Source organism: Maylandia zebra, linkage group LG19 (assembly GCF_041146795.1).
Source record: "Maylandia zebra isolate NMK-2024a linkage group LG19, Mzebra_GT3a, whole genome shotgun sequence".
Classification (NCBI taxonomy): domain Eukaryota; kingdom Metazoa; phylum Chordata; class Actinopteri; order Cichliformes; family Cichlidae; genus Maylandia; species Maylandia zebra.
Genome location: NC_135185.1, coordinates 24972380 through 25184045, shown reverse-complemented (window position 1 = coordinate 25184045; position 211666 = coordinate 24972380). Strand labels below are relative to the sequence as shown.

Genomic DNA, 211666 nt, shown 5'->3' with positions numbered 1-211666 from the left:
TTCATAACTGTCATACCACACCATTCATGTGTGTCAAAGGTTCATGCAGTGGAATGGCTTCATTTTAAGCCCAAAGAACAAACATCAGACACAGCGATAATTTCACCTAAGATATTGTTTACAATCAGATTTTTGTGTATGCATGGATATGTAGTATCCTGATGGAAATAAGAATACAGGTGTCTATACAGCCTATAGTGGCTGAGGCTTGGAGGGAAGCTATTAGAAGCCTGGATACCATTATAATTCCTACAAAGGGATATCAATAACATATTTTTTCATCTTCCAAATAAGATATGTCATTATTAGGAGAGCCATACAACCTCCAGTAAAGAAATGCTTTCATAATTAAATTTTTACCCCCTAGCAACATAAGTTGTAAGCATAGAACAACAGAATGACTGTCTCCAGAGTCTTTAGATGTGGAGCACTTTCAGCCATTAAGTTGCTCAGCTGTTCTCATCGCTGTGGTTGCATTAACTTTTTCATTGGCGAAAGAACAAAGAAATCCTTTATATTGCACAAGGACATACATGTTGTGTCAAAACTTCAGCCCCGCTTGTCATTCAGACTGTATGAGGCCTGGTGTGATTCCAGGTCTCGGTAATGACGTGTATGGGTCTCCTAATCTATGGAGTAGTCAGCTGATTTGAAAAGTCATACGTGGGTTGAGTGCTTCATGCACAAGGTTTGTGTGCAGCAGAGGCAGTACACTTGCCAAGACCAACCTACGAATCAGGATGATTGTGGATTTCATGTGTGGGCTCCACTCTGGGATGCTAAAATATGAAATAAAGATCAAACTTGCAGTTCATATCCTACAACATGCCTATTGTTACTCAAGACTTGTACATCTTGTTATCCGTCTGGGACTGATTGATCAATGCTCTGGTAATCAATAGAGACTTTTCATTGTCCTGTCCTTGGGAGAACCTTTCAACATGTCCTTTGAAGATTAAAATACTTGATCGATGAAATGCACGCATGCAACCAGCTACCTCAACTTAGATCTGATTTGTGTGAAAATAAACCACAACTGGTGCAATTTTAACAGCTGTTGGTTAAGAGGCACCAAACTATGTCTGAGCCATGACCTTGGCAGCCATTCGATTTGTTCGCTTGTTGCTCACCCACTTGTGTTTTTGTATAACAAAAAAAAAGGAAGAAAGTCCCTACAGTGGGTGCTTAAACAGCTGCATCATAACCTCCTGGCTTTACTTTGTCGCCACTGTGTTGCAATGAAATACAAACAATCTGGTCCAAGGTATTAGAGTCAGTGCAGCATGTCCAATAAACTGATCAAACAACACTAACTATATGTGGTGATGTGCTTGGACTAACATTGTCCCGCAGTATTATTAGCTCAAAAAACATATGCCACTCATAACATACCAATCAGCCAAATCGTTAAAGCCACTGAGATGTGAAGCAGATAGCATTGAGCATCTCACTGTAGTGCAACGTTCTCTTGGGAAACCTTGGTTGCAATCACGTGGATCTTTCTTTGATACATAACAAATGCACCCACCGGTCCCACTGCAATTCCATCTGCTAACGGTGGGCTCCCTTAGCAGGATAGTGTGCACACACATTCAAATCCAATTCAGGATCCACAGAGGCTCAACTGTAAAACTCATAGGTTCCACAGAATCTGCCTGTCTGCCAGTGTCAGGACCCCAAAGGACTGGTGTCCATACCCTGATGTGTTTTTCAATTTTATTTATAATAGCGCCAAATCACAACAACAGTTCCCTTAAGGCCCTTTACGTTTCAGGTTACAGACCTAGCAACAATACAGAGAAACCCCCAACAATAAGACAACACTCCATGAGCGAGCACTTGGCGACAGTGGGAAGGAAAAACTGCCTTTTAACAGGAAGACACCTCTGGTAGAACCAGGCTCAGGGAGGGGCAGCCATCTACTGCGACCTGTTGAGCGCGTGGGGAAGGACACAAGACAAAAGACACACCGTGGACAAGAGTCAGAGATTAATAATACCTCATAATTAAATGCAGAGAGGTAAATAAAACACAGAGAGTGAAAAAGAATCAATCAGTGCTTCATGTGAAGTTCCCAGCAGCCTAGGCCTATTGCAGTGTAACTAAGGGAGGGTTCACCGTCACCTGATCCAGCCTAACTATACGTTTCATCAAAAAGGAACGTTTTAAATTTCTTCGCCTGTTCTGGTGTAACAAAGAGGGAACCTATACAATATTAGGCCGTATGACATCAGGGCTACATCCAAAATGCCTGCTCAAAACCAAAAGAAAAACGCGTGCAACCGGCCGTTCAGCCCTAGATGAGGGCAGTTAGGAGAAGAGCATGCCACAGAAGGCTTCCTGTCAAAGCAGGAGGACAGGTATGGTTGCCTTAACAACCGGTGCAACACATTCTTGGATATAGCTACATACATTACTGCTATAATTACTGAGCTTCCGGTCAGACAAACTGAGCTCAGAAGAGACAAAATCCTGCTTCAGATTGTTTTTGAACTACCTATTATACATCAAAAGGACTTTACGATCTAAAACTCTATACTTGAAGTGTCTGGAATTAACTATTTGATCATAATTTCAACCAGTGACCAGGGAAATTCAGATAGTAACGCTTTTGCATAAAGGCTCGTCACTTACACTGCCACCAATTATACAGGATATGTAATATTAGTCCCATCGTCCAAATGGTCTGCATTATCACAGGGCTATCTTAAACCCCAGATGATAAAACATCCCTTGAAGTCAAACGCTGATAAGTGATTTCAGCGGATAAGACTAAGCAGATAGGCAGAGGAACGAGAAACCCAATTTTCATGTGACTTGGAGATAGCTAAATTGTTCACGGTGTTGACTTTATGTTTCTCTTTTTTCCCCCCTCCTGCCTTATTCTTTGAATATAAGCGATGGAAAAAGTCATAGTCTTCTAGCATCAAAAAGAATCTGGCATTTATTCTGAGCTTTGAAAATGGGCTTAGTTCTTATCACCAACGGTGTGCATGGTAATTTGCACCTTGCCTAGCGCTCATTCTTCTGAGATGGGTCACATACGCCCTGTGTGTGTGCGTGAGTATATACGTGTGTGAAACAGCAACAGAGAGTTAGAAGAACTGAGCGAGACGCAGCAATAGCATACGTAAGTGTGTGTGTGTGTGTGTGTGTGTGTGTGCCCATGCATGCTTGTGTCTTCTGACAGCCCGAGAGTAAACAGAAACGATATTAATCCCCCCCCCTTTTGCTCCCCCTGCCCTTGTGTTTTCGTCATTTTTAATAACACGGTTTCTATTCAACAATTAATCCAATTAACAAGGATCCAGATAATTAATGAACATGCGTTTAGGCCCTTTTGAAGAGAGGCTGTTAGCTCCCTCACAATGAGCTTTGAGAGCGCCTTGGGTTCTCGAATGAAAGTATGCTGCTGGAAACAATCGAGCCCTCGGTAGGGCCCCTGCAGCTTTTCACGGCTTGCCTCGGGGGCCACAGCCACGGGAACGCGAGTCAGAGCTGGTGACTCTGTCGAGGCAAGGCTGTCTGCGATAAAGACTGCAGCTCTGGAGGAGGCGAACAGAGAGAGACCCACGGGCTCTGATAACACGCATACATACAAACAAGTACAACATCTCTCTCTTTTTCTACCGACTTGCTAGTTTGGGGACTGTGGGGAGAAACTGCCGGCAGAATCTGGGTCATTTACATTTTGAGGAAGGTGTGAGCACAACGGGAAAGAAATAAATGTCCTTCTAGCAACCACAGCACATACAGAGAAACGCATAATTCCCCTATTATTCATTTTAACTTGTATCATAGGCGTGACATGACAAATGCACTATTCTTCCTTGTGCATTGTTTCCCTCACACTTGTTTGTGCTTGGTGGTACTAAACAGTGTCCATGCAGTATTTTTTTTTGTCTTCAAATAATCACCTGATGTAAGCATTGGAGATACAATGGACAAAGAGTAAGCGAGTGTAAGTGAAGCAAAGGTGGGGCATGTTCAGATGACAGGCTAATAATGAACTTCCCCTCTAGGTATACTTTAGTGGTCTGTAAAGATTTGCAAAGGTCAATCAATTTACAACCTCTAAACTGCTTTGTAGGCACTTATTTTAAATGTCAATATTGCCACATATGTTGATATTTAACTGTATCTGTGTTTACCTCTCAGTAGCTCCTATCGCCTATTGTTAGGAGAAGCTCCAAACATTTCTGGACAGAGTAATTAAAAACTGCATTTTAGCAGTAAAAGTAGTTCTTAACTTTGAGAAGCTGAGAGGTAATTTGACTTTTTCTGGACAATTCTTCCAAAAATACAGCCATAATTTATTATGAAAAAATATTTCAATGGTGGAGAGTTACATTAATGATTAAATTGGGGCAGCATCACTGAAAATACTGGTTTGAACAGCCATTTTGCTACTAAAATGTGTTTCCAGTGCTGCTAAACATCTCTGCCATCTGTCAGAATTCTTAATGCTCATCAGACTCAATTTTTCCTGACAGTATAATAAGTGAACAGCAGCACCGGTTGCATTAAAACTGTTCTGTTAATTTACATCATCTTTTTAGTTTCGTGTAATATTAAAAATGCATTCACTGAAGCACACAGCATACACTATAGTTAAAAAACAAGAAGCCCTCTTAGCTCTGAAAAAGTGAAGCCATTGTGAAAGTAATGAATAAGCCCGATATCCTTCTAATGACCAACAGGGGGTGACCCTGCATGTTGGAGTCATAGATGGTACAAAATATGGATATGACACGCGGGCTGGAAGCTGCAGTCTATCTAAAGCCCAGCAGATGTGGTTGCAAAAAGACCTCTGTTCCTATGTGACATCATGCGCACATTGCTCAAGGGTTGTCCGCCATATTCGATGTGATGGAGCCAGTGGTTGCTAGGGAAAAATTATATTGGCAGAGGTTTCTACCTCTTGAAATTAATTGCAATTTCCCAGATGGTTGTGGACCAGTGTCTTGGCCTTCGTGACTGGGGGCCTTAGTCACTTGAACCTGTATGATTTTTAGATCCAAAATGGCCGACAAGTCAACGTCACATGGTCACGTGAATGTAAACCCCCAGTAGAAGGCTTTGGAGCACCAGTTTTCTTTCTGTCGTGACTCTGTAAAAGCTTTCCCGCTAGGTTTATGGGCTCAGCCGCTTATTTTGGGTCAAACTGAATAAAATGAAAGTTGCCAATCACAAGTTGTTAGCCAATGAGTTTCACAGACAGACCCACTCTTTCCATTCACATTTCGAAATGTTCAACTTGAGGCTTCAACTTGAGAGACCAGTGGCTGACGACATCATGGTTACATCCATTTTTTATACTGTCTGTGGCTGCAAATAAGAAGACAAAAAACGAAGACCCCAACTTTGACTATTGCGAAAGATGCTAATTTTGGGAATTATGTCCCCTTTTGGATTAAAATAAATGACAGACCAGATAAAGAAGGACATTTTAAGGAATCAGCTGCTGTTTTTCTCTGATAAGTACATTTTAAGTGCCTTTCCCTATCCAAAACTATCATGTCATTAATATCACAGGGAATCACTCATAGCCAAGCTAGCTAGCTAGCTAGCATTAGCTTTGGCTCAGTCTTCTTTTCCAAACATGGTCACGTCCCATTTCAACTGAAATGGCGCTGGCCAAATGCCAAATCAATGTGTAATGACATGGTGGCTGCATTCATCTTCTATCTACAGTCGATGACACATAACAGTGGACTGTCAGTCAGTCACTTCGCACATCAGTAGGAAATGAATTCACAAAGTATAATGTCATTCATGCTTGAAGGGCCTTTCCCTTTGCTTGTTTCATTCTTGTTTATTCTTTACTAATAGTTGCTCTCAGCAGCTTTCGGAGTATATCTAAAGAGGAAACTCATATAAACTTTCAGAACAGTTTACAATGATTCCTCTAATCTACAAATATAAACCCTGGTGCTTTGGAGTGGTTTCTATATATATATATATAAACACTTAGCTAGACTGGTGTGAGTGCGGTCTCATTTGTGTGAATTTCTAGCTCGAAATACCTCGACTGCATGTCGCCCTGTGATCTATTACAGATGCGAGCGATGGGGTCAGAGACCTCTATACATCACGTTATATTTGACGCCTGCCTACTCAACACGTTATAAGGTTAGTAAAGGGCAAAATGCATGTTTTGAAACTTAGCTGACTTAGATTTGTGCTCTCTAAGTGGTTGCAGAATTCATGGACAGGAAACCAGACCAGGAAAATATCCATGTGCTAAAGAAAGAAAAGCCAGCTGCTGAAGTGCTAAAGCATGGGGCAGCATGAGGAAAAAAAAATCTATCACAATTCAATCTGACACTGCAACATTCAAGCTCTTGTGTGTTTCCACAGCCCCTTCTTACCCCCACCACCCCCCTTCAGCTATACACTATTTTCTATTTTGTTAAAGGTCACCTTGGGTGTTGTAGCGTAGATGGTCCAGTGGTTTGGCAATCTGGTGATGGAAATGCCTGTTGGCTCGCCTGTTGTCACTCAGACAGAGAAAGGGAGGGAGAGAGGTGTAGGACAGCTGGAACTACTCGTGATAGTGGGCTGTGGATGGGAAAGCATCGCCTCCAAACTCCCACCTTGAACCTGCTGATCATCAATCAGACACACAAAAACCACTCTTTACCATTTTGCAGGATGAGGCACTTGTACAGGCCGGAGGATATGTTTCGCAGGCCGCCCGGTGAGATCACACCGGTGTGAGCGCAGCTTAAAGAAGTCCAGCTGATGCTTCATCTGTCCGTACCAATTGTTAACAGTGTGGACTCGTTGCCGCTCCTCCCGAAGATGCCTGTATTTGTTTACTTGCTTTTTTGCCTGTTTGTTTGCACCTGCCAAACCGTAGCAGGGAAAAGAAATGAGTGTTTGTGAGTGATAAGACCTGTAGGAGAGGAAGAGGAGAAAGATGAACAGAGAAAGTGGGAGACGGATAGTAACGGAGGGGAGAGAGGCAGAGAATCCTCATTGATCACATCTGCAAAGAGAAGGATCGATCCCGTGGTGTGGTCTGGGATATAAACACATGCGCAAACACACAGGATCACACTGGCAATCATGAGCACTGGTAAGAGAATCACTATATACATATATATATACATATATATGTTCTCCCTCTACACCCCCCCCCCCCCAATTTTTTTTGCACATGTTGAGGAGCGTGTCAGGCTACATTTCACTGTGTGTTATACTTGTATAACTATGCATGTGACAAATAAAGAACCTTGAACCCTTGAACACTTCAATCAGGATGTGAGTTTTTAGCATATTTTTATTCATATTTAAGGGGAGTTTTGTGGAGGGCTGCGAGAGGGAAACAGAATTTGAGCTTTAAAGTGTTTACATTATTTCTCCACTCTTGAATTAAGCCTGTGAATTAGACACCTGGCACATGGAGAGGCAGATAGATAAACCATTGTGCTGTCCTGTCTCGCACATGCTCAGTAGCTGCCCGGATGAGCAACGGAGTCTGCCAGGCAGACGAGAACAAGACGAATCATTCCCCGGGGGGCATTTATTTCTGTTGCACAGCACAATCCCTTCATTGCCGGTTCTAACAATCTGCCTTTTGAGACTATAACACTGCAGTAAGAGAGACAGGACATCAGAAAAAAAAGGGACCAGATGAAAAGAGGAAGGAAGTGATAAAGAGGAAGACAGATGAAGACTTCCCGAGTGCTTAATCAATCCTTCAGTGTGCACAGGGCTACATTACTGCATGCATCACCACAACACAGCTTTTTATCATATTAAGTGTGACCCACATGGCTGAATTATTTGATTTCCAACACGCGGAGATGTTGCACACAAAGTGGGACATTCGCATTCAGCTTGTTTGTTCAGATAAGGGAGCGTGGTGATGTTGTTAAGTGGCAGTTGTCGCCTCAATTCTCCTCTGTTTTTCACTTGCGAAGGGGGGAAAAAACAGACAAACAAGTGGTTTCTTCTTCGGTCTCTTATTTCTCTTTTCTGCAGCTGACTGCTCCTAAATCTCAGGTCTGGCTGGAGCTAGACAGCTCTCTCTACCAGGTGACACAACATCCCCCTTCCCTCCATTCATCCATCTCGACGTGGCCCACACAGCCTCTCTTTCCCTTCATTTCTCTGCGCGCTGGATTCATCTCAGGCTGCCCGTCTGTCTCCGAGCTCAGGTGCAACCAATCTCCCTGTCCTCCTCTTTATTCAGCGTGCTCTCTCTCTCTCTCAAACAGACAGCACAGGCATTGTCATGGTGCCTTTTCCTCTTCATAATTGTTCCCTTCCTCTTCCTTCCTCAGCCTTTTCTCAATCTCCTTTTTTTCCTCTCCATCAACAAAACGCTATCAGCGTGTTTGTGTAGCTTTTGTTGCGCAGCTCACTGCAGTATAAAAGCCTTTGTTGGCCTGCCACCACTATGATGTGGCGAGACGGAGATGCACAAGGACAAACTTGAGCTCTGTGGAGCCGGCTCTCACGACGTCACTGTTCATTCTGAGAGAAGCGTCTCATCCTGCTGCTGCTGGGGTGCGAGCTAGACACGCACCTACTCACTTGACTGAGTAGTCAACTGTGTTGATCTGTGTGGCTGGATGACGTCTCTGTATGTATGGTCCCATGTCGGCGTACCGAAGTGTTTCCGACAGTGAAATAGCTCGCGCGTGCTCCTCGGTGGGAGTAGCTGCACGGCGGCGGCAGCTGTTGTGAGTGGCTGAGCTTGCTAAGCTAATAATAAACCTTGGAGCGGAGCGAGTGGCTGTGGGCCCCACACCATCTATGGTTGACCCGTGAAGTTGAGCTGTAACAGAGAGTGGCCATCAGGAGAGATCCTGGATTAGAGAAAGCCATCCCAGTAACATGTGACTTACTGGAGTCAACCTAGAGCCTGCAACGTAACAACGCAGCTGGACGACATTGTTGCTTTGACACTATGTGGTTCTGTCCCAGTGTAGAAAGTCGGGGTAAGTTTGTAAGGGATGTTTGATTGATGCTGGACCTATACAATTAGCTTTCATGAATTAGTTTCTCATGAAAACACGACAACACTTTGGAAGAAGAGACAAGCAGATATATGGACACATTTTGTATTTGATGTCTAGAAAAATAAGACACTTTTTAAAACATGCGAAGCAACTCTCACTGGGAAAAACACAAACTTCACCTACAATAATCTTATGATTTTGTCAACTAAAATTAGACTAAACTAAATGGTGTTTTGTTCAAAAGACTGTGATTAAAGCTAAATCAAAATTTACTGTCAAAATTAACAGTGGTTCAGAGGAATTTGTGGTTTTCATCCCCACTATGGACAAAGGTAAGTGTGCAGGAATGGTTAATGTTGGGTTTGTGACACCTTAAAACAGCACAAACCTATAAAAAACATGCCAGTGAGCAGTACGATGTTTTTCCAAAATGCAGGTGTTAGACTTGTGCAGAAACTGGGATAAACACATCTAACCATGATTCAAACAGAATCAGCAGATTTCCCCCTCTATCTCTGCAGCTATCTCTGTTAACAACAACAGGATGGTTGGTGTGAGGTCGTTAAGTAACACGTTAGATTAATACCACTGACTCCACGAGCTATCAGCAAAATCTTTCAAAATAGACAAGGAATACCAAAGGAGAGCAACAAAACAACTCGGAAATCCGCTCAACTGAAAATAATAATGTGGCTCTATCAGCGGCAGATAGTATCTGCTGTAAGGAAGAGGAGCAGATTGTTGTAACCTGCGCTCTATGACTGGAGGAAATGCACCGAATGGGTGGCAATTTATTTCTTTGTGAATGTTGGTGCACCTGCAGTCATAAGATGATCAATTGCTCATTATGACTGAGGGGAGAAGGGTCAGCATATTATGATCAGGATCATTTCAGCTCCGTGCTAAATTTGTTGCCGCTGTGTTTTGTTTTGTTTTTCCGTGTCTGAGAACAGGACGAGAGATAAGGTGGGGGGGAAAGAATTCGGGTAATGTCATGCATGTCTTTCTGGCCTGTAGGTCTGAACCAGCCATGCGGCGATGCTTTTGATAGAGCAAATAACCTCAATGGCTGCCTTCATTCCTGTTCATTTCGCACTTCACTCTATTACTTGCATGAGCAATTACAGCAGTGTAGCTGCTTGGCGTTGGGTTGCCATTACTGCGTGTGTTCGTTTGGTTGTGTTACTCGGATTGTGGGGGTGTAAATATGTTTACACGTTCACATTGTGGGGAAAAGCAAGGAGATGATTCGATTTTTAAGGTGGAAGTATGATTTAAGGTTAGTTTGGGGTTAGATTTAACCTATGAAGATAAATTGAGTGTTTCTGTGCAATTGCAAACTCTGTGTTAACCATCCTGGTATCAAAATAAAGGTAACACTTGTGAGATCTCCTCATAGGTGTAAGGATCACAGCAGATGCTACTGTATCAAAGTAACTGAAGGTGGAACATAAAAATATATATAAGATTTTCTTCATATTAAAAATATGTAGCTGTAGACCAAAAGCTCAAGAAATCCATGAATCTGCATACGGACATTATCTGCTGAAATTACTTGCTTTGAAGGTCATTTTTGCAAAAATTAAAATCATACCAGCAGTCACCTCGAGGTGCTTTATATGCAAGGTAAAACTCTTCAAGAATAGACAGAAAATCCCAACAATTAGACGGCTCCCTATGAGCAAGCACTTGGCAAATGTGGGAAGGAAAAACACCCTTTTAAGAGGAAGAAACCTCCTGCAGCTATCGGTTGGGGGTGAAAGGGGTTTAGGAAAGTAGAAGTTATGGTTAGGCTCACTCTGAATTGATCTTCTTTTTGAAACCATATTCTCAAGCGTTCCTTTCCACACTGTCCCCTTTCTTCCCGATGAGTTCGATTAGCGCCTGTGATGTGACCTAATTGGAAAAAAAATCACATTGCCTGGCCCTTTAAGTGTGACAAAGCAAAGTGATCCGTATAATATCGCTTGCATGACACGGTGTTCAAAGATGGGAGGGGGCGGTGGTGAACAAGGGAGAGAAGTCCCATTTCTAAAACCAAGATTTGAAAAAAAGCTTAACAAAATTGTTCGCCCTGTTTCACTTTGTCCTTTTCTTCTAGTTCTCCTCTTTATCTCTAAGCTCTTTGCTGGCCAGCTGCTAGCCTGTGGCTCAGTAAAATTGGACAGGTGAAGCGGGACAGCGGGGCGTCACTGATACAGTTCGACAGAACTGCAGGCTATTCAGAGTTCGATATGCTCATTAAGTGAGAACACGGGTGAAATTGTATGCCCCCCACCCCCTCCACAACGCACCCCTTTAAAAAGTAGTCAAGTGGCTATACCGTTGCTATCTTTGTTTTGCTATGCAGCTGCAGTTATTAAGGTGAAATATGTGCTTTGTCTCGAAATGGGACCTCTCCGCACTACCTTACGTCTTTCACTTCACAGATCAAGCACGAGGCAGGAGCAGCTCGACTTGAGTTCAGCAGTGTGGAACACCTATTCAGTAACGTTCCTTTCAGGATGTGCTGAGGTTGAAATATGAGCAATATGAACCTGTCTTCTGCTTGAGAATAGATTCCTCCGCAGGCCTGTAAAGCTGCTTTCGCTGGAGACATGACTTACAATAAGAGATGGCGCAAGTGTCCTTGCGAGTTTCAGAAATCAATTACGCTGTGTTTTCCCCCATGGGTCGCAGTGTTGTATATATATATATGTGTCAGTGAGTGTATGTGCATGTGCGTGCTGAAATATGGCTGCTAAAACTTCTGCTGCGTCTGTGAAGAAGTTTACAGCAGAGGATAGAGAGCGAGAGAGGGGAGCTTCACTCAGTGTGAGAACAGAGAGCTGGTTACTGAGTTACTGGCTGGTCCGGATAAACAACGAGGCAGGCGTGTTGTCATGCACAAACACCAACAAATAAGCCCGCATACACACCAAGTGTTCCCTAAGATCACTGTGGGGTATTTGAGTTCAAATATCCAACATAAATGCACGTTCAGACAGGCTGCGTCTCCAGCTGGGTTAGTGACAGAATGAGTGCAGTAGTACAATACGATACAAAAAAGAAAAAAAAACAACCCCAAACCCCTCCGCAGTTTCTGCGTTACTGAAACCAATCTTTTCTATATCTCAAACAGTATTATCAGCTTTTCAAAGGAAACCTTTGTGGTGAAGCGATAACGGCTTTCAGATCTGGAGATATAAAATACTTTATATTTATATTTCGAAATATCATAAATACACACGTGCTTCGGAGACAGCTGCTGCTGGAGCTGTGGACGCCAGCGTAAGTCTTGTCGCTGTACATTGGCATCTTCTTTAGCCGACATAAATCCAAGATGGCCAACGCTTCAACAGCAACATAAGTGTTTGAAAGGCGAAAAAATAGATTCTGCGGGATGATTTACTTAGATGCAACAGAATTTTTAATGTTTTCATACATTTTAAAAGAGGCTTTGAAACAAACGTCAGTATGCACCGAGGACTTTCCATCAGCTGTCTAAATAAATCACTAAAGAAACGGGAACAGAACAACAAACTGATAGCACTTTAAACATGCCGCTGTAAATTAAATCTTAAAGACGTGGACATGGCTGACAGCCCCTTCCTCTCTCCTTAGTTCGTCAGGCAGGACTGATAGGTGGGGATCATGTATTTGATGTTTATATAGGCGTCCGGTCCTCCGTAGCGCTCAAAGATCTGGAGAGTCTCGTTGATCAGTTTGCCAATGTCCTCTTTCTCCAACTGGTCGTAGTCGATGCCATCTCCGAGATTTTCTAGGGGACGAGCAAAGACATAAACCAGACAGAATGAGGAGAAACAAAACAAAGATGGCGTATATTCTAGGAGCGCCCGGGTCATTTCAGACTGTGAGGCTGATGTCAGGGCTCACAAAGCACCACCTGTGGCCACAGCGCATTGCTTTGAGACTGCAGACCGAGTCGGCAAATGCCATCCTTCCATCTGACTTCAAACCCAGTGGACAGACTGAATTTAATTTACTCCTCTTATGCCGAGGCCAGTTGGGACCAAACGGCAAAAAGAGTTTTCAGCTGAAAGTTTAATGAGGCGGCCTGCGGAGGGGAGAGCGGCGGAGAGGACGCACGAGGTAGTGTGTGCTCTGCTGCTGCACAGAGCACGCGCCGGTGCACATGAGGCATGAGCAGTGATCTGGAGTCATGCTCCAAAGGTAGGAATGTGCTCGGTGTGTGTGTGTGTGTTTGTGCTGTTATCTTCTTTCACTGATGTGATTGTGTGATTTTGATTTGGAGTAAAATCTGAGACAGTAAAAATCCTCAAAAACACACAAAGGAGCTGATCCTCTGCATTTCAGTTAGGACCCCTGCAGTTTATAGTTGTGGATCACGGCTTTATTCTGGGATGTCGGACACAGTGGGTTGCAAAGAGGCTTGCAGGTAATGCTCAAAATGACATTAGCTGAACTGGGATTGTAACTGACCTGGAGTCTTTGGTTTACTGAATTTAAATAAATTCCACAGCTGTGGACGTACATCTGTATGTAATTAAAACTCGTTCACTGCACGATGAAAAAATCTACATCTCTTTGACCCAACTGGACTCCTTTAATGCTACGCTTTGGCTGCATGTTTGCATACTCCACTGTGATTAAAAATAAACTTGTGGCTAACTGAAAAGCAGTGAAACCTGCCCTCCACTATCACACACACACACACACACACACACACACACACACACACACACACACACACACACACACACACACACACACACACACAGTCACAGTGCAGTAAAACACATAAAATTACAACAGCCGAGCACACAGCGCAGGAAGAACTTGTTATCAGGAAAACATTCCTGAGGTGTCCAGGCTGCACTCCTCCTTCCTCCTTCCTCCTTCCTTTTCACCAGCAGGCACACTTAAATGCGCGCGCACACACACACACACACACACACACACACACACACACACACACACACACACACACACACACACACACACACACACACACACACACACACGTTGACTTTATCAGCACACAGCAAACTGCCAATCTCATGCCAGTGCACCGGAGGCTCAAAACACTTTTCAGAGGAATGACACACACACACACACACACACACACACACACACACACACACACACACACACACACACACACACACACACACACGTCCAAGTTTGTTGCCAATTTAAGGCCCTGCTCAACTAACATATCCTGAAGAAAGAGTGTAGATTTTATTTCTGGAGGCTATAAAATAAAACAAAGAAAAACAAACCGGTCATTTGACTTTAGAGAGATTTGAGAAGAGAAGAGAATCATCAGGATGTGATGTGAAAAATTAAAAGCAGCACTTAAAGGAGGACCCGGCAACCCCTTCTTTCACTCCTAATTAGACGTGGAGAGAGAAAGGGGACACTAAACCTCACGATAACCTCTTCCAAACACTCCATCCTTTATTCGTTCTCAGTCTTTTCTAATCACTCATCTTCCCTTACAACCCCACCAACCCTCACCACCCCTCCATCTTTCTCCTCTCCTTTCCACTCGTCCATGGCCTCCTCATTAAAACACAAAGACAGCCAGTCCCATAAAGTGGACTGTTAAGCAGTAACATGTCTATGATCTCAGTCTGCAGCTCTCGCTTTTTGATATGTGGGGGGTTGGTTTCCAGCTGTGCTTTGACCAACAGTTAGCCCAGATACACTTAAGATTTTTACAGCTTTGGCTTTATTTAGCAGCTATTTACTGTTTTCCTTTTAGAGATACAACAACTACAATAGTCGCATACGCTGAGGAATGCATCATTCGAGAAAAGCTCTTATTCACATCAAAACTCAGGCAGTGGTTCATTTTGGAGCGGCCCACAACACAGGCGTCCGCACCCTACTAGTTAGCAAAGTTTTAAATAGCATCTATAATGCAGCCAGTGAAAGAAAATCAGAGATGTGTGTAAGCTGGGCAGTGAGAGGTAATGAGTACAGTGACTCTTACAAACTTGCAGTCTGCTTCAGCTGCGTGTGTGTGTGTGTGTTTGCACAAAAGCATGTTGGTGTAGGTTACAAAGCCAAGTCTGTGGAGAGTTGCCCCCTGTTACTGTGGAAATGAGCAGCCAAAGCCAGCCCAGAGGGGGAGCTTGGCCTTCAGACAGAGAACACAGGGAGTCGGGGAAGAGGTGCAGCTTGGGAACCAGCGGAGCTCTGACCAGTTTCCTGGGGCCTGGAGTTGGGGCAGAGAGGTTGTGCAATCTGGGGCCTTTCAGCCCATCCAAACACATCTCGCCTGGTGAGCTGTTGGGAGGCCAGTAGCATCTAAAGGCAGAGAGCAGAAGAATTTTCAGCGATTCTCAATATTTAAAGAGCAGAAAGGGGAGAAGTGTGTTTAAGCAGGGATGGAGGAAAAGGAGTGAGGAAGGAGAGGAGGGGTGAGGGTGTTAAAAGCAGCCTCTGCAAATGTCCTTCAGCAAAATAACTTCTCTTTCTACTCTTGCTTTTTTTCCCCTTCTCTCCCCTCCCTGCTTTTTTTTCTTCTTCTTTCCTCTCTCCTTTTGGCAATATCCGCAACCCTGGGCAAAGAGCGAGACAGAGGGAGAGCGAGGGGAAAAAAATCTTTAAAAACAATCATAATAAAAAAAAACTCCCACCCCATGAACAGAAGAAAAAGGGCCCTAGCAGGAGCCGGCTCTATGTTCCTCTGAGGAAGACGAAAGGTCGATACAGAGGCAGACAGCGGAGGATTCTCGGTGCAGCGACATTTGCTACACAGAAGGTGGAGGAGGAGGAAACGCAAGGTGGCTTGGAGACGCCGCTTTGTTTCTGCCTTTTATGCTAAATCCCCGGGTTTAAAGGGGGCCTTTAGCACATAAAGCGAGGTGAGGAAGCTGGAAGGAAGAGGTGAAATTATCTATCTATCTATATATCTGTCGATGCCTCTCTGGCTCTGCTGTGATTTCTGCCAACCCACAGCAGACCAAATCTAAACTACACACAACAACAGCTGCAGCCTTCCTCCTCCTCCTCCACCTCCTCCTCCTCTCACACCCTGGTCTTTCTTCATCCCTCAATCCCCACGGTCCTAAACAACCTGTCTTCCCACATCAAGCTGAAGACGAGCTGTCACAGATGGAGGCAGCGCTCGCTGTTTCTCCGAATTACCTCCAAATGTACAGACAGCGGCCTTTCGAGGCATATTTACTGCTGGCAAACTGGGTCTAATGGGTTATAAGCAGACCTCCTTATTGCTTCATTTTTCCCTCTGAAGCTGTAACAGAGCTGCGCTCTTACCCAGCCCAAAGATTTCTGACTGAGGTTAGTGTGCATTATGTGTATGCTGTGAGGTTATAATCCCCTTCTCCCCTCTGCTGCCAGGGACTGAGTGACACACACAATGCAAAGGCTTTGGGAAGTTTAGCTCGAAATTCCAGTGCTGGCTCAACGTAGCATCATCCCACCTGCTTTGTTTCTAATCAACTTACGCCTGGTTATGGAGGTTCCTAATGAAAGCAGCTTAGAGAACAGACCCCCCAACACAATAGCCCTTTGATCATAGCAGCCAGATGCTGAAGAGACTCAATGAATGTGAGAGACTTGTTTTTCTTTCCTTCTTCTTCTTTTTTTTTTTTTTAAATTTCCTCTGAAGGGCTTTGGCCTTGCTGAAAAAGGGAAATGGAAGAATGCAGGTTATGAGTGTGATGGAGCAGCTTGAGTTCCAGGAATATTTTGAGCATTGCTGCACAGCTGACTGTGTTACAAGAGTGCACGTGTTGCATATCTTTCCTGCTCACAAACCCGATAGCACTCGAAGTCCATTTTTTCAGGCAGACTAAAGAGCGTTTTCATTCAGAAACAAAACCAAACAGAACAGAGTAAATTCCATGAAATTCAATTTTTTTAAAAACCATCAATGTTTGTAATTGTTCTTTCATAGTTATATAGTCGCAGTTTAATGTGACTGTTTACAGAATTTGAGCTTAAAAAGGGCTAGAGAAAGGGGTCGTGCATTTTCTTCGCCTTCTGGGTACAGTGTTTAACGCCTTCAGGTCTCAAAGGACAAGGAGTGAAGAGAGCACAGCGGCGGTCTGTGTGCAATGGAGGGTGTGTGGGTTGGAGGAAGGAGGTGATGGGAAGTGGATGGGACCATTGGAGGAGGTCTGTGCTTAACAGCAGGGCTCTAATTAAAAGTGCCTCACAGTTGGGTGCCAGGCAGGCCTCACATAAAGGGACTGTGGTGGAGAGTGTGAGACTTGATGTGTGTGTGTGTGTGAGAGAGAGTGAACGTATGCTAGTGTGTGTGTAACCACAGGTGTCTGTGAAGGAAAGGCAGAAAGACAGAGTGAAAAGGGGCTTGTATATGCTCTTATATGTGTAATTCTAAGTACTGTATGTAGTTTTATGAGTTTACTGCATGTGCGTGTAGATGACATAAGCATTTTTAAGTGATTACATGTGACAAGGACAGAAAGAGCTAGAGAGCAAGTAGGAAAAGGGTCCTTTCTTAAAAATATATACTTGCAAAATCTAAGAAAGGCTCACAGGATGTTCAAAAATACAACAAACACCACCTCACCCTCAAATACTGTTCTTCCCCTCTCACTGTGCCATTGTCCCCCCCACCACCACAATGGATTAGGCTAGGCTGATGGACAGCATAGCTGTGGCTCACATATACATCCACCTACACACACACACGCACGCACGCATACATATACATAAACATGCACGCACCTGGAGCTGGGCTCATTCCCTGGCTGTTGCTTTTCCATCACAACCTCTGTGTGTAATCAATAATAACATTTCAGCTTAACACAGCTAGCCCCAATGAGGGCTGCAGCTCCAGTGGCATTACATTAAACACATACACACACGCAAACACACACATGCACAGATATCCAGAGGAGAGACGTAAAACAATAGGCTTATGGTCAGCAGTAGTTTATTAAAGCCCCAGCTCCTGCACCGGCCCTCATCTGAGTGCTCGTGCTTACTGAAGTCTAACCTTTGCTGTAGGTCAGCGATCTCATTTTCCATGTGTTCACCCAGCCCAGCAGTGCTCAATCTATAGGCTAGGTGAAGCAGAGTACCACTTCAACCCTGTGAAAGTTGGACATCAGCAAAGCAGCAAAGCAGGCAGATGAGAAAACGTGTCAAGGTCAGGTTGCAGCCCGGAAAGTAACGCCGGAGGAGTGTGTAGACAAGGCCGAGACTAAGACGTAACCAGCCGAGGATGCTCCTGAGCTGCTCAGGTGCTAAAACTGTTAGATTCCTATTGATCTGGGTCCCACTGGCTTAGTAGACTACATCTGTGCGTGGATATACAGAAACTGAATTCCAATTCCACGCTTCCGCCAAAATCATGCCGTGTCTTCGGCTAATCCCAGGTTGTGCGAGGGATTGAAAGCCCGAGCGAGGCAAGGTGAGAGGCTCATCGCACTTCCACACATCACAAAACCCTCATTTTACTCATTTCTTTTTCAATTAGCCCACACGACCTAGCCATGACCGAGAGCAATATCAGTTTGCACCATTTAGTCATGCTTTTAATGCACAAAGAGGGCTCATCTTAGATGATGGATCAATGCTATTTGCCAAGCTGTTATCATGTCCATTATTGTTTCAATTACCACCACTCAGATAATGGTTATCCCAGGCTCATCGTATCCAATTTTAGCTTGATACATGCATCTCGAAATCAGCCCCAGCATGCTTATCACAGGTTTAAAGGAAAGAGCCATCCCATAATATGTGTGCAGGTACATTACACTGATGGGCAGTATATGTTTTAATTCTTTTTAGATCAAATTTCACATTGTTTTAGGCGCATAAGTGATCCCTGTTGGCTTGCTGAGGTTTTAATCTGGGCCAGAAAATATGCTTTTTACCACGAGTCTGGTTAGACAGTGGGTCATACATAACCCAGCACCGCCTACAGACAAATCCCACAGAGCAGCAGCAAAGCTACACTCTGAATTCAACTGTACTGAACTCTAAGAGGCTGCGGCGGCTCAGGCTTCAATAATACAGAGGTCGATCCTGAAAATTTGGCTTTCTCGTGGAAGAAGAATGCCAAACGTACCTGCCGTTCTTTTCAACATCTTCCACAGAGATTTTATAGTAAATGATTGTGGACCACGGACATGTTCACCCAGCTTCCGTCTCCAGTGAAAGGTTTCATAAACTGCAATAGGTTTTATAGAACAAAACAAAGCTTTTAACAGTATAGCCGACCACAAAGGACCTACCCTTTCCCACTCTGCCCGTCTGTGTCGCTCCCTGGCTGGGAGCTGAGTGTCAGTGCTGTCAGGTGTGAGTCAATGCCGTCAGATGTGATCTCATTACGCCAACTTACCTCAAGGTTAGCAGCGGGCTGCTGGCTAGGCACAAAATCGATCTGCACCAGGGACAGGCGTTAAAGGCCACCGCAGTGTGCAGTGCGAACACCCGGACACAAGCCAAACACGCACTGCGCTTTGAAATGCAAAGGCCACTTAAACAGGAGTAAGCACATAACATACGTACACAGAGAAACTGAATGTGTACTATAGAGTCTGAGCCCACAGGAATTTGGCGTAGCTTATATATAGATAAAAGAAAGACTTTATAATGGCTACTGTTAATAAATAATCAATTATTCATATCTAAAGTTTAGTTAATAATGATTTTATTATGAAAATAAAATAATAACAATGTTGCTAATTTTTATTAATGTTACATTTTATGATGCTTTTGCCATTAGATTAATGCAACAATGGTTGCAATGTCAAATTATTTTTTTTTAATTTGTGTGATACATATTAGCAGAATTAAAAAACAAATCTAAATCTCTGCAGCATCTTTACAATAGGTATATAAACAGTGTTTAAAAATGACGTACTAAATAAATAAAATAAAAAAGTATTTATTTGATTTAAAATTTTAATTTTAATGCAAAGAATATATATAGTTTATGGCTATTTTACATGGTTATCAGCCACCCCATAATGACTTTAAATATAGATGAATAATACTAACAATCTCTTTAAAAATAATTTCATTCTCAAATACTAAAATAATAGAAGCAATAATAAACTGGTAAGAAATCATTTTCAGAATAAAGAATAAATATTTTCAGAATAAAATAGCTGTTTCTAATCAGCTATGATACATTTATAAATATTTAATATTACACAAACTACTGAAAAACTGACATTAAAGAAATCATTAATAATTAGCAAAGATAAATAATATCAGTTTAATTGCCTGATAACAATTAAAAACAGACTACAATTGAATAAATTAAATAAAAAAATACAGAAGAATATGGATGGATTCACCCTTTTTAAGGAGTGGAGTGTTTGCCCACAATTTAAAAACATGTCCCCGCGCATTTACACATCTGTGGAGGTCACAACACCACGCATTCCTTACATCTCAGCATGCAGAGAAGTTAAATTAATCATGGTGCAAAAAATATACAAACAAAAGGGAATAGTTTAATTCCTATTCAGGGTGGCTGATGACTTTCAGAATACTGGAGGAATTAATATTAATAGCAAACAGCTTGGCTCGTGCACTTTTGCTCTGGTAGCAGGTGTCTATATGTGGGGGATACAAGCGCCTTGCTAGGGCTACCTGCCTTCCCTTCCTCTCATTTACACATCTTAATGGGTGCAGAGAGCATATGCTTTAGCCGATCATTTTTTTTAAAGATTTACTTTCTTTGAGAACTACTAAGCTATTGAATAAAACATACTGCACAGCTCGGGAACAGTGTGGCTACTCCTTTCCGTTAACACCTCCATGGTGAAAATCTGGATGCACAAGTATTACATTTAACCTCATATTATAGTCTATAAACACTGTGAATAAACAGATTAATACAATCCTATGTTTATGTCTCGTGGTTTATGTCTAAGGATAAGAGCCACATACACACACACAGACACAAAAGGGAAGGGAAGCTGAAAGAGTTTTCTAAGGTGCTGCTGCTTTTGATCAATTTAAACTGAATTTGTTCTGTAACAAACTGAATTCATCTCAACTTTAAAGGCATGAAAAGAACAGACTCGCCAGACCCACATCAAGGCCAACCATTAAACATCTATTTAACTATTTAACAGAAAAAAGAAGATGAGAGATATTTCAGTGGGAAAGGACAGTTCAGATGATGGAGCAAGCCCCTGGTTGTTACAAAACAATTCAAAGACGGGTCCCGGCACTCACTCACTTGGACACTAGAAGGGGGAATTATGTTAAAATGCTCTTCATAGACTACAGCTCTGCATTTAACACCATAATTCCCTCCACACTCACCACCAAGCTGGAGCATCTGGGACTCAGCTCATCTATGTGTCAGTGGATCTCCAACTTCCTAACTGGCAGACCACAGGCAGTAAGGATGGGCGGACATGTCTCAGCCTCCACCACTCTCAGCACTGGAGCCCCCCAGGGGTGTGTTCTGAGCCCCCTGCTGTACTCTTTGTACACATATGACTGTGTGGCCACTACCAGCTCCACCACCATAATCAAGTTTGCTGACGACACCGTCGTGGTGGGCCTGATCTCTGATAACAACGAGACGGCCTACCTGAAGGAGATTGGGAATCTGGAGAACTGGTGCCAGAGGAACAACCTCCTTCTAAACGTCAGTAAGACAAAGGAGCTGATAGTGGACTTCAGCACTAAGCAGGAGAGGAACTACCAGACCCCCGTCATCAACGAGTGCCCAGTGGAGAGAGTGGACAGCTTCAAATACCTCGGAGTTCACATCACGCAGGACCTGTCATGGTCCTGTCACATCAGGACCATGACCGTGAAAAAGGCCCGACAGCGTCTCTACCACCTCAGACGCTTGAGAGACTTCCAACTGCCCTCCAAGGTGCTCAGGAACTTTTAGTCGTGCACCACAGAGAGCATCCTGGCGGGAAACATCTTAACCTGGTTCGGGAACAGCACCATGCAGGACAGACGAGCTCTACAGAGGGTTGTGCGGTCAGCTGAGCGCACCATCCGCTCCGAGCTCCCTGACCTGCACTCAATCTACAGCAGGCGGTGCTGGACCAAGGCCAGGAAGATCGTGAAGGACCTCAGCCATCCCAACAACAGACTGTTCTCTCTGCTGAGGTCAGGAAAGCGATTCCGCTCCCTGAAGACCAACACAGAGAGACTGAGGAGGAGCTTCTTCCCGCAGGCGATACGGTCTCTCAATCACACCACCACACAGTACTGACCCACACATATGGTTCTTACACACACACACTGGACTTTCTGGACATTGTTTTTGCACACATTGTTTTTTTGCACAACACTGGTCACTATATTCTTCATTTCCGGTTAATACTTGTACAGCTGCTGTTATTGTGTATATATTTATTTATATTTAGATTTCTTCATACATTCTTATATAGTTCTATATTGTGTATTTTGTTGTACAGTTATTTTATTTTCAACTTTAATTTATATATTTTATCTTATTCCTTCCCAGTTAAATTTACCCTTCGTTCTAATTTGTGTTGTACAGTTATTTCATTTTTAACCTTAATTTATATTTTATTCCTTCTTAGTTAAATTTACCCTTTTTAATTTTTCATATTTATTTCCTATCTTATTCATAGCCTTTCCTTTTTTGTTTTCTTTAGGTCACGAGCAGTTGTCCAAGCATTTCACTACATATCGTACTGTGTATGACTGTGTACGTGACAAATAAAATTTGAATTTGAATTTGAATTTGAAAAATCAAAAAAATTGCTAAAACGGACTCGAATCAGAGGAATTGCGTCCTGTAAACGCAGCAGAAGTCCAGACGGCAGCCCGTGTGGGTTTCAGGCGGAAAAACTGACAAACAGAAAGCGATGGAAAGAGAGAGGAGGAGAGGAAGAGCGAGACGCAGAGGGAGGAGGTCGGGCGGTGCAGCAGATTCCAAGAGCATTTCCCTTTGTCCTCTTCGCTCGTCACAAGAGGAACATTTGAAGTGACGTGCAAATTTAAGTCAGTGACAAATCAAAGTCCTTCATTGATGTTACTCTGAAGTTTGCTGAGTATTCTCCCTGCACTTCACGTTTTTTGCAAGTCACTGAAGGAATGTGACTGCAGTCGAAACATTAAAAAAATAAGGTGGGTTTATTTCTGTATTTTCTCCTCACACCTAAAATAGCACCTGTACAGCCTTATGACTGTACAGACACACACATGGACACACACACACATACTTATGCCCATACACAGTGATGGGCTATGTGCCTGGCTAATAAAATCACTTTAGCCTTCATAACCACTTTAGCCTTGGAAGCTGCCATCAGTGGAAGGACAAACACACACACACACACACACATTCACGCACAGGAACGAACAGTGAGCGGTCCAGCCCTTCCATTAGCCTAATGAAGTGGCTCCCTGAGATGGATGACATGACATCACCTCCACCACCAATCACAATATCACCCCTAAAAAACCTTCCACTAAAAGCCCCACCCCTCCTCTGATACCGCACCCCCCCACACCGTTGCTTACAGCACCAAATGGACGGCGAGCTTTCCAGGACCCATTCGGCCCGCTCACAACACTTTTATTGGTCTGGTTATTTATCTCTTTAATGCAATTGGCTGGAGCAGAGGCCTCATGGATGGGGAGAGCTAGTAAATCACGGCGGGTTGAGGGCAGCGGTGTGATTAAAAGAACTTTGGCTCAACAATGACAATGGCACCAAGCGGACGGCACTGAGTCCACTTACATTCTAAGCAGAAAGAAGCGCAGGGGAGGGGAAGCTGTTCACTGATGACATTTACAAGAAAGGACAACGCACATAAATACAAAAGTGCATTATTGTTTTTTTCTCCATGCAGACAGAAAATCAAGTTTTTCAGCCAGTGAAAAATGAGGATGCTTTCTCCTAATCAGATAAATGGGAGCTGCATATATATCTGTTGTGTGATATTATAAGCAGTACTTTTGGATGTAGTCCTGTTATGAAGCTTTGAGTTGCCATCTTGGCAAACCGTATGCTGTCCAGTGAGCAGCCAATGAGCATATCCTGAATAAAGGTGTCAGTATACCTGCCGCATTGGTCCAATGGTCTCTATTTATGCTCACCATTAAAGCGCAGTAAGCCACTGCAGCATTCTCCTGGACAACAGGTGTCACAAGTCACACAATACCGCCACACCTGTTGTCCAGGAAGAGAAGAAGTTAAAACCCAAAACAAAGACATTTCTGAGAGTTTGTTTCAAAGTTTTTTCCACAAAGTCTCGTGTTTCCAAACTGAAATATTAAAATCATGGCAAAAATCTAGTGTACATCTACACTTGTGTCTTCAACTCAGCTGAGACCGGGAGTGAGCGGTAAGCACAAAAGATATCAAATCCTCCTGACTCAGAATGAATAATTTACAAAATGGACTTCATTATCTATTCGATATGACCCGACACTAGGGAGTGAGTCCATGAAGTCATGAAGAAGGTGCTCGCTGAGGTCTCAGTGTGAGGAAGCTGTTTTCCCATATACGTCTATACAACCGAAAAAGCAAGCCAAAGGCTTTTGGCAAAAACAGGAGTCGCCCCCTTCTGGTTACTGAGATAAATGCGTATTTCTTGCATTTCTATGACTCTCCGCTTCAGACCTGGAGGTTAGCTCCATATTTCAAAATATCGATGTTCAATATCAAATGTTTCCTTGCCATTTTGGAATGGGATGAAATCTTTAGTAGCTCTTAAGATGCTCTGCGTTAGTTGGTTAGAAAAGAACAAAACAAAAAACAGATGCTATCAGTGTCACGGTTCAAATGTCATTTACTTGCAGAAACTTACATGCCTCTCCACTCATTTAGAGTTTTATTGCAGATGGCAAACTATCTACCAAAACTACAGACAGGGAACACTTCCTGGTTAAAGTCACACAATCTAGTCCCCTTTCGCTCCCTTTCCTCCGTCCACTTCCCAGAAGGACAAAGGAAAGCGTTTATTGGTGGAAAGCTGCAGGTACAGGCATCCATAAACAGTCAGTGTTTTATAGGGAGTGGTAAGGCCTGGGGTTCTGTCACGGTTTATGACTCCCCAAACTCTTTAAAGCAGGAGAGTTTAAGTGTGGTATTTACATAAAACAAGCCAAGGTGTCTGTGTGAAGCAGACCTCACTGCAGCATGGGACATGCTTAGCATTTCTTACAGATCGATAATCTGAGCGTGACAATCACAAGTAAGAATATTACTCTATATTTATATTTTTCCTCTATTTGTGGATCTAAACTAAAATTTGTCTTGTTTAAAGAGTATGTTTTACACCTGAGCAGCTGTGTGTAATAAAGTGTCGCAACATTTTATACCTTTGTAGCACCAGCACATTCAGTACACAGTCAAACTTATTTCCAGCATTAATACGGCCTCATCACCTTTTTTCCAATGGCATCTTTGCCTCCTGTCAGCTTTCCCCTTTTTGCTCCAGCTTTATTTATTTACTTATTTATTATCACACTCCACATGGGAGGGAAAATAGGAGATGACTGATTAAAACACAGTAAACTCTATATAGCTATCCAACGGGCCTGCACAGGTATCTGTGTGTGCGTATGTTTACTTATTATTAGTGGATGTCCCCTACCTAGTGAGGAAGGTGCATCCCAAACCGAAGCAGAAGGGGAGAGTATAGGAGGCATAGGAGGATGCACATAGGGTGGCGGGATGAGGGGGTGTAGAGATGTGCTGGGACAGCAGTACCACCCTGATGTGAGTCATAGGACACACTGTCAGCAACCATCCAGCATCACACACTGAGTCATTACGCTACAGGAGAGAAGGCAACAACAGTAGCCATGATCAAGGAGAATGGAAAAAGGCCCATCAGTGATAGATGGAAAGAGAGGAAATAGTCAGCATCAGCAGTAATGGTGGCGGCCTGTCTGTCATCGTCAGTGATTATGATGACGATGATGGTGCGAACACTTTCAAATGTTTACAAGTGCAACGACAACATGGTAAATTATTGATGCTCTGAACTCCATTTCTTCTCCATTTTAGGTGATCAGATTAGGCTTTATCTCATTTAGACATATTTAATTTTTTTATTTGGCGACTGCCTTTCCAAGAAGCAAATGTTTTTGTTTTTTTTAAAAAAACACCTTCAGGGTAAAGGAGGTGGATATGGGCTTTCACAGAGCACACTCTCACTTTTGATTTCTTACTGCCACTCAACTTTTTTTCTTTTAATCCAAGCCAGATTTTTTCCGTGACCCTAAAGAAATCATAATCAAGCCTTAATCACAGCAAGATGAGAAACCGGCAATGATTGCATTTTCCCCATCTGTGATTTGCAATGTCCTTTTTAGTCCTTCCAATAAGGTCATAAAAAACTTTCTTAAGGACTTAAAAAAGTGATGAGGACAATAAACAATTAACTGGGATATTCAATTAAAGGGAAAAAAAAGTCAAGCAATCTGCCTTTTGCTTTTTTTAAACAACAGTGGAAAAAATGAATCTTTGCTACATGTATTACGTACTATATTTATAGTTGGAGGGACTATAAATGCAAGTTCAGAAGAGCCAGATGTAGGATATTCTTACTAGCATGCAAGCAAAACTTGGATACATTACAACCAAATTTGGGTTAAAATGAAGCTAAGCTGATACACTTGTGTGAAAAAGAAGTCTTATGAAATACTAAGTATGCCGCATGATTCAATAGCATGTAGCATGTTATGTAATTGTTATCACTGGTTTCTGAATATCACCATTTTGGAAGGGTTTCCCTCTCGTCTTTGCAACGTTGTTTCAGTTCATTGAGGTCTACAGATATTTGCAGAGCGCTCTTAAGGTCCTGCCACAACATATCAATCAGGTTGAAGTCTGGACTTTGACTGGGCCATTGCAACACCTTAATTCTTTTCTTTTTCAGCCATTCTGTTGTAGATTTGCTTTCGTGCTTGGGATCATCGTCCTGTTGTGTGACCCAGTTTAGGCCAAGTTTTAGCTGTTGGACAGATGCTGTTTGACTCTAGAATACTTTGATATACAGAGAAGTTAATGTTCAACACAATGACTACACGGTGTCAAGGTCCTGTACCTGCAAAACAACCTGTAGTCTACTGCGATTCATAGTTGGTTTGAGGTGTTTGTGCTCATAAACATATCCATTTTGGTCTTGTATGTCCAAAGGCGATTGTCCCAGAAGTCTTGTGGTTTGTTCAGTTATAATTTTTCAAACAGTCTGAGATGAAGCTCTAACATTTTTTGCAGTTTCTCTGAACATTGCACAGTCTGACCTTGAGGCAATAGGACATGAACTCCTGGGAGGATTGTTCTTTTGAATGCTCCAGAACTGAACAAACTTCCAAAACGTTGCCTTTTATAGAGGTGCTCACACTCCCTGATCATCCTTTAACCAAACACATTTAATTAGCATGATCTCACTGCTACACACCCTCATAATTCTTATGAAAACAGCAATGGTGTACTTAGCTTTTCTGTAGAAAGCTTTTGCTTTTCCATGACGATGCCTAAAATTACAATATTCTACATTTTTCTCCATAAACGCAGACTTGCAAAATGACAAAAGAAAGAAGGAAAAACTCGTTTTATGTTTTTGATAGATAAACAGTATAGCAGTAATAATATATTGATGTCATGTTGTGATACACCCTGATAGCTCAATAATTATAACTGCTTAATAATCCCACCACCTGGTGCGTTTACAGAGGAGACAAATTCATAACATATGGCATAACTATCTCCAGTGAGAACCACAAATGAAATGTCACAATGCAACGGATTTTCCGGACTTGTTTAATTATGCAGTCTCCTTACACCTCGTTCTCGTTGACAATATTTAACACGCAGCTGCGCTAAACTGTACAACGTAAAATGCATTTTCTTTTGACATCTTGTTGGGTTTTTTCCCCCCTGAACTTCAGAATAAGACGCACTATTTGAAATATGTTGGCATCTATCGCCGATCTGCAAAGGTTATAGAGTGCTGCATGCGTATGAATATTAGCGTATATGTGATAGCGCTTTAGATGTGATTAGGGCTTTGAGATTTGAATTATCTCCCCGTTATGTACTCCTGCAACAGACACCTTCATGTCACATTCATACATCACCATGCAAATAGCACAATAAACATCCCCCCGATAAGCACTGTATTTGTCTAGGGATATGTTGACAGCTGACAGGCTTTATTCATAAGGTGCCTGTGAGGCTTGTGAGCTTTTCTCTTTCCAAGCGGACGTTTGTATCCATGTAGTACCCAGGCTAAGCACTGTCCTCTGGCCAAGTGGAAAGCAGGACCATTAGGTCGGCATAGAAGGGACCATTTATTTGGCTCTTTTTCTGGCTGTGGCTGTATTATCTGCCATGATGCTATTTGTCTGAGACCAGCCAAGCCGCCAATGCGTCAGGAGTTGGGGGGGTGGGGGGGTGGGGGGGGGGGGGGTGTAGATGAATGATGGCTCCAAGACTCAGCCAGTTTTGCTTCGCTGACAAACTGGGGCAAGAGCTGGAGGGCTGAGGCGATGAGAACGATGACAAAGAGCAAGGATGGAGGCAGGCGCAAGGGACACTCTGGGGTGGCCGGTTCACCAGAGGACACAGTTTAACAGCACCTGTATGCAATGATTGATCAAAAGAGGAGGAGAGAGGGCAATGGTGTTTGAGATACTGCATGATATAGGATGAAATTATGTGACAGACATACAGAAGAATACAGAGTTCGAGAGGTGTAGGTGTGGAGGAGGAACGTAAAGACGGAGAGGGAATAAAACAAACAAAAGAAAAACTACAAAAAAAAACCCCCCACACACAAAGAGCAAGGGCCCCAGATGAAGTCATAGCAAGAGAGTGGGAGACAAATAAAGAGAAAAGGTCGCTGGTGCAGGAATGTGTGAGCAAAAGAGACAGAGAGAATATATATTTGTCCCCTGATGGGAGTGTGTTAGGAGTCCATCTGGGGAGAAATGAGATCAGTAGCTGACTTAGTGGTAGAGGAAGACTTTGCTGCCCTGGAGCTTACACACAGACTCAACACCTTCTCCCATTCTCTCTGCTTGGCTCTCTGGTCTCACACAACCTGCAGCGCATTTAATCTGCTGGACCATTTTGTGCATGTGCTCAGGCTTCTGTGTGTGTGTGTGTGCCCACGGACACCTGTGCAGTCTTATTACCCAGTCCTACTCCACCTCTCCATCAAATGACTAGGGCAGTCTGGCCCCCGCCCCACTCTCTCCTCGCTATCTTTTTCACTCCATCCCAGCTGAGACCACAGAGGAATCTCCTCATAGAATCACCCACTAAATCATCTATCCACCAAAGAGACACCTTGGCAAACACTCTTACTGCCAGCTTTCATTTTCAATCCAAACACACACAGGATAGACAGTGGGTGGGTTTGAATTTGGGGGGAAGATACGTGGAAGAGCTACTTTCATGTTTCACTTTATATATGGACCCCAAATGTATCAATTACAGGAAGTTATCAGTAACTGCTGTTAGCAATCAGGCTCTTTGGTGGCTCAGAATGAGCCTTTGGGGGTTTACTACATGTGCATCATGTGAGTAAATCTCAGGGTAATTTGGGGTTTTATTGATTTTTTTTGTAACTGTTCTATACACAGGCTCAAATATAAACTCACACTCCTATATGTACCTTAGCAAGTTGCCCCTTCAAATTAATGTCAGGCTTGAGCTTTGGTAGTTCCTTGATTTCTCCTGAACATCCTAACCAAAATTTCCTCTCCTTGTGTACAATTATTTGAACTCATGATCTTGGAATGTATAGTTCTCCTCCTTAGATTTTCACTGAGTTCCTTGAACTTTCCCTTTGTTCCGAGTATTGGTCAATCCAATGAGTGCTGTCAAAAAATATATTTTATGTTGCAAAGTGAAACTAACACTTGTAGTCAAGCATAACCACTAGGATAAGTTAATAGGCCATGGCTAAGATTTAGGTGAGTGTATATATATTTTTGAACCTGTGTGGATTAGTGGTTTGTCATCAAAGATGAATGTTGTACAATTATTCCAGCCTGGAAAAAGCCCCAAATTACCATGACATTCACTCCCATGATGAGTGTATTTATGTACTTCTGACCATAAATGTATCATAGTGATGAATGTGTGTGGTTCAGGTTTGGGGAAGACTGTTTTCGTATTTCTCTGTGTTTGGTTGCAGGTGGTTTGATCCCGCCTGGTTTCCGCCCTCGGGTAGAGCAGGTTTGCTGTCACACACCTGCAAGCAATCTGCTCAGTGAAGGCTGTTTGTTTAAAGCTGCCTGTGACGGGCTCTGCACCAGACTGTCCTCATCACTGTGGTAGTAAATTAGATTTCTGAGTTGGTTCCTGTGCTTATTCAGCAATGTTTAGTAACTCCTGTCTCCTGTGTTTCCTCCAGTGCCCAGTCACCTGATCAACCCTCTTAAGAAACTTGCCCTCTGGATCACAAATAAAATTTCTACAATCCCCCCCCCCCCCCCCCCCCCCCCCCCTTTTTTTTTTTTAACCATACAGCTCCTGTATGCTGACCCACTCTGAACTTTGCCTCTCCTTTTTCACAGGCCCTCCCTGTGTGCCAGTGTTGTGTTTAGGGACAACTCGGGTTTTCTCTACATATGTTTCACAGTTGTTTTAGCTTCATCAGCAGCCTCTGTTAGCTATGAAAATGAATGTGTTTGTGTATGTGGAACCTGTTTTAACCAAGTGACAGTCTTCAGGGCTGCATATTGAAGCGCCTAAGACATTTGCTCTCTTGGCCACTTGAGGCTGACTCCACAGGCAAGTCGATCCCCACAAACCCCCCAGCTTCAACCATGAAACAAACTTCTTGGTACAAGAAAGGGTTTGATCTACAGGCAATTTCACCTGCTAGGTTCCGTTATGCTAGTCACATAACTGGACCTCTGGACTGTGTTTGTGGTGGTAATGCCTTCTGGAACACATTCAATGGAGTTACCTGAATCATAGTACGACTTTCTCTGTTGATGGTTATGAATGGGATTTGCTAAAGCTTCTCTCTCTCGTTCAAACTTAATCTTGCTTGCTGAAAAAAACAAAAAACAAAAACAAAAAATAAAAAACAGGCAGCATAGGATTAGCAAAAATGCTTATGCTGAGTCACAGTAGCAATGTAGTCTACACTATATTAACTTGATGTGGTCTGGTGCAAACAGGTGACACATGTACTGTGTGAGTCCACTGTGCAAAGGATCCTTTTTATACAGCATAATCACAGGGTGCACTCAAATCCACTGACGAATATCAACATCCCAGATGACACAGCACGGATCTTTTTCTACCCAGGAAGCCAAAGGAAGACAGAAAAAGGCTTATGTATAGTTCTGGTGACGCTGAGATGAAGTGTGCCAGAGGGGAACCAGATGAGGTAGGAGAGGAAGGGAAGCCATCGGGGAGGCAGATTAGAGAGCCTGGAGGCTGCTGAAGAGGGGAAAAAAGGAAAGAAAAGCTAGAAAAGGGATGAAACACAGAAGGAGCTCTGTGGAGGAGTTAGCTAGTGGTTAACAGTACCTGACAGAGATAACACTGCCGGTAGGCTTACCTGATTACAGCAGTGTGCTGGAGGACAATAAAAAGACGTATGCACATGGCGCGTCATGCACATACACAAACACTGCAAACACACACACAGACACACACACACACAGAGCCAAAGGGCTCAACAGGAAGCAGTAGCTGCAAAATTCTGGATAGATTCGTACATCAGAGTGGACTGTTTATATCTTCAAGTACTTCTGTATTGCATAAGGTGTGCGAGTGCATTGCATTCAAGAGGAAGAAATACATCAGATGTATTAGCGAGTTCGCCAAAGCTATTCCTCCCCCTCACTCTTCTCTGGTTGCAGAGCAATCAAGCAGAGGCTCATATAATACAGTCTCTCCGCGCTCAAACTTTCCTCTTGATCTATGTTTCATGGTGTACGAGACCGAGCCGGAGCGCACAGCACTGCAGCAGTCGTATAAAGTCACAAAATTATCCTGGCCTTACAGGACGAGGAAGCGAGAGGAGTTAATTAATCACTAGTGCCTCATTTTCTCTTTATAACGCTCTCATTTACTCTGTGGCTCATTTCTGTGTGTCACTCTTCGCTCACTGTCTTCTCCCACTGCTGATCTGTGTAAGGTGTTTGATGAGGGTAGCAGTGGCTAAAGAAATAACTGATAGTTTTATTTTATTTTTTTGGTTAGCTCTAATGCCAGCTTTACTCTTTATTAATGGACGGACCCAACTTTATGCAAGCAGCATAAAGCTGAACGATTAGCTAATTAGCTGCGTGTGATATTTCGTGTCAAAGAAGTCGGTTTTCTCTCTACGCAGGCGGTTCTTTTAAGTAGAGATGAAATTAGTTTATCAACAGGAAATTAATCAGCAACTATTTTGATAACTGATTAGCCTTTTTTTTCTGTTTCCAAAAAAAAGACACATTTTCTGATCCCGGCTTTTTTTTTTTTAATTAATTATCTAGAGGTCTTAGAGGCTGTTTGGCAGACAAAAACAACAATTTCAGGACACTGCCTTTTTACACTGAACTGAAAAGTTGATTGCTTAATTAAGAAAATGATCAATTATGGAAGTAATTACTAAATTCCTGGTCTACTTACAGCTGTTGCAGCTTTTTAAAAGCTTCGCCTAGAACTGAAGACGACGGGAAAATAATCCCTTGTAAATTTGATCATAATTGGGATTTTCTTTCTTTTCTTTTTTTTTAATTATGCTACATGTTCAGAGAAACTCATTTGACTTCCTGGCTCAAGAGAGAGGGACAGAGTTGAGTCGATTAGTCATTTTTGGTGATCATTTATATTAATAACAAGCAGGAGTGTGTCTGCAGCTCTGCCTCAGCTCATGTTCCTGTGATGAATGGTTTATTAGTTGGTGTCCGATCTTTCTTGAATATTCATTATTAGTGTACACATATAGATTTTTATGCAGCCGCGGGTACATTGATTCCTTTTAATCACCAGGAGTGTTATAAAATAATTAAACACTGAGAAAAGTTAACACATTCATGTGCAGTTGCACAAATCAAGGTGATATGTTGTTAACAAACTGCAACCAAAGTGAACAAAGTCAAAACCTCCCTGTATGAACTTCCTTCAAACTGCAATCTGAAGTTACTACATGACCCACGGGCCTCCTTCTGCGGTATCCTGCAGAGCCGCAGCTGGACATGGGCGTGAGATAGAAAGAGCCAGATGCACGGCGAGAAAAACACAGGAGTGGGAGGTGGAGAAAAGCCAGTCAAAAGTTATGAAACGTGCCCCTTGAATAATCAACGCCCAAATCAATTTGTTCAACGTCCAAGGGAAGCGGATGGACTACAGAGGAATGCGTGGAGTGGGCGGTCGCTCGGTGCATCCAAGTCCATATCTCAGACAAACACACAACAGCCAGAGAGACTGCCTGAGTGTAGAGAGAGATGGCCAGGGGGGATGGGACCGAGCTGAGACACACACTCTCTCTCTCTCTCTCTCTCTCTCTCTCTCTCTCTCTCTCTCTCTCTCTCTCTCTCTCTCTCTCTCTCTCTCTCTCTCTCTCTCTCTCTCTCTCTCTCTCTCTCTCTCTCTTCTTCTTCTTCCTCTCATTCTTTCTCCAGTTTTTGATAGATACTGCAATGCACATAAATTTCCATATTTCTTGGATTAGCGAGCACTTCTATGTTCATACATTTTTAACAATACTTGCTATTTGGCCAAAAGTATGTGGACACTGACGCTGGAACATTTCACTCATTAAGTTTAAGACCGATACAACTTGGATATCTCTATCCATTCATTTTCTTCTCCTTATTCAAGTAGAGAGGAGAACAGCCGAAGTAAGGGCGTCCAGACCTCGGTCTCTCCAGCCACCTCTTCCAGCTAATCCTGAAGTGTTCCCGGGCCAGCTGAGAGATGTAATCTCTCCAACATGTCCTGGGTCTCAGTTAAATATAATACCATGTTCCCCGTGCCTTCACTGCTGGTCGGCAGTTTTGTTTCCCTCACCTCTGTCTGTGTGTCTGCCTGGGCGCGGCAAGTTGCAGTGCACATATATCCCTGGTCCTTCCATTCACTCTTGCCAGACTATTCTGCTGCTAGGGTGTAACGCTTAGGCTAATTCCTAGAGTTTTACTTGTTTGTTAAGTTTGAATTATCCTTGGCTCTTTCTCCTTGTACTCTAGATCCTTCTTTTGTGCCAGCCGTCACATCACAGGCCCAGTCTGCCAGACTAACGCCAAAGAACGTCACTTGCCAGTCCACCCCACCCTGCCTCTGCTTTGGCGGCTAAAGACCTAAACATCATTTTCACAAATAGAAATCAAAAATTCCTGCAACAACAGCACAAAAATATATGCATTTCTTTAATTTATCGCCTTACCCTCCCACTGTTACATTTTTACTCAAAATGTCCTAACAGGGAAGCTTCATTGGACCGAACTGAAGTATGAGTACGACTTGTGGAGTTGCAGTGCAGTACAAGAGTAGAAAAGGCCCGCAGGCAGCAACTGGCCCACTGTGCCCCGCTCAATAAAGGCAGTCGTTTTATGACCCCGCCTCTTGGCATTTTGATTTTAATACTCTTCCTCTTTTCCTTGTGTCTTTCTCACTTCCCCTTTCACTGTTTCTTTTGTCGCCAAAAGATCTGTATTTTCCTTCACTTCTATTTGAATTCCTGCCTCGTCTCCAAGAACGGCGTGTCTGTCTACTGTCTCTGCCTCCTCGCTCCTGAACACTGGCAGAGAGGCGGCCTAAAGTGGCGGTGGGAGGGGGTGGGACAAATGCTGGCCTAACCAGATTAGCAAGTATCCTATTTCTTACACTGACAAATTAATTTCCGTACAAATTAAATGAAGGGACTCTCCCTTGATAATTCCCTTGGAAATTGAAGATGGTTTGGAAGAATGTAATAAAACAGCATCTTCTACAAGACACACACACAAAAAAATCTAATTACTAGCAGAGAAAAATAAAGGTAGGCTAATAAATTAGGGGAAATATAAAGGCAAGAAGCCAGAATACAATATGGTCTCTGAAACCAAGTAATGTGAAACAGAGCGGTTACTAGTCAGGTGGAGTTAGGCTGAGCAGAAATCCAGAAAAGGGTGAGAAAAGAGAAAAACAAAGAAACAAAAACCAGCCATGTCTATTACAGGATCTGCTATATTCCTGCAGGCAATGGCAAGGCAAAGGTAAAAGACAATAATGAAAGTGAGAGGGAGAGGGTGGGTGGGATAACAGAGGATGGGGAAGGAGAGGAGAAAATAAACAGCTCCCAGACAGAGACAAAAAAGAGAAGGATGGATAAAGAAGAGTGTGAGTGGCAGGCGACGGCACAAGGCTGTCTGGGCTCCGGCTGTTCAGATCCACTGACATTTACAGAGTGGCCGATCGCTCCTTGCCATCCTACCCTTGAAAAGTTCAAACGCACACTGATCCACAGAGGAAATGCTACGCCATGTGGATTAACACACTCTCTCACATCTCTCTGCAGGCCTCCCCTCCGTCTTTGTGTGCTGCTGCTGTCAGTCTGTCTGTTTGCGCATCTGTCTGGTTTCACGTCTGTCTCTTACCCGTTTCTGCATTTTCGACAGCACAGGACCAATTCCCCCTCTGATTCAAAAACGTAGCAAAACTTTCCGTATGTGTGACGATGTGCTGCAAGCTTGTATGTGTGTCTATATTCTCTCTAATGCAACCTTTAACCAGCTTTTAGCACATTTCTTCGAAATAATCTCTGTCAGTAAATGCATCACGCTGAATGAACACGGGGGCATGTGTGTGCTGGTGTAAACAGGTAGCTATGGGTTGGATGTCTGCAGAAAACACTACAGAAGCAAAACAGCAATGGTATTTTTTTTTTTGCTTGGACTGACAATGGAACTGTCACTGAAAGTAACACACAAGTGACATGGTGGAGAAAATAGATTAGGAGTCTTTGCAAAACAAATTTGGTGACATACCAAAGCTGTACCGGGAGTATTATCCATTTCCAGGACAATGGGAAAGGAGCTCCCACATAAGAAGGATTAATTTACAAAGGGTTTCTGAGCCTAGCTTTAATGTTTTGGCTCAGTTTCAATGTCAGGAATTTGGGAAGAGATAACAAAAGTCCCTTTTTTCCATAGAGTGTACATAAAAGATGGACTGGAGATGAGAAATATGTAGGGTGCAAGATAAAGTTTTATCAATTTCCAGGTGAGCAACAGAAGTGACTACCAATGACACTGAAGAATACATTGATTGACATATGACCTAGCAGTAATTGCATAATAAGGTTCCTTAAGCAACCGGAGCCTGGAAAGTCCATAAGCAATCAGCTGTCAGCTGCAAAGCAATGTGGGACGAGTGGGCCGCTTCCAGTGTGGATGCAGCTTAAGATAGCAACAGCCAAAATCCTCAGATCGACGCTTCACAGGACCCGGCTAACAGATGGTTGACCTTGTGGTCGCTATGTCCTTCTTTTATAAACAGTCTATTGTTTCTGACAGTCCACACTAAAACAACTAATTCAACATCAAATAAAATTATAAGAAAAGAAAGTTAAACTAACAGAGAGACTATTACTTTGTCTTTGACACATTTCACTGTGTGAGATAAATGGGCCTTATGTATGGGCATTGCTGCTCTGCGGCTCATTGGGCCTGTAAGCAGGGGAGCAAGTCCCTAAAGTCCTCAGAAAAGTCATTGCATTACAAGTGTTGCATTGCAACACAGGCACTAAGCTGGCAACAATAACGTGTACTGAAGCGTGAGGTCAGTGAGAAGGATGCTAAGGGAATCCCCTAAATTTAAAATCCTACCCCCCAAAAAAACATAAATACAAAGGTATAAACATAATAAAATGTAAAATATTAAAGATGAAAACATTAGTTCAGAAGTACAGTGTGCATGAGGACCTGCCTCAGCTCTGATTGGCTGACAGACAGACAGAGGGTGATGAATGGGAACCCCCGGCTGCGGAAAGGTTACTAAGATAGGTCCAATTAGAGATGAGCAGTCGCTCAGGTTTTTACCCAGCAGAGGAACTCCCCAGCACCATATCACTGACATTTAACCCTCACACCCTAATCACCAACACACACACATACATACACACATGCACACAGACATATGTTTATTGATACTCTGATGGGTGGGCCATTCTCCCACGACAATGACAAGAGAAAATAGTTTTCCTATCACATGACGTGCACCTTAAACAGAAGGCCAAGCCTGTAATAGTTCATGTGAGATGAACATTTATAAAGATTAACATTAAATGGTGCAAACCTGTCTAAACACTGTACTTCTTAAACCTGCGCAACACGTTCTCACGTAGCGTAACATTTTACGCTAGGTGACAAATCGTCGACATATTACGCTTTCGGCTACCCACCACGTTCCTAAATGACGACCTCGGAAAAATGAGGAAATATGAGAACCGTCTGGACTGAATCTACACATGTTCGCTCTTTTTCTTCAAATCGCTTACAAACACGCTATTTAACGTCATTAAAGTCCTGGTTAAGGTCAGGATTAAGGTTATCGTTAGAGCTAAGGATAAGGTTAGGTTTAGGGCTGGAATACAGGGCTGGAACGTCTATTACCGCGGGAGCGTCATTGCACTGGATTTCAGCCGCGTACCATAAGAACGCCGAAGGTCTCCTTTCGCGTTCCTGAGGAACGGGACGTGACAAAACGTCGGTATATTACGCCTTGGGAGTGAGAACGAGCTGACCTGCAACCATGAAAAAAGGCCACGTTCCTTGTGGTGTTAATATTTACCAGCTAACTTAAGCTCCTGACCACAGCAAATCAAACAATGCTTAAGCTTGGGAGCGATACAAGTGGAGCAGACGTGCGCCTTTGTTATCTGGCAATATTTGGATAAGGCAAATACAGACAACAGCTCAAAAGTAATTTTAGCGCCTTTGCTGATTATCCCTCTGGCTACAGTGCTTGAACTTTCAGTGCCGCCCCCTCCCAGGCCCACATGCATCCCAAAGTGAATCCACCTGTGGAGATGATGGTCGGCCTGCCCTTTTCATCACCTCTTAATCAGAGTGTTGGCACTGGCTGCCCAGAATTGGATCAACCTCTGTGACCCCTGCTGCTGCTTTCCTTCCAGAGGTCAGCCTCACATCGCTGCGCTCTGCGTCTGCGAGGCAGCGGCGCGTTCTCTTAAATAAAATCTTATTTCTCTCTCTTTCCGCCTCTTTGTCTTTATCTCCCTCTGGCTTGGTGTATTAACCCAGGCCTGATCTTTTGCAGCTCAGATTTGAGTTTTTTTCTTTTTTCTTTCCCTCTTTATTCGGAGTTTTGCGTAATAGCTCGTGTTAGTCTGGATAGAATGTTTGTTTATTTATTTATTTTTGGTTTTGAGTGTGTCAGTCGATATTACCACGACCAATATTTATGACAAATGATTAACAAGACAAGCTGTTCTTTTAACCACAGGTAGAGCAGGCATGCAGAGGCATAGCTTTCTTGATTGGATTCGATTGCAGGACAGCTGTAGTGTAAACAACACTGATTGCACATTGTCTGCAGAAACTCTTACTTAGTGTCCAAGATTAGGGTTTGTTCACCCTCCAAGGACTGGTAAACAATGACAGAAAATAAAATAAATAAACCCACCAGCTGCCAAGAAAAGTTTCACTGGCTGCTTTTAATGTAAATTTGTTACCCAGACGATTTGCAGCCAGAAAGTTAAGGACACCAAAACAACTACTTGTAACTGGAATAAATCTCTCCCGGTTACACCCTGCATTTAGCTTTAATAACTCTGACTTTCATTGGTCAGAGTAATTTTCCAGACACAGGATGAGAAGATGTTACGTCATGTGTGCTCAAAGTGTCAGTATCAGCGTTGTGTGAATATACAGCAAGGCTGCTTTTAGACATTAATCTGATGTCTTAATGGGGCATCTGCATGTGACATCTGCATGTCTAAATGAGGACCATAGTAAAAGCGGTCCCACCAACAAGCTCACTCAGCCAGACCTAGTCATCCCTATCATAATGGCACAGGTCTAAAATGCTGTCAGGGGTTGTGGTGCTAGAGAGAGGACACAAATGCACGGCTTGGAGGCAGACTGTATGAAAAATGAGCCTTTACTGGCCAATTAAAAGAAGCAAGAAACACAAAGCCCCAAAATGAAACAAAACATGAATCTAAAAAGAGGAGAATGACGAGGATAAACAGACCGAAATGACAAAGACAAAGGGAAAGACGGGATAGCGGGCTTTTCAATTTCACTAATTTGACCCTCTTTGTCTCCTCTGTCCTCAGGCCTCCTGCCTGCGACCAGGAAATCAATCTTAGTTTGCCATGCTGAAGGAGATCTCTTTCTGAAATGCATGTGAAGGACAGAGGAGGCTTGCTGGCAGAGCTATAATTGAGGACGCACAGGTGCATCCTTTGCAGAAGTGTGTGTGTGAATGGGTTTGCCTTTTTTTTTTTTTTTACCTCAGACAGACAAATGAAGTGTAGCAAGAGGGGAACTCTAAACAGCTCCTTTTTATTCATACGCTGTTTCACTTAGGTAATCAAACTTGGCTTCATTTGAGGAATTCACGGTGTGCAATTTGGGAAATGAGAACAGATACAGAGGGGTGATTGGTGATTAGGCACATGTGGGAATGAAACACAGGTGAAACAAATGGAGAGAAAAGAGCAAAAGGTCAAGAAAAAAAGAAAAAAAACCCCATAAAGACGCACAAGCGACCCCCCGAAAGTGAAACTCTTACAAATACAAATGCCATAGTGCCACAAAAATGCTCCTCTCCATACCTTTCAGTTACAGAACTCACACTGTGCCTCTTTAGTAAATTCAGCAGATTTTGTATGTCAAAATAAGTTTTGTGCTTCTGCAGACGTTAGCAAATCTGTCCCAAAATGTTCCTGTTTCTTTAAAATTCCAACCTTTATAATAACGGGATATTTGTCATAGCATGTTCTTGTTTACATGACCCGCATTAAACAGCAAGGTAAGAGGACGCTGGTGAAGTAAGATGCACATTTTGTTTGCTATCTTCTGCTCGCTGTAGTTTCGACACTGGATGGATGTCCAGGGTCACACGTCAGATAAGGTCGTTCAAATTCTCAGTGCACCGCTCTTCTCTTTTCCTAACTCCTAATCGAGTCTCCTAACTACCTTTCCTTGATCTCGATGACGTATCCATCTAGATCAAAGAAAGGTGGCTAGGAAAAGGATCTAGGACGCACCCTTACTCTTGTTTGAATGCATCCTTCACATTGTCAGAGAAGTGTTTCTGTTCTCACCTTCCTGTGTTCACTGACCTGCTTACATATTCAGTATAAACACTACATTTACGTTTCTTTTGCTTCTTAAAACTAACTCAACCTAAACTAAGAAGGCATCAACAACACATACACGCACATGCGCACACACACAAATAATGTAAAACTGTGCTTTTCTTGACTTCCATTTTAGAGCCACATCCAATAAGTTGCCTGATGCTTTGCTCCTGAATCATTCCCCTCAGGTATGTAAGCTCTTCATTAAAGCTGTGGCAATCAGAGGGGGGGGGGGGAGTACTGCTCCTCGTAAAGAGAATAGATTACTTCCCCATCTTTCACAGAAAGCTGTTTGCAAGAGTAGACACTCTCCTCCATTTTCATTAGCGACCTGACTACTATATATTCTCCATATAATTGAGGTTGAAACCTTCTGCACTGTAATGGGTCTTTCCATAACAGTCTTTTAAAAGTGAAAGTCTGCCATCCTTGGGCACTGTGTGATACGGGCTTGTGTCGTGCAGAGTGCATGTGGAAGTGCGTTGCAAGGTGTGTGTGTGTGCTGTTATCAGACTCATCAGTCCTTCTTATGCCACTTTTCAAAGGCAGCTTTGAAAAAACAAAGGCACATCCTCACGGTCTGAGAACTAATATCGGAAAAAACTAGATGGACAGAGATATTTTACACACACATATGTGTATATCTGTCTTTGTCATGTGCAACCAAGCGTTTCAGCTGGTGCAATTTGGCAAAAATAAGCGTAATCTTCGAAAATCCAATTTTTTATGCATGAGTTTATGCATGAGTTTAAAATTCTCCTAATCATTATTTTATTGGACTCCTTTTATGTTGCTTTTATGTTCTGTCCTTTAATGAAGTTTTATGCCCGCTGTTGTTTTATGATAAGATGTTTGTGCAAGAATGAGATTATAATGTTTATGATTATTTTATACACTACAAACCACTTTATAGGCCTAACAGTAAGCAATAACTGCAGGGCTTTCTGAAAAACACAGGCTTTGATACATTCACCCACTGTAGCTACTAATCCTGCCTCTCTGCTCTGCATGCAGCGCGCTGGGCTAGTTGAACTCACGTGGCCAGGGTTTTATTCAAACTAGTTTCCTTAAATTATCAGGCAGGGGAGATATTACCGCACGGTGAGCTCAAACACAAGGCAGGTGACACTTTCCCCTGTAATCTCAATTTTCTCTCTGTTTCTCAATCAGACTGAACATCTGAGAAGATGACATCTAAGGGAGACTTAAGCTGATGAAAGGCAGCTATCGGGAGTCGTATTTAAAGCGAAGTCAAGATGGTCAGCGGTAAATGCAAGGTAAATTACTCAGCTAGAGCAATTTAAACGGCTAATGAAATGAAACATGTCGAGTATGCCATAAAGCAGCAATTTTAGATCAGATCTCATTCAGGGCCTTGGATGATTTGAGCTTTGCTTTCCACTATAGATGGATAAAAGTATAGAGCAGACACTGTGCCATAATATGAAAAAAAGAATGATCTGCTTTCGCCTTCAAGTAGATGAAAGTCATATAACCCCCTCCTACTACCCATCTGGCTTTAGCTTGTGGTATCATCATCCAAACCTTTGAAAACAAGTTCCTCATTATCTGAAAAACCCACCTGCACTCTCCCTGCATCTCTTACTTCCAGCCTATTAGCCTAGCTTACACCATCAAACCTTCTTTGAACGTGGGCAAGTCAGCATCCCGAAGTTAGTGTGGGTGATTTGTAGCTCTGTGGAAATTGGAAGTTGCAGCCTGAGTCAAAGATGAGTCGTAAACGGGCGGGAGAAGAGGACGACAGCACTCAGATTCAGAGAGGGAACTGATGAAGGCCATCAGCCTCCCGTAGATCAGAAGCGCATTCTTAATAACCATCTCGTCAAAACACAACCCTCTGCTCACACCCCGGGTCAAAGTGTACAAAATAACAAATCAGAGCGTCTACGGGGAGGACTGACTTACAAACTGCATTTCTGTCCCTCTGCTGACAGTAAACCCCACAAGTCAAATTCTGCTCAAATTCTCTCAAAATCTTTTACACTTACAGAGTTTGTTTTACTCAAGTTCACCTGTGTGGCGATGTGGGGAATTCATAAAAAAGGAGGGTAAAACTATTGTTCTTCAATTATTTTTGAAGCCCAGCTTTTAGCTTATTCATCCAGGTTGATGTGGTGTGCAGTGAAGTGACGAGTTTGAAAGGTCACTGCTTCAGAGGTTGTGAAGTGTATTCAGACTGAGTGCAGAGTTAATTAATTTTTCTTCACTTTTGTTATTTTCTCTTATTGGGGTTTTTTTGTTATTTTTTTAGGGCTGAAGGATTTCAAACGTCTGCGTTTAAATGGAAAACACTGCAAGCTAGCAATAAACACACGGATTTAAACCAATCTACATTTTTATATAAACTGTGTATGGCTAATGCTCTAGACCCGGGAAGGGCAATTAATTTTCCCAATGGACCACCAATAAGCTGGTAAGAGCACACGCCACAATTAGGCACTGGAAATGTGAAATGAACCTAGTAAAAACACCAGCATTTATTATCACTGTTTAATCAATGTTCCTAAAATCAATTATGAACAAAATGTGCCTGGTTTTACAAAATCTGTGCTAATTCTATGTGCTAAGTGAGAGAAATCTGGTCTGTTTTGGGCTTAAACAAACGCATTAGAGTCAGGTTTAATGTCTGAGGTTAAAATATGAAGGACAGCAGACACGTGGTCTCCACTGAGAGAGGATCTGAATCTGGATTTGTTAAACTTTGTCTTGAAAGAAACTGCAACCTTCTTGTGAAAGCTTCCACCTTGCCTTGCAGTTTGGTATTTAGCTCATTCATTAGTGCAGTCACATCAACAGCAAATGCAAGATGTGGTGAGAGCTGTTCCAACACATTTTCACATTGCTTTCAAAATGAAAGCAACAAAGTTGTATGATGAGTTGGCAATTCTGTTTTCTCATTGACCTCATGAAGTCCAGTCAGGGACAACCCAAGAGCCTCAACACACACAGATATCATCAATATCATTTCTGCTCCTTTTGGGCTGAATTCATGTCCAGTGAAAGAGACTATTAGTGTCTAACACCCTGCCTGAAAAGTGATAAACTTCACATAACACCTGCTCTTTATTAAGTTAATTAGCATATTGATAATCAGGTCATAATTGGGTGAAAGTGGGTTATGTTTATGTATCAGCATACGTGGTGTCAGGACTGTAAACCTATGCAGGTTAGAGAGACTTTAGAGAGGACATCTAACTGAAAGTACATTAGTGAAGAAGTCCTGCTCTCTTGTTTCACAGTGGAAATGACCCCAGTGGTTAAGAATGTTGCGTCGCTGTTCAAAAACTCTCCTGCACACATGCTTTTCTTTCTGCCTTTCAGACACTGAAGAGCCACAGATTAGAACAAACTGAAGATTTTACTCAATTTCATCACACACGTATCTTTACAATATTTGGTACTATGGCCATCACCCACATCTTTTAGCTTGTCTGTGTGTAAGAACGCCACCTTTGAAAATTCTTTATTGCTACAACCAACATGTCCTGAAGGACCGCCTTTTCTATCGAAATACAATATTTTCACTTAAGATTAGGGTTACATCTCTCATCATGGTCATTATATAACCTCCTACATCTCCACAAGGCTGACAAAACTATGCCATCACTGATCCGCATAAAGCTACACTGTTACCAGCAGACGTGAAATGCTGACTCAGACCAGGATCCCCCAGCTTATTCTGGTTTCTGTGTCAGAGGGTGTCTGTATTTGCTTAAATTAATGCGCATGTGTGAGTACATCTTGCTTTTAGTCTCTGCATCTATAATGTATGAGGCAACAATGTGCATGTTATCGTGAGCATGTATGCCATTGTTTGTGTGTGTTTCTCTACAGTGATGTGATAATGCATCAGCATCTAAAATTGGTTGCGTATGTGTAAGAGTGTGTGTGTGTGTGTGTGTGTGTGTGTGTGTGTGTGTGTGTGCACGCGTGTGTGTGTGTTGGTAGCTGTACAACCTGGCCCTCCAGGGGACCATCAGTGTGTGAGTCTTTCAGAGAATAATAAATTTGTGCAGGGCGAGGAAAAGAGAGGCTGGGACCGCCAATCGATCCCACCACTGTTTCTCAAATTAGGAAGGAGGGATGAGCGCGAGAGACAGGAGGAAGAGGATGACAGGAAGAAGAAAAAGTCAGACAGTAACAGAAAGACTAGGGGAAGGGGAACTGAAGTAGACAGTGGCAGAAAGCATTTTAATTTGAAAACGTACGAGCAGAAGGGAAGCACGTGTGCAAAAAAAAGCATAAAGAAAGGAAGAGCAGCAGATGCAGGTACTGTTGCAGTGATTGAAGGAAGTGAATAAAGAGAAAGAGCCAAACAATGAGTCCAATTAAGTATCATCCCAGTGGGGAAGAGTGTCACCATCCTCCTCCATCCGGGCTACACGGCAGCAGCTTCCAGGGACACACTGCTGGTCACGTGGCTCAACACACAAACCTCATGACACATCCACTACAACTATTAACACGTACACGGCTGCACAATTTTCTCACAGCTGGAAAACACATATCTTAACGGATTGTTCACACAGAAAAGACATTTACACACACGCACGCACACCAATGTGCAATCGTGCACATCTCCTGAGGGACACAGCCTTTGGAAGACCTGGGGAAGAAGAGGAGCCAAAGATGGCTGGCGCCAGCAGCTACTGCTCCCAGGGTGCAGATGTGTGCCAGGGGCTAACCCACTCATCTCTGCTCTGCCCACCCACCAGCTGCTGCTGAGGGGTAGCAAACATGCTGCCCCAGAGTAAGCCAAATCGATTACAAACACACAAGTTAAGAATACACTCGCATACACACAAGGGAACGTGAGCACACACACAGACGCACACACACAGATTCATACAAATAATCTAACTCATGTCTCACACATAAACAGGCGATGGCCTCGGGGATGGCTTCCTGTCTCTTAGAAAGGCCAAGTTAATGAGTGAGGCCTCCGGCTCTACAGGCTTTGGACTATAGCAGACAGAGTGTCTGAATGACTGACTATGGCACTACAGTGGGATTAGAGGGATGCTTCATATTGACACAGAGAACAAATCGACATACTCTAATAATTCCCTTTCACATTCTGCGGCGGTGTAAGAGGAAACAGCAAATGGATAGGAATAATAGAGGTCGAGGCTGACGGTCCCCTGTGAGTGCTTTCACCCCGCTCCCCCTCCTCAGCACATCCCACGCTCAAACAGACAGATACGTTAATGCACACATCTGAACACATGCAAGTGCGCACACAGACACAAGAGACACACACTGAATAGAGACAAGTGATCCTTTTGACTGCAGGCACTGAGTCCTGAGTTACAAGAGAAAGACAGCGCGAGAAATACGATTTTTTGGTGGTGATGGTGGTGGTGGGGGGGGGCGTATGAAAGGCTGAGCGAGGCAGACTGAATGGCAGGAGGGAGGTGACGAAGGAGGAATAGAAAGTGTAAAAGTGTGAAAAGAAAGCCATGTCTGCATTTCAGCATGTGTAAAAGGCAGCAAGAGAAGAAACCCTGCTTCAGATTTAATCTGGGCCTGGATGCAAACAACACCCAAAGCCCAGCCTCTACAGGGTGCTGCGTGCACAGAGAGTGTGTGTGTGTGTTTGTGTTTGTGCATGCAGGGGTGGGGGCGGCTGAAGGATTGGTTGCCAGGGAGATTCTGACATATCGGGCCCCACTCCCTGCTGCCCTCAGTTTAGCCTCGACAAGTCGGAGAAAACGCTCTGCGGCGGCCCGGCTAATTTACAATCTTTCTCTCTTGTTCTTTCCCACCTGTCTCTCCCTCTTCCTCCTGCCGCTGTCTTCCTTTGTTTGCATCAAGGTTATATGATTCTCTGCTAAGAATGCTTACTGGTCTTTGTACTAGTCTTGACAAATTTTCTTAATCGGTTTTACCTGGACCACTGAACGATTAATTTCCCTTTCTCTTAGTCTTTCTAGCACCTCTTCTCATTTCTTCCTCTTCCTCTTCACAAGCCTCTGTACTCACTTTCCTCTATTCCCCTACTTTATTCTCACTCTAAGGTAGGCTGATATGGTCGGGACCTGTTGTTCTCATCTGGTGACAGCCAAACAGGGCCTGTTGTAATTAGTGTGGAATTCTAATGAGCTTATCAGGTCAAAAGCAGCTTAGTCCTCCAGGACCCTAGCAGGGTGGAAATTAGCCCTGCTCCCCTCCCAGACAAAACGCACACACCCGCCTGCACATTACACAAAAACACATTGTGCATACCGATGATACAAGCTCGATTCATTAACAGACACTCGCTGACAAATTCAGCCTCATTCTCTCCCCTCATAAAGGGATTAGCCCACTTTACATCAGCCGGTTAACAAAAAAGCGAATTATTAATGCGAGTGGCAACAACAATAAAGAAGGCAACAGCACTGATGTGTAAGGCTGTCACTGTGCAAAAGGAACAAGTAGCTGGAGGGGTGAATAAGTTATCTGAAGACAGGATTGTAGGCACAGATAAATAAACAAGCAGATGCTCAAACAGGCGCATGCACGCAGTAATTGCCAGCATGTACACAAAAGCAGTGCAACCTTTTCTTTACTTCTCTGTGATGGTGTGGAAAGGAGCAGCAGCTTTTAACATAAAAGCTCACGCTCTTATGGTCAGCAGTCTGCTGCTGCAGCCAGACATCTCCATTAAGTATCTCCACAATTAGTTCTGTGGAAGTTGCGCTGATATGCAGAAAGCAGAGGGGGAAAGGCGAGGTACATTGATTAAGCACTGCAACAGCTGCACCAACTGAATTACACTCAAGAATTTCAGTTGCACATTTCAGCCATCCTCAGATTTGATATTTCCATTAAAAGGAAGCCTATTTCAACTTGGAGGGCCTTAATAAGCCTAAAATGTGCTCTCTTGCTAAATTACTCTGTAAAACAGATGAATTGTTTTATAAATCCTAAATGTTTGACCCACAGAGTCAGCCATAACTATGCTAAATGCATTTTGGGTTAAGGATATAGGTGTTATTTCTGGTGGACTGAGGTAAGAAGTATTAACATTTTTTTCTTTTTGTTTTTAGTGAGCAAAGTGGGCTTCACAGCCAGAAAGAAAAAGAAACATGGCTGTGTTTTTGGTGCTTCTCTCTCGCATTTTATTGAACTAAAAGAACTCATAAATGCTGCTGTCTATAAGCAACGACTAAGATGTATTCTTCTTTTCACAGCAGCTCATTTTCCTCCATGTCCTCCTTCACTACATCCATGAACTTTCTCTGAGGTTTTCCTCTTTTCCTCCTGGCAGCTCTTCAACATCCATTGTACAAAATATCCACTATTCCTGCTCCGCACATCTCCAAACCAACCATCTCAGGCCTGCCTCTCTAACTTTGTCTCCAAACCACTCAGCTCGTCTTTTCTAATCCTGTCCATTCTGCTCACTCCCGAATAAAACGTTAACAACTTTAGCTCTGTCTTCTATCTCTTGGTCAGTTCCACTGCATCCAAACCATACATCATAGCAGGTCTGACTACCCTCTTGAAAGCCTTCTGTTTCACTCTTGCTGCTGTCCTTCAGTCACAAATCACCCCTGACGCTCATCTCCACCCACTCCACCTTGCTTGCACTCTCTTCTTCACCTCTCTTGTGCACTTTCCATCGCTTTGGATGGTTGACCCCAGGTACTTAAACTCATCTACCTTCTTCTTCTTGCATGTTTTCCTTTCCACTTGTCTCCCTCTGATTTGCCCACATACATACTGACTGACATGCTGACTTTCAGTCCTCTACTCTCCAGAGCATACCTGCACCTCTCCAGGCTCTCTTCAACCTGCTACGTAGTCTCACTACAGATCATAATGTCCTCTGCAAACATCAACATCCTGCCTGACCTCTGACCTCATCTGTCAGACTATCCATCACTACGGCAAACAAGAAGGGGGTCAGGGCAGATCCCCCACCTTGAGACCAGGGACCTACCACACACCTACCACTGTCTTACTTTCCTCATACATGTCCTTAACCATCCTCATATACTCCTCATGCAGTACCACAGCTCTTGGCGCTTTATTATTTGCTTTCTTTAGAGCTACAAAGACACAGTGCAACTCGTTCTGACCTCCTCTATACTTCTCCATCAACACTCTCAAAGCAAACATCACATCTGCAGTGCTCTTTTTGGGCATGAAGTCATACTGCTGCTCACTGATCATCGCCTGGCTTCCTGTGATGTAGAGTCTGAGTAATTTCTTGTAATGTATTTTTCCTAATTTACATTACACCCAGTTTCAAATTGAAAAGGCGGGACAGAAAACATCGTTATGGCGCTAATTAAACATTATTCTTACATAAACAGCGATGTTGGCCCATGAATTAAAGGATTATTTCAAATCCCTTTCAAATCTCTTTCAGTAACAATGTCTTCATAGTGGGGAAATCTGTAAAAAAAAGTATAATGAATGTACATTTGATACAGTGGTGAAATGGTTAAATGCACAAAGATCAGCTACACTACTAAAACGTTTGCTTGATATTGTGTAGATCCAGCTCATGTCGCCAAAACAGCTCCGACCCAGCAGGGCACAGACACGGGACCTCTGCTGGTGTCAGCAAAAATATTTACGTGGGTGGTGTGTGTCACCTTAATGACGGGACTAAAGGTTTCACAGCAAATGTTGCATTGTAATGAGATGATTAATGTTATCCCCTTTACCTGTCAGCGCTTTTAATGTTGTGGATGATCAGTGTATCATTGTATGTCAGTGTGTAATGGTGGGAGGCCAGAAGACAGTAAAGGATTATGGGAAAAAGGAGGAGGGGGGGCTGAATAAATCCATTTCCTGTGTTTGGTGCTGTAGCGCAGCCCTTCCATCTGTTTTATTCCAGACTGGTTAACATCCAATCACTTACTGTGATAGTCCTGGGTGTGTGTGTCTGTCTGCATTTCCGTACCAGGAGAAAAATGGGATGCAAAAACTCCTACACTCAAAATGCTTAGATCTTGAAAGCAGATCGGTGAAGCAATGCGTTTGAGGCAGAAACGAACGCTGCATTTCACCCTTTGCTCTCTCTGAAATACAGCACGACCCGCTGAAACAAGCAAAGCGTATCGCCAGGCACACGACACAGGAGATCATCAAAATGCAATCACGCAGCCACGGGAAAATATTAAAGTCTGCAAGGTGAAAACATTAACCTACCTCTGTTAAAACAATAAAAACACTGAGACATTGTTATTTTTGTAAGATACAAATAGCTTTCTTTTCATGCTTTAGTCTTGGGTGCTACAGTCTGGATTTAAAGCGCATTAGAGGAGTCTAAATGGACCGTCTCACTTGCCTTTACTCTGTAATACACACATCCAAACGTCATCGTTTTATTTAAAACCACAATGTCATGTGGAAAGTTGCCCGAGTTATTACTTATAAATGTCTTCCTGTTGGTAGATTAAGCCATCCATCTTTATGTAAGTGAAATTTACACATCTATCCAATACATCTCGCCTAGCGCCCCCTGTTATTAATGCAAATCCTGGCCTTAAAGGGGGACCAGAAAGGGCCAGACACAACTGAGAGCAAGAGGGAAAAAAAGAGCAAGAGTAGCAGTCTTCCAAGGTGAGCAACACAGTTAGCCACAGCGAGACCACATGGCTGTGGTCTCTGAGAGTTAATGAAGCAGTCCTTCCCTAATATCTCAGCCTGCATCCACTACAGCACAAGGTAAGAGACTGGCAGATAACCCTCTCCTCTGGCCTGAAAACTAATCCTGCACACAACTCATCCCTCACCACTCACCCTGTAAACCATACCTACCTCTGTCCCAGACAAAGGCATAAATCTGCTCTTGTTTCCAGGTAATAAAGAACTTCTGATATAGCAAGAGAGCAAGAGTGAGAAAGAGGGAACTGCAGTGGCAAAGAAACAGATTTATTATAGGAGTGAAAACACATCCTGACTAATGACGTGAGTAAAAGATTCATGGTGTTGTTGTCAAATGATCTAATGAGCATGGTGAGAGAGAATTACAATTAGGGAGTCTAATGCAATCGCATAGTCGGACAAAATACCGAATACCAAAAATCGAATGTTTTTCTAGGGGAATGTTGTTCAGAAAATAAGCAGAAAGTTATTTTGCCATTAAGTTGAAGCGAACTGAAATCGTTTTTATTGCACAATATTAAGTGCATAAACACAACAACAGTAACAAATGAAACAATCAAAGCTTTATATGTTTGAAATACTATGTTCCCATATGGAAAAGATATATATAAATCTTATAAGGTTTGTGTATCTGTCTTGTGTGAAACTTGTATGAAAAGCATACAAACAGATATAAGATCCCTTGAAAAATTATATAATGAAACTTGTATGTTTTGGATACTTACTAAAACAATATATGAAAGTAATGTGAAAGTGGCCACTTTCATGAGTAAATCATGTAAGCCTTATATGATTTAGTCATATAAGTTTATATGACATATAAGTCATATAAGTTTTTACTATTTCTTTTCCATATGGGTTCCTTCACGGGCAGTTGTATCCATGAAACACAGCAATGGATACGTTACATTACTCCACTGATTAGCTTTTGACTGTTAAAACAAAGCTAAAAGAACCGTCTTTGATCAGGAACCAGTTAAAACAGCTCTCTGTGCTCTGTTTGTTCTGTCGGGTAAACTGACACCACAAATCTAATCACACATTTATTTTAAGATAGCATCACTGCATCAGTCTGGATTTATATAGTAGGAGTGGAAACTCTCTTTTTCTTTTACCTGAGTACCAAAAGTAACCTCTAACTCTATCATACCAACCTGTGATAATACCAATAGTAATAACAATGTCGTATCGTGATATATAAATGATTGTGTCTTAGGAAGTAGAGCAAATCATCTAATGATCAGCAGGTTGGTGGTTCAAAGCATCCTTGGGCAAGATACTAAACCCTGAGTTGCTCGTGATGCATTCATCAGAAGCGCTTTGAGTGCTCAATTAGTGCACTCAAAGCACAATAAGGAAATGGAAAGACCTAGTGGTTAAGCAGGGCTTGAAGGAGATGGTTAAAAAGCTTGACCCAAGATAAAGTATCCCAGGTAGAAAATATCCTTATTATGTGGCAAATACTGTTCAGCTTCTGAAGAGTTTCAAGGTTAAATTACTTTAGTTATCATTAAACTCAAGTGTTAGGCAGTTATTTTATACTTGTACTTTAAATTTCCATGGAAAACACTATCTAGGCCTAACATGTCATGTGCTGTGTCACTGTCACTGTATATAATAGTGAGTCACTGCTATTGTCTTATAAAGCTGCTGCTGGCACCTTGTTTCAATTGATTCACATTTTGAATTAGACATTCTGCCATCAGCGACAATCGCTGCTGCCTGCAAGTTACAATCACTGTGTATCTCTCTGTATTTTACTTTCTATATTGTCACAAATATCATAATCGTAAATAAATATCGTTATATAACTTTGAGGCTATGTCGCCCACCCTTTACCAGCATCTTACCTTACCTAAGATGCTCTTAAGTGCTACAGAGTAACTCAATCAACCTACTGTGGTGTTATTTTCAGTTAAAACATTACCTGCTCTAACCAAGGCAACCCAGAGGAAGCACCACAAGCAGTAACCGGGCCACTGGCTAACATCATTATTCTGACTGCCCGTCACCGGCAGCAGTCGACACTGTCGCTATGACTTGCCACCTCAGTAATGCCGGCGCGCCAGATGGAGGAACGCACAAATTAGTCACCGGACTTGTCTATTCCTGCCAGACTAACACATCTCTTGAACCAAGAGGGATAACGTTTCTGTATTTGCATTTCCAGACCCAATGTGCATTTTGTCAAACTAACAAATGTGTTTTTAATCGGAATATTTTTCTCTGTGTGCAGAGCAGAGGCAGCCTTAAGACTGTCAAACTGCTGAATGTGCTCAGGTTTTTTTTCATGGTGGGGATGGGAGCTGTGCAACCTTACTTAACTCTGAATAAATAAACACTACTTAAGAAAATGATTACATTTTACACGTTTTTTTAATAGGAAAACCCTGATGCTTTGTTGCCAAATGCTTTGTTGATTTGCTTGGGGTTCTGCTTTGGTTATAGTTGTGTTGGCTACCAAAAAGGTTAAATAACACTTACTCTTTGAGGTCTGCTTAAATGACTTGCTGGGATCTTTTCCTTTTTTTTCCTTTTTTTTTTTGAAAACTGCCTACAGCTATACAGAAGCCTTTCAAGCTGTGTGAGTGTCTGAGGATATTGCCTTACTACTGCTCGTCCCCTGGGAAGCCTGGGTTTCTGCACTGCCTCACACATTGTATCTGATAACATTTCCACTAATATCAATATTGTATAACTCAAATGCTTGTCACATCTCATTTTTCTCCGTTTCATCAGCAAAACAGACCTGACGAATTGTATTTCTTGTAATACGACAGCGCTCTTCACTTAATATATATTTGATCTGGATATTTGTCTTTCACACCAATGCACCAGACAGAGAGGGTGACTTTGTTATTGTTGTGTTTGATTCATGCCTATGTTGTGTTCAATTCAGGCGCACTTATACATCCATCTGTTTCCAAGAGAGTTTGTTAATTAATATCTTTGGTTCCCTCCCTGGTAGCTGCACCTGTATTCTCACCCATTCGTAGCACCTAGGATTTTACAAATCTGTCTTCAGCACAGTCAAGTATAAAGCAGAAATCAATGCCATCCATCCTGTTTCTTGTGGAGACAAAGTAAAGTAAAGCCATAAAGGTTAAGTCTGCCCGTCTGTCTGTCTTAATGGCAGAGTCGGTCCTCTTTAAGTAACGCCAGCTACTCAATTACACAAGAAAACTCACACAGGCAACAAAACAGGAGCAAACTTGTTAATGTGCACGTTTAGTTTAGTACATGATCGAATGATTCATCAGTTTTCAGGTTTTCCGTTGTTTCCTCCTCGCAATCTATTTGACTGTCAGTTGGCCCGCGACACATTTAAGGATTAAATGTGCTCCATTTCCATTCCACCACGGCAAAAATCACATCTCATGTCTTGACGCCTGGCTGTCATTTCACAGCCATGCGTGGAGTATACCAGAGATCTCAATCTTTAATGCGGCTAATGTCAAACAGGGAGAAACGGAGAGGGAAGGGAAGAGAGGGAAGGAGGAAAAGACACAGAGACCAAGAAAGAGATGACAGCGGAAGAGAGACAAAGGCGAGAGAAATCAACAGTGATATTCTTGGACTGGATGTGAGGCGGTAAGTATGAGAGGATGGGGGGGGAGGGAGGGAGGGAGGAGGAGGAGGAAAATGTCACGGCCAACCTCTAATGAAGGGCCTTGCGGGAACTATAGTTAGATAAATTATTTAAAGGCTTTCATTTAAAAATGTCCAAAAAACTGTGCTGCGATGATTTGCGCAGGGGCTGGGGAAAGGTCAGCTGTGTGTTGGGAGTGCTTCATTAACCTCCCACCACCTCCCCACCTCAATTATTTCTGTCAAAGAGCACCTGGAGGAGGGGGGGGGGGGGGGGGGGGGGGATAGGGAAGACTGGAGACAGGGAGGGAGCGTGACTGCTGCGGTCGAGCTGATACCACTCTGCTGCTGGTGTGGCTGCCGCTCAGGAGATGAGAGCTGAGGGGCTTCGACTATGTTCAGCTTATCTCAGAACCTGGTGGCGGTCGTTTCCAGGTGGAATGTTTGGGTGACTTCAGTGTTATAAAATCCCCCGAGACGTGCAGGGGTAAAGGCTGGATGAACTAGTACATGTCCTAGTATGTCTGTGTGTGTGTTTGTGTATGTAAGTGTGTGTGTGTGTGAAGAAATGGGTTGGGAGGAAGCTGGCCTAGGGCTCGGGAGTGTTAAATGCTTTGATCTTGTAAAATGTTTTCTACAACCGTGGAGCTGACGGAGCTGCAAGGAAGTTTGATCGCTTAAACACACGCACACACACACACACACACACACACACACACACACACACACATTCATATAAAGTAACTTTTTTCACATGTGTAGCAGGAGGTCGAAACTTTCTGCCATTTTTCACTCCATCACTTATCTCATCTCTCACGTTGCTCTTTTAACAGTCCATATGTTGAAAAACGTTACTTTCAGAGTAAAGTGTATGCGTTTATGAAGAAGAAGAAAGCATTTAATGGTTTAGCTGAATTATACTATTGGAACTGCACACAGTTTCAACAAACGTAGATACATTTGTGGTCCGAGGTTTACACACACCATACCCATCATCAAGGGTAGGACTGTCATGGTAATTTTGAGCTTTTAATGAATTCTTTGAACCGCTCTTTCTCCAGGGTGAAGGATTGTACAGCATACATATTTAATGTTTTTTTTAAAGAAATGGACAGTTAAGTTTGTATTTATTTTGTATTTTCTAAAAAATACCTTGTGTTTTTATTCATAACCGCTTAGCAAGTGTTTGCAAACCACTTGCCATCTTCAGTATAAACACCATGGGACTGTGGCAATCTGCTCACGAACAAATCAGTCGCAAGGATGTTTTTGGTGTAGCACCGTATACGTCTCTTAGATAGCTTGCGTTAGATAACCGCTTTCAGCAATGACTCACAATTGGTCAGGAAATACGCCTTTTCTGTAGTGACTGGTGGTTGCTAGGTGGTCCTCAACAGATCTCTAGGCTTTACCTCATGATGTAAAATGGAAAGCCGTTCAATTTATATTTCCAGTTATCTACATGCCAGCATTATTGCTAACTACTACATAGTTTTATGTGGATTTGTTTGTGACTGATGACGTAATTTGGAAATGGTAAGCTAGATTATTAGCCACATCAGCACTGGATCTTTTACAGAGTGTTTTGCTACAAGACAAGTCTTGAAACTGGGTACTGTTAGCAGAAAAGCTAGCAATAATTAGCTAACATTAGCCAAAAAGAAAACCAATTTGATGCCAGCTTGGAGAAGAAGCTGTCACTAGCTGTCTCCCATCAACTTATTTTATCTTACCCTGCTTTTCTGGAATATACATGGCTCCATAAACAACTGAAATAATTGCATTAGCTTGCTGTAGGGTCAGTATAGCATTGCATATTTTGCCAGAGGGTTAAGATGAAGCATGTGAAATAAAATGTCACATACTGCTAAGGTCATGATAATGCTCCACTTTGGGAAAAAAGGAAAACCCTTAATAGGTGTCTTCAAATGTTCCCAAGGCAGGAATTTATCTTAAACCTGTCTATCTTCCTCTCTTTTGCTCTTTGTCTTGTTATTCTGATCCCATCCCAGTGAGGCAATAGCAGACTAATTGTCAGGCTGTTCCTCTAATGCCTGATTTCAGGGTTAGAGGGCAGCTGTCGGCTCCCCTGAGCTTGTAAAGATGATAGTACCAGGGGGAGAGACAGCGAGAGAGAGAGAGAGAGGGAAACATGAAAAAAGTAGATGGACAGAGAATCATTTTGCTTTGATTCCCTGAAATTTTACAGATTTTCTAAGAATCCACATGCAGGACTGACAACAGTCCAACAAGCTGCAATACATTCCAAAAGTGGCAATACGGAAGTAAAAAAAGTGTTGAAGCTTGGCATATGATGGAAGATGGTGTTTCAGCATTATGTATTATGAGCCCTATTCAGCTAGCAAGTGTCGGGCTGTCTTCTACTTAAGAGCCTTAATATAGGCTGCTGCATCAAAGAGGTGACTAATCAGGCAGACGGAGAGAGGTGTCACAGAGTGTCAATCCTTCAGGGCCGCTGCACGTCTCTCAGGAAGCCCAGTCCATCAGCTTTGACCTCAAATACCCAACACGCAGCACATGCACGTGCTGTGTATGCAAAAAGCACACAAGCACACATAGTAGCGTGCAAACACAAATGCACATATATGCCCAAACCCATGCATACGTCCATGTTCGTTTGCTAACATAAGCGCATACATGTACTGTAGGCATGCTAACCCAGCAAAACTCATTTAACTGCAAATCAATGTGAAAGATGACTTGGTTCAATGATAGGTCTCTGTTGATGAGAGCTGATTAAAGAGGTAAAAAATGGAAACTCATCTTGATGTATTTGGGTCAATTTCACGTCCACAGCCGTTGCTTGGTCAGGCCTATTTCTAGCAGAAGTGGTGGCGGTAATTAATGGGTGATAACGGACACATTTAATTGGCTGTAATCTATCCGATGAAGCGAGGAGCTTCCATTCTTTTGAGGACAAAGGCCCGTTGGGAGGGCGGAAGAATGTAGCTTCATCTTTAATGCTGCAGGCATACAGTGCAGAGTGGACCATACATCAGCATAACAATACAGCAACTCTGCGATGCCAAACAATTAAAAGCTACACTGCGCATTTAAGACATTGTAAATACACATCCTTCGCTGCGTGAGCATGGCTGCATCTTTCTCCATGAACAAAGTGCAGGATAAAAAAGTCCTTTCTACTTAACATAAAACTCAGCAAATCAGTTCAAGCAGGCGATGCACTATATGTACTCATAGCTGTTTGGTTCTGCCCGAGAGCTCACTATACAATCTAGATCTTCCATATGATAGAGAAGAGAAAATGCAGTCTGCCAAGAACTCCTCCCAGAAGAGGGGTGAACACTTATTTGCATTGAAATGAACTGTCTGAGGCATGTGTGTGTATGTCTCTGCGTGTGGCAACAATACTTGCTCTGTGTGTTTTGTCAAGAGGGTGCTGGCTTGTGTGCATGGATCACTAGTGATGGGGGTGACTCTGCAATCTCACCACCCAGCCTCCAGCCCCAGGGGGACATGTGCATGTAGCTGTACTTACAAATAGTCTGTGTTTTCTGTCCATTCCAGCTCCACTGCCATGCCTTCTCTCCCCATTAACCCCCTATAGTACTGGCAAACATAGCAGTGCCAATGCCATTGAAATGACGGTATCATAGCTAATTCTTCACTCATCTGTAATTGTTCTAAATCAGATCCTAACCTTAATTACCATGGTTTGGACGATTTATTTTTTTGATTGGGGATCTATTTTATGTGAGAGGTCATGGGGATGTAGAGCACATATTTCACCTCCAGCTCTCTTATAGCTAAGAGACAAAACAGTGGATGCTGCAGCATAAGCCTTCTGTACCTTACATGTAGTTTTGCACAAGCCAGCCTAAATCTTTTAAGCCCCAGGTTTGCCACAACATTAGTTTGGAGAACATCAAACAATAGTTGATTAAGTCTGGCAGCAAATCTGCTACGGGGCATGGTTTTACTTAATACTCACAACAAGAGAGATTGTGTTATGATTTCAACTGACAGTGCTGTTATTCTAAGAAAATTTCTATTGAATCTTGCCAGTTTACACTTGGTCTCAATACAACATCGCTCTCCTCTTCCCCCCCCTCCCCCATACAAAATGAATACTCCATATTTTTCTCCACTGAGAGCAATCAGCTCAGATTAGGGATGGGTACCGAAACCCAGCATTAAACAAGCACTGGGGCTAAAACACTAAGGCTCATATTGATAAGCTCTGACATTATCAGCTCCGCTGTCATTACTGAGAAATTATGATGCATTTTTACTGTTCCCTCTCCAGCAGAGAGAACCCTTTCTTGGAGTCTGTGTACAAGGAACGGACGCAGCTGTCTTTCTTACAGGCTTCAGCATCATGCAGCAATCACACACACAAACCCACAGAGACCCTGCTCTTAGTTAGCGGGCTATATGTTTAAGAGGGTGGTTAAGATATTATAGCGATGGTTATAATTCTCATAACTGGGCATTATGCAGTATACTTATATGCTTCACAATCTGCCACACAGTTATATTGTAAATGAGGCCCAAAAACTAAATTGTTTGGGGAAAGCCACACCCCTTCACCTTAGGTCTGACACGTTTGGAAAAAGGACTTAATCAGCATATAGCCACTTAAAATATTATCAATTGATTAAACTGCCACTTATTTCTCACTCCACTGATTGTTCTGTAAAAATGGTTCATTAACCTTGTGAAACAGATAAACAATGAGAAATTTCTCAGTGACACAGCGGTCTGACCCATACTGTTGTTAGCCAAGCAAGAAAAGAAAAGAGTAAACTAGCAAAAACATTAAAAAAAAGTTAGTTTAGCTATGATCTTTAGCACTGTATTTTTATTAGTCATTGTGTGATAGCAAAAATATGTAAAGCAATTAAGATCTACAGCAGTAAAAACAATATATTCCAACATTTGCCTCAAAATTCTGGTGGACTACAATTATAAAAAATACTCAAAAGCATCTTTTGGTAGTAATTGCTAGTAATACATTAATTAAACCCTTTAACAGAACTAATATTTATCAAATGCGATAAACAAACACAAAAAAGAAAATAAAAAAGGGGGGAAATAATGTGGAAATCACAGACAGTCAAATCAATTATAGACAGTTCCAATAACAGAGGAGCATTTTTACCATTAGGCCTATGCAAACATTTTCTAGGGTAATAGAAAAAGTCATTAATGAAATTGCCTCTCTGCTCAACATTATATGGAAGACATTATGTGCGTTGTCTAAGATGAATTAAATTTAGGCTCTAATAGAAATTCAAGAAGGAAACTTTGTTTAGATTCATTCCCAGATTGATGTCGTCCTTTGCTCGGTTCTATTTTGTCACAAAGGCAAAGCTTGCAGTGGTCTTACAAACAGACAAGCACAATGTCACAGACTCACCAATCAATCATCTGTTTGTTAGCAGTAGGCCTCAGAATACATTAGCATAGCAACATTCACATGTAATATTGCTTTTATTTTTTTATTGACACAAGAATAAATGTATTTATTCTGTGTGTTGTTCCTGGCTCTGTGTGTATGTGGATGCCCACGAGTCTCTGTGTGTCTTATTGTCGTGACTTCAAAGCTCAGGCCTTATTGGTACGGTAGCTGAGCCCGCACTGATGTTCAAATTGAAAGCCCATTTTGTTACCACTCCATTATTCTGCCTGATTGCCTTCTTGTTAGCTGCTTTCTGTGGGAGGTTTTGATTTTGCCCTGAAAAACATGTCTGGCTGCTTTGACGTCATTTTTTTTCCAGCACTGAGGCAGCATTAGCAGGGATACTGCTGTTTGTAGCAAGTCCATATCCGGTCTATGACTATGTGGCTGTTAAATGAGCTACAAACTACCAAATAAATAGCAATTGTGTTTTAAAAATATTTAACAGCTGATTGTAAGTACGTTTAATCTCTTAAACTGACTCACTACCACTCTGCTGTGTACTCCTGCCTGCAAAGGCTCATTCTCCAACCTGTTTGCCAGATCCATTTGAATTGCTCAACAAAATTTGAGATGTGGCTGGCGATGCAGAGGTTTGGAACCAGAGTAAGTTGAGCCTCCCTGTGCAAAGCATTATCTATGGATCACAGCACGTCTCCACTGAGTGCTCTTTATAGGTAATCAATAGGCAACTGGCTTATGATGGCTCTCACTCATTACAACTCTTTAATAAAAGCCCACCCTGCGGTGACTGCGGCATTGAGCAGTATGAATACTGCCACATGGGAACCCAAGTCTCTGTTTACGCACAGGGAAGACTAAAACTCACAAACAAATATTGAGCACATCATACTTGCTAGCAGGCAGTTTAATCTAAATCATCTATAGCTGTTCCGACAGCATTAAGAAATCTAGCCCTTTCTTACGTATCCTGTTGGTGAGGACTTCTAAAGTATCTCTGACTTAATCAATATGCACATCACCCAATTGATAGGGCGCTGTGTCATGAGAGTTTCCAGGAGACTCTCGAGAAAAAGGTGGCGCACCCGCTTTAATGCTCCAATCAATGCACTGCTGCCTGCATTTATCAGCGACTAAACTGCCAGACTACAATTCTCAAGCTGAAAGCATCATTCTTGTGACCAAGAGAGCTGAGCTTCAATTTGCATGGTCTCACATAACCTTCAGCAACATATGGCTTCCTCTCTTATTCGCCCCTAAAGCTGGAGGTGTGTATCGTAGTAGCTATTTTCCAATGGCTGAAAAGCAGCTGTCCCATCTCTCCGCACATATGGAGCCAGGTGATGAAATTCATACTACACCAAAGTTGTTGTTTTTTTTTAAATCTCTGTACTTTCTAATGAGGGGAGGCCTCATGTTAATCTATAGGTGGGTCACTTTGTTATATATAGAGGGTCAGGGGAAGAGGTCCCGCATGGATCAGTTTCCCATTACTTTGCCTTCATATGTCCAGGAAACACAGGGAGACAAAACTAGAGAAGGAAGTAAGTGACCCTGCTTCTACTACTGCATACGTCAGTACTCAATAAGCACAGATGTTCTCAGTCTACCTTAAATTACCCTACAGCATCTGTTTCAGCTTGCCATCGGCCACCCACACACACATATGTATGGATGCAAATACACAGCATCCTAAATGAAAACACAACAATATATAATTAGGGAACCCTACTGTAATAAGAAGTTTGCCTCCACTACTCTCTACTCTAAATACAAATATAAAACAATACAAAGCAAAGAGGCTAAAAATCATCAGCAGAGAACCTGCTGACTTCTTCTGTAGACAGTGTGCAGTTATGAGCATCCTTAAGGTGCCAGTATCCGAGGGGAAGATGACCTTTCTCTTCCCAGAATAGTAGGCCTGTGGGAAACAAAGACTATGGTGACAAACACAAGAGAGTGACTGTGACCCCTCAGGGGCCAACACACATGCTCTGAACACAAGCTCAACTCCAGAGCTTGCTCACCTGCGTGCAACACACACACACACACACACACGCACACACACACACACACACGCACGCACGCACGCACGCACGCACACGCACACACACAATATATATATATATGCATGCTATAGCCTTAAAACTTTTGTTTCAAATCAGTGATTTCTTCAAAATTGGATTTCAATGATAAAATGAACAACAATCAGAGCTGAAATAGTTGAAGGAATATCTTTGTGGACCATGTTATGCTATAATAGTTTTGGCATTAGATGAGAAGAGTTAGATGAGTCACATAAGAAGTAAAACACCACACACATACGTTGGCAAATAAGCCACAACCGTCTCACGGGTAGCAAAACTTAACAGAAAGACTAAAAATCAAAGAGTGAATGATAACAGTAGCAGCATTTTTCTGTATTTCATTGCTTTTGAAGTTCACGTGGCTGTCTACTTCTTGACCGCCTATAGTGACGTCCGGGATTCTCGTTGTCATGGTGCGGTTGCCAGGCAACTCCAAGATGAGTGAGCTCACAAATGACCATGAGCCCTACCCAGTTCAGACTACAGAAAACAACGAAAGAAAAGAAAAAGTGTTCAAAACTTTAAGAGAGAATTGTGTTATTTTAGAGTCACCTCTCAAATAAAAGCCCCCTTCTGCCCCCAGGCCAGCAGATATCATATTACATACATATTTTAGCCTAGCTTAAAAAATAAAAACAATTCAAATTTAACTCCATATGATTCATAAGATTATGGGTAGATTTATGTATTTAACCCTGTGTCTGCACCTCCTTACTGCTGCCTCTTTCCAGTGAGTTGTGTGTGTAGAAGCATCAGCTCCACCACATATTACACTTGCATCAGAGTCACTGTTGTTTTGTGAACTTTTTTTGTTGAGAAAAACCGATTCTCCTTGGGATGAATTGTACTACTACTTAAAAGATGCTGTATTTTTAGTAGCCTTGTACACCTCTGTTGAAGTGAAACCTTTAGAGTACTAGCTAAAATGGAAACTTATTAACTTGTCATTGGTCATTGAGTTACCTTGAATAAGGAAATAGTAAGTTTCCCTGGACTTTTAAGATAAAATGTCCCTGGTGTAGCAGCATATTTCCATATATTCGTTTTTGTTTTTTTGTTTTTTTTAAAAACAACCATGAAAGAAAAAATAATTTTTTGAAGAAAAATGTGAGAGGAAGATACTGAAACAGTTTGCTATCAAAGCACCGTGAGACCACATCTGTGTAGTATAGATGTGGTTCACAGTAAAGGAGAACATCGAGGCTTGTAGAGAAATGAGGCGAGAGAGGCTGGGGATTTGCTTCTCCATCCACGCAGACTAAATATTTGATGGGAGGAGGTGGTGGAGAAGACAGAAGCTGAGGGGAGAGGAGGAGAACCATGGGTGCATCTCCTTTGGGAGTAATGTAAAGTGTCCCAGGCATGCAGAGGGGTTGGCGGGTCAGCACGTTACAAGAGCTGCCACAAACCTCAAGGTGAATAATTCATCTATCTTGGGTCAACAGTAGAGCAGAACAAAGAAGCTAAGGCTTTTAGCACTTGGGCTACACTGAAGGAAAAAGCGAAAACTATGCATCAGCTCGGTTATGAAAAGGAGGACTGGGAGCAAACACGGAGCATAAAAGATAATGTTAAAGCCTTGGCTGGTACTGAAAGTCAGATAAAGTTAATTATGTGGCCACTGTTGCAAGGCGTTAGATGAAGGGTCCACCTTGCATTGTTATCACCAACACATACATAGAAAAGAAAACTAGGAATACTGGATTTGTATAAATCACCACAGCAGTGTTTTGTTTATGCTCCTAACATCTTTTGATCCTGTGTTTCCAAAGCGAAGATGTTAGAAAGTGCACGGCATGTGCAAAGCTTTCACCGCAGAGGTCAAGAATCTGCCTATAAAATATGATCCCAAGCAGACTGCATACTCTACATTCCACGTGACAGTGTGACGTAGACGTTGATGTTTATATCCCCTCTATTGACTTTGAAGGGCACAGAAAGTGTGTGTGTGTGTGTGTATCCTGCACTCACGCTTGTGTGACAGAACAGATCCTGAAAGTAAATAAGGCACTAAAGTGGGAATTTTCTCAGTGTTTGCGAAGCAGTGACAGTGTGCCCTATTGCACTCGCACGCAAGCACACACACATATCCTGATAACGGTCTTCTGTGTCTGTGCAACTGGTGTGGTAACAATATTATTTACAGATGAAGCTGCACTGAATTAATTATGCAAACAATGTGCAATGTGCATTCTAAATGATAATACTGTACATTGCCAGCAGCCTATTTAAATATTAATCTTTCCTTTATTAAATGAAATTTAACCATTAGCAATGTTGCAGCACTGAAAAGGCAACGCGCTTGAAGCGTATTCCATGGAGAAAAACATTTCAAGTGACGCTACTGATTTCTGAGCACACCGTTAGCTCGTAGCTGAATACTGAAGTCATGTGCTACATTTGAGAGATTTGTTTCATGTACGTCTTTAACACCGTGCAGCTTACAGATGACAGTTTATGTCAGGGAACTTATTTTACATGACAGGCCACACATAGCCCACTTTAATCCTAAGTGGGCAGAACCAGTGAAACTCTCCTTTCTGTAGACAAAACGAAGTTTAACTGCTAATTTGATCCCTGCAATATATGATTGCAAGAAAAAGCAGCATTTCTTTATCAGGTTTTTCTAGCAGATAAAGAAATGTTCCTGTATTTAAAAAAAGCATCTGTCAGAATGACTCTTTGAGTTTAAATTGTGAGAAATTATTGTGTAAAACAACATAAAAGGTTTTGATAGCACATTGCTCGGACTGTTCTGTAATTATAAATCAAAAGGTTTCTGTTAATTCACAGAAAACAGCCTTTTAAAAGAAATAGTGGAACATACAGGACTTTTTCTGTCATTTAATTGTTAAATTGTATTATTTTATTACTTTGGTGCAGTATGAATGGCCATGTAGGGATGCTTTTATCAGGATGAAAAGCTGTAAAACTTGAAAATATATGAAAATTAAACAGTTAAAAGTCAATAACATGTGCTGTCGTTCACATTTTCCAAAGCCATCTATTGGAGTCTGTATAAGGCTGATTATTATGGCATTATTGGAATATGAATTCTGGAGTCATGATAAAACAAAAAAAAAAAAAATTGTGAGTGAACCATGATCTTGACTGAACATCAGTTGATGAAGAAAATAATGGAAAAAAGTTCCCTCGAGCTGTAAATGAGGATAAGATGGACAGACAGATCAGACAGACTGACAACAGGAAAAAACAAAATAAAAAACAACAGAATAAAATAGAACCTACATGGTATAAGTAAATAAAATTCCAGTGTTCATACCACTCTTGTATGATAGAAACATGACAAAAAAAAGCTGTGTTATTGACTGTATGAGCAAAATACATCAGTTAGAGACAGTGCAGAGACTGGCTGGCATATGATGAGATAATGGGGTATATCTGTCAGTGAAATATGCCCAGAAGGGGCAGTAATGGGGTGTGGGTCTCTAAAGGGGTAGGGTTGGGGGGGCACACTGTGGCAGCATTACGCTGGCTTTGTTTGGTTCAGTGAGAATGACTATGGGTGACCGAGTGGTTTTCCTGGCCGCATTAAAGTGGAACTTCTGTGTGAAAGAAGACAGAGGTGACAAAAAATGACAGTCGCAGATGTAATATGACTGCCACAGCAGGGACGCCTGAAAATCTCAAGTGCTTTGCAAACAGTGACCTGTTTGAAATGCGGGTGTATCACACGAATCCAGACAGAGGTGATAAAATCTATTTTATTCATTGTTTATTATGAGTGTCCTTGCCGGAGACAACAAAATCAGAAGCCTGTAGAAATGCCATTTGTTATTTATTTTGCAAAACTGTGCTTTTTTCTCTCTCTCCGTGTTCAAGCGGCGGACCCATTCGTGGAGGTGCGCTTATGAAAGCCGACAGCCAACCTGACGCAGGGTGCGAACGCTGATCCAAAGCGGGCCGGACAAATGTCTGCACACACACCAGCACTCTGTCGCTGCCTGCCCGCGGAGATGTCAAACACGATGATGTGGGAAGAAGCTGGAGGAGAGCTCTCTGCTTGCCACTACCAAGTCAGGAAGCCCAAAAAATTCTCATGCGAGGACGCGGATTCATACGTATGAATACACGGGAGCCATCGTCACACATGCACTCTAATCTGAATGACAACAAAGTGGCCCACGAATCTAATCCAGGCTGTGACTGGAACGATCACCTGTTTTTAGCAAACACAGCTAATGCTGGCCTATTCATCTCACTCTTTTGTCTGGTTTCGACAACTCGATAATTGTGTTACACATGTCAGGCCCCCGGAGCCAGGACAATCCTGCAAATCGTTTCAAAGTGCCCCAAATTCATTAATTACAGAGTGTGTTAATCTCATTGAGATGGGAGGGAATCGGGTGAGGAAAGGACCCTCATAACTCATCCAATTAAGTAATTGGGTGCTTCTTGGATTTAGAGGGAATGAAAGGAGCAGCTCCACTGAAAGTGAAGACTTATGTTTCATCACTAAGGATACGGTACCTACACATTCATCTACAAAGCAGAAGTTACTGTGTTCAGTAACCCGATCTTAGCTGTCTAAAAGCTAAACATTCAGCTTTTAGAAGACTGATCTGGAGCCTAAATTCTTGTCCAATAAATATCCAAGATTTAAATTTTAGTGAAGATTGCTGAACTAGCTACTCCAAGGAACCACAGGGAAGGGAATTACTGTGGATGTATTTCTATAATGAAAAACACCCATTCTACTTCATCCATCAGCTTAAAAACATTTTCTGCATCTTCTGTTGCAGTGATTCCCAGGGTGTAGGCCAGGTTCCCCTGGTGGTAGTTTGTAATATTATTCATTACTCATTGCTCTGACTAAATTTGACATTTGTGTCCTACTGGCAGGTGGGTCACACATTAGTCTTAACCTCCTAAGACGCGAACTCTTCCACAGCATGCATTTTTAATTTCTCTTTGATATTTGGGCATATTGGGGCCCAATGAATGTAAAAACAAAGAATTACCAGATTTTTTTTTTTTTTTTACCTTTTTTTTTTTTTTTAAGAAAAATAAGAGTCACATATGAGAATATTCATTTAAAATTTTGATAGAACAGTAGCAGTATAATGTCCTCGTAAGTGGATATCAGGCCCGTGTAGAGCAAAATTGAGTATTTTGGTCTAAATAACCAAATTCTATTTCATTTTAAGCGCACTGCCAGGTTTTGTGCTTTGTTAAAGATCCCGTAATTCCCCTAAGTGCTTCACATCGCAAGAAAGGCACTATGTACCAAATGATGAACAAATCAACAAACATAAAGCCGGGCTCTTTCTGAGATGCTCCTCTCAAACAATTAGTAAAAGTACATTATGTGGCTTGATGGAACAATAGAGGCAGGCATTTATTCCGGCGAGAAAAGGGCACGTGAAATACGTCTTCTTCTTCGTTTTCTGAGGGTCGATCAGACCAAGAGAATGAGTTGTGTATGCTGGGTGTGGATATGTGTGTGTGTGCATGCTCATTGAGCAGTCTGCCTGTCTGACTGCGGAGCAGCCCAGATTATGCATGAATCTGGCTGCTTATCAGCTGACCTTTAAATTGGAGCCGCGGAGTGACTGCAGGCCCAAGGGCTGACGCTCGCAACTGATTGGCTGCTCCGCCTCAGACCTGCTGACAATAGAAATTAACAGAGACAGGTGGGCATATCCGCAGGCGCAAGGAGTATTGGAGTGGAGGGAGATAGAAAGAGGTAGGCGGGAGGGGAATGGGGGGAGTGGGCGGCATTAATATAAAACTATATTTCTACTATTTTCCTCAACTTTGTGTCTTTTCTTAAGCTTTAGGAAAGAAAGAAAAAAAAGTCATTATGTGCTGTGAAGCATGCTAACAATGCAGCAGGTAAGGACAGGCAACTCGGTATACCTGGATTTCATCTCTTGCTCACTCATGCTATATCTTCTTCCATTTCTCTTTTGGCTCTGTGTTTCTCCCATTCATCTCGTATTGTAATGGCGGAGGGGTTTCGGCAGGATGTGATGGTTTGATAGATATCTCCAGTTGGAGGGGGGCTATGTGGAAAGAGGAGCTGAAGATGAGGTGTGTGTTCTGATGTCCACTGGGGGAAAAGGAGCTCTCCGTGCCTGTGGAAGATGATGGATTATAGTGGGGGCATAGGCTTATGTGCGTGTTTTTGTGTGTTTGTGCGAGCGCGGCTCCTCCATAGCGTTGCTATGTACACAACGAAAGCGTGGCAGTGAATTAATTTTTCACAACAGCAGCTGGAAAAGGTCATTAAATAAAGCAAATGTTTGTGACTGGGAATCCCCAGGAATTAGCTTCAACATCATACACGCCACAGTGCAGTGGTGTGGCAGTAAATGGGAGTATTATGTTGTATTGTGGACAGGAGCACAGGTGGTTGAATACACAGGCATACGCTTGGCCTTCTGTCTTATTAAAATGAGCCGAGGAAAAAAAAAAGGATTTAATTTCCTTGTGTTTCTGCTCAAGATGGCCTTTTCTCTTAGTATCATAGTTGAACACAGTGGAATAGGTCTCCTTCCTCATGACTCTCCATGTCCTTGTATCAGGGTGTGATGGAGGGGGTGGGGGTGGCGGTTGTCTGGTGAACCACCTACCCGTGTTTATTTCCATTCAATTCCAAACATCGGCTGTAACTGAGCCGCCGTATAAATAAAAAAGGCCCAACGTGACCTGTGAGTGTGCCTGTGACCACGTCATGTGATACTCAGATAGAGCGCGGTCATGAGATAAGATACAGCCACAGTGCTGCATCTGTCACCAACACAAAAACCTCACCAGTTGTCCAGACACAGAAGACAGAGAGCCACTATCACAACTTGTAGAGTGTGTGTGTGTGTCTGTGTGTGTGTCTGTGTGTGTAGGCTCAGCAATGCATGTGGGTGAGACCCTATCATAGCTGGCCACATTCCTAGCAGAAAGATAAAAGAGGCTAAATGAACCAGATCACTGGTGTGTGAGCAATAAGTGTGAATAACTGTGTTTCTGTGGGTGTGTGTGTGTAAGAGAGAGAGAGAGAGAGACAGCGAGAGTGCGCTTGTCAGTGATGAATAGGTGTTTAAGGACCTACACCTTACAGATAAGCGAAGAAAATTATCAGGGCAACAACAACAATGCTACCCTGGGAACCAGACAAATCTGCGAGCTCATGTTTCATTCACTGTGGCAGAGCACGCCAGGCCCTCCTCCTGGTCGTACAGATTTCTAAATGCTTAGTCTCCGCTACACCAAACACAACAGCTTTAATACGACAGCTGCATATAAAAGCTATATGATTGAGCAATTTCGATAAACACACAACCAAGATGCTTGCCACTGATGTGGAGCACCCTGTTAAATCCACTTTTGTCTCTATTAAAGGAGTTGGATGGATAGAGAAGAACAAAAAACTGAACTTGAAGACTTCATCTGAAGCCAAGCACCAACATCTGGGGCTGAAAAATGAAGCAAATATGAAAGTCCAAAAAATGCAACTTAAATAGCCACTTGAGGCTGGCTGTGAAAATAAGCCATCCCCAATAAACTCACAGTTTGAAATCCTTCGCTCTCGCCAGTCCTTCTTAGTTTGTCCTTATTTTAAGTTGTATCTTTTCCCTTAATAACCAACCGGTTATAACAGAGGGCTGCCCCTCCCTGCACCTGGCTTTGTCTTCCTGCCAAAACAGAGTTCTTCCTTCCCACTGCTCCCCAGTGCTCGCTCATAGGGGATCATCAGAAGTGCTTTGAGATGGCTGCTACTGTAAACTGAAAACCGATGTTAATTTTAATTGAATTATAAATGCACAACTTAACAGCAGAAATGTTTAGGGAGTATACTGTGGGGTGATTATTTAAATAACCAGTCTGTTGAATTGTTTTAACGTCCCAGCTATGCTTCGAGCACTGAAGTGACCATTTTTGGGTCCCACTAGAAGTGATTTGTGTCGAAAAGACACCATGTATGCAGGACTTTTTAAAAATTTAAACTCGAGTTAGTGTTCATAGTTTTCTTTACATCTGCTCAGCTCACCAGGTCCTATTTATCATAAGGTAACATAACCGACTGTGAAAAAGTGGAATTTAGTAATAAAGAATCTGTATTCACTGATCTAGCCAACATCTAATCTACTAAATAAAATCAGTACTGGCATACATTTCATCTTCATTCACAACCCCGCAATATATTTTCGATGTTGTTTACTCCGCTGCAGAGTCCCTTCCTGATATGATGTACAGTACGGCAGATGAGTTCCCATCCTTTGAGCTCAGAAGAGGAATTTGCTGGATGAGGGAGCACATCTCTCCTTCTTAAGGAACATTGTTGCATTTCATTAGGGATAAGATTCATCACATCAAGAAAACAAGAGAGCCATGCAAATCGTATTGGAGAAATTCCTACACTGTCCTCAACATTGTCTCTAAAACACACACATGCACACACACATGCACACGTAGACAAATACACAAAGAACAGTTGATAAACAAAAGACACAAAGCAAACAAAAGCTGAGAGCGTTGATTCAGGAGACAAAAGGGTACATCAAGGATGGTGATACTATGTGATTGCTCATTATTGTGCACTTCAAAATGACGCATTACTGTGACAGTGGGAAGAATGGCAGCCAGCAGCCCGGAGTTAAACAGGCATATTTTTCTCTCTTTGAACAATGACAGAGGCCTGGACCCCAAAAAGACTGAACATGTGGGTTGGTGGGTTGTAACGCTGTTCTTCTGGTCAGAGGGCCAGCGCTCTGTCTGAGTGAAAGGACACCCGAGGGTCCATTCTGGAGATGGCTGTTAAGTTCCGTCTCTGACCTTGGAAAAATGGCTCAGATAAGGGCTGTATACAGACCAATTTAACAGGTCACAACCCTGTCTCAGAGTGGGAGCGACACAGCGGAAGCGTGGGAACACAGCCTAAGGGATCTGTCCCGCGATGAGATGTCGGTGATATCTAACTGTGGCCCTGACCCTGCAGCAGTGGCTGTCAGCCTATTGATTCGGAGCTCGAACAACTGGGCAGACAGAAACAGAGTCAGGTTGTGTAGCCTCATCTGGACCGGCGTGCAATGGTATATGTGCAAGTATATGTGGGGCATGTCATAGATGTGTAGTAAAGCATTGTGTGCCCAAGGCTGGCAGACAGACAACAGTGAGCAGGGAGAGACAGAAAGCACTGAAGGCAACAGCTGCATATGGGATACAACAGATCTATTCATGACAGACGTACACAAATGTGGACACAGACACACACATTTGGCATGAAATGGACAGTGGTCCCGTTGTGGCGCAGGAGATAAGAGGGATGCCATGCAAGCTCTGTGAGTTACAGTGTGGGAGTTACCACACACAACTAGCCGGCCTTCTGTGCCTTCTACTGTATTAACACAATGATCGTGCCTGTCTGCTAGAGGCTCGGTCTGAGGCACTGAGACAGCCGACTGAGTGTGGGATGGACCTGGAGGTGTATATAAGTAATATTAGATAATAGATGGACTTCAATGAAAGCTTTGATATTGATATAAACAAGCCATAAAACAGAAGAGAGAAACAAAGACAAAGGCACACAGAGAAAGACTGTGAGAGAACAACAACCCTGAAATATTTGTGGATTAGGCAGAAAGAACTCTAGTTCTAGTTCACACCGTGTTTGTTCCCCCCTCCCAAAAGGGAAGCATCTATTCTCTGTATTTGAAGTTATATCTTTCTCTGTTAGAGGGGAGTGGGTAGAACAGAACATGAATTGTGACAGCTCATCTAAGGCTTCAGACGGTGATCGGGGGGGAAACACAAGGAAATTATCCAGCTATCTATGAACTTACAGTATATAGACGCTCGCTTGCACCGACATACTTTACTTTGGTAACATTTTCAGCCTCAACTCTCGTCAAACTTTACAGGAGAGAAACTCTGCCGGATGCCTATAAACTACTGAAGAGGAAGCTCTGTCCTTGTTTAGCAGATTGGGCCCTGTGCTTTGGCAGCTGTATGGACCTCTCTCTGGCAGAGGCTGGTCTCAAGAGGTGGATAGCAGAGACGCCTGCCAGGTGAGAGGTTGGCTCGGATTTAATCGATGCCTGCCAGAGGAGGACAGAGGAGCAGTTGAGGCAGGTGGACAGAGCGCCACGGTAACTACCAGGCAGATATATTCATGGTGAGGTTCACCGGCTGACTCCGGAGCTTTTGGTGTGGCGGAGAAACTCGCGCTTCAAAACAGTTTAGGGGATTGATTTGACAGCTAATTTACGGAGGAGATTTGCATAAGGCCGTGCGCTAATAAGGCGGGCTTTCCTGTTCCCTCCTTTGTCTTTTCTCACTATCTCAACAAACAGATAAATGTAAGCGAATTAAAGAGACAACAGATTCAAATTGGATATTGATTAAGAGACTAAAGCCTTGTGTTTTCTCCCGTTAAAGCTTGTGTTTAGATGATTGATTCACAATGTCAGTCTCCACACCCTGCTGTGGTGTTTGGGGCTGGTTGTGCCTTTAAGCCTTCAATGGGTCCACATCATGTCACACCATCCTAAGTGCTTTGACACAGCCACACAAAGAGCCCTGCCTATCTGATGCCAATCTCCCCAGGTCCTGGTGTCACCCAGGTGCAGCCTTTCAGTGAGAGCAAGGACAAAGTCTCCTCCTCAACAGCACTGCACAATGCCGCCTGACTGACAGCAGAAAAGACAAAATTGAGCTTCTCTGTCAAGTGGATGCTTAAGTGGAAGGAGGAAAAGTAAAAAGGACTCGAGGGCAGAAGCTTTGAGTCTACAGCAAAGAAAATGCAGAAAACAGAATCCCTTTTTAGTTGGACTCAAATAAAAAGAGACACTTAACCTCTACGTGGCATTTCTCAGGGCTGTCAAATCACCTGGTTCATGCCCCTCCCCCCGTGACTGCTGCTCTGCAGTCATGCCAATATTAGAACAAGCTTACACAAGATCTGCTCCAAAAGACAAACACCTCCCACATCATCTGTCCTTGAAACACTCCAGAGCTTGGTGCCTGAAACTCACTTCTCTTGTTCTTGAAGAGGTTAAAAACGGTGAGGATCTGCCTGAAGTAGGGCACCAGAGCTTCTCCCACCTTGTCTGCAGACATCACCAGGTGCTGCAGGACTTTCACGGTGGTGCACATCACCTGATGGTTCCTTGTGTTCAGGGCATCTGAAGGGCAGCAACATAATTTGATATCAGTTAGCAATATCAGTTAAATACAGTCAATTTACACATTGTTTCTTCATGTAAGTGAAGGCGATGATCTGCGTTGGGAATGGGTTTAGCAGACTCCCTTTTCCTTGAAAGAATTTTCCTTAAAGCAGAGCTTTGATTTAGACTAGCTTGTCTGCAATCAGTGATTTCAAATGCACTGGGGAGGCAGGAGTAAGTGAGAGCCAATCACTGGGCTATTTGGCCTACAGCTGCACTTAACTCCATCTCCCACCGATAGAGAGAACAAAAGAGAATGATGGTGGGAGAAATGGAGAGCTCGTGATCCAGAGAGACAAATATGGAGAGGAAAAAAAGGGGGAGAAAACAACATAAGACAAATGTCAAATCAGAGATTAAGATAGATGAAAGACAGAAAGGAAAGGGCTAGAAAATAACTTGTTATTAGCCTCTAAGACTGGCATATTCATACTTGTTGTTTTATTTCGGCTGCTTTGGATTTTATGTGGCCCTTTGAATGAGCACTGGTAATTCCCTTTGTGCAGTCTAAAACAGTATACCCCCACCAAAAAAAGTCAAGTCTCTTCATGAAACCTTTAACTGTCATTTGACGCCTACTTTCACAAAAAAGGGGTTTGCAATACCATCACACTGACTATTCTGCCTGTAAGCACTTAGAAAAACAAATATGAAAGGCATGAAAAAAAGAAAAACCTTTTAAAAGAAATAGTCAAAAACAAAGAAATCAGCTACGGAGTGCAAAAACACTGAGAGCCTGTGGTTGATGGTGAGGAAAATAGGAATAGCAGAGAAATGCCGCTATTATACAGTTTCAATCTGGTAAAAGATACTAGGACACGGCAGAAGTATTAAAGCCAGCCATTTGACTTTAAAGATGCAATGAATGAGGATATCAACTGCTCCACGCTAATTTAGAGAAACCGTAGCCACAGGTTTTGCTTCGTGGTTATGCTACTGACTTTGGTTAGTAAAGCTGTCGTAATATTAAATGCCACAGAACAAATGTCAGTCGACAGGCAAGTCACTCAAGATAGGAATCAAACAGGTTTGCCTTTCAGTCATGTTGATGATGACAACATTCAAACACAATAAATTGTTTGTTTAACGTGAGGTGACACAAATTCACAGGAAAGCTCTTTCGTCATCTTGGCCAACTGGAGGTATCTGGTTCCTCCTCTTCATAAACTGTTGATGTTGCAACTAAAGAGATTTTTGTTTCTGTTACAGGGAACAAAGGCCACAACTTAATGACTGACTCTGAATCGACTTTGCTTTGGAGATCTTTTTAGAATTTCAGCTTGATTATCTGTTCAGTGTGGACTGGTTGTAGCAGTTTTCTTTAACAGCAGGTCTCTACCATTCCCTGTCGCGGGTGGTAGAGGCTAAAAACAGAACTAAAAGGCAGGAAATACTTGACATTCACCAGAAGCCAGAAAGCCGTTCTGGGAGTCCATCAACTGCTTATTTTTAGTGAAAAAAAACATTTAAAAACTAGGTAATAGACAATCCTTACAAAACTACTGCAATAAATGGCATCCCTCTCTTCCTGTCAACATGGACCGCTTACCTGCAAACCCACATGTGAATGTTCCTTAGCACTTAGACAACATGAAAGCTGGGGGTTCCAAAAATTCTATTGAAATGTTGAACCTGTTTATAAAGATCATCAGAAACATGGCTAAATGACAAAATGAGTGGCACAGTGCTTCACACCAAAAGAAAAAGTTTGCTAAAAATAAGTTTTAAATAAAAAATAAAGGTGAAATTTCTTTTCACTGCCCTCGAGTCACAAAACCTAACGAAATAAAAAAGGTTTCTGGATTATTACCCCCATATCAGTGGTTTGTACACACACACACACACACACACACACACACACACACACACACACACACACAGTTTGTAGCCCAAATTTTACATAGGATTTTGCCTTTTTCAAGTGCTTTTAAACATTAAATTAGGAACATTTGAATGTGATTAAAATGTTAAATAAATGGTAAATGGCCTGTATTTGTATAGCGCTTTACTAGTCCCTAAGGACCCCAAAGCTTTACACATCCAGTCATCCACCCATTCACACACACACTCACACACTGGTGATGGCAAGCTACATTGTAGCCACAGCCACCCTGGGGCGCACTGACAGAGGTTTATAGGTAATTTCATTAAACAATGAAATTACCTATAAACAAGGTCAATGAATGCGGCAATATGAATAATAATACTTAAATGTACAGAAATATACAGTTAACAGTTGGTTTAAATAATAATAATGGATTGCATTTATATAGCGCTTTTCGAGACCCTCAAAGTGCTTTACAATTCCACTATTCATTCACTCTCACATTCACACACTGGTAGAGGCAAGCTACAGTTGTAGCCACAGCTGCCCTGGGGCAGACTGACAGAAGCAAGGCTGCCATATCGCGCCATCGGCCCCTCTGGCCTCACCAGTAGGTGGTAGGTGAAATGTCTTGCCCAAGGACACAACGACCGAGACTGTCCGAGCTGGGGCTCGAACCGGCAACCTTCTGATTACGAGACGAAATGCCAACTCTTGAGCCACGATCGCCCTAAATAACATTATTTGATGTAAAAAAAGTTTATAAGAATCATTTTATATATTTTTCCATAGCATTACATTTGAATTTAACAGTTCAATCTTTCAAATAATGGACAGATATTTGTGAAATTATGATACATTTGTGAATGTATTTTAACAATCTAAATATGCATATGTACAGACAAATATATTTAAAAAACAAGAAAATTATGTTTTATTACATTTACAGTGATTTTATGTTATTTTACATTTGAAATGTAAAATCACAGTCTATTTATGTAAATTTAATGATATTCTAGAAAAACAGTACAAAACTGTAAAATACACAGTAAAATACTTTTATATTACAACATTTTTTTTTACAGTGTATGCTTCAAGATGAGTACAAAATTGATAGCAACACTATATGAATAGCCCTGCATGTAGCTCAAAGGCTTCCAGAAGTGAGAATAATGACTAATTAACTTCCAGAAACTGCTACTGTGAGTCCCTGTCTAAATGAATGGAGCCTGAAAGTGGTTCTACCTGCCTCGAACTAACCTGTAACAGTAACTAACCCAACCAGTGGGATTACATGTTTGTGTGCAGCCAAGTTAAACCCTTTGTCTTTCAGAGGAATTGGAGGGACATTTGCGATCTCTACCATGACAGAATTCTTCCATGAATCTCTATTCATTCATTCATGGATCTCTGTTTTTCTGACTGCTATTTAAGTCTTTTGTACATTAGAATCAATATATATTTCAAGTCATTAGTAGAAATAGTAATTTACCCATACCTAGCTGCAGCACCTTATTCGAACTCACATAAGACTAATCGAGAAAGAGGAAAAGGGCACCAGCCCTAAAAGATTGTGTGTGAGCAGCAAAGAGAACAGCGTACTGCATCACTCAGTGCAAGTGTTAAAACAGCTAATATGCAAACATGGAGCAGTCCCGAGCACACGGAGCCACACTCTCATACACCACTCACACATCACACACACAAGCGTACCCGTACGTGTGCGCGTACATGAGTGCACATTCCAGTGCAAGCATTTTACAAGCAATGGGACAAAAATGTCAGCCTCAGTCACGAGCACAGGCAGTGCTGAATGTGGCAGTAACAAAACACGAACCAAGTTACGCAATGTTAGAAGAGTCACATAAACAACATGAGGCTCAAAGGTTCAAGGAATATTGCATACGGCATTCATAAAAGACTATGTGAACCAGGGCCACTGCTTTGTGTCCATCTGAGAGCAGGAGAATGAGAAGGAGCGTGACTTTATCTGTGTCGGCGACAATGTGCGAGTGTGTGAGTGAGCGAGTGAGTGAATGAGTGTGTGCTGAATGAGCAAATGTATTGTGCTTCACGCCATCTCTCCATCGTTGCCTTAGTGTCTCCCCCGGATAGACAAGCGCAGTGATATCTGCCATCACCGAGATAAGGTGGAATGTGGAATGACAGGAATTTCAAACCTACATAACAAACAATGAAATTCTAATTACCAGCCAGCGCAAACAATTTTCCCTGCTGTGACATTTGGACCGCGGGACTGTTCAATTATTCATCAGCACTCTTGCCTCACTGCAAAAAAGAAAAAAAAAGAAAAAGAGAAAGGAAAAAAAAATTAAAAGAGCCAGAGTGGAAGGCAGCCGAGGGCCTGATATATTAATGCTGGTTTAAAACCTGTGTTGGGACAAATCTGAATAATCATCTATTCATGCTAAGGCCTGCTTCGTATTCAGCGTGGAAATAAAACAACGCTGACCCCGTATTCCGCTTCCTGTGAAATGTCAGAGGCAGGGGCGACACCTCGGAGAGTTTAGCAGTGAATTGTTCTCGCTCGGGGTATAAATACACTTCTGAGATCAGATGAAGATGTTCTCGTGCAGAGGCGTAACTGAGGATCTCCTTGTAATGAAAGTCTCATTTTAGTTCAAAGCCGAACAAATGCTCTGCCAATCAACTGCACGCAGGCATGGCTCAGAATCTTCCTCCTTGTTTAAGGACGCCAGAGAAAGCCCAAAACAACGGCGTTTCAAAAACATTCTGCCTTGTCTCCTGAGTCACCTTGGATCTGTTTGGCTGAACAAAACCATTTTTTACGACTTTACTTACACAAATTGATGTTTCATAGCAAACCATTTGTCATTTCAAACACACACCGGGAAAAAAAAAAGCCTTCTGAAATGCGTCAACGCCACAAAAATATATTAAATGCTCTCGCCTCTTTTCCCACAGTAAGGTTTTCTTTCTAAAGCAAGCAAAAGGGAGCATGGTGTACAGTAGGAAAGAGTTCAGTCTTTCAGTCACTGAGGACCGGGGCCTCAGAGTATAATGTCAGCCAGAGCCTTCCTCATTGTGTATTCTCATTGGGTAACCTGCAGTCATCATCAAAATTCACCAGGGCCTGATGTGGCTCAGTCGCTCTGCAGATAAGAGTCTGCCAGCCACATTGAAGATGTATTAACGTCAGAGGAGAAAAATATATATCTTGCCATTTTAAACTGTGGATGGCTTTTTACTTTCTTCCTCTTTCTGCCATCCCTCCTTCTTTCCAACGCCATAGAAAAGTAATTAATCTGCAACAGAGACACGGACTGGCGGTTTTGCCTTGTGGATGGCAAAACGGGACTGATTTTTAATAAACGAAAAAGTTAATAAGGAGCAAGCCATTTAGAATTCCATTATCAGGGCGAAGTGTGTGTTTTCATTAGGGGCATAACCATCACCTTTGGTCTGGCCTCCAGAAGGCAAATGGCCAAAACTGCTGAGCGGTTTGAACTTATAAAATGCTGTCTGGGTTACTGAGTAGCCAAGTACCACTGTGTATAATGATTAGTTGTGTGTAAAGTGAGTGCTTCATTACAGAGGGCCAAATAGACATTTTGCTTTCACGTGCCTGTATAGAGACTTACAATCTATCTGTGGTGGTAGAGGAGGTTGCAAACACACTTGTGCAAGCAAAAGAAGGCAAACCAGTGCTTAAATTAATTATTAATATAAATACTTATTGACAAAAAACTTTGAAGCACTGACTGGTTATCTCATTTATCAACAAACTCCAGCTGAGCGGGGTTGAATTGCAGCTGGTAGTCCTTGCTCTGCTTAGTGTAGTGGCATCTCATGAACCAATTCTCCACCAGCTGCAGGTTTTGGTTGGAGTAACCCTCAATCTCACAGCATAGGAAAGGAAGGGCCATCTTCACCAGCTTCAACACGAGAAGGTGGATTTGAACAAGAGAAAAAAAAATCAATCAAAAGATTCAGAGAATCTGGAGAAAACTCTGTGCACAAAGGGCGAGCTTCACATTCAACACCAGATGCCTGTGATCTTTAGGCCCTTAGGTGGCACTGCATTAGAAACATGGAAATCACTGCCTGAAATCACAGTTTTCTGTGCCACCCAAAAATGTAAGTTGAAGTTCTATCATGCAAAGAAGAAGCCACAAAAGCTGCATCTCAGATGGAAAAACAAGCCTGTACATCTGAAAGCCACCGTCAATCCTGAGCTGTAAATACAGATTTTAAAGCAGCAACATGCTCACACCCAGGTGGCTTTTTCAGGAATGAGCTAGCATATTTCAGCAAGACAATGCTAAACCACATTAATCATAACAGCATGGCTTTGTAGTAGAAGAGTACAAGTTGCTGAACTGGCCAGCCTATAGTCCAGACCTTCCCACAAGTGAAATGTTTGTCACATTATAAAAAGAAAACTATGACAACAGAGATCAAGGTCAGCGGACCAGCTAGAATCTTACATCAGACCAAATTTGGGACAACACTGCTCTCCTAAAAGTCCACCAACTGGTCTCCTGAGTTCATTTATTGTTGTTAAATGAGAAGGCGATGCTACACATCGAAAAACATATGCCTGTCTCTTTTTCTTAAAATGGTAGATTTTCACATAATCATTTGATAAAATATTGTTTTATGAAATTTGCAAATCACTGCATTCTGCTTTTATTTACATTCCACAGAGCATCCCAACTTTTGGGAATCTGGGTTGTTATAAAGCAGTAAAGCGTACGCACACACGACACTTCGGAGTTGTTACACTGTATGATGTGAAACAGTTAAGACCGAGCAGCTTGTGCTCAGTGCGACTTTCTGCCAGGGTCAGTCTGTCACCGTGTCTCTGTGTCTCCAACAGCCCTGCCTGGTGTTGGCCGTCATGCCCCTCTGCCTCCACAGACATCCAACACCCACACATAAACAAGAAGCACACACACGTACACACCCCCAGCCAACTGCCCATGACATGAACACTACCGCAGGCTCACTGGGCGCCACTTAAAGGCTCCGACTTTGAAACTGACACTCCACTTGGCAGTGGCGCCAAACAAAAGAGTTTCTGTGTGTGTGTGTGTGTGTGTGTGTGTGTGTGTGTGTGTGTGTGTGTTTGAGACTTTGTGCCTGTGCATGTGCTGAAATTCTTTCAACAAAGCCACACTTTGCATTCCTCCAACTTCTTCTTTCCTTGTTCTTCCTTGTTCTTGCTGCACATGAAACCTTTCCTGTTCGCATCCCTATGAATTCCGAAGTCTATTTTTGAAGTCGTACACCACTTCGCCCTCAGGCACAACCTTTCGGCCCTCCTTAAAAATGTGTGTGTATGTGTGTGTGTGTGTGTGTGTGTGTGAGAGACTGTGCGCACGCGTGTAAACGTGTCAGCCTGGAAAGGTAAGGAGGCACAGCATGATGACAGAGTTAAATGTAGCATGTCATCACATTCATTGCAGATTATCAGGCATACTTTTAGAGCCAGCGTCTTCCGGCAAATGAAAAATAGAAAAACAGAAAAAAAAACAAGGACGCTTCACCCTGAGGGTTAATGCAATAATAGGAACTGTATGACAGCGAAACCAAATTAGGACGCCACATCAGGACTGGTTGTATAATATTAGAAGCGGCTGTAGCAGCAGACTGCAAGACAGGTGATTCTTTTCCTGGTAAAGCATGTTGTTCTATTTTTGTTGCATCGAATCTCCAAAGCAAAGTCTGAGAAAAGTCTAAAAAAGATATGTATGTAAATATAATAAATATATATTATCTATAAAACCAAAGTGAGAAATCCATTTTCATTAAGGTCAGATTCCTTAACCCTCTAACTCTTGCCCCTTACTCCTAACTATAACGTTACCAGGCCCTTTATTTGAGTGATTTTCAAATGTGAAAGTTAGATATTCACGGTTGGAAATTCATTTTCATGGTCCCAGTCTATGACCCAGCTTTTGTGTTTTGACTTTTGATTCAGGTTTATTTAATATTCTGTTCCTAGTATTTCATTATTATAGTTGTGATCTCCGTTTGTAGCCTTAGTTTGTTATCTAGGCTTTAGGTTTTCTGTTATCATTCCTCTCTGTGTTCCCCGTCCTCTTGTGTCTAGTTTCCTGTGTTGTTGTAGCGCCCTGTGATGTCTGTCTCTCTCTCTTTCTTGTCCCTTGCTCTCTCACTCTCTGTCTTTAGGTCATGTCTGTCATGTGATTCTTATGTTCTAGTTTGGCTATTGCTTGCTTCCATGTCTTTTTATCCCCTGTAGTGTAAAGCTCAAATGTCCTTGTCCAAGTCTCAGTGCTCTTGTCACTTCCTGTTTTATTCTGATAGTCACTTGTCTTGTGTGCAAAATGTTCAGTTTCTCATCAGCAGTGTTGGTCAAGTTACTTGAAAAAAGTAATCAGTAACTGATTACTGATTACTTCCCGAAAAAAAAGTAATCCTGTTACTTTACTGATTACTTATTTTCAAAACTAATTAGTGACTTAGTTACTTTTTAAAACAGGATTTACACCCTAAATAGGTAATAAAGCAAGAGATCTTTCAGCCCAATTCTACTTTTTCTGCATAATCCATCATATAAAATGCAACCAAATGAAAAAGTCTCTTTTTAAAACTTGTTTCATTAGTTTTAATATTTTAACTTTATGCATCAAGCATACATTAAATTATATGCAACATTCTCTGACTGGAAGAAATTTGTTTAATATTTAAACCTATTTTCTGCACATTCCAGCACATAAAATAAAATAGTTTTTTGTGTTTACACTCACTCTTTCAAATAGATGCAAGTAAAACACAGCAGAAAATAAATAAAATCAATGACCCAGCGGTCCTGTTGCTCTATTTTCACCTGTATAGCAGGAGTGGGGCAGGCGGAGGTTTGCCCTGGTGCAGGTGTGTCGCAGAGATCAGTGGAAGGATACGGCAGTTTCTCTGTGAATTTCACATTCCAGTGGCAGTGCACTCGGTGCTTGCTTGGAAGTTTAGGGTTTTTTTTCGCTGTAAAAGGTTTTCTTCCCACGCAGTGAACAGCGGACGGTAATGTTTTTGTCACTTTTTACAGAATTAAACTCTCCTGCACTCATTATATTATCCATTTTTGATCTGCACACAGCTGTTGCCACAAACGTCGCAGTCGCTTACGTCATTGTCATGAGACACTCTTGCAAAAAGATCAGTTTTAGTAACGCAGTAACGCAGCGTGCTAAAGGGAAAGTAACAGTAATCGAATTACCTTTTTTGCAATAGTAATTCCTTACTTTACTTGTTACTTGTTACAGTTTTAGTTTTGTAATCTGTAATTCCAGCAATAAAGCTGTGTTTTGAGTTCAGTTCCGTCTCCGAGAGTCCTGCATTTTGGGTCCTTTCCTGCCTGCTTCCCACAGCGTAACGGCAGATATAGCCTCCATGCCCGTATAGTGAAGCCAACATTGGCTGTGATTGCAAAAAGACCTCTGCTTATGTAGAAGCAGAGGCCTTGCAGTACAATGACTCTCTCCTCCTGAAACCTCAGTGAACAATTTCCTAGCCAGTTCATGGGTTCAGTAAAAGGAATGCCTTTTAGTGTCAGAGATCATAAGCTAATGAGGCTGCCACCAAATAGTGAATAATGAAATAATGACATGCAAAAATATTTATTAAGGCTGCAGTTCAAGTCTGAGATGATTACTCTGCTGTCTATCAGTGTTAAAATAATAATAATATTTACATATACAAAGGTTTGGAAAAGTAATGTAAATGATGATGAAGATGATGAGGACATTTTGCTGCCAAAGCTAATTGAAAGGCTGCTATATTTTAACATCACAGAAAATTGCCATGATAATAACTCTGTGTGATTGCAAAGCAGACTTTAGCCCTGAAAAGTAATCATTAAAACCGTCAAGTTACACATATTTAAAACTTCATCTGTGGTTTCTCTCTCCTTCTAATTAGCTTTAAAGATGTGATTTTCACGTTAAATCCGGCTCCTCGCTTCTACTAACACTGTAACTGACTTGGATTTGTCTCCAGGTGACTATACATTTCCCTGAGAAAACGAGAGAGTGAAGCGAAGGTAAAATGACATGACACACTGGGTCACGTGAGAGAGGAGCTCTGTTTTGTGTGGTTGGTAAACCGTGAGTGCGGGCACCCTCCCAGACTTACTCCTGATGGGCATGATGAGCTGGGGGATGACAGGCAGGATCTTGGGGCCTCCGCGGTCCAGCATGTCATGGATTCCCTGGCGGGCGAAGAGCTCATACGGAAAAGCAGTCTCAGTTAAACCATCAAAGAACAGTGGCAGGTAGTGGTGGTAGTCCAGTGTCTCCACGTCCACCTGAGGACAGAAACACACATTTATATCACAGGTAACATTAGCTCCCTATTAATCTTACTATTAAACTTAATAAAAGTACTTAATCTTAAGCTTGTCTCATTAAAGCTTTGGGTGTGTAACAGAAGGTTATAATTGTAAAAGCTCAGATTTTGAAATTTAAGTCAAATTTAAGTCAAAACTTTAAATAAGCCACTCCAAAACCTTCATTTTGTTTTGTTTTTTAGCCATTCAGAGATGGACTTGCTAATGTGTTTTTAATCATTGTGCTGTTGCATAAGTGTGCCTGAACTTCAGGGCACAAACTGATGGATGGACATTGTCCTTCAGGATTTTCTGGTACAGAGCAGAATTCAGGGATCCATCAGTTATAGCAGGTTGTCGTGGACCCACACTATCACACCAATGTTCTTTGGACTGATGAGACAAATGTTGAATTTTATTTGTAAACGCTGCATCCTGCTTGCGACGGAACTACCTCAACGATGCCATTTATTCCTAGTGTCTTTCTTATTGCTGAATTGTGAACTCTGACCTAATTGAGGCGAGTGAGCCTTGCGTGTCTTTAGATGTTGTTCTGGGTTCTTTTGTCACCTCCTGGATGTGTTGCTGATACACTCTTGGAATAATTTTGGTAGGCTGGCCACTCCTGGGAAGGTTCACCACTGTCCAAGTTTTCTCTATTTGGGGACAATGGCTGTCACCATAATTCACTGGAATCCCAAAGCCTTAGAAATGGCTTTGAAACCCTTTCCAGACTGATCATGCCAATGATTTTGTTTCTCAGCTCTTTCATTAGATGGTGGTTAGATGCTTCTCCTTGAGATCTTTTAGTCTTCTTCACTTTGTCAGGTTATATTTAAGCAGTTCAACAGGTCTCACAGTAGTCAGGCCTGCTTGTGGCTAGTGAAATTGTTTTCACATAAGATCAGGAAGATTTACATTTTTTTCACTTGATAAACGAATCATAATTTAACACATATTTTTATTTATTTGTCTTATCTTCGTCTAATCTTTGAAATTGTTTGATGATCTGAAACATGCAAGTGTGACCAAAACCGCTTATCCTTGTCAGGGCTAAATGTGATCAATATGGGAAAAAAAAGCAATCGGGAAGGGGCCAAATACTTTCTCACAGCATTGTTATATTCTGGATTACTCCCTTAAACGTAAAAAAAGAGTAGTGTGTGTTAAATGTGAAAGAGGTCCTGATTAAGTTTCAGGATTCGGTGAGCTGGTGAATGTGTTGCTTACAGCCGTGAGGCCCCCTCTCATTCTTTGCCCTTTCTCTTTGTTTGTCCTTGGCTCTGCACAAAACTAGGGCTAAATCTCCTCTTGCCCTCATTTATAACCCTCACAGTGAACACATACACTCACTTACACACTCTCACACACACACGCACACACTGCTAGGGGACAGCTGTTCAGAAGATCATGACACCACAGCATGTGGCGTCCTGTGGGGGCTGACATGTTAACACCTGTTTACACCATTTACAGGACAGACAGAGAGACGTGCAGAAACAATCAGGTGGTAGATGAAGACATTTGTCCGGCTACAGGCTGCTGGCAGACTTTGATGTTGTTCAGCTGTGTTTGTGTCTATTGCGTGACACGTGAAAGTGAAGTCTTTCATGTGTAAGAAGCTATTGGGCTAGAGCCACTCAGGCACAATGAACTCGAATGCACAGGTGATCCAAAGGAAGCTGTCCTTGAGTTACGAAATGCACGCAAATCTTACATCTAGCCGTGGCTCACACAGCATGTGCACCGAGGTACCAAGTGTGTATCAATATATGCTTTAGTGCACAGGCAAAAAAGGCTATAAGAATTACAATAAAGTCACCTTCCTAAAACTCCAAAGTACTGAAATAATTTTTAAGTGACCACGTGCATGTTCACATGAATTCTTGTGACAATGTGCTCTGTGTTATTCACTTTATCTGTCAGTGGCTTTAATGTTGTTGATGATTGGTGTGTACAGGCGCACCCTACTGGGCCACGCTGCTCTGTGCTGAAATGTCACCCAGGCAGTGACACTGTGTGCTTTTAAGTCCCTCGCCCCACTGCCGGTCAGAGCCGAGACTTCAAAGCAGGGCTGACCGCCTTTACCTCGCTCAAGCTGCCAAACCTCCCTGTCGCACAGCTAACTGCCCCCCCACCCCGGGTAAACACAGAGATGGAGGAGAACAGACTAAAGATGGAGACAGGGCAAAGATGGCGACAGAGATGGAGAGTTTGCGCTGTTAGCGCAGAGAGAGACAAGGCTGATTGCTTTGAGGCAATTTGCAACCTTGACCTTTCCCCGCGTTTGGTCAAGATGATCACCGTGAGTCAGGCTGACTGGAGACAAGAACAAAAGCAAACACGAGCCCAGAGAGCAGGGGTGGACAGGGGATGAGAGGGTGAGGAGAGGCGAGATGACACTACATCACTGTGCTGCTCACTAGCCAGTGGCAGTCAGTGGTACACAGGGACACGTCATGCCATAAGCAGCTTTTCTGGATGAGGCTACAGAAATAACACAAACAGCAGACACAATAAAACACTATCACAAAACCCCTTTTTAACCAGTACACTTGGCCTTGTAGAAGCAACTTTAAAATCCTTAACTATTAGCACTGGACATAGCAGGCAGTGAATTTCCCAATGTATTATTTAAATACTGCTACATTAGAAACAATGCTAGACATAAAGTAGGATATTTCATTCAGCTGTAAATGAGATAAATTGAATTATTATTATGGAATTAAATAACATAAAAAGGGAGGAAAAACACCCTAATTTGAGTAAATGGAAAAGAATAATACAAAACTACAGCCTATAGAAAAAAATACCCACAAAATGCAATTAGTTTAAATGTAAAAAGATGTGAACTCTACACCAAAATGTGAAAACCTATGTGATATCTTTCCCCCCTAGCTTTAAATTATGCTTTAACGTAATATGCGACTTTTTAAAATGAATTCTTACTTGCAGAAACAAAAAAATGACACACAGGAGAGGAAAAAGTCAAAGTAATACCTGGGGCTAACAGAAAGTGGCACACGCAGTTTTACTTTTCACTGTTAGCACATGATCTGCTCTCACACGACTACATTGTGAACCTGCGATGTTGCGTGAATAATTACCTGAAGCATTAATTTGCTGCTGTTCTGAACTCTGATGCTCATAATCAAAAGCACATAAACAAGCACTTAGGGACTGACTGAAGATTCCAGTTAGCACCGGCAGAGTGAGGACAATCAGCAAACACTCCTGCAAGCTCGCACTGTTTCACATAAACACATACATTCCTGGGGAATCTTAATCAGACACTGTGCTGAGCGCTAACTCTTCCATCCGCTATTGATTGTCCGCCCAGGTTTGTTTGTCTTTGGGTGCCTGAGGGAATCCCTCCGGAGTCTGGGGAGTCAATGAGAGTGGAGCACAGAAAGACTATCAGCCCAGCAGCAGCAATTAGCCCTGGGACTCAGACCTGCGTGTCTCCTCTGGTCAGCGCTGCAACGGCAGACAGACAACAACAGAAGCAGGCCAGCCTCTGCTCATTAAACAGCGGTATCAGAGGCCCCTGACAGCCACAGGAGACCAGGAGGAACAGAAAACAGCAGGTTGCCACTTTAAATACATAATACCTGGACGCCATTTGGTGTGAGGTGTGTGAATACATGTACATGCGACTCCATATGAAGCCCGGGAGTGTGCACAGACATGATAAGCTGCCGTTTTTCAGTGGCAGTATTATTTCTGGTATACACTCTGGGGACATAGAGGCTATAGAGGGAGTGTGAAAGTGACACGGAAAATGGCGGGGGGTTGTTTTGGGGGGTTTGAACCTGAGGTAAGTGCCGTGGACTATGTCACATGTGATCTGATGTAACAAACAACACGCTGACACTTCCCATTACATCGACTGTTAGGTTGTGGGTCCAAGGTTTTGGAGGGGGCAGGAGTTGCTGTGTGTAAACTTACATTTCCAAAAGAGCAGCAGCAGACATCTAATCAAACTAAAGTAGCTGATCAAATCCTGGCCTGGTGACGCACTGGTGTTGTACCTGCAACTGAACTTTTGCGCGGAAACAAAAAAACACTGTCATCTTATCTTGCTGTCTTAGTGAAGCCTGCCTCATAGAACAGGCACGAAACAGCCTGCACTGCAGCTGTTTGACAGTGATGCTATTTTAATTGATGATGCCATAATGACTTGACCTGGATTCTGCCTCCTGTTAACACAAGTACAGGTTGCTGTATTTAGATGAGCTGGCAGATGAGGTGCTGTCAATTATTTCAGCTTTAAGAGGAGAACAGGTTTCCTATTGGAGCTGCTAACACTGTGAGTCATTCACCGCACAGTCAGAGTAGCCAAACAAGCATCCATTAGTTCTGCCGTAAATGTATTACACAAGACCAAAAAAGAATACAGAGCTCACACATGACAGAAAAAAAAACAGTGTGCGTGCATCTAAAAGATAGGCCCAGGAGAGAAATACACCCTAGAAGAGCTATCAGTTATGAGGGATGCAGGAGGCAGGTGTGAACCAACCGGCACTAAAAATAACCACACACAGCACAACAGTGTAGTCTGGGCTCCACCATGTAATTAACTAACCAAACACTGACTGTACATTGTGTGTTGGTCAGGGTTTTTTTTCTATAACCTGTGTTGTTCGGCAGCTTCAGCAAGCAGGATCATGATCTGTTGAGCCAAACACTCTTGCCTTGCTCTATGAACTCTCTATAGATGCCTCTTCTTAGTCAATTTCTTTTTTTATTCATTTTAATAAACAGATAGTGTACCGATGCCAAAGTTGACAGATGGGGAGGGTCAGATTAGCAAGAGAAAAGAAAAAGATGATGATGATGAAAGAGATGACAAACCGGGGAAAAGATAGAAAAGATTAAAAAAAAATAAGAGAAAAAGCACAAATAAAGTCAGATTCTGTTTCATTTTTATATGCATGCATTCTTCTTTGGTAGATCTCAGATTACAGCACAGTCAGTCTGCAGCCACATCATCATGACTGAGCAAATTTTCTGAAATTTTCTTACATGAGATTTAAAAAAGGAAATTAAATTAGTTGCAGAGTTCAGTGTATCTGAGTGTGTGCAGAAACATTTATCTCCTGATTGGTATTTTGTTAAGAAGTCTTGTTGCTATGATCATAGTAAGCTGTGAATAAATTTGATATCCTCCGTGTCTTTTTGCAGCAATATAACACATATCACATATTTACAAACCTTGCTAAGCATACTGAGGACGGCTCAGGATACCGTGTTTGTCAGATTTTGTCCGTTTTTGTGGTGAACAATCCCAAATGCAAACTCTTGGGCAGATGAAACCACCTTTTATTGAAAGCAAAACAAAATACATGCACATGTCATGCAGTGCAGGAGTGCCAGGAAAACACAGGAAGTTCAGAAACAGAACTCGGTACACAACATGAAATTAAGGCAAACTGAGGAAATAAATGCACAAGAGGTAATTAGGGCAAAGGGGACACAGCTGGGAACTACATACAGCTGAACTAAATCTGAATAATGAGACACGGGAAGCAAAAGCACAGACACATGTCTATCAAAATAACACAGGACGTAACTAATGGCCAGTGACATCCTCCAGCATGCAACGGCATAGAGCAGGGGTGTCCAACTCCAGGCCTCAAGGTTTTAGATATCGCCTGGGTCAACACACCTGAATCAAATGATTCGTTTATTACCAGGCCTCTGGAGAACTTCAAGACATGTTGAGGAGGTAATTTAGCTATTTAAATCAGCTATGTTGGATCAAGGACACATCTAAAACCTGCAGGACACTGGCCCTTGAGGCCTGGAGTTGGACACCCCTGCTCTATGCCGTTGCATGCTGGAGCAGCAGGTTGTGGGTCGCAGATGACAACAGACTCAGTAAACTGATCCACAAGACCAGCAATGTCGTGGAGATGGAGCTGGACTGTCATGGTTTGCCGGGGCAAGCTGTGTGGAGTGAAGAATAACGGACCCAAAGCCTGGCACAGGCTGAGATGCAATGAGGGAGCTTTATTGACATGTGGTGGAAGTACAGACGAGGTGGTGACGAGGACAAAAACTAAGACAAACCTAGACTGGGAAAAAACTAGCAAACGAAAATGAACCCTAAGCTCACGGGACGAAACACAGGATGACGCCAGGATGAGACACAGAGTGACACAGGGAGGTGACACAGACGGACCGACAATGAGCATAGGTAACACACACTATATATACATACGGAGGGGAACGAGGAATGCAAAAGAGGAGGGAGGCACAGCTGATTCTAATTGACAGCTGTGCCTCCCAGTCACAGCAGCAGTGACAGAGAGTGTCTGTCAAGGCTCTGTCCGGCTCCTAATGGGATGTTCTTGTTGTTGCCAGCGGATAACTCTCATCCTGTGTTCTGGACTAGAGTTCAAAGAGAGCCTGGACTCTGCAGAGCTCTTGGGGCTGCAAGGACGGAGAAGACAGGAACAGACGACAGAGTAAAAAGTAAAACAGGAAACACAGAACACAGGGGAACACATAACAAAACCTAGAACTAGAACTCAAGAAATACTAAAAGACTAAGGAGCTAGACAGCGTGAGAACGAAACCAAAAACAAAAAGTCCAAAACATTAAAATACACTGGTCACCGACCCAGAACCATGACATGGACTCCCTTAAAGTGGTGTCGGAGAGGTGGGCCTTATCTAAGATAAGGACACCTCCCACCCACTCTATGACGTGCTGGCCAAACACAGGAGCAGGTTCAGTGAGAGACTGAGGCTACCCATAATGCACCACTGAATGGCACAGGAAATCATTCCTGAGAACACAATAGGCAAACTAAGAATCAAACTGCAGACGATTAATAATCACTAGAACTCAGGATAATGACAATGTTACACAAACTCCGGGCATTAATGCGATGTGATTGTAGTAATACATCAGTGCTCCCTGTCATTGATATTTCTTTAACCAGAAGCCCTGGAAATTCTCCACCACTTACTTTTTCCTTTTAAAACATGATTTAACACTAATAACATAACAATAAAAAAAATCACCTTTTTTACCCAACAAAATAATAGTAATTATTATACATAAAATAGAGTACGTATATTCAGAGTTTTCTCTAGTAAGCTAGCAGATGCCGTGCTGAGCGGAAGCACTGAGAACATTTTATTAGACCAAAATTTCAGCCACTGCTTTAACACATCAAACCAGCTCATAAAAATATAAAGAAGTTTAGAAAAGGAATAAAGAACCAGACAAATCTTGTGACTTAGAACTGTTTTACCGATTCATTCAACATGTCCATCCACTAAATATCTATTAATTACAGAATATGATCTTTGTATGATTTTGTTTATTTTATCAATGGAAATCAACTCAAAGCGTCTTGCTCTACCTAAGAAGGTCTGCTGCTCTCCAACAATTAGGATTATCACTAAGGCTAATCTCTCTGTAACTCCAGAGTGGTACAGAGCTGGTATTCCTTGACCTTTATCGCATCATAGGGGTTTGGCTTCCTAGATTATCAAATAATAGGTACATAAAGCATTGGATTAAATTGTTATTCAGGGGGAGCATTTCCCAGTCATTGTTTAAATCCCCCCCGAGTGTGGAGGCCGAGGTTTTTTTATGAAGATCAGATGAATCCGCCATGACACAAGTCAATAAGTAGGAAAGGTCAGTTCACCATCAACATGACACATACTGTGTGGATAGCAAAATCACTCTTACTGCTATAAATGCATAAACTGTAAAGTCGATACTAACGTCATAGTTGGCCAGAGATGCTCAGCATGTTTAGTTCGAGATTCATCTTATATATAAAAAAAACATGAATTCAGCTTTCAATTTTTTTCCACACACAGAACAAAGATAACAATACACATAGGAAAATCGTGCCTGAACAGATGTGTGCAAACGTTTTTTTTTCTGTAGAGGTTGCTGAGTTAGACAAATCCTGAGAAATAACAGCTGGTGCCCACCTGACTGTAGGTTGCTGCTAACTTAAAATACCACTGAAGCACTTTTGTACATCCAGCTTCCTGTTCTCTGTGAAACTGTTAACACATGTTGACGTCTCCTCATTAACTAAATTAACACAGTGGCAGCAACATAAGTTCTGGCTTTGACATAAATATTGTCTTTTATTTTGAACAAAACTGTGTTTGGGTGGATGCTGCACCTCTTACACACAGCTTTTTTTTCTTTCTTTTTTAAAAATAAGCTGTTATAGCAGCACCTCTCCAACATTTCAGAAACATTTCGTGAGCGCACAGCACAGACAAGTAATAATTTATTCATACTAATCCAAGCTTGTTTCCAACTGTGCCACAGGTGCACAGCACACCTGTGGCCACAATGTTTCCAAAAATCAGTCGGCATGCTGCGTGAGCTCACTGCGAATACGAGACAGGGGGGGGAAAAAATTAAAGGGAAAAGGATGAGAATATTTTGACTTCCTTGGAGGTCATAATAAGAGGAGCAAGACTGGAATAGGCAAACGATAAGCGAGGGAAAGAGGAGTGAGTCACTCTCGCTATCTCCCCTGATAGCTGTTTCCATCTAACAAGCATGCAAGTATGCTCAATTCAAAACACTAGTAGCCGAGTGCATGGTGTCAATTGAAATGATACCTAACACAGGCTGGATGAGACAATTTCGTGGCTTCAAAGATAGTTCAAAACTGGGACATAGTGAGTTATGAATTTTATGTGAACCAACCGCTCTCTCGCTCTCTCTCTCTCTCTCTCTCTCTCTCTCTCTCTCACACACACACACACACACACACACACACACACACACACACACACACACATATAAAAACATGCATACAAGTACATGCTGAGATGAAAAGAACTTTATTTAGGTACGCAGTCGTCTTAAATGGGGTGTTGAGGATTAAAAGCAGGAGGTTGTTATTAGTGTAACAAACATTAGCCAGGCGAGCCGAAGGAGCGACCCTGTAAGACAGTGTTTCCATTGAGAATCTGTTTCTATTAACACTGTTGTTAAAGGTGACGAATATTCACGGTAGATGTTACAAGCTGCAAACTGTTGGAGCGTTTCCATTTTTCCCGATAAAGTCTTCATCGCACGGTGAGAGAAAACTCAAATGAGTGTTTTAGCTCTCATTTCACTAGCAGGGACCACATCCTTGGTAACGATGGGCGATGAGGGATGAGGAGTGTGAATAGTGCTGCGGTTTGGGGAAGGCCTTGAAGGGGACTGGCGACGGCTCTCGGGCCAGGCAGAACCCCATGTACTAACGAGAAATAGAGGGAGGAAAGGAAGAGAGGAGATTACAGGAGAAGAGAGGAAAGAAAAAGGGGGGGGGGGGCAGGGTGGGGCATGAAAATGAGAACAGCAGGTATTGAAGAAGGGGGGTTTTTATAGCCTGAGCCCGGAGGGGGCATGAAGGAGGAGTGGTCCCGCTCCTGAAATTCAGATAATATCTCCACAATGTGTCATTTGAATATGTAGCAAAAAAAGGGAGGAAAGAAATGCTGCAGGCTTTTCTAAAACAGGCATATTTGCACAAACTGTCATCGTGAAAATCATTACAAAGTTTGTGCTTCAACAGTTTTTTTGTGTGTTTACATAAGAAACAAAGAATAAATTTGGCTTGTTCTCGCAGTCCCACTGAGAGCCCATCACAATTATTCCTCTCCAAACGAGAAAGGAAGTAAACCAATAATTTGCCACATACATTTCAAACTTGCCAGCAGAAAGCTGGTAATATCCTCCGGTGGATGTGTTTACCAATTTCAATCAGCTCATGCCGTTTGTGTTGAACAAAACATACACTGCTGCCTCTGCAAGCTGCACTCGAGCTGCCAAAACATATCAGGCACTGTACGACTGCAGCGGATGACAAAATGTAAACAGAGTGACGCTGATGGAGGAGTGGAGGGGATTGAGAGCAGTAATGTTAGAAGAAGCTGAGAAAACGGTGCGGAAGCTGCTCCAGTTTTAAAGGTGAGGCAGCTAAATAAAGCTCGGATTAGGACTCCGCTCGGTGTGCGGGACCCTCTGCCACTGCGATGGAAGTAGGCCAGAAAAGTGGAGAAAAGCTGGAGGGATTCAGGAGGCCGTGACAGGAGTCGTGGAACAAAATAAATGTGATCAAAGGTTTCGTTAGAGTTATAAAAGTCCAGACCTACACGTACGCTTGCATGTGAGGTACAGATATTTAAAACAATCTAGCGGTGTGACCGTTCCTGCATCTTGTCTACCAGAGCCACAGCGTCTGCTTTTAGCTTCCAGTGATTACAGCTCAGCAGCCGAGCTTGACAACACACGGGCAGAGTGTAATCAAGTCGGAGAGAGCGAGGTGCAATCAGCATTTCGCCTCCAATCAGCCCCAAAATCACTGTTTCTAATCTGCAGCCAGCCATTGATGGGTTTGATTGATAGGATGGATTTGTTATCTGGCTGTGGGGGTCTGCAGGGAGCAGAACAACAAGCAAGAGACACAGTCAGCTTATCAGCTATCGCTACATTTGTTACCGCTCCCCTTGTTGAGCAAGCAGAGCTTTTCCTCACAGGCTACAACTGCAGTTCTCCTCTCATTTATCATACAGAAGAATTAAATGTGGACACTTCAAAGTACTTCCACACACAAGGGTCCCCGGGGGCATGTGTTTTCTCCCTGTTTAAAATGGAAAAGGCCTATCCATCACCGGCTGTTTGTGACGGAAACAGAAACCACAGCGAGTATTTCTCCTTGTGTGTGCGTCTGCGCGTATGACTTTGCAAGTGCATGTGGGGTATGCATGCATTAATTGCTCACGCATAAGTGTATGTGTCTGTGATTTGTACGTGTCAGACGCCTTGGAAAGATATGAGGACAGAACCATACTTTTTCTGCAAGCAAATACCGTGACTGCAGCATCTACTGTCTGCAGTTTTGATAAATCTTGCTCCTCTGCCTCAAACTACACAGACGAATCCTCACAAATGTTCAAACAAATATGCTCATTTTCAATGAGCATGTGATGAATGAGCTCCATTGATTTTGTGCACAAAGCCAAAACAATAGAGACCAAGACGAATGCTTGGCCTGTTTAAGATAACAAGGGAGCTTTACCAGGTTGAGTGACAATCTTTCAGTGCGTTTCAAGAAAAACAGTCAACAAAGACTGGATAAAAACAACTAAACGGGTAGTTTACATATGTGAATGTGACCTTGACTCTCTGTTGCCAAGATGGTCAGTTGTCTCATACAGTGAAGTAGGAAAAATTAATCAAAAAAATAATCATTTGTATGTTTATACTGGTTTATAATGGATTTGGCTTTCATTTTATTAAACTTCAAGTGAGCAAGAGGGGTCATTTGTGACCTCAGCCGTATATTTAAATGTCCCGTTGTGATATTTTTAACTGTTGCAATAGTGCCAGATGGAAAAACAGAAAAATGGGGGAGGTTTGCATCAGGATGGGCACAAAGATAATTTGTGGATGTAGTGAAGGAGGGTAGGTAGAGAGTTAGTGTGACAGAGGAGGATGCTAGGCTCAGGGACAGGGTGAGATGGAGGCAGGTGAGCCACTGTGGCGACCCCTAATGGGAAACACTGAAAGAAAAAGGTTTTGCCTGTTGCATTTTTCTGTTGTTTTTTTTAGTGATTCTGTAAAAAGTATTTAAATTATTACACATCTACAAGATGTTTGTTTAGATTTAGTTTTAAATAGAATTAGAGAAGTAACAAAGGAGGAAAAAAACACTGTGATGCATTCAGTGTAATTTGTTGTTGATCAAAATATTACTGATCACCAGTTGGTGTTAAAATGGTGCTTGCATAATGTAATACATAATTTACTCAAGAATACCTCATTCTTAGCAAGAAGAAACATACAACTTTTGTTCATGTTTAAGTTTCAAGCTTATTTGTATAGCATCAAGTCACAACAACAGCTACGTCAAGGTCCTTTTTGCTTCAAGATAAAGACAGAACTACTAGACAGTAAAGACAGTCGTGGGTCATTCCATCTCAAATCATCGTGGGAAATCACCACATGCGATTTTATGGTTCCTTTTATGGTTGTATATGTTACATTTCTTGGAGCTTTCATTTTGCCGGCTATCATCCCAGTCGCCTGGCCCCTGCTTGCCTGTGGCAGGTGTGGCTTTAGCGTTTGGTTAGGTTGGGGTTAGGACTAATGGATGGTTTTAAAAGTGTGATGATTTGAAATGGAATAATTCTATTACAGTCTCAAAGCGAAAACACCAACAATGAGATGATCTGCTACGAGCACTACTAGGTGACAGTGGGAGGAAAAACTCCCTTTTAACAGGAAGAAACCTCCATTAGGACAAGGCTCAGAGAGACACAGCTATCTGCACTAACCTTTTGGGAGGTTGGTGCTAGGAGAAAAGAAAAGGGAGAGCATAAGGAGAAAAAAAAACAATTTAATGACATGCAGCAGTGGTATACCGTATGAACAGCTGGGGAGTAAAAAGAGGTGCTGTCACGGCTGGGGCGGCAGTCGTGTGGAGGGTGAGAAAGGAGGATCCAATAGCAGACAATGGCGGAGGTGCAAGTGGGTTTATTTACAGTGCACAAAACCAAGGTGTGAGCAGAACCGAACATAAACCTAAACTGGGAAAACTAATGCAAAAGGGAGGACATGAAACGAGGAGCAGAGAGACACTAAGAAACATGGAATAATGCAGACTACATGGAATTAAACAGACGACGCGACAGAGAGCACAGGAAAACACAAGGCTTAAATACACGGGGAGTAATCAGGGAATGGGCCACAGGAGGGAGACACAGCTGGGAGCAATTAGGCTAACGAGACAGGGGAGAGGTAAAACTGAACACACTGACATGAGACAAGAACTTTCAGAATAAAACAGGAAACTAACAGACACAGAGAACCAGACAGGACACTGAACTTGACAGGCAGACTCATGAGCAGACACAATAACACCATGGACAGACAGAGGGAACACAGAGAAGTGGGAGCAGGCAGGCAAAGAACAGAAACCTAACAAATGGCAAAATCACAACAGAATACACACTCGAAATGAACAAAAGCATAAGGAAACAAAACACTGAGTCCTCAGACTCAGGACCATGACAGGTGCATGCTCAGTGCCCATAGCAGCCACAGTCCTAGCATTTTAAGTCTAATCTTAAGAGTAGAGTGTCTGTACTCTGAATCCAAACTGGAAATTGGGTCCACAAGAGAGGTGGCAGATAGGAAACTCAAAATTTGGAAACTGTATGAACCACAATTAAGCCTGCAGTCTGAGAGCAAAGTGCACTACAGAATAATATGTTACGATGGGACCCATCATAATAAAATATAATGGGACCTGATTATTCAAGGCTTGTATGGGAAGAGAAGAATTTTAAATCCAGTTATAGACTTAACAGAGAGTTAATATATACACCGTTTCAGTATACCAATATAATACCAACACCTTTATCTGAATAGATTATTTTGTGTATTTTGTCTCTTTTTGCATAAAACTAATTTGAAATAATAATTAGCCGCATTAGAACATTTTAAAATATATTTCATAGATAAAGGAAGCAGTACAGTTACAACAGACACAAAGTAAACTTGAAAAAAGGATTTCTGCACAAAATATCATGAAGTTATAAAGGACCCAAATAGCTTGGTCAATTGAGGGCTAACTAGGCCCACCAATTCCTTTTAAAACCCAGCTTTTACTTCCACCACATTTACATTTTGGTGTTGAATAAATGTCTTTCTACAGAGAGAATAGATTCGTGTTCAGTATTGGCCTGAGCTGTTCATTAGACTGCACTACATGGAGTAAAGTCTGTGAGCTAGTTTCAGCTGGCAACTTCAGCTGCACGGCATGATACACATCTAACATGCCTCACTATCCTTATGACCTGTGCCAAACACATCTTCCCAATTATGCATCATATTTAAGCTGCAAAACATCTCACATCCAATCAGAAGGAAGCTGCCCTCTACCAATACAACATCCATTACTTATCACTCTTCATTTTTAGATTTATCATATCAGTGGAAGGAGATGGCCTTGGGGTGTAGACATATATAGATTTTAAATCATTTCAAACTTGACTTGTCTGACTGATCTGCACATTATGACATGTAATGCCTTAAATCAGGCAAAAGAGAGATCGGCACAGAGGTCGATTTCTGTCTGTGTCACGTGTAAAATGGAACTGTTGGCTGAAAGATGTTAAATAATATCTTTGAAACAGTCACCAAAGTGCAAAATAGGTCATCTAAATGGACCTTGGGGAGAAATTGCGTGATCAAGAGAATATCCTGGGGAGTACTTGCCTAATTTAAAGTTCCAAATTCTGCTAAGACACCTTGAACCAGGGACCCAGTCAAAGTTTCAAAGCCACAAACACCAATGGCTGTCACATCCATGACTAACCCAAAAAATAATTAAAAGACTGCATTTTAAAATTTTCGATTCAACAAGTGAACCTCACTTTGAGCTTGTGCGTCAAGTGTACTGAGCCAGTAATGCCCACCCTGAGCTACTAAGGAGCATCGGTAGCAGCAGGCAGTGTGCTTTTCGAGCCGAGCCGCTGCAGCAGCAGCAGCAGCAGTAGTCACAGCAGCAGTGACAGAGAGTGTCTGTCAAGGCTCTGTCCGGCTCCTAATGGGATGTTCTTGTTGTTGCCAGCGGATAACTCTCATCCTGTGTTCTGGACTAGAGATCAAAGAGAGCCTGGACTCTGCAGAGCTCTTGAGGCTGCAAGGACGGAGAAGACAGGAACAGACGACAGAGTAAAAGGGGTAAGTAAAGGGTAAAAAACAAGAAACAATGAAAGGAACGAAGCACAAAAACAGGTAAGGACCAAAGCAAGGAAGAAAGAATTGATGAATAAAAAGAGAGAGAAAAAAAGAAAATAAAAATTGTGTCCCTTTGTTCACCCTCACAGGCAGATTATAGCCCATTCTTTTATATATATATTTTTTTGCTTCTATCAAGGTGAGGGGAAAGAGACGAGGAAGAAAAAAAGATGAAAGGCAGCTATAAAAGTCAAGTGGGACTGTGGTGTTTTATTTAAACCTAATCCAGGAAAGCTGGGAGATTGATAAGGCTGTGGGCAGTAGCCTAATGTTGGGACTGCACAAGACAGCATCACTCAGAGCAGAGGTTCCCAAAGTGTGGGGCCCGCCCCCCATTGCAGGGGGGGTGGGGGTGGGGTGGGGGGGGTGGTGCAGTATGAAAAGAAAAAAAAGGAAGACACTGCTAGCATAATGGACAGGTTTTTGACGGGGCTTCCACACAAACGCAAAGCAGGAGATGAAGCATCGCCAAATATGTTTCCAAACCAACTTCCTTCCAAGCCAAAGACTAGAAAATATGGTGAAGCATATCTACCCTTTGGCTTCACCTGCACAAGTGCCAAGGTAGGTCTCCCCTGCAGAATTGGTTTTCCCTGCGTCCGGAGCACGCGCTGGGCTCTCCAAATCACGGACAAACAGTATCCCACATTCCTGATTTTTAGTTCACAAACACTTCTTGTAATGACTAACTACGCCTGACATTTTGGAGATGTTAGCTCTTTATACAGTAAAGTTACAGTGGGATACAAATAACATCAGGCTGATCCTGCCACGATTTGTTCCCCCGGTTCAAATCACAGACAAACAGTATCCCACAGTTGTTTATGTTTTTGCACAGAGAGGCATTTTTTGAAAAATGCATTGATAGCAATGTTGAATATTATTACACAGGAAAAAAACAACTACACGTAAAATAATGACACTGGGATGCCTCTGCCTTTCTAAACAGAGGGACAGTAACTGCGTGTGTGTATAAAACCTGAAGATAGAGACAAAATACTGTTACTGTTAATCTGACTATCTGCCATTCTGCAATTCATCTCAAGTAAACAATAACGTGCCGCACAGCGTGACGTGAAAAAAGGCACATACCTTTGACGTTGCGTGACGAACTCTGTATTCCTCGTCCACACGTAAATGCAAAAAAGGAGTTTTTAAAAATCTCTGTTTCCAGTGATTCGAAACACTGTTTACGTGAGGACGAAAGGCCCAAACTCATAGAAACAGCTGCGTTTTCAAAAATACCTGCGTAGGTGCGGACGTAGTGTAAAAGAATTAGCAGTATATTTTATTACTACCTGTAATTTATTGCAGTTTACTTGTATTTGCTTAATTGTTTACTAAATGTTTGAGGTGTGAAATAAACCGCAATGGAGTTTGAAAACAAAATATGGGTGTGTGTGGTTGGAGGTTCTTACCTTTCGAGAGTCAGCCCTGCAAAACAGAGTCATGACTCCACAAATGTGGCATACTTGCTGGGTCTGTAAACGCTAACATGGAGAAGTGAGGCGTTGTCACATTCAAAGCTGACCAGGGTTTTACCATGTGAGCACATGACTGCCCTTTTTGTCAAGGGTCAGTGGTGATGTCAGCGCAAAGCTCTTTGTCAGATGACATAGAATCAGCCTTTTGAGTTATGAGTGGCAGCCAGCTGCAGAGGTGATGGTCCAGAAATCAGAACATGGTCGCGTGCGGTGACAATCAAGAGCGGGGAAAAAAGGCACTGTGATGGTCGGCCAGCAAAAGAGAAAAAAGCCCTACTTACAGCGTTACACACAGAAAGAAACACACACAGACACAAACACACAGTTCGTCATCCACCTGCGGGGAGAAAGATGTCTTTCCCCAGTGCTGATGATAGCATCTTCCGCCCTGCAGTTCAACACAGTCACTCAAGACCTTTGACAGAAGGACTGAATTCAAAGAAAAGGATTGTTTCAGAGAGATTAATGCTCTCTACATGCAGGGCTTTACGAGTGGGATGAAAGGAAGCTTTTGAAATAGAGCAATGCACCAGTACACATGGAATTGCTGCTGCTGCTACTACTGCAAGATTCATATTTTGGGACAGCCGGACCATTATCTTTTGATAATCATATCAATAACTAAATGGAAAGCAATTCCCAGCACTACTGAAAGGACAGAATTTTCTTCCACTCTTGCAAGCTTTCATACAAAAAGAAAATATCAAAGACAAAGAAGTTGGAAGCTAAAGACATTTAAAAAAGAACTATATTGCCCACCCAGTTTAAGCGAGAGATTATAGCTGATGAGTAGCCATTGCTGTTATAATATTTAAAGTATAGATGGAATTATTTCAATCAGACTTATGCCTAAAGTCTGCTTGTAGGGTTCACATGCAAAATGAACTTTCTCTCCAAAAATGTCACAGAGGTCACAAAAAAGCCTCAGACACCCAGGTACAATCTGATGATGAAATTCAGGCCACTCAGACCTAAGCAAACCCTTTCATAACAAAGGACAAAGAAACTATAACACCTGCAAAAGATACTCTGATCAAGAACAGCAACCCAAATCTCCACACAGAGACACAACTACAAGAATGCATAAAAGAGCATTAACCTGTTACATTTTAGTTAAGATCTATTTATTGCTCATTTCAGGAAGGCCAGGCAAAAATACTCTGCACACTGAGTATTTCAAAGATGATACTGATACCAAGGAAACAATTTATACTCAGCACCATTTATGATACCACAGGGTGGAAAAAAGAACAACAACAACAACAAAAACCCGTATAAAATAATATAAAGACTAAAACGATATAAACAAAAACATTAATTAATAACATTTTTCAAGTTGTCTGATGTAATGCAATGAATACATATTTTTAGGATGTCTGAGGTAGTGCTGTGCTTCTGCTTACATTTATCTATATTTCGGTTGCTAATCAAATCAAGTTGCTAAGAGAGGCTGCTACTTTTTCCATCCAGTTAATGTAACACTTTTTAAACACAAATAACTTTGCCATCCTGTGACGTTAACACCATCTATTAATATTACAGATGGGCAGAACTGATATTATTTGCTTCCTTGGTTCCCACATTAACATTATTGTTTTATTATTAACTACAGCTGCTAGCTGCTACCTTGATGATAACAGACGACTGATGTGGCTAATTGCTAATAGTTGAACATATCATGTTCAAGAGTGTGCTGGCTAGGGTAACGTCTAAGATAACTGTATAATACATCACTGTTGCTCAAACAGGAGTTTTAGTTTCACTGATCTCTCAAAATTTCTGTTAATTTAAAGCAAAGGATTACTATAGCATTATGGGTACTGAAAATTTAGCAATTCCAATTCCTTATCATTATTACTTATCGATTCGATTCCTTATCTCAGTGGGTTCTCGTTGGCTCTGCTTTGAGAGTCACCACCATCACTAAGCAGCATATCAGAGACATTACATTTGTGCAAATTAATTGCATGCTGTGTGGTAAATGGTTGTGCATGTTGGAGGTATTTCCCCTCTTTGTTGTGATCAACATTAGAGTCATTACTATAAAAAGTAATGTATTACACATATTACATAGAACATTCTAAACTTATAGGCTACAGTCCCACAGACCAACACAAATCCCTAACCTAACAAGAACAGAAAGATCCTTCTCTTATTGTTTAGGTATAAACACAAAGCACCACACAACACAAAGGAATGATGAAAGCACAAACAGGCACAGTGATTCTACTTTAGAAACACAAATAGGTAGAAACAGAAGCTGCACCACCCATCCAGACTACTCATCCATTTGCTACCAGTTGAAGTTCAGGGTCTGGCTAATGGGCCGGGGGTCAGCATTCACTCGTTCTTAGCTACCTTACAAAGAGTTGAAGCTGTGTTAGCAGCAAAATACGGTTGTTTCTGTCCTGGCTGTGTTTTGGTCTTAACCAACGCACTCTCGTCCTTTGGTGCAATAAAAATAAAAGTAATGAAGTGATGTTCACATCCACACTGCAGACCGGCACTCTAACTGAAATTAGCTGATTGTAGCACAAGTGCAAGTCGAACCGATATGCGGAATCAATAAGCAACCAGGAACTGAACTAATGGGAAACTGTTCTCCACAAGTACTGGTTCTCATTTCACACTCCAACTCCTGGCCTGGGAGACAAAACTAAGTAGACTGACATAACATGTGGATCTTCTTCATGCTGTTTCATAAAACACTCACTTGTCCAAAAAATAAAATACAAATAAACTACTTGCAATGTCATAAAATCTCTTTTCATCACTGCAAGCTCAAAAATACAGGCATGCACACACACAGCTGGAGAATGCAAAGATTGTCTGTTTCTGGGAAGAAAACAGTGGACAAATATATTCTACAGTTCGTAGAAGACAGTGAAGAGTCACAGTAGGGGAACCATTATAGCCAGTGGAGGGTGGCACTACAACGGATGGATAGAATAAAGATATATGTACTTGAAAAGCCAAAAGCCTTTTTTCAATTTAATGTTTGCTTGGATGTAAGAAAAATAGCTGTTGCCCGGAGATGGTGTACAGGGAATATGCTTGTTCAAACATCCCCAGCACACACACGCACACACACACCCATCTCACTCCTACATGCATGCATGCACATACAACCACAAATGTATTTGTTATTTGGAAGAAGAACAGAGTGTGGGGAGCAGAAACAGTGCAGTGAAGCTGATGTAATTACAAAAGGCAATACAAGCGGTGCGTCCCCAAGTCTCTCTGACCCACATGGAGGAAGTAAGTCAGAGCTTATCATTTTGCCACAGAATGAGGAAATCTTCTAGCAGGGGTGGGTGAGTGCTCCCTGCTCTTTTCAGAAGTGACACATTGGGAAGATGATGGTAGTGGTGGTGGTGGAGAGGATAGCAAATAAGGAAATGGTCCCTCCTTTCATTTCTGATAGGAGACAATCTCTATTTTTTGCCAATTTCGCTCCGAGAAAAGTGATATGAAGCTGATAAACAACAGCAGTCAAACTATCACATCAGGCACAGACAGGTTTAGACAGGTTTTGAGTTTTAATAGTACTGCAAAAAAAAAATTAGTGCTTCTTTTGCTTGTGTTCTGCTGTTTGTGGTGTGAGGTACATCTGTGTGTGTGTGTGTTGGAGAGCATCATTTCTGCAGGAGTTGTCAGATGACAAAACAAACAGGTAGGAGATGAAGATTGGTATGCTTCTGACAGGTTTATTGTTAAAAAAAAAACAATAACAAAAAAAACCAAAACACATAGGTGCAACCTGCTAGGTCTGGATGGTGCCCTGCAGCTACAACCACATGCTCCCAATTGTATGCAAAAAGCAGATGCCATCCATACACTTGGTCTCCCACAGCTACTTTCTACCTTTATCCTAATCTTCGGTATGCAGCAGAGGGGAAGATAATGAGAACAATTTTGCAGAGATTCAATCAATTTTGGTTTAAATTCTGCTCATCAATCCTTGTTCTTACTGCGATTTGGTTGTCACTCTTGGCACATTATTTTCTTGCTAGAAATTAAACTCAAATAACCTGCATATGCTGCCCTAAACTTTAATACAGCACAAATAGCAAGGATGTTTTTTTCATGTTTGGTTAAGATATTCAAAAATAGTCTTTTGGAGAATATATATGCTACGCACTGTGCACTACTAGAGATACATCCATAGATACATTTACAACAGGCGATGTCACAGAAGTATTAACAGGTCCAAAATTGACTTTCAGCATGTCCCGGACCCCTGGAATAAATAGCACGGAGCATTGAGAAAATTGAAGAACAACCTCCTCACAGTGCATTTTGCCTCCAGCATACAGTCCCCATTACCTCTGCTGATTCACCGGAGGTAATCACCAATATAGCACTGGAGAAATCGGAAGGATAAGGAAAAGGGGAGTGGGGGGGGGGGGTCTGTTAAACAGAAAGAATGAGAATACATGGTAGGGCCTTTGAATGAAATATGGCTTATATTATTTTTTTCTGCTCTCCAGACAGGACCGTCTGTCATGGCCGGGAAGGGGCCAGAGAAAGTGGGCTAAGTGGCCGGGCCATTTCTTCATGCCTTTCCAAGTGGCTGAATAGATATTAGGATTTTACAGGCTATTACACATGATAATTGCACAGCATATTGAATTTTAGGCAATTTTCTCACACCACCTCTCCCTTTCTTGCCCCTTCTTTTCTATAAATAAACATTTTACAGTATGCAGAGTATCCATCATATGCATTATGATTTAAACATTGTTTATGACACACAAACAGCATCTGTGGCATTCATGCAAATTCAATAACAGCGGTCTGCTAATTGCATGGCTTAAACCCAGCTTTAGCTCTTTAGATATTCATCTAAGCCAATTAAGTGAGAGGCAGGTTGGGGATGGGGCATAATCCTTGTTCGAATGTTAAGAGTGCACATTTAAGAGCAATGTCAGAGGAAGACCCAGCCAACTCTAAAATAACTGCATGATTGCCGGAAAAAATTTCACTCCACAGAAAAACACGCACAGAAAAAAAAAAAACACTTTCTGCAAGAGACTTTTTAACAAACCACAGAAAGAGAAATGGATTATTAAGAATTGATAGTTAAAGTTACATGCTATTCTGTTTATCTACATTCACAAAGGACTGTCAATCTCAGTTTACAGCATGTATGTGTACTTTGTGCCATTATATAATTGTTCCAGATCTCAATAAATAAAGGAATCTCAATTTGTGTTTCTATCTATGTATTTATCACAGAGGTTTTGTGAACATTTAACCTGTCTGCACTTTTCAACCCTAGTGGTAGCCCTATGAAATTGTGCTACTATGCAATCTCTTTATGTGTGTCTGTTTTCTCAGTAACCAATTTTCTTACCTAAATCACAGTTTGTAGGTTTATTATTGAGGATCTGTGGAAGTGCAGTGTGACTCTGAAGATCTTTGGATGGATCCTCATGTAGTTAATGTGAGAATAGCTCTTTTCTCTTAGTTTTTTCATAACCACCAAGTGCCTGCATATGATCCATTTAGGAAACCTCAGTAAATTGCACCCCCCCCCCCACACACACACACACACACACACACACAATATGCACCACTACAAGCAGAGTTTCATTCTGTGGTAAACACTGCTTTGGCACAGTGATCCAAGAACAGATCTCACCACATACAGTCCACAGTAGCTATTTACCAATGTCTGCCTCAGTTAGCTTATTCTGTTCCTCAGGATTTCTTCAGGCTTTTTATCTTCATTAGCAGCAGTGTTAATTAGCATTAGCACACACTGCGTGTGCGTGTGTCTTCCTCAGAATAGTAACATTACGTGTGTCCTTTCATAACAGCTCAATGTCAGGCATTCAGGGAACATCTATAAATTTTATAGTTCAGCGGTCCCAAACCCCCAGGCCTCGGACCGGTACCGGTCCGTGAGTCGTTTGGTACCGGGCCGTGAGAGTTGAGGCTCGGGGGTGAAATGTATGGTTTTCAGGTTTTTTATCGGTTTTCAGCGTTATTTTGTTATCGTTTTTATCGTTAACTCGGTTTTCCTGGGTCTTTTCATGTGTGTTATGAATAAATCTTTTTTTCAGTACTGGTACTAGTTTTATTTTGTTGTATTTATCCGCGACACCTTAAAGGCCGGTCCGTGAAAATATTGTCGGGCATAAACCGTGGTGCAAAAAAGGTTGGGGACCGCTGGTATGGTCTACTAATAGCCTACATTTAAGGTACTGCAGAATGATCAGTGAAGTGTAGTTCCTACAGATTGCAGGAGCTGCTGCATTCTGTTTTATTTCTGTAAATTCTGTTAAAACAATTACTTGAGTAACGCTCTCGCCTTTGCAGCTAGTAGTTACATAGTAGTACAACCAGTACGACTTGAATCGAAGCAAAGTGTCTGTTTAACTTTAATTCTTAGGGGAAAAAAATGAATTTATAGGAAATGTCAGCAATCTTAGAAAAAGTCAGAATTGCAGAAAATGTTTGAATTCTCAACAGAAAAAAAAATCTCGGAAAAGTAAGAACAAAATCTGAAATCTGATAAACAAACTGAGAATTTTGAGATTAAATTCAGTTTGATTGATTGATTGATTGATTGATTGATTGATTCTGTTTGATGAAAAAACAAAACCTGTTGTTGGGCACTGACATTTTTATATGCAGGAAAAACATTTCTTACATTCAGAAAATATGCAGCAGTCCTACAATCTATTTTACCACTACAGCAGTCGTGTAAAGACAATGTATAATTACATGTACTCATTCCAAACAGGCTTGTTTTGAACCAGCACTTCACTACTCTTTACAAAAGGAGACTTTTTGCTACAAAAAGCAGAATTATGACGAAGGCAAATTTTTTGCCATGACTAAAATTAGCCCCCGTTCCTGCTGCTTTAGGCAAATAAAGGAGGACACATTGACACTGGTCAAACAGCCTTCTCACTAAAAAGTATTTTTTGCATAACTGTGGCTAAAAACATGTTGAGTTGCACAACCTTTTTTTTTTTTACATTTTAATTTAACTGCCCACATCATTTAACGTAGGCAAAGACTCCTCTTATTCTTTTAGTGGCCTGTGGAGAGACTTGAGTTCTAAGAGCCTATACAAGTCAGAGTTCAAGCATGATGTGTATGAGTATTTAAGCACCATTACCATTTGCATCAACCTGCACACTGGCACAGCTTAGCCATGATAAAAGAAGAGAGTGAAGACAGATTATGAAATGCTGATGGAGTACCCTCAGCACTACCATTTATCAACATAATTAACCATAATCAGCGCCATCCTCAGAGAGGGAGAGAGAGAGACAGAGAGAGGTGGATGATGGAGGGGGGGGAGAAGGCTGTTAGTAAAAATGTATTTAACATGGCAGAGCAGCAAGACAAAAATACTTTCACATAAAAAAAGTACATGGAATGATTATGGTTGATTGTGTCTCTTTTTTCTGCTGAATATCAGTGTACTGCGGCTCGTGTGGCGTGGCTGTAGCTCAGGTAGAGCAGGTCATCTACTAATCGGGAGATTGGTTGTTCAACCACTTGCTGCTCCAGTCTGCATGTCAAATATCCTTGGGCAAGATACTAACACCAAGTTTCTCTCTGACGCATTGACGATTGGAGCGTGATTGTCTGTGAACGTTAGAAGCACTTAAACATAGAAAAAAAAGGGCTTGTATGAATGGGTGTGAATGTATGAATGAGGTATATTGTACAAAGTGCTTTGACTGCTCAGGTAGAGTAGAAAAGCACTACGTAAGAACCAGTTGTCCAAGAAAGGAACAGAAGGACCAGGAATAGGATTTTGGGAGGCCAAGGCTCACTGATGCATGTGGGGAGCAAAGGCTGGACCGTGTAGTCCAATCCAACAGACAGACTACTGTAGCTCAAATTGCTGAAAAAGTTAACGCAGGTTCAAATAGAAAAGTGTCAGAATACACATAGCATTGCAGCTTGTTGTATATGCGGCTGCATATCCGTAAGCCAGTCAGTTGGCAACAATGGGTGCAACAACGGGCACGTGAGCATCAGAACTGGACCACGGAGCAATAAAAGAAGGTGGGCTGGTCTGATGACTCATGTTTCCTTTTACATCATGTGGATGGTGTGTGTGTGTGCCACTAAAATGGGGAACACCAGGCGCCAGAACTATTGAAGGAAAGAAGGGATCTCGCAACTTACAGGACTTGCTAACTTGCAAGTTAGCAGCTTGCTAACTGTTGCTAAAATCTTATTTCCTAATACCACAGCATACTTTCAGGGGGCTATTGGAGTCCATGTCTTGATAGTTCAGGGGTATTTTGTCAGCAAAAGGGGGACCAACACAATATAAGACAGTTGGTCATAACGTTGTGCCTGATCAGTGTGTTGCATTCAGGCTGCTGAACGGCTTTTTGAGAGGGCTGGGGCGGGACAATCACGGTCTTGCTATTACAGAATCTCCTCTTCACAAAACAATTTATATGTTATGATCTTTTTCTAACTGAAAAATAAAATGTCTAATCCATCCTCAGAGTCAACCACTTATAATGATATAATCTACTATGTGTTTATAATGCATTTAAAAGCTGAACAACCCCCCCGACACACACATACACACACTGCAGGTTGTCAGGTTTTGTTCCCATCAAATGTCTGAAGCTCATCTTGCATAATTGTAATAACTGGTCGCCGGGGTCAGCCGACATTCTGACGAATCATCTGAAATGCCCCGTCAGCTCGCGCCACGTCTTCAGCCAAGTTCCCATTACACATGCTGATCTGTTCGTCTTCATTCAATATTAACAGCCAAATGCAGCCGGGGCCATGTAGGCCACTTTATGGGAGTTTAAAATTTAAATACTTCAAAATTTCTGGGTAATTTGGATGATGACCTGACAGCAGAAATGTGCCTTACTGCGTACAATCTCAGAGGGACTTGCAGCTAATATTGAAGTGACAGCATTAAGGCTTTTATCGGTGACTCACACTCTGCATGCATTCAGCAGTTATTACCATTGAAGAATTACATGTAGTGTTATTTGAGCATAATACTGTTACCAAAAAAGGAAAGGGAGGGAAGTGTAACCATAAATAGGGCTGGTAGGTGTTCATAGAGAAAAACAAAACACTTGGAAAGAACCCAAGCACTCTCTCATATAATAATGTTTAATAATCTTTAATTCAAGTATAGAATAGTCATGAATAAAAAATTACCTCAGATCAGTAGGAACTAATATTTATATTCAAACTACACTTTACAGATTTGATAACAATCCAGAGCTCATTTTTAATACTGCATGAGGATTTGAAGTTACTTCGAGCGTAGCCACCTTTTTAAAAAATTATCTCTGTGTATGTACGCAGCATTCTCAGTATTAGGTATTTCACGAGCAAGCCTGCCAGAAGCCGCTCTCGTATGACCCTGACCTTTTCAGGAACTAATAGAATTACAGCACACTGAATGCCAATTAAATAAGCACATAAATGGAAAACAAAACAGGCAAAGAGAGCACAGGAGTGTAATTGGTATAAAACCCCTTAAGGTAAACACATGTTCCCGCAGTCGGCAGCCTCAATGAGATAGCGGGACGAGGAAAGGCGAGGGGGAGTGTGTTTGTGCGTGTGCAGTAGGCAGAGGGGGGAAAAGAAAAGAAAGCAGGGGAGGAGGGTTTCAAATAAGTGAGGCAGGCCAGCCAGTGAATGTGTTGTTAATTTAGCCATGTTTTAATTAGCCCTTGTGCCAGAGAGAAGCAAAGCAGAGGGGGCCCTGAAGATCTGGGCGGACTGGCAGGACCGAAAGAGGCCACCAGATTGGCATACCGACTCCTGCTCGCCTTCAACCTGCCGCAGGGAACACACATAACCCCACAGCTGTTCTACCTACCCAAAGGTAAAAATATAGAATCCACAAAAGAGCCTGACAATAACTGCACCCACACCCACTCACTCGCACTACTTTATTAACTTAGATGCCCCCCCTCCCCATCATATTTTCATTCCTCCTGTGCCCTCTGTCTAGCTTTAATTAAATCATGGTCTGCAATTTTTTTTCTCTCTACTTAACAATGCAAAGACAAAATCTGACAGTTGCTTATGATAATGTTCCTTCTTCTCGCTCTCTAAGGGACAATCTCTGTTTACAGAGTTCACACTTCAGCTACGTTGAAAACTGGGTGGGTGTCTGCTCTGCGTATATGAGGCCAGCTGATATTTAGAGAGTCTGACTATTTCATGAGTTTTCAGTCTTAGAACAAAAAAAAAAGGAAAAAAGAAAAGGATGGCGGATGGAGACAATCCCCTCTGAGCAGCAAACAGTGCGTGCCCTGACGGAATGAGCAAATATGAGCCTAACTGCCTTAGTTTTCTAAGGGGATTTATGACATGCCGTCTTATTATCTGTAGGTCGGATTACTGCCATACGCTCCACTCCAAAATAAAGAGGTTCCATGCCACATAAAGCCCAAAGTGTTACACAGTCCTTTGCACTTTCAGCACAGATTTAAGGGATGACTACACTGTTGCACTTTTTCGGCTGACGATGAGTTAGTCAGCACTCGCCGCTTCTCATGTTTGCCTTGGCACTTGATGCATCACGACAATCAGAAGGTCAAGAGAACGTCCATTTTTTTCCTTAGTGAGATCACCCTGATGAGACCTACACTTGAAATGGATAGTAATTGGTTGGTGAGTACCCAAGTAAAGCAGCAAAGCTCTCAAGTTAAGACAGATTAAGCTACCTGCAGATGGAGATTGAGCAGGGCCAGGGGACAGGAGGGAACAGGGTCTCCTCTTGACTTTGAAGACACACAGAGAAGATGGAGAGCTTGAGATGAAGGAGGCTGATTAACATATTGTGAAGGAGAAAGTGCCTCTATCTACCAGTCAGACGGCGTCTGGGGAAATATGCAGCAATCGCAGCAGCTAACAGGAACGAGTCTGTTTGTGGTCCCGTTAATTAACAAGGATGCAGTTAGGGCTGTAAAGATACATAGTATATGAAGTCAGGGAGGATGCAGGAACAAATCAACAGTGAGCAATGACAGCATATAAACACAAGCTTCTCTTCTCAAATAATAAAGACAAATATTGTTGGTCAGCCCCTTTAACAACCTTCCAGTGAATGGCTGGAAATTTTCCCTGCATCACACCTGAGTAATTGCTGGGTGTGAGCAATATTTCCTGAAGCCTTGGGATAGGTAACTGAGTTGTCTGCCAGTTGGGTTGTTTGATCTGCTAACTTTGATCATACAGAATGTAGAGTTGGGCAGTCTGATTTGACTCCATACCAGAGTGTGGAAAAAACGCTCACAGTATGATTTTTTAATAGTTTTCTTCTCTCCTTCCATCTCCTTCTCCTCTGAATTTTTACATTTATTTCTTTTAAATCCATTCCATGGATCCATACTGCTTTCATACTGCTCCCGGTGCATTTGTGCTCTAACTACATAGCTGGTCTAAGCAGACAATATCCACCCAGCTCCCACGGCACTGGACTCATTTTATGCTACTTTGTTTGGCACGGCAGCATGGAGACAAATACTCAGTGAAATATAGTAAAAATAATACCAAAAACCTGGCAACCACTGTTTGGTATCATATCTGATCCCCAGAGAAAACAAGGGATTTTTTTTTTTTACACAAAGCTTCTGGGCTCAAAGCCCCCAACAATCATTTCCATAAATCATATGTCAGCCAGAATGTAGTAATGTTGGATTTCCTGGTCTTTCTTTTGTTTTGTTTTTTCAGTTATCCCTTCTCATACAGTACCTGCAAACAATCCACCTACACAAAGAGAAACAAACAGACACACACACACACACACATAGAGGTCTGGCCTAGACCAGTAGTATCAGAAGACTGTGCTAGCTCCAGGCTTCTAATTGGCCCCATTTCTCCTCCTCTTTTCTCTCCCTTTGTGCTCGCGAATGCACCAGCTACTCTGTCTGATGCATGTTTATGAAAGGACGGACACAGTGTACCCTGCTCTTATCCAAATACAATAAAACTGCGCGAATTAAAGTAAAGAGAAAAGACAAGGCCAGTGTCCTGAAATGTATCTGTGAGAGAGAGTCTGACAGAATGGGGATGAGACGGCGGACAGACACAGGGAGAATGTGCGCTGGCTACAAACTGTGAGCCATGAAGGACGGCCATTGAGGGATCTGATGCGAGCATCTCACAGAGAGGACTGTGAGCGTGACAGGGTCCAAGACAAAACAGAGGACTCTTCAGAGCTGACTGTGGCATGCATCACTTAGAGCTTGTGCATCCCACCCACTGTCCAGGCTAGCCAATCAATGAGCCTATTGTTGTGATGTATGCGGCCATAGGTTTATGGGTGTCCATGTGCTGCAGTGTCTGTCTAGCTCTAAAACTGTTACAGCTGATTATAAAAGACCGCTGCCGCACACTCTCACTCTGACTCCCTCTCCCTTTATTCTTCCGTCTACCGCAGAGCCAATTTGCTAATGGATGCAGCAACCTTGTGATTTATTGTTGTCAAAGATATGCTTCAAGTAAAATGCACTAAGTGATTTAAGTTTGCAGGCAAAATTTACATTTGAAAGCCTGCCCACTTTGGAGAGTGCCTCACATCAAATATGCAAAGTTGATTATGTGGAGCATCTATTTAGTTGCTCTAAATCATTGTTCTAGACCTCTCAGTGATATTAAACTCTGTATAGATAGTCTGTGGTTTGTGTCTATTCTTGGATTCAGAGGATGGGTTGGAAATTAAAATACCAGTACTGCAGCACTGTCCATATACTTTACTGTCTGGCAACTTCAGTATTAAAGCTGCAGAAAGGTCAAAGTAGTTTTACTGAATGTTACTAGAAATTTCTACTTTGGTTAAAACACTGTGGGCCGTATGCTAACAAAAGAACAGGCTGTGTTGAATATAACAGCCTGTGCCCAATTTTACTTTTGATCTTTTGGTGTCTTTTTTCAGTATTCAGTGAAGACCGTAGGCAGACGGCGAGTTCTTTGTCCTCTCGCTTGTTTAGGCAAGCCGGATCTATATTGCTCTATCTGACACTTTTTAACCCCTGTCAGCACAAAATTATTGCAAAAACAGACCTGTAGGAATGTCTGCGAGTTCCCTGGGGTGTCGAGCCGCAGCTGAAACCAGCTGCTGCTCTGAGAGCAAAAATGCCCTCTACAAAACCCCCCAAAACAAAACAGACACTTCATAGCTGTAATTTAAAAACTTCGTTTAGATCCACTGCAAACTTTATTGAATATGATATTGTTCATTAAGAGTAAAGCATGCCAATAGCAATCCCGATCTGGCTTAAAATGTTAAATTGTAAAATAAATAAATATTAAACTGGCACATAGCACTAGAAACTGTGAGTTTTGGAAGATCAATGCACCAACACCTCCACAGAGACTTTCTCTGGCCAGACTGTGTCCAGACTTTTTCTGGCAAACGCAAAGTGTCACGACATTAAAGCTTTAATTGTAGTTGTTTAACTTCAGACACAAGTAGAACTAGTTGCTTACAAAGGCTGGACAGTCCCCATTAGCCATTCCTTGATATATGAACTACACATTAGTATCAGCATTGCTAATTTCAGCTTATCTGCAAAGAAAAAATAATGAAAAAAGACAGACATCTCACAATTGATTTGTCTCTTTGTCTTGAGTAGGAAATATATAGAGAGAAAAAATAAGCAAACTGAAGAAAAAAGGAGAAGCCTTGTAGAGATCATGCAGGGATCATTAAGCCACACACTGGACTGGTCTGCCTGTGTGCTTGGACACATGCATGTATGCATTATGCTGTGAGCTTAACCTGTGGGCTTACCTGTGGCTTTAAGGCCAGTACTGAGACAGATTTGGAGGCTGTCAAGGACATGTTAGAACCCATTGAGCAGCCCTCGGGCAGTGCCTTGGGGTCTCCCAGCAGCTCAGTGACACAAATGGACATACATACACTCAGCATGAATCCACTCTGACTTAGAAGTGCTGCTTTCACCACAGGGAGAACAATGCTCTGTGCTGTAAAAAGGTAATTTGCCCTCTATGCCTCAGCACAGACCCAAGCACTTTTCAAATGTCATTAGTCATTAAAAACGATCTATTAGTGATCATATCAGCACTTGCAGATAAATCACAGCACATTTGACACTCAGGGCCCATTTCCATTCTGCACCGATGGAAGTCAAGGATGGTACGCAGGCAACCTGAGGTGCTGTTTCCACGCTTGGTTGAACTTGCTCATCTGCTAAAATGTATTTCACTCCCGCGTAAAATCCAAACACTGACTGATAGAAATGAAAACATCATGCAGATGAAAAATAATAAAGAAAGCATGAGAAAGACCTGAACCCAAGATTGTTTCCAGGCCTAAAGCCTGGTACGGTTATGAAATATTTGTTAAAGGGTTTAATTGGAATAAAGGCAAAGCACAAAGTAGTCATTTCAGAGTTGAATTATCAGATTGTTCAAATTGCTAAGGCAGAAGGGGCAGAGACTCATGCTAACCTTTTAGTTGGTGATGCACCAAGGCTGTGTGGTTCATTCACCCTTTACAATCATTGCAAAGGCTTTGAGCATCAATTGAGTCATCAATATAGAAAACTTACTTTAACCCACTTTTAAAATGCTGTGGATCTATGCAGCACACAGCAGAAAAAAACAAAGGGGGGAAAAACACTCGAGCACAAGCGGCACATGACATATCTGATTCGTATCTGGCATTTAAAATCCTTCCCTGCTTTGCTCTGCTGTGCTTTACTGGGACTAGGCCTGCATGTATGATCAAAAAGAAAGATTTGGACAACTGACTCTCTTCCTTCTCCTTCACACTGTGCCATGCTGAAAGGCTTCATTAAAGCACAGGGCTGAAGATACAGTATCAGAGGCAATTTTCCATGCCTTTTCCTTGAGAAAAAAAGAGGATCACATTGTTAGAAACAGAGGGAGAAAAGTCTGTCAGGGCCTTTAGATGAGATATAATACAGAGCACCACCGCCTCTGTGTTATAATCTACAGTGATGTGCTTGGGCTAATGGGAGTCTGACCTGCAATGGAGCTCATTGGGAGCCATGCAAAGAGGCAGAGGAGAGGAAGAAGAGAAAAAAGAGGGGGTGGCAGGAGGGCAAAAGAAGAAAGAAAGACAGCGAGAAAGCAAAGGAGGAGTAAGATAAAGAGAGAGGGATGGGGAAGAATGGTTTGAAATTTTCTGACAATGAAATGTCTCCAGTAATTGTTCCTGCAGTGATAAATGGTGTCCCATTGTACGGCAGGTCTCCTTGTCCTTGGGAGTCAGAAAGATGAGGAGTGGGGAGGGGATGAGGGCAGGGGAGGGAGCAGAAGCAAAGATGGACTGGCAAAGCAGCATTTAACTTGGCTTCAGCTGCGTGCAATCAACTTTCGGTGTGTGGGACGTGTACAGTGCTTGTGTGTACCGTCTGTCTGTGGCTGTGCTTGTTTGTGTCTGCATGTCTGTGTGCTGCATATGTCGAAGCATTTCTGTCTAAGTGAACCAGCAGGCAGCACAGTTGTGAGTGGGGTTCCTGCCCTTGGGGATGAGACTGACAGAATAAAAACACATCATAACACTGCAGTAATATTCCCTTGACAACATGCTCAGAGCACTTTGTGCCCCGGAGACATTTTTTCCGTCATCCATAGGGAAGAACGTCTACCATGCTGTGATTTCTTTAGCAGACAGTCTTTTAGAGCTCTAATCTTTTAAATGACAACGCCACCATGATTTCTGATTTTACCTTCTTTTTTTTTTTTAATTTCTTGCATTATTTGATAGTTCTGTTTAATAGGTTTAATTCATATGTAGAGTCCAAGATTAAAGTCGTTAAATCTTGTCGGGCTTATGCACACCATTAGACTGGAAGAAAAAGTCAATGGCCCACTGCAATAAGCTTTGAAAACACAGGAAATGATGTACAGTGACTAGTTTAAATCCCAGCGCACTAACAGACAGCTACTCTACAATCTCAGTATAGAAGAGTCATCATCTTTTTCAGCGATGCCAGATTTGACTTGACTTGTATAAGTATAGCAAACAAAGCAAAACACCGAAATTAAAAGTTGTGTGTAAAATATCGAAGTGCTCAATTTTGTATTTTTGCTGTGTTTTTTTTAGTTATTTGACATTTACAGTCTGACTGCTGCAGATGTTTGACGTGGTTTCCACTGTCTGTGTAGCTGAAAAGCATTAAGGTTTAACTAGCACTGTACAGCCTGGAATTCATATAGCGATTAACCATCTGCATCAAGTTGGTTTTTAAAAATGTTCAGTATAAGCTACAACTTCAGCTGTGCACACAATGGAAGTGAGTCACTTGTTGCACATCGCTTTACAGCTTGCAGACTCCCCAGGCTCCAGTTGCTTAGGTAACTATAAGTCATTTAACAGTATTTTTCACTCTCACTGTAAGTTCAGAAAACTTTATTTCAGGTCCCGCCCACTTCCTGTTGTCGATGGTAATTTCACCCAAAGCGGCATTAAGTCGCGTTCACTTTCACTGTCTTTCATGTTTCAGATTTGGTCGCCACCTTGCTTCTTAGTTAAATCTGTAACTAAGATTACAGTACGAATACAAAAATTACAACACAGTGGTGAACAACCACCTTTTGTTTTTTTACAGCACAGAGTAATAAACTTTTAAAATAAAGATGTTTCACTGAAAAGACACCTAAAAAAGGTTACAAGAACGGTTTGGTTAATGCTTTTGAAACCCGATCATTTCTCTGTGGTTTGCTCGTTGTGGAATTTTTTTGCAAAGACAGCTGTTTTAGATGGTTTAACGTCTATGCAGTCCATACGCGAACAAGTCATTTCCAAAACCAAAAAAACCCCAAAAACACCAACATATACTGTGGTTAAATAAAGAAGGAATTGACAGAGTATTTTAGTTACTTTATAAGAAGAAGAGACAGGTCCCGTACAAATTTGTTAACATTGGTAACATCTATCATTGTGGGTCTAAGAAACAAAAGTAGACCAGCAGATGTTATCTACTGCGTCGAGACACAAGGAAAGAGCAAAAGAAGCTGTTCAGGCTTGTGAAGGCAAGAGGAGGAGAGAGCCTCACACTGTAAATGCTAGAGAGACTGCAGAGCCTGGAGTTACCCATGGCACACATTAATCACTGGTGGCCTCTACGCTGCATACGAATGGGTGGTGATGATGATCCTCCCTCTGCACCACAATCTTACCTACAGCTGTGACACAATCACAGACCCAGGAGTCACATGAACGTCTTTCTTTTCCTCTCTCCCTTTCCTGTTTTTTCCTATATTTGTTTCTTGCATTATCTCATGTTATCTCCCTCTTCTCACCCTTACTCCTGTCCCCCACACAGCACGCCTGCACAGAGGCATTCATCTTATCTTGCTCTCACCCCATCTTTGGTCCCTGCTGGCCTTGGACAGGTCCGTGCCAGGCAGAAAGCAGGTGGCTGAAAGAAAAAGGTTACGCTCATTATAGAGATTAAACCTGTAAATGCCCTGTCATTGGTGTAATCGATGTGCCACTTCATTGCAGTGACTTATTGATCAATCTCTTCTGGGGGTCGCACACAGTGCATCCTTATTGCATTGGTAGTAGCACAGACTGCCTTTCTTGAACAGGCACTGACTCTTAATGGCGGTCTACTTCAGGACTCCAGGATCCTTGGCCTTGTAGCAACATCACTATTCATACTATATATTCATTCACTCCATTTAATACTATTCAACAGCAGCATGAAACTACAGTGCTACGAAAAAGTATTTGCCCCCTTCTTGATTTCTTATTGGTTTGAGTATTTTTTATATATCCTACCCCACCAAAAAAATAAAACCCATGAGCAAGTCCACCTTTGAATGGCTCAAAGAACAAAATGAACATTTTGGAGTGAAAGTAATGCTTAAATCAGACTGAGATTCTTTGGCATGACCTTAAGCATACTATTTATACTTGAAAACCCTCCAGCATGGCTAAATTAAAACAATTCTGCAAACAAGACTGGGCCAAAAGTCCTCCAGAAACAATTCATTGCAAGTTACTGCCATCGCTTGATTGCAGCTCTTGCTGCCAAGAATATAGCTAGCTGGTAGCACAACCAGTTATTAGGTTTAGTGGGTAATTACTTTTTCACAAAGGGGCTTGGAAGGTTTGGATAGCATTCACCTAACAAATGAAATCTTCATTTAAAGATTGCATCTTGTATTTATTTGGATTGTGTTTGTCCAGCTAGCTCCTGTGTTCACTGAGATATTCAACATCTCTTTATCTCAGTCGGTGATCCCCACATGCTTCAAAGAGTCCATCATTGTTCCTGTCCCGAAGAAACCCCACCCTGCTTCTCTCAATGACTATCGCCCTGTAGCCCTCACCTCAGTAGTGATGAAGTGCTTTGAACGCCTGGTCAGAGACTTCATCATTTCTTCACTACCAGACACACTGGACCCACTACAGTTCGCTTACCGTCCAAATCGTTCCACAGACGATGCCATCTCTCATCTCCTCCACACATCACTCACTCACTTGGACACTAGAAGGGGGAATTATGTTAAAATGCTCTTCATAGACTACAGCTCTGCATTTAACACCATAATTCCCTCCACACTCACCACCAAGCTGGAGCATCTGGGACTCAGCTCATCTATGTGTCAGTGGATCTCCAACTTCCTAACTGGCAGACCACAGGCAGTAAGGATGGGCGGACATGTCTCAGCCTCCACCACTCTCAGCACTGGAGCCCCCCAGGGGTGTGTTCTGAGCCCCCTGCTGTACTCTTTGTACACATATGACTGTGTGGCCACTACCAGCTCCACCACCATCATCAAGTTTGCTGACGACACCGTCGTGGTGGGCCTGATCTCTGATAACAACGAGACGGCCTACCTGAAGGAGATTAGGAATCTGGAGAACTGGTGCCAGAGGAACAACCTCCTTCTAAACGTCAGTAAGACAAAGGAGCTGATAGTGGACTTCAGCACTAAGCAGGAGAGGAACTACCAGACCCCCGTCATCAACGAGTGCCCAGTGGAGAGAGTGGACAGCTTCAAATACCTCGGAGTTCACATCACGCAGGACCTGTCATGGTCCTGTCACATCAACACCGTGGTGAAAAAGGCCCGACAGCGTCTCTACCACCTCAGACGCTTGAGAGACTTCCAACTGCCCTCCAAGGTGCTCAGGAACTTTTACTCGTGCACCATAGAGAGCATCCTGGCGGGAAACATCTTAACCTGGTTCGGGAACAGCACCATGCAGGACAGACGAGCTCTACAGAGAGTTGTGCGGTCAGCTGAGCGCACCATCCGCTCCGAGCTCCCTGACCTGCACTCAATCTACAGCAGGCGGTGCTGGACCAAGGCCAGGAAGATCGTGAAGGACCTCAGCCATCCCAACAACAGACTGTTCTCTCTGTTGAGGTCAGGAAAGCGATTCCGCTCCCTGAAGACCAACACAGAGAGACTGAGGAGGAGCTTCTTCCCGCAGGCGATACGGTCTCTCAATCACACCACCACACAGTACTGACCCACACATATGGTTCTTACACACACACTGGACTTTCTGGACTTTGGTTTTGCACAACACTGGTCACTATATTCTTCATTTCCGGTTAATACTTGTACAGCTGCTGTTATTGTGTATATATTTATTTATATTTAGATTTCTTCATACATTCTTATATAGTTCTATATTGTGTATTGTGTATTTTGTTGTACAGTTATTTTATTTTCAACTTTAATTTATATATTTTATCTTATTCCTTCCCAGTTAAATTTACCCTTCATTCTAATTTGTGTTGTACAGTTATTTCATTTTTAACCTTAATTTATATTTTATTCCTTCCTAGTTAAATTTACCCTTTTTAATTTTTCATATTTATTTCCTATCTTATTCATAGCCTTTTCCTTTTTTGTTCTCTTTAGGTCACGAGCAGTTGTCCAAGCATTTCACTACATATCGTACTGTGTATGACTGTGTACGTGACAAATAAAATTTGAATTTGATTTGTCTTATAAGAAATATGCAAAAAAACCCAAAAAAAAAAACCCCTAAGAAATCCAGAAGAGGGGAAATACTTTTTCACAGCACTGTGTATAAACAAGGCAGCAGCTCTCTTTGTGGACTGACAGTTTAATTCTATTTGCATTGCATGTTTTATGTCTATAAGCTTTCCAATAAAAACAAGTTCACCTGCTGGAAGCGCTTTTAATGGGTACATTTATTTGTCTATGTTTCAGATGAAGCATTACAAAAGAGTAATAAGCACTTCTTGCTGTTATTGGTCATTCAATAAACAGAGTAAAAACCACTGCAACTCTTCATGTTCTGTGCAAATCCACTTCCTATTTTTTAAGATGTCATGGTAACAAGAAAACACCGAAACTCAAAGTAAAAACTCAAAGTAAATCTAATTCTGTTGATGACGGCAGTTAAAAGTGATAAACATCTAAAGTACTGTTTCCTTTACCGGTAATTGTGTTTTTCAGCTATACTCATGTCTCCAGATCTGCCGGTTTAAGAGAAAATAAAAATGGTTTCAGGAAAATTCACCGGGATACACGTATTTCTACTCAGAGCCATATTTTCCTAGTAAAATAAAGATAAAAATAACTGCATAAAAAGCAACAAACAGCAAAATCCTGGATTCAGCTGAGACACATAAATGAATCACAAAACGGCACAGAAAACACACAAAAACATATTCATGCAGCTCCAAATTCCCGAGAAAAGGAGAAGAAAAGATATTTGTGGGAAAGTCATCCTAACACCTGTTCAATCTTATCTGAAGGCTCAAATGAACTACAGTGACTCCATTTTGCCTAGCTGAAAGGGGATACATTTGGCTCCTTTGAAAGAAAACCCTTTACTGCAGGGAGGGAAGAAAGGAAGAGCAGCTGCCTTGCCTCACGAGATGCCTGCCTCCCCCAACACACAGATCACACCAACCCATAGCTACAAAGGACATCAATTTGTAATTACAAACAGCAGAGCTTGTCCCTGGAATCAGAAGGGCACTGCCCCATACCACCCGTTGGTCGTCTTTAGATGTCTTCTCCCCCTGCTGCATCAGTCAGATGAGGAGAGGTATCATGGGCACCTTTGGATTGAAAAAATAATTGGCTTTGGTAAATGGATAGATAGAAGTGTGTGTCAGCTCAGTTTTGGAAGCAGAGTTTACACGCTTATCGTGCTGCACAGCTGCACACTGCATGCTTTCTTTGTTTTACGGCGCTTTGCAAAGAAGAGCCTTGATTGCTAGTGAGACAGATTATTTTGTGTTAAACCGGCGGCGGCAGCGGAAAACAGCTCCAAATACATAGACTAAATCCAATATTGTGAATTACTGACACCAAAGAAGGTCTGTTTCAAAAGTTAATACTGTTATCTAACCTTTGGACCGAATCATTCTGTGCCTTTCTTTCAGGGAATCAACGCAATTGTCTACAGGGAGGTATAACAAGAGGTTAATGCATAGGACAAAAATGACTGAACTCTCTCCTAAGAGGCAAAGTCTTTATGTTAGGCAGCTTTCCTTTAAAAAAAATATGACACACCCTCCCTCCAGCTGGTAGAATACCACAGTTCTGCAAACAAAAATAATCAGCTGAGCACCACATCACTGACAAATGCGTCATTTTTAAATGGTGAGTATTTGAGAACTGAGCACTGTGCTGAGGAATTTGCCACAAAGTTGAGAGTGCATGAGTCTTGCTTGCCACCGCTTACTAGGAGTAAGCTCCTACAGCATCAGGATCCATATTAAAGTTGCCATCATTCACCATTTTTTTGCCCTCACCTTCAGTTATGGATGGAAACAGATGACCGGGAAATTGCACCCTGTCTGACAAATGACAGGATGGCATCGCTCCACGGGCTGCCCACTGGCAAACTGCTGCTACTGAAGGAGAGGACGTGAACAAATCGACTCCCGCTGCTCCAATTACCGAGCGTGCTCATCTCACAGAGGGACTGCAGTCAACTCCATAGGAGGAGGATGGAAAAACACTGGCTTGTGTGAGGGCACACAATGATGGGGGTCAAGGGTAAGATGACATATAATTCCAATCAGCCATCAGCATTAATGTGTTATTTCACTAAAGTGGGACTCCATCAGACAGGTGAGGTATGCAGTTAGGACACTGCTGCATAATTCAAATCGTTAACTGGTATTATAGTGCTGTCTGCTTAACATAAAAGAAGAAGCATGTCATAGCAGTGCTTAATATCTTATTCTAGGCTTTTAAAAAGAGGAGACTCAAGGATTTTCTGTCAGGTTAGGATGTGATATACTTGAGCTCTGCAGTGGGTTTGGCTATTCTCTATTAGCTTGAAGTGCTCCTTAAGGGAATGAGTTCCTAAGTTTTAAAAATAAAATCGGGGCAAAGCAGAGATGGAGGGTGGGTGCTCTTTGTTAGATTTAAATGCTGCACTATGTTCTCTGTGACAGGCTGTTGGTAATTTACTGCCACAGCCATTACGGTTATTAGAAAACTCACTCAGGAAGACAAATGGCAGGCTGGCCGGTTGTTGGTCTTCCGTCAGGGCTGACAAGGGAGACGTGGCACTCTTTGCTATTGACATTTTCACACCTAAAGCCAAGCCCTGCGAGCTCTGCTGCAATTCAAACCCCAACTTAATGAGCTAAATCATCCCTGGCCTTGGCATACAACTTTTCCTTACTTCTTTTATTAGAGGAGGAGTGTTCCGGTCAGCAACAGGGTGCAGCCTGTAGGGACAAACATTTCACGGGCAGATTTTTTACTCCCCAGACTGACAGATTAAAATGAATCTTCCCATAAATAACTTCTATTACAAGGAGCCATTAAGAGAGACCGTTAGGAGTGTCTAAATTGAAGCCATTTCTTCTGTATGACTGAGAGTGCGGAGGAAAGAAAGGAAAGAAGGAGGAGATTTGAGACCAAGGCAATGTGCTTGTTCAAATTCAACATTTCTGAGAGCTATGAGTCATATTTCACTCAGTGGCCCAGAAAGAATGACAAATGATTCCAGTTGTTTTGCAGCAATTGAATGTGAAAGGTGACAGGGCTATCAGTGAGGGCTCCAGCCTCACAATAACACCATGTTCGGTAAAGGAAAAGAAGTGCTTTAAAACAAAAGGGGAAAAAACCCCTAAAAGTATTCCTCAGTACTGTTTATCCTCAAAGACTTTGGGGCCTTTACATTATATTAACTTTACAAATATTTATTGCATGCATTAGCTGAAAGTTTTTCATGGAGATTTTAAAATTAACTGCTGACCAGAGCATGCATCCTTAAATACAATGTGCAAGGTTCTCTTTTACAGTAACAATCATATATAACCACTTATATATATAAAAAAAAGTTCATAATCCAAAATATAATTCGAAATTCTTGACTTGTTAATAATGCTAGATCGACGTTCCTTAGGGCCCACAAAAGCAAATTGCAAAACAAAAAACTAAATACACCTTAGACTACTGCTTCCATTGGAATTCAGAGGGTAAGTAGCAGCCAGGTGCTGATAATTAAATGCACTTAATTAACTGATCAGCAAGTGTGAGTGCTCCTGTAAAAGCAGAAATTCTGGCAGCTTGCTCGTCTGAAGCATTCATGTGTGTCTTGACGCAATTGCACAATCTTCCCAGGAGTGGACACCCCATCCCATCCTTTCCCATGTTTGAAACTAAACATAGTATTTCCGTACAAACACCTCACACCAGCTGTCAAAAAGGTGGGTGGAGGGGCGATTGTCCAGAGCTCTTTTGTAGCCAAAGAACTTGGGCACGTTGCAGTCATGGAGTTGACCATGAACTCCTCTGTATACAGGTCAAAGATCTCGAGCAGCAAATCTACCACAGAATGGCTGAAAAAAAAGAACCAAGTTGTTGCAATGGCCCCTTTTTCAAAGCCTAGACCTCAACCTGATTGAAATCCTGTGGTGGGACCCTAAGAGACCTGTGCATAAATGAATGTCTGCAAACTTCAATGAAGCTAAACGAAGCTCTAAAGAAGATTGGGTAACAATTCTTCCGCAATGTGAAATCACGATAACGTCATAAAGAAAACAATTACTTTATGTTATTTCTGGTAAAAGCAATTCTCTAGACTACTGATTCATGGGGAGTATTCAGTTTTTCACCAGACTGCAGAGGGTCCTATCAAAACTTTCATATGACTGTAAATGGCCAGTGGTTGCCAAGATATCTTACTCTGCAATAAAAATGCAATACAAACAAACTGACAGAAGGACAGAGAGCCAGGCTGAAAAACAAATAGGCCAACACTGAGAAAAGGGCATAATAACTAATAACAGTGTTTAGTTGTCTTTAGAATATCAAATAAAATATCATCACAGACTGCATTTAACAGATAAAAGTTGCCCACAGGTTTTTACAAAAGTGTTTTAAGAATTTAATTTTCAGCATTTTGGCTTTAACAATCTTAGTTTTTCAAATTCAGACTAAATTCAGACAAAAGGCTAATATTACTGAGAAATCAGCTGAGGCTGGCTAAATGACAAATTATAACAAATTATATATATTTTTTAAATGGCTCAAATAATCCTGAGTAGAAATCTGAAGAAGAATTCTGAAACACTAAAGATGGTGGCTGTCCTGCCCCTTTTTCCACAAAGCTAATCAACAACCAAAATGGCAAACATAAAATGCATCAATCATACTGTTGCACTGACATGCACGCAGAGGAAGTTTAAAATCATTTCAGAAACCAGAATAGTAGGAGCATAACTTGAGGGGGAAAGAATATAATAAGAATTCTATAAATGCAGACCACTGAAATTACACCCAAGCCTGGTTCTGCCAGACTTTCCTTCTGTTAAAAAGGACTTTTTCATTCCCACTTTTGCCAAAGCTTTTGCTCATAGGCAGCCATCTGATTATTGGGGCTTTCTCTGTTCTCTTTTTGTAGGGTCTTTACATTACAATACAAAGTGCCTTGAGGCAACTGTTGTTGTGATTTGACGTGATAAATAAAACTGAATTAACAACATACTACTTATAGATATCTATGGGTTAATGCCTTGCAAGCCTCATTTCGAGGAATGGCAGCTTTTGGCACTTTTCAGCCCTGGACTTGACCCTTGAATTTCACTCATGAAAGAAGCAATCTCCAAATGTCTGTGTTTACTTTACACTTGGTGGTTTTATTATCTTCTTCAAGGATGTGCAGATTATTTGAACTTAGTTAGAAGTTACCAACTGTCTGCATATGGCTCGGGTTATGCTGTTCTCATCTTCAAAAAAAAAAAAAAAAACCCGAAAAACTGTCTCTTAGGTCATTTTACAAACATGATATCGCTGCACTGATTAAGATTGCCATTCCATTTCAAAAGCTAACCTGTGCTCTGTGCTGGTGAAATGCTGGATACATGAGGTTAATACGGAGACTGTAATACATAACACATAGCCAGGTTCCATTACCTTATGTCAGTAAACAGGGAAACATTTATTACATTTCAAACAGTTGCCAGTTTTACCTGTAGCTCATAGCAACAGCGAGGCTTTCCTGGTCATAAAGGCAAATTATTTCATTCTTACTTCACAAGGCAGGGTAGAAACAGATGTAGGCTTACTCATTGGGATGTCTGCATTCTTAGTGCTTGGCCTTTATTGAAAATATGTATTGGTTTAGTGAAGGCTAAAGTTCAGGGCAGACTGGGGTTAACTACCCTTCCCCGACAGCACAGATGAAAAAGTGATGCGCACAGTGGGAGGTTACTGTGTGTCAGTCTGCCAGCTAACACTGGCTCATTGGGAACCCGGCACGCTCCATTTAACTTCACAGGGCATCCATATAGTGCGTGCTCCCCCTCACACAAACACACACACGTCGAGACTCTTGCTCCCCCTGCCTCTCCTGCATGGCTTTGCTGGGTTCCCTGCCTCCCATACCCTTCCAGGAAAGCCAGAGTCACTCTGCCTCATTAGGGTAATTGAGACAGGTCCTCCCGGGACTAAAGAGCTGCTGAATTGCTACCCACTCGCGCATTTAAAAGACCACTTAATCAAGACCTTCTGTGTATGGTTTTATTCTCTTTCTTTCCCAGCACTCCCCTTCTTTTTCTCGTCATACTTTTCTTTCATTCCCTTTTTTCTTTCCTCGTTTCTGTCAGGTCTCTCAAACAGTGAGACGTCTGTGTGCTGCTAATTGCCAGCAAGGAAATGATCTAGGGAGTTTCCTTCCCTACTACTATGCAGTCCCTTGATACTGAGAAAGCATCTGGTCCGTGGAAGTGTGAATGGGTGACAGCAAAGAAAAAAAAATTGCTGACCTGTGGATGCTGTGAAGGAATAAAGGAGGGAGCGGGGGGGTTGACAATGAGTGAGGAAGGAGAGGAAAATCCACCACCTCAGCAATTCTGGAGGCCGAGCTGCTACGAGCTGACAAAGACACCCAGATTGTGGCCAGAGGTTGTCTCAGCGAGGTGAGGTGTGCCAGAGCACTCGCCATGTAACAAGTCAGATTTAGCAATACTGCTGGGTCAGGTCAGACTCAGACTGAAGTAAGAGTCACGGCTGCCACCGCGCTGCTGTCCTCTTCCATTGCTCATCCATCTGAACACAAATTACCGAACCTTCCCACTTTCGCTAAGAAATATAGACTGGAGTGTGTTTTGTGAGGGTGTGTGGTTGCACTTTAGTTACACACACACACACATAATCAGAATAAAATTGACAACCCGAAAGACGCCCGAGGACGGCTGAATGCTCAGTGTGTATTTTCTCTCAAGATTTGCTTACAATATTGTAGCCCAGGTAGATGAGGACAAAACAGATATGGTGTTTATCTGCTCCCAGGAAAAAAATGACAATGACAACAACTTATATAGCACAAAACAGAGGAGGGGGTGGGGAGGGTGTCACCACAGAGACCCTTCTCCTTAATCATGCCCTATTTCTTCCTCTATTTCTGCCTTTCTCGGTTACCTTTTTTACTACACCTCTCTTTTTCTTCTCATTTTTCTTCTTTACCCAGCTTCTGCTCCCTCCATTCCCTCTTATCAGTGACAGGCTGGAAACAGAAGCGAGATAAGGAGACGCCAAAGCCAATACAAGGTGCGGTGGTCGAACACCCGGGGAGATTAGTCATTGACATGTTTGTCAGTTAACAATGGCATACGTGCAGCTCAAACTGGTAAACGGGCACAGAAACAATGAGATGAATTTCTCCTCATAATGCATTATATGCCTCGCAACTTTAACAGCCAGATCCTGGCGCATAGTGTTCGTTCCCTGAGGTATGGTGGGACAGATTACTAAAACGGAGCTGCCACTGCATACCTTAATCAGTTCCTGTCACTCACTCACTCAGACAGACACACAAGTTACATTTACACGCATACATGAATTCAGCTGCATCTGCTTCTGATCTAAATAACAGAGCCCTTAACAGTCGAGTGAACCAACAGTTCTTTGTGCACTTATTTCCTTTGAGTATGTCAGTATTACTGATTGTCTGCTGTGGTGCTCGACGCTGTACGGATATAGCATAAGTTAAACATCATGCCCAAAATATTTTCGGAGAAAAAAGGTAAGCGGTATTTTCAAGGAATGATGATTTCATGCAGACTGCCTCTTTGAAAGTTAATGCACATGCAGCTGGAAATATCGCCAATTTGAGGCAATAGTTCGAATAGCGTGGAGAAGACATTAAGTTTTAACCCCCCACTCCCATCTCATCCTCCTGTTGAAAGAAGTCTTCTTCTATTTGTATTACTGTATGATTAAGGTACAGAGTTTTTTTCATGAATAAAATGTGAAATTTCTCTGTGGTCATTTAAAAAAAAATCAAGATTTTAAAAGAAACTATTTTTGCTTTTGTGTCTTAATACACTATAAATGTTTTCTCCTACTAGGGAACATTGTAAAAAAAAATTGTAGCATTAAAAATTCTCAAGACTGAATAAATATTTTGACCCTTGAATTTTGCCATGACTTTGCATGCACCGTACACTCCAGGTCAATGATGTGAATTGGTTGCACCCCAGAGCTATTATTTCTAACAGTCCACAGTCAAAGAACGCCACACTATGCTGCCTTTGATTGCAATTTTCAGTCCACAGGAATCAAGAGAAGCGATATTAGGCTTCAGAGCTTTCCTGTCAACAAAGAAAAGGAGAAAAGAGTGCGAACAATGTTTGTGGACAATAACAACTTCCGAAAGACCTAAGGCATTTCTCCCCTTATGCATTTCAAAAATGAAAAACATGTCCTATATTATTATAGGGCATTAAGTTTTTCAGATTAGCAAATATAAAAATAAATCTGCTAATTAGAAAATATAAAAATACATTTACTAATTAGACTTTCTTTTATTTTTTTGCGTAAACCATGTGAGATACCCATTAGAGAATTTCTGAATTTTTGAACATGTGTGTGGAGCACAACTTTAATGACTCTGCAAACAATATTTAAAAATTGTTATGATTTGGCACCACAGTTTCATGATGGATGGATAATGTTGGATAAGCTGTGTGCTAAATTCCTAAATTAAGTCTCCTCTGAGACTGACAGAGATGTATTCTCGCGTGTTTTAAATACAAATAACTGCTGCTACTTTGTCTTCTACAATTAAAGCCAGAATGTTCTGCACCACTTCTGCAGTAATGCGTGCAACGGTTTGTTGAACCCCATTTAGCTTACATTCACTGCCTTTCCCCACTTTTCTACAGTAATCCTACATTTTGGCTGCTAAGCGGTATCTTCATAGATAAAATTACTGCCCAAAGCTCACAGGAAAATTGCTCCTGTTTGACATAAAAAGCCCAACATTTGTTGAAGTTCACCATGACTAAATATATAATGCTGTTTTCAAATGTATGTCTTTTACCATGTCAGAGCTCAAGATGCTCTAATTTCCATTTTGTGATCCCCACAATATTGGTTGAACTTGAGTATGAATATGAATCTCCAAATCATGATCTACAAATTGCAAGAACATGAATTTTGTTTAATGAGCATTCTGACTAGAGTTTAAATTGATCAAACTCTGAAATATCTAAGGAATTAAAAGCTCTGGTCTCTGATTAACAGTTGATGAACATGTTATTGACTTTACCGCTGTTGAAGTCAACAAATAATATTTTTTTCATATAAAAGCGCAAAATGTGTTCCAAATGCAGGGTGCTATGCAACCTGCTTTCAGTCCCACTGGCACAGTGGGTATAAAATTAAGCCTATGTCTCCACACGTGTGACAGAATGGGTCATTCTAAAGAGCTCAATTAATTCAAGCTCGGTATTGTAATAGGAGGCCACCATTTGAATAAATCCATTTGTGAAATCTTTGCCCTCCTATATATCCTATATATTCCACAATCAACTGTAACTGGCATTAATGCAAAGTGGAAGGAGGCTTGGAACCACAGCAACTCAGCCATGAAGACTGCATAAAGTAACAGAGCAGGGTCGCTGAGTCCTGAGGCGCATGGTGCATAAAGTTTCATGGGGAGCAGCTTCTGTAGGTGTCATGTGCAGGTGGCCCAGTGCTTTTTTCCCCCCATATATTGTATTTGCAAAGAAGCTTTTTAAGGTATGAAGACTTGTAGGATATACTATGTTTTATGCACACTTTACTAAAGTGTGCTTGTGGGTTTCAGGTGTCACTTCCAGAAAAAAGTCCACAAAAGACAAAGGGTAAAGCCATCTTCTTGCACTTGCCAATTTAAATGGCAGTTAAATCAAGAGAATGGCCACGAGTCCTCTACTCCCTTAAAACGCTGACATTTAGAATTATTTCTGCTTTAAGGCAGTGAAGGCTAGATCAGAGCATATAGAAGCATATAGTAAATCCAAATCTTGTGTAATACTGTCCTTAAAACTATGAGGGAAAACAAAGGGCCTTTACATTACAGCACTGGCGATTGTGTCCCTCGGTTCCGCAAAGTTTCTGTTTTTCTCCCAGACAACTCCCGCTGGCTCAATTAACTATTGATCAGATTTGTGGAACCGAATGTAAATAATTAACAGAAGTGGAGATAGCATCTGCAGCCCTGTAAACAACTTCAATACACAGGCCTCTGTTTCTCTGATCAATAGGGCGTGGACAGCATGCACAGCAGCCACTGTGAAGACCTCTGCAAGGTGGCCATGGAAACAGAGAAAATCACATTTTTATCAGACATCGCAGCTGTGTCAGCAAAAAAAAAATGAAGAAAAAACCCATCAACACCAAAGCAGTAATCAGGCCCTGGCTGTTTTATTGTAAATACAAGTGTAGGAAAAACATTATCTTCTTGACATTTAGATGTCTAATTAATTTTCTGATAGGTAATAGTTAAATGAATTTTGAAATCACTGCTGTTGAGGCCCCAAAGTGACTTTCGTATACAGGGACTACACTGAGAATGAGGTGGCCCCAGTAAAAATCTGTCATCCTTATAAGCAGCTCTGAGGGAAGAGATCCTGGTTATGCCCAACAAAGCCCATGTAAGAAAAGCTCCAACACTACAGAGAGAAAAGCAGGACGCTCTTTGGGGGAGCAAGTACTATATGGCACTGTTCAGGGGAACTGAGAGAAGGCCTCTAGGTAACCCTATTTGAATATCAATGCCTCCTGTGATCCACATCAAGGGCACTGACAGGGGCACCTCTATCTACAACTACCTCCAGCAGATGTAGGCGTGTGTGTATACGGATCACTCTGCGCAGTCATCAGCCACCGCATTATTCCAAGGTACTTTGTACAGTGCATTAATCACAGAGACCCTTGAGCGCTTCCATGGATCCAAATATTCCGACCTTGAGGTTACAAGAAAGACATTAGTCCTGATCCATTCAAAGTATTGGAGACAGGGAGGGGAGGAGAGGGAGGAGGCAGAAAAGCTTTCAAGGTAATGAAATTCTGCCATAATTTAAAGGAAAAGACTTGTGGGGACAAGCCAGAGCTAGAGTAAGAAAAAAAATTAAATTGGATTTTTTTTTTTCCTTTCCCCCCTTTATTTTAAATTAGGCTTAAGTGCATGTGGGGGGTAGTTTTTCTTTCTCTTTTCTTTTTTTTTTTTTCAAACAAAAGCATGATAACAGCATTAACGTTGAGAATGAATCGAATCATTTCCAAACCAATTAACCTTTGACAGAATGGATGAGTGGACAGGAATAAGAATGGTGCAGGGGAGAGCGGGAGGAAGAGAGGGGTGGGTTGAACAGAGTGGGCAGCGTGTGTGCAGAAATATGGGCTTGGCAGGAAGGGGGCTAACATTTCGAGGTCACTCCTGACTTCAAGCAGGCAGCGAAGGGTCTGAGTGTAAAGGCTATATCTGACTAACACAGACATGCCAGTACTGTTGGCGGTCAGTCTGAATGGGGAAATGTCATATTGTCGTAGACATCGCTACTGGAAGAATGGCGAAGAAAATCAGCACCAAAAAGGAAAGGTGGACACTGAGGAACGGGGAGGACATTGGTCCCTTCAGTCTTACCTTCTTCTCTGTCCTGGCCCGCCTGACTGATTATAGAAGGGGTCTGCAGTTAACCCCACTTATTCTTTATGCTGGCTCACACTCCCTCTCTACCCCAATCTATCTATTTCTATTCCTCCCTTACTGGCTCGCACACAGCTGCAGCCGGTCCATTAAGTTAATTAAAGGCTCCATTTTGAGCTGGAGCCCGCTAGCAAATACGAGTGCCAATCAATAGATCTCTGGCTTATTTTGTGGGAGGGAGGGGTAACGGTGCCGGTGCTGCATTCGGGGACATGATTTGTAGCCTTGGCAGACACACCATGTCCCTCTCTGTCTTGTCCTCTGTCTCTGTCTAATTTGGTAGCCACCCTGCCCGTACCACAATCTCCTTCCCTCACTTCACTGTGATGTCATCTATCACCTCCCTCTCCCGTCTTTACCCCAAGCTATCCATGGCTCTTCCCATCTGTCTAGAAGGAATCACAATCCTATGTTTCCCTAAGAGAGTGCGTGGGCATTTGTTTTAGTCACCATCTGCACAGGGAAGCCAGCTGTGTGGGGTTGCATCTGGTGCTGGAGGCATGGGAGGCTAGGGGGGAAGACAGTAGCAGGGCCGGGATCAATAGGGTGTCCACAGGGATGATGTTAGCTTGGAGACGAGGAAACGAGCAGTGGGCCAAAGGGGAAGAGATTCTCAGTGACTCCAAAGATCACAAAAATGAATTAGAAGTTGATCGAGCCACTCTAAGACATAATCAGAAAGGATTTTTGAAAGTATTTGTAAAAATATTTGCAAAGTGTTTGCAGTATTTGCAATTGTGACATTGTCCACATAAATTTGTCCAAAAGTGCATACATTTCAGGAATAGAAACCAGAAAATTACATAAAACCAGGTTAAAAAACACTGTTCAGTTTTGTTGACACATTAAGCTGAATGCTTTTACAGAGGAAATTTTGGAAATAGCGTTTATCACTTAGAAATCAAACGTGTTATAAATAAGGTGGTGAACAGTATGCAACAAGCCTCTCTGTAAAAACTGTGGGAATATAAATGGGTATAAAACTGGAGAGTTTAGAGTAAGTGGTGCTGAAGTGGACATTTGTGGCTCAGAGTCTGAGAAAAAATACATTTTGAGATGACATCCTTTAGAGATATGTATTGTTAAAATGTATAATTTCACTGGAAACTAAAAAAAATGAATAACAAACATCACTATGAAACATCTCCAGATAATTTCTTGCATTGCATGATTTCTAAATATTTATGTCTAACCATGCAAATAGTAACTTATTAAATATGTACAATCCAGCAATTTTCTTAACTACTTAATTTAGGGTCTCAGGAGAGCTGGAGCCCTTCCCAGCTGACAGGTCACCAGTCAACTGTAGGCAAATTATGCACTGACATTTGTGAACTGAAAAAGCTCAACAGACAAAGCCCAGTAAAATATAATACACATGTGAATTTTGGATTTCTTTAATTTTATAGCCCAAAATTAAACAGTGCATCTAAAAACAATGTTTTTCTCCTTAATATTTTGGCTTACATTTGCATGGCCATACCTCTGAGTCCTGTATAGGACCCAGAGGAAGGACCAAAGAGCTAAACAGCTTTATACTGAGTCATATTGTAAGTCATCTTCTGAAATAAAAGTATCTCCAATGATCCACCATTTTCTCCCAAAATTCATTTTTCCTATTGTCTCGTATCACAGCAAGAGTGGAAGGCCCACAGGCTAAACAACCATCATCAGCTTCACGCGGCGTTCGTCTGCTATGAGTAATGGCTCAGGGCGGCAGGCGGTGTAGCAGTTCAAGATCCACAGACAAGCTCTCTCTCTACTGGATGCCTCCATTCCAACAGTTCCCCTCATTCCTGCAGTCACACCAGCAGCATGGAAGTGGTGCAGCTCATCGGGCTTCTTCCCAGCAGTCATTCGGCAATTCTTTCCCTCCAGGGAGGCAGCCCATGCACATCTTGATGGTTAGCCAGCGTTGTTGGTTGGAGGCCTTTTCCTTCCACCTCCTTCATCTACTCCTCCTTTCTCTTCTCTTCTCTCATTTTTCAGCGAGGATGCATGCTGCTTTTTCCACTTCTCTAATCTAAACTCCCTCTTTCTCTCTTCTCTCTTCTCTCAGTGAAAGCCCAGGGGGGCTTGTTCATATTCTCTCCTCTTATTGTGTTTCATCTCTTTCCTTATGACACAGAACTATCCCCCCAGAGTATCCAGCTTTCAGCCAGGGAGCTGTAGAAAACGCATGGTTAACCCCATTTTATTCTGTCTATTCAAAGGTTCCCTGACAAAGCTCTAGTGCCCACAGCAGATAAGACATCATTGCCAAGGAGCAGAAAGGGAGGTATGGTATGTATTCACCAAAATTAAAGAGAAGGTCATTTTCTGCAAAAGGAGCAGTATTTCCAAGCAAGATGTTGCACCATAATGTGCATCTTAAAAAACAATGGAAAAGCCCACTTGCTGAAGCTTATTTATGAAACAGCTGTTGGGGAAGTGCTTTGCTGCCGTACTTCTGGCTGGGAAAAGTATTTGCTCTTAGATGGGTTACTTTAAGGTTTCTAATGTCTGAATAAAACTTCAGTGGATAATTTTAGCATCATGCTACAGTAACCTTCTGTCAATGATAATCTGAGACATGAAAACTATGAATCATGTAATAGCTAATTTAGGTGCGAGACAGTGGAACAAATGCCATAACCTTACTGCTGGTGCACACGCAGACTGTGTTTCACTTTGCTATTAAATAAGTGAAAAATCACTCGAAAGCAGTAGTTTACTAAATTGACTCCCAAGAACAAGAATACACCGATAATATGTAATACAGCTGTCAAAAAGAGGGGGTCATCAACTATAAGGTATGACACATAAAAATGCAAATAGTTAGATGGTATAAAAAGAGGATGTGCAGGGAGGAAGCCTCCTTTCCACTGCTGTATCTGCAATGACCTCATCTCTCGTGCACCCCACTCTTTTTCCCGTGCTCTTTTTTCATTCTCTGTCTATCTTTCATTTGTATCAAGCGCGCACTCCCACTGCATCTCTCAAGCACATGCACCCTCATCCTCGGTCACCCTAACCACCTCATTTCTCCAGCCCTCCCTCTTCTCCAACTCTCACTCTGTGCGTAATTCAATCATCCCAAGGAGATGGATATCCGTCCCCTAGGAGCGCTTACGCTCTCCATTTCCTAAAGCGCTTGATCAGATTAATTGATTGTCCCCTCCCCATACCCACCACCAGCATCTCTGCGCCCCCTTATACTGGCCAAAGTCAGTGTGGTGGCGGAGGACGAGCAGAAATCCGGTTTGCATTGATATTTTTATAAAATGGCTTTTTCCTGCTGCCCCTAAACAGGCCTTGGACAAAAGGGAATAGATAAAGTAGATGGGCTGGGAGAGGGGAGGGGGCTGACAAGCATGATTTAAAAAAAAAAAAAAAGGAAAATAAAACAACAACCTGGAAGCATACAAGAGAAACACAGAGCTGAACATAAGATCAAGGGACAAGATAAAACAGATAAGCAATCAATGAAATGAAATATACAAGTCTGTTTAGGGGGTTTATAGTACATGTGAGGTGAACGCGTGTGCATGTATCTGAGTGCCACGATGTCTGCCTGTAAGCCTGCAGAGCACAGCGGAGGGTAGAGATGGGGAGTCAAACCAAGCCCCGCAGGGAACGCGGGAAGACCTCAACTCATCCATTATAACTGAGAGCCAAACGGCTGCCATGTCTCCTGATTGCTGAGTCCCTGTGGAGCTCTCTCTCTCTCTCTCTTTGTCTCCCTCTCTCTGTTCCCTCTCTTTCTCTGTCGCTCTCTTTTTGGCACCAGGGATCGCTGTAGATTACACTGCTGTTCCAGGCCTTTGGCTGCTACGTTATGGCAGTGGCCAAATACAAGCACAAACCATACAAGCACTCATGCACACACACACACACACACACACACACACACACACACACACACACACACACACACACACACACACACACACACACACAAAACACGGCACACAAACACACAGGCACACAAAAACACATAGACAGGGATAGGAACTCGCTCGACACTCTCTTATCTACCTGCCGCACATGTTCCCCATACGTGTAAAGCTTTTACCTGAGCGCCCCATTACAGCTGAGGCTTTTACCTCTGGAGAGCCAAATTACCTTTCAGATACAACCTTCCCTTTTTCAACTTGCCCTTGACATTTGGTTCACTTGCTTTCCCCCTGAACATATAGACTCAACCACACATTATAAAGCCATACATACACCGGCAAGCTACACATACAGTCACAAAGCCACACGTCTCTGTGATCATAATGGATCACCCGTGCCTAATAATTTCCACGCATTTATAAGAAGTTTTGTTCTTCAGTTAACCAACTACTCCTTAAAAACCCAATTACACACTTTTTAAAATATGAACATTAATTTATATGAAGACCTGTTAAATTATTTGGTTGGTTTGGAGCCCATTCCCCTGTGAGTGAACGCTATAATCTGCAGTTATGCACAGCAGTGCTCACAATTCCACACTGCCCGCCCAGCGAGATGTGGAGGAGAGTTTTATCTATTGAGTCACTCTTGAAGAAAGCATTTAGTGAGTGAAAGAGACATTCTTTTAGCGGTACTTGAACCGACTAAAAGGAAAGCATGAGTGAATTCTGGTCTGACATTTCACAGTTAACAGTAAAGAAGTTTCCAAAAGTCAAAAACACCAACCTGCTTTATTTCACAACCATGTGTAAAAAGTAAGTTAGAGTCTCCTCTCTGATTTCTAACTGTCAAAGGAGTCACATGCATTGTTGTAGCATAAAAGTACTCTAATTAGCTGGCTAAATAGGGAAAATCCAAGTTCTAATAAAAATGTAAAAACAACAACAACAAACAAACTAACTAAAACAACAAAGAAGAAGAGGTTAAAGGCAAAATCTGAAATATTTTTTTTCAAATAAGCTTCATGTTCACGATGAACAATCGCACAAAAATGTCTGATCACAGGAGCAAAACTGGGAGTAGTTATTGTTTTATTCTGGATTTATACACGTAGGAAAACCAGTAGTGGGAATAGCCCCTTCTTCACTGCCACGTAGCAATGTTTCGGAAACAAAATGTGTTGCCAGTAAGTTATGACATATCTGATTTTCCACCAGAATATTAACTCGTGCAACTGCCTACAGCCCCAGCGCCGGGCTACTACACTGTAAGAGGAGAAATGTTAATAACGCGTAGCTGGTGATTCATTGAGAGGCCAGTAACACATGCTGCTCACCCTGCTGCTCAGAAAGACTATGACTATGTACTGTAAGTGGAAATAGGGAAAAAAGGAACTACCTGTCTGCACCTTTACAAGCGAAATGCTGATATTGATGGCAAAGATTTGTTTGGCTGTGCATGAAGCCTGTTTGTCTATTTTGTGGTCAATTTGAGAAGTGAGTGGCGTTGATGTTTACTGCTTTGCAGAGGTAAATAAGCATAAAAAAATCTTTGTAGGGGGCTTGAACTGCTGACCTGAATGCACACACTAATCAGGTGACAGTAAAAGCAGATATGTACAGCATACACATATATGCTCACAGTCTGTATACATGGGCACACAAGCTAAATAAACATACCAGTCATTTTTCTTTGCGAAAGGCTCTCTCTGTTACTTACCTTCCCCAGACTTTTTATTTGCTAGGGGGCTGTGTTTTCAGACCGGGATTGATCCTGAGCTGCCGTCTTGAACCCCTGCCCCGAGGGCAGCTCAGTGCAAACACGCAGCAACCCCTCTCCACTTACTCCGATCATAGCTGCACTTTTTGTTACAGTATACCCACACATACAGTGCAACATGGGCTGCCTCCAGTAAACAAGAGGCTGGCTAAAATGAGTCATATTCAGCAGGTTTCCCAGACATGGATTAAAGCTAGTCCTGGACTAAAAGATCACTTCAGGAAAGCCAAAACGAACATAACCGCCAAAGATGCTTCAAAGTGCAAGCCCTAAGTGTGAACGAGCACCCAGGAAAACCCTTCTCTTACCGAGGATTTAAAAAATGATGAGGCTGTGTGTAAGTGCTGGGAGGGAGGATCAATAAGCATAACAGCAGCACTGAGTATGACAGCAACAATTACATACACCACATCCCATTTACTGAGTGTTTTTTTCATCGGCAAAACACAAAAGAAATCCATTACTTTTTTTCCAAACACATAGATTCATTTGAACACTTTACATAAATAATTCATTCAAAGGGAGATGCTTTTACAGTGTTTTCACCTGAAGACAGACAGCTAACTAGCAAGAAAGCTCACTCACTCACCCACCCACCTCTCCTTCTCCCTTTGAAGTAGGAAAAAAAGAAAGAGGAAGGGGGCATAATTTTCTTGATTCATTTATCATTGCTTACTATGAATAAATGCCATTAAGCATAGCGGCTGCATGCAGTTGTGAAGTTATGGAATAGCTGGCAGCATAGTGGGAGCTGAAATAAAGCAACATGGTGATTAGAAAAAAAAACCCAAAATGCATCAATTCTACCCACGCTGCAACGGTTCAGAGCGGAGTGTTGAAACACACATATACAATAAACTTGCAAATGCATACACAGTCACTCCCTGAGTTTTTGCTGCGACTGCCCTGAGTTCCTATGGAGTTTGTGATTGATGGATTCTCTGACTGGTGCTGTGGGACAGGTGAAGCCTTTCGAGTGAGCTAATCTACACTGCCTCCTACAGGATAACAGCCCACACTGGGCCCGTGAATATGTGAGAAACTGTCATCTTCACCTCAGCCGAGTCGATAATGATGACGATAAACGGTGTTTGCACAGCACTTATCAAGTCTTCAGATTCAACCGTCACATGTATTTGACAGCAAGGATGGTTTGAAACGTTAGACAGTGCAAAAAAAAAAAAAAAGACTTTAGTTGTATTTCATTCCAGAATTGAGATTGTTGGGGTTATTATCAAAGGATGGCCTTGCTGAGGTTGTCAATACTTTAATTTGCTGCTATTAGCTTTGTATTGCTCCCAAAGGTTATTTAAAGTATCTTTTTTTTCTGACATACAGCGTTACAGCCTTTGCTTCAATACATTAGATTGTGAAAACCACAAGGATAAGTCATCTCTTATCAGAGTGTAGCGTCCCTACCTTCCATGCAATACTGTTCCCTCGGTTTTCATGTTTCACTGCAATCGGAAGCTCCCCACGCTCGTAGTATTTGCGGAATGTGCTTGGTTTGGCAGGGCACTCATGAAAAACCCTGGAAGCTCTGGGACCCACCACCTGGTCAGGCAGAAAAGAGAAAATGGTAATTAAGAGAAAGGAGCAAAATAAAGATTTAAACAGAAGGAGACATGCACAGTGAGTGAGAGTGTTGTTTTATGAAATCAGAATTGACTGTGTTTTCTCCTACAAGAATAGAATCACTCCCACTGCCTTTTCTTTAAAGTAATTCGGGGAGACACATGTGCCTGCTTTTCTGCTCCTCCAAGGAAGGCAAAACACAGAGCGAGTGTGTGCGTTTGTGTGTGTCTGCATTGGCCATGTAGCCAGAGGCACTGCCAGAGGCATTGTTAGGATCATCTTTTCTCTGCCTCCATATTGGATATGTGCTATTACTGTGCCACTGAAAGCCAATGGGACTCCTAACACATCAGCCAGAGTGTCTGCCACTATTGCTGTGGGATCCATTGATGGTGGCGCCACATAAGATATGTAAGTAAATGCAACACCCCTACAAAATAGAGCAAGTAGAGAAAATTATTTTTTAACAATTTCCATGTAGACCTGTGCCGGTGGATGATGATCTCTGGGGACTGACCATGCTTGGTGTGATTGCAGATAGCTGGCCAATCACAGCAACTTTCCCATTAATCCATTCAGTTAAGATTATCATTATTATTATCAGATTAAAATGAAATTTAATATGCCTGACTGTAGTCATTTGTGACAACGGCGTGGACACGCACGGTAACACGCTCACACCTCTGCGATCTTTGATGTGTTCCCCTCATCTCAAAATGAGAGACAACAGCCTTTCTGTCCTGTGTCTTTACAGAGATGCTAGTTTAGCCCAACTACTAAAGTTTGTTCCACCGAATGTGTGTGTTTGAAAGAATAGTAAAGAGTTTTATCACACCAATATAAAAACAGGCTGAATGACTTAGCGGTACTATAGACCTAAAGACAAATAAGCATAAAAAAGCCATGTTTAATATTATGACTTTACATGGTCTTTCGATATTCATCTGTTTATGGTCACTAATTACAATAGACTGAATTGCTGAATAATTCATCTCTGTATGTGAATGGGGCTCTCCTGCTGGTATATCCTCACGTGTTTCTCATCACGCTGAAAGTGGCAAATAATCTCCCCATGGTCTCTCTCTTTCTTTCTCTATTTCTCTCTCTGTCTCTCTCTCTATCTCTTTCTCTCTCTCACACACACACACACACACACACAGGCTGTGTGTGGGTTTTCTTGTGTTTGGGCTACACACTGTGTATTATAGAGGGTGGGTAGTGCTACCATAATGGGTAGAGATTAAAAACATCCCCCTCCCTGGCAACACTAGCACTGGGTACTGGTGATCACACAGGGGGGCGATAAGGCTATGAAGGAAATCGCCCCAGCCCTAGTCCCATGTTACAGTACAACTGGGAAACAAGAAATTGAACTTTTTCATAGCCTATTATTGTTTTCATAGGTGACACATATTTTGGGGACTACCAAACATCATCTCAGTGATATGAGTGAAGAGACTATTTCAGCTGAAGCAGCTAGATTTGTTAAATCTTACAATAATGATCGCCGTATATGTATGTGTTTGTATGTATCCTGTCTTTCTTTTATTGGATGGGCAAATCTGAACAAAACTAACAAATACTGTTAAACAACATCTGTAGGGTTTAAAAAAAATGTGTTATGATTCCAGATTTTTTGATTTTCATATATATTATGTTCATCTCATTACCTCCCCTGTGAATGGTTCATTTTTTGATTGCATTTGTTTGTTTATAGTTAAGACTAAAATATTACACCTTTGCAACAACACAGTGTAGTGGATGAATGGCAGAAAGCCAGAGTCACTATTTTCCCCATCTGTGTCCCTTGTGTGCATTCCTTGCCATCTGTGTCACACTGCCACATGACTGTCAGATGTGTGGATGTCATTAATCCTCAGATTACCACTCTTGGAGGAGCTGAATTATGCCACAGAGACCCACACACAGAAAAGTGGGTCTGGGATGCGTTATCTTCGGCAGGACATCCTCAGATGGCTGTCCAACTTGACAGATTTTAAAGAGGATCCGAGCTATTACATGCTACTCAAAGTTTTCATGTTACATCACTCGCTAGTGTTGCCTGTTGGTGACTTGAGTTCAATTTAAATACTAGAAGGGCACTAGGAGAGCGTATCCTTTACCAAGGCCAATGAGTTCACCAAGCTTCACGAATTTCAGCCTGGTAGGTTTTGCATAATCTTGCTGACAGACAATCATCGCGATCGTGGCTCAAGAGTTGGGAGTTTGCCTTGTAATCGGAAGGTTCCCGGTTCGAGCTCCTCCTCAAGTTGTGTCCTTGGGCAAGACACTTCACCCGTTGCCTACTGGTGGTGGTCAGAGGGCCCGATGGCACCAGTGTCCGGCAGCCTCGCCTCTGTCAGTGCGCCCCAGGGCAGCTGTGGCTACAATGTAGCTTGCCATCACCAGTGTGTGAATGTGTGTGTGAATGGGTGGATGACAGGTTGTGTAAAGCGCTTTGGAGTCCTTAGGGACTAGAAAAGTGCTATACAAATACAGGCCATTTACCAAACTGCACCGAAAACATACCTCTGCCTGGCTCTCGCTTCGGAGCAGGACTATAAAAAAATTACAACTCCAAATGTATCTCAGTAAAACTGCCACCAAGGAATGATGCAACGTGGATCAAACTTTAAGCTGCGCGTGCAATACGATGTAGTGGGTGCCAGGATCAATAGACTCTGGAGAAACAAAAAAGAGAAACTACCGTGAGGGACCCCAGGTGAGTGTCGTCGAGCGCTCAGTGCATTTAAACAGCCCTAATGCACCGTGGGATTGCAGCACAGTCATTTCAAATGAATCCGTTTGGAGCATTTGTTTACCATGCCAGGGAATACTGAATAATATTATGCTGATTAATAGGCACAGGTTTGTATACCTGCAGGAAAAAGACAACCCAAACAAAATGTCTGTGACTAACAATGCATGTAAAACACAAGAAAAGGCACTCTGCAGTACCGTTGCTCTACTAGTCTTAAGGAATCCCAGCAAACATGTATACCTATTATCAGGCTGTTATTTTGAGTTTAAACTCAGTTACATTACCATAAATGTTACCTATCGTTTCGAATAATCCCATCAACAGTGCCCTTATAAAGAGACTTTTCCTTTTTATTAGATTCAAAACCAATTAGTCTATAATTGCTTGGATTGCTTTAACTTAGCATTTTCATGAATAGAAAGTGTCAGCTTGCCTCATTAGAATTTTATTTCTGCCTTGTCACATCACATAAGTTAATACAACACTGGGATTGTTGTTTCATTTAGACTCTGAAGCACACACCACTATTATCTGTTTGCCTTCTCTCTCTCTTTTTTGTGTGTTTTCTCATTCTCTTCATTGTTGGAGTTTTGTTTTTTTCTCTTTTTTCCAGCTGAGGAAATAGCTGAGGAAATAGGAAGCTGTAAGGCTTGCAAGATCACTGCTGCTCCAGCCTGCAGGAGTGACAAAGCCCTCATATCCAGGTAGCTACGGCGGTGGTTGAGCCACGCTGCACGGGGAGGCTAAAAATAGCTCAGACTGTCCAGCGAGGAGAGAATGAAGCCAGACTGCATTGACTGGCTGAGCAGCTTTTATGGTCAGGAATGATGACGCTGCAGTCAATTCAGTGGCCTGTGTTCATAGCAGAGGTGTTGCAAGCTTCAAAGTCACCTCCCTGTTTTCTCTTCAATTATCATCACCGGCAGACAGTTCACGTCAACATTCATATGCATGTGTGCATATGAATGTTGCCAAACACAGAAGCCCCTTCCCCTTTGTTGCTGATGTAGGCCACCATTCCCAGCAGGTTACAGAGAACTATAAGAGGAATAGCGTTGTGGGGAGATTACCACCTGCTGTCTTCCAGATGTAATTCCTGTTATTTGCCTGCTGCTTTTCTGCCATTTTTCAGAAGTGTTTCTAAAGCTTTTGCATGCTGTGAGGAAACCCACAAAAAATAACTAGCCACTAACTTTGTTTATCTCAATTTGACTCCTAACATATACTCTATGAGGAAAGCTATACAATCCTCACTTAAGCAACTTAAGCAACGTCTATGTGTGAGAAACTCTGTATATCTGCGAAAATGTGTTGATAAATTGTAAATATTAGCCTGGTCTTTTCTTCATTCTGTGATTTAGGTTTATCTTGCAATCAAAGTAAAAATAGTCATATAAGAACAGGATTTGATGTTATAGAAAATGTGAGAAACCTTCTTTGCAAACCTAAAATCATCCCTGTTCTAAAACACTGGCATAAACAGAGAAAAAAAAAAGAAAAGGCAGACAACTGCACAAGAAGATAACCTCCCGCCCTTCTGTAGAGGCCATAAAGAGAGTCTGCAAGACAACAGACTACAGAACAGAGAGAGGTGGTGTAAGGCAATAAGTGTCTGTTTTGTGTGCCCCTGGAGCACATATCAGAGAGTCATAACAAGGCAGTGCTGGTCAGATGAGCTCCAGGCTGTCATTTCTCTCCTTCGTCTACACTCTGCCTCCAGATCTGTTTCCTCCCTAATGCTGTTGTCCGCTCCAACTACATTCACCGTAAACCTGGCTGCCGTTAGAACCACCGAGGCAGTAAAGCACAAACACGCGCTCGCACACCACACATGCTGAGTTCCCCACGGGCAAGCCGAGCAGAGGTGTGATTGAACAGCAGCAGGGCCTTGTGCTCCTGTCATTTATAAAGGTGTCATCATGAGAAACAGAGATGCTCCCTCTAACCTTATTAGTATGGTTCTCATAATGTTGACATACAGAGTGAAGTCGAGCACCCAAAAACAGGCAATATAGCAATATATGCGATATTGTATATTGTATAAAAATTATTTCCCAAGACATTTCTCAAATGGAGGTTATTTTGGTTCAGGAGTATTATCATTTTTCCTTATCAAATAATCAGAAAAAACAGGAAAATGCATGGATGCCTGTCAAATAAGCTGACGCACTCATGGGCTTTATTGTACACAAAGCAATCGTGCTTACTGTTGCATCGCCTCTCAAAGGGCCGTTCTGAGCCGAGAAAAATCCCAAAAATGAGAGATAAAGGTGACGCATGAGACAGCTACTGAAAATGCTGGAAAGAACTGGAATAAGAAAAACCAGAAAGACAGAGAAGAATATACGGGATAGAAGCAGGAAGCAGGGGAAGGAGATGGAAGACTTGTGGATATGATAGGAAGAGGGAGACAGGGAGACAATAGGTGTGGCTCATCAATTCTGAGGGTGAGTTCAGCATGGCGGGGCTGCCGCAGCGTGTAGGTGATCCATCATTTTGCCTGGGCCTTCAGCTCCACCGCTCTCTCACATCTCTCCATCTCCAACACCACCTTAAAACTCCCTTGAATTCTTCTGATAGATGTCTGGTGAAGGCTTGTCAATTATTGACAGCTCAGGATTGCCTTTGCTATTGCACTTCTTGGAATTCCTGAAATGTGGCTCATCTCCCATCACCTTTCTGCAATTTGCTGGGGGGAGAAAGGTATTTTGCTGCCTTGCATTTGTATGGGGAAAAAGGTGCCACTGCAACTTGCATCACCTGTTCACTGAAGGGAGTTAGGTAGTTGCTAGCTTTCTCACTTGCTCTTTCTCTCTCTCTGAATTTCCTGAGTGAGAAGTTATTGAAACCTACTTCCATGCACAAGGCCGCTATTCCCGATGGAGGGTGCGGGGTAAGTGAGTCACAGAGGATGGAACAGAAAGGCAGAGGCTCTCCTGATAAGGTCAGCTTGCACATCGCTGCCACTGGCAACAAAATTAGCTTGGTTTTTTTACAGAGCATTTTTCGCCGCCATATAGCCCAGCCGACTGCCTGCCCGCTGGTCACAAGGGATGCGACGCTGGGTTACACATGCATACTTTAGTCTGAAAATTTAAATGAGCAAGAAGACAAAATAATGGAGGTATTTAGGCTGTTAGGGAGCCAGTGTTACACAGCCATGTCCAAGCAATCATTCAACACAATATTTCTGCTAACTCATTCCCTCTGCAGGGCAAAGCACAGACTGGTGGGAGGCAGATTCCTTTCAGAAGAATAAATGCACAATATTTGTGCAACACTTCATTAATTTCTCATGACCAAACAGCAAGTGCAGTGAGTTTCATTATGTGCAGAATTTAGCCGTGTTGCGAGAGACAAGGTCGGATGAGAACAAATGGGTAAAGCGGCCTCACTGGACGGGAAAACCACAGACTGATGAAAGGTAACAGACTCTTTTGTTCTGAGTCACAGGTACATAGAGGTGCTGCTTTATTGTCATTGTGTCACAGGCGTTTGCGTCAACGATATTGTGCACACAGGCACAAGGGCAGGGATGTTAGTAATGAAAAAATGACGACACTGCAAGGTAAAGACGGCACTACACGCCTCATGTCACTACAAAGACACGAGGATGAAACAGGTGACAGCCACCTACTATTGAACTGTGCTCGAGAGGGACAACTTTAAAGAAGAACTTCAAAAAGCATCGTCAAGCATTGAAGAGCGCCCCACTGTTTTCTGTCTCCTCTAGTTTAACCCCATCACTTAAAAGAACAGCACAGACACGGGGAGACGTTAAGGGGATGTGAAAGAAAGAGTTTGAGGTAGGAGTGCGAGAGGACGAGTGTAAATGAAAGAGGAGCTGTGCGAGGGAGAGAAAAGAGAGCGAGCGAGACAGAGCAAGGGAGAGAGAGAGAGGGAGGGAGAATGCCCTGAGTATTTTCCATCTTCTCTGTGTGGCCCACTTATCAGCCAGGCAGCAGGGCAGCCTTGTGCTTACGGAGCCCTATTGGATGATTCATATCACCAAACCACAGTTGAGATGATGGCACACAGTGAATAAGCCTGCATGGAAAAGGCAGAAAATGTTAGCTCCTGCTCCTTGTTAAGTGAATGGAAAACCAAATGCACTGAGCCTGGGAGGTTAAACTTTAGAAAGGAAAGACCACATGAATACTTATGGTGCAACACATATGCACAAGAGGTGTTGAACCCACATAAACCGTCATGCAGATGGACTCAAACAACTTTTATTTAAATAGATCTTTTAGTGCTACTTCTCATTTTTGCACTTTAGTGTTTGTTTCATTTGTTTAGCAAAATACAGAATGATAAAGATCAAGGGTGCAATGCTGATCAGACTGATGCAGATGATTTTCTGAACATTTAATAATACAAGTGTTTTAAAATGGAAGGCAAACAAACAAAATTGGCCAATATCTGTATCATCCTTTCATCTGTTTTCCTATTCACTTATCCAATTCAGGGTCTTAATGTTTAGTATTCCTTTTCATGTTTCATGTGTTCATGTTTCAGTATTAATGCCCTTTTGACTACTTCCCATTTCCCACCTATGTCTAATGATCAGTCACTCCTGTGTGTGTATATATAGAAATGTCTTCCCGTTTGTTCTCTGTTTGCAGTCTGCTGAGCTACTTTGTTTCTGCTCCTTTGTTTGTGCATCCCCTTGGTGAATCTTAAGCTCCTTTTGTATGTTTTGAACTCCTGTTTCATGTTCAGTTGTGGACTTTGTTAAAGTTTTGATTGTTGCAACATCAAAATGAAGGGCTTACGTTTTGTTCACTTTGTTTGCATCCGTCTCGTGCATGTAGGGCCACTCCAGCTTAATGCTGACATTTTCTAGCTATTTATTTCCACCTGTGTGCCACTTTATAAATGTTTGGATCCTTTGCTCATACCAAGGCTGCTGGCTTGTGGCTGGCTCTGAGTTGTGTATGTGTTTTAAATGTATGAAACTCATAAACAGAAATATATGAGGCATCCCAGCCGGTCATCCGGCTGGATCAAGCAGCTGGAAATCAGCCATTCCCTCACAAACAGTTTACCGTAAGTCACATGACTGCATCGACTTTTACGTAACTGAGTCACTGTGACCACATCATTACACACACATACATGGAAACAAGCATATAAACATCTCTGTAAGACAAGCTGACTTTTTTTTTTATTTCTGACTGTTAAAAGAGCAGGACATGCGCTGATCCAATGCTGTGAGTTTACAGCTCCAATCAGTAACAACACCTGAAGGTATTAAAACACAGCTCAAGGCCGTGAAATTAATGACACACACAAGAGGACCTATAGATCCCTTCCATTGCCACTTCTGCTGCCAAGAATCAGGAATTTGACTCTCCTTCCAGTTTTACTCACTGAATAACTAGCTTCTTGTCAATAACCATCCTCATAACTGCATTTAAAAGAGGACTAACTGAAAACCACCTCACAGAAACTTAATGTTCATGAACTCAGTATAACAACACGCTTTGTTAGTTGTGGCCAAAGCTCAGAAACATCTGCATGACTCATCCAGAAGTTTAAACCTAACCGCGTGTCTTATTTGCAGGCAGTAAGAAGACAGCCACTTCAGCAGATAAGGACGCATTAGTGGAAATTAAATAGCCAACCAGGGAAATGCTGAGATGTGCAAGAAGGCTAGAAGAAGCCTAAGCTAGGAGATGAGGTGATTAATGGTGAGACCAGCCAACAGGTAAACACAGGTATGACCACATACTTTAGAAAGGGAGCGGCATGTTAGCGGTGGAAGGGTTATCAACAAGCCTCCGGGGGCAGGGACAGGAAAAGAACAGACCCAGAGCAGCAGGAGACCATCGATTTCACCACAGAGATGCAGACAGACAGCCATAAAGATGAGACAGGAGAGCGCAGGTCAGTCTGCAGCTTCATCCACAACACAACACACCACAGCCACATACACACACATTCCCAGGTGTCACAGGTAGCCCAGCACTGACAGATCCCTGAGGAGCATTGGGAGGCGTGAGGAGATAAGCAGGCTGCACATGGTAAGCGATACAGGTTCTACCTCTGATATGGGAATATTGTTTAACACTGAAGAACATTATCTAGGTGATTAGTATGTATTGCAAAACGAACCCCAGGCCCTTGGTCTTATCGCAAGCCCAGTGTGACTTTCTATTCCTGGAAATCAGTCTTGCTGCCTGTAAGGCCGTCTGTTAGAAACGAAGCTGGAAGTTTGCTTACAGAGACCAGAGGTCTGAAATTTGACCTTTATACAAATTAAAGGGAAGAAAGCACACTGAAGGCTACATCACTGCGACCAAACACCCTACACGGTCAGCTTGCCAAAATCAGCTGAACTCATCAAGTCACACAAATGCATCTTAGGCAAAAAGTTTTGTTTGGGTTATAGACAGTGAAAAATAAAAGACCAGAGGGCTACTATTGTGACCTCCTGCAAAGATACTTCTTTGAATGGCAGTCCCTCCAATACAAAAGAAAAAAAAAAACATTTTGCTGCCCAAGTGCCTTAAAAACAGGCACTTCTCCATCTTCTCAAATCACACACTGAGCTTGTTGCTTCAGCAGCTCTCTCAGAGAGAGAGGCGGCACTTTTAGTTGAGCTACAGGGAGGCAATAACACATGCAGACAGTCAAACAAACAAACAAATAAAAAGAAACTAAAGCAAAGCCATACCTCAAAGCCTGCTGTGCCAGCAACACCTGGCTTTTGAGCTGATTTATTCAAAAAACACGATTTCTACTAAAGTCATAGAGATTTACTTCAGTATCATTCTCTTACAGTGCGATCCATTCATCTAGCTACCCACCTTCTATTCAATCACTCCTCCTACTTCTCCACCTCTTGCTCTGCATTGCAGGTTGCTGATGCTCTGACAGTGAAACAGGTGTCTAGGCTATTCTTGCTGCGCCACCTCCTCTATCTCACACCTTTGATGACAGGCATAAATCAAGGCTGTGTGAATGAGGAATAGTAAATAACGGGTTTGCTACAATAGCAAACTGTGTGCCTCCAGTCTTGTTCTCAAACACCAGTGATTTAGCTTACAGTCAGCATAAAAGATGTCAGAAACAAACCACACCAGCGCAATCATTGAAGAGATTATTTTCCTGTTCATTTAGCAACAGCAGAAGTTCAATCTGAGCAGCACATTCTCCTTCACTCATAAAACACTTACCCATTACGGGATGTGCTACGTCATCCTCTCCCTCTTGAATTTTATCACTCTTCTATATCTTTCCCCTCAACTGCCTTGAGTTTCCTCTCATAAAAAGGCTGCCTGACTCTCCTTGGCTTGAATTTTTATGTCTTTCTCTGGCCCATCTCAGAGGAATATTGTCAAGGTAATATGATGATGAACCTTAAGACTCCTCATTAAATCACTCAGTATCAGAGCATCAACTAAAAGTCTAAAGTGTTATCATAAAAGTACAACCAAGACAGTCCAGACGACCTCAAAAAGAAAAAAGGCGGCAGGGAATTTCTTTTATCTTTTATAACTGAAGGTCTTAGCCACAATATCTTACATTAACACTCACATCAGCATCCATGTCACAACCTTATTCAGACAGCTAGACAGACAGTCCAAACAAAGTCAGTTAGATTCAACAACACTAAAGAGATGGGTGTCAGAGTGGCAGATGGAAAGTTGAGCATCTGTCACTGTGCTGAACCATTTGGCTGAAATCAAAGGGAGATGAGCTCCTTCAAAGGACAGGCAAAGCCTTGTCTGAGGCCAGACATGCTCTGGTGTGCTCCGAAGATAAGGGCCAAGAGGTTATATTGCTTTTCTTCTGTCTCTCCCTTTGTTCTCCTCTGTCTTAAGGGAGTGGGAGGGATAGAGGGAAAAATACAGACAGAAGTAGAAGAGAGAGAAAGGTAGAGAAAGGCAGAGAAGGAGAGAGAGAGAGAGAGAGAGAGAGAGAGAGAGAGAGAGAGAGAGGGGGAATGAGTCATGAACAGGTTGCCTGTCTTCTTCTGCTACAGCTTGGCGTGTTGATCAAACACTCGTTAGTGGAATTTGCTTGGTGTTTCCGGACGACGATCGTAATGAGCAGAAGTGGCTGGAGCAGAGGGGGGTTGCTGGGCCGTGATGTGGATCACTTCTGACACTATCAGAGTACTTTTCCCTTCCAGCTCTTCCCTTTCCCTGCCTTCTCCAGCTTGCTGCAGCAGAGCTGTTGCCTCCAGCACACCTTCAACTGGGAGCACTTCAGCTCAGCTGGATGTAAGGCATGAGCTAAATAGCAGAGTAATCCTCAGTGGAATTTCGAAGGGAACATACACACTGCTTCTAATCTCAAAGGGTTTGCAGGTTTACTTTCTTGGCACCGGGTGAAGAACACCACAGCCCTGGAGCACCATCTATGATGTTGGCTGCTGTGCTTTTTAAACTGCATCCATTGCGCTGCTGGTGCTGCTTTGCTCTGCCCTACCATCCCTTTTCTCTTTACAGAAAGCATCTAGTTAATAAGCATTGTGACAGACACATTCTTTTACATTTAAACACATTTGTTTTCTAAAAATCATAACATGGTTTCAATTGCTGTGTTCCACTAATGGATAGCAGATTTTGTTATTGTCCTTGAGGGGTTACAGATAAAAAGGCATTTTTGGTCTCTGTGCTGGTCAGCAAAATTCAAAAGGTCAGGCCAATGTTTTAGCGAGATGGAGATTTTCAAAGTAGGGGGTGGCGAAACAAAGGCCACCACTTGGTATTATTGGATTGGAACAACTGCGTTTGTCAGATACATTGATTTTTTTTGCCACTGGTCCCCATTATGTTGATGTAGGCAGTATGCGAGCTGTCACATCTGACCCTGTAGTCAAGTTCATAACGCACACTTAACATCGGACAATTAGAAGACTCAGAAGAGGCTATTCTCCTCTGGCAAGGACAAGTCAGTGCGACGGGTGATAATGATGGAGGATGTGTGTATGTCATCTAATATCTCATCAGTGTACCACACTTGATCGCATCCTCATTTATATTAAAGTTTGTCCCTGTCACAAGCAGGTATATTCTAAATGCACACACACATAACAGTATGACTTAATGTTGAGGTAAAATTATGAATACTGTTTTCAGCTATGAAAGAGTTCTTAACTGATAATGAGCCAAAGCACACGCTTAAAAAAGATGGCAAAATGCAGACAAACTGGATTTTAAAAAAATGTGGTCACAGACTGAAACTAATAGTAGTTTAATGGGCACACAATGTACACCACTCAAATCCTGCTGAATGGAAATTAACTATTTGGAGCATTTCTAATTATGATTTTAAGGACTGGTATTTAGGTCATATAAGTCACATAAAATAGATTATTATGGTTTATGAGTAGCACCGGTATATGCCTGGAAATGCTCTGACCATGCCATTCCTCATGACACCAAAGATGAAGGACTTAAAGGAGTGAGCAGGGACTGCGGTGCGACAATACAACCTTGTCCAAAAGAGGACACCGGAGAGAGGGTGCAGCTTCTGAAATACTGTCAGTATAACATTTTGGATGGCTTTGTGCAAAGGAATGTAGCAAAAAAAAGAAAGTGAAAAGAGCACTGCAATTTAAAAGGTTTATTTAAAAGGATTTATTTCTTGCTTCCTTACTGTCAGTCATTTTCAGATGTCTATCATGAAGTAAATATTTTGAAAGCTGCTCAAAGCACAGTATAAGCCCAATCAAGAAGGTTTATTGCATAAACCAAACAGCAACTCAAACAGAAAAACACATTACGTGAGCAAAAGCTAGCATTACGCGACATGTTAAAGTTTCACAGTCAGCCACCTTCACTCTGAACCACCACACACAAGCCTACTCATTGCAAAATAGAATTCAAATCACTGATTTTTTTCCCCCCTCAGACAAACCTGTAAATCTGACTTGCTTATGTAATCAAGCAACCTTGCAACTCTAGGCAGTAGCATGAAAGGTTCTGGAAGTGGCTACTTAGTGTGGTTTATCCATTTGCTTCACATGTGAAAGATCCTTGGTTTGATACTTGGAAAAAAAAACCTAGTGCTGGTCCCAGGCCTTGATAAATGGGAAGGCTGGCTCAGGAAGGATATCTGGAGTGAAAACTGTTATTGTTTATTGTTCCTGAAGCACAACAAACATGTGGTAGACTCAGCAAAAACCTGCCAAAATGGGCCAGGGACATGGTACTATGCAAACAACAAAGACTGAGTTATAACTATAAGGAAAAGGGATTTTATTTTATGGCAAAGTCTGCAAAATTGTTTTTATCAGATTTTATATATACGGTTTTGGGGATGGCTAAAACAGTTATTAAATAATGTTTTAAATGAATTTTCCACAATTAAGTGTGAGCAAGGTCTTAAAGATGACTGTTAAGTGACAAGGACTTCTAAAAATACTTTAGTTTATCCTAGGAACCACAAGTAAGCAGTTTGTGTCTAAAAAATAACTCCAATATTCCTCACAATGTGACTGGAGGCCAAGGTAATGCCTTCCAAAGTAAGCATGGTTAGAGGTCCTGCAGGCCTTAATGTCTTTAAGATATTCTTGTAACCTAACTAAATAGAAAGACAAAGCTGGGTATAATTTGGATATCAATGAAAATATATGTGTGAAATGATCAGGACCCACACAGTGTTCAAGTGTCACTTCTAAGCACCTTTATTTTTAAATACTGCGTTCCCACTGCTTCTGCACTGTATATATTCCACCGCAAGGCCAGCTTCCCAGCTCCTTTAAACACCACACACTAAAAAGGGGCAGAGTTCATTAGTTGTAATCCCTCTCACCTGTCCCCACCGTCTTCCCGGCACAGCCTCATGAGCCTACTGTACCACCCCTCCACTGCCGCAGAGCCAGAGACCACACCCGTGCCATGCCTATGTCTTCTAATAATGCTACCTAAGCTGAGCATGTACCATGTAAACAGAACTGGTTCTTCTGGTGACCCAGTGGTTATCACTGACTGATTTCTAGGCCTGCTTGATTGGGGTTTTATTAATCAATTTTACAGTGACTTCCAGCAACTTCCACTCACAACCATTTGGGAGAAAATCAATGTGAAAGCTGTAAAATACCCTGTCTTACAGCTTAGAACAGACTTCACTGGCAACATATTAAGCAAAATATGTTAAGAAAACACATTTTATGGTGATTCCTGATCATTTCTAGCAATTTTGTACCTAACGAACAAAAAGAAAAAAAACTGGCTGTTTTTATACAAGGACACTGCTCATAGAAATGGCGTAGGTCTAAATGCCCTCAGTGATGGTTATCACATGACATAGGGCTAATTAACTCTTGAGCCGAAAATAGGGGCCCTGCAAGGAGCAATAAACATTCGCTATTAAACGCTATCTAATTAGAATTCAAGCTACAAGGGCATGAAGGAGAACATAACAAACACAGAGGCCAGTATAATTGTCAACCAAGCTCAGAGGAAGGCAAACATAATAGATATAATCAGCTGAGCACTTCCTGTAAGGTCATGATAGAATGTTGTGGAAATACTTCCACATATCTGACTGAAGTTTACTGACGGTGTTTTTCCTCAATCGCGGAAAAGGTCACAGACATTTCAGCAGACGTGCAGTTCAGACGCCATGCTATCAATTATAACCTAATCTATTTGTTGATACCTGGCGAGAGAACATGAATCAGAGAAACTGCTTTTTGTAAGTTCTGCCAAATTTACCCTGAGCAGGAATGTAGATCTTCAATGTGATCTAAAATCCAGGATCAAAGCAAAGTTTCAAATGGGCATTGCAGAAGTAAACTTTTTTTCTCTTTTAAGGTGACTTTAAATTAGCGGCATTTCATGGATTTCATCTTTATATAATGCTTAAAATGTATTGTCATTTCTATGCAGTATTTCATGCAAAGAACAACATACTAAGTTATGAGGAAAACTGTAAGATGTCCAAGTCAGCCAATGTTTTGTGCGCTTAAGACCTTTAGGCTCCGTGGTTGATCGATAGTAATGGAAATGCCAGCAGGCCTCCAGAGTCTGTTGCCAATTTAACCTTTTTTGTACCATGACTCAATTCTTCCTCAAATAACCCAGCTGTTTGCTGGGATGGACTGCAGGCTTGTGGTGCTGATAAGATGAACACACGGGAGCGAGGGAAGGGAAATACGGATACGGAAAAATAGTGCATGTGTCCCTACAAGTACTGCTGGTTTAGAAAACATTTCCGGGAGGCAGTTCAAGTGTGGCGGCCAAGCAGATGGGTGAGGACATCCAACTTTGCTCAGTATGCCTTGCCTTGCATAGGCAAGACACAACACAGACACAAAATACCTGATTGTGCTGCATGGGCAATTTATGGCTCATGCTGGGCACATTATGAGTCTCTGTGTCAGTAAACGTGTTCAGAGTGATGGGGAAGAATGATTTTGATGGCAAGTGAGAGTAGTAAATAGGCAGATTCATCTTCATAAAAAATTTCAAGGATTCAATCTTGGTCAAAAAGGAAAAAAACTGCTGCTATCGTTTATCTGAAATAGCCTCATTTTTATTTCAGACTCTTATTGTTGTCTTATTGTGTTTGCTATGATTATTCCACCCTATGGTGTTTTTCAGTGATTCGGGTTTAATCATTTTAAATCAAGCTTTAACTAATGCACATAAAGCTATTAGAAAAACTTTGAAATCTTCTAAACAAATCAAATTTGAGACAGCATTTTAACCAAGTTTACATCACATTTTTAAAGTGAGATTACATTTAATCGAGTTGTACTGAAATTCTACATTCATTTAAAGCCCTAATCAAGGATCAATTCGAAGCTGTCACTTGTTTAATTTGTTCAGATGGATTCATTTATTACGATGACACTCTGGGGCTAGAGCATCGAAAACAAATAGCTAAGATGTGCATATACACATCTCTGACACACTCTCTACAAAGCATCCTTCCAAACTATCCACTAAAGCAAATTACTATGATACAATACAATTAAATCAAAATGCATCTATGCTCTGTTGCTTTTTAATTTACTGTCATTATTATTTAATTGATTTAGTTTACGATTTAGAGTGCATATGAAGTAATAGTCTGATAGCCCATTGTTTCTCTACATAAATGTTTTCATCTCCAGAGTGCTGGCTGGTTGAATAAAGGTTCTGAAATGAAAGAAAGAGAGAACAAGGGAGAGCAAGAGAATAGCAGGGGAGACTGTATAAGGGGCTGAGACATCTGCTCAGGTATATAATGATTATGCTGCGGGGGAAGGATAAGATATGGAGGTCACGTTTGCTGGCATGGAGTATCCTATCTGTCCCCTGAGGTTAGTGGGGTGAAAAGGCAGGATGACGGCAGGACTGGGGGATTGGAGTTAGCGGATAGTGGGGAGCCTTGTATGAGTCTTGGGGACACTGTTTGCTGGCCTTGGTTTTACCACAGAGACCAAGTAAGCAGTAAATGAGTTGTGATTTTTCAAAATCTATCATCTCAGCAATCTGCAGAGCCTTGTTACACAAAAGTTGAGGTTGGGCTCTAGTGTAGATTGTATCAATTTGCCCTCTAAGGTGAACTGTGCAGCAGAGCATGAGAGGGTTGTGTTCATGTACTTGAACATGTATTACGTTGCAAAGATTCAGACAGGTGACATATTACAGGAAAAACCAACATTAGCTGTCGCTGTAAGGTGTTGGATGACCACATGGATTTGAGCCCCTTGATTCTTCTTCTACTTGCAAGGATGCAACACATTGTTTCCAAAAGACATGCCATCATTTTGTGTTTCATATGTTAGCCAAAAATTAAAACTTTTTAAAACTAGGTGGAACTGTAGGGACACACTGAAGATGCAGCTGGTTATTGTGCTGTTATTTCTTTAAGTTTATGAAGTATTAAGTATTAGTTAATCTGAGAAAGAGTGGTTGCACCTAGGGCTGGGCCATATCATACCGTTCATGGTATGATATGGCCCGGGGGGGTTGCACTAATAAAGTTGTGGAGTAGGGTATTTTGTCTTGCGTCAATTATATCGTCAGTTATATCGTTATCGCAAATTTTCAAATATATATCGTGATAAATATTTTTGGCCATATTGTCCTGCCCTAGTTGCACATCCTTTGGCACGTCCCTTGGCACACGAATCTCCAGATTTAGATCTTGATTTTGTGCAAATGTAAAAAAAAAAAAAAAAAAAAAAAAAAAAAAAAGGTACCTCCAAAAATTGCCTGGTGCTTTTTAAAAAACTTTATTGCTCATAAAAGAATCATTACTTTAAAGCAGGGGTGTCAAACTCAAATACACAGTGGGCCAAAATTCAAAATTGGAACAAAGTCGCGGGCTAACGTTAATATTTATTGAATTATATTTATTCCTCCAGATATAAGAATGAATCTTTTCTTATGGACTCAAACACGTTTTGCTAAAAAATTGAATATGGAACAAGCAAAGCTTAATGCTAAACAATATATATATTAGCTGTATAATACCAGTAGGCCAGCTCTGATAGTAATTTGGTATGGCTTCGTGGGCCAAATTTAATTAGGCTGTGGGCCAAATTTGGCCCGCGGGCCAGAGTTTGACACCTATGCTTTAAAGGTATAGCATATTATTTACTAAGACTATTGCAGACTATTATATGTAGAGTGTATGAAATATGAGTGCAGAAATGTTTGAAACTTTCTTTTATCACCTCAGAAAGGAGGATTTCTCTAGATAAAGGACTTTGTGACATCTAAGACCTTGAAAGACCTCAGAGCTGAGGTTGGTTAAGCATAAAAGCAGTACACACAGAGAGGAAACATTGCAGGATGTGTGATGGTAAAAATCCAACAAATTACAGACTACATATATCAATCTCAGGGCATGACAATCATCAGAGGTCATATATTCTACTCTAATTTAATCTTCAGTATTCGATAAATCAATACCCAACCCAGAAGACAGATCTGTGAGCTCAATAGTTATTGACCAATGTTTTTATTTTCAGAATGGTATTCATGCAGCGAGATGTAATAACATGCCCTGATTAAACACCTTTGACTGGTTGCCCACATCTCTGACTCTGACAACTCAAACAAGGTTGACTACAGAAATCTGCTTCTACCAAGTATATACATAGTTACTTAGTTTTGTGAATCTCCAGAATTTCACTGCAATACTTGCTCTGTCATTCCATTCAGCCACAGCATAGGTGATGAACAGGAGCTCAAAGTTGAACCAAAAACACCTGAGAGGAGGAATTGACTGTCCTCCGGGCTCAAGCAGCTTCTCTTTATGACAGGGAAGAAGGTGAGGCAAAGGTAACGGGACACTCTGCCACTCAGAACAACATGTGCCACAAAGTTTGGAATCATAATCCCAAATACAGTTCATAGCTCCACTGTGCGAAGCATTAGCGCTAACGAGCCAGATGCTAACTGTGTTTTAAAACGGTTGAACGAAAAACTAAGCTCTAACTGTTAAGGACTGATTACACCTGTGCCAGATATATATAAAGATATATGTAAAGAATGTGGTGGAAGAGTATATTAATTATTGTTTTCATGCTTTATTTCTCTTTTATGACAATATTTTATGACAAAATATTTCCATACGATGCTGAAAATAATTTGTGATGTGTATCATTCACTCACACCATTTTTGGGGGCATTACTTTCCATGTAAAGTGTGTGTAGTCATATCCATTCATTTTTCTGCACTGCGCAGCTGTTTGCAGTCGCTCTCCAACCTGTTATTTTTTTCTTGGTTTTTTTTTTTTGTTTGTTTTGGGTATTTCTTTTTGTCATCAAGCCAGAATAAGCCTCTGACACAGAAAATAACAGCTTTGTTGCCCTCTCTGTATGAAGCGTACAGTGACGACCTCCCACCAGAATGTAAAGTGCATCTTGTTTCTCTTTAAATGCTTGAGGATGAATCACTGGAAAAAAGAAAAAAAACGGTGGAAGGGTTTCAGGGGCCTGTGCTATTGATTCAATTTCTATAACCACAAATACTTTAAAGCATAATAAGCCTATGCTTCAAGTCCCCATACCCTGTCAAGGCTTGAAATGGCCTTGTCGTTACCTACAAATCACAGCTCTCCGCAAAGCTGCCCTCTCTGGAGTGAAATGTCCGTGACCACGGGGGACAAAAAAAAAAAAAAAAACAGGGAGCAAGAGACACAAGCAAGCCCCTGAAAAATGTAATGGTTTTTGTTGAAGATTTAGCCAGTGGTATGCCGGTGTGCGCGCATCATTCATGTTCCAGACACAGCAGATCCTCTGGGGAGATGGTGAATATTAAAGGGCTTTGCAGGAGCCTTCCTCATGAAAGCTCTTGACAACAGATTTGTTTATGACCTTCAAGAAAGGAAGAGCGAGTCAATGATAGCTCTACACAGCCTCTTTTGCATCTCAAGGTGGACGCGGCTACAAAAAAATAAAAGGCAGCTGTGGCTTCAGGTTCAAGTATTTGTCGTTGTCATCAGAAATGTGCAGCCCTTCTGCAAATATTCATCACATATAGGCAAGATGTCTCAGACCTGAGAACCAAAAACCTTCTGACAAAATGTTTTAAAATGATGCTCATATTCATTCAAGAATGCCACACTTTCCAATACAGTACCATAAACGGCCATGAACCAACTCAAAGCTGTCAACATAACAGCTTTACAACAATAAATCTAAATGTAAGGAATTCTTTGAACTTACAGATGAAAGAAAAGTTTTCATTTTTTTACTAATTCAGCATGTCATTCAGCATATTGTCATGTTTTTTAGTATGCACCCTTTAAGAAATAAGCTCTAATGAAGAGCTTTGTGTTCTCTAGGAAATAGGGCTAATTGTCAAAGCGTTTGGGGGGAAAACAGTCAGATTTAAGCAAAATATAAACATTGTGGTTGCCTCTGACATGCTTTGCCTTTAACCAGCTGCCACTGCCTTTGTGCCAACCGAGAACGACTGTAAAGGCAACAATAGCCCTTTGAAAAGGGACAGGTTTTGTTTTTTGTTTTTGATACACCCTGTATTTACAATGACAGAGCAGACGCTCCTGAAGTCAGGAGGGAGGGGAAGGTTGTGGGATCATTTGGCTGTTTGCTTTCAAAAAATATAGTTTACTCTTGTTGGCTTCTACAAACGTACACCCTACCTTTAATGATCCTTTTTGTCTGGCAGGTAGGCCAAGACCCTGACTTTTAACAAGCTGGTTAAAGTGCAGCCTGAGCACTGAATCATTCCAGTTAATCTTCCAGCCTTGCTTGACTCTGGAGACTTTTCGTGGGTGAACTGGAGCAACTTTTATTAAAGCTACATTTAAGTAATCTGACAATGTGTGACTATGACACCACTGCTTGTGTTTAAAGAAGACCTATTATGCTCATTTTAGCTCTGAATTTTTATTGTTGGACTAGAGTAGCTTTGCACTCAGCATTCAAAATGAATCATTACTTATGTTGTGCTGGTCGTTGGTGCAGTTTATCCTTTGTGTGAAACACACATTCAGCCTTTTACCAACTTCCTTTACATTTGCTTCCATTTGTAAACAGAAGGCTTGACCAATAAGATCACCCTTTTTGGGATTTCTACCTTTTTTGACATAATATGGACCCAAGAGTAAAAAAAAAACTGTAAAGTGTTAATTCTGGCCTCATTCTTTGAAAGTTTGACAATGTTTTAATTAAACAAGCATAAATGCATATGCATGGCTATATGTATACCACATACGTTTGGGTCATTATTATGCATCTGATTAGGCACACTGTTCTGCATATAGTTAAAGCAATGAGTCTATCTGCTTTATCTGCTTAACAGAAGTCTATGCATTTCACTGTTATTTCAGGGAACTGATAAAGAAAAGTAATTTAAAAATGTTTAAAAATATTTTAATACACTGTTTTTTTCCTTTGCCGGGCACTGAAATTGTTTGTGATGCAGTAAAACCCCTGTATATGTCACTGAAATAAAAGGAAAGACATTTAAATGTTCAATGTGAGACATCCCAGAATAGCAAAGCACAGCATAACTTTACTCCTCAGACACAGTAGTTTTTGGAAAACTCATTAAAAAGACTCCAGTAAACTATAAGTTATTTAAGTAAAATGATATGGAGTTCTGCACAAGACAGCAGTCAAGCCCAAATAAAATTAGATTTGGATTTTAAATAATAATCTATTTCTGGCCAGACAAAAACTAGTTTTACTGACCAATCAATAAAGTCCATGAAGTCAATAGAGACTAATGTCTACTGCCATACAACCTATTACACGTTCCTGATCCATCTTCATTTGCAGTAAATGAGAAGAAGAAAGTCTTTCTTTGGAAATTAGTCAAGCCCTTCAACAGTTTAACTACACTTGAGGTCCCAAATAGGGACTTCTCGACAAGGAAATCAAGATTCAGGAGGTTTCTTGTTTTTCTCAGTGTAAGACAAGAGGATGTACAAAAATAAATGCAGTTCCTTTTCTATTTGTAGCAAGGCAATCAAAAACAAAACTATAAGCTTTTAAGCTCAAACCACGTGCTACACACAACTCCACCACCCCACAAGCCCGTTAGTCTATAAAAGGAAAATGCTGTTATAAAAAAACAGCATTTGCATTTTTCTTAGCACACGGTTTCTGCGTTTCATAGCATCTAATCATTGCCATATAGCTTCTGAATGGGCTTTATACGTGTCATTTTAGTCCATAAATGTTATTGGATAATTTTAGAGTTCCCAAATGTCCATGTTTGTGTGAAACCCACTCAGGCTTGTCTGACCAAAAGGGTTAGGCACACACACACATACATAGAAGACAGATACAGTAGAATAATGGTTGAAGAGTTTGTTCAGGCATTCTGATTTTTCCTATTGCTACCTCAACTCTCTGGGTTGATTTGCGCACAGAGATTTTGACGCAGAGCAAAAAATAACAGACCATGCAATTTCTGGAAAAATGGCGGTAGGATTGTTGCTACCACCAGTCTTGACTCTGTGGCTTGCTGCAAAAAAGTTGGAGATAAATAGGTAGACTGAAAAGCTGAAGAGAGATAGCACTTGATATTAAAAACATAAATCAATAGGGGGTATTTATTTTGAAAATCTGTACCCCCTAAAGTGGATAAATGTGTATAACTGAGGTCTGCTGTTTTCAAAATTATCTGAGTATTGTGTTCATTGTCTGAAGTTAACTGTGGCTGCTTTATTTTTCTTTTAAATTTCACAGCATGAACGCATCATGATAACATCCACTAAATAACTGAAGACATTTATTTAGAAAAGGTGAGACTCCTGTTCAACTCTTATACTTATCCGGGCTGTAATCAACAGCAACGCTTCCTGTGTGAAACTGTGGTTTTTTTAGTAGATTACAAAATTTTAAAGCATATTGGCTATTCATTAAGGGCTGCAATAGGTTGGCGACCTGTTTAGAGGGTACCCCTACCTCACACCCCTATGACAGCTGAGATAGGCTCCAGTCCCTCCGCAACCCTTAAATGGCTCAGTGGAAGAACATGGATGGATAAAATGGTCTTCTTTTGATCAACTGTGTTCTTTTATTCTGAAAATTTGACAGTCACCTGTTCCCTGCTGTTAGTCACTGCCAGGTTCCTTACTGCTAGTTGTCCATCAGTATGTGTGTGAGAAAGAAGCAGACAGGAGGCTCTTTGAATTGTGAATGACAGCTTAAATAGTCTAAAACTGCAGTATGATCTCAGCTGGAATTAGATCAATATCTTGAAAACATTTGTTTTCTTTTCCCATAGCGTTTATAAATAACTTTAAATTGGTTAAAATGTGTCTAACACCATTTCTAGCAGATCCCTATAGTCATATTTAAGCATTTGTCAGACAGAGACAAACATTTGTCAGGAGGTAGTGCAGATTGTCCACTAATCAGAAAGTTGTGTTATGTTTAATGCTAGACATAGCATTTAAAAGGATAGAATAAAAGCAGTGTGTCAAAGAAGTGCTCTGGGTGCTCAGTTATAGCAGAAAAGCGTTATATAAGTACAAGTCCATTTACTATTTAATGTAAAGAAACATGACAAGTACAAGCCAATCGCGAAGAGAGGAGATTCAACTAGCCAATGAGGTGAATTAGATTCAGTTACTTCCTGAATATAAGACTATATGCCAGTTCTCTCCAGCTGTAGCAGGTAAAGTTACAATGATAATGACATTCAATGTGACTAACTGTATGTAACCAGCTCTATACAGTCTTCCGTAATGGGCTTGGCACTTCTCTCACAAAATTGCTTATAAAATGCAAACCGTAAATTCTCCATCCCTGGGCTTCCAGGATGAACGCTCCCCACTGCTATTATAGCTAGTGCTAACTGAAACAACTACACTCACCACTGCGTTCTTCAAAGTGGCCTTTACGGTGAAGCCCTCTGCGTTTAGCTCCGTCTTCCTCCTCATCGACATTGCCACAGCTTTTATTGGTGGAAGTCCAAATTAACGAAGGGCAATGTTGCTGCAATTACTAATTATTCTACGCGGCTCTAAAAACTTGACGCCTGTTGCGTTCTGTAGTGGTTGCTATCAACTTCTGAGACGCTTAGACCCGGTTGCCCCGGAGACGTGTGCGCCTCCTTGTTACCATAGAAACTATGGGGCGCCGCTGAAAATATGCAGATCAAAGTGTCGTGGTTAACCAGGGGCTGAATATTCACAATAATAGATTTAGGTTTTTTTTTTCCCTTAGTAATATATAATGTTATTACGATAATACTGTTACAGCGACAAAGGAAACGAGGCTACTTGACCTTACTGGAAACTCAAAAATAAAATAAAAATGAGCTATTCTTAAATAACTTATTTTTAGTGTGTTTTTTTTTTCATGATGGACATTAGATGGTTCATTTCAAGAGCATGCAGATATAGTTTTTCCACGATTAGAAAACATGTTTTTTTTTAATAAAACAGAGTTTTTCATGGTGAAGTGTTGAGGATGAATTCAGTCGTTGTGAAAAATTCTTATAAAAGATACTGCTCGATAATTTTAAAGTCCTTCAGGCTCAGACATCTCTCATCCTCATTAATGCTTTTATCTGTGATGTTCTGGACCTGTTGCAGAGCCTTGGGTTGTATGGGCTTGTGATGTCTACAATTGCCATGACTTTTATTCCTCATCTATGTTAAAAACAACTAAAATGATCAGCCTTGGTTTCCTTAAGAGGTGGGGTCATGTTTGAGCTTTCTTACACCAGTGTGTAGATGGGATGGCAGCATGACTGGTTCTTTACTATTCTGAGCCTCACCTGTTCCATCTCAGCCATACTGATGCAAACAGGGGTGTGTATCTTGTCCTCCTTTCTTCTTAGTTCATCAACCAGCCTCTCAGTTTTGCTGATGACAAGCAGTAAGTTCATCAAAAGTTACTGATTTGACAAACTCTTACCACTCTTTCTGGTTGGTGGGTTAATCCACAGTCTTCAATATAAAGGGATAATGCATAGTAAATGTGCATTGAATGGGTCAAACAACCCGTCAAAAGATCTACAATGTTGTTGATGTCAGTAAGGCAAATTGGTGTTCTCATCGCTTCTTTTTAATCTACTCTGCTGCAAATGTCAAAAAGCTGACCTGCACTCAAACAGGATGACCTGTCTTTTCTGTGCTCCTGCCACAACTCCCAGGCCACTTCAATCTCAGACACGCGGGATCGATAACACCCTCAGCTCATCATGCAGTAGACGGTCATCCAGAAGTAAATACTTAATGATGCTTTTTGTCTGGCAGGTAGACCAAAGCCCTGACTCCCAATAAGCTGGTTAGAGAGCGGCCCGAGCACTGAATCATTCCAATTTAGGGATGTGGCACTTTTAATCTTCCAATATCGTTTTTGCTTCTGGAGACTTTCTTGGGTGAACTTGTGCAACTGTTATTAATCTTCAGTGCACAGGCAATTTCTCTAAAAGCCCCTATTTGTTTTTTATGGCTCCATTGAGAGAGGAGGGTATAGCAGCAGGGAGGGAGACTGTAAACAAGGTATGCAGGGTAGGCAAGTTATGTCCCTGTCAGCATTCAATGCTGGTCTCTCCTTCTTTCTCCACTCCCCCTCACCATCTCACTACCTCACCACCCAGAGGATTAAAAAGAGGAAGAGGGGAGTTTTCAGAAAGCAAACTGAGCAAACTGGAGCGTCAGCATGAATTCAGCTGGACTGAGAAATGATTGTTCAAACAGCGCTGGCTGCGCTATCTCACTTTTCTGAGTGTGCTGAGAGGACTGGAGCTGGTCTTTTTTTTAATTGTAGAAACAGACCTTTCAAGAAAGGAGCGTAAAAAAGAAAAATATTGCTAGTTCATCTTGGTACATGTATGTAAATGTGCATCTGGATGTCAGGCTAACAGTGTGGATCAATACACGGGTCAAGGTAATATCTCAGCTTCTTACACCCTGTTCAAGGACACACACACTGACTGCAGTGACATTGACTGACACAGAGAAAGCACATTTGCATTTCTTTTTTACACTAATGATGCATTGTGGATAACCATATGGTTTGGCTGGTAGGGAAAGAATGAGGGAGACACATCAGCATTAAAAAGGGACCGCAATACATTCTCCTTTGATGAGTATGTCTTTATTTTTTATGCATCTGCACTATCTTCATTGTCGTGGTGTCCCCGGTTTGATCTCCAGCTCATTTTCTAGGCCACCTTCAGGCTTGGCAACCATTGTCCACTGTGTGAGAAAACAGCAATTATGATATCATTAGAGAAGAAACTGGTACCTACAAAGCACAGGACCCAGAGGGGGCCAGCAGACGAATCTCAGTAGTAAAAAGCGACAGCAGAGACTTTGCTGCATTGTCAGTTGCCCCCCCAATTACAATGAAACAAGACAAACAGCCATTAGAGTAGGCCATTAGGCAGTAGGGGAGAGCGCCCAGGGCCTTGTTGGGTATAACACTTCATCAGGTTGTGAAAGTCACACAAAGCATACAAGGTATGTGGCTGAGATAAATGCCTTCCACTGTAGGAGTGAATCTGGATAGTTGCATGTTCTATTTCCCACCGTTACATTTTTATGACTATTAACTAGACATGAAAAATACAACCCAAGCTATATTTATGTCCTATAGAAATACTATAGAAGAGATATATTAGATATTAAGACCTAAAAAAAAAGCGAAGTTCAATAGAACTGCACTATTTTAATAACTTGGTTAAGTTCAATAGATAATTTAGTCCTCCCAGTAGGAATATCATTAAAATATTGCAGTGATTTGTGTCCTGATCTCTGCCACATCCTTACTTCTTTCCCCTCATGTTCCTGGTGTTTCTACCTTTGTTTCCAGCATGGCCATGTGTGTATCTCTCCCACAAACTGTGTGTGTCTGTGTGAGTCTGTGTAGTAAGGACATGGCAGAGAGCAGGACACAAATCACTGCAATATTTTAATAACATTCCTGCTGGGAGGACTAAATTATCTATTGGACTTAAGAGTGCTATTAAAATAGTGCAGTCCTATTGAAATTGATCACAAGTAGAGATTTTCAGCTTTTAATAAGTCTAAGAATCACAAGCCCAGAAGGTTCAGAACAAGTGCACTGAAAAGTAAACATCAGTAGATATAGCTTAGGTGGACTGGGGTACAGTTTTAAGCACCAGAAGTCCTGCTTTTATATTCCTCTGCTTTAATAGTGTTATGAGCTGTATGTGAAAACAAACACTGATAACTTCTTTGGCAGAACAGTGTCCTAATGGCCACTGAAACCCCAGTCTGAAGCCAGGTGGTTCTGTTTGGAGTTTGCATGATGCCAAATGGGCAAGTCTATTACCTGGTTTCTCTCAATATGGAGGGCCACTGTGTTTACTCGCCAGGTGCCCAGTGTATCCTGGAATAGGCTCCAGCCCATGACCCTGACCTTGAAAAGTTTAGATATGAAATGAAATAGTACGACTGACTGACTCGATAAACATCCATTCTCTCACTCCAGAGGAGTTTTTAACGACATGTAGATGTGTTAGAAAAATCACTTGCATAATGTAATGTGTTCTTCTGGACATAAGGCTTCACAATAAATGTACTTATGCATTACACCAATTTTGAGAGGTAGGAGATGAACAAAATGTATTCCACTGAAAATAGCTGAACATAAATGGGTTTCATTTCTTGAAGATAAAAAATAAAAATCTTCAGGGAATCTTTAACTAATCTATGCTGAGCGTGGAGTGTCTTCAGTGTAATACAAAACTGTCACCACACCAGGGGAAGGGGGGTGAACTGCTTTTGGAGAATGTGAGAGAAGCAGATTTGACCAGCTTTGACTGTTCCCAGTACTTTTTTCAGCCGGCACCGGGACTGTTTGATCACTTTATTCAGTAAAGACATTAAAAGCACACAAGTGAGTTTGTGTATCATCATTGTAGTCAGGTTGTGTTTGACTATTACTGTGAACTATGAAGATCAGACCACACTTTTTTACTAGTCTTTTTCTTGAAACTGTAGCTTCAGATGTCTGATGTGCTGATACTGCCCAAGCTTCCATTATGACCATGACGTAAAAACAATTTATAAAAAAATAGATAAATAATCCAATAAAAACACCAACCATATTCTTTAATGGGGAAGCTTTAGAGCACAAAGTTTGGAGAAGCGATGGATTACTGGTGTAATGCCCCTTTTGTTCTGATCTCTTGAAAATGCCTCTCTGAAAGCCATCATCAAATACTGTCGTAAAACTGCAAATGTCAGAAATACCCTAAACACAGCACTGCGAGCTTTGTTTTTGTACCAAACAATAGCAGTTTGGGTATCCAGCCTGTAGTCTGTTATCCCCAGAGCCCTGATAAATCCAAAGGCATAGATCTCTTCAAACGGCGGGGCAGTTGCCGAGAATACTTGATATGGGCACAGAGTTGCAAGGCCTCAGTCACAAAGCCACAGTGTATTGATCTTCATGCATTATAGAAGCAGCTTTGAGGCCAGCTGATATTGGAAGTCATGGCTTGCATCCCCGAAGAGCATACAATCTAACATGCCCACTGGACCATCCCAGCAATAATCGGACACATGCCCAGATTATAAACATATGGGTAATAAATTCTTTATAGTATCAAAGCACTCTGGTTGATAAGTGTTCTCCTGATTATTTTTCTCGTTGGTAATACAGATTTTTGATTCACATGTGGCATGTTTCTCTTTGATACTGTCAAACATCGACAGACTTTAATCTAAACAGATTCCGGGTCACTGGGTCACAGCGGGACTGCTAGACTTTTTCTGCCTGAATCATTAAAGTAAATGCATCAAATGCCACATGCCTCACAGTGTGACCTCGCTGGTGGTGCTTTCAGCAGCCTTGGCAACACCTAAGTCTCCAGAGAAAGCAGCTTCACTGTCGCCCACAGGTCAATGTCACACGAACCTGAATGTGTGAACAGTGACACCAATGATCCCACCGGGACAGCCAGCTTCTTCTCCCCACCACTCCACTGTGGACTCAGTGAAGTGCGGGGAGTGAAAGAGAGCGAGGAAAAGGGATAAAGGAAGTTTGATATTGACAGAATCTGCTTTTGAGAGCTCATCTTTAAGGGTCAAAACCACCAGCTTAATGTGAATAGAAGGCCAGGGTGAGTGATTTCAAATGTATTTTCACTTTTGAAATTCTTGCTTTATGCTGGCGTGTGAATGTGTGGGTGAGGAAAGGTGAGCTTTTTTTTTTGTCAATACTAAAAGCCTTGCCACTAACTGTCAGATGATGAAATTTCAAGGATCATGCCTGACATGCATTGCAGTTTTCTATTTTTCTTCCGCTTTGTTTTGGTTAACTAGTGGATGTTGAATGTAATCAGATGTAATTGAATGTAGTCGAATGCAGGCAGGCGTTGTGTTTTTAGAAAATATGTTCAGTTTAAGTCTAATTTGTAGCATAAAAACATGTTTAGGAAGCGGAAATTGTGTCGTCTTGTTACTGAAAGATTTTCTTTTATCTCTTTCAGAAGTCTATGAAAGCTTGTTTCTGTCACTGATTGTTATTATTTATTTCATTGCATTTATTTTTTGTTTTCTACCATTTATACATACGAATTTTGGGTTATTTCACATTAGACCACCACCAAATAATATAAAAATTATTTCTAGTGTTTTTGTAACGAGTATGTGCAAGCTATTTAACTAAAAAGATATTTTAAATGGTAAAATTTCTAGAATTTCTCAAATATTTGTGTTTTATTTTTATTTTTTTATGTTAGATGGTCTAATAAGTGTGTTAAGCTCTAGATTAAGTTAAAAATGTAAAGATGTTAAACCCAAATTTGGGTAAAAAGGAAAAATCAGTGGTCAAAGCTTACTTAGAAGACGGCTGTTTCTGTAGATCATAATGTAAGTCAACTAAATGTTCAATCACCTGCTCTTCCTGTGGGTCTGAGGCTCTCGCAGTCTCAGCCTGCATGTGTGTGCAAGTGCTGGTAGCAAACAGAACGATATGTCACTCGTTATGCAGTCTGCCAACTGAAAAACAACATAATCACAGTGAAAGCGCGATGTGACATGGCCAAATCAGCTTTAGCAGATCCTGACTTTAATGCACCATTTTGTTTGTGAAAGAAGAAGAGGAAATGTAAATATTGACAGCAAACAGTTCGATAATGATCTAAAAACAGGATTGTGGATGATAAAACTTTTCCGCCCATAAATTACATTTTCAGATTTATCCGCGTTTGCGTAAGTCTAACACATTGTACACAGTTTGATAGTCTACATTTTGTTTTAATCAAACTATTCATATGGATCCTGCTCTTCGTCATTCACAACAGCACATGTGCATACAGAACATCCCCGTGGCGACAAACTGCGTACGGCGGAGCAAATGCAATTTGGTTTAATTTCGGAAAAAAATAACAGCAGCCTTCTCATTCACCTGACTGATCTGCCTGTGCTCGCTGTTTAAAACATTCAAATGGAGAGAGACAAGCATTTTATAAGGCCTGTATTTTAAAAAAAAGCAGATTCCCCTAAGTAAAGATGATACTGAGAATCTCATCAAATAAGGGCAGATGGAGGTAGTGAAAAGGGGACAAGAGGAGTGTGTGTCCCCCCCGAGAGAACTGGAAAAGTCATCTCTGCTCACATCACATCTGCCTCTCTTTTCCTGGAGCAGGAGGCTTAAAGCCTTCCTCTCTGGTGTTTCTGACATCTTGGCTCTGTTAATTGCAACATTTGCAGCCGTATTGGTATTCAGGTTAGACCCTGGGAACAGATGGCGTTTAACTTTAAACATTATTAACACTTCCCAGAATTCACGGCACTGGGTGTGGGGGTTATGAGGACAAGCAAACATGCAGGTGAAATGAGCACAATTAATCTACCAGCATCAAAGGAGAAAATACAAATTGGGGTTATTTTCCAAGTGTCACCACTTGCTTTGATGCTTTTTCTTTCACAACCACCAGCGTTTCTATTTTCACATGTTTAATCTGTGCATCATTATTTATGTTAAGAGTAATTTGTTATCTAGAGAAGGCAGCAAATATTGCTGATGACACTGAAGAGATCCCTTTAATTAAAGGAATAAAAAAGTTACCTTTTGGATAAGTGAATATGTCTTCTTAGAGCTAATGGGGGAAAAAAGTGAAATATTTTATTTGCCCACTTTGAAAGTCACAAAATCACGAGTACACTTACACGCTACGCTGACAATGAGAGCATGACATTCAAAAATGTCTTATTGAAGGAGGGAAAAACGACTCCGAAAAGCCACTGTTACTTTTACACAGTGTAGGGCAGAGTGGCTGCTTTTGATGACAGCCACAGGGGGAGTAGAGTGTGTGTACCTCCGTGTGTGTGTATTCATGCAAGAGTGAGTAACTATATTTCCCTGTTTGAGTGTATTTGTGTTTCTGTGTCTGCTTTTGTGAGGAAGACAGAGTGAACTCCTTTTTTTTTGGATGTATGTGTCTGTTCCAGTGTGTGGGAGTGTTTGTGTACCAAGGAAAGGAACAGAAGCAAAAAAAATAATACACCAATATGAGTGAAAGAGGGCGATGTTCTTGAGCACGCACTGACATGTCACATCGTATTTGTCACATTTGAAGGGAGAGCACCCCGTAGTCCCTTGTGCCTTGACCCTGCAGAGTTGGGTAGTGTTGTCTTGCTCCAGTCACACAACAGCCACCATCTCTGGGACTGCGGGGCTGCAGATCAGTGACCCTCAGCAACCCCACTGGCATTACTGTAACGCCCAACAACTGTCTTCTTCTCATGACAAATTCACTGAATATTGAACTGCGTGACCTGATATCACCCTGTTGGTGTTTCTGCAACATCATAGTTAATTCAGATCCATTAGTACAATCAATTGATCAGCTGACTGATATTGTGACTTGAGGGAAAAACAACAAACATGGGAAAAGTGTGTTTTTTAGGGCTTTCTGGATAAATGGTTTTCCAACATATAGTTGTGAAACATTGTAACAGGGTCTAAAATTACTCCTGAAATCTGAAAATCAGTGAAAACAGTCAACAACATCCAAAAATAGTAAATCAACTTTTCTATTACTTTTGACCCCAATTTCCTGGGTAAAAGTTTTTCCACCCGGTCTCCAATTTTGTTCGTACTTTTACTACTACCATATTGTATTTTTATGCTCTTTTTCTCTGAATCACAGAGCTGTGAAATCAAAGGTTATTGGTCAGTTGCAATTACAGTATTGTGCAACATTAATATAAAGTTGCAGGAACAACCTCAAAAAAGTCAGAAAAAATCAATAAATACAATATACGATTTTTGTTCGTCCTTGTCTGTTTTGTTTTCTTGTGTTTCAGTGACGTAAGTTTTGCTCTCTCAGACAGAAAAAAATATTACTAGCTAACTAAAATCTTCAAAGAGGGCTGGTGGTCACACCCCTAAAAAAAAAAGAAAAAAAAAAGATGTTTCAGAGGACTACAAGGAGACAGATAACTAAACATGTAGCTGATGTTTTATATAATGAGATGTCAGTACGCTTTCTGTTTCAACTACAGAAGCAGGACACCTGTCAATACATTCCTGAAAAGTCATATCAAAAACATACTAATTAGGCAAAACTCAAATTCTATGGACTTGCTATTTAATAGTTTAAACTTGGGAGACAGTCCAAAATAAATGGGGCCCTATGCAGCTGCAGACCGGAAACAGTCATCAACAATCAAACAGCATTGTACACCCTCTACATGCTGGTCATCAGCTTGTTCGCACACTGCTGTGGGATTGCATCCCATTTGTTGTAAGTCAGCCAATGTGGTTGTGTTGGTTACTTTGGCATGAAGAACATGCTCAAGTTGATCCCTACTCCCAAATTCTGGAAGAACTCCCTGCTCTGTGGGGGCGAGTTCAGTCCCAGACTCATATGGGATTGTCACTGGTTGCAGAATCTCATCTTGATATCTCTCTATACGTAGATTGACCCCAGTGATGACAAGCCTTGTTTTTGCAGTCAGGGAGATTCTGCAGATCTGTAGAGGACTGCCTACAGTTCCTGAAAACTCACAGGGTGGAGAAATTGTCTTCTTGTTGTGTCGTCTTCTTGGGACTTTGCAGCCTGTCTCTGACATCCCCTGCTAGAAGGAACGTGACCTTTGAGTTGGTGATGGTACAAGGGCTCACTTCAAATAATTCTGCAACGTGGTTTTGCAGGACACCAGTTTGAAGTACCTCTATGGCATGGGCCTCATCCAGATCAGTCAAACATGGCAGCAGATTTCAACTGACCACTGTAGTGGGGTCCATTTCCCACTGGTGTTGATAATCAGGTGCCAGTCAGGCACCTAGTTGTCAGCACCTGGGGTACCAGAACCTAAAAACAAGAGTCAATAGCGTAATAAGCTGTTTGGCATTGGCAGAGAAGATTTGGCATGTTTTTTATGCTTGTTACCCACATGCTCAATTCTGCTGATCAACCCAGAGATCTTATAAATGTGGCATCATTTAATGGGAAATAAACAGGTTTTCCAATGGTATAAAATTTTTTGCATTGTTACAACAAAGATATAACCAAACACAAATTTGAAAACAGCAAAACATCAAATTCCCCATCAAAATTAGCAATCATTTTCAGCTAATTGCTGAGCAAGTACAATGCTGTTTGAGCATTCCCCGTCAACAATGCAGAACACCCACTGAAATGCTGCCGGTCTAGAACCATAGGAGGTTATTAATCTATGAATAGAGGTGATTGCAGTCTGGCTTCAGGTGAATCATCTGCTCTTCCTTTTCAGTTCTTAACAGGTGCAAGAGTAACTGCTTTAGTTACCCTGGAGACAGCGATTTTAAAGGGCAGACGAATCCGCTCCCAGATCAGTCGGGTTAATGGGAAAAGGCTAAGCTTTGCTGTAAAGTGCATGCTGCCACAGCAGAAAATGACATTTTGTGACAGCCTTGAGCTTCACATGAGACAAGCAAATGCTGCTTTATGTTTATTTCACCTTGTTGGACATTTATGTGCAATCTTTGTATCAATTTCCACAATAGCTGTATTTTAAAGCTTAGAAACCTTGTGCATTAAATGGATTCTAAACAATACAAACAGACGGTAGCTCTGTGCCTCACCTGAATTCTCTTATGCTTAGCTCCTTCCCAAGACTCATGTGTTATTTACTGTTCAGACTTTATATAGGCAAAAAGCATCTATTATTCTACTTATAGCTTCATACTGTAGGCATCTTTGATATGTCAATTTACAGCAATCACTGTGTTTAAGCTGCAAAGTGGTGCTTAGACAGTATGCCTCAGTAGCAAGGCTATTACTGAGCTACTGGAAAACAATGAAAGGCTGAAAGTTTCCTTCATAACTTGAATCCTTGGATCCAGAATCCTGATCCAGATCTTGGATCATGATTACTTTGTGATTTTGTGTGTGTGTATGTGCAAAATTCCTGAATCCTAATCCAAATCAGCTCCAAAGTTTTAACAAACAAACACCTTCTTCTTAGAGGTGATATTGTTTTACTGTAATCAGACTAGAGTTCAGATTTTGCCCATGGTGCAACTTAAAACAACTCACTACATTATCATATCAGTCAGTGCAGTTGGATAAACAGACTGGACAATGTGATGTTTTCTCTGGGCCAACCTCTGGGCTCCTTGTCAAAGTAATTACGCAAATCAGCCTCTGCAGTTTATCCTTGTGTGCAATGACCAGACATGCCAGATACCTTCACAGTTCTAATTGATAGAAACATATTGCAAGCTCTCGCCTATTATCACCACTGCCTCCTACTCGAGGCCCCCCTCGTAAAAAGTGGCTGATGTTTGTTTTCAGTGCTTTTTTATCCTTTATTTCATATGTGTACATCAGTTCTTCATTAACTGCCTTTTTATAGACAGGGGGTTAAAAGCTGTTTTCTGGTGCGAATCAATAGTCCGACATGTGCTGTTACCATACATGGCTTTAATTTAATTAGCAATAATCTGTAATCTGCGCAGCACAGTAACCAACCATGCATGCAACATAATATACCAACACTAGTCAGATGCTACATGTGATCAGAATGTTAAGTTGCACTATCCATGAAGTTACACAGACCTAGAGACCTGCTGGCAACCATCTGGCAATCACCAGGTGCTAGGGAAAAGTATGTTCCAAGACCAATTGGCAAGTGATCGCACCAGTGTGAAACTGGTCAAAAAGGGGTGTACAGTGCAGCTCCTTGCGAGTACTTTGGTCACTTGTCAAAGTAATTACACAAATCAGCCAGCAAACCTCCAGCTAGACATTGCTGTGGTTGCCTGTAATTTGCATGGAAGATTTTGTCTGCAAAAATTCCAAGCTGCTTACCAAGCAGCACTGAAATTGTGAAAAGTGCACTGCAAACCAGAAAAAGAGATATCAAAGTGAAAGTTGCACCTCTTGAAATTTGTTGGCTGTAATTTTTAATCTGAAAGTGAAAGTGATTGAGTCACACTTTTTCAAATTCCACTGCAGCCTGGAGATTAGAATGGAAAGTGTTTGTAGACAATTTGGCATCTTCTATAAAAACTATGGGCAGCTGTGACAATCTACTGGAGTCCAATGCAATTACAAGAAGGTTTTGGGTGCATTGTGTTCTCTATGGCCAATTTTACCTGGAAACAACCAGCAACCTCCAATACTGGCCGATAGGTTAGGGAATAAACATTTTCTGATATAATAGTAACAGTCCTCCCACTGTTTTTCAATACAAAGTCCTTTTTTGATTATATGCTTGAGGTTCTCCTTCACTCTAAGAAACCACTGATCCTTTAACTTTAATTTAGAGGAAGAGGAAAAAGTTGCAGAACTCCAAATAGAGGGAATGTAGAGGGGATGGTGAATTTGTTGGTGTGCAGAAAACTTTCAGTGCATGCTTCTGTTCACTCTTGTGACCTGATGTGTGGCCTCTTAGCTAAAGGTGGTGCAAAGACCCACTTCTCATCAACTGTCGTGATCTTGTACAAGAATTGTGTCAGTTTGATACGAGATTTCATGTTTTGTCCTTGGTAAATGAAAAATATATGAACATATGAGCTTAATGAAGTTGCAAAATGTTTTCAGGTTTGTATATAGGAGAGTTACAGAATTAAGACAATAAATTTAAGATATAGTACGCAAAGTATAGCATTTAAATAAGAAATTGCTTTACCTATTAACTTTGAAAAGCGATTATATTCCCACATTGCATTTGCAGCTTGTCATCACTTTTCAGTTTATGGGAATTTCAAGCATTTATAAAGGAAATAACCCAATAAAGATACAATGACTATGACTTTGATTTTGAGCTTTAAAAGAACAGCGTTTCACTGTCGAATGAAATTATATACACTGGCAGGTCGATACTTAAACATCCTGCATTGTTGTGTAAAGTTGCTTCTTAAGAAATGTATACAGAGAGAAGAAATACTATATTTCCTTTTTGATTTGTGGTAGGATTTAAGGGCATGCATATTGGTCATATATCTGCCATTTATCCTGCCAATAATTCCATCACAGCAAAAAATAATTCCCTGTAGGATGATTGACTTGTAATTGTAGCCATGACTCTTAGTGTGTCCCTCTTTTCAGGACTTGACTGAATAATTTATGCATGAGTAAAACGATCAGTTGTAAAGCTTTTAGATCCAAGTGCAGTTTCCATTTTTGCAATAGCATCCTTCAAGGGTCATGGCCTATGTCTTGTTGTACAATACCAACTTGAAAGACTGAACGGTGGATGAAAACAGAATAGTAAGGAGGCTTGGAGAGACAGTCAAGGGGGAAGACAGATTCAGTGTGAACAAAGGGAGTAAAAAAACAAAAGACAGAGTGACAGAACGGTGGGAAGTATATGCTGTTTGTCAGCGTAAGGAGAGCAAATTGTCAGTTTTTGTGCTGCATCAGTGAGTGATGGCTGCCATTATCCCACCCAATGGGCATTAGCAGGCAATATTAGCATACTCTTTCCACACCCAAATGAAACAGACAGATTTCTCCACAGTGAGAATACCTAGAGCCAGCATTGGAAAATGGGGTGTGAAAGCACACGAGGCATACAGATTGGCTGGGGTATAAAAAGAGAAGCTTAAAGAGACTAGGTTAGGAAAAAAGAAAAGAAAATAAAGAGAGGAGGAAAGGAGCAGGTGTCACTGCACAAAAAAGACAGTGCCTTCTTGGCACTGTCTTTTTTCCTCTCAGAGAAAGAGAGGAAATTAGAACAAAGGAACCGAGTGGCCCTGCTGTTTCAGAACTTCCTACAGTGCTTTAAATACAGTGGTCTCTCAACATAGACCACACAGTGAGATCTGACATCCATTGAACAAAGTGGCTGAGGCAGATATGGTGGTGTGGGGCATTGCGGTGGGATGTGCATGATGAGAGTCGTAATTATAGAACAAGAACACCTCAGTCGCTCTCTTAACACAGAGGGAAACTACCTGTAATTGTTTTTTTTTTTTGTTTTTTTTCTCTTTTTTTTTTTTTGGAAGTGACATCAGAAACAGCAGCATGTGACATCACGTGATGGCGGAGCTTCAGTTCATCCTTTGTCATCCTTTTTTTTTTTTTTTTTTTTTTTAATAGGACAGGGGGAAAGAATGAAAGAAAGAGGGGGAGAGGAAGAAAGAAAACCAAAGGGGAGAAGAGACGGTGAGAAGGGGGGGAAGAGAGAAAAAAAAAAAAAAAAAAAAAAACTCCTGGGTCACCTGTATGGAGAGAAAGAAAAACAAAAAAAACAGGGGAGACAGCAAACAACAAAGAGCAACATAATAATAAAAAAAAAAAAAGCACCATCACAATAAACTAGCTAGTCATAGATATCAATAGTTACTAAATAATAAACGATATTGTGCAGCACGCAAGATAGACAGCGCACAGTGTGCTTTGAGGCAGCAGCCAAGAAAGCTGTAGTCCGCATCTGTGAATACCCATGTGTACACCTGTGTGCATACCTGTGTGGATCAGCATGCTTGCATTCCAAAGGTTTCTCCATGTAATGATCTGCTAGAGAGTGTGGGGAGCCACAGCCCTGTCCTCTATGGTATCAAGCAGGTATGGAGGAGATCAAAACTCCAGACATCCAGAGGCACCCAGAACACAAGAGACCAAGGAAGACCCACAGAGGGGCAGCCGCGCCACTGTCCCAGTAAGAGCTAAGGAGAGTCCCAGATGAGAGCTCATTCAGCAGCCGCGGAGCAGAAGCCAGGGGGAGTTGCAGTGACGCGCCCGTGAGCTCCGCCGGCAGCCAGCTGTGCCTGAGTGACCGAGCCCCAGGCCGAGAGGCCGGGGGCACCCCACCTCCAAAGTGGCCCGAGCGAGCCCCAATAAGCGGCCGCCAAGGAGTGAGCCGGTGTGTACCCGGACACCCACCCCCAGATACAAAGAACCACCAACGCACCGATACCTGAGGGAGTCCGCCACCGGCAGGGGAAGTGGTGGTGGGTGGAGATAGGCCTCCAAACCTTGGAGGGCCCGAGATGTCCCCAGAGAGGTGGCGTCTGATACCCAACCTGACATATAGACACAGACATACAGGCACACACAGACACAAACATCCATTCCCACCCTCATGCTCTCATATGTACTTCACACTCAACCGACGTGGAGACAGACATAAAGGGACGCTGTATACACGATCACACTCCCCAAGCGTACTCTACTAACCGGGTCTAGGTACCCTTGCCCCTGGAGGGGGGAACTGCACCCAGACCCAGGTGGTGTTACCCTTTTCCCTGCGGTGGGGAGAGGCAGACCGCCCCGACTCCGCAGCAGCAGGGAGGCCCCAGACCGCAGTCGGATGGCCCACTCCTCCTAGCCCCCCCGCTCCAGTAGGCCGCAGAGAATGGGGGTGAGAGAAGACTCCAAACCTCCCTCCACCCGCTCATTGTAGTGTTGATGCATGTGTGTTCTAAGGTGCAATTAAAACCCAGGAGGGCATGGAGCTACCTGCCAGAGAGCAGCAGGTAAGCGCATAGTCCCTCCTGCTAGCCCTCAATGTCTACATGTATTTAAAATTGAGAGGTGGGCAACGACGCCAGGGGTGAGGCGTACACTCTGATGGTAACTTGGACTCCGTGTATCGTGCCCACCCCCAAGATCCTATATGTATGTGTAATGAGGGTGTGAGTAATGTGAATGTCTAAGTTGTGGGATAAAATTGAGGCAGAGGCAGCCAGAAGGGGACAGGGGGGGGGGGGGGGGGGGGGTAGCCTCCTCTGCATCCTGGTGACATACCCCTACTCCAAGGCCCTGCATGTGTGGGTGGTTGTGGTGGAGCAGGAGGAGGGAGGCAGCTGGAGATGGGGAGGGAAGGAAGGGAGGGGCAGGTGACCCCTCCCTGGGGCTAGCTCCCCCGCTGACCCCAGTAGGCACTCCCACACTCCGCGACCCGCCAGGGAAAGGGGGCCCAGGCCCATCCAGACCGGGGCCCAGCGCAGCAGCGCCCCCCGGCCCCACAGAGCCCGGGACAGTCCACCCAACCCCACCACAGAGAAAACTGCACCCACCCCACCATCCACTCGTCTTCCAGACTACATGAGACAATAGACGCCCAGGCTGAGATCTTCCTCCACCTGTCCTGTATCTCCCCCTCCTGCAGAGAGTTCCTGAGGGGAAGAAAGCTCCTGCAAGGTGTAACAATCTCCCCCACCGGTTGAAGAGCCCCACAGGCGACTCGACACGCCGGCGGCACCCTGCGCCAGGGATGGGCTCCCATGCACCCACCCGCCCACAACCCCGGCAACACACAAACCAGGACCCAAGGCCCCGAGGCCCAGCCAGGGCCCCGGCCCAGAGATGGAGCGCCCCCAGACCCTCACGCCCATCCCGGACCCACCCAGGGGCAGACAGGCTACCAGGTCAGTAACCCACGTCCATCACCACAGACCCTCCCCTAGCCCCGCTGCACGCAGCCACGAGGAAATGGTCAGAAAAAGGCCCCCAACCGGACATGACCGCTACCCCGGGTTGAGCCCCCCAAGGAAGATGCCTCCGGGGAACCCCCCGACGCCCTAAGCCTGTCCCTGCCCCCACACCAATCACAACATTGAAGGCGGGACCAGACTATGACCCCCCACCCCCACTAGGTGATGGAGCCGATCAAAGGAGCCCAGAGCAATTGATCTGATGTGGTGGCCGAGGCTGTATCAAAACTAATGTAATCTAATAGATAATTTCTATATTGGTTAGAATTAAGATTGTTTTTATTTTTCCAGTTCATGAGGACAGTTTTCTTGGCTATGCATAGGGCAGTGAAAACCATATGGGCTAAATTGTTTTCTGAGGTGACATTACCTGTAATTGTTTTAGCAGTGAGAATAAGTGTGTATACGTGTGTGTGTGTGTGTGTGTGTGTGTGTGCGTGCGTGCGTGCGTGCGTGTGTGTGTGTGTGTAGAAGAAAGATGGTAATGTACTAAAAATCCACTTTGCTGAAGATCAATTTAATTCTGGAGACTATAGCAACCCCGACTTTTGGAAACTTTTTTGCCTTTTACTTTAAAATATTGTCAGATAGAAAAATATAAAAGTAGATTATAAGACAACCTGGGAGATCACAAATTAATGGCTTTGTTTGAAAAGGTTCATCATTTGAAATTATTACAAACTGCTGCACTGCCTAATTAATAATCTCCTCCCACCTGTAATATCTACAATATGTACAGTCCAAAACAAATTGTTTATCCCATTTCTGTCTCTGTAGGGACCATAACAGATGTTCATTAATGATGCATATTTACAGTCCCATTTGCAGTATAGCAAACACCACAGAGACTTTTACTCCCAGTTGTCACTTTTGTTTTTCCAAGCGATGCTATCATGTACAAAGAGTTTTCCCCCCAACTAAGCAATTGGTACCGTTCATGTGCTCAAGAACATTATTACTGTGACTCAAATCATGCATATCTACCTGCTATTTTAAGTGCACAAGTGTGTGTATTTACAAGTGTTACACTACTAGCTACCTGGATGGTGTTTTTATAATAGTCTAAAGGTTGAGGGTGGAAGGCTGATCTCCATCCAGGCAGTGATGCAGACGGGGAATGATCACCAATCCCTTTTCTGCTAGTAGGAGGAGGTTACACTGTCATCTGCAATGATGATTCCAGTGCTAGCAGGATTATTAGCTAGCTAGCTAGTTTAACACACTGTGTTTATGTATATTAATTATTGTCTTCAATATAGACAAATTACAGAAACAAACCAAATTCAGAAAACAATCTGGGACACTGTAAAATCAAAATATAAAAATGTTTAAAAAGTAAGAGGTACAAAAAAGAAATGACTTTAGGAAAATTGCACGTAATCAGGTTGATTAGCAACAGGCCAGCAACATGACTGGGTATAAAGAGCATCTCACGTAGGCCGAGTTTCTCAGAAGTAAAGACGGGCAAATTTCATCATTCTGCAAAGATGGCATCTACAAATTGTGGAACACTTCCAGAAATTGCAAATGCAGGTTAAAGCTCTATTATCCAAAGAAGAAGCCCTATGTGAACATGATCCATAACTTCATCTGTGTGAATGGAATTGGCTGCTTGGGTATCTGAAAGAGCACTATCAGTGCTCAAAGCAACAAATGCATTTTCTTATTTTTAAACATCTGATGTTTTCTACCTTCTATTGTGAGTAAAATATGGGTTTTAAGAGATTGTTAAATGCTTGACAAGTTGTAAATGTTTGCTGCAGCAAGTGTGTGAGTCAAGGTCAAATGTTGGATATGTCATCTTAGACAACTTCACAACTTAGACATCACACATGTGAAATACACCCACTGTGCTATTAAGTGTATAGTGTCCAAAATGAGACACAGTGAATCAATATGTCTGTATCCAGCAGCCCATACTAACTGGGCAAGATGTTGGCCTTTCATTGTTTTTATCATCTGTCTGTGGAAGCAATCATCTTCTCAATGGGGCCCCCTCTTCACATTTACATCCGTCCACTGGTGTTTTTCTAAGAAGAATAATTTGTGTCATCCATCGCTGGAGAAAGTTGCAGTTTGTCTGACACAGTGTATGACAAAGCTAGCAAATTAAAGAGCCATTATTACTGAGTAAATGCCCTGTATAGGTTATATCCTCCATATTGATCAGTTTCCCCAACTGGTACAATCCAAGCAAGCAGTCATAAGGGCCCAGGAAATTATAGTGATTAAAGCTTCCTGAGAAGAGTTGCTATAAAAGCATTTTATTTTGCCATAGCGGTTTACTGGTCGAGGCTGCATATTTTGGCAGATAAATACATGAGTAGGCATGAAATATAATGGTTGTGGTTTTATGAGAAACTAAAGTGCAATCTAGAAAGCATGACAAATTAATGGCAGAGCTGTTATTGATCAATAACACTGTCAAATAGTCTATCCTATGATTATTGTGTGATTGGACGGTAAAGAATATATTAAAATCTTATTGTCTGGTCAGTAAACTTTATGGCTAAAAAATAATGTCTGGTGCAGAAATACTAAAGCTTTTTACTCAGAGGACTTTACTTCAATTTGCAGTGTAGAATAATTTAACGTTCAAGTGAAACAAAATATGTTTTCCAGACACTCAGAAATGCCATTATTTTTGTGGCACAAACAGGACAACATGCTGGCACCTGCATGTGACAAGATGAAGCCGCTGAGATGGATTTTGTTCAGTAAGTGATTCACAGTCCCCTGGGCCTTCAATCAATGTTATTTTTCCTCTGAGATTTGTAATGGCATGCATAATGACACTTTTTACTCACTTTTTTTTAATGTCAGAGAAGCTAAGAGAATGACGCAGGAAAGCAAACCATTATCAAAAAATGGCATGCTGAGTCAGATGTAGAGAGGGCGTTTGTGCACTCTCAAACAGTAGGCCAGGTACGAAAATCTCTTCAAATGCTGCACTTTCTTTGTCAGTCATGTCCACACTGGAGTGCACAGACTATGGCTGAAATAGCAGAGAAATTCAGACAGTCTTAGCCGTTTCAAACAGAACCGAGACATAATACAGCCGACAACTACCCAGACGTCACCGGCTGTGGCTCACCTACTCTGTCATTCTCTCTTAAGCGTCCTTATCTGTATAAAGCAAGTCGACAATATGAAGGCTGCAAAGTAATCAAAACAAAGCCCTAGCTGTGTACATTTGATCAAGGAGAGAGGCGAGGTGACGAGAGGTGAAGCTGAGAAAACTGTAATTCTGGGCTTTTTTTTCTCACAGGAAAAGTAGAAATGAACTGAAGATGCCAAGGTGTCAGCACCGAAAGGAGATTATTTGTTTTCAGAGCCGGATGAGGGCAGAAGCACAAGGCCCGCGTTAAGAGGCAGAGAGCTGATGCGGAGATGCCAGGAAAAATCATTTTCTTTTCAGCCTGTTTGTCTTCACTACAAGCACAGGCACAGCTACAGATAGATTACTGGAGGAGCCTATGGAAACCAAGGGGTAAGGGAGCGTGTGGGCCGCAGCCTCCGTTTGAGACGAGAGGTCAGTGTAACAATCGCAGTGTAACAGCCCAACATGAACTACAAAGAGATACAAAACAGCAACAATTCAAAGACACGAAAAATGACTATACAAAGGCAAAAATACAGTTTGAAAGAGACGCAAAATGTCATTGTCACACCTAGTGTCTTGCTCTTGTGCGTCTGGGTCTGTGCACAAGGGTTTGTTCTTTCATAATCTGTCTAGTGCACAGCACATGCAAACACACTCTTTGGTTTTTCCAATAGCAACAATTCAGCAACAATACTGGTGAATATAACGTGTCAGAGGGAACAGGTAAGATTCCACCTCAAGTTAGCTCTAAACCCCTATACTTTTGTGTGTTTGCCTCCTCTCCCGCTTTGTTTTTTATTGGAGCGGTGACAGCTTGGCAAGGCAGTGTGAATCAGATTGCAGGAAATGATTGTGCTTTTCCATCAACACAACTGGTGAATGCGCTCATTGTGCCCGTGATTGTAAGAGCGCTGACAATTGATTTAAAAAGATCTTTTCCCTATTATGTCTGCAAAGCCTGGAGTATGATGCTATCTCCCACCTATTCTCAACCATCTTTTAAACACCTCCTACAGACATTTCTGTCATTTTTTTTGTCCAGATTGAACTAAATGAGAATAGATGTCACGGAGTTACATTTTTGGGAAATGGGGACAGCTTATGACTCTTATTCTAAATCAGCTCCATCAGTTCAGTGAACAGCAGAATATGTGTGGGTGACAGTACAAACAAAGGTGAATCGATGCATTTCCCCAAGGAAGGGGGGAAAAAAAGACAGGTTGAGAGGAAGACAGAGTGAGAGCAAGTGAGGGAGAGAAAAGACTGAGAGATGAAGGTGGCAGCGTGACATAGGGAGTGTGACAGTGTCATGGAGACTGGTTTCATCGTTTCTCCCCAGCGCCCTAGGGAGATCATTAGCTCACAATATGGAGTCTATCAATCCTCACAGAATACCACTCTCCCCTCCAGATACATGTCCCGTCTGTCTACTGCTCTCTCTGTCTAGCTGTCTGTTTGTCTGCATGGCGTTCATAGATGTACGTTCGGCGTCATGAAAATCGGGTTAGTGGGAAACGCGTGGTATTTTATCTAGCCTTTGGCGCTATGTCACAGAAAACGGAGTAGCTAAAAGAGTAGTTATTATCCTTTATGAAAGCTGGACTCCCACTCTGTGTGTGTGCCTGTCAGAGTCCTGCCTTTTTTCCTCTGACTTGGGTGAGTTTAAAGAGTTTATCAACCATATGTTGAAGAAAAAAAAAGAGATTTCAAATGCCAGAGCATCATGGACAGTTACAGTATAGCACACAGTTATTATTACGACCGTCTGTCGCCGTTCAAGCACCAGATTTGTTTTGGGAGCGCTTGCGAAGAAAATTAAAAATAAGAACTAATACACATGTACGGTTTCTTTCAGCCTTTGCAATTAGGAGGACAAAGTCATTTGCAATTTGGGAAAGGTCATAAGATAAGATGAAAAAGAGCCATCACGTCCTACACTGCTTACATTTTCTTGATATATCCTTGTTGGGTAAGCATCGGGCCATTTTAGTGTTTACATTCGACTGCACATCTAGGCAAATACTTGAGTGATTGTTATCTGATTGCCTAAGATGCCAAGAAAAAAGTATAAAGTGGGACAGAGAGGCACAGCAGCTGAGGTGAAAGTGTCTTTTACCTATTTTCAGATGTTCAGCTATGTATTCTTTGGAGTATCAGCTGTGTAATCCACTTCTTACTAGAGGTGAAATACCCCACGATGCAATATTATCACAATACTTTACTTGCAACTATTCCCAACTATGGGAATATAACCATGCAACCAGAAGGCAGCCAGTTAAGTTGAGTTCCCTAAAGTTGTGCTCATTGACAAAGACTCATCCAGACAGATCAGCAACATTTATAAATTAGACAGCAGTTATTTGCAAATCTCTCTGAGATTCCTTGCAGTTGGTCCAAGTGAGAATGGGACTGTTCGCAGAAAGTTCGCCTCCTATCAGGTGACCTGTGCACCTATCTTGCAGTGCTGCATGAGTGCGCAATACCCCAAACCATTTAGTCACCACACATTGCGGTTGATAGCAGAATGTGAAAAAGTTAAATATAATCACCAGCCAGCTACTGAGGAAGTCGCTGTCCTGTTTTTACTCCTGTAAAACCAAGATAGCCATTAGCTTGCATAAGCTTGAATAAGGAGGTAGCGTTGCTGCTAATTATTTAACTGTTTCAGGATGGCTTATGAGATGAGCCCTCCTGTTTGTAGTATTCCTAGAGTATTTTAATTTATTTAACATAAATATCAATATTTGTTGCGTCATTGATTCCCCCCACCTCCCCACCGCTACCTTCTGCTCATGCAGTGACAGGCTTCAGCCACAACATACATGAAATTCACTGAAAAATACAATCCCAGTCCTGCTACTATGCATGCAATAGTATCGTGTGTTTTTTTGTTTTTGTTTTTAAAGAAATAGTAGAGCTGTTAAATCACAGCTTTACTATTTTTACTAACCTTAAATGTAAGGCTTGTTCAACCCAGACTCTGTATAGCCTTGTACCATCTTATCTCAAAGTGCACACACTATGTATTAAAAATACCTGAACTGACCCTGTCACATTGTTTGCTCCAACATTTAGAAAGTATGCAGCGATAGGGCTGTGGAAGATAATGCTCTAATGACCCTGGTGGCAAAGAGAGGAATGTGTCCCTAATTGGAAGGCGATGTCATAGACACACACATGCACACACACATGCATGCATTCACACACTCATGTGAGCACACACATGCACACGCACCCAAAGAGACCCTCTGGGAGGTAATCTCTCTTCCTGTTCCGGCTATGCCTGGTCAGCCAAGCGGAGCTGCCACCTCATTGTGTCCTTCTGTACCAAGGCTCTGTATGGTCTTTCTGCAAGCAGAGAGAGAGGGAGAGAGAGGGAGAGTCTGTCCATCTCCTCCAAGGCACACACAACACACACAGACGCACAAAGGGCCGCATGGAGCCCGATGCCCTCCAGTACAAACAAAAAGATTTTACAACAGCTGCAGCAGCTGATTCATAGTCTGCCATTTTCTGTGTATGTGTCTGTGTGGTGTATCTGCGGTGGTTGCTTGCATGTTTCATTAAAAATCTATGGCTAAATTATAGAAGTAGAGCTCAAAGTTAATAATAAAATAAACAACAGAGTCTGGTGTGCAGCATGTAACGTATTTGGTCAATTTGGTTGTAATTTTCAGTCCATAAAAATACCCCATGTGTTCCTTGTAATACTTTAGCTGCTATAGCTTTTTTTGTAAATTATATTTTAGAAGAAATTAGTATTTTATGTAAAACATAAAACCTGCTTTTATTTTAGAGAAAAATTATTTCCTCTTCATATGTTGTAGTGTTATTAAGGATGTGGGCTGTATCAGAGAGTATCCTAACATCCCCTTTATATTTCTTCATTTTACATTATTTTGGTTTTGTTTGGTCAGTAATGTAAAATTGAATAGATCTTTTTTTTCTAATGCTAGACCGTGTAGACTATGTAAAAGATGCTACTGTGCCGTAAATTGATATATAATGCAAGAAGTGGAAGCTAGGATAGTCTATTAAACAGCTGTTATTACAAATTATAAATAATAGGATGAAACATTACTTTTTCTTTCATCTAAAATATGCAGAACTAATTAACTTAAAAGCATTAACAGTATAGTGTACATCACAGCATAATCTTTGTTTTGTAAAACCATTGAAGCACTCATTTAAAAACAATATATAATTTCTATGTCCTTTAAAAAAAACAACAACGAAAACAAAACAAAAAACTTGGGTAATTATTCATATATACTGAAAATTACACCATACAGGGAGTGCAGAATTATTAGGCAAGTTGTATTTTTGAGGAATAATTTTATTATTGAACAACAACCATGTTCTCAATGAACCCAAAAAACTCATTAATATCAAAGCTGAATGTTTTTGGAAGTAGTTTTTAGTTTGTTTTTATTTTTAGCTATTTTAGGGGGATATCTGTGTGTGCAGGTGACTATTACTGTGCATAATTATTAGGCAACTTAACAAAAAACAAATATATACCCATTTCAATTATTTATTTTTACCAGTGAAACCAATATAACATCTCCACATTCACAAATATACATTTCTGACATTCAAAAACAAAACAAAAACAAATCAGCGACCAATATAGCCACCTTTCTTTGCAAGGACACTCAAAAGCCTGCCATCCATGGATTCTGTCAGTGTTTTGATCTGTTCACCATCAACATTGCGTGCAGCAGCAACCACAGCCTCCCAGACACTGTTCAGAGAGGTGTACTGTTTTCCCTCCTTGTAAATCTCACATTTGATGATGGACCACAGGTTCTCAATGGGGTTCAGATCAGGTGAACAAGGAGGCCATGTCATTAGTTTTTCTTCTTTTATACCCTTTCTTGCCAGCCACGCTGTGGAGTACTTGGACGCGTGTGATGGAGCATTGTCCTGCATGAAAATCATGTTTTTCTTGAAGGATGCAGACTTCTTCCTGTATCACTGCTTGAAGAAGGTGTCGTCCAGAAACTGGCAGTAGGACTGGGAGTTGAGCTTGACTCCATCCTCAACCTGAAGAGGCCCCACGAGCTCATCTTTGATGATACCAGCCCAAACCAGTACTCCACCTCCACCTTGTTGGCGTCTGAGTCGGACTGGAGCTCTCTGCCCTTTACCAATCCAGCCACGGGCCCATCCATCTGGCCCATCAAGACTCACTCTCATTTCATCAGTCCATAAAACCTTAGAAAAATCAGTCTTGAGATATTTCTTGGCCCAGTCTTGACGTTTCAGCTTGTGTGTCTTGTTCAGTGGTGGTCGTCTTTCAGCCTTTCTTACCTTGGCCATGTCTCTGAGTATTGCACACCTTGTGCTTTTGGGCACTCCGGTGATGTTGCAGCTCTGAAATATGGCCAAACTGGTGGCAAGTGGCATCTTGGAAGCTGCACGCTTGACTTTTCTCAGTTCATGGGCAGTTATTTTGCGCCTTGGTTTTTCCACACGCTTCTTGCGACCCTGTTGACTATTTTGAATGAAACGCTTGATTGTTCGATGATCACGCTTCAGAAGCTTTGCAATTTTGAGACTGCTGCATCCCTCTGCAAGATATCTCACTATTTTTGACTTTTCTGAGCCTGTCAAGTCCTTCTTTTGACCCATTTTGCCAAAGGAAAGGACGTTGCCTAATAATTATGCACACCTGATATAGGGTGTTGATGTCATTAGACCACACCCCTTCTCATTACAGAGATGCACATCACCTAATATGCTTAATTGGTAGTAGGCTTTCGAGCCTATACAGCTTGGAGTAAGACAACATGCACGAAGAGGATGATGTGGACAAAATACTCATTTGCCTAATAATTCTGCACTCCCTGTAGATTCAGCAAAATTACATGTCAAATGGGCGACTGTTAAGTGAATGCCAGCAGCACTGTATCTGATCATCACTGTCTTCTACACCAAAAAAATTAAACAGAGATGGACACATTATTCCAGAACAAAATTAAATCAGTTGCTGAAGAGGGATTGTGAAATTGTGGTGGTGGCTTGTTGAGCTGAAGCCTAAACTTTTACACGTGCAGTGCTGTGAAAAGAGATTTTTTTTTGCATATTTGTCACACTTAAATGTTTCAGATGATCAATCAGATTTTAATATTAGAAAAAGACAACCTGAGATGCAAAATGCTTCTTCTTTTTTTAACGATGACTTCATTTATTGGAGGAAAAAAAGCCGTTTAAACCTTCCTTTCTCTGTGTGAAAAGTAATTGCCCCCTAAACCTAATAAATGGTTGTGCCATTCTTGGCAGAAAGAACTGCAGTCAAGCATTTGTGATAACTGGCAGTCAGTCTTTCAGTTCACTGCGGAGGAATTTTGGCTCACTCTTATTTGCAGAATGGTTTTAATTTGGTCATATTGGAGGGTTTATATGCTTGCATGGCCTGTTTAAGGTCATGCCAGAGTATCTCAATCTGATTTAAATCCAGACTTAACTAAGTCACTCAATTTAGATATTGTAGGCATTCAGAGGTGGACTTGGTGGTGAGTTTGGATTATTGTTCTGCTGCATATGCTGGACATTCTCCTGCAGGATTTTGTAGTAGAGGTTCCATCAATTAGAGCAAGTTGTCCAGGTCCTGAACAGTGTTGGTCAAGTTACTTGAAAAAGGTAATCAATAACTAATTACTGATTACTTCCCCCCAAAAGTAATCCTTTTACTTTACTGATTACTTATTTTCAAAAGTAATTAATTACTTAGTTACTTAGTTACTTTTTAAAAACACGATTTACAACCTGAATAGGTGATAAAGTGATAGATCTTTTAGCCCAATTCTACTTTTTCTGCATAATCCATCATACAAAATGTAATCAAATGGAAAAGTCTCTTTTTAAAACATGTTTTATCAGTTTTAATCTTTTAACTTTATGCATCAATCAAAAAATAAATTATATGCAACATTCTCTGACTGGAAGAAATTTGTTTAATATTTAAACCTATTTTCTGCACATTCCAGCACATAAAATAAAATTTTTTTTGTGTTTACACTCAGTCTTTCAAATAAATGCAAGTGAAACACAGCAGAAAATAAATAAAATCAAACACTCAGCGGTTCTGTTGCTCTATTTTCACCTGTTTAGAAGGCGGATGTTTGCCCTGGTGCAGGTGTGCCGCAGCAGTCAGTTGAAGAATCCACAAGTTTGTCTGTGAATTTCCCATTACGTGGCAGCGCACTCAGTGCTTGCTTGGAAGTTAAGGAATTTTTTCACTGTAAAAAGAGGTTTTCTTCCCACGCAGTGAACAGCGGACGCTAATGTTTTTGTTACTTTTTACGGAATCAAACTCGAAGTAAGGTCAGTACTTCCACGCTTTAAACGCTGCACACTCATACTCTCTCCCGCACTCGATGTATTATCCATTGTTGATCTGCACACAGCTGTTGCCACGAATGTCGCACTCGCTTACGTCACAATCATGAGACATTCTCACAGAAAAAATCAAGGTTTTAGTAACACAATAACGCAGCATGCTTACAGGAAAGTAACAGTAATCTAATTACCTTTTTTTGCAATAGTAATCCCTTACTTCACTCGTTACTTGAAAAAAGTAATCGGCCATCGCACCACCTCCACCATGTTTGACTGTTGGTAAAGTGATCTTTTTATGAAACGCTGTCTTTGTCATTGAATCATACGCTCTGACATGAATTGACTCAAATGAGGCGTGCAGTCCTTCAGATGTTTTTCTGAGTTCATTTGGGTTAGTTTGTCAGACAGTTTGTATCGAAGCCATTTCTTGATTCAACATGTCTGGTAGTAATGGGGCCTTGGTGTGGATAGTGAGATTGAACTCCTTTTCAAAACGTAGAGAATTAAATTCATGATCCCTTTATGAAGGAAATCATCATTTAAAAACTGCATTTTGTATTTACTCAGGTTATATTTGTCTAATTTAATAAAATGTGTTTGATGATTTGAAACATGTAGGTGTGACAGAAAGAAAGAATTTGGGAAGGGGTGAATATCTTTTTCATAGCACTGTATAAAAAAAAATCCTTACAATTTTTATGCAAACATTCATCCTCTTTTTATTGTATGACTACATAATATGTTAAAAAAAAACATGGGAAAGTGGAGATGCCACTAATGTGACTTATGTATTCATTTTCATTCCAGACATGCAGCAGTCAAAAGGCACTTGGAGGTCAAATAAAGGGAAATGAGGCCGGCAATATGAAACACAAACTCACAACACATCAATACATGTTTAACAGATATCAACAACGCCATAAATGTAAATTAAAATGATATGTGGGGAGCAATAAATATGATGTATAATGGCTTCGCTTCTCCAAAAGGACCAATATTTTTTTTAACTTCCACCCTCCCTCTCTGCTCACCCACACATTTACACATTTACATACAAAACAATTTCATCACCAAGACTGGATGCAGACAAAATATAAATAAATTTTGCATTTTTTCCATATCATTTACTTCATAATCTGTATGTGGCATTCAGCACTCTTTTAGTTTACTTTCTTCAGTTTTTCAATCTGTTTCACCTACCAGGTTTTTAAAAATTCATTAACGTTTTGTGCAAAACAGTCCTGGGAGTCTCTTATTGATTTCTTATTAATAAGTTGTTTGTCGTAATAAATTATTTCACTCTTAAGGCAAGAAATATGTAAAGTTGGAATGCACTTGGCGAAAAGAAATGCCCTGAGGTGCCACAACCAGCAGAGAGGAAAAATATGTCTTTATTCACTTGCTGAAAAAACAATGTTGAAGCAATCGTTAACTGTCATTTGCTACAACTCATAAATTTATATTGTCGTGCTCAATCAGGTTTCTCCCTGAGTGGTTCACTTGTGATCGATAACTGTGTATGTATGAATGTGTATGTGTAATAAAAAAAATGGGTTGCAACTGACAAAATACATTTTTCGAAGATTAAATCAGTGTAAAGTAAATACAGATAACAAAGGTGCTCCGGAAATATGTTACATCCATGAGTATATCAGCATACCTGGTTAGCTGTTTCAGATAGGCTAAACTGTTACTGACTAATAAGGGCACTTCATGGAAATTTGATCTGATATTAATCTATTTTCTTAGCTGGAACTGCAGGGGCTGGGTACCAGTCCATCACAGGGCAAGATGTAGAATTACCAGTCCATTAGAGGGCTAATGCAATGCCACAGATGATTCCACACTCTCACATCCACATCTACAGCCAACTTTGAATCATCAGTTAATCTGACATGCACATTTTTGGCTTGTGGGAGGAAACAGAGTGCTCATACTAAACATGGCTATAGTCAACACAAGCACAGACCTCTGGTCGTTAGGCTTTACCCAGCTGGTATTCAAACCTTTTGTTTGAAAGGGGCAGCCAGTGAGAAGAAAGCTAGCTTAAAAGTAGCATAGTCTTAAAAGAAGAGGAGCTTTAATGGTTTGTTTAAAACATAGATGAACTGAGAGGCTGTGCCAAGGCCCAGTGTGAGATAACATACAATTCTACTCTAACAGAATATAAAATGCTTGAATAAAAATACAATATGGATTTGATATATAGTTCCCCCTTTAAAATTCACATATTTCTCCTCTTCACAGTCAGCAGGCTCTGCAGGACCACATTTTCCTCGCGCCACATTATTTGATCATTCTCTTAATAAATACAAAACTTAGTTTCTTTCCTTCTCTGTGTTGCTAACCCATGAGCCAGAGCTGCAACATATGGGGTCTCATCCGGGATCAATCAGTCAATGTGCCATGTGACTTTGTAGCATCTGCAAAATTAAATGAATGCCAGTTTTAGTGAAAACAAATATAAAGGATGAGAAGAATAAGTGCTTTCATAACTGCATGGTAAACTGTAGCTTTTACCTTGATTTCTTTATTTGAACAGTTTAGCATTACACTGCCAGACCCCAAATTTATCAAAGAGACACAGCAGAGCCAAAGACAGGTTTGTTTATTCTGTACATTTTTCTTCTTTCGTTTTTTTTTTGGGGGGGGGGGGATTCAGAATGTTTTTATGCTGGAGCCTCAAGCCTTAAACAGAAATGTGTACGCTCACATGAAATACTCTTACATTAAACATACAGTAGCATGTCTTGTGGCAGCAACTCTTGTTAATGTGTTATTAAAGCTGCCATTCGGATTCACTCTATTTATTGCCTTTTTTTTTTTAAGTTTGTTTACTGCAGCTCATAAGTCATGTCATCAGCAGACAGATCATTTCTATCTTCTGCACGTATAAAACTTTTACTGGGCTAGCAAACTGCAGCCGTCGACAGGTACCCTGGTGGGCCAAGGATGGGAGGGAGAGAAGAAAAAGGAAGGATTTATAGCAGCTTGTAAATGTGTCCATCAAAGCTTCCGTTCTTATCGGCTACATTTGCGCCCTTTGGCTTCACAGCTGTTTAACTTCCACTGTAACCCTTTAAACAAGGAATATTTAACTTTAAATGAAAGGATGTTTTATTTTTGGATGCGGGAGGAGGAAAAAAATAGTTTCCAAGCTTCTATAGCTGCTATTTCATTGTTTGATGGATCCTGTTTCACACATAAGTTGGAATAAGTGGGGTAAATGAAAGGTAACAGAAAAGGGGGCTTAAATGTGGTGACGAAAATGTATGCAAAGCCACAAAAAAACCCAACAACACACCTTTCTGCTGGATGAGAATCCCTCTCATTAGCTTTATGAATTTAACACCATGGCAGAGAAAGCCACAGCATTCAGCTGGCCTGCTCTGTTTGTTGGCAAAGCTAGTGATTATTGTTTATTACCTCAATAAAAACCATACAATCCTCAGCCTTCCTGTGCCCATCTGGTATAATGACAGCTTAAATATTCAGAGCTGCGCAGCCATAAAATAAAAACAGAATGTGTAAAAGATAAAGTGTGTGTAGTTGCTGGCTAGCTTTCCCTTTGGGTTTCTTTTTTTTGCCCTCATTCACCTCAAGTTTGAGGTTGAGAAATGGACTGGCATTTAGAATCAGCTGCTTTCCTCCTTTTCAGCGGTAACGCACGAGGGATAATCTTTTATTTACCTCTATGCATGGGCATATGCAAGTGCACGCACACACCAGCAAAGATATATTCACGCGCTGGCGTGCACACGCCAGCTCAGCAAGTATACACACTAATCACATGCCCAGAGGACATGATATAACGAGATAAACCACAATAATTTTCCATGCACAATAATTACAACGAAGTATCATACATACACTGTACCAATTAAGCTAACACAATTAACTCCAGGGCCATGGAGGATCTAAGAGGCTTGGTGAACCTTATGAGGATTTGTAGCAGGTCCCAGTAATTTCATATTATTTTTCCATGTATCAGGTAACCGTCTGCGCTGAGCACCTGTGGAGTATTAGGAGGGCCATTTGGCTCTGATTACATCCTCTGTCTCTGGTGAGCACTGTGTTTTGTTGTCACATTTTCTCTGCCAAACTGTTTTGCTTTTGTAGGAACACTTAGCTCACCGTAGAAGTCTCCCTAGCTCTCGCTGTACAAACCTCCTCATCAGCACCCTCCTCTCTGCATCACCTCCCTCCTCTCTCTTTGCTTCCCGTTCACATCCACACCTCACTCTCCGTGTCTTTCTGTCTCTCTCTCACTCGCTCCCTTTCTGCTGTGAGGGAGACCACTGTAGGCGATCAATACCTGACAATATGGCAAAATCATATATTTTTCCTCTTCTTTAGCAAATTCAATTTGGTCCTTAACATTCCAGTGGCTTTAATTAGATGCCCACGGAAGCAAATTGCAATTTACATTTTTATAGTTTTTCGAGTTAATTAGCTTGCTCACTCAGCCAGACCTGACTTGTTTATGCTTTCTCCACTTCCTTTTCTCATTCTGCCCCCTCGCCTAATGTTTGAGGCCTCTGCATATGTTGCATTTACAGGGAGAGGGGGAGGTGGAGCGCTCATAATGTCACACAATTCTTTCTCAATGAATTAAATAAAACGTTAAGTCCACAACCACTTCTTTTATTTGCCATTAGGCTGCCACTTATTGTGTGTTGTTTTGGTTATATCAAAAAGTTGCGGCCCATTGCGCAAAAAACATTTTAATTGTTGTTTTTATAAGGACATGTAGGTTAAAAAAAACAAGTAACTTGTCCTGTGTGTTTCCTGTTTAACTCCCTGTGTGATATTGAGTTTGACCTCTTTTCTGTGGCAGCGACCTCTTTGTCCAAAAGTGCCTTTACAAATACATACAGTGCAACCTTATTTCACTTCAGTTTCTGGGTCTAAGCTTCTCTTTAGACTTAGCTTTAATTTTTTCGAGTATTGTAAAGAAAAGGACAAGACTGACAAAGTCAGTCAGCAAGACAATCAGCTGAGCAGACAGGCGAGTCACCTCTACTGTCAGTCACCACCCCCCCCATGTGACCAGAGGACTAAATGAAACAAGGACTTAGATGTCCTCCATGTTGTGTTCTGTTTCACCCTCTTCCGTGATCGCTCTTCATCTTTTCAACAGACGTCCGACATTTCAGTCATGCAGCCTTGGAGAATATGGGACTGGCTGGGGGGACCGAGGGGTTGGTGGCTGCCAAGAGACCATGTAAGCAATGACCTCCATTACAACACAATTAAATGACTCGTGTCCTCCTTCAAGGTAAGAAAGCACTTCCTCCTGTTCCTTACATGTTTTCCTGCTTCCCACCCTCCTCCATCTCGCCTGTCTCGTCCCTTTGCTCCTCATTAAAACATCACATCTATTTAGTGGGGTCTAAACTGACATATTGAACAGAATTGTCATTGTTTGACCAAGGCTATTTCTTTCAGGGCTTCGGGAAGGCAGAGGGGTTAGACAGGGGGCTAATGTTCATGTTAACCACTAATTGGTGATTTTATGCTGATAAAAAAGGTCAAATAACAGCCCAAAGATCCCCGGATGCTCTAGCTGGTAGCAAAACATCAATAGACAATGAGCTATAACCTGCTGCTAAAGGACGCAATGATTGCTGAAATGGGGCAAGTCGAAGCTTTCCATCACATGACAAAGAGACAGTAAGAGAATCAGTATTTGAACATCAGCTGTCAGATCATTTCATGGTACAGAAACTGGGGGCGCATTTATTCTTCCTGCGAGCCTTTAAATACCACCGAACAAATGAATGAATCAATCTTTCAAGAAGTCTTTGTCAATTTAGAAAAGACAAATAGCCCTGACTTTTTAGAAAAAGGAAAAAAATATAACAGGACCATCTATCCACAAGCTAAACTAAAAGAAAATATCTCGCTGAGTGGGTGGGCTTCTTTTAAGTTTTGAGGTACTAAGAGTGCAGAAAAAAGAGCTTAAGTCTGTGGGGATACCTCTAGGCCCTGCAGGCTGCATCATTATAGGCAATATTTTGGTGGAAAACATGCCCAAGGAGAAGCTCCTGGCTCTGAGCGAACACTGTTTGAAATCACACAGAATCTTTGAAAGCAAACTTTTGTGTTTCTTTGGACTTTCTGGAATCACTGTCTTTTTCCTTTTTTTTTTACTTAACCCTTTTAATGGACTATGCGCTCACCTCAATCAGAATTCACCAATATCCTCTAATTATACACTTCTTGTTTTCCTATAAGTCCACAGTGCCTTTGAATTCTGAATGTTATTCATCTCATTTTCCTGACAGCTCGGTCCTAGTTATGTTTTGAAGTGCTTTTCAGCTATCCTAACCTTATTTTTCTCCACGCAAATTGCTATTGCTGCATCTATTCTGTCCTAAAAACTGATAACTAGAAACATAAACACAGCCAAGACATCGGTCCAAAAAAGCGGCATAATCGCTGCCTGAGGGAAAGAGGGTGAGTGGATGAGTGGTAGGGAGAGGAGGGCCTCTGACCTGATGTTCTAGCCCCTATCTGCTAATTAGCTCTATTCGCTAACCAGATGCTTATAATTAAATTTACATGCAGTGGTGAATAGCGGGATAAAAAAGAACAGATCCATCAGATGGCCGTGAAGGAGGCGTTGAGCGACCATCGCATGGTGTGTAAAATACACAAGAACATAAAAGGCTCATTAAAAGAGACAATAAAGGGAAAAGAACCCCGGAGCACTTCAAACACCATCTTGCGCCGTGCCCTGGAAGCATCCACCCACCTTCACCTCTTTTCTCCTCCTCTTTTCTTCCCGCCTTTCCCCTCCTTCCCTGTGTCATGCTTTCCCTCCCATTTTCCTTCAGTTGTTCATCTGTCGTTTCAATCATATTTGTGTTAGCCTGTCCCATCCGTTCACTCTGCACCTGCTCCGCAGCAGGGTTGTTTGTTGTCACACAGGTGATGGGAGGCTACCAGAGGCGGCCCCTTTCTCCTCTGGAGATGTTCAGAGGAGACGAAGAGGGGGAGAAAGAACAAGCTCCTCTTTAATGCAGTGTTGGCACCATGCCCTGGCGGATGGAACGAGCTGCAGAAGCAAAACAACAACAACACACCACAACAGAAAAAAGCCTTACTCAATCACTTACTCCCACTTTGATGCTCTGGCTAGTTAATTATTGCTCGGAGCTATTTAAATACACCTAATTAAAACAAATGTAAAGTAGATCATTAGTTGAAAGATGTTTGCTCCCCACTGAAAGGGAACTGGTGTTGTGGGCAAGCAATCAACAGGGCACCCTGGATTGCTCTGTGGTCAGTAACAACTGAGATATTCAGGGCCGATGGAGGATAAACTGGCACCAAAATGCCTGTCGATCTTAAAAAGCTGAACAATGGTTTACGTTCCATCAAACCGCAGCGGCCAGCAGGCTGCGAGCCAATCAAACCAAGTACATATAGAGGGCAGCCCATCAAAAGTAATTATCAAAGGATCTGACAGCCAGAGGTCTAATTGCTGTTATTTCCCATGAGGAGCTCTTGTGTTCTGTAGATAAATAAACCAGAGCACGGTGAAGAGAAAGTGGAGGTATGGAGAACTCACAAAGAGCACTTAAGGGATGCGAAGGAACATACATTTGAGAGGGTATTGTTCAGGCAAACATTTTGATGTGTCTTAGCAGGGAAAACACAGGGGTAATTAATATTGGCTGAATTTAATGTGGATGTTTATGCTGCTTTATTGATATGGTTTAGAGAGACATGAAACGGAGCCATCTTTAGTGTTATTATGCTGTTCATGCTCCGACAAGTCAAAATATCTACTGTGAAAACACCCCGTTGCTGTGAAGGTTTACTGCTTATGTATTTACAAATTCTAACACCTTCAGAATTCTAACTTATTTCATTGTTATTCTCATGTCTGCTCGATATAGTGGCTGCTTAAGGTAACCCAGTAAACTGCTTGTGACAACGTCAATACAGGGAGTGCAGAATTATTAGGCAAATGAGTATTTTGTCCACATCATCCTCTTCATGCATGTTGTCTTACTCCAAGCTGTATAGGCTCGAAAGCCTACTACCAATTAAGCATATTAGGTGATGTGCATCTCTGTAATGAGAAGGGGTGTGGTCTAATGACATCAACACCCTATATCAGGTGTGCATAATTATTAGGCAACGTCCTTTCCTTTGGCAAAATGGGTCAAAAGAAGGACTTGACAGGCTCAGAAAAGTCAAAAATAGTGAGATATCTTGCAGAGGGATGCAGCAGTCTCAAAATTGCAAAGCTTCTGAAGCGTGATCATCAAACAATCAAGCGTTTCATTCAAAATAGTCAACAGGGTCGCAAGAAGCATGTGGAAAAACCAAGGTGCAAAATAACTGCCCATGAACTGAGAAAAGTCAAGCATGCAGCTGCCAAGATGCCACTTGCCACCAGTTTGGCCATATTTCAGCAACATCACTGGAGTGCCCAAAAGCACAAGGTGTGCAATACTCAGAGACATGGCCAAGGTAAGAAAGGCTGAAAGACGACCACCACTGAACAAGACACACAAGCTGAAACGTCAAGACTGGGCCAAGAAATATCTCAAGACTGGTTTTTCTAAGGTTTTATGGACTGATGAAATGAGAGTGAGTCTTGATGGGCCAGATGGATGGGCCCGTGGCTGGATTGGTAAAGGGCAGAGAGCTCCAGTCCGACTCAGATGCCAGCAAGGTGGAGGTGGAGTACTGGTTTGGGCTGGTATCATCAAAGATGAGCTCGTGGGGCCTCTTCAGGTTGAGGATGGAGTCAGGCTCAACTCCCAGTCCTACTGCCAGTTTCTGGAAGACACCTTCTTCAAGCAGTGGTACAGGAAGAAGTCTGCATCCTTCAAGAAAAACATGATTTTCATGCAGGACAATGCTCCATCACACGCGTCCAAGTACTCCACAGCGTGGCTGGCAAGAAAGGGTATAAAAGAAGAAAAACTAATGACATGGCCTCCTTGTTCACCTGAGCTCAACCCCATTGAGAACCTGTGGTCCATCATCAAATGTGAGATTTACAAGGAGGGAAAACAGTACACCTCTCTGAACAGTGTCTGGGAGCTGTGGTTGCTGCTGCACGCAATGTTGATGGTGAACAGATCAAAACACTGACAGAATCCATGGATGGCAGGCTTTTGAGTGTCCTTGCAAAGAAAGGTGGCTATATTGGTCGCTGATTTGTTTTTGTTTTGTTTTTGAATGTCAGAAATGTATATTTGTGAATGTGGAGATGTTATATTGGTTTCACTGGTAAAAATAAATAATTGAAATGGGTATATATTTGTTTTTTGTTAAGTTGCCTAATAATTATGCACAGTAATAGTCACCTGCACACACAGATATCCCCCTAAAATAGCTAAAAATAAAAACAAACTAAAAACTACTTCCAAAAACATTCAGCTTTGATATTAATGAGTTTTTTGGGTTCATTGAGAACATGGTTGTTGTTCAATAATAAAATTATTCCTCAAAAATACAACTTGCCTAATAATTCTGCACTCCCTGTAAACTCAAGATTGTCTGTTTCTGGATAATTATGTTGGTGATGAATAGTAAGAACAGACAAAAATATCTGTCAAATTAAAAAAACTGATGTAAAATATTTAAAATCACTGCAAACAGAAGATTCGTGCTACATGAAGAAGACAATCAGAGTGAATAAGCCAGTTTAAAGAAGTGCATTGTGAGACAGGATTTTAAAATTGAGCGAGTTAATGCTGGAAATATCTGGTGGGAGGGAATTCCAGGGGGGAGAAGCAGAACAACTGAAGGCTAGACCACATAGTAGATGTAGGTAGGTGAAATGAAGAGAAGAAGGAGAAAAAAAACTGTGAGTATTAATGGCATTTTGGAGAGGTGCTGCAGAATGAGGTTATGGGTTCCCATAAAGGTGAGGAGCAGAAGTTTGAAATCATCACAATAGTTAACTGGAAGCCAATGGAGCTGCTGAAGGACAGGCGTAATGTGAATAATGGAAAGAGATCTCGTGATGCAAGCACCAAAGTTCTGGACCTGTTGAAGTTTATGTATGGACTTGAGAGCAAGACCAAAAAGAAGAGAGTTAAAGTAATCAATCAATGTGTAATCAACGTAAGATGGACAGAGGTGATTAATGTTATGAAGATGGAAGTATGAGGACCCAGTGATGTTACTGATATGCTCTTGAAAAGAGTGCACGCTGTCAAAGATGACACCTAGACTCTTGACCTGAGGGGAAGGAGAAATTGAACAGTTGTCAACTGTTACATTAATACAAGGTGCCAATGAGGACGACCTTGGTTTGATCACTGTTTAATTTGAGAAGGTTACATGAGAACCACAATTTGATTTCTTGGAGGCAAACAAAGAGGGCAGTGGGTGGTAGAGCACAGGTAGGCTTGATACACAGGTAGAGATGGGTGCCATCAGCATAATAATGAAAACTGATATTGCATTTATGGAAGATATGACCAAGAGGAAGTACATAGATGAGAAATAAAAGAGGGCTCAGTACAGATCCCTGGGGGACTCCAGTAGTAACAGGAAAAGGATGTGGATTTTACTTTTCTTTAGTTAAATTAACTCTAAAGTCTAAATTTATGTAGAAGAGTGTGCTTCTTGATCGGTAAATGTGTGCAAAACATGAGAAAGTAACTCTCAGAAATACATAAGCTACAAGGTAAGGTGGTTACAAAGAGTCAGCTCTCGTACTGACAGTACGATGTTTTTTCCTGGTAATTTTAATCAGTTTTTTTTTTTCTTTAATTATAAGTTTGTGGCATTAATTCCAGTCTCCCGAATAACAGTCAAACATGCAGAATGCACACCCATCCTCCATCATGACTTACCATTTGCCTTCAGACATGAAGGCTAAACTATTAGGGCAAAGTCAATGAAATTTTACAAATGATGTAAAACATGAATCATCAGCTTTGGATGTAAACTGAGTAGCTAAGTCCCTGCAGTGTTATTATTATTATTATCGGTGAGCAGAAACTAGTTTTAATAAGTTGTATGAAACCAGAAATTACCATAAAATTAAAAGTAAAAAAAGAGAAAGTGAAGTAAATCAGAACCGTTCCACACTCCAGGAGTATGAAGGCTCCTCTCTTGTGTCAGCCTTTAATTAACTATTGACCGTGCCACCAACAGAAACCAAGAAGCAGCAGACAAAAACCCCAGAAGGCTAATGGCCTGAGAACGTGATACATCCCTTAAAGGCCTTCTCTGCGCCCTGCCCATCCTCTCTCCCAGATTTAAGCAGCGTTTCAAATCCTTGCTGAGATGAGCCTGCTGCAGGCAGCACACACCATCAACAAGTTCAGTCTTCCCAAAATCTATGAATTTGTTTGATCCAAGTCTGATGGCAATTACACACCCACACAGATACTGCCAACACACTCATAAAAGCATCTGCCGACGCTGCGTGCACAGAGACATTTTCTGTTTTTGTTCGCTTGTTTTTGTGTCAGCGGATACGCTGCTCGTGTATACCTGTTTGACTGAACTGGCAGCCAAGACAAAGAAAGTCAAACAGAAGAGAGCTGCAAATGTCTGCGAATATGGGGGGATTTGCAAAGACATAACTGCAGGCAGAATTAGCAGTCGCGGCATAAGGACACAAACATACACTCACGCAAACACAGTACATACAGCGAGCCACAGGGACCCTGTTTCTGCTGCCCACAGTATGACAGGGGGCCATATGCAAAACACATACACCCACACGCAAATTATATATGCACACAGGGAAAGAAATAAAACATCCCTCCAGTTATGTGCTGCAGCACGCCAGGGTCCAGCCCCTATGGACTGAGAGCCTGAACCACCAATCTTAATCTGGTAAATCAGGTTAATCTGAAAACCAAAATCTGATGTACTGATGTATTTTGTTATTGTAAAATGCATATATTATTTATAGTACACTGAAAATAGGAGGTAATTAACAAACACAAGCAGTCAATCATTATGCTCACTCATTAGACGTAGCCACCTGATAGAAAGTAAGAGTAATTGAGGTAGAGCTACTATATTTATCTCACATGTCCATTGTTGTCTGTCAATCACTTCCATTTATGTATGAGATTAATTACCACCTGCAGCACCGATAGTGTACAGATCTCCTCCATACCTATAATTACAGAGAGATAATGCCAAGCTGAATGTATTTCCACATATTTGACAGAAGTGCCTGTTGGTGTGAGCCATCCTCCCACTGCAGCGGTACAGTATGAGCAAGCACACAAATAGTGCACCGTATGTGCAGGCGAGGCTGGAGGATGAGGCAAGATAGATAATTCAAAGGTGCTCGGAGACGACATATACTTGGTCCGCTGTTTCTCCTTGATATTGTAATGAGTCTCCACGGTCTCCAAACATGCCCATAAATTTTCATAACTGGTGGGTGGACCATAGTTGGCACAGAAAGTGAACAAATGGCTCAGTCTCAGGCATCATGAATATCAATGAACGATGGGAAATATGACTGTCCTGACAAAGCAGGCGCTGGGCAAGCAAATCTCGGGCACTTCCAAACCATAAACTGGATCACAAAATTTCCCAAGGCTCATGATGACTTTTCCCGTTTCATTCTGCAGTGTGTCTTAATTATATTTTTCACAGTCTTTACGACAGAGCCCTAATCAAATGTGAGTTTATGGTAAGCCTAGATATAGAGAAGTAATCAGCATCCTGCTGAGATTCAGTCAAATTGAATTGTGTTATATTATATTGATTTAAATGTTCAAATGTTAAATCACTTGACTGCAGCCTGATTGTAGTATATCCTCCTTCAGAAGACAAAACAAATAATTTAGCTTTAGTAGTCTCAGTCATTGCTTAGAAGTTTGACAATGTGATCGGGAACTTTTGTTAAGGTTTTTGCTGAAAATCTGCAAATTTATTTTAAAGCAATGTGGAAAAGTGGTTGCTGTTCTTTCTTCAAGGCGAGAGCAAACTCTCTGAGAGGTTATCCCACCGGCAAATGTAGGTTAAAGTTAAAGGCTGATATGGAAAAAGAAAAGAAAAAACATCCGCTTTCTTTCATTGTTTATCCTCTATGCACAATGGAAAACCTGTCACTGAAACCTACTGTTGAATTATAAAGTTAAGCAATGTCAAATGTGAGAATATTTCAATATTTAATGTGCAGTGATCTTAACACAGGATGAAACTTACCAGTCTAGCAGACTAGGAGTAAGGAGGTACAACCAAAACTGGCTTTACCTGTGTAAAATCAGATTATTTTCCAGTATATAATATAAATTTATATGAGTTAATGTTGATGATGAACAGCACAAAGCACAAGTTATGTACTAGTTTAGACAAATATCAAATATTACCTTATCATACTTCACTATTTAAAACTTCTATCTATCTATCTATCTATCTATCTATCTATAGGTGATGGCAAGCTACATTGTAGCCACAGCTGCCCTGGGGCGCACTGACAAAGGCGAGGCTGCCGGACACTGGCGCCACCGGGCCTTCTGACCACCACCAGTAGGCAATGGGTGAAGTGTCTTGCCCAACCGCGACTGTCGGAACCAGGGCTCGAATCGGCAACCTTCCGATTACAAGCCGAACTGCCAATTCTTGAGCCACGATCGCCCTGCGATCAAACTTACCTTAAATGCAAGGCTGTAAAAAACAGACTCAAAGACAAGCAAATAGTGAGCAAAACTTCCTCCCATACATGTTTTTACATCTGGCTGAAAATCTGTCCTTCTTTAGGGCAGCTGGACATTGTTGCACTATATTACACTTCGTTTCAGTTATACTTAAAGGGTTAATATCATAAAGTAGAAACTAAACAACCAATATATTTTCGCTGAAGGACTTGCTGGGACCTGATAATGTGTGTTGTGATTTTTTTCCAATTTACCTCAAGGTGACTACACAATTTAACTATTGATTATCATAAGCTTAATTTTGCCTTGAAGATACCCTGAGGATACCTGAGTGGTTGGTTCATTCCAGCTTGAACCAACCGCTACAAGGTGTGCCAATCACAAGCTAATGACCCACAATGCACCCGTACAAGCTCAACTGTCCCTGAATCCTGCTATAACTCAGGACAAAAGCTTCTTGTTAAGGCTGTGGATGGATTTAGAGTAGGGCTGCCACAAACGATTATTTTGATAGTCGACTAGTCACCGATTATTTTTGCGATTAGTCGACTAATCAGATCATCATCCATTGGACGTAAAACTACAGCTTATTGCACCAGCAGCATCTGCTCTTATATAACTATCATTAGCTTACAGCTTTAAGTGTTTAAGGTCTGTGCTAACTAAAAATAAAGACAAGATAGTTTATTAAATTTTAATGAAATTTGCAGATTGTTTCGGTGAAGTTTAATAAACTCCTTGCTATCTAAAATATAACAGGACACTGGAGTATATTCTGGAGCATCTCACACTTCTGATAATCAGCTGTCTGCTTGACGTTTATTCAGCTGTGTAAAAACTATAACTTTAATCTCAGACAAACTGATTTACTCAGGAACAAATAAAATACTAAAAAAAAAGCCAAACAATAACATTTTAAGTTATCTAAGTGACTCATATATATTTAACCTGAGTAGCGAAAGACGGCGGTGGGTTTGAAAACGATTTGCGGGGAGTCCGGTGTTCTCACGGCGCTAGTGAGCCTCGCCCCCGGCTCGCTAACGAGCTAGTGGGTAACAGATGTCTCCGAAAACGTAGGAGCGCTTTTGAAAATATGTGGTGTCCTGATAAACTGAGCAGATATTTGAGGTTTACACAGCTACATTCTCGCCTGAAAATATGTTAAACGTTTATTTTGTGACCCAGAAAGAATAATAAGAGTAACATTAAAACTAACTAGCTGCCGCCATTGTTGGAAACTGCGCTGGGCCGCGCTATGAATTCTGGGACACAGCTGCTTCTTCTTCTTCTTCTTCGGGGTTTAACGGTAGCTGACATCCTTGTACATGCAATGCTGCCATCTTCTGTTTCAGTCCGTTATTACACTCTTAAATCCTGCCACTTATTCCTGCGTCTTTTGTGATCTTACAAAGCTTCAAACGACGCGTCGACTATTAAATCAGTCGTCGACGATTTTGATAGTCGACGTAATCGTGACTAGTCGACAAATCGTGGCAGCCCTAATTTAGAGGCAAGAAAACATCTCTGCATGGCTGCTGTGCTGCTAGGAAAACCCAGTGAAAAAAGGAAAGACATCTGCTATTAAAAAAGAAGCTGTAACCACAGAGCACTGTTGTAAAAGAGCTCTGTAAACTCTCACCAATATTCTAAGTAATACTTGTTAAATTATTAACACATCAAAAAGGTTCCAAAAGAGCTGTTGATGTATGCTCGATGTCGTCTCACAGTAGAAGTCAATGAGTTTGGTGGGTGAAAGTGAACCGAGCCAGGAAGAGGGATTATAATGAGCATGTGCAGAGGACCAAACAGACAGAAGGAAGCGAGACATGAGCGAGACACAGTCAGTCCTCAAAAGATGCAAGTGTGCTTCTGTTGTTTGTCCAGGAGGTCAAACAACACATTTTCCAGCTTTCAGTGAATTAAAGTTAAACTTAGATAGTAAAAACTTTGCAGTCTCACATATCATATTTTGAGTCTGTTTACCTTGCAAATCTTCTCTTCAGCCATCTAACTCTCTGGTTGGAATAAGTGAGAAACAGGAAAGCGCTTGTTACCCATTTTGCTCTAAAAAGCAGGCGAGACGACAGTTAGAGACATCAATAGGCAGTTGGCTTTTCCACTAAAATAGAATAATGAGCAGGAGGGACAGTTGAGTCATGACATCGATACTTACTTATTCATGCATCCGTTCAGAAATCAGCCAAGAAAAGTGTGATTAAGCTTGTGTGCTTCATGGGTTCACTTTTATTGACGCTCCTGCATAAAAATTATTATTTGCATGTTCATGACAGACACACAATGACGCTCGTAAAGCGTAACAAAATTGTTGCAATATAACAGCTTTTGCAGTTACTATGTGTTAGCATTACCTTTGGTTATTGTTTAGCATCATCCTTTGATATTTTCTAATTTACCCTTTTATATAGATGTCTATAAATATCAGAACAGAGGTGGTCAGACTGATATCATTTCGTCTTCCTCACAGTAACACACACTCACACACACAAACTAGCGTGATGCAGACTTTCATAGTTTGCCAGGCCAAACTAGACAGCTAGTTTGCTGTGAATTTAAAGCGATAAGCTGAGGAATGGCGAGCAGAAGCTATTCCTGGACATTAGGTGCACAAAAAGCGGGCACTGCCGGAAGATTTATCTCCTCCTCTGAAATTTCATTTGGGCAAGGAATAATAAGGCATAGGAAATGAAAGTTAATCATGAATTTTCTCTCAGTCCCTCACCTCTCCTTTCTCTCTCTGACATTGGCTGTGAGAGCTTGGCTCAGGCCTGCTTTATTTAGTTGGGAACCTTTTGTCTTTTTTCCCCCCTGCAACCTTTTAAATGCTTCATAAATCAGAGACAAGGCACGCACTCGTGACGGTTTGTTGTTCCACAGATATTAATTACAATGAGAGAGCCCTTATACCAGTGAAACAAACTGGAATGAAATAGCTTGCTATCCATTAGAAAGGTGGGCCAGTAAAACAAAGGCATGACTCAAGATGTAATATGATTTTTTTCTTATACAGATACATTTTTCTCTTATTTTCACTTAAATTTTATGTTTTTCTTCAAGTTAGTGTACAAGCATATCTGTTAACATTTCACACTAAGAAAAATATTAACTAAAGTAGATACATGGAACATGGAGCTCAATTATTACTAAACACCTTATTCACATTTGAAAAAGAGTGGTGCCTTTGTCTGCTCTGTCCAACATCCTTCCACCTGTTCTTTGAAAGTGTTGTGTTTCTTCCTCCGTCCTTTATCAAACTTGCTGTTTACCTTTCTTGTGTGTCCACGTGTTTTTCATCCTTCCCCTTTTTCTTTTTGGATGGTTCTTTGTCGGGAACAAAGAAAACTCCCAGACACCTTTTGTTTGCCAGCTTTTATTCACAGAAAATTTTATTAAAGTTACTTTTGTTTGCTTGAACTGAATGTCTCTTTGTCTGCATTTGTACTTCAATACAGATACAGATTCTCTCTCTCACTTCATTGTGGAAGAATTTTGGCCTTTTTCTCTTTACAGCATTGCTTCAGTTTGTTGAGGTTTCCGGGCCTTCGTTCGTGCGCAGCTCTCTGAAGGTCCTGCCACAACATTTCAATCAGGTTGAGGTCTGGACTTTGACTAGGTCACTGCAACACCTTCATTCTTTTCTTTTTCAGCGAATCTGTTGTAGAGATGCTGCTGTGTTTGTGATCATTGTCCTGTTGTAAGGGTCAACATATGCTCTCACATTTTACTCTATAATACTTTGGTATACAGAGGAGTTGATGGTTGACTCAGTGACTGCCCAAGTCCTGTAGCTGCAAAACAAGCCCTAATCATCACCCCTTCACCAGTGTACTTCGACGTTAGTATAGGTGTTTACTAGAGGCTTTTATGCTGATAGGTTGTGTCTGGTGCCACTTTGCATTATGGTCAGAGACGCCCACTTTGGTCTCATCTGTCCAAAACACATTGTTTCAGAAGTCGTGTGGTTTGTTCAGATGCAACTTTGCAAACCTGAGCCATGCTAGTAATCCTTCCAAAAGACCCCTGCAGTGGTTTATCTAATTATACTGTGATGACCTTTAACATTTGGCAACCTTCTGAGATCAGAGATGTGGCTCTTGGGTTTTCTGCAGTTTCTCAGAGCATTGCACAGTCTGACTTTGGGGTGAATTCACTGGGACATAAACTATCTTGGCTATTTTCCACTTGTGAATAATGTTTCTCATTTTAGAATGATGGAGTTCAAATTGCTTAGAAATGGCTGTATATCCGTTGATGGACAACAACAGTTGCTTCTTTAAAATCATTGCAGATATCTTTGCTCTTGTTGCATTTCGTTAACACATAGCTGAATACTCCAGACCAGCAAACAGACAAAACTTCTGCTTTTACAGAGACACTCACGATTGCTGATGATTAATTAATCAAGGACAATCAAGAGCAGCACCCAGCTGCTACTTACACTCCTAATTCCCGTGGAAGCAATAAAGGTGTACTCAGTTTTTCCATACGGTGCTTCTGAAATTTGAATGAGTTTTTGTTGAATAAATAATGACACAGTGTAATATGTCACGTGTTGTTCATCTAAAGTTGTATTTATCTCATTTTAAAATGATTTTATTTTGTCACGTACTTTAAAGTGATGAATTTAGCATTTAAATCTTATAAATTATTATCCATTCATCCATCTTCTTCTTCTACAATCAGTTAAAGGGCCCAGTTTCTGCTTTCTAGGCCTAAATGATCTACATTTGCTGATTTTAAAAAATATATATTTTTTCGTGTTTTTATCCATTATAAGAACATGTTCCTCAGAGTGTGGCAGTCCTTGTTGGTACAAGTAAACCATTTTGCAAAATAATCCTTTCAGCACAAAGTGTAAACATGTGCATCCTGCTTGTTTGAATAGGGAGTAGATCATTGTTGTACAAGTGGAAAACATCCTCCATGATAAACAGTCATTTTCTGCTAGAATAAGTAGCTGAAATGGGTGTAATAAACTAAAACAAAGGGTTCAAATGGCACAAAAAGGAATTCGGAATTGCTTTTAACCTTCTCTTATTCTGTTCTATTATAGCCTTATGTGCAACAGACAAATGTTGGTCTGTGTTAAAAGTGCACTTAACCTGCTCTTCTGTGGTGACCACAGGTCATTCTAAAGAAGTAATGGGGCATTTCACATGTAATTGAACAAGTGCCAAGGCAGATATAGTAGATTTGTCCTGAACGCAAACAAAACAGGGAGAGAGAGAGAAAGGAAGATATAAAACAAAGGGAATAAAAAAACAATGAATCAAGGAGAAAATCAGTGAAAGGTTTTTTTTTGTTGTTTTGTTTTTTGTGTGTGTGTGCTCATGCTACTGTAGAGCTGCTGAATCGAAATAACATTTCGAAATGACCTTGGGATCAGCTACTGTTCCCCGTGTTTCCCGGTAAAACACATTAGAAACACACTTCATGCAAATAGGCAGAAAGATGCAAAAAGCCTGCAAATTAGCATAGTGAATGTGAGGCTGTTTATTGCTGTAGTTTATGGCGGGGAAGCTGGAGAGTGATTTTTATAAGGCTCAGGGATGGAAAAGCTTTGGGCTTTATGGTTGTTGAACCGCTGATAGCAAAAACCAACAGCATATTTTTCTATCCCTTATTGAGATCATGAGGCTTGGACATTTATACAGGCATACATGTGAGCAAAAACACGGATAAATACGCCACAGACACCTACTAATGTGTCAGATGGAGTGTAGTCAAAAGCTTGAATGCAACCATTAAGCAGTGGCTGATGAATCCAATTTTCCTTGAATAAAGGAAAGCTGCTGTCTGTCATTGCTCTCAGAAAGTCACTTAACCTGAATCGCTTGCGTAAACACCCTGTGGGATAAATGGGTATTATCTTAGGGGAGGCTAAGAGCTGGCAAAGCCGAGGGGTGATGGAAATAACTAGGAAAAAGCTATCGCTTCCACTTCCTGGACAATGAGAATGACTGTAATGAGTATGGGTGTTGTGTGTGTGTGCTCAAGGGAGACCAGGGGAAAGACGGAGAGAGATGGCGACTGGCAGAGTGAGGTAGAGAAGAAGGGAAAAAAAGAGAGGGGGCAGAGGGAGATCGCTGAAATTAGGTGTCTGGGATGCTGATGTGTTTTCAGAGATCCACAACGCGTACAGCTAAACAGTTCCCTGAGCAGGGTGCTTTAACACACACGCACCCTGACTGAGTGGAGATGATCCAGATTGCTTCTCAGTGATGTGACTGCAGCGAGCAGGAGTGTGATTGGCTCCTGTGTTTACTTGCCAGTTAGGGCTTGAAAACAGAAAGGCTCTTTGTTTCTCTCCATCCTTCTTTCTTTTTACACACGAAGAGCAGTTTTCTTAGAAATTGCTGAGGCTTCTGATGTAGATGGTAAAAATGGATCGCAGATGATTTGTACAAATTACAAAATTACTGCAGAAACTGCTCGGTAACATTCAACAAAAATCCCATAGGATGATATTTTATACATACATATGACTACTTTCTCTTGGTTTTCTCTTACTGCTAATTGTCCCTTGCACTTTAATTGGATACTGTTCATTTCCCATTTGAGTAAGAGGAGCTTGACTCTGGCTATAAAAATTACACAAACAATGCATCTCAAAGAACATTAAGCTGCCAACTAAGACCCTGAAGTCATTTGCAATGATTTAAGAGCCTGACATCCTTAAAAATGTCAAGTTAATTCCATCTCCCAAATTTCAAAATGGGTTGAAAATGCAAATAAAAAGAGAATGCAATGATTTGCAAACCTCATAAACTCATATTTAATCACAATAAACCACATCAATTTTTATTTTATTTTATCTAATATAAATCTGGGAACTTAATAGACAGGCTGCTGGACTTTTGGGAGAGGAATGTTGTCCTATTCTTGCTTGATGTAGGATCCTGGATGCATGGACTTCTTTGTCATATTTTTTGTGTGATAATGCACCAAATGCTTTCAGTGATGGAAAGGTCTGAGCTACAGACAGGCCAGTTCAGCGCCTGGACTTCTACTATGAAGCCATGCTGTTGTAATAGACGCAGTATGTGGTTTAGCATTGTCTTGCTGAAATATGCAAGGACTTCCCTGAAAATGATCTCACCTGTTTGGGAGCATATGTTGCTCCCAAACCTGTATAACACTTTCATCGCTGATGGAACTTTTTTAAGTGCACAAGGTGCCAACTCAATAGGCGTTAATGTACCCTTGTACTATCAGAGATGCAGGCCTTTTAGGTACACACTGATAACAAGGCAGATGGTTCTTTTCCTCTCGATGTCCATGTTTTGAAAACATATTTCAAATTTGAATTTGTCTGACCACAGAACAGTTTCCCACTTTGCATCAGGACATTTTAAATGAGCTTTGGTCCGGAGAAGACAGCAGTGTTTCAGGATCACGTTCACATATGTCTTCCTGAGCCCCTGCAGGGATTTCCATGACAGAATCAAGCCTGTTTTTAATGCAGTGCTGCCTGAGGAATTAAAGTTCACAGGGGTCAAATACTGATTTTCAGCCTTGTCCCTTATTGTGTCCTGTAGATGAACTATTCAAGTCTTCATAATTTTATGTTAATGACCATTATTCTGAAATTGTGCAACAAATTGTAGATGCAGTTTGTTGCAGACTGGTGAACCTCTGTCCTTATTTATTCCTGAGAAATTCTGCCCCTCTAAGATGTCAACCTGTTGCCATTTAATCTAATTAGTTGCACAATATTCTTCCAGCTGTTTCTTTTTTATTACCGCATACTTTTTAATCTGTTTGTTGCCAATGTCCCAACATTTTTGAGTTGCCACATAAAATTTTAAAATGTCTCAGTTTGAACATTTTCTCTGTCTTCCGTGTTCTACTATATATAAAATATGGTTTTATGAGATTTGCAAATCATTAAAAAGAAGCTGCTTTCGGCTGCTTCCTTACTCACAAGGTGTTGCCGCAACGGGTAGCTCTGCATGTTAGATTTGGCAGTTTGTACGCTGGATATCCTTTTCTGATGCAACCCCAAAGGGATGTGAGTTATTTCCCGGGATCAAACCAGCAATTTTTCACTTGTTAGGCAAATGTGGAAACACTGCGGAGCTACTAAATCGTTGCATTCTGTTTATATTTACATTTTACACAGCGTTCCAACTTTGGAATGGGTGTTTTATTTGTAGTATCTATTAGGTATGTTTCAGTGACATTGCCTGTTGCTCGGTGATCGATACATCTCCCTCATCATGGGCCTATCCTGTCTGCTACTGGGCAAAAACACACAATATGCACGATGCGACTGCGCTAAAACAGTGTTCGTGTTCCTTAGTGGGTATACACATCATGTGCAAGTATAGATCTGTGTGTGGGTTAAGTAGGGACGAATCTGAGGCATGCATCATTTTCCAGGCAGACAAATAAAAAAATGCACAGCAGTCCTTGCGTGACACCTCCGTCATCATCCATCCATCAATCAAGTTTACAATATACTGTATGCACACAGAGAGCGCGCACACACACACACACACACACACACAAAAGCACATACCGCGGGGATGCAGAAATATGCTGATTGAATGTCATGCCATTTATTATCCAATATACTGCTGAGAGATAAATTGAGAGAAACAGGTTGAGCACTGAAGAAGTGAACATGACACCTCACCAACCCTGTCTTAAAATCAGGTGGCGCCGAATCTCGCCACGGAGTACAAAACCCATTTTGTCCCTCATTTGGTCGTCACTGCATGTTTGTAGGATGTCAGATCAAATATTTGTGGATTCTGGGGGACAGGATGGCTGAAGTGAGATGCGCAGGAGGATGTAAGTGTTGGAGGAACAGTAAAAGCTGGCAGATGGAGAAATTATACCTCTAAGGTGTGTCTGGTTGGTGGCAATCTCGCGCTTGAATGAGCTGTCATTTCATTTTTCAGTAATATTTCTAACACAATCTGCCAGCCAGCTAAATTAAATTTTACCAATACATCATTACAGTGTGGGAAATTTAAGATAAGATAAGATAAGATAACCTTTATTAGTCCCACACGTGGGAAATTTGTTTTAATTACTAACCATATATACTAATGTCTGTAGCCAACAGTTGGCTCAGGGCTTCCCTTTCCTCTCTGGTCCCCGTATCCAGAGTGTAAATCAGAGCCTTAAGCAGGCAATATCCTCAGCTAGTTCCCTCGGCTCTCTCTTATCTCTAATTCCATATATTGCCTTTTCCATGCAGCAATTTCCCCAAACTTAGCCCACCTCTCCCCTCAAGACTTATGAAGATCACGTTTTATTGGTTGGGGGTCTACTACAAGTGGATTCAGAAAGGTACGGTTGGGGGGGGGGGGGAGGCAGGACGGAGGACGTACAGATTTATTTGCAGGAGAAACAGAGGAGTCGGCTGTCAGTTCAACCAGTATCTTTTTCAGTTGTACACAGTAGATATCAAACTCTAGGCGGGCTGTACTGTAGAACTGTTTGGGGAAAAGGTCACGGCGCTGCCTCGCTCACTGCATACAGTCAATTTGTTCAACTGAAGCTAAACCAGAGCGAGAGGACAAGTGTAGCATTTGAGATGTGTCATTATGCTTCACTTACCACTTTAAAGAACAGCCATTAGTATGATTAAATGCCATATGAGAAACACAGAACATGATGCATATTGATTACATCATTACACCACATCCAATTGATTCTACTCCCTGTTTGATATTTTTCGTAATAGTGCTGCAGCTGAGTGACATCTGGACTCTGCAGGGCTGAGATTGGAAAGGTTGTTATAAGCCAAAGGCGTGGTCATACAGATAAAATATGGTGCCGGTCGTTTTTAATATTAAATGTATTACGCGTGAATGGATCTCATTCATTTTGTGCATGTTTGAGTTTGATAACTAAATGTAAATGAACTGTATTTTCAGCCACAGTAGGAGCCCGTTGTAAATGGAACGTCAAACGAACACTGTCATCTTTCTGGGAATAATGACAAAAGCAGTGGGAGAAATTATTCAGAGACTCGTCTTTATAGCTGTTTTTCATCCTAAATTGCATTGCTTGAATTGCATCTTATTATGATTGCTATTTGTAAAATATGAAGCTTTACTTTCTCAAAGTTAGAGTGGCACAATTTGCATTTCCTTAACTTGGAGGGAAGAGGAATTGTCAGAGAAACTAACCAGATTAGTGATACCTGAGAATATTCTATTAAATTCCGACTCCTTTCCTCCCCCAAGTGCGGCGGAACAGCTCGGCAAAGCCCTGCGAGAGCAGAGCAGATTCACCGTAATCTGCTGTATGATGTCGGCGTGTTATTGTTCCCCTGGTTTGAGCCATGATTAGACAACAGATTGAAGACATTTGTTATGTGCAGTCCCGCAGATTACTGAGAGAAGCGATGACAAAAAAAACACAACCAGCACAGTCAGCCATACATTCAGGACTGAGTGGGAGGCGTTGCTGCTGTCATGACAAAGAAAAACGAAATGCCCGTGTGTCACGTCATATTACACAGTCAATAGAAAGTACACAATCAGCTGCACAGTAATGTATACTATTACACTCACTAACATGAGTGTGAACATTAAACCGTGCATACAAAAAGCAATGAAAAGACAAACGTTGACACAAGAAAGACTAAGATTAATGGATTCTGACAACTGCATCGTGAATTTGGACACAGTTATTGTGTCAATACAATTCCAAAATAAAAAATCGGTGTGATTGATATTCAAATCTATGACTTCACTAATAACACAAAAATGCATATTTAGAAGGCATTAATGCACATACACGTGAAACAGTACACTTAAGCACAGTGTGGGTGTGTGTGGTAGGCAACGACGTGTGAGTTTTCCTCCTGTCTAGCACTCTAATAGTGTGTCCCGTGGATTAAGTGATATAAATGGATAGCTCTTCCCCTTCATTCACCACCTGCAGGAAAATAGAGGCCCCCAAGGGAGACGTTTTTGCACACAGCCAAGTCTCTCTTGTAACCCCTAACCCAGCCTCTCGGGGGGAACGTTATTTCGGTGGCCAGTGTTACAGTAACTGAGGATCAGCAACAAGAGGGAAGAGACAAATGGAGGAGAAGAGGCAATCAGCAATTAAGATGAGTCACCCTGGCATAAGACGTGGGTCACAATATACATCTGAGTGATGGGAAAAAGCAGGGAGGGAATACAGAATCGTCATAAAACTAAATCAGCCTTTTTTCGGGTTTCATTTCAAGTGGAGAAACAATGCATCCTGTATTTATTTATGCATGCAAGAGGTATCTGTGCAGTCACAGACATACAGTGACTGACTGCAGCGCTACAACAGGAGAAACACAGTCTGCTAGAGCTCACTTTCCCTTTAAAGTGCTTAAAAAATGTCGTTTATGTGTAAAATGGTTTTAAAAAATGTTTTCAAAGACTTCTTTCAGAGATCCAGGCGCACTAGTGATGATAATCTATGCATTTTCCAGCTT

At 41.7% G+C, this 211666-nt stretch overlaps 1 protein-coding gene across 4 annotated transcripts; it reads right to left on the bottom strand.

Moving 5' to 3' along the window:
* Nucleotides 1-12358: 12358 nt before the first annotated feature.
* On the bottom strand, nucleotides 12359-160388 carry pacrg (PARK2 co-regulated). Of its 4 annotated transcripts, XR_001167756.2 has the most exons (7): nucleotides 160164-160388; nucleotides 136990-137124; nucleotides 82031-82202; nucleotides 71878-72027; nucleotides 30839-30925; nucleotides 15143-15248; nucleotides 12649-12732 (listed from the first exon to the last, which is right to left on the bottom strand). XR_001167756.2 is itself a non-coding variant. In XM_004540402.3 (6 exons), exons 1-6 carry the CDS (start codon nucleotides 160233-160235, stop codon nucleotides 12572-12574), a joined length of 777 nt encoding a protein of 258 aa, XP_004540459.1. In that variant the 5' UTR covers nucleotides 160236-160388; the 3' UTR covers nucleotides 12359-12571. The 4 variants fall into 4 exon arrangements, 3 of the variants coding, with proteins under 3 accessions (XP_004540459.1, XP_004540462.1, XP_012777140.3); XM_004540402.3 differs by lacking the exon at nucleotides 15143-15248 and having other exon boundaries at nucleotides 12359-12732; XM_004540405.3 differs by lacking the exons at nucleotides 15143-15248; nucleotides 30839-30925 and having other exon boundaries at nucleotides 12359-12732.
* Nucleotides 160389-211666: the final 51278 nt, after the last annotated feature.

What these genes read in the sequence shown, in the direction of transcription:
- pacrg (XM_004540402.3), bottom strand. Translation starts at nt 160,235, where the DNA reads ATGTCGATGAGGAGGAAGACGGAGCTAAACGCAGAGGGCTTCACCGTA. An exon ending in GGAACAGTATTGCATGGAAG is followed by an intron (nt 82,203 to 136,989) that starts GTAGGGACGCTA and finishes TTCTGTCCTCAG; the next exon opens with GTGGACGTGGAGACACTGGA. An exon ending in AAAGTCGTACTATGATTCAG is followed by an intron (nt 12,733 to 30,838) that starts GTAACTCCATTG and finishes CTCGTCCCCTAG; the next exon opens with AAAATCTCGGAGATGGCATC.